Here is a 282,126-nt window from a genome sequence, read left to right as displayed (position 1 = left end):
AAAAAGGAAAAAGGAAAAAAAAGAAAAGAAAAGAAGGGAGAAGAAAGCGCAAGAATCCTTGATTCAATTAAGTCTTAGTCATGTAAATAGTTGGGAGTTTCCAGAAAGTAATGTCTTTATAGCAGGATGCCAATGTAGTGTACAATTAAAATGTAAAAAATGTAGGAAGGCCGCCAAGCCTTTGATAATAAACAAAATTTTCCTAACCCACCCATGACTTGGCATTTTGATCCTGAAATTTATCAACAGGAAAAGGTGATGATTTCTTTTTTGGGACTGGAATGGAAAATAAGTTAGTTTGTAGAGAAATAAATCTTGTTCACAAACTTTATTTGCTCATTACAAAGGCTTTTAGTATTTGATCACACATTAAACGAGAAGGATTTTCTGGAAAGGATTTTTGTTTTGTTTGATTGGTTGCTTTATATAATAACTGCTTTCTCTTGTATAACATGAAAAGCAATGCAAAGCAATCAGCTTTTACATAACAACAATTTAATTACAATAATTTAATTCAGCTTTACTGTGCTGTACCAAAATGATAACAAGACTAAGCCTGACATTGGCAGCAAATATCAGTGTTTAGCACAGAGGAATCCCAAAATATCATTGCATACTTTCTCCAGTTTGTCAACCAGAACTCCTAAGGAACTTCGTTACCAAGCCCTACACAGCTTTGTTGTTATTTATACCCTCCTCTGATTTGGGAATTAGAATAGAGCCATTGCCATAAGGTGACTGAATGTTGTGTGTTACGGTAGAGACGCAATATCATCCAGCAGGCGCAAACCGTAGGAACTTGCTAATATCCCACCTAAAGCCTCTAAGGCCAGGAAGAGTTTTTCTGTGGACTTCAGGCCCCGAATGAAAAATGCAATATCGTCTTTTACTTTATTACACTTACCCTTGCATGGAAGTAGTCATTAAATGGAAAATCGTAAGCAGCAAAACTTCTTACAAGAAGTGGGAAGTGTGAACAGAAAGGAAAGGCTTTTGAACTCGAACTTTCTCATAAAGTTCCTTCTGGTGTGGTCAAGTCTCATGGCAGTGGCAGAAAGCTGAATCCATCTCTGATAGGACTTTTCCACCTGAGCTCTTTATGAAGCTCCAGCAGCATAAATGCCTTTTGCCAAGCATTTGGCATACGGGACTTAGCCCCGTATGATCTGCAAGCTGGCAAAAGAGAGACAATCTAGAATAAAGCCTGTTCAGAGCTAAGCAGCTTGGTCAGCTGGGAAGTTAACCCTCCAAATGGTTTACTACTGGTGCCCCAGTTGGCTGCTACTGTGGGAAGGAATGAAAAAAATTTGGACACGAGTCCTGCCCTCCTCACTGGAGAGTGGAAAGGTTCGGCACCCCCCAGGTGCCACAAATTTAAGCTTCACTTACACTTCGAAGTAGGAGTCTCCAAATATCTGCGATCTCCAGGGCAGGGTCTCCGTTCTTTGTCCTGTTGACCATGTATTTTTCCTTGCAGCACTGTATAAAGTCCAGGCTTTACATTTTAAACCATAAGTAGGTAAAATCAGTAAAATATCACACAGCACATATCCTCCCTGATTAGTCATTGATGAACAGTTGGATCTACGGATTTTCTTATCCAGGTGTCTTTGATGTAAGGCTCGTTCCTCCCTATCTTTTTATGGAGGGGTCGTTGTAATCACAAAGCTTGAACTTTTGCAAAACACAAGCTGTGCGATTTCATCAGAATTTATTTGCTATCAGGCAGCTAAAAAGTAACATTATGCCTAGAAAATGCAAGCAAAAACTAAATAACAAGTCATATATCGTTCAGCTAAACTTCTCAAAGTGTATTCGTGTGTTTTAATATAGCACCAAGCATGTTCGCATTTTTTATTACAGACTGTAGCATTCAGCAGCCTGCAATACAACAGTTCAGACTGTTGGCAGCAGTGATTCAGTTTCCATTTCTTTGAGTGCAAAATTCAGGGTGTGGAAACTTTCTACTTCCTTGGAAACTCTTCTGAAAACGGGTTTTCACTCAATTCAGCCTCTAAGTGTTTAAGAGGTGACTGAAATTCTGAAAGTGGACTGACTGTTTTAGTGCCATTGGCAACCTTGGGAAGTTTCTCACTATGTGAAGGAAAAGGGGGGGATAAAAGTCGGGGAGAGGTCTACATTATTAAAAATCTAACTCAGGATTTTCAGTGAGCACCTCCTCTCTCCTTCTACTCCTTTGAAAAGCAGGAGGTGAAAATAGCATGATACTTTTCACTTCGAAATATTATTCACCTTCTGCATCAAAATTTCTACCCATGCAGTTGTAGCTTCACTTTCTGCTATTGCTCAGCACCAGTGATTCAATGCCATTGGCTAAAGGCTTAATTTAACCCAAAAAAGTACACTTCAGAAAATTCCCACCCTTGTCCAAGAAGCAGGCAAGATTTTGGCTGAATATATGCCACGACTAGAAGAATATTCCAAAAGAAAGTAGCAATGGGACACCGTTGACTGACCTGAGGTAGAGAACCCGTAGGATGGGATTAATTTCCCCCAAGTTTACCGATCTAAAGTTAGGCATCTATTTAAAGCCGATGGTCTGCAGTTCCTCTCGAGTCACTGGTGGTGGGAGATGACTGCTTTCAGAGGGTGATTCACCCCATCCGGAGCTCGGTGCATGAATCACCCGCTGGATGCTCTTGCCGTTCCCTGCTGACAATGGCAAAAAGCAGAGGATGATCTCAGGCCATGTGCCCCTCCGAGGTGGCTGCTGCCAAGCGGGATGAGTGCGGCGCACGGATTTCTCTCCCCTGCGAGGCCATTGACGGTGTGCGTGCTACAGGACTTGGGGATGCTTGTCTTTGCTGATGCACCATCTGCCATGGTACAGTCGGGTCAAGAGCCAGCATTTTGTTGCTTCAGGCATATACAAAATCAGCAGCAACCTACAGAAGGCTAATTTAGAGAAGGTAGTCACTGCTCACTGTTATTAATAGGTTGCAATTAGCTGGAAAAGAAACACACACTTCTGCGGTAGGGAGGGAGTCGTCTAAAGCTGGACTAAATGGAAAAATGCATTATTTAGAAGTCCGTTGTAGTATTGGTCCACCTACCAATGGACCATCAATGGACTATCAATGGACCATCAGCACCTTAAGAGAAGGAAAAGAATAAAACTATTCATAAATTCAAAGACAGAAATAAACGCAGCCTTTCTCAGAGTTTATTCAGAAAAAAAAAACCAAACAAACAAAAAACCCCGCCTTCCTCAAGCTGTGTCTCATCTCACTGTGTGTGATTTTACAACGGTGCCACCAGTTCAGAACCAGGGACTCACCAGGCCCAAGACACTAACAGGCGGCCAGGGCGCTGCTCTGAAATGAGTTTCTCCGAGTGACACAGTTGAGCCTGTGGCCGTACGGCCAACAGGAGCCAGGACAGGGGAATCCCGACTCAGATCTGCAATTTATTCACACTAATCTCACAGCTTTATTGATGCCTTAACACATATCCTAGATATTAGGCAGTTGCAAGACTGACACATAATAGAGAAAACGTGTGAAATCTGTGTTCAAATAGCTTTCTCTATCGTTTTATTTACAACTGGCATAGCTGGCTGGAGAAGGCTTCTATGTATTTGTGGTTTGATGTATTTTTGTGTAGTATTTAACAAGACAGTCATAAGATTTTATGAACTTTCTGCCTTGTTGAAATAGTCCGATTTGTGTCCACTTAACTTTGGCTTCTTAATCTTGTCCTAATCTCACTTTCTTCTTTTCTCCTTTTTTTTTTTTTCACTCCACTTTTAGACCTCGACATTCCTTGCCTTTGGGCAACCTTCGTTATACAAGAAAAAAATTAGTACTGAACAAACTAACCTTGGGATGGTTAAAGAAATAACTCTTTTCCCAATGGAAATATCTGAAATTCCTCAGCAATACCATGAGAAACTAATCTTGAATTTGATCTGATTTTACAGGATGATTCATGGTTTCTGACTCAAGAAAAGTAAACTTGTTGATTATAGTTTAGGTATCTCATCTTTAACAAAAAGACGCTATTTATTTTGTTACTTTCTCTCTAACCAAAGAAAATTTACTTTTTTATTTTTTGTTGCCAACATATTATCAATATTCATAGCCGACACGCACTGTGGACAGAGTAACGCGTGGAAACTTAACATTTCTCACCAACCAGCCACAGGAGACAAGGCAGGACCCAAAGCAATGGGGGGAGTTTGCAACGAAGCTCTTCTCGAGCCGTGCAGTGAGTGGGTTCAGGGACAGCAAAGCATCGTCTCAGCTCTACTCTCCTGACCTCTGTTTCGAGTTGGCCCTATCACTTTTTGTTGTTGCTCTTTTAACGGAACTTCTTGGAACAGGCAGTGCATTTCTCAGGGTAAGGCTAATGCACATGCCATAACACAGCATTTTCAGTTGCCATGGAAGGAACGGGGCTGCTTTTATATCCTGGGTGAGGTTTTTTTTGGTAGTCCCTGGGATTTACTCACCCCACCGGCAGGTCTGTATGGGGAGCGAAAGGCTCTGTAATGTCATTCCTCACCCCCAGCGCTGTGTTTGCGTTACTGCACCCACATGTCCATCACCTGGCAGATTTACAGGAGATTTTTTTTCTTGTATAGTAATTATAGTAGCTTCCTAGATGGCACTTCCCTTTAGGCGTGGGTGGGAGTTGCGCCTTTTTGCGTGAGCGTGGCAAAGCCATGCAACCCCATAAGCCTTAAAATAAAAAGCAGATAAATAATAAACAATAACGTAAAAAGTAATAAAAAGAGCGTGAAGTGAGCAGAAAGCAAATGCACATCCTAGTCTCGTATTTATCCTAATTCATACTTATACATTTTCATAGTCCTGCCGGCATCAATGGATTTACCAGCCCGGGGACATGAGAGGCGACTGGCTTGTCCTCGCTCGCTGGCCCTTGCAGTGATGGGGACGCACCTCGAGAGGTGACACACCTCACAGAATTCGGGTGCTGACACCCAGAGCAGCCTGGATGTTGTCTAGGCTGTTGCAGGAGCTGAGCTTTAAAGCAGATGCTGGCTTGGAGGGGAACTGGCGAGGGTGGCTCTGCCTCACTTGCTGGGAGAGAACAAGAGTACTAAATTATGAATATTTTGTTATTGTTATCTGCAATAAAACAGCTACGCTCGCTGTTGTCAGGATGCTGTGGCAGAAAGAAATACTATTGAATTATTAATTCCTGAAGGCTAATTACCAGGAAGGATGCTAGAAAAGTTTGCAACTAGAAGTGCGAAGCCTGCACGTACGTAGCTGTGAACAGCCACCACCTGGTCCAGACTTTGGGTCGGCCAATTACACTGTTTGGCATCGTGCACGCAATCAAACAATACTTAAAATAATTCCACAAACACACTAACCTGGCAATAGAGAGCCTTTGTTAGCCGCAGAATACAGCTGAAAGAATTTGATTTACAATTGATTAGCAAAAAAAATACAAAAATAAAACAAAAGCCTCTCACCAGCTGTTCCTTTTAACCGAGCCAGTTCGGCACGTGGTACAAAGCAGATTGCCCAGACTGACACAGGCTGAATTTCTGATTTCTAGATTTGTCCTCTTTTAAACACGTGCAACTGAAATCTAATTTAAGCTGTTGTTTCCACAAGGTAAAGATGTTGCTGTAATTATCTGCTGCAGTTGTTGTTAACTTTCTTAACTTGCTGGTTCGCTGCCATGCCTTCGTCTGTGAGCAGGGTCCAAAGAAAGGGTGAGATCGCGAAACAGCATGTGCTGGGAAAATGGAAATTGCTTTCGCTGCTGGACCAGCGTTGTTTTAGCCAGAGTTCTGGGTTGCGCTGGCTGCAGCTCCGCTCCTCCTGCAGGTACAGGATCAGAAGGAGCGTGGGGAGTGGTGGGAGGAGGCAGCGGGAGGTACTCAAAACCCAGGTGGCTTCTTGCAGCTGTTTACTCTTTCTGCTTCCCCGTTGACATTTGCAACCTGGAGCTCTGCAGTAGCAGCCTGGTTGGCACAGTGGAGCGGATTCTGGATGGACAACATGGTCATCCCTGCTTGCTTGCAGTTTGGTCCGTGTAGGACGTTGAAGAGCAGTGGGGTCCGTATCCCACCAGCTAATTCTTAGCTGTGCTGGAAGGAACCAGGTTTATTGGCAAGACCAAGTAGAGAGTTGACAGCTTCTCCACTCACAGTGGTGCCTTCTAGCCTTTTTTCCTCAAGCTGGTTCCTTTTCAGTGCAATACAACCACTTAAGAGGCACGTGCATTCCCTGGAAGCATGGTAATGGCTGAAGGGATACGTTCCTCACAGAGGTGCGTATTGCCTGCTTTCATTCAGATCTATTACATGACAATACAGAGGCAAAGCTGATGGCATCTACGGCTGATGATAACAAGAAGTGTGCAGCAAATTCCATCAAGGACAGAAAACATCGCTAAGGGCCAGAAAGTCATTTAGAGTCAAGGAATAAACGTTTAGTATCAGAATAAATAAACTGCTGGAGAAGGTGAGGGAAGAGACTCCTGTAACTATAAGGCACAAGCTGGAGCTTCATTAGCAGATCCTCAAATCACCATTTCTCACCTTGTTTCTGCCTTTTGGGATGATCCTGCAAAATACTGACCATCTCCAGCTCTGAAGGAAGGAAGCATAGAGCTGAAGAGCCCACGGGAAAACTATGACAGGGTTTTTTTCCTTTTTGATAAACATACGCTAATTATTAGCAGAATGAAACAAGTTTCTCGGGCGGCAGAAGTTATCGTCCCCTGCCATTGGTGATCATAGCGAAAGGGCAGTGGCTATAGCCCAGAAACTCTGTGTGCCTGGGACTCTGTGATACAGAACCAAAACCCTATCCCTGACCCAAAGGGGTTCGACACGTTCTTTTCTTGATAACCTCAAAAACACGTAGAGCAATAAGCTTGGGGAATTACACTTACGTTAAGTGCAGTTGCCCGGTGGTCCCATAGCATGAAAGCCTGTCGGGAACCAGCCTGCCCTGGCTGTTGGTTGAAGCACATGGGCTCCGAGCTCTTTCTGATGACTCTGATTCCCCTTAAAGATGGGCCACATCGTGCGTTCACGCTCTCAGGGCACATGGGAGTATCAAATCAATTTAAGAAGGGATGTAATCCATCCATATCAAAACCAGGTTCCGTGGAAGCAGTGGCAGCATCCGCAGCTAGAGCGGCTTAACTTACATTTATTTTACATTGAGGAAATTCAAGACAGTAAAAGAACATATTTTGGCTAGCCTTAATCCTTAGCAACCTCCTAATGATTTAGACAGCTGCTCATTTCTGAAGGACGAACACATCTCAAAGAGTAAAGGTTAATATCTGTGAGAGAAACTTCCCCCCCTACACTATATTTTCTTTGCCAGATTTTTTTTCCAGATGGAGACTGTTTGCTTGTTTGTTTGTTTGTTATAAATTGTAGCCAACAAAGAGGCTTAGAAAGTTCTTGATTATTTTTTTTTTCTTTTAGGGGGAGGGGAACTAGCAAACTTAAACTGAGGAAATCCAGGCAGCCAGAGATGTCTGGACTATCCTAAAATATGTCGCCCTGATTTCTGCAAAAACAATAAATTTCACAAAGCTACAGTCAGTTGACAGAACACATCCAAGGGATAGAAATTTCTTTATCTTGAGTTCAAGGATGCTTCAGCCAATGGACTTGTTGGAGATTTATTCCAAATTCTGATTGAATATAATCTACTTCACCACATATCTTCTGATCGTACAGCTGCTCAATAAAAGTGTTCGTAAGCAGCAATTTTCTATTTCACCCCTCTCTTCGGCAGCGTGGCAAGGGCATTGCTCAACGCCCTTGGCGATGTAGGCACAACCGCGGGCACTCACCGACCCCGCTCTTTCCTTGTCCCCTACCTCTACCCTCCAGGCTCCTTTCCCAGCCACGCGCCAGAGGTCTCGGTTGAAATGGAAAATGTCCGAATGTGTATAAATATTTCCTTATGTCAGTAATATTAGCAACTTGAATAAGCTGTCCTTGGACATGGTGAGCTGATCGTTTCTCTCAGTGTTACTCCAGTTAAATCACTGGATGGATTCGAGGGGTTTTCACCACCTAAATGGAGAGTGTGGTCTGGCCCTCCAGCCCTGAGCCACCACTGCTACGCGGGTCCAAGAAGGAGGAGGCTGAAATGCTAGCGGAGCCATCCCTCTTTTGGATTGTGTGCTGTTGTTACCTCCCAGTTGGAAAGTAGCGCAGTGTACCTTGGCCTGGAGACATCAGCCTTTAGGAAATTTCAACAAGTAAAGATGCAAAATTGCGAGGAGCCTGAAGACAGTGAAATAATAAAGGAAACCTTGAAAGAAAATATTGTAACCTCAAAAAAAAAGAAAAAAGACAATAAATCGATCTAAGGACCCATCTGATCAGTGGAAATAAGACAAAAAGGGAGATAATATGCATGTGATGGAAGAGGGGATGGGTTGCTTGATAGCTCATCTAAGGAAGACGTCCTACTCTATTATGCTCCATTCTGGCAGCATGATGAGGGGAGATTGCTGCCGAAGAGGAGGATAGCTAGAGGAGAAAAGCAAACAGAAAAAAAGGATAGGAAACGTGTCAGACTTGATTGTGAAGAAAGGTCAGCAGAGGTACACATGTCCTTGGTTGTATAGAGACAATATCGAACGGAGCAAATCGCAGCTAGCTATATAATTATAAGACAGTGGAAACAGCGAACATCCTCATCCCATCAAAAGCTGGTGCTGGTGTACAGATCCCCTTGCAGAAGTGTAAGGTGAGGTGAAGGAGGTCTGGGTACAAAACGGGATAAACCAGCATCACACAGTGTTGTATTACCAACTAACGTGTGTGAGGGCCCAGCAGGACTGTGAGGAGGAAAAATGTCCATTATTCAGGATGGGAAAGAGATGAAAGCGGTGGGACTGGGTGAGCAGGCACCTCGCAGCATCGCCCTCGCCCTGCCTGCGCCCAGCCCCGCCGGCGGCGCTGCTCCGTGCCCTGCCTCCGGCAGCCCCTCGCTGCGGCTGCTGGCACTGCAGCTCACCGCCGTGATGGATGGACTGATGGGATCCCCATTCCCACACTTTCCAACATACATCTGCAAATCCTAAGAGGGACAAATGCAGACCAGCTGCCAATTGGCCTTACAGATTTGAGGGCTAACATCCAGTTGGCATCCAGCGGGTTATTCACACTGGAACAGGAAGCAAACTTCTTGCTGCAATTACCCTCCAATTTCTACTGTTTACCCCAGGAATAAACTAATTGCTGCTGTAAAACACCCATCTCACCAGGTCCAGGAGCAAAGTATGGAAGAAACGAATGTCAGCCAGTTGGTCAGTGGCCAAATGACTGGCCAGCGGCCAACTGGCATCCCATGACTTATTCGCAATGGAGGAGGGCTCGAGTGCCTTGCTGCAGATAACCTGCCTGGCATTTTCTGCTGTTTACCCTACAAATACACCAAGTGTCACACGCTAAATTAGCGTCTCCCTGGTGGCCTGGCAGAAACATGGCAACCAGGCCAGGTCTTTGTTCTCCCAGTGAATAAAGTCAATTTATTGGAGAGTTAGGAGCAGGGTCTGAAAGGGAAGTGCGAGCAGGCTGGAGAAGGGCTAGAGAATTTCCATGGAGATGTACAGTGGGTCTCTCTCAGTGATTCAGCCCTAAATGTCACCTGACGCTGTATATCTTGAGTCTCTTTTCTTCTTCTTTTCTATTTGCCTGCAAGAAACACGGCAGGGGATGTTGTCCCGCACCTGTGTGTGCTGGCAGGCCGGCGGCTTTGCCAGCCAAAGAAAAGAGCAAAGCGCTGCCGTGCAGCTCCCGATCCCCACCTTTGATTTGCTGCCACTGGGTTATCTCGGGGCCTGGATCCCTTTGGGAGGGGGCAGACTGGTTTGAAGGCACAGCTGTGAGCAGCACGCTGCATCCCTCCCGGCCACGCAGCTTTCCAGCAGCTTCGCATCCCGTCCAGGGGCAGCCAGCCTGGACGGAGCCAGTCCTCCTCTGCTTCCAGCTGTAACCCCGGAGGAGGATCTCACAGGGATGTCTCTTAATTGCAACGCAGTCCATAATCACTCCTCTATTTCTGTCTTTCTAAATTCTGCTCGCAGTGGCGAAGCCAATTTTGGACACCGGGAGTAAATACCATTTGTTTTTCCCTTTAGTGTTGTTATCCCAGCAAAGAGGACTGACAAGAGTGAGTCACTGTGTGGCATTTTGCAAAATATCCCTGGAAAAGTGTTTGTCTGAAAAAGTGAAAAACCTAGACCCAGGGGAGGTGACAGGATCCTTTAGGGCCTCTCAAAATTATAGGAATGGAATATTCCAGCACGGGTGGACAGCGATAAGCAATAAAAAAGCAGCTAACCCCAGTGCTGTTTGAGCGCTCCACTTTTGCCTGGTAGATATTAGCAGTTGTATCGAATTGCATGCCTGACTTTTCCTCTTTTTCCATGAGGAATGACGCTTAGCTCAGCAGCTCGGGTCCCCACGCTAACCCCCTGCTCTGGGCTGGGCTTTGCCGAGCTGCCGTCCTCCCTCCGCAACGGCGGCGGGGGCTGCCCCACAGAGGAGCCCCTGCACCCTGTCCCCGCTCCCGCTGCCTCAGCTTGTCACCGGGGTCTGGGACGAGTAAAGGACACACCACGCGGTGCCCGTGGGCAGCAGCCTTGGTCCGTACGCAGGTGGGAAGAGTGCACCGGGGCTGCCCCGGGGCTCACGGGAGAGCTGGAGAGGGATCTCCGTAAAACAGCGTGCAAAAGCGCGAGGATTCAGTGCTTTTGTATTTCTACTCCGTTCTGGTGAGACTGCATCGGGAGTACTGCATCCAGCTCTGGAGCCCTCAGCACAAGAAGGACACGGAGCTGTTGGAGCGGGGCCAGAGGAGGCCACGGAGATGATCCAAGGGCTGGAGCCCCTCTGCTGTGGGGACAGGCTGAGAGAGCTGGGGGGGTTCAGCCTGGAGAAGAGAAGGCTCCGGGGAGACCTTCCAGCCCCTTCCAGTCCCGAAAGGGGCTCCAGGAAAGCTTTTGCAAGTGCATGTAGTGATAGGATGAGGGGTAATGGCTTCAAGCTGGAAGAGGGTAGATTTAGATTAGATGTAAGGAGGAAATTTTTCACCATGGTGGTGGTGAGCCCCTGGCCCAGGTTGCCCAGAGAAGCTGTGGCTGCCCCATCCCTGGAGGGGTTCAAGGCCAGGTTGGACGGGGCTTGGAGCAACCTGGGCTGGTGGGAGGTGTCCCTGCCCAGGGCAGGGGGTGGCACTGGGTGGCCTTTAACGTCCCTTCCAGCTCTAACCGTTCTACGATTCTGTGATTTCAGCCAGTTATCATCAGGTTCTCACCACTGAAATCAGTGCCAAGGGACTCACCACTTCCCGTGGAAACAGCCAGCAGCTCCAGGTAACCCCAGTGCATCGTGGACAGGGACACAGGAATATTAAAATCGTGACAAGATAATTAGGAAAAAAAATTTTGAAAAAAATCCAAAATTACCCAACCTAGTTAACTCTAAAATTGCCCTGCCTCCTTTCAAATGCTGCCTTGTGTCACTTGTTCCTAAAGCTTGCAAGCACCTTAGCCCAGTATTTTTTCTTCATCAAATGTAAATGTTCCCCTTAAAAGAAAAAAAAAAACACAATAGAACCTATGTACATTACTGCAAGACTGTAAAATTTAATAGCAAACAGATTACATACTTAGCAATAGACTAAGCACAATTAGGCCTCACATTCCTCTCACTCCTATAAATAACTCTCAGTTTCCTCTCTGTGTCTGCAAATTTCATTAGTATGATGGAAAGAAAAGAAAAATACACACACACACACACACACACACACACATGCAGACACACGCACAAAAGCCCCAAGCTCTCTTTTCTTGCAAAGTCCAGAGCCGATCTCTCAATCAAGGGCTTTGTTCAGCCTGGGGGAGGAGTGGGGAGTGAAAACACCCACCCCCACCAACCCTCGGGCCATGTGTTCCTGGCCATGAAGGGAAAATTTTCTGCAGATGGCTTAGGAATTCACCTGCAAGAAACAACAAAAGAAAAAAATCCCCCCTCTTTGCTAGTCTGTGCGTGCAACCTGTGGCTGAGGCTGTGGGGAGCGGGGATGTGCCGCTGCCTTTGGGGGCATCATCACCTCTGCTTGTCCTCCACACCAGCAGGAAGGGTGGACGTCATCCCCACGTCAAACCCCCCCTCAAGTGCCTCCGCCGTATGTGTGCCCTCTTCGAGATCTCTGCCTAGGCTTGAAGCCCCCATCCCTGGAGGGGTTCAAGGCCAGGCTGGACGGGGCTTGAAGCAACCTGGGCTGGTGGGAGGTGTCCCTGCCCAGGGCAGGGGGTGGCACTGGGTGGCCTTTAAGGTCCCTTTCCACCCAAACCATTCTGTGATTCTATGAAGGTTCCTGACGCTGAGATTGAGCTGTGAGTTTCATTCTCTTTAAAGGAGACAACTCTACAACTGTTCACTGAGTATTTGATGCTCGGAGGTCTGTGCAGTACGATGCAGGTCTTCAACCACTGCGTCGTATCTCCCCTGAGTGGAGAGCCGCCGGACACCCCACGCACCAAGTGCACGGAAATACAGGGTGTAATTGCATGGGGTGCAAGAGCGTATAGTGCTGGCCTCCTCTATCCCTGTGCTCTACTGAAGTGACCTCAGCTAAGTTACTAAGAGAAAACAATGTTGAGAAGGTTCTTATTAAATACAAGGAGAAAAAAAAGAAAGAAAAATAAAAAAAGATCAAGCTCAGACAGGAGCGGACAGAGCCTTGGAAACTTGATGTAGTCAACACTATGGCTTTATTGATAGAAATTGGAGATGTTTCCTTGGTTGTCAGTGCTGTTGTGTTGCACTGACTGGCTATTTTGCCCAGGACAATTTCAGACATGTCAAAATACGGTGGCTGAGGTGCAAGGCAGCCTGGGCAAATGGACTCACGCTATGTGGAAACGGTGGCAGCGGCCTTCAGGTGAGAATGTGGGGAACTCAGGTTATATGTCCCATTTAAAGGGTATCTGAAACTCTGCACCAGCAGAAATGTTAGTTGTTAATAGCTCTTATAATGTTTGGCAGGAGAGAGATTTGGAGAGTTACACCAGGAAAAAGCTCTTGAAAGCGAAAATTGCTATTTCTGCTGTGCAGAAGCTCCCCCTGTGCAAAGACGAGCTGTGTGTCTCATCCTTGGAGCTGGGACTGTGTCTGCCGCCCGGACCACATCATCTGCGGCCCCATGGCATGAGTAACAGCAAGAGGCACAGCTAAAGCTGCCATCCCCTCAATCTGTATTCTGCTAATTCGGCTCTATTCTTTTGGGTATCCGCCTTCATAAGCCACCTCAGACGCAGGGGGAGAGGAATGAGGTGGTGAGTGTTTTTTTCCCCTTGACAGCAGACACATCTTTATTTTCCTTTCTATATGTTCTCAGCTGACTCACATGTTAGTATCCCAAAGTATGTTGCATGCAGTTCAATGAATTATTTGCTCTTTTTTCTAAAAAAAAGCAAGATTTCTTTCCCTTTCTTTCCCTTCCCACACCCTTCTCCTTTCATCTTTTGGAGAAAGACCCATATAAGAAATGGTGGGCAGGCATCCAGAAATAATGAGACAAAGATGATAATGTGAACCTCAGAAGAAAGAGAGCTGGCCATTGCAGGCAGGCTTTTTACATTTGCAGCGCTGTATGCGGCCAATAGAAAGAAACATGGCCTGTCGAGCGTGTAAAGCAATCCAAGAGACATTAAAAGAACACGCATCAGCTGAATATTAGGCATAGACACGCGCCTAAGTCTACATCTAGGTGCTAGAACGTGAGCACCCCAACTCTCAGAGGAGCCGAGCATCTATAGGTAGGTCCAAAGTTGATAGATGGACTCCCCCAAGTGTTTTGCTGTTCGTGTTTAGGGCTCCTCACAAAATCCTTGCCAGCCTCGAAAGGGTAGCACTTACCAGCTCGTGCTCTGCCATTTTGTTCTCTTTTTCTTACGTCAGAACCTGAGCAACCCAATTTACTCCTTGCACCGTTATCTTCCTCTGACTTTACGAATTCCATTAAATTTTTACCAAAGTGAAATAATTGCCTGGCTTTTTTTTCTGCATTCAGTTCATTGTTGTTTTAGTCTCCAGTGGCTGGAGGATGCCGAGATTGAAAGATCCAGATGAATCTAAGGAGTTAAAGGCTGGAAGAGCCTATTGTTCTGCCTCAACATTTAATGAGCTCTTACCCAATCTATTATTTTGCCTCATCTCTTCATTCCTATCAGCAGCACCATGGGTCTGCAAATAATCAGGTCCTGGTCCTAAAGCCCATAATGAGTTCATCCCAATGCAAAAAAGAAATGTTATCTCTAATGTGTTAAAAAGCCAAATTGCTGCCTACTTTTGAAGTAGCGTAAAGTCCCAATCAACAGTATTGAGGAAATGAATCACTTGCAAAGCCACACTTTGAAGGCCACGTCATTGTTATTAGAATGGGGAGGCAGAGTTGCAGATAAAGTTTGATTCAAGACAATGGAAAAATACTGTACAGTGGGAGAGAGGCCTGCCTGCTAAAGAGATAATGCCAAGTTTGATGAGAAAATACTTTATATTTCCTCTCCCTTGAAATCCAAGCATATATTTTCCAGGTCTACTGGAAAGAAACAGGTTGTAAGACGTCACTCAACACTTGAGGAGAGGAGACCTCCCTTTTCCAGACGCGGTTTATACAGAGGCAACATGCGGCGCTCACCAATATTGTTTTACATAGCATGAAATGTTTCCATCTCTAGGCTACCTGCAAACTGAGGATAACCAGGCAGGCTGGCATGGTTCTCACCCATGTTTTAATCACTTAGCTTTCAACGATTTCTCCCTCCAAGGGGGCCTTTAGAAAAATTCATTTTAATTTCATTGCACGCTTCCTCCTCTTCATAGGTAGAGAAAACAAAGTCGCCCTGACTTTGCCATCCTCAAGAGCGAGTGAACCCCTCAATTCTGGAAGGCCTATGAATTAATTTTAACCAGACAGGGATGCAGGCTGTGGTTTGCTAAGATGCGATTGCTGCAGAGCAAATAATCTTTGCTATCCGAAGCAAGGATATAGCGGGTAAAGCACGGTGTACTTCCCTCGTAGCACTCAGAGAGCATGGCAGGCAGGAGACACAGCTTCATAATGTCCCCTTTACACTCATTTCCCTGCCCTGAGGATAACAGCTTCTCAAATGTGGGGGAAGGGGAAGGGTGGTCTTTGTTTTTTTAATACACAGTACTCAAACTGAACCTCATACCAGAGCTTTGAAAGGGGAATTTTGCACTTGATGTATAAACCATAACATCCAAAATAACGTACACAAATCTTTCCCTTAAATAAATGACTTCTTCTGAATAGGTTGTAAAACTTGGTTCCTTCGCTCTGGACTCAGTTAGCCTCACCTCCTCAGCTGTCCGTGGCAGCGGCTGCGGAGGGAAGAGCGCGAAGCAGAGCTTTGCAAACTGTTTTCCCACTTCCCACTCTTCTTATAAACGCAAAGCTGACATCGGGTTCATGGCTGAGATCTCACTGACTGAGATCAAGGACGCTCTCAAAACGCCTGACCAAGAGTGTGACTTTGCCACAAAGCCCAGGATTTTGACCAAATTTCCATGTTCAGAGTCAAAAGTAGGAAGTGAGAACCGACCAATGCAAAATAACGTATTCTCCTGGGCTGAGGCTCACCCAGAACAGAAGCAGCCAGCTCAGGGTCTGCTCATTACTAAAATACCACTTTTTACCGTTTTTAGCAGGGCCTGGGTAGGAGTTTGTAACCCACCATTCTGGAAAGCCCCGGGAAGGGACCAGTGACGGGATTTTCCCACACCGACATATCAACTTGGGTCGCTTTGTTCCAGTTACAAACTTCGCATCGGAAGAAGCCCTGTTGAATTGATCATCCAGCTCCTCAACAGACACAACGTCAACTCCGCTGCTTCTGACAGCTTGAACATCTGCTTTTGCTGATGTATGAGCAAGAAAACACTTGTTTCATAGATCTCAAAACACCGTTGTCTGTTAGACAGGGAGGTCCCTCTGCGGTGCAGAACACATGTGTAGTCTCTCCGGTGGCTAAAATATATTCTTATTCATTCACCTGATTTCCACTTTGGCTGGATGAAGGTGATATTTTTTTTTTTAAATGTTCCCTTTTCACTTGTGCGCTCGGTAACATTCATGTCTTTTTCACCCAAGGATAATTGAATCTCCAAAGCACACCACCACTATCAACGTTAAATCTTCCCTGACATATATACACTTTATTGAATTTTATTAAAACACATCAGTGCTTCACTGAAATCATGAAAAAGCATCTCCCTGGAAAGCTAATCTTTTCCAAGAAATGAAAAGTCTGTTTTGAGAAGCCCAGAGTAAATGATGACCAAGTCTCATTTTACTGGATATGTGGAAGGATATTTTCACTAAACCTGGGAAGATGCACAAGAAACGGAAATTCAGTTTTCCCCACAGTGATTGTGGGCCCACATGGACAAATAGGAGGAAGAACAAGGAGCAGGTCATATCCAAAATAAGGCCCGAAAGACTTTTTAGGCAGTGTTGGTACTGGACTCCATAGCTCCAGACGGATGTTCCCTAGGAGCTATGGAGCTAGGTATAAATAATGCAGAAAAATATCTTTTTCTGGTCCCTGAAACACGATGTCAGAGAGTCCAAGAGAAGAAACTGCTTTAACCGTGGCTCTCAACCCCAAATTAGAAGCAAGCAATGGAGCTGAAGCAATGGATGACTGGCATTTAAGTTACCTTGCAATTAATAGTTTTAAGGGCCTGACGGGTTTCTTTACTCACTCTTTATGCGTGGGGCTGGAAAGGGGCCATGCCAAGTGTCTATTGCATGTGAGCTTAATCAGCAGTGATGTAACGGGGTTACACTTCTAGACTGGTGCATACTGCGTAAGGCAGGATAACCTCAGCAACAGCTGATTGAAACCACAAAAAAGAGCCTGGATGAACTTTTAGAATCCAGGTTTGAGACTCAGTTCTTTGCCATTCCTGCACAGCACCTAATAATGTAAAGTCACAAAAAAAAATTTATGGAGGCAGGGAAAATGTTCATTGTTGTTTGAGCCTGTCCTAGACAATCTCAGTAAAACCTTCTCCTTCCGATACTACACAATGGAGCATATGCTGAAATTTGTATTTTTGTTTCTGCGAGGCAGTCTTAAAGACACGGTGGGTTCTGTGTAAACCAGATGACATGTAATAAAATGATGTGCTTGAGAATGTGCCCATTTTACAGAAATGAAGAACGAAGGAGAAGAAAAAATAAAGTGATCTGAATTAGGGATGGACGTCTGGTGACTGCAACAGCTGCATACTGAAATGTGGGAAGAGGGCTTGTCGAAGGCCCCCAACGCTTGCTGACCGTTGCTGGAAGCGCTTTTCCCCTTGCCTGTTTTTGGGAAGCTGGAAGTTAGATGACCAGCCAGCGGTCCCCCCCCAGGTGATGGAGGGAGTCAGGAAGTACAGGACCATTTCTCCTAGACAAAGGCAAATTGCTCTTTTAAAGGATGAGACACACATCACCTAATGGTAGACGTCGTTATTGTCCCAAGGGCAGTGGGTTGAGTGTGTGAGTGTTGTCACCTCCGATGAGGATGCTGTGACACGTTTGAGCGTACAGATACTTTAGGAATGCAAAACACTTACTTGTGAAGTATTAAGCTGCCTTTGCCTCAAGCGATGCAATCAAAACAAAAGAAAATATTACTTTTGTTTTACTAATCTTCTGTAGACTTGGTAAAATATATAATACGTTCCATTAAGCTCAAGTTAGTTAATTACTAGTTAGGAAATCCAATATATTCTCAGGGTTATTTTCCAGTTGTCATTTTGCAAGAGAATTTTGCTTTGACGTCATTGAGACACAAAAAACATTCTGTGGACAAAAGAAACCACAAATAGAGGAAAATACATCAATATTGTTTTTCTTATAGCCTGCCACTCATTGGGTGGAATTTTTTGCAATATCGTGAGCCTGCCTCTGGCAAAGCTCCGTTTTCAACCCTAATGTGTGCGATAATAGAAGACAGCTTATGGAGCCATTCCTGGAAAAGTTTTGCAGATCTTGCAAGTCCTTTAAGGGCTGTCTTCAGGGAGGCTAAATACTGACCCACATCTCAAGGAAGAGTCCCCATTGGGGAAAAAAAAAAAATATATATACATATACACGTGTATATTTTGTTGTTGAAATTCAAGAAGGTTGCTTAATTATTTTTTCTTAAATTCTTTTGCATTCCCATCCATGTAAATCTGTTCCACGACCTTCATCAGTGAACAAGAAAATTAGCGTTACCAAGATGCCGTACTTAGAACAGAGAGATACTTATGCTCATTAATATTAATCTGATCATCCACTGAATCTGTTGTCCTGCTTCAGCAGTAGCCGAATTAAAATTATCATTTCAAGTTCATTATCAATGACAGACTGACTCTAGCAAGGTTTCTAATCTGATTAATTGCTATCTAGTTTATTTCCATACAAAAGCATAAAAGCATCTATCAAGTCAAAATACATGGTGAGTTGTTCTGTACGCGGTGCGTGTTTGTGTATAAAAGTGCTGACTGCAAAAGTTGCTATAAAAACCATATTCTATTGGATTCTGCAGGGCTAAAGTGGAAGTTAAATAGAAATGCTCAACAAAACGTTGAGGTTTTTTTTCCTCTGGAATTTTGTTTTGGAAGAGAACCTGAGGGAAAAAATTCTGACAATGTCAAAATATTCTGTTTTGACTATTTCAGAACAAAATGTTTAGAGTTTCCTTTTCGAAATGGCTTTTGTTTTGAATTTTTTGGTTTTGTTGTATTTTCTCTAATATTTTTATATATTAAATATATTATATTATAGAAATAAAAGTTAGAAAGCTATAATGAAAATAATTGGGTTCATCTACAGAAAACATTTTCTGGATTCTTCCCGTGGAAAATTTGACTTTGGAGCTTTGCACCATCTCTGGTTTGTAACAAAGGACTAAACGCTGCGTGGGCCTTGCAGGATGTAGTAGAGGGAAACCGGCCACAATATCTTTCCCAGTCCTGCAGGAGGACCCGGCAGACACACAGTTTCTAGCAGAGATCCAGCTTGGGTTAAAATCACCAGGTGCTGTTTTTCTGAAGGGTCAATTGAGGGATGCTGGCACACGCGGATCTCGTCCAGGCAGCCCTTTGCTTCTCTGCCACTTACCACGAGGTTCCTCTGGACTTATCGGCAGCAATGTCAAATGATGAAGGAATAAAGAGAGTTTATGGTCTACATCCCATTAGGGATGTGATACTTCACCGTACTGTTATTTTGACATTTGCGATACAGACCCAGGTGAAGGAATTTCCCTCTGAAGGCTGCATCCATGCTGTGTGCATCCAACCAAAGACGCCATTGCAATCAGAACGACTTTTCAAGGGGGCTAAGCTTAATCTTTTTACTTTTGCCTTCTTGTTGCTCATTATTTTGAAGGTTTAATGCCTACTTTGGACATGCTGATTGCAGAGACGTTGCCCAGAGAGGTTGTAGGGTCTCCATCCTTGGAGATACTCAAAACCCGACTGGACACGGTCCTGGGCATCCCACTCTGAGTGACCCTGCCTTGAGCCAGGGCACTAGTGGGTCCCCAAAGGTGTCAGGAGCCTCAGCCCCCTCTGAGTCGATGGGACTGAGACAGCAGAGAGAGAGAAAAAACTGATGGTGAGCCCTGTGTGTGAACACAACCGAGCTGCGCGTTCCCTGTGCACAAAGAGGAGCATACAGTTTTTTATGCACCGACGGCATAAACGGCTTGAAGAAAAAAGGCGTAACAGCGTTTCTCTTTCACAAGTTCAGATGCAGACATGTCTCCCAGGTGGCAACTGCGCAGCATCTGTTAAGCTCCATCCTTGCATATTCCTCGTAATGCGGAGCTGCCTGTTGCTCCCTCTGCTAGCTGACAAACAAAATGCCAGCACTCTCTACGCTGAAAGGAGATGTGTTATGTTAATAAAATTATTTTCCTGATGAAACCTAAGCCTGGAAAAAAACAACAAGGTTTGTTTACGGAGGGGAAATTTTGTTTGCTGTACTCTCCTTGGCTTACTTCACTCTGTGATGGCGGCTGCTGGGAAGAAGGAAACTTCTCATCTGAAAAGTTATAGCAAAAAGGCAAACCGGAGAAGGTAGCTTATTTGTAAACTCTTGCTGGATAATTATATAGATAACACGGCATGACCTTGCTCCTGTTCCCATTTCACGGTGGCACAGGTCTTCGTAGTCCCAGGCTGGACCCCCCCGCCTTGACTAGTGATGTCCCCAGAGATCTGGAGCCTGGTTGAAGGTCCTGCCCCAGGAGGACGCTGCAGATCCCGGCCATGCCGGCGCAAGACTGGCACGGGGCAGCAGCCGCGCCGGGGAGCAGCACCCACGGCTGGAATATGGAAATTTGGAAGCTTATTGCTATAATCTGTGGTTATGATTTCCAGCCCTGCCAGCAGTGCCGGGAATCAAACCACAGTCTCCCGAGTGCAAAGAGCCTTTATTGTAATCCGATAAAACCTTAACAGCCAGTCGTCTTCTTTTTATGGTAAATTAAGGGCCTCATTTACTCTGCAGTGGCCTCCTTGCCCTTTTGTTTAAGTCTCAATAAGAGTGAGGCAGGGGAGCACAGGGAGGGAAAACGGATCCCAGATTCCCCCATTCAGCCTTGCGGCTTCGAAGAATACAAACAAAATCCTATTTTCTCAAGATATCTGATTTCTTACTGGCACTTTGGCACCTGACTGGAGCACCTAGAAGCCATAAACAAGGCCAGTCGCGAGGTTGCATGGTATGAACTCCGGTGCACCTACTCCACGGCGGTGTCCAAGTTTCCCTGTTTTGTTTCTTGGAAATGCAATCAGCTCTGAATCTTAGATTTCTCCCATACTGGCAACAGCAAGCTTTTGCCTCAAACGTCTTGACTGGACGCCTTCCAGTGAAACTGTACTTTCAGCTGTCTTGGTTATTTCCGTATGAAATGCTCCCACTCGCAAAGCACTGTCCTCTCGGATGGAGACGTATGCATGCTGCGCACCGTTTTGATAACTCATGGCACTAATTACAGGTATCCGTTTCTTTATGGGATACAGATGGGCTACCCAGGGACGCTGCTGCTCCCCGGGTCCCTCTGCAGAAAGGATCTGTTTCCATAACTCTGGGGTAATTTATGAACTTCCTTCATCTCTTTGGCAGACAGTCGTACTCGAGCTGATCAACTGCAACCCACACTTACAACGTAATGCACTCATCTCGCTGCAGCGAGTGATGCAGATTCATCAATCAACCCGACATCCATTTAACGACTCGACCTGTTCAAAGCCATCTCCTGACCTCCGGGGAATCCCTTTTATTCTGAACTAGCTCGTGGCTTGGTTCTGCCTTTGCAGCAGTCTCTGTGCTCCCCTGTTAACTCCTCGGCTTCAGCCTTGCTGTCGCGGAGGCTTTGCCGTCACTCGTGGCGCTGGGACCGGATGCTGAGAGCGAAATATTTGGGAATAGTTATTTCTGTCTAACTTATTCAGCCGTCACAGCCCAGCGTGTGAGCAGCAATGGACACATGGAGAGCAAGTACTGCCCGTTTGGCAATAGCTGCCACCCCTGTGCAGTGGCGTCAGGGTTTGGGAGGGCTTGCCACACTCCTCATCGCTGTGGACGGCTCCGTGAAGAGGTGTCAACCCCCTCATATGCTTTAATAATAAAGAGGAAAAATTAGCAACACTTTTTCTTCCTTCTCAATAAAAAAAGCAGTAGTTAAGAATACTTTATGACCCAAACATTAGATTATCCGTACACGACATCAGCTTACCAGGTCCTTCAGGGTAGTAAAGAAGAGAGAGGGAATTACAGTTTCAATTTTGTGCCCAACAGGACAGAATTTTGGTCTGGTTTTAGGAGTGCTGAGCACCTTCATTTCCCGAGCAATTCAAGCTTTGTCAAGCATTTCTGAAAATCAGGCCTGAGAGAGCTCAGTCTGGATTTCCAAAAATGGAGAGACTTAAATCAGAAACCACTTGGAGCTTAAATTGTTGGCCTTAAGCATCTCATTCCCTGCTTCTCTTCCCGTTACCTGGAGCACGAACTTGTGTGGAGCTCGTTATCTGCCTTAATAGTTGGGCTACAGCAGAGAAGAGGCCACTAAACGCACAACACCTCCAGGATGGGCCATCTCCACGCTCCTGGGGAGGAGATCGCTGCAGAAGAGCACAAACATCAGAACCAAGCAACCAAATCATCTCTGGCAAAGAGAACCATTGGGCCGAAGTCACGTTGCCTAACAAAGCTCTCAGCAAAAAACTACTTTTCACAGGTTTGTCACTGCAGCAAGTAGATCTCGCTCCCTTCGGGAGTGATTTTCAGTGCAGCTTCAATGGGCAGAACCAGCAAAGAAAAGAACTTGGAATGAAGAAGACTTCAGGCACCATAAAATGCTGAAAGTACCGATGGTTTTCAATAAAGCCATCTTGATTTATGATTTCTTTTTCAAAAATGGCAGATCTTGATTATCCCTGGGATATATTTAAAAAAAACACACTCAACCTTGAAGGTATTTTTGTCAAATATTTTCATTCCTTTTCCAAAGGAAATAGTTGATTTTATAACTGCAGATGCCTCTTCGTGAGCTGTTCAAGAAAAATCCCATGATTTTTCCATTCATTAGCCAATCCAGACTCACTTTTGCATCCACAGCAAGGTGTTGCCATAATAAAACTGGAACACAGTGTTTACATTTTTATGGTGTGCTCATAATTAGCAACTTTCTTCGATGTCCCTCTGGTTACTAATTAAAGAGCTGCTGACACTTGATGGAAACTTTAAGAACATTCTGTTTTGAGATTATTCTGCCAGCATGTGCCATATTTTCTGCTTTTTATTAAAACTAAGGGTAAGTCTACAAAAATAAGCTCATTGTTGTTTAAGATGAGCCCCGGTGCTTCTGCCTGCTCCCCAGCTGAAATTTTCATGTTGCTGCGTGACGCCAGGACATTACCTATAGCATGTATATAAACTGGTGGTGATGCCACAGTCTTAGAGATGCGACGTCAGGTGGGAAATGAACAGCTGGAGTAAATGAAATCTGAAATTCAGTGAGGCAGGCAAATGAACCCCTGAACACTTGTACATGAGGAGAAAAAGCAAATAAAAGCTAGGCAAAAATATTTTCCTCTAAAATGTCCCGTGAGCAAGCGTTCAGAGGGCAGAGGCTTTCGCTGGTCAGATTTACTGGTGGACTTTCACAGCTGCAAAAGCCTCTCTACGTTTGTGCCATGCACTTGTTTCCGTGCTGTTCCCACAGTGCGTGCACAAGTGGCTCAATCTTGGTTATTTCTGCTCTCAGAACATCTTTGTGCGTAAGAAGGTAAGGCAAACTGTCCAGGAGAGGAAAATAAGCCTCAGAAATCACCGTGCACCTGCATGCTTGCTAACATTATAGCAAGAAATGTGTATTTTTTTGTAGCCCTTCATACATGGGAGTTCATCTGGGATGAGAGTGTTTCCACCACGCAGGTGCCTCTTGTTTTCCATCCAGATCAAGCCTGTAGACTCCAGCAGAGGCCCCAGTCCTGCAAGGTACTAAGAACCCCAATATCTCATGGGTTTCCACAGAGCCAAGACCAGCCTGCTCCTCACCAGAGGTCTGTGGTCACCAGCAGCAGAAGACCCTCTTGGCTCATGCAGACCTTTGCAGGACTCCATCGGAGCCAGTGGGAGCTGGGATTGGAGACCCTCAGCAGGTCTTTAGAGAAGTCTTTCTGTTACAGCAAGTTGTTATTTATGCCTCTTACTTCAGATCTGCTCTGCAAATCTGATGAAAGTTGTTCACCCCCAAATTTCATGTCCCTGGAGAGCATCTCTCTTTGGCTAGAAACTAGTGAAATTTGTCATAAAGTTGGATCCCTTCCATATAAACACTTACACGTGAATAAGAGGAGGGCTGTTAAATCCATCTGTGTGTAGCGCAGGGAATTTTTGCTTTATGCTCTGCCTATGTTCAAGCTTCATGGCTTCATTGCTGCCAAAACAAAAAACAAAAAAGAAACCAAACGACCCCCAAAGAAGTCGTGTGATCACTCCAGAGTCCTTGAACTGGAAGATGATTCTGATTTAAACGAAGAACCACACATTTACCAAAGGCTGGCAGATACTGCATCAGAGCCTTTTGCCTTTTCTCTCCCCACGGATTACTCCCTGCTAGTGAGCTGATACCATTCCCAGGTTATATGTGATACAAAATTGCTCCAATATAGTATTATTGTCACCTTTTAGCTTTGCAATTCTCTTTCAAATTACCTCTTTTAACTTGGTTTATCTGTCTGCCAGACACTGAAGTAGGGAGAAAGCAAGACATAGGCGGAGAGTTTGCTTTTCCCACTGGTTCACAAATTTCAGGCTTAAGAAGGGATTTCTGTGGGCATGAACTCAACCTTCTGCGTGGTTCAGAGAGCAGAACCTCCCTTCTCCTCAAGCTCAGCAGATGGTGTTGGCGGTAGGACCATCTTCCAGGGGGCATCTCAGCTTGACAGAACAATTTCGAAGGAAATTTCAAAAGACTTCACCACTTCTCTTTCTCTTTTGCTCCCCCCTACAGCTATTTCTGGATTCACGGTGTTGCTGTTACTGGTTCTGGCCAATGCTGCCTTGCAAAAGGCCATTTCCCTGCGTATTTGCCGAGTGCAAACATTATCTTGCAAAATAGAGTATGTGCTTCCAGAAGGTCTGAGGAACAGCAGAGAAAAGGGGAGTTGCTCAAAGCACATCTGATAGGAGATCTTCTATTAACAGCAAAGAGTTCCTCAAATAAGAAATCTGGCCGCAAGATTTCAGTGTCTCGGGCTACTGGAGCAGTTACTGAGTGAGGAAATAAATGATAGATGGAGAAAATAAGCCCTGCAAAGAAGATTGGTGCTTTATGCGAAACTGAACTACTCCATTTAGCATCCTGGTATGACATTTCCTGTCGTACAGGTTAATGAAATATTAGTATCCCTCTTATATTGGCTCTTCGGGGTGGCATATCCCAGCACCAGGGCTACCCTTTGTCAGCAAACATCTCCCCTTCCCACCTCTGAGGGCAAAGTTTGTTTTTTTGCCTTTGCAACCACTTTCTGAGACGGCTTAAAATTTAAAAATAAAACCCAGGTCCTGCAGAGAAAACAGGTGTCCGCTCATTAATTCCTCGTCACATGGATTTTACAGCAAGTGAAGGGACAATGAACACATGGGAAAATGTACCACTCTGATAGTGCATTGTTTCTTATATTTTTATATCGATAAACACTGACTCACCTTCAAAAACATAATCCAAAGACAATAAAGGGAAGTACATAGGGATCTCATGGTCTTTGCTGACTTTGTTTTGGTTTATGACCCCAAAACACTGTAAAAGAAATGTCCATAGGCATGTCCTATGTCTGCAAAGTGTGGGCTACGCTCCTGTGTAAGGGCTGAAAAATCGTGTAGAGCCTCTGCTTCCCGACACAGAGCTGCAAACGCTGTGGAATAATAGCTAATCACTTCAAGTTTGCGCATACAGTCGATTTTTTCTAGCTATAACTTCTTTCAGAGAATGAAAAAGTACCATATTTTTCTCATTTGGCTTTTTCTTTCCCACCAAATGCTGCATTTCATAAGATTCAAAATGCTGGTAAAATGTATTTCCGATTCTTAAAGGGGACCATGCATGAAATCAGCTCCAAAAGGGGCCAGCAATGCTCATAACTAATAAACATCAAAGGGGAACATTCTTCTTCTTGCGCTGCTTGCTGTAAAAGCACCAAAATTCCCACTTCAAAGTGGATCTGCCGCGCTGCAGCGGCGGGCGTTAGGAACATGTCCCGAACACCACGTACCAGTATTTTGATGAAACGCAAGAGAGAAGTGACCCTAAAAATACCGTGTGACCACACGTGGCAAGACAAAGGTGAAGGGATCTCGAGCTTCAAGCCCTGATCTCTTTCGCAGGGAGCCAGAAGGATGTCCAGAGCTGCAGGACCGGGAGATGGTTTGAAGATCATCTCGACGAGGTGTAGACTATTGGCAGGGGGAAGGGGCCAGGTGTCCGCAGGCAGCAACGCTCCTGGCCAGCGTGGCAAATCCTTCCTCGCAAAAGTATTGCTTGATGTGAAAACTATTCTACACCCTGCAAAAAAGTCAGTGGGAATTTCTTGTTATTCTCACTAACACCAGGATATTACCTTATGTGTCCTAAAGCTCACCAAAAAATCATTAGAAGTTTTCTCATTAAAAAGAAAAGAATGAAAAAGGCAGAGTTTTGCCTATAGGCGCTATTGGCTTGTGATGTGTGAAACCCACGCTGCTGGGATTTAAACTTCATCCTTTAATAGCCTTCATTTGAGCTCACATCCACATATTCCCACGAGGCTCAGGATGATGAGATGTAAGTACCTCGACTCCCCAACCAGGATTAATTGCACAGCTCTGAGGAGGGTTTTTTGGTGGCAAAGAGTCCCGGACACGCAGTAGATGACGGTGAGTAGTCAGAGCAGAGTCTCTCATAAGACATTTTATCAGAAACCACAGCCTGAGCAGGGACTGGCTCTAGCAGATACCCACCGGCAAACCAGGCTGCGTCCCCGTGACCACAGACGGAGGCAAAGTCCCCCTGGCACACACAGGTGTTGGTCCCCATGTGCCAGTCGTAGGCGCAGCCAGCTCATCCCCTCGGCGATAGCTGTTTGTCTGTTGTTACTCTTACCTGCTGTTCCAAGAAAAGTGACTACTTTCTTTTCCTTGATTTCCCTTTTATCACGCACAAACATCCCACCCAGATTTCTCTATGTCTCTTTTTTCTTTTTTTTTTTTCTTAGTTACCACATAACAAAAATGTTTCTCTTACATTAATTTTGTTACTCAGGCAAAGTAAACCGTCGCTCCTCAGTATGTCTTATAAAAGCCAGAAATGGAGTGACTCAGTCATGCAGGATTTTATTTAAACCATTTGTCCTGTGGTCAGAGTAGATTAAAGGCAGATCAGGTTGCCCTCGGAGCAAGGCTGGGACAGTGAGAGTGAGAGATGTTGGCACTTGCTCCCTAAACCACATGCTGCTCGCGTGACTGCGGCTTCCTCCGGCCGCTCTTTGCCTCCTGTAAATGCATCTCCGTGCGGGAGCACCTGCCTGGACATGGGCTGGGGGGGGACCAGCCCGTCCCCGGCCACCAGCACCTTCAGGACACGACGGCGTGGTGACCTCCGGGGAAGGGGTGGCCGGGATGGGAGGAGGAGGGGGTGGGAGAGCAAATTTAGGATTTCCCCATCCCTCCGCACACCCAGGGGCACCCGCTGGGTTTTTCGCCCTGCCTCTTGCTGCTCATCTGCAGAAGGGTTAATCCGTCTGGGAGCGTGGGGCAGGTACATGGAAGATTTTGGGATGAAGATCCAAAAGCTCACGGAAGATCTGAAATAAACTGCGTGTGATGAACTGGCTGTTCTCTGCAGAGACGTCCCTGCTGGACCACAACCATTGCAAAAGGATCCAGGCGTGGGTCCTGCCCCCATGTGAAACTGTTGCCGTGAAAAATCACCCAGAAGTTTGCGTTGCGACGCAAAGCGATCAATGGATTTGAACAGTCGCTGTCACGGTGTCACCACCGTGCACTTGGTGCAGAGGTGGGGTGAGGTGAAAGATGGTAAAACCCCAGCCCCGTTGGAGGTGCCCCAGGCGGTGGTTTCACACCGTGAAGTGGTCGGGGGTGATACCGGGTCCCCCCCTCTCCCCCGCGGCCTCTGCTCGCCCTCCTGCCACCCCGAGCAAGGCTCCCGCCCCTGCCAGAGCAGCCCCACGCCATTGCACCTGCCCCAGACTGGACATTGATCTGGCTTTAAAATAACCCAGCAGCAAAATAACCTTTGGGTTAATTTTAAGGAGCATCACGGCCCTGGTGTGGCTCGGCAGCACCAGAGGAGCAGGAGCCGCAGGACAGGGAGGGAACCAGCAAGGGAAAGGCTTCCAGCTGCTATCGCTGCAGGTAGCCACCGCCTCCCTGAGCTCCAGGAACGTTATTCATTTATTTAGAAATTTAATTTAGGGCTACATTAGCTCTAAACAAAGCATGTACAGACCTGAGCCTTTCTTCTTTCTCCATCACGTGGCGACTCCGACAGCAGACAGCCAGGGTCTCCTTTGGTTCTTTCACTACAAATCAAAGCAAAGAAATAAAAAAGTGCTGTAAAAAGAGAGAATAAATACAAACCTGTGGTGTGAACTGCTGCAGACTGCCCTTTCATGGCTGGAAAGTCCACTTCTAGGGGCTTATATATACACACACGTGTATATATAGATAGATATAGATAGACAGATACATAGCTATATAGATATAGATATAGAGGCAGCACATAGGAGGCTGGCCAGCCAAGTCCAAGCGGCGCCCATGCCATGCACCATAGATTTATGCAAAGCTTTTCTCCCAAATTTATCAACCCAGCAACTCGCATAAACGATACGTTCCCCCATATTAAAAAAAATACGTTGAAGGCTTTGATTAACCACCTCATCTTTCTGAATCCAGCCTTTAGATCCAGGTAATGGGGTCGCAGTCTGGGATGCGTTCTGCTAATGTCAAATCAACTCATTACCCTAATCCTCTGAGAAACAAAGCCTGGCAGCCTTGCAGGGATTTTTATTACGGATTACAACTCTTGTGATCAGTTAATCCAAGAAATTACTCAGTTCTTCCAGTTTACAAAGTCAAAATATGATTGCTCTTCAAAGAATGCAAACTTGTATGAATTAATCTCTTCATCTAGGCATATAATGGTTTTTTACTAATTTTATACGAAAATATTGCCATGTGTGGGCTCCATAAATCTGTCTCACCCTGTTACCAGTTACCTTCCCCAGATGCTTTGAACTTTTACAAAAAGTTGCTTAACCAAAAAAACACATCTGCCACATGTTGTAATTTCCTCTTTGGGGGCATCTGTTACTGTCTTTACAAAGGTTTGGCCAACATTTCTGAGGATTTTTTCTCTATTTGTTGTATTTCTCCGTATCTCTTTAATTTTATCCCAGAGAACAAAACTGCTTGTTGCGATGTTTTCAGCACCTTCCCAATACCCTGTAGGACGGAGTTGCGTAAACTCAGGTTATGTTCAACACTTAGTAAAGAAATTACATTTCCCAGCCCTTTGAACTCTATCAGGCAAGTTTTCCATTGCTTATTGGGTGTCTGACTTTCTGTCTGACCAACATTGGTGTCGAATTCAGGGGAGGAAAGGAGGGAGGAAAGACTTCTGTAGGACAATAAACTTAAATAACTAAAAAAAAAAAGAATAAAAGGTCATGATGTGAAATTTACCTTTAAGTTCTACTGCCCAAATGCTTCCCCTAGTACCCCTTGAGTGCTTCCCCTGACTTCAAAGGGGTTATTTTCGGAGAAGGTGAGTATGACTTGGCCCGTATTCCTGATGACAAATGCTGACATTCCTTGGGTGACCTCTAAGACCAACACATCAAAAGTTTTGCTTAAGTTGCACCTACAAAATATGTCTGCAGAGGCAAAAGCAGTAAAGCACATGCAGGCACAAGCCAAAATACATAAAGCAACAAGCAGAAGGCCATGAAGATCTCTGCTTGCTCAAGAACGGGGTCTGTGAGACAGAAATAAGTGAAATTTAGACTGGGGTGATGTGCAGCACTTTTGGGATCCCCCCACCTGGAAAAGGCTGTGCTGTGCCCCGCCGTGGCAGTGGCCTGACTGTTGACACGGGAGATGGAAACAGCGGTGACGTGGTCCCAATGCTGTCGGGGTCCGGAACGCGGGTCGGGGGGGCTGGAGGAGTCGGGCCGGTGCTGCCTCCTTGTGAAACTGTTACCGTGAAAAATTACCCCAAAGTTTGCCTTGCAATGCAAAGCGATTTGCAGGAGTGCTCCTGGGCTACCGCTGTATCCCCTCCTCGCTGACCCGATGCACAAACTCTTCCTCCTCCCCAGCGGCGCGGGGGGCCGAGGGATGCTCTGTAGATCACCCTTCTGCTCCTTCCAGCCCAGAAACTTCCCCGTTTGGGGGAAAATAAGCAAAGTTTGGCAGGAAGGGCACTGGCTGTGTCGGCAGTAACCACCGCCTGCTCCTCAGGCTCACTTTTAGGAACCCTCCTGCTCGGCCTCAGCCACCGCCCGCGGAGGTGAGTCACGGTGGGTTTCCAAACACTGCAGCGGGACGGGGATACGACACAAACAACTGCACACCCCCGCAGCAAATTGCCTCAATTACTCCGTCTCTTCTGTAGTTTGCATTAACTAAACGGTCCGAATAACCGTATCTATTTCCAGATCCTGGGGGCACAGGTGCCGTTTTGCAGCAACGTGCCGTTTCCCAAGAAAATCCAGAGTAGTTGGAGGAGCTCAAGCAGGGATCTTGACTCATTGTTTGCTGACTACACTTGGGGATCTGTTTTACTGTGTGGCCTTCTAAAAGTTTATTTCTCTCCTGACTAATATGAGGAGTGAGGGAATGATTTTATTTGGCAGATATTGCTCATTTCTCCCATTGTTTTTTTAACTGGCTTTTTTTTTTTTTTCCCTGCTTGTTGTTTCTTTTTTAAACCACAGGTAAAATTAGCCGATTTTGAGTTTTGTTTTGCCTTCTGCAGCTTAATTTTAAGTGGAAATCTTGTCATCGTTCCTCTCCCGTGAAGATGAGGAGCTGAGAGAGGAGTGTGAGCAAGCCAGAGCTTATCCTCTCCTTCCTGCGGAGGAGATGGGTCTGAGGTTGTCAGAGCACCGGTAGATCTGAGATGAAGCATCAGTACATGTTTGACTTTTCCTCTTAAAGAAAGGAAATTTCTCTTCTTAAAGAACGAAATCTTTTTCTTTCTTTTCTTACTCTTAAAGAAATCTACCTTTTTCATCATGGCTAAAGCAAATTTGGTCTAAAAGCCAGCATGGTTCAAGAGGAATTGCCTGTAACGTGAATGTCAGGGCGGGGAGCCCGAGTGACGCAAGAGGAGCGACCCCGGCGCCGTGGTCCTTCCCTTCTCCTCCTGCACACACCCACGGGGCCACCACTTGCCCCATCCCACAGCCAGCTTCCCGGCAGCTGGAGAGGTAGCAGAGGGATGGACCTACGTTGGGTGGAGTCCGAGTTGTCTTCCACCATCCTTGTTTTTATTGCACTGACTAATACGCCTGGGGTTTTCCCCATCTCCCCATCAAGCCTAATGGGCGTGATTTGTATTGTGTCTGACGTTGCTGTTTAGGGCTTAGGAGGTAATTACCAATAAGCACAAAGGGAATTATCGGACATCTCCATGTCCCACACGACTGGTCGTTCATTACAATCCCAGGCTTAGTACCCGTGGTAGCTCTGCTCTTGGAGCCGTGCAACATGCTGGCAGAATCGCAGCAGGACAGTTTTTCAAACACTTCATTTTATGGAACGCCAGCATGAAATTTGAAAAGGAAACGGGGAAAGAAAGGCCAACCTAAGCTCCGGGAGCTCAGCACCTCCGAGTCGGGCCCTTCGGAAGCAATACCCTCGCAGTGGTCCCTGCTATCCTTCTCTTTTAATGATCCATTTGACTACAATTTGCAGCAGCAGACTCGGTAATATAATTAATCTTTGACTATAAAGTAACTGCTGTGCTGCAGAGAGGTTGAGACAAATATGCCTGCTGGAAAGTGCTTTGTCTTATAATATGCTGCTCTCCTAATAGTATTCTAATAACAGTGTAAAGGGGAAAACCATTTGGAAGGATATGTTATTTCTCGGTGCTTCGTGTTGGAATTCATGTCACTGTAGAAGTTATTATTGTAATAAAAAGTAAAAATGAGTTCTCAAAATACACTGTAGCATATTATTCAGGACAGCCTGTAAGCAGAGCCCTAATGTTAAGCACATGCATGGATCACTCTGAAGTCAAACCAAAGGCTTCTGCTGCGAATGGGGATGAATTTAAGCTAGCTGTTTTCCTGACTCAGGACTCCGCACCGACCCTCCAAATAATATAAATAGACAGACACAAACTCATGGGGAAAAAAAATCCTAATCATATTAAATCAGTGGTAAATTCTCCTTCACTGTATTGCAGCCCAGACTTCATCGCTAGTTCAGGACAGAGTAAATTACTGTATTTGTTTCTAGAAACATTGCTGCGCGAGCCGTGAAGCCAGGCGTGGATGTGGCATTGCAGTCGGATGCTCCTCGCCATTGCAAAACACCCGTTTCAAAAGGGATTAAACTCCATCTTTAATATTTGGTTGATTTGCCCCTTCTACAGATATGTGAAGGTTGCTCCAGTCCCTCTTGCTCTGATGGGTACAAACCTTCCCCACGGCGTCCAGGGCCAGTTTTGACTTCTCCAGTAGTTTACAGTTCCTCCCATTACTTATTGGTTTGTCCTGATGTTCTTAGGTGTCGTTTGAGCCCTCATTGTACAGGGCTGAGCAAAACCAACCTCTCCTATTGTCCTGTTATCCATGTTCCAGTCATCTGATAGATCTTCTCTGAATCTGTTCTAGTTTAAATTATTTTTTCCTGAAGAGAGTCACCAGAACCGCACGCTTTTTAGAGATGCCTTTGTCTAGACTTCGCGCAACCACAGGAATATTCCCTTATCTCTCTTGGAAATAATTGGGTGGACACCTGGAGGATTCAGTTTGCTCTATTCATCAGTGCCGCATGTCGCAGTGCCATTATTATGCCATGAAAGTGTAATCCTCCATCGCCTCCTCTCTGGTTGCCAGTTGATGAAATTGCTTCTCAACCTTAACCGTGTGGTTTTTCACTGCTTCCACCTTATCACCCTGCTCCTGCACCTCTGCAGCTTACAAAGCCAGAATCTCAGCCTGGGATCTTCTTGCGCAGAAGAAACCTGGATAAACTCAATTTATCTCAATTTTAAGACTTGAATAAGTACTTTTAGAATGATGCTGTCGACATTCGCAGTGGGGAATGATGGGCTCTCGGTGAGGTGTCCGGCTATTTTCGTATATGTCTCAATCAACGATCAGATCCATGCTGGAAAACTCTGAATGCAGCAGGCGGCGTCGAACACTGCGTTGGGCTCGCTGAGGATGGGTCACAGCATCCGTGCTCCAATATCCACAACGGCGAAGGGAAGCTTTGTTCTGGATCGATGCACACGCCGAATAGGAGAAGGGTTCGTTTGGGTGCTGTAACTCAGCTATCACCTCTGGGTCTACACATATTCTGCGGTAGGTTTCATGGAGATTTCTCTGTTTTATTGAAGATTTATTGCATCATTTTCATGCAGAGAAAAAACAGGATGCCTTACACGCCGGAAATATTAATAAGCCCATAAGAGCCGCCCCACCGGGACAGAAGAGCTTCGACACCAGCATCCTGTCCCTGAGAGGTGGCTCCTGGAGGGTGACATACAGTGACCCTGGAGGGATGGCTCCCAAAATGCTCTGCCACCCCCAGTGACCGGCAGGTCAGGCACATCCCAAGCGAGAGCATCTGCCCCACGATTCCTCGTACAGATGTCTCCGGCATCACCCGGTCCTGTGGGGCTGGGTGTCCATCCACAGCGCTCCTCAGTCATTCCTGAGAAGATGAGATGATGGCTTCAGTATGGCCACTGGCAAAACCGCAGGTGACCTCAAAGGGAAGGTGAAAATCCCTCACTTTTTAAGAATAAAATGTAGGAAAAGCAGTAAAGCAGACTATGTGTGAAATACAGACTGTCTGAAATGCCAGGAGATTGAAATTCTGCAACTCAGGATCAGGTTGTTCAGAAGATTTACAAAGTATAGCAGTAACTCATGCAAAACATTTTAACAAACCCTCTGCGTAGCGTTTCTCATCAAAAAAAAAAAAAAAACCCACATATTGGAGTCAGCACAATGTATTTGATCTTTCATCTGGTTCAACTTCCATCACCCTGAATTCAGGGGAAAAAAATGTAGTATTTGGAAAGATTTCCCAGCACTGAAGTTTTGTGAAGAGCGTGCCCTGCTGTGCAGGGATCTCTAGCGGAGACAGCTGGTGCCACCTAGGCCAGGAAAGCTGATACATCTAGCAGGCAGCGGACAAATTTCTTTAATAAATAATGAAAACAAAGGAATGCCCACAGATACACCCATAAAACTCATTTAAGGCTTTGATGCTCTATATGAATTAAAACATTTCATTACTAAAGACTTTTGAGATCATGAAATAGGGATGCAAAGTGGATGGGAAGCGTGCCAGCAGCAGGTCTCCTGCTTTTTGCTTTTTATTTTTAAACATCAGTGGTTTTGTAATACTTGCCCAAGAGGTGAAACAAGCCACTACTGACCCATACCTACACGTCTGGTGAAACCTGCCAAGACCACAGCTCTGCAAAATCCATAACTTGTCCCTGCGTTATCAGGAAATATAGTGTGCAATAACCCATGCTACTGCCAGTTAACGTGATTCAAAGACGTACTTCTCATCCCTTCCATCTCCTCAAGATAGTTGCTCATTACAAGAACTTATTCAGGCAAAAGTCAAGAGTGGAGTGGCCTTCCTTCCTATCGTGCAACTTGTCGAGATACTTAAAGGAATTTTAGGAAAGCAATCCCGCACTGAGCATCAGACTGACGGAGGCAGAGAGCTGCCAAGTTATTATTACAGCATTTTGTTATCATTTAATAGGAAGCATCCCAGACATCTTAACAAACAGGAGTCTCTTGCAGCTATTTTGCACAGTGTTTCTTGGATCCTGTGACTCAGCACTTCATCAATGCGGCAATTATATAAAAAATAAGACTGGAAGAGGCAACGAAGATCAGAAGTGCTGGGTGCACTTGTCAGGGCAGCATTGGTGGGAACCACAGGAGCCCCTGGACCTCTGGGCTTGTCCCTTCCAACGTGAAAGTGTCCATCCCAGGGCCCAAAGAAAAGATGGTGCACCGATGCGGGGTAAACAAGATAACGTATCTGTCTAAAGGAAGGCTCCAGTCGTGCTAAAGTGTTTCCCAACCTCCTCGTGGTGGCCATATGAGGGATGAAAACTGGTTTCACACCAGCATTTGCTGACAGCAAAATATAATGAAAAACATTTATATGAAACAATGTAGACCACATACTAATTGGCATTTTATGTAACCACCCCGAAGATCATAAGATTTCAATTTAGCATAGCTAATCACGGCATCGATTGCGTTCCCCTGGAGCCATGCATTACTCCGAGGGCGTACGGCTGCACTGCTGTCCTGCGGCTCCAAATCACGTCCCTGGATGTATATTCTCATCTTGTCAAACCCTTCAAAGCAAAATAAATACTGAGCGCAGGAAGCCCGGTGGTGGTGGCTGTGAAACAGGTCTTTTGGCAGAGTCCCAAGAAAAGGAAAAAGAAGGAACTAAAATTCAGTCCAGTCCGTTGAACTTGGCCACCACTGGTGTGTCAGTAGCTGGTAGGAAGCCTGAAAGTCTCTTTAATCCTCTTTAAGGGTATCTGGGCCCTGGGACATTTGGACTTTACCTCTTGGGTAAAGGCATATAAAGAAAGGCACATGCTAGTGGACAGGAGGACACGGCTGTGGAGGACAGGGGGACACAGGCAGATGACACCCGGCAGTTTCTCCACCTGCTGGGTCCATGTTCTGCGTGGGACGGCATCCTGGCCATCAGTCCAAGCTGACCCAGGACATTTCTTCCACAGCAATGGGCAGATGTCCCACAGCGAGAGCTGAGCTCATCCTGTTCGCGTGTTGGATCCGTGTTGTCAAAAATACAAATGTCTTTAAATGTCCAACCCATCCTCTTGCTGGTTGGCAAGGAGACCAAGCTCCCAGCTGTTGGCCACATCCAGAGAGGGGGCAGCTGAAGCAGCACACCTGGTGTCCAAGACCCGGTGTGCGAGACCTGGCTCAGCAGAAACCCTCGCTCGGTGGTGTGCCCCGCTCTCCATCCGAGATCTGGCAATACCTCAGGACCTGGAAATGGAAACAGTTGTACGCGACGTGACTTCTAACAAAGCTTTCCAGGCTGAGCATCTTGCTTCAGACCTGGATCTCATCCTCATTTTGTCCGCATGGTTAGCAAAAACTCACAATGGACCTCTTCTAGGAGTCTCCTCTTTCTACCAAACATTTGCTAAGGAACGACGCAGCGATGCTGGACTGAATGAAATAATTTCATGTGCTGGTCATGACCTGCCACTGCTCTTGTGCATGTATGTAAACAAAACCAGTTGCATCACACTTCAGTTTTTAAACTTCTGAGTCATTTCTATCTAAACCTCATTTTTGGCATAGCATCTTGGGCATTTTCTACCTGTAAAGGTTGGGGATTTTTCTTTGCAGGAACCTCAGCTGCTGTAAAAACTTGACTTTTAATAAGAACCAAGGGGTGGAAAAAGCAGCAGAGACACTTTTGTTCCCTTTTGCGGGCTGGGGAAGGCAACGCAGCCGTTCGGTCCCACCTGTGGTTTCCCCAAGCACCAGCCTGCGCCCCCAGTTACCCCCAGCCCTCTGTGCTCCGTGTCCTGAGAGCCACAAGTGAAACATGACAGTGCAGAAGGTTTTGGTGGCTTTTCCTTCTGTTGGCTTGGCAGAGCTCTGGCGTGGGGCTGCTCCGCTCCTCCCGCTGCATCTCGCAAAGAGCCTGAAACTTCCAGAGCTGCATTTTGCTTCCCTCCTCTCCTTCCACCAGCTCCAATCCAGGGCATAAAAATACAGCAAGTCACGCAAGAGAAACATTAAAAAAAAAACAAACAAACAAACAAAAACAAAACTCCAAGAGCCAGCTGCTGCAGCCAGAGGGAGGAGAGGGTGCTCGAGCAGGTCCAGGGTGGGTATGTGGGCGGCCGCCAGTGCCGGCGAGAAAGTAGGTCCAAGGTAATCAGAGTTAAAAACAAACCCACCACGTCCCGTCCCATCCCGTCCCCGGGGTTGTTGTTTTCTCGTGTGAGGTTGCTCAGGAAGTTTGCAGCAGGATACGCCGATGACCTCTGCTCGGGTAATCGCGTTAACACTTCGCTTACCTTTTCTCCCACAATGAACGGCATGTTTCCTCCCTGGGAATCTGGCGTTGGCTGCAGGTTTCCTGTGCTGGGAGCAGCTTAACCCTTTGGGAGGTCCCATGCCCCAGCCCCCAGGGGCACCCCCAGGGGCTGGTGGGGCTGAGGGGCATCCCCTGGGCAGGTGGAAGGGTGCAGGTGGGGTCCCTTTGCTCCCCGGTGGGGACACTGGAGTCAGGGCAAGGTGGGATGGGGTGTCCTTGGAGGTGGCAGGGCTTCCGTGGCGAGGTTTGGGGAGAGAAAAGATAACAGAGGAAAAGGGAAAAAGAAAAAATGGAAGAAACCAGCATTGACTGACCTTTCCAGGCAGAAAGCAAGCAGCGTTTCAGCCAGGGGATGGAGGGAGATGGGCAAGTCCAGGCCCGTGGGGATGGAGTCACATTAACCTTTTGTCTGAAGCCACCTGGAGGGAAGCGGCCATGAGGGGGATGCGGACAAGGCAGGAGGTGGGTTCAGCCCAAGCATGGCCCACCCCAAGCACGGCCCCAGGGCTGCAGGGTGATGGGGAGAGGCTCCCACGCAGGGACCTTGGCAAAAGCCGGAGCGTTGGGTGGGCTGTGGGGCGGTGGTGGAGGCATCTCACAGGGCCTCTCCATAACCTGGCAGAAGAAATGCTGCAAATAAGACCAGAACAACACCTACCGATAGCTACAGGGTACAGCAGCAGAGGACATCCACCTCCTCCGTGCGCCAGGACAGCCTGGCCGGTCGCGGGGCTGGTGGGAGCCTGCCCAGCCGAGGGCGACAGTTCCCGAGGTTAAGAAAACACTTTGTTCTCATCCAAAAAAAACCCCAGAAAATAAATCTGGGAACAAGTTGTATCATGACAGTTGGACACTAATAATATCCTGGGGTGGCTGTGAGGCACCCCAAGGCCCGGAGGGGCTCGGGCTGTGGGAGATGTGGTGCGGGAATAGCCCAAGCTCCCAGCCTGTCCAGTTGGATCCCTTTGGGATGCCACAACAATTTGGGCTTATTGGCTGCCAGCAATTCTGTACTCTGTTATCCACGCCTTATAGGAGGAAAGGAAGGAATAAGTAATGAAAAACAAATTAACAAGTTGTTTGGTTGTTTTTCTTAAATTAAATTTTTTTTCAGTCAAAAAATAGCCAAAACTCAGGGGCTATGCAGGGCGCTCTGCTTAATGCCACGACCGCAGAGACCAGAATACAGGATGGTCCATTCCAGAAACATGGGGAGGTTCTACTCTGTGGATGCGAAATAAAGGTTCGTTAGCCAGAAAAAACATCTTCATGGTGGGGTGTCCTGTGGAGGGACCTCTCTGGAAGGAGCACGAGGGACTCCTTGGGAAAGCCGTCCCTTTGTCCCAGGAGGTGCTCTGTCCCCATTGCTCACTGGTGTCTTGCAGCCCCTGTTAAGCTTTGGACTAAATATTCAGGGCCTGGGGGGGGTGGAAATCACATCCTACCCGTGTATTTCAGCCCCTTTGAAACTAGAAGTGCCCTGGAAGAGAGACGGGAAATATTCTTACCCTCCACCTCTGCAACACCTGCCCTTGCTGGGCGCACCCGGGGCTGCAGCATTGCAAGAAGGAGCAGGGCAGCACCATCGTCTGGGCTCTGATGGCTCCTGCTCTCTTCGTTTAATTGCACTTTGTCGCTGGTGGAGGGGGGAGGCGTGGGGGCTGCAACAATGGCTCGAAAACAGGCTCTGGAAAGAGCGACTCACTTGCTGAGCCATTGAGGATGTTGTTTATATGTTAGATCCTGTTTTCTTCCTCCAGCAAAGTGCTTCTCCTCCCAGGTGCATCTCCCGTGGCTCCCCACCACGCCGGGGCGAGAGGGGGCTTCCTGCCGGTGTGACCCCGCCGGGAGCGGCCGGGCTCAGCCGGGGGTACCGGGGGTGCCCCCCGCTGCGGCAACAACGCTGCCTTGCCCGGGGAAGAAGTGCCGCAGCTGAGGGCCTGGGCTGGTTGAAGTTTCAAGGCAATAAATACCCCCCCCTTATCTCCCTGGAGGTGAAAGCAAGAGCCGGGTTGAGCACGATGGACGCTGCTGTCTCGCCTGGTTTATGTGGGTCTGCGTGGGGCTACGGGCATCCTTCAGCCTCATTGGGGACCACGGGGCAGCAGCACTACGTGTCCGGGGAGCTCAGGTGGAAGGGCCACCATCACCACAAGACCCTCCATGGATCACCGCTGCCCGGCCAGCCCATGGAAAGCCCTCGGGAGCCAGCGTGGGTGGCTTTAGGTGTGCACAGAGGCTCCCGATGCTGCGGCGTGATTTTCCATAGCAATTATTCCTGACGATGCTCCAAAATGACAGAAAATGGAATACTAGTGCTGTTTCCAGCACTCATTTGCTGGAGGTCCTCCGCACACTGGCGGTGGCAAGAAAGCAGATGTGCCTGTGGGGACACTGACTCGCGGGAACAGGCCAAAAAATCGGATATTTCTAATGTTACTCCAAGGGAGAGAAGCTGTGGGCCTGGGGATGCTGCACAGGTGACGCAGCGGTGCCGTGCATGGGGACGTGGTGGTGCCACCAGCCCAAGGGGCTCATGCTGCAGCTCGTGACGCCCGAGGGGGTCCTGGGGGGGGACCCCCCTCCCACCCTGCCCTCAGCATCCCCCACCTCACCGGCGGCCGAGGACGCTGCCCAGGCTGACACGTCGCCTTGGTGAGGGGAGGGGAGACGGGAACCGGGACATGGGCCGGCAGCGCAGCAGCTGCCAACATGGGAATGTTTGAACAAGGAGCGAAACCTCATTTAAACAAATAAATAAACAAGCTGACATCCTCTGGGCCCAGGTTTATGATAATAAAAACAGAGCGCACAGCTTGTGGGAGGAAAATACATCGTGTATTTTCACATCTCCCGTTTCCTCCTAGACCGTCGCAAGAATTTCCTCCGAGTCCATCACTTCCTCCTGACATTTTTGAGCTCAGAAACCCATATCTGAGCACGCTGCCCTCTCCTTGAGGAGTGACGCAGGAAGAAGCGGCTTTGAAGGATACCTCTCAGCCACATTTTTGCGCCTGGTTGCTTTGAAGTGCTGGAGGCAGAGCAGAGACAAAGCAGGGCCAGGCATGAGAGCCCACCACATCCCAGCTTGGCGTTTTCCCCTTTTTCCAGGCTCATAACAACCCCGGAGAGCTGTGCACGGCAGCACTCTCCAGGTTCATTTACCCCCATGAGGGTCTTCTCCAGCCAGGCTCTTCCTATTGATTTCCAGGGGATTTTCAAGCATATCCCCAATTCTGAGAAAATAAGATGCAGCTGGGACCTGCGCTTGCACCTTTAGCTGAACCCATTCCATTTTGTGATTAAAAACCTCTCTTGCAGTCTGCAGGTGAGGAGCGGATAGAAAAATCCACACCAAACAACGCAGCAATCGTTAATTCGTGGTTTTTAAGCAGGTAAACTGAGGCACCAAGCAAGCAGATTGCTTAATCCCCCTCCCAGCTCCATTGCAAAACCAAGAATACAGTCCAGAGCCTTTATTATTATTTTCATGTGAGGGTGCTTAAAACTCCCTTGTGCTTTCAAAAACTGGGGGGCGGGGGAAGCATTTTCCTGGTGTCTCAGCGCCTCTTGTGCCAGAGCAGCGCTTAGTTATTTGCACTCACTTGTGAATGAGCTTGAAAAACTCGCACTAAATCTAAGATTACAGTAAACAAGTTCTGGAGATGTGAGCTGGGATATCCTGGAAAGCCCCAGCTGCCCTGAAAAGGAAAAAAAAAAAAAAAAATGTTACAAGTGTGTGCCAGAGTCCTTTAAATTGAGGTGAAGTTGCCCTAAATCTAGCTCCAGCCAAGGTAATTTTTTTTCCCAGGGAGTGGATAATTTGGGCACCTTTGCCCTAAAGCGGTGACCTCCAGCTTTCACCTCGGGGCCGTGTCCCCAGGGCTGCGCCATTCATGCTGCGCCGACCCCCGAGCCTGAGAGAGACCCAGCGGTAGTATCACAGGGGAAAAAAATAAAGTCACCTTGGGAAGAGAATGCTTCCCATTTTTTGGCTCTCAGAGGTGTCAAAGGAAGCAATCTGACGTCGAAGGGCCGGAAAAAAACAGCTTCTTGGCTGATGTTGCTCATGTACAGCGAGGTCACTTAGAAAGCTATCAGTGGCTTAAAAATAAATGCAGCATGGAGGCTGCCATTCAGCGATATCCTGTATCCGAAAGCTGCGAGGGTGTAAGCAGGAAGAAACTGGAATGACCTTCCCTCCCCCCGCCCCCATTCCCAGTTTGTTGGTTGTTTTTTTTTTTTCTTTTTCATGCTGCTGGCAGTAAATCACTGCAATTTCTGCATTCAAGTGATTCCAAGCAGCCCGGGGAAGGGCCGGCGGCGGGTGATGCGGGGCGGGTCGGGCAGGGTGGTGGAGTCGCCATCCCTGGAGGTATTTAAAAGACAGGTAGACGTGGTGCCTGGTGGGGGGGGACACGGGTTAGTGCTAACTTGGCAGTTAACGCTTGGGCTTGATGATCTTAAAGGTCTCTTCCAACCAAAACTATTCTGTGATTCTACAGTTCTACAAGCGCACCCCTTCGGGAAGGGAGACCCCAGCCCAAGCAGTGGCTTAAGATTTCAGGCACTTTAAACGTGGAGTAAAACAGCCCTTGGCCCAAATGCCTCTCACCTGAGGAGACACCAGGGCATCACTTCTGCTCCATCGCCCAGTGGGTGGTGGAATAAGCCCCCCAGCCAAACCTGGCAGCTGCGAGGCTCTGTGGGAACGGGGTGCCCGGCCTCACGGCTTCTCTCCCTTGGAGTGAAATTAGAAATATCAATTTTTTCGCCTGCATCCCCCTGGGGCTGCCCCGATTCACCCCAGGGATGTCCATGAGGGGATGATTTGGGGAGCTTGGTTCTGCTTCTCTCCCTGCCCGGCCACGCTGAAAAGTCGGCACCACCGTTACCAGCACCAGGGAACTGCTGGCGGCGTCTCCCCGCGCAGCCATGGCTTTGCTAAACCGGGTTTGTTCACTGGCAAGTTCCAGCTCCTGCTCTCCCTTCTGCACCCTGCAGAAAGGACCTTGCCCTTTGGAAACGACTCCTTTCCAAACGCTGCCCGTCCGTTATCCAACAGGAATGATAAGAATCACCAAGGTAAAAATCAGGTTATAGACCCGCTTGCATTTTCTCCTGGGAAACTTCAGAACACAGGAAAGAATCGACACCCAAACAGGGAAAGAAAGAGGAAGAAGATTTATGTCTCCTATGATTAAAGGATCAAAACCGGCCGTGATGTAAAATGCGATGGAGCCCACAATCCCCTTTTGATGTCTGCAGGAAGGAAAGAAGATGCTGAGAACTTTCTCAGCTCTGTGGACGCCGGCCCTTATTTCCACGTCCAGGGTCAAGAGGTGGTGGAAAGAAAAATAAAGCCCAACCGGGAAATAAGAAGTTGAAAGAGCTCTTCCCTTCCCCGAGGCTGCTGGGCAGGGGCAGAGCCGTGCCCAGGGGTGGTGGGACAGGGGGGCAGGTGCTGCCCCAGATTGGGAAGACCGTGAGCCCACCATGTTCCCGTCCACGCACCACGCTGGATGGGTGGGCAGCACCCGCAGGGTGCCTGCAAGCGCCTGGGGAAGTTTCCAAAGGAACTGAGAAAAGAAAATGTCTTCGGTTGCTGCTGCGGGTTGACCCGAGTGTCCCCACCGCGTCCCCTCGAACAATAGTGCGTGATCCCGCTACACTGCTCGCAGTGGATGAGCCCCCTAAATTTAGCTATACCAGCTGTGAGGGGTATGCAAGGTATTCAAGGGCCGATAATTTTAGACTCAGCATAATTGTGAGACATATTTAATCATGTTATATCTGGGCCTGAGCAATGCCAGGTATTTTCCACGGTTATTCGTGCAGATCTTTACGTGAATTAGCAACAGCCACGACGATCCCAACTCGACGGAGAGACGGAGAAGCTGAATTTTTCATTTCCCACCAGTCGGTGTTTGTGAGAGAAGCGCTCAGGCATCCACCGGAGCGAGGAAAAGGAAAATCCCCGGCTTGCCTGGGATGGGTCACAGGCAGACAGCCTGCCCGCGACTGGAACGGGTTCTGTCCATCACCAAAGTAAACACAAATAAATCAATCAGTAGAGGGGGTTTATCAAACAAGCCAAGAAATTTAGGGAAATTTTTATCCGCTCACAGATTTTCCGCAAACAACAACCGAAGAAAAAACAAGGGCTGCTGGGGCCAGGTCAGTGACTGGGGTGAAGCTGGAGGCAAAGTGCTGGTGTGTTACAGCCGAGGACATCTGGCCTTTGAGGTGTGCTCCTGGGTGAGCTCGGCTGGGGGAGCCACCGCTGCCCTCCCGCAGCCCTGAGCAACCCCCACATGGCCGGCTGTCTCTCTGTCTGGCTGTCTCTCTGCTGGGGCAGACGGCCGTGCCCGGAGACCCGGGAGCATCTCGGAAAAATCCTCCGAAAACCACCTCTGCCCAGCAGCTGGGGAAGCTGGGTTTGCTTTCAGCCAGGACCATCATTTCTGCTCGCAACTCGCGGGCAGCCGGCACCTTCCTTCCGTAGGGATGGATAACACGGCTCTTCGTTTTTATGCCATTCTCTGAGCGGCTCCAAGATTTCGTAGGAACACTCCCTTTGGCCCACGTCTGCATGGCGGGATCAGCCCCAGTGGGAAAGGGCAGCTCCAGGGAATCCTGGAATTAAATCAGGGTGAGAAAAGCCGGGGCCCCAGTCACTCCGTGCAATAGGCTCAGTGATGTGGCAAGGTTTTTACTGCCTGGGGCATGCGTGGGGACTTTTTGAAGCAGCTCGTCACCTTTTCCTAGACGGAGTGACGGACGTGAGCCTCTCCTGCTGCAATCCCTCTCCTCCACAGTTCAGGCTTTCGTCCCGCTGCCCAGGGATGCTGCGCTGCACAACCCGGAGCACCTTAATTTTCACAGCCTGCTGGAGGATCATTCCCGGTCGAGCCGGTTGGTCTCAGTTACCGACCCTGCCAGACAGTGTTTTAACTTCTGTCATTTTTAATAAGTCACAGCCAAAATGCTGACTAGATGGGTTATGTTTTGCTGGCCGGACCTCCACGCCATCGCTGCTATAAGGGCTCGCGTGCCTGGTTGGAGCTGGATTGCCTGTGTTGTCATAAAGAATTCCTTCATGCCGGTTTGAATTATGCTGGGTGATGGAAAACCCACTCAGGGTGCTCCGGGGTGCTCCTCCGGGGTGCTCCTCCGGATAGACCGGCACTCACCGGGGAGATGGAGAGCCTTTAAACTGCACCTGCAATGTGCTTTCAGAAACTCTCCAGCCTCCAGGGGAAAAAAATAAATAAAAGAAAACAGCCTTAGAAGGAAAGTTGTGGTGCCGCCGGGGCTCAGCACTGACCGACGTCCGACGTGGGGGAGAGGAATCGCCGCTGCAGAGACCCAGCACGGGAAAGGGGCACGGGGCGGCTCGGGCGAAGGCGGACCCGGGTGGGGAGGGACCACAACCGAGGGAGGGGGCGTCTGAAAGAGCTTCTCCCAAACCCAGCGCAGATGCCCAAACTGCAAGATCACCCTTGCTGCCCTTGGCGCTGTTTGGTGCTTTCTTCAAAAAAATGAGGCACTTTTTACAAGGGCATGTAGCGATAAGACAAAGACATACCTTCAAAGCAGAAAAGCGCGGATTTAGACTAGATCTCAGGAAGACAATTTTCACTGTGAGGGTGGTGAGCCCCTGGCCCAGGTTGCCCAGAGAAGCTGTGGCTGCCCCATCCCTGGAGGGGTTCAAGGCCAGGTTGGACGGGGCTTGGAGCAGCCTGGGCTGGTGGAAGGTGTCCCTGCCCAGGGCAGGGGGTGGCACTGGGTGGCCTTTAACGTCCTTTCCCACCCAAACCATTCCGTGATTCCATGGTTCTATGAAATTGAAATCTGGAGAAACTAAAACTACTGGACTTTGGTGGGAAAGCCAATGGGGCTGTTCTGATGTGATGGAGTTACACCAAATCAAAAGCCATGATTAGTTTTATTTTAATTGCCCTGGGATCTCCTGCAGTGCTGCAGAAAGGGTTCCTGGAAGGGTCTGTTTGTCCGTCGTGCTGTGCAGCATCCCGGGAGCTCCCGCCGGAGCATCCTCACACGTGGACCAGTCCCCCCCCTGCCCTGTGCCATCCGCAGCCAGACCCACTGTGCCACCAGCCCACCCCAGCTGGCCCCGTTTTACAGCAGACACGTCACCTGTCATGGTGTCTACAAGTCTCCTCTCCCGCCAAGTGTTTCCAGAGTTTAATGCTGTCAAGGCCAGATGCAAAGTCCGCTGCAAGGTTTTAGCTCCCAGCACTTCCCAAATAACCTCACGCAGGATTATCGGGCACTAATTAATAGAGATTGCGGTCCTGGGGAGACAGCAAAGTCATCACAGCTTCTCTGAGGAGAAACAACTGCCCTTTTTAAGCTGTCCTGATTTTCTCCTCTTGTCCCACTCCCTTCTTCTTTTTATCTTCTTGTATTTCAGGAGGGAGAGGAGGAGGGGGAAGGAAAGGACAATTTTGACTGATGATGAGGAAACAATTTGGTGTAACTCTAGCCCGTTTTTTGTCAAACACTCAGCACCCAGCATCATTTTCCCCAGCCTGGGGAGGCTTGTCTTACCATACTACCCGGAGGGTGTTTAACGGGCTGCATCCACCCCCCCGAGAAGGTCGGAGGTTTCCACACTTCCATGGAAGGGGGGAATTTGTGTTTTGTTTTTTCATTTTCTTTTTTTCAGAGACAACTTGTCCCCTCCGCCCTGGGGCAGGTCCCGAGCTGGTCCCACGCCACCGGGAGCAGCAGCAGCACCTCTTAGCAAGCAAAAACACCCCAACGCATGGAGAGGCTTAAAAATTGCCATTTTGGCTTTTGTACTGAAATATCTTCAACAGGGGACAGAAGAGGGAATGTAGCTCTGCGGTATTTATGCTGACAGGAGAAGACCACAATGGAGACAGGAAAAGGCTGAAGAACTGCAATTGCATTGGAGGGACTTGGTGCGCCAGGCTGCAGCTCTAAGCACGGATTTTAATAAAAGGCAGCAGAAAAGCATCAGTGATGAGGAGCTGGTCCGGCTCACAAGGGTCTGAAATTTCCCTCTAGCGTCTGAGAGGGGCCAAGCCCCCCTTTTGGCATCGCTCCCTCCCCTGTGTCCCCTCCGGCTCAGCTCGTGGGGGTCCCTCTTAATGCAGATACGTCTCTCTACACCAGCATCCTCTTGGTGATGGTGGCCAAGGAAAGGGAAGATGACCCAGCCGTTCTCTAGCCGTACGCAGCCCTCACTTCATATTCACCGGGCTGAACGTGAATGGTTGTGGCTGGTAACACACTGTGCAAGTAGAGAGGAAAAGGTGAGGAAGCTCAGAGGGAGGACAGCTGGAAGAGAGGAGTCACTGTCAGCGCATGAACCACAGGTATCACAGAATCAAAGACATTATCTCCATTATGAATAATACTCCTTCCTTAGCTGACTAAAAATTATTGACTTTTAAAAACCCGACTACTTTTTATTATTAATGCTCTACTTGAGCACCTTGCACTTGCGAATAAAATAAATTTGGGCTGGTTTCAGATTTATCTTCAGGTGGTTTCACTTCAAGTGTTTTAGAGATAAAAAGTGGTTTACAAACAAAATAGAGATTTTTTTTTTAAAACACTTTTAATCGAATCATTTCATGGACATATTATTCTCAACTCGTAGAAGCTTTTCCATTTCAGTTGTTGGGGTTTTATATTTGATGATTGCTTTGAATAAAGCAAAGTTTGGCATTTGTTTGTTTTTTCTTCAGCTTCGGGATGACAAGAAGTACACGGCGTCTGGTAAAGTTGTGTGAGCGTGTGGTTTAAACCTGCCTCGAAGCAGTTGCAAGGGTGTTCTGCATATTTATCAGGGACAGAGGGATTATAATACAATTATTCACTGATAGTCAATAAAAAAGGAATTATCATAACAGCTTCCATGTCACACATGGGATCACATCGCCATTAGGAAGGAAGAGCCCGCAGTTAATCACTCTAAATGCTTTCTTCGTGTTTTACAGGGTACGGAGGGGAGCATTTCCAGGGAGAAGTTACAACCTGAAGATGCCGTGGCTCAGCAGCCACTGCCTCGGGCAGAGGCGAAGGTGCCAGGACCGAACCGAAGGGCGATGGTGGCGGCTCCGCAGCGCTGGGCACGGGCACCTGCCTGCAAAGCTCTCCAGCCACCAGCTCTGTGCCACGGAAAGCGCTTGGAAGTGATACGACTAAGAGGATTTAGGACCTGAACGACTTCTGCAGGTCTGGGCAGATGTGGTCCTGTATCGCGGCCAACAGACAAGAAAACTTAACCCAATTCCCTTGCATTAATCCCACTATGGAAAAAGAGTGTGTGCAGCGAAAGCGGAGGGGGAGAGGGCTGAGTGCTGCCCTCGGATGGTTTATCCGCGTTAGAGGGGGAGGCGAGGGGCGAAGGGCAGCGGGGACGGCTGAATTGTCCGCACGGTGCCACGGAGCCGCTCCCCGTCACTGTGGGGTATTTGCTTTCGGGGGTGACAACAGCGCCCATCAGAAAGGGCAGCGACTCCTAAACCGTGTTCGGATTGAGTACGGTGAAGCGGAAGGAGCTGTACGTGCTCCTGCCAACGTATGGAGACAGGGAGGGATTTGCGACTCATTTTTCTCCGTTTGCTGCTCAAGTGGTTGGGAGAGAAGTCGCTCCGTCATCACCCAGGTTCGTTTCCCTGGGCTTCAAGGGAATCACGCGCTCATTTCCCAAAGCCGGCACTATCAAGAAGCACATCTAGCCGTGGATGCGATAGCTGACGGAACTGCTGCTGGCGCTGGGTTAGTTTGCTGCTGCTGTAATAGAAGAGCTATAAAGAAGAGCCTCTTCCAAGCACAATAAATATTGTGACCACCAGCCCCAGAAGTCTTTCTTCTAATTAAAGGCTTAGGGTATGGATATTCCAAGAGCTGCTGAGATCCGGTGGAAGCGGGACAATGTAAACACCTTGGAAAATGCCTCAGTTTCCAAATGAGTTCCCCACATAAAAACCAGTTGATCTACCAGAGCAGACCAGCAGTGAAGCCAGTGCATTGGCCCTCGCTCTGCTAAGCCATCGGGGAGATGGAAAAATACGGCGTATTCCTTCATTCCTGGTCATTACTGATCAGCAGTGGTCCAGAAACTTGGTAACTGAGAGCTATTATTTTTTTCCCAGCTTTTGTATATGAGAGTGTCTATTACTGTTATTGATTCCCGTCCTATTGCACCAAATTTCATGCTCTAGGATGGGTCACAGGTCCTAAAAAGCAAAAGCTTTTCTTGCTCTGCAGGCAATGGGGACTGGAAATGTTTGATCCACCTTTCCAATGTTCTCCATGGATTTTCCTCTCCCAGGGAGGCTGTGACCTTGGGCATTGACCATCCGGCGTGGTAAAAACCATTCTGCATACTTTGACATTCTCTTCCATCAAAGATTCCCTGAGGCCTTTTTACACTCATTAATTAAACCTCACATGCTGCCCCACATGTAGATACAGGTTATCCACCCCAATTTATGTTGGAAAAGGTTAATTAGCTCATCGGACCTCACAGAGCCAGGCTAGCAGGTGCTCTCCCATTCCTGCTGAGCTCCCAAATAACCTGGGACCGAGTCACCTTGCACTGGTGCCGTTTTCTCCTGAATCCCATCACAGACCACACAGGGGAATCAAGTGAGCAATACCAAAAAGAAAAACCCCTCCTGCCTACATCCATCGCCTGCTTCCCTTCTTGCTTTTCTTAGTATCCAGAAGAGAGAAAGAAAAAAAAATTTAAAGGCAACATGAAACCACTCCACACTCCCAACGAGAAAATAAAAATGGATGTTGCAGGCTCATGTGTTCTATACGTTTCCAAATATTTCCATCTGCTCCTGAAATTTCCATTAGGAGTTGCCAAAAAGTCTTACAGAATTGTTAACACGATGGTAAATTTAGATTCTTTTTATGGAGAGACGTTTCCCCACCCTCTTAAAAGTCTGGTATCAATTTGTTCTGTCACTGATAAGCCAAAGGTATTGCTGAATTTGCCCTTTCGCCCTGCTCGTGGGTTTAGCACGGGCTGGGACGGGGACGGGAGCGGAGAGGCGGCACCAATGCAGGGAGCGGGTCCGGATTCACCCCCGGGTCTATCCCCCTCCACCCCCCCGCTGTCAGCACCAACAGAAATACCTTGCAGGAAGATTACGGACCATCTGGTCTCCTCAGCCATCACCCCATCGACCTGTTCTTCGGTTTGGAAACTCCCCAATGGAGGTTGGAGGCTGTTGGTGTGTCCTGCCCATGCACCACCCATGGTCCCACCCCCTGATTAAAAAACCTCTGCGCTAATGAGCAGGTTTCTGTGCTCAGAACGGCTCGGGGCAGCTCTGCCTTTAGCTGGAGAGGGTTAAGCTGGCCATGTCCCCATCGCCTGCCATCGACGCATCCACAAACATAGGAACTGGCTGGGTGGCGTCGCAGGGGATGAGGAGGGGGGTGGGAGGAGGTGGGATGGGAGGGAGAGCATCGCTCAAGGATGATGGAAGCTGGAACGAAGGAGCAAGATGAGGTGGGGAAAGGGGGGGAGTGGCCATAGCATCTCCTTGGCCAGGCGCTGGCGGCGGCCACGAGGATGCAGCTCCCTGCGTCGGCCACGTGCAGTGGGTGCACTCGCGAATATTTACACACGCAGTGACATCCCGCAGGCACGGCTCTGGCGTAGTGACTTGGTTCAGGTGAAGTTGTGTCACCGGGCTGTTCCGTCACCGATGGATTGATCAAAATACTGTTGCTTTTTCAGTAAAACAGGGTATTCTTTTCTGTCAGAAAGTGCCTTTTTGGGTTGCCTCTCGCGTTCGCTCCATTCAGTGAATTAATAGTGGCATCATTCAGGGCTGATCAACCTGTTATTAGAGTAAATGAGCAAGAGCACAGTGGGTACTTCACAATATTATTTTAAAGCAATTACTCTCCGCGACCATTTAATAAAACTCCTGTTCCCACGGCATAGCAAACAAGGGCCATTTTCCAGAGGGGGCACTAAATAGAGATTAAAGATTCAGAGCCATTACAAAAAGGCAGAAAGCACCGCTCACTCCTCCGGCAGCAGGACTGATGCTGAGGAACTGGCGGCGCCTGAGCCTTGCACAACCTGCCGGTTTGCATCTGGAGATAGAACCCGGGACTTAATCTCCTGGGAATAAATACGCTGCACCGGGGCTGATGAGCAAAGCCCCAGCACTAAAAACACCCCTTACAAACACCTTCAGTTAGGAGTAAAACCCTGCTAGAGCACCGAGAGAAGCGGGATTGCTAGATGGACGCTATAAGGGCACTATAATGCACTTAGGGACACTATAAATCATAATTTAATAAATCAGGAAAATCACAGTGGCTGCCTTTAGAAGTGAGCCGTTCCCACCGAAAGCAAACCTATTTGATCTCATTCTAACCCGTTCCCTGCAACTGTGCTTATCATATTTCCCTCCCTTTCTTCTTCGAGAGCAACATCCTCCGCTCTGATCCCAGCACGGCGTTTCAGGGAGTGCTCTCATGCTCCGGGGCACGGATATAAATGTATTGCCACCTGCAGCCTGCTTGTAAAAGAGCCGCGCTTGGGATAGAGCTGCTGAAACCAGACGTCAGGCTGGTCTGGAACCTGCTTGTACGCTTCCAAATCCCGAGATTATTCAGGAACGACGGGCATCAGCCCTTGTCTCATCACCGTTTAAGTTAATTAGTCCACTTTATTTCAAATTTTAGAGCTTTGTCCAGAGATGTGAGCTCGGAGGAAACAGGAAAGCTTCCACCTGGTTACGTGCTTGGGCAGTAGGAATTATTAACTACCTCGGTGTTAAAAAGAGGTGGTTAATATCTTCCCTGCTTTTAATGTTCTTGTCCGTTTTCCGAGCAAAACTCCCTCGCCTTCAGCGCTAGATCCACGCAGGGACCCACGGCAGCTCTGCAGAGCCGGGCAGAGCGCCCGTTTGTGCTGCCGTGCGTCTTAACCGCTTTTATCTTGAACTGTTAATATTTCATAACATTGCATTTTTTAAGTATTAGCGACTGCGCTCTTCGCCAGAATTTTTTTTTTTTAAATATTTGCATATTTGTAGGCAAAAAAAATCATATTTGCCTGGAGAAAATGTCAAAATTTGAACAGATGGGAGTTTTTACCAAAAGAAGACTGTTTTGCTGAGAAATTATTCCATTTCCAAAACCTCAAATAAAGTTTCATATCTTTCAGCAAATCTTGGACCGGGATTATAAATTCAAAATAAAAATACAGAAATTTCCTATGTTGAGCTTATAAATGCCGGTTTACAACATTTTCTGGTGTCTTAATGAGAGCCATGTGACCGAAGTTACATATTATAGGAAATAGCCAAAAGGCACATATTCTTTTACAGGTATATTTTTAAATGTAGAGGATTGCTTTTTAAAATTTTAACACTAGATGTTATTATCCTTTTTTAATTAAAGAATTACTGGGCTATTTTTTTCCATTTTAATATGCTCTGCGCTGCACGGGAGAACCAAGTCCTGTCTCCAGAGTCCCCAGATGGTCGCACCAGGGGTCTTTGTATCCCCCTTGCAGTTCCCAAAAGCTCACACTCACCCATTTTCTTCCCTGCAAGCCCTCACGGCATTGCTTCGGAAAGGGTTTTGTGAGTGCAGCACCGCTGATGTTGTTGGATAGTAGCGGCATTGCTAAAACACGTTTATTTTACTTAAACCCGGCAAACTAAGACAGTGACTGTAACGGCATGTAACGGTGTTGGAGGAGGAAGACTCGGGGCCCTTGCTAAACCTCACCAGTTCTATATTATATATATATAATATTTTATATATATGTATATATAGTGTTGCGGGAGGCCTGAGCTCTCTGGTCTTCGCAGCTTGGTCCTTGTAATTATCCCCGTCCCGGTTTGTTGATGCCTATTGACAGTGCTGCTACTGAATACCCAGTAATGGGTTGTAGCCTCCAGCGATCCTCCCTCTCGATTTCTAGCTCAGGGAAAACACAACAGATGAGCCCATACACTAAAAGGATGGGAGGCCGTGCTCGCTTAAGACAGTGGTTCCCTGTAAAGTCATCAGTGGAGCTCATTCGGGTCTTGGGCACATGGGGCACACACCAATAATGACCCGGTGGCGATTTCTGTCTATCTATATGGTGCTCAAGACTCAGTTTGCAACCAAATCCATCACCTGGGTGGGCACCTTGAGGCTGACCTATGGAAAAAACACACCAGGTGAGGTTCAGGAGGGGTATGGAGAAGTCCTTCACCCCAGGCTGGCTCATGCTGGGAAGGAACCACAGCTGAAATCAGTCCTGGCACCTCAAATCTCCGTATGCTGCCACGAGATCAACACGTATCCCTCAGACAGTCCATAGAAGCCTTCAGTGGCACCAATTTCATTGTCAAATATTTGCATGTTTTCAATTACAGATGAGCCCAGGCAGGCTCGTGAGGCTCTTTGCAGCACTGAGACTGTGTAACGGCTGCATTATACCGTCCTCTTAAGCACTGCCTGGTGGGCCAGGAAAACACTGGGTTTACAAGAGTTAAGGACTGGGGGCTGGGAGTTAATTGACATCTTCCATCTTCACATGATCTCAGGTGGATACTTTATTTTTTTGTCTGAGGAGGTTTATTTTCCTCCAGACTGATTGGATGAATTGTGTTCCCAGAGATCAGAGAGTTCAGATGGCAGAGGATCCTCTTACCAGAAGATGAAAGCCAATATAATCAACTGCACAACTTCAAAACATGCAGCTTGTTCTTGTTGGCTGAGCCTAAGTTTTCCCTGCAGAGAAGCTGTCGACAATGATTTGATATCAATCCAGTAACAATCCCTGGTTTCTAATAATAATTTGCACTTCAGTAGAAATGTTCATGTGAGGCTCTGAGAACATTTAGCAGATGGTCATTAGCGAAGCTCCCCAGTTCTCCTGCAAGGAAGAGATAACAATTATTAGCCTTGTTTTACAGATGGTGACACTGAGGTGAGGCACTGAAAGGTGAAATAACTCTCCTAATTTTCCATAATGAGCCAGTGGCAACAGATCTATGAATGAAACCCAGGCAGCCTGCTGCGATTACTCCACAAACCCCACATCCTTATCTCTTACAGGAAAACGTGGTCAAAGAGGTGAGCCTGGAAAGCAAAGAGCGAATGACTCAAAGGCAGGATTCATGACACATTTCTGGAAATAAGGAATTAGGTCTGGGTCAATAAATAACTGGAAAACCAGGGGGACGCAATCCGAGAGGCATGTGAAATGAGGATGGATGGAAAAGAAAGAAGATAATGGAAGGGAGGGGAAGGAAAACACAGAGTAGCTCTGACTTTTTATTTCCACTCTTGGTTTCAATCAGCGTTGTAAAATTAAAGGTTAGGGCTCTGAAAGAAAGAAGAAAGCGAGCTCCATCTCCTCCCATGGGGATACATCTACTGGGTGAGGCTTCAAACGCGAACTGCCGATAACAAACCCTTCCTCCTCACGTGTCCCATGGCGTGTCACCCTGCAGCGAAGTGCCGGCCGTGGTGCTGCCGGGGGACATTGGTGGTGTTTTGGGTGCCGCGGAGACCTGCCTCTCCCTGGGCAGAGCAGGGAAACTGGGATGGAGCTCTTGGGGACGCCGGCTCTGCCCAACAGCATCCCCACGCCATCAACCACCAAAAGAGCCAGGTGGTGGCGGGGCTGGAGAGAGCTCAGCCCCTCTTTCCTCGGCCGGCAGCAGCTGGGCAGTAGGTCAGCCGCGGAGCCGCAGGTGTGCGGACGGGGGCTTTGGGGACTAATTTTAGCTTTCAGTTACACTGTCTTTTCCTTTCTCACCCAGAACGTCTGGACCGCTCATACTGATGGACTGGCTGATACTACAAACCGCCTCGCTAACATCGCACATACGCGACGAGGGGAACGCAGCCCAACCAGCTGGCCCAGCGGTGGAGTTTATAAAACAGCCAAATGGAAGCCAAAAGACTTGAGTTTAATCCCTCCAGTTAAGTCATCTAGATTCCTTCTCGCCACCAGCCATCTGATCTCAATCAACAAATCTTGGCCTTCATCTCCTAACCTAGCCGAGAGTCGCAATGCTGAGGCCTGAAGTAATCTGCATGCAAAATGCTTTAGTAATGATTCCTTCAAGAGGGATTTTTTTTATTATTATTATTTCCCAAAAGCACTCTAATGTGAAAGCGGTAGGCAAACAAGAAAGGTGTCTTAGTAATGTTTGCCATTAATAATTTGTTAACGCTCTGTAATGTCCTTCCATCTATTTTCGATACCTACAGTTAATAGAAGCATATTGAAAAGACCTATTCATGTGAGTATGTTAAAACCAATCATTGGGTATTAAAATGGGATGCTTTTTAAAGACCGAAAATACTTCTGATTTGGCTGTTCCTCTCTTAACATTAGTAGGATTTGGCAAGCAAAGGAAACAGAATTAAACACCTGTATCTTTAACATCAGCGAACTGCACCGCCTCTAGATGCAAGGTATTCCTAAGAAACCCTGCCATGAATTGCTTTCAGCATCCTGTCATGCACTGCCAGCACCACAGCGCCAGAGAGCCAGAACTGCACCCAGAAGTGCGTTGGAGTGGTAAAATGTGGCTTTGTAGCGGGAAACATGAGGGTAATTGGCGAGAGCAGAAATGATGTCTGCACTGGCAAGGTCAAAGACACCCTGTGTAAAACCACAGCCATGGACACAGACACGGACGCTGCTACAGGAAGGAGCGAGCGCTCACCAGCAGCTGCCCAGCATGAAAATTGGGATGGGGATTTCGGAGTGCTTCGTTTGGCATATTTGCATTTTGGAAGCAAAGATTCCTGCACACCCAGAGGAGAGCCCAAATGGGAGGAGGAAGAAGACGGAGGGGGGGAGCAGTGTGCTGCTGTGCTCGGGCCAACTATGATCCCATTTTTCATGATCCAGAGAAGGTGGCAGAGCAGCTCACGCCGAGGAAGAGCGTGTGTCGCCTCAGATACTCTTATTTCCATGTCCCATTTTATAAAACCCAATTGCTAAATTTCATGTGCCTTGTCACAGCCACAAGGCAACCGAGCAGCAGTGGAGCCGACCTGCAGAGCAAGACCTGTGCTGGAACAGGTACTGTCACCTGGAAAAAAGCAGCTTCTTCAAATCCTTGGTCTATAGTCGTGGACATCTGCCACCACGGAGAAGTATTAGGAAAATGCCATTTGTCAGGCCAAAGTAAAAGCCACAAATCAAAGTTGGATTGTAGACATTCAAGGCTATCTTTAGCAAGAACGCAAATTGTTTGTGCATTTGATTTTTCCTTATCATCTCTTTCCAGTTCCAGCAAGCGCCACATACCTAGAAAATGAGGACACTCTCACGGGCCAAGGCACTTTCCACAAGGGCAGGGATATTTCTCTCCGAGCGCTACTTGCTGTGCCAGGGGATCGCTCTTGTGCCATGCGAAGAGAAAATAATCCACAAAACTGTGCGTGTATCCGCAAGCGCACAACCGCCGGGGAAAGGCACCTCAGCAGCCACCTCCTTCTAGCCTTGAGGATTTCCGGAAGGCTCCAGTAGCAAATTTATCGCCATTATTAGTACAGAAACCCCAAGGCCAAATCCCTCCTCTTGCATGGGTGCAAGACCAAAAGGCAGGAGTTCCTGCCTCACAAATGCTGCAGTTTGTGGGAAACGTGTGTTGTTCTTTTTTAACTCAATTCCATGAGACTGCTGCTGCTGGAAGGCACTTGGGACCCCACTCCGGCTTAATTTGCATTTCTCTGAGAGAAAGTTTCACCTCTGCTGTGGTCAGAGTGGACTAGGATGGGTATCTGCAACTTCTTGGCAACCCATTGCCAACGCAACGTTGATCCTACAAGTCAGATCCAGCGTGAACAACTGAGTCTGGGGAAAGTAACCCAAAAAAGGACTGTGTAAGAGATGCTTTAGCCTGGACATGTTGAAATATTGTCTTGCACAGGGCTGGAGTTCCTGTTCGGCTGTGAGGACTTCAGCTTTCATTCTTCTTCTTTTCCTCATTTCAGTGTGACGTTAGTTGCGATAATGCAGGACATTATTTTGCAATTTCATTTTCTGCCCATACATGAACTAGTATACAGTAGGCAAGGGAGAGAGAGGCAACAAGAGCTGCCATTTCGCCAACTAAAATAATTGTGTTACAAAGCTCAGCACGGCTTACGCTATTGTGCCGTGTTCAACCAAACTCCATCCCAAAGGTGCATACGTTTCTCCAGACTATTTGAGGGGCTGGCAGCTGCTTCAGTACACTTACTCCTTCTTAGTTATTTTTTTTCATCTTGTGGCTTTTAAAATTGATGAGAGGCTGAAGGCAAGAACTGATGCATTGTAGATGACAACAAAAGAGGCTCCATAAAATTGCTTTTGGCATCTCGTGTGCGTTCTGTCTACATCTTATAAATTACTGCTGCATTTCAGCGATAAAAATAGTTTTGTATTTGGAATTGATTACAGTGAGATAAAGCTCTAATAAAAAAAAAAGTACCGATGCATAAATATTCTGAACATACAAGGGTAATTCGATTTGATAAAATAAAAGTATGGCTCTTAATTTCTTCCTTTTAAACAGAACACAAATACACACACACACACATACCACCGCGCAGATAGAACTTCGGCAGCTGTTTTGCTGAGGATTCCCAGAAACGGTTATGTGCCTCTTGCAACTCTTCTCTTCAGGCATTTTTATGGCGATCTCCGTATCACCGGCATTCCCATCACCAGCATTCCCATCACCGACACCGGGTGACGTTGCCCCTGCAATCTGCGAGCCTTTGGCCCAGGCCACTGCCCTTTCTTCTAGGCGACAAACATTGACTCCTTTCCTGTGCCCTTAAAGGTTATTTTATTAACTGGGCTATTTTTGTTTAGTTCATTCCTTAGCACATCAACTCTGCAACTAGTGCTTTTGCCTTAACTGGAACTGCAGGATCAGCAGAGGGAGCTGATATATTATTTTCAGCAATCCTAATATAAATGGGAGCGTAATTTTATTTACACGAGAAAGAGGGAAATAGCGATTCATGTTTCAGTATGACCCAGACCAGCATGCTTTCCTCAAGCAAAATGCTATTTGGCTCAGCCTATAAATTAAGGGTGAAAATTGGCTTTGCATCATGACAAATGCACAGCCCAATCATTAACCTTTGAAGAAATGCAAGGCTTAATTGCAAATAATAGTGATGGGGCTGGCAGTGGAAGAGAGTTGGATCCAGGACCCGGTGAAAGACAGAGCAAAGCCCCACGTGCATTTCCCAGCCGGTGCAGGGGCTGACAGCCGCACAAAACCCACTGCTCGCTGCAGTGACAGCGGGGCAAGGTGCTGAGCGAGCCCCCGGGCTCCCAACCCCAACAGCGCAGCGTCAGCCCCGAGACTCGCTCCCCCAGGCAATGCTGGGCTTGGAGGCTGTGTCCCTCAAACCCCCCCCAGCCCCACTGGATTTTGAGAGGGGCAGGGAGGCGGCTGCTCTGGTTGCACCAGCCCTGCCAGAGCCCCGGCGGGAGCGGGGGCTCGAGGCTTTGATGTGGGCTGGACGGGATGCGGACACGTCTGCTCCCGCCAGCCACGCCAGCCGAAGTGCAGAAAGAAAAACCAACGGCAGAAAGACCGACAGTTACTTCTGTGGAGCAGCCTGAGCACTCCCGAGTTTTCAGTAACGTATGATGAGCTGTTACAAGCAAGACGATCCTTAAAAACCTTCCGTATGAACAGCAAAAACAGCACAAAGTGTGTCCCCAACAGCTGGCAGTACTTCCACTGGGAAAATACAGGTAGACTGACAGCACGTTACTTTTAAATTTCATTTATTTATTTCTGTGTACATTTTTCTTAATTTGACTGACATACCATTGCTATAAAGATGCCCTGCTCTTTTAATATTTAATCCAAGACCACTAGTTCAAGTGTGGTTATGAAAAGTCACGGCAAACATATGACTGGAAAGAGGTGGTTGGTTTTGACTTCCAGGCAGTTGTTTGAAGCATTTCAGAGATGCACACAATATCCAGCAGAACACACGCACACACAGTGCCGAGTTTAACAAACACACACGCGCGCGCACACACACACACACATCTGGAAAACGGTTACAGTGGTTGAAGTTTCAAAAAGGTGTACTGTCCCCTTCTCTCAGCAGCAGTGATAAACCTTTGGATATCCTGAGAAATAAAACCAAAGCATAGTAAAGAAGATTAACTTATTCCATCGGCAAGGTCAGGGTTTGGTTTTTTTTTCAAGTTAAATATATTCTCCCAATCTAATTTTTTTTCTGGATGAAGAGAGCGGAGGGAAAGGATCTGGGGCAGTCGGGGTTAAAGAATACCAGTTCAATTGTTCCACCAATATCCTTAATCCAGTACAACACGGATCCTAAAAGCATCTGGTTAAAACAACAACATTAAATAAAAGCCTGTCTAACATTACGCACGTGGTCCTGCTGTCAGTCTCCTACTATTTATCATCTTCCTAGTACGAGGAACGGCTTTGAGATGAATGAAGAGAACACGGGTTAAGAGAAGTGTTTCAGATGGAGTGGCCGTGGAGCCACACGCGTGGGCAGCCGGGCGACCACTGAAGCACTCTGGAGGGCAGGGGGGACCCTCTGAACTTTGCAATATCTGACTGACTCCAGTGTGAAATTTCGCCCGCTTGCAGACAGAAAGAGGAGCTCGGAGCGATGGTTTGTCACGGCGTGGGGTGGCACTGCCTCCTTGCCACTGGCTCTGCCCTGCTACAGACCCTGGGCAAAGCCTGAGGGGACCATGACCAGCACTGACAAGAACCCGGGTGCCATCTCACAAGGAGGACAGTGCTTCATTTCTTTTAAACGTATCACTAGTAAGTGTTCCCAAGAACTGGCCAAGGCAGGGAGGGTACTTCTCAGAGCCTCCTATCTCTGGACCAATCCACCCTCCCCCAGAGTTGTGATGCGGGGTCTTGCTTTAGGATGTGGGCAGTTTTGAACCTGATGAGGACAGAGTTTCCTCAACAAGGCTAAAAATCAAGTCGCTCATATTGCATTGTCCTGCCTTTTCATCTAACGCTACCTTTTCCATTCCTGCCCTCGATGGGAACCCCAGTGCTTTTCCTGCCAAGGCGCGGAGCTCCCGGGAGCTGCCCTGTGCCACGCGCTCCCTGGCTGCCAGAGGGGTTGTGTGAGGTTACGGGCTGCGAAGGAGCCATGAGCGCTGCGGAGGAAACAGGCCAGCAAAGACTTAAGACAACAAAAAACAAACACGAAGCAATTAAAAGAAGGATGGGAGATGTGGTCTGATGTACTTTTGCCAAGAAATAAATATTTTACGTTGCCTTTTTTAAAAATACTCGCATTGTGTTTTTTAGATCTCCAAAATGGTAGACTTATTCACTCCACCCACCCATGCACAACACGTGCGCGCACACACACACATCCTAATGCACATACGTTTCCAGCTTTGCGGAGCTACTGGATTTTCTTTGAGACAAGTTTCTTGTGCATTTTGACAATTTACTTTGAGACAAGTTATTTGCAAGAAGGCAAAGTTCATGCATGGCTTTGACAGCTCCACTTTCTCATAAATGGTATTTGAAAAGCAGAAAGCAAACGAGGGCCAAAGCTCCATTTAAAGTTCACCTCAGATGCCTGAAAAGCATTTATACCCACATCCTTCTGAGGTCCCTGCTTTATGAACCTCTAATGAATTCCACATTCTGCTACCCAACATTTCTTATACATAGGGGGAAGAAAAAACAAACCAGAAAACCAATGCAAGCTGTTTGAAAACAGATGCACCACAGCATTCTTTATCAGAGAGGCTGGGGAGGCCTTGGAGGCAGCAGAGCCGCAGCAAGGCACCTTTGCAAAGAGGGGAAGGGGAACAAAAAGAACAAAAAACTGGTTTTGAGCCCCCCAGTCCTGCTTGTCTAACACCGGTCACGCTGTGGGATTTCCCCTCAACGTCTCTTACAGAGCAAGAAGCAGCCGTTCGTTAGCTGTTCCATCATTTCTGGAGGCCAAATGTCCTCCATACCCAGAGGAGACATTTGGCCAGAGGGTGCCTGGTGGCCCTCAGCCCCGCTTCGAAGCAATTCTGGCAACCCCAGCTCTCACTGGCTCAACGGCTGAAGGAAAACTCCGTGTAGATTTGATACAGAAAAGCCTGGCATGAGACTTGGACAAACCAAGTCCATCACAAACCAGATTTTCAGGTCATTTTTTATCGTTTTCTCAGAACTACAGGGCGCTTTTGGTTAACGATGTTGTGGCACAGAGCGTGTTCACCAGTTGAACCGAACCCTGATGCTAGTCAATCCCCTCTTGCAGGATCAATTACAACTCAACTGGTGCTTTTCCTATTAAAAACAAAAGAGTGGGCAGGTTTATTCAGAACCCCCCAAGACATTTAAAGAAAATTCAAAAAATGCCATTTTTAAAAAAAGATTCCTTGCGGCCATCCCTAATTCTAGAGCAAACCAGGTCACTAAAGGAAAATCTAAATTCCTATAAATATAATTCAAAATAATAGTTAACCATGTACTGCCATTCGCCATCCCAGCTGTGAGGAGATACTACAGTGATCCCGTATGGCTCGAGGGCAGGCTGGGAGACGCCTTCAGCACATCTTGGATAGTACCAGAAATGGATAAATAATAAATAATAAGAACATGAGAAGGAATAATCAGCCTTCCACATGTGAGGAAAAGCAGAGACTTTCACAGTTATAAAACAAATGATGTTACTGTAAAAAAAATAATCCTAAAGGACTAAATCCTAAAAATAAGGACTTGCATTACAGCAGGTTGGAAAGCTGCCTCTTTTCTGACATGTTTGAAACACACCGGTACTTTCCTGTGCCCTCTTCAACACCAGCAGACCACTGGGAAGTGGTTGCTTTTCCATTGCGCTCATATCTTTTTTATTTTTTCTAGCTGAAAGTATGTAGAAATATCCTTGTTACAAATTTACCACCTTCTCAAGAACAAGCAGATTTTGCACCATAAGACAGAAACTCTAGAAATTTCATATATTTTGGTGCTAAACATGGATCTTTGCCAATAAAATCGTAATTCCCTAAATTGAAGACTTCGGGCATTTTTAGACAGCTATTTTTTTCTACGAGAAATGACAAGATTTACTCCAACACACTTCCAGTTTGCAAGAAACTACATCCATCAGCTTTCCCCCAACATATTGCTATTAAAAAATCAACGCAAAATTCCAACTCTTTTGTATGTTGTGACTATTCCCAGCAGCCCCGCTGGCGCGGTGACAGCTGTCACCCAGCACAATCCGCTCGATTCACAATTACGGAGGAGACAAAATGGTGGCAGAGCTCTGGAAATTCACTTCATACCTAGATGGTAGAGGAAATGTTTGCAGCCAAATCCTGGTTTTGGCAATACCGTATTTTGAACCAGGCTTTTTTTCTGCCTGTAGAGCCCCAGTCTGCCAGAAGCCCACCAAACGGTACGGTCCATGCTATTAGATATTTATGCAAGACTCAACTAAATCTGGGCTAAATGTGGACAGAGAGCTCTGCAGCTGCACCTGTATATGTGAAAATTTGATCCTGACTTAACAGCTACGCCAGAGACTGTAATTTATCTTTAAATACACCTTTTTGGCTCTTACGAGGCACTTAATCTACATCTCTTCACTCTGGCTGCGTAAATCAAGGACACCTGGCCCTTCCTGACTTTTCACAGTATCCGTCCTGAAAAAAAACATACAACGGGGATGAGAAATACCAAAGGCTTTCAGATATTGTTCCTGGACACTCTGAGATGGCTGAGGGTTCTTTAGTAGAGGAAAAAAACAAGCCGTGGCAGGACCCGATACCTCCATTGCACCACGCCTGGGGAAACTGTATCTACCTATGTTTTTGGAAGCCGTGGCACGCTTGCCGCCAGACTGCTCTTTCCAGCCATCAGACGTTGGCCGCCTCTTACTCTAGCACTTATCTCCATCTGCCTTCTGCCGCAATTTGGTTCACACCCTTGCGTGACGGGTCACGGTGTTTTGGAAAGACCATGGTCTCATCTCTTATTTTCTCGAAAAGAATAATAATCCGGGGTAAAACCTGACTGAATTGGGATAAACCCTGAGCTGGCCTGAATTTTTCCTTTAAGAGAAACCAAACAGAAACTTTCCTGATTGGTTCAGTAATAGTTGGGGTGTGTTTACTCTTTATTTAAAAATTACACTATTTTGAGTTTCCTGGATTTAGCTGGGCCCAAAAGCGAAAGTAACATATCAAAATACCCTGAAATAAACTTCTAGAAGGGTTTTCAGGTCTGGCTAAAACCACACAGCTTTGGAAATTGCCGGAAGACGTCTGATCTTTTGAGATTTCCATCTCTATTTCCAGAGCGTTTAAGGCGCTTCCAAGCTTTTCCCAGCTTATCCTCGCGGTACCTCGCAGCTGCTGGACTTTTGCCCCACCGTTTAGACAAACCCAAGAGCCTTTCGAGGAAGGAAACGCGGCCAGTCCTGCAGCCCGGCTGCCGGCAAGAGCGAGCCACCTTGGAGCGAGCCTGCTGCAACTCCAGGGCTGCTCCACGTCCAGGAAGGGATTTGTAATGTGAAGGAGAAGCTCTCGCTTCGGCTGGATACCTGCAGGGCAGCAAGGCTCTGGCTGCAGCTTCCCGCGAAGCAGGCACCGGATAACAGACAGGCAGCTCCTTCCTCTCCCAAAGCGCTCGGCGGAGAGCTGGCTGGACGCCCCTCTCCCTTTGCCTTCCCTCTGACCAACCACCTAGAAGAAAGGCTGTTAGTAAAATCCCAGACAGCAAAATACAAATTGTAAGGGTGGCTGAGACGTAAGGTGTCGATGGAGGCGAAGAGCTTTCTAGCAACGCAGGAGCGCACTAAAGGAGGCCGTGTAATAAACGTCATGCGGCCAAAATTGTTCCCAGCGGAACAGCACTGGCCGGCTGCATGGGCCCCTGAAGAATTCATTTATCCCTGTGGCCTGTAAATTAGGTATTTCCACCATTAGGCTAGTTAAAGACCACCATAAAATGTTTACCCTCCTCTTTCTCAGCTACAGAGGCCTTCCCCGTGCTCTCCCCATCGTTTAAGTCTGACCCCTGTATCTCACTGACGAGCTCAGCAGGAGAAGCAGCAATGCACAAGACCACGTAGCAGGCAACAAACATCAGCTCGCTTGCAGTTTTTCCCTGTGGGTTTCTTTTGCGTTTTAGATTTTGTTTCTCTTGCTGGAAGTGGGGATGCAGTGGCAATCTGGGACTTGTAAGCAAACCCACTACCTTCAAATCCGGGCCTGAAGAAGTACGTGGCAGGAGAAAGAGGAGACAGGCTGCTCTCACCTACTCAATCGAGTCTGGCTGTCTCTTTTGCCCTCTCTTTTTGCTCAAGCCTTCCCCAACAACTCCAGACCTTCCTTGGCAGAGTGGATTGACACCAGCCACCTAAGAGAGGACTCACTTTGTCCCTATGCCATTAAAACCACCCCTGCAGTTTACTGCACTTTCTTTATAGTCCTCTTCATTTATACAGCACGCGAACCTGTGTCCAGACCTTTGGCACCACCACCTCCTAGCTGTGTCTAAACGCATCTGCAAACGCATAAAAGCTGAGATTCAGTTGAGCTTTTTCTGGCCCTCTTTATTAACAAAATCAACTGCTTCTATGGTGTGGGGTTATGAGAAGGAGCAGCGTCCTTTCAACCTGCAACACAGCTGCCTACCGCACAGAAAGCATCTCTTCCAGCCACGGTCCAGAGCGAATCGCTCTGCACTGCAGAGCTCTGGCCTGCCAGAGCACACGTCAAATTTCATACTATCCATCTGCTCCAGTAAAGGCTGAGTTGAAATATTAATTAGGAGATCTGATCCCTTCTCACCAGAAACAATCTGGATTTTATAGCTCAGCCAGAGGCCAGCGAAGCAGACAAAGCTCTGTGATACATCCTTTGCTGCTGGTTAACGGCTTTCAAGGAAACAACCAACTTGGGGGAAGGACACAGACTGTAAAACACGTGGACATCTGGTCTGTTTTGTCCACCCTTCATCTCCCCCATGCTCAACCCCCACCTCCTGAGTGCATGTTCAGAACAGAGAGAGATGACTCCTCTAACATAAACAGCTATAATATGGCAATAAAGATTAATGAGTAAAACTTGCCATTTTATGTATAATCCGTGGGGATTTACAATCATTAATCTTTATTAGTGTGTAATAACTGTTTAGACATTAAGGACAGATTCTCAGCTGGACAAAACTGGCCGTATTCCAGCCAAGCCAATGGAGCAATGCCAGTTTACACCCTCCATGACCCCAGCTCTAAATGAGACCCATCCCCATCTGTAGGAATCGTATCACTAGCAGTATTTCCCCAACAGCAGGGGCAGACTGTGAAGGCAACTATTTGTCTTTCTCTGTATCCGAAAAAGAGAGCTGCATGTGTCCAGGAAGCTCAACAATAGACATGTCAATAAACATGAGGAAATTCAATGAAAAAGCAACAGCAACAAAAGGAACCCCAAGGAGCAGGGAAGTGGATGATTTTTGAGGCAAGACTATAAGATCTGGTTTGGCAGGAGTGTAACTAAGAGGGATGTAGCAATCTTTGGCATGTGAAAGAGTGAAAGCACCAAGACAGGCTCCCAGAGTTCCTCTAAGAGGAACAAGATGGAAGAGAAAAAAAAGAGCATCTTGGCTGACTTTTCTGAGAGAGGAGTTTGGGTTTTGTTTTTAATAAAAAGAGGTCTATTAAACAAGGGAGCTGGTGGGAAACTTGTCTGAACTACATCAGACCAGCCACTAAAGCAACGCTGCATTGGCCGAGCAGGATTTCCTCTTCCAAAATGTCTAGGAAAGAAGGGAAATGTGCAGGTACATGCTTACCTTGCAGCAAACATGGAGGAATCCCAGCTAAGGCTGTCCATGCCAGTGTCTTTGCCTTTGGCGGCAGGCACTGCTCCGCTGCACAGGCGAAGGGCCGGGCAGCCCCTTCCCACCAAGACAAGGTGCAGGTAGCACCCACCCCACAGGCGCACGGCCACCTCCCGCTGCACCTGCTGAACAACCCGGAGCTCAACTGCAGGTCTTTTTTTTAGAGCTTTTTCTGAGCATTGACCCACCAACTGCCTCCTCCATCCCAGAAGGAAGGCCAGCTGCCTCCAGCAATGGTGTTCCCACCTCTTTAAAAGTCAGAAGTGCCTCCTTCCTTACCAGTAAACCCAACAAAAGTCAGGAAAAATGCAGAAATACAGTACATAGATACCTGTGTAAAGTATTGTACACCTGGAAAAACTCCAGAAAAGATGGGCATTTCACCCACTGCAGCAGCACGAACCTGGTGTTTAAAACCAGTAACCAGCAAATGCCCCCCAACTCCTCCTTCAGGTTTAAGAGACCAGTGAGGACCCCCAAAATAGCTTTCCTGCCACACTGACACTTCAAGAGCTTTATGATGGCAAGGCCTCAAGCGTCCAGAAGGCTGCAGGAACACCAAGAGCTGTATGGTGGAGGAGAAAAAGAGGATGAACATCATGCCCTGGTGGTCCCCCACTGCCCGCGACGCATCTTTCACGCAGCCCAAAACCACTGCCTCTGGCAGAGTGCAGTGGCCCTCCCTGCCTCGCAAATGCCTGGAATTAATTCACGGAGCTGGTCCAGGTCACAGCTCCGTGCTGAGCTCGGAACAGCTTTTCTCTCCTCCCCACTCCCTGGTGTGTTTCTGGTTTGTTTCAGGGTCTACGGCACAAGACCTGCTACTTTCGCAGTTTAAAAATCCCAGTTCAGAACAATCTAACAGGCTGCTGAGATGAGAATCCTATGCAGTCTGCAAACAAAAGAGCTTTTTGAGGAACAGCTTTAAGCCTCAACACCTTGGCTGTTCAGGGGCCACGGCTGTTGGGAAAGGCTTAACGTCCCAGGGACCATGCCTGTCCTAGGCAACCCTGTGCTCATGTTACAGCCAAGCAAAGTTCTGAGCACTGACCAAAGGCTTTTCATCTTCACAGAGGTTACAATCAAATGAAAGAGAAAAGAGTCTGATTTTCATCTTGTAGCCCAGCATGTTTTCAGAGCTTTTAAGCACACAGGAGTCCCTGGCCCTCCTCCTTGCACCGAAGCCATCAGCTCATGCTTCTCTCTAAGAAAATCCTGGTGCAGGCCAAGCTTTCTGTCCACATGTGCCACGAGGGATGCAGAGACAGACAGACAGACAGACAGACGGACAGCCTCCACATTTCTCTCCTGCCATACCTACCTTCCGCAGTGCTGATCACTCCGATCACTGTTTTCATTCACACTGGCCATACGGATTCACACTTTGGGCTGACGCAAATGACTTTTAAAGGAACAAATCATAGAGAATGAGGAGGGAAGTGAAGTGATTTGTTGCATGCCCTATTGTAATGTCATTAAAACAAAGGGATTAGACGGCCCAAGCACTCCAAGAGCAAAAAGCATAAAAGAAAGCACTCAGCATGTAGTGTCGAGGCATGTAGGAATCCTTTTAGAGGGTTACTAGTTGCAGACAACACTGACATTAATTTTCTATTGGAAAACGCTGGTGACATTAATATCTGCTATTAATACTGAACTTTGACAGTATCTCATAAATTCAACCTGTCAATTACAATGGCACTGAAATAAAGGTGCTCTGAGGTCAAGGAGATGTGGTGTCCAAATGAGACTTATATTCCAGGAGGAAAGCGGCAAAAACAATCTTTAACAAAAGCATCAGATCCATATGTAGGAAAACCAAAGGGTGGTTTTAAATGTCATGTTTTTCAAAGCGAGAATTGATGCTGGAACCAAGTCTATAAACTGGCTGGCTGGACTTTTAGCTGCAGCTGAGGACAATCAATCAAAACAGCTCTGTGACTCTGAGAAAGTGAGAGAGAGAAAACACACACATACACCATGGAATATGAGAGGGCAGATTATGAGCCATGCGAGGCCTCTTAAAATTACACTGCGAAGTAAAACATCCTTGTGTTTCATCCGCAACAAAATGTAACCTGAAAGGTTCCCCTCGACATAACGCGGAATACAGAGTTTATCGTTACCGAGGGCTGGGCAGGCTTGTGAAACGTGGGCTGAGGAAGGGGAAACTATTCCTAAAGTCTGCACGACCCACAAGCTCTTTGCAGCAAGGAAACCCCCTGCAAACCCTCCTCAAGCCACCCTGCTCTGCAGCCGACGGGCACAAGGATCAACAAATCCCCATGCGCAATGTTTCCCTACCTCTTTCGATCCTGGCCCCAGGGCAGAGCTACACAATTTGGGGTTCACAGCCACTTCTGCAGGCACTGCCAGCCACAGCTGTGGTGGTGATGGTGGCAGCCCAGGCACTGGTGGTTTCTACATGCACCTCTTCAAAGTGGTCGGCATGTCCCTAGCACAAGATGTACCACTGTTTGGGAACCCCTGTTCTAAATACTGCCTTCCCCATCAGCCCTTCCAAGGGATCGCTTCCCAAACAGATGCTCAGGCTAGTCCAGAAGCCCAACCTGCACCAACAAAGACTGGACTCACTAAACTGGGAGAGAAAAGATTGGATCCCAGGCTGAATTACATCCTGCACAACTTAAATATTGCGGAGCAAGGCATGCTTCTAGTTGGGATTTGACTCTGAGAGTCAAAGCGATGCAACGGATGAGGAAGGGAAGCATGTGGAGGAGCACAAGGCACATGTGCACGCTCCGGCGCAGCTGCATGCACAGGCATTCTCCTTTGCGGGGCCGGGGGAAGGAGGCACGGGCAAAAGCAAAGGACCCCATAGCCAAGTGAGGCAGCTATGCAGGTTTGGCTCAGTCAAACCAGCGTCAATCTGGAGCCAGTGGCCTTGCTCCAGACTCACAGCAACACCTTGCAGTGCACGGTGTCCTCTTTCTCTAGACAGTAACCATGTTACCTAAAAGCAGCGTGATCTGCCGTCTTCCTCTCCCACCCTGGCAGGCCCCGCACTCCTGCCCTTGGCTAGCAGCTTTTCTCTGAGGACCCTGCCAACAGCAACGAGCTCCTGGTACGGGTGGGCTGTGGTTTCCCTGCGTGGTTTCCAGGCTGCAGCTCTGGTGGGGGACACCTGCAGCCCATGCTGGAGCCCAGTGCTCCTGGCTGCCTTCAGCATCCCGACCAGAGCTGGACACAGCCCAAACCGCATGCCGGCACAGGCTCCAGGGGAGCTCGCTAGCACTCCCAAAGTCTGTGGGCAAGCACAGAGGGATTGCTGCCGAGGCAGTGCCGAGAGCCCTGGAAACTCACACTGAGATATCCCATTTTTCCCAGATGTCATGCTATGCAGACTGTTATCCTTTCTCATCTGGAGAAGGAAAGAGGAACTCCCTTTTAGACCCAAAGCAGCTCATCCCCAGTCCAAGAGAGCCCCAGACGCTGCAATGCTGCTGGGCTCGCAGGCAGGTGGGGACTGACCACTGCAGCCTCCTCCTGATCTTTGTGCAACTTATCTGACAATCTACTGCCCTCTGGGGCTTTTGTCCCAGACACTAAACTAGAAATCTATTCCCACTCCAGACCTTATTACCCACCCGATATAGCAGAGTAAGTCAGTGGGACACAGGGCAGGGGCCTTCCCCAGGCAGGAGCTGGCAGTGCCCACAGGCGGCAGGCTGGCCGGGACACGCCGGCCGGACTCGAAGCGTGGTGTCCGGAGAAGGGGCGACCTCGCAGGATGCTGGGGCCTCCCTCCCTTACAGTGATGCTTCCTCGCACACTGAGAAAGCAGCTCGAGTAGCTGAGCTGAGATCCTTGTTTATAAATTCTTTTTATGATGCACATTAAATATTTTCCACAACACAGACACTTCTTCTCGTCTTTCTCTTTTCCTTTGACACCGTTTCCCCAGCAAAGCCCTACAACTATTGCTTGCTGTGGCCTCATTTAGCATCATCATCGTCACCACGCATTCATCCTCATATAAAACAGAAATCTATTCCATCAAGCACTTAACATAAATATTAAAATAATGGAAGGGACAAAATATAAATCTACATACAACTTCATGACTACCATAGCACCTATTACCATGACAAAGCAAATTCTGGTTCACGGGGAAGGGAAAGGGGATGAGGACAAAGTTAGGAAGAGGGACTTCGACTGTCATTAAATATGTAAATCACTCTTTTAAATTTTTTTTTGTTTTGTTTTTGTTTTAAGGTTACCAACCTTATTAAAATTCATTTCACTAACCAGCTCGTTCTATGTCACTATGGATACCAAAGAACCCTTTTAAAAACTTCAGCGAGGCAGGGGTTTCTCGGAATAAAAACAAAACAAAACAAAACACGGCGACTTTCTGTTGGTGCTTTCATGACAAGTCCTGCCACGCGCCCCTCCCCTGCACCCACCAGTCCACAGAAGGGCAATTCATTTACAAGTCCAGTTCTCAGTCTCCCAGGATGAGTTTGACAAAAGAGGCGACGTCTGTCTCTTTGGATTCGTGCAGGGTGAAGAAAGGATGTTGCTGGGAAAGAAAAGAGAGAACAAATAGAAAAATTTATTATTCACAATGCTAAGGACCAAACTGAGAACCTTTTCAGACGATCTTCTAGGCAGTGAAAAGGATTTTGTCGCTATCATCATAATATTGGGCTTTGCATGTTTTGCAGCTGAGGCGAGTCAGGGAGCCCCAGGGGCCACTTCACGAAGGCTGCGGATTTGTGCTGCCCTCTTGGATTCCCTCTAAACCCTGCCCTGGCTGGGCTGCTCTCGAAGCAAGGGAAAGTATTAAAAAACACTGCCTCCATCTCTAGCACATCGTGCCCTTCGGCACACGCTGGCTCGCCGCTCTGCGGTGCCCGGGGAGGAGACGTGCTCCTCCTGAGACGGTGGTTACCCACCCCGCCGCACGCCAGCTCCAACGGGAGCAAGGAAAACCTTGCAGGAAGGCTGACTGCAGTGTGTTTTCCCTCAGCTTCCTGCTTTATCTGTGTATTTACCCTCTGGTGACTTTTGAGTCTCATTTCTTCCCTGCAATTGCTCATACTCCCAGCAGGAGATGGCTACTTTACCCCTAACCACCGCAAAGAGGAAAGCCATCCCGGCTGGAAAGCCATCCGCAGCTGTATGTTTAACTACTTAATCGTGACCAACATGGGAAGACATCCTGCCAGAAAATCTTGCCTACATTTCAGCGCAAACAGAAAAATATGTGTAAGGAGAAAAAAACACAACTAAATGCCCCCAGACAGCAAGAGCAAAGCCCCTCTCTGCTTGTACCAGTGACTCAGTTTTCTACCAGGGGCTGCAACACATCAACTGAGATCAGCCAACTTCCACCTGAATTCACCAACAACTGTCTGACACCCACTGGCCTGGCAGTTAATCGTATTTATTTGTATGAAGGGTGTCACAGAGAACCAAAAGGCAGCTGGGGCCCTGCGGGGCTCACAGGTGACCTCCACTCTGTGCAAAATGCAGGCTGGGGGAGCTTGGTTTGATTCCTGGCCCTCTCATTTCAAGCCAGGTTTTTAAAGACAATTTGGGGTTTCCAGGGTTTTTCAAAGCTGCCCCTCAACTCAGTCTCCGAGCATTGCCCATTTCAATGATCTTTAATGGCAGTGGCCAACTGGAGGGAGAAGAGCAAAGAAAAGAGACTTTCCAAGGTGGGCTTGAGTGGAAAGTTATCCAGTGAATAAAAAGCGGCAGTTCTGAGCAGCCGGGAAGCAACCCAAAGACACACCAGCAAGGAAGAGGAAGCACAATTATGTGGGAAACAGAGCTGAAATGGGTTGAGGCAAGGATCCAGATATAATTTAAGGTCTCCCTGGGTCAGACAGTCATGGGAATTGAAGTGTCCTGAATAACTCTCGGTGAGATGGCCCAAATGGCCTGCTGTGTTATTATCCCAGTGTGATGCCACTGCTTTCACATCCCAGCTAAATCGCACCCAAAGCAGAGCTACTGCAGCCTGGAAGCACCCGCAAGCGTGACATGGGCAGCAGTGGTGGCCTCCAGCCCCGTCTATCACTGAACCCAACCCCTTTGCAATGACTGAGTCTGGTTATAGCACAAAACAGCCCGTGCCAGGTGGGATGTGCTCCATGCAATGCGCAGACCACCGGTCCTGCAGTAGTTTCATGCTCCACTTCACCTGGGGAAGTGGGTTTTAAAATGAAATTAAGCATCCGTATCAGTTTTCCTGATGCTCAAGATAGCACAGAGTCATATTTTCCATGAGAAACCTCAATTCCACAGGAAAGCAAGGGAGCAGTCTTGGTCTACATGACAAGTCCAATCCAGTACCGCAACTTAATGCCATAAGAGAGAGAGGAGGGAGAAAAAAAACCCAACAAAACAGCAACCCTCAACCACAGGACCTCACAACATTCATGTCAGCCATAAAATACCACAGCATTGAGATACTCTGGAGAGGTGATCCAAGAACCTAATTCAATAGAAATGCACTCGCTTGCCAATGGGTATTAATGCTGCAACAGACGGAGCTGCTCTGGTGAACCTTTTTGATAAAAGGCCATTTGGCAAACTTCAGAATTTCACTTTAAATATATACGTATTTATCCAATAATAAAAAAAAAAAAAAAGAAAAAAAAGCCATAAACCTCAGGCCTCCCTTTGTTTGAAACCAGTATTTGGGCAAACTGTGTATAAATCAGATCTATATATAGTCTAATTGCATTACAGGGTCCAGCAAGAAATGGCACAGGAATTATTCATGGCTTACAACTCAGGTTCAAAAGGTACGTGGATTTCCAGCATGTCTTGCAGCTAGAGAGCACTTTAAACCCTGGCACCTTCACACCACAGAGGTCCTAACGCTTCCAAGCAGGCAGCGTGAGGCAGCACTGAGGCTGACTCCTGGATGGCATAATGCAAGTCCTACAAGTTATGGCGCAGGAGATACCCATGCCTGAGGAAATTCTCCAGCAGTTTCTACCCTTAACCCAGAAGATCTTGCCAGTGACACCGGACAGGGGTGGGCACGGAGGGACGGGCAAGCATTTGGGTCAGGATCTTCAGAAATAACAAAGTTAGGCACCTTCCTGCCTTTAGCAAGCTGTGAATCAGGTGAGAATAAAAAAGGGATTAGATGCTCATGGGAGTGAAACACTGACTTCCTAAGCTCACCTGCTTTTTGCCGGCTATTTGGAGCACCAGGATCAATACCAGAAAGTCAAGAGAGAGAGAAGCCATGAAGCTGTGGAGCCCTAGCAGAAATATCTCACCACAGACCCTGTTCTTGCCAGCTCTAGCCCAGAGCTCTGGCCGAGTATACACCAGTGTCTGCACTGCTGGGAGTTCCTCACCAGTTAACTGCATCTGACCTCAAAGCTCTGCACTGCCTTGCATTTCGATCCTCGTAAGCCTTTATCAGCATTTTCTTCCTTAGTTAATTCCTCTGTCCTAGACATGCTCACAGCAAACAGTCTCTAAGCAGCAGATGAAATTCAATAACCGGAATTATTAGTCACAGAGTTGTCTCTGTCCTTAACATCCAGAAATTACTCTGTCCAAAAAGTCTCCTCTCCAAGTCACCATGACAGTAAAGCCTTACAGACCGCTCAGCTCCTGCAGCCCATGTGGAGCATCCATAGTGCATGCATTTCACCGAGGTGTCTGAAGCCACCACACAAACCCAAGAAGATGATTTTATTCTCACTAACAGCTTCATTCTTCTGCCTTAGCAAATTTGTTAACTGCTTTTACATATTTTTCACCTTGATCTGACTGGAATAGCACCTGAACGACATTTCAAAGGGCATCTCTGATTTGCAGTCACCCTTCCAAGACCCTGAAGAGCCATGATTCTCACATCTGTTATGAAAATAGAGATGCTAAGTATCCCAAATCTCCAGCCAGTATTGGAAACCCTGTCCTCGGCACCTCATTGTAACCCATCTCAGCTCTGAACCAATACACTGCTTAAAGCAGGCACACTCACCATAAGCTCTGGGTATGTTGGCCGTTCTTTGGAATTCTTCTTCAAGCTTAAATGAAAAAAAAAAAGAAGAAAAAATGTAAAAGTTATATTCTGTATGCAATTTAAGCAAGGCTATAAAATCATACCATGACAGAAGCAAGGTTTCAAGTCCCCGTAGAGTAAGTTCAACAACTCATCCGTATGTTAAGCTTAGGTCTTGAGGACACCTACAGCCAACACAGCCTGCAGATGGGCCCCATATGGTACAGAGTGCCAGGTACACACGAGTCCAGTGAGCTCAGTCAAGGTCAAACAAGAGATCTGGAGACACCATATATACCAGTCAACACCCTGCCTGTTGCTGGGGGCCAGGTACAATTGGTTTTTTGGGTACTATCCAGTAGGCCAGCGACCAAGGGAATGGATACAGCCTCCAACCTCTGATTGGGAGCAGGGACCGGGTGGTTCTGAAGCACGTGTACAACTATTTGTTTATCACCATGCTGTTATCAGCGGGGACGGTTACATGGGACATCCTTTTTTTCTCCTCTCCTACAACAGATGGCTCTGGAGGGTTGTAGCTGGAAGTTATTTCGGTTTCCCTCCAGCAGAAAATAGCTTTTAAAAGACAGGACGTAATCTCTACTCACTTCCTGACAGTGTATTTAGGGGAAAGACACTTGGAGCAACTTGAAAAGATCTTCGCACACGTACACGTCGGTGGCGGGGAAAAGGTGTCACACTGAGCAAAACAAAAGTGAGAACCTCGGCGATGATAAGTCGCTCCTCTGCTGGGATTTGACGGAGCCCAGAGGAAGCGGAGGACACACACTGAATAGATATTTCCTGCTTGCTGTGTGTAGCGGGCTCATGTTTAGTGTCATGTTGTGAATGAACAGAGGAACCTAGTAACGATACGTGCCAATATTGACGACCTGAAGGTACGGGATGTGTCACATCCTCTGAGCTCAAAAGCAGCCCAAGCTGAGATGCTAAGGTGAATTTGAAGGTTAGGTGTGTCCAGAAGCAGGATTTGGGTATAATCCTCCTAATTTAGACTCTCTACAAACAAAAACCTTGTTCCCAGGTTACTAATACCAGGAAATCTGGTGACAAGTTACTGAAATCAATGTAAATCTTCAGGAATTAAGAGCCATATTTGGATCTGATCCTGACTCAGACATCCCAGGGGCTACAGGTAATCAGACTTTCGCTGCCCGAGGCAGCAGATGGTGTGATTCACTCTGTGACCTGAATCTGAGAAAGGCCTAAGCCAGGGCAGTCTCAATACACCGAACTGATGTGACCTGGTTCGGTGTCAGAAGAAATTCTCAGACTCCAACAGCACAAAACTAGTACAACCTGCAGCCAAAGCTCACTTTTCCAAGTCCATGCCACTCCACTGGCAAAGAGAGGAACTGCCATGTGCTCCCCAAAGCATGAGTTCTAAAGACCTGAGTGCTGCTCAGCAGGGTCACTCTTCTCACTGCAACCATCATGAACGGCTGTGGATACCTTACTCCCACATCAGCCCACAGCTAGAGCTGCAAGATATCGTGCTCGCAAAAGCAGAATATTCAGTGGGGAACAACAGCCTGCCTGGCACAAACAGGCAACTTTGCAATAACAAGTAGCGAGCCAGCAGCATGGGAGAAAGGCAGCCAGTCCAAAATCTCAGCGTGGGCCTTGCAAAAATGGTGGGCATTTTGTGAGAGGGTTTTTCCAAGCCAGCTCCCACCTCTGATAGACACAGAACAGTGTGGGCACGGGCAGGTATTCCCCAGCGCAGGTCGGTAGAGGCGTGCAGCTGAATCACAAAGACCTCAAAAACATGTTTGAACAAGACTCCGAAGAATCTGAGTGTTGGTACTTAAAGTCCCCGGGCAGGAGTGGCTGATAATCCCCTTCCTGGGTCACAACAGAGCCGGCCGGGCTCCAGGCCCTGACGCTGGCAGCTCGGGAACAGTCTCACATTTCTGTATTTGTCGATCTGCCGTCCTTTCTTGGCTACCACGCAAACCCACCATCCACCTGCCAAGTTGGCAAGCGGCGGATGGCACTGCAGCGCCTGGAAAATAAAAACGCCTCCCAGGCGGTTTCCAGGGAAGCTGGAGGGAGAAGCAGTCAGGAGCCGCGGGGCCGCCGCCAGCTCTCTTTGAACCATACGCTGAGGGCAGCTGCGAGTCTCCTCGGGCGCGGGGAGAGCCTGCGCTTTTATGCAGCTCTCGCAACCTCCAGACAGCGCGCATCTGCTCCAACCCTTTTCCTACACCACAGCCAAACTCTCCCACTGCTTCCAGCTCCGAGTCACATGGAAAGCAGCACAGCAGCCGGAGGGCCCCGGTAGCAGGACGGCCGCCGAGGGGGGCCATCGCGGGGTGAACTCTGCATCCTCCCTCCCCTCAGAGCCGTGTCTCCCCCGGGAGCGTGAGGCAGGAGGAGGCAGCCATGAGGGGACGTGAGGGCCTGGCGGAGCTGCCTGCCTGCACCTGCCCATGCTGCGGGCCCGGCCATGGACACCCTGTGCTGTTGATGTGGGGACAGAGAAAGCTTCCTAAATCCCTTCCTCCTGTGTGTCCCCCCAAAATGACTAAGCTTGTTCCTCGCCACCTCAAGCGGGAAAGACCCCCACAACTGTCATCATCAAAGGGTGCACAGCGCCAGGCCCCAGCCCAGCCCTCATGGCTCCATGAAGCCATGAAGGCCCAAAAAGGGAATGTTTTGTTCAAAAATTTGGGTTGTACCCCAAAGAATTTGGGTTGTACCCCAGAGAATTTGAGTTGTATCCCTGCACCTGTGGGGATGCAGGAGGCTGCTGGTGCCTGCCGCCCTCAGCCTCCCCACAGCATGGCGGAGGCGAGCAGGGCCGGGATGAGCGGGACCAGGGCGAGTGGGGCCGAGGGGGTATTTTACCATTGCGAGGTAAAATCGACAAACTCCGCCGAGAATTTCTCTGCCGGGAGCTGCGGCGACGGCTCCTCCACCACCTGCTTGAGCTGCTGGAAGGGCGTCCCCCAGGAGTCGTAGGGAAAGCGCAGGATGGCCAGCTCGATCTGGGGAGACAGAGCCCGCGCCTCAAGCACTGGGGGGCTGACACCCCACGGCTCACCCTCCCGCCCCACAGATTTCAGATTCCTCTGTGCCCACCCAAGGGTTTGTTTTTTGAGGCCCCGCATAAATAAGCGGCATTTCCTCACCCCACCTGGCCACGACGTCTTGCTTCACCTCCCCCAGCAAAAGGGACAGGCCTGAGAAGACCCACCAGTCTCCACACTCAGTCCTCTGTTACCCTCGTGTTAGACAGTGCTTGGGAAAGGTTAGAAGTTAAAAAACAACCCCATGTTGCAAAGGGTAACTGTGCTATAAAACGACTCTGTGAGCAGATGGATTCTCCCTAAACGTTGTGTGGGAGAAGCCACACATCCCTCCTCTTCTGAGGGGGACTTTGCTAATTGCTGAGTGCTCGGAGTATTTTTTTTTCATGCTTGAAATCCAACCTCCTTCAAGGCGACAGACGTGCGGTGCCGGACGCCCTCGCCTTAGCCCATGCTGCCATCTCCCGGCAGCCCACGGCCACCGCAGCGGGGTGGTCCCCACCAGGCTGGCACCCCACCAACGCCTCTGAAGACAGCAAGGAGTTGACAAAGCAGCTCCATCCTCCTTCCCTTCAACCCTGTGGCATGCTCCCCGCTACCTTCAGACCTATATTCCCATTCCTATCCCACCACCTTCCCAGGGAACCAGTGTCAGGGGGTCTACGGGGAGGAAAATGAATCCATGAGCAACTCTCAACCCTCCCGGCATCGCTGCGAGCCCTCAGGTCACCCTACCATTGTGATCCCCAGGCTCCAGATGTCGGATTTGACGCTGTACCCCTTCTGATTCAGCTCCGGGTTAATTCTTTCCGGCTGTGAACAGAGACAAAGGCGGTTGAGGAACAGGGATCATCCCAGTGCAATGCCCACACCCAGGGCTCACTGACCTCAAAGGGGTCTTCCATGGTGGCAGGCCAGGACCACTTAGCCCAGTGGCTTGCTGCCTTGGTTGTCATGGGGCCAGATCTGGTCCCACACCCTTGCCAGCAAAGGCAAGCAGTGAAATGGGTCATTAGAAGCAGATGGTACCTCCACAAAGGATTGGGGTGGTGGAGCTGACCCAGCACATCTGGCACGTAATGGGTCACAAGCTCCAATTCTCCAGGGCCGTTTTCACCCTGTGCAAGTGCTCCACAGAGAGTGAATCCTGAACAGCAGCTCCTGGGAGGAGTCTGAAGGACCCACTCCCTGGGGACTGTTTTTCCTCCCAGATGGAAAGTACTATTGTCCCCACAGGGCAAACAGCAAAAATGCAACACGGTGCAATTGCAGAGCCTTCCCCAAGGTCACCGGGAGGTGATAAGGCAGCAGGAAGCTGTGCCCAGGAGATCTAATCTGACCCATGAGATCCGTCTCCCCTCTCTGCCCCTTTACAAGTAACTTCAGGGATACGTCTTCCAAAACAAGTCCCCAGGACACATGCCGGAGGCTGATCCTTCCCCCTTTAGGATGACCTGACGCCCAGGCTCATGTTCCTCTGGCTGTCCTGCAGCGGCTTTCACACGCAGCTTCTCTGCAGCTCAACTTACAGCCATGTAGGGTTTGCATCCTGCATCCATGGTTTTAGCAACCGAGTCAACGAGGTAACCGCTAATTCCAAAATCGCACATTTTCACCTGCCCCTGCGTATTGATCAACACGTTAGAGGGCTTTACATCTGCAAGAAGGAACACATACCACAGTCACTGTCACAGTCACTTGGCTGTGCCAAGCCAAAAAAAGCCAAAGAGCTTTCTATCAGCAGAGGGCACCAAAGCTGCCCACGCAAACCCCTGCACTTTGTGCACGCCAGGAACCCGGCTGGCTGCAGCTATGCAAGTTCAGGTGACCAACTCGTGGGCCTGTCATATGGCCTGCAAGTGTCCCTTCGCTTCCAGACTCCTCTGCCTGATCTGGGGGGGTGGGAGGTAACCCTGCATGTAAGCCATCGCATCCCCCCACACAGGGGATGGCCACAGACATCAGAGCGCTCCCAAAGGAACAGCTCAGCAGGGCTAGGGGCATCTCCAGAAGCTGTCTGCAAAGGGCTGGAGCTCTGGGAAGCCCCCAGCTGGAGCTGGTCTCATGCCAGCACAGGGAAAACCCATGGGTAAAGGAAAAGGGGTGAGCAAGGGTGACAAGGATCAGGGGTTGCAAGGGAAGGAGGGAGCAGTAAGCTAAGACAAGGATCAAGATTTCAGAAATGCCCTCTAATTTTAAGGATAACAAGCTTGAAGGCAATGTGAACAGCAGCAGGCGTGTGGGTGCTCCACACCTTATGGAAATCACGCCAGTGTCTCATCTATTTATTACTGCCAGATTTATCTGCTTCCCATCACGGCCTTATAATCCTTGGTGCATTCACACTTGCATCACGCTCATGAAGTCGGTTATAATCACCATCAGAAAGGGAAATTACGGCACAAAAAGAAGCTAGTAAGTGATATCCAGGAGAGCATGGAGGTGCTCTCCTGCACAGCAGGCAATCGCTCCTTGTGAGGCTAATCCCAGGTGACATCTCAACACGGCGCAGGCAGCACAGGCTACCCTGTTTGCTCTTCTCCCAGCACCAATCCTCAAAAGAGAGCGTTCCTTTCCCTGCTGCCAGCCAGAAATAAGAGGTCTCTTCTGCAAGAAGGTCCTCTGTCTACATGCGATAAACTATTAAATAGAAGAGCTGAAACACCATCCGAAGGAAGCCAGAAGCTGCTTTTGAGTCCTTATTAGAATTGGGTGGTTTACAGTTCCTTAACATCTGGTCTCTAATCAGCATTTTGCATTCAATTCAGGTATCTGAGATCCTTACCCATCTGTTACTATGTTGAAATAAGACAATTTTCGGTGGAAAACAAACAAGTAAACAGAAATCCAGAAGCCGAGCAGCATTTTCCACCTACTGTAAATGATACAGAAGGCAGAAACTCAACTCCCAGCCACAGGCAGAATGTACAAAATGTGACTGCCTGCTAGAGCTGAACTCTGTTCGCTTCAGATGTTCCTTTCCCTGGTGCTCACACACTCTAGAGAGGGCTTTTTCCTCCTCACGACAAATTGAAAATGACCCTTTAGAAATAAAGGTGTCAAGCAGCCACACTGCAAATTTGTTTCTTTCTAAGCGTGTTCATGGCATCTTTGAGATGCTCTAGAGGGGAAAATGTCAGAAGAGTTTAAGGAGGGTATTTATGACTTCACTTGAGGCTATTTTAGGTATAAAACTGTTCTGCCCCACCAGGGCTCCGTGGGGCTCCGTGAGCTCCGTGGGAGCTCACACAAAGGGATGGTTAGATCACTGCACGAAGCATCACACTGGCATGGAGACGCCTCTGGCTGCATGTCAGTGTGGAGCGAGGGGAGCAGCCTTCGCAAAGCCTGATCCAAAGCCCACCAAGGTCAGAAGGAAAAGTCTCTTTTAATTTTGCAGAGGTGTTGAAGCAGACCATGGATTTAGACTATGCATTAGGGAAATGCACCCCAGGGGGGAACGGCCCTTTCTCTGCCAGCACGATCAGGCTGGAGCTCACTTCTCCTCCCCCTTGGGGAAACACTGGGACCAGCATGCAGTTTTTAAAGAGCAAACCAGCAAACATTTCGTCTGACTAGGTTTTGCTAGTCATGAGATGCTGGGGAATATTTTTGCTGTCAAAGACCCATTTTATCTTGGGTATTTTGGGAGCCCTGTGCCTGGCCACAAGGCCAGCCCTTGCGAGGCTGAGAGCGCGTGGCGCGGGGCAGAGCATGGTCACGGCTGTGTGCCTGGCACTTACCTCTGTGGATCACGGAGAGCTTACTGTGTAGATGTTCCAGTGCTTTTACGATCTGAAACAACAAATCTAGAATGAATCACAGCTGGCAACGCCATGACGAGGAGGAAATGCTATCTGGAATGCTATCTGCAAATGCCATCTGCACCTGCTCCGTCCTCACCAGACCTTCTTGGAGGGAAGGAACTACATGCTCCACAAGTCCTGCACCCCCACAGCAGCCCGAGGTGACAGTAGGCACCCAGGGATCTCCCAGGGGCACCAGGACCCTAATGAAAAGTCAAAAGAGCTGCAGGGCCCTCCCCACATCTAACGCTGTGCCGCCTCTCAACTACGTGTACAGGGACGTTTCAGGTATTTATGCCTTATAAATAACATCACCTCAGACGAGATACTGGAAGCCAGCTAAGAATGTTCACATGGGCTGGCCCGTGGACCGTGCTCTTCCCAGTGCCAATACAACAAGGAGACGGGGTCACGTACGCCTTGGTTTAGAAGAGAAATGCCCCTTGCCCTGCTAATACTCACAGAGACGGCTATTTTTCCTAAGATGTCCTCAGGAATCGTCAGGCCTTTGTCAATGACGTGTTTGTAGAACTTGTCCAATGAGGTATCCATCAGCTCCATACATATCCACACGTCCCCCTGGAGGATAAAGAAAGCAAATATCTGCCCACTGGAATGAAGCATGCTTTCCTTTCAGGCGCAAAGGTCTTCTTTGGCACTTGCCTTTTGCTGGCCTGTTTGCCTCTTCCCTGTCTTTTAAAAGTCATCCAACAAAATGGTATTGGGCCTTCTCTTTCCCTCCTTCCCAGCTGGAATGAAGCACTGTCCACTACCATTTAGGGTGTATTTTCTGTCTTTTCCCAAAGCAGAGTGCCAGTGATTTAGGAGTCCTGAAAATTATCGGGACTGAGGATCCCTACGTGCTCAGGTCACCGCAAATGCTCAGCCAGGAAAAGTTCAGCTCCGTAGAGCTATGCTTAAAACTCTTCAATAAATCTTACTCTTCAGAGCTTTCCACATTTTTCCTCCATGTGGCTTTCTCATTGCAAGGCAGGACAATATTAACACTAAGGGATCAGGCTGTGAGTTGGTTGTCCCCATCACTCAAACCCACCACCAAGCCCCAACATCTCAGCACTGGGGCCTCGCATATTCCTGGCACTGGGGCTTGGCTGCCCTTGGCTCCTCCTCGTGTGGACCACAACTCTCCTCACTTGCCAAGAAGAAACTGTACGTGACAGATTCTTAGGCTGGGATTGAGCAAATCCACACTGTATCAAGTACCCATGTCTAGATGGAGATTAAAGCCCCAGCACTTGGAGGGAGTCTCCTGGGGGGCAGCGCAGCTGATGTCCAGGATGCCATACCTCTCGGAAAAGCGCCCCATAAAAGGTGACAGTGAAGGGGCAATCTACCGTCCTCATGGAGATATCCAGATCCATCAATAACCTCTTCTGCTCCTGACTGTTCACTGTGGCTCGGATCCGCTGGAAGACAAAGCATTTTGGCGTTGGCTGTCAGCACCTCCATACCATGCTGTTGCTGCTACAGAGGACTTGCCACAGCCATACCTGTGCTGGTCACAGTGCCTTTACCCTTTTGTCACACCTCTTTATGTTACCCTTTTATCCTATCTCTTTATCATAGGCACATGACAAGGACAGCACCCATGGCAGGAGCACCCTCGTACCACAGAAGGCAATGCTGGATGAAGGGGTCTTCTAACCTCACCCCAAACTGCAGGGGATTTTGCTCTTCCCTGCAAACACCACTCTTATTGAACAGACAAAAGTCACTGTGGCTTGGGAGAAGAAGAAGGAGCATGAAATTGAATTCTAGGCTGGTGGAAGCCCATGACCTTTGGAGCTGCAGTGGACACCTATTTACATCAGCAGACTTTGGTCACAGGAGAGGGTTCCAGCCTTGCAGCCAGAGCCCATGTGCTCCACACGGCTTTGGAAAATGGACACTTCCCAGTTTCCAAGGAAAGAGATGTCATTCTGTGAAATACCTGGAGACCCTCAGCTGGGAACCACCACAAAGGGGCATGACATAGTCCAACAGAGGTGACACACACATTCCAGGCTCCTCGGCCAAAGCCACTCGAGGTCAGTAATGTGGTAGAATTAAACTGTTCAGCATTGCAGATGCAAGTAACAGCCTGAATGTTCCTGCCATACCCTCTGCAGATCTTCCATCATACTCAAGAGAGGTCTTTTGCAGTTTGCTGAACACCAAAGCAAACAAGACCAAATGCAGAGCACAGAAGCCCTGAGACACCTCCCAGCATCCACAGCAAAGTCTATCCACAACTGAGGAGCTAAGAGTTTTCCTTCAGTTTGCTCATAGCTTCCAGCTCTACATCTTTTTTTCATTTTTCTTATTCTGAAAGGAAACTTGAGCTAAAATGCAGCCAAGCAAAAACTGGTCCTTCCCAAAATACAAATTTTCCCATGGCTATTTCCCTAAGCTGCAAGCTTATGGGTCTAAAATATTGTTATGAAAACTTTTCAGAATAGCATCTACAAGCCTGTCACGAATCGAGATCCCAGTGTAGCGGACAAAATGTAAAAATCCCAACAAAAATTTCCTGTTCCAAAGAGACTTAAAAAGTCCCAGCTGAAGAAAATTATCTTATGCAATTAAATTTACAGTACAGTCTTCTTTACAATTACAATTAGTGTGCAGAACCCTGAACTGAGAGTATATGTACATTAGAAAAAAGTATGTGTATTTAAAAAATGATGGCAAATATCTTGTAAAATCCTAGCAAAACCAGGAGTATTGCAGATACAGACGAACAATATGTTTGTGTGCACCACAATGCTGGAAACCTATTGAGCATCATATTTTTAAAACAAGTCCCTTTTCATGGTTAAACGGCCCAAATCTACCTCGGCACTCTTTGCCCTTGTATAGAAAGAGGATTCCATGAGGAAAGAAGTTGATCGCAGGAAAGGCATGCGTCAGAACAAGCGAGGTTAGAAATGTGCACGAAGGAGAGCGCAGAGGGTGTCCCCGCACAACGACACAGACAGAAAGCACCTCGGGAGGCTCACTCTACCTTCACTGCCATGATCTGCCCGCTAGGCATGTGCCGCATCTTCTCCACCACCCCGTACGCACCTCGTCCCAGCTCGGAGATGGGCTCCAGGTCATCGGCTTTCACCTCAAAGTTCTGCAGGGGAAAAAACCATCAACGCCAAGGCGGCCGCTGCGCGTACGTGCCACGCAAGGAGCAAAACACCCCTAAAATATAGCCCTGCTTGGCACGTAAACTCACTTCTGTGCATCCCCCTCCCTACCTGCGCTCATGAGGCTTGAAAAAAATTCATGGTCCTCAGGGGCCGTCGGGAGGATTAACTCCTGTGCAGTAATTAGCAGAGTTCTGAAGAGGACGTGCCTCATAACGACACGAGCAAGGAGCCCGTGCTGATGAGCATCCTCAGCTCGGGCGCAGGAAGGACCGCTCCTTCGGTGGGATGCCGTCCTCCCGTCCCCCCGCGCCCCACTGTCCCTCACAGCCACCTGTAGCCACCAGCACTTTCAGCTTCTCCATCCCCTAAGGGCTGGGATGGGAAATGCCACGGCAGCTTCTCCCGTAGGAATCACCTTCAGTCTTTTTAGTCTTTTTCCTTCCATCCTCCTCCTCCCACAAACAATCATGGAAATATCTCCAGGGTTTTTTAAGGCCTGTAAAAGCGTATTTCTCCAGACCTGTAGATGGGCCAAATACCAGCTGAGTGTGCCCCATTTTTAAACCACGGAGGATTTATTTCATCTAGCATTCAAGATCTCTTTCTCCTGGCCTTCCACAAAGGATGACTTTGTTTGGAGCCCTGCATTCTAACCTGCCCTTCTCCTTTCTGCCGCGATATTGTGCATCGGCTCTATTTTTTGCTTATTATTATTTTTGGATGTTTAAAATATGCCTTTGCTACTAAAACCGGCCATTCCGTTTGCTGAACGCACAACCACATCAGTCAATCATCCTCCAGAAAGAAGTGGCTTATAATGAACTGATTCACAGTGCATAATCCCACACCGCTTTTTGCCGGCACAGCAGAAAAGAAAAAAAAAAAAAAAACCTGCAGCCTAAAATGTGCTGGCTGGGGATGCCACGGCGTGCAGGGCACACACACTGCCTCACTGTGCGCCCCGTCGCTCCCTCGCAGCTACAGCGCCTGCAAAAGGAGCCCTGACTAACATTTTTGTGTTCAACGGCAGAGATTTCAGCATCTCTGCCGGCCTGACACTGCTCCTACTGTTCCACAGGACCCTCTCCAAAAACGCACTTGGACTCTCTCAATGCCACTCTTAAATTTAGCAGCGACGTTTAAAGGGAGAGGAGGGAAAGCGGCTTTCTCTAGGGATCAGGGATGAGCGTAGAAAGAGGGGGCACATCCTAAAGGAACCTGGCTGGACAAAGAGGTAACAGATCCATGGGAAATGCAAGCCATGGCACGGCAGTCCCTCTGAGACAGCCACCTATCTACAGCCGCAAAAAAGACTGAGCTCTGGGTTTTACAAGTGCATTTCTCTTTGCACCGTCCAACATGGGCTCTCTGCCTCCGTGCATGGAGCCTTCCTGGAGCACTTGAACGTTTCCTCGTCCCCGGGACAGCAGGGGAGAAATGATTTTCTTGGAGCCGGCGCTTGCTCTAGCAGCAGGCATTTTCTCTGCCTCGGTGCTGCACCAGTTTGCTCCAGAGGCATCTCACACTCTTTCCACCTTCCAGCCCCCGCTTCATGCCAGGGAAAATACAAAATACAAAATGAAAGAAAAGCATCCAAAGATAGACATTATAACACACTCTTGGATTAGCATTTCACTTCATAAATTAACTTGCTGACACCGAGGCCTATCTCTTGCACATAATAAATTTATTGCCCAGCTTTAAAGTGCTTTTATGAATGCTGCTGTGCCATTTTCTCCTATCAAAATAGCTGTCCTCCGTTTTGTTTTTGCCTTGCTATTTTTTTTAGAACATCAGGTGGACTGGTTTCCATGCTGTCAGAAGGATTTGCTTCCAGGACAGGAAGATCTACCCTGAGTTAGACTCCGGATGAGATGGCCTTCAGTCTTAGCGAAGGGAAATACTTTGGATGAAGGATTTAAATCAGCAAAGGAGTTGCAAAGGAGAGTAAAATCTGCTGTTCGCAATCCCCTTGATTTATAATCGTTATTTCCAGGGCATCAGCTGCACCTTATTGAGCCAAGGAAAGAATTTCCAAGGTGGAAAACATGAAGGGGACCCAGGTGTCATGGGATACCAAGGGTGGGCATTTGGGGGCACGTTCATCAGAGCGGTGACAGCCAGTAGGTCACACTGCAGCTGGCCATGGGGCCATCGGTCCCATGCAGACAGCCTGTGTTGGAGAACAAACACCAGAGGCTAGTCGGCTCTCGTGGCTGGAGGTGGCTGTCAGGGCTCACACAAGCCCCCAGGCTGGCTCTTCTTAGCTCTTGTTCATCCAACAACTGCCTTCCATTTCAAGCAAAATGGGCTACATTTTTTTTTAATAGCTGGTGTTTATTCATCTGCCCTTTTCTGGGGGCTGAAGTTAAGCAAGCCCACGAGCAGCCTGCCTGGACAAGCAGCCAGCGCCACAGCAGCCAGCCCAGGATGGTCACCTGGCCCTAGAGGTCTTCTTCTCACCACTGCTCCCAGTCTTACCTCCTCGCCAATAGAGATGCAGGCTTTGGAGTCTAGATCTCTGGGTGGCCTGCAGGAAAGAAAAGGGAAAAGATGTGAAATGTTCTTCACAAAGATCAATTTTCCCTCAACGAGTAAATAGAACCCCTGCAGCCCCCCAGGCCATCCCCTCGCACCCCCAGGCCAGCAGCCATCGCAGCCCTGAGCAGCCTAACCAGCCTCCTGGCTTTGCAGGATCAATAGATGCAGGGAAGATCCACAAAGTCACCCCAAAAAGGGGTCAGGAAGGAAACTGCTGGAGTTGGCGTTTCTCACATCCGACTTCCCCGTGCAGGAACCCAGAGAGATTCATTGCGAAAGGCAAGCCAGGTGGCAAGCACCAAATCTCTGCCAGCCTGGATGAAAAATGGATTAAACACACATAAAGGTCTCCAACCACTGTAAATGATTACCTAAGTCATACAGCATGGGTTAACAGTCTAATAAAAGTCAATCCTCAAGGAAGCAAAGAAAGCCAAGCAGGCTGGAGTTGCACAAATTGCCGTAAAAACACGGGGTTTTCTTTTGCAAGGCTGAGTTTGTAGGGAAGAGGATGCATTTTTATGCCTTGACCAAATGCACATTACTCAAACCGGGTGGCAGAAGTACCACATCGGTTAAAATCGGGTGCCCATTCTGCTTTTTCCTTTTCATGGGCACATCATGAAGACATGAGACATGTACCACGGGCAGTGATGGGCAGAGGGTGACAGGCTGAGACCCTCTGCTTGCACCTGGGGCTACAAGGGAAATACAAGGGCTGGGAAGTTATTAACCTCCCTAATGGTGCCAGCATTAACTGAGGTGTTTCGTCCCCGTTCCTTGCATTCCCCCCCTTATCCCAGACCTGCAGGCACGAGCCCCGGGTGCTGGCCGTGACCCGGCCGTGGCAGCGCAGGCGCTCACAAAGGCTGGAAGGCAGCTGGGGTTCGTGGTTTTCTTTTTATTCTCCCTTAGTGTTTGCAGACTTACGTGGAGCTTGTCTGTGGTTGCTCAAATGCTTCTTTAGGAATTTTCAGCCCAGGGTTTCTCTTCTTGCCTGTGAAACAAGAAAGAGGCAGAATTAAAGAAAGGGTTTGTTGTTGTTGTTGTTGTTGTTTTGTTTTAATTTGCAAAACACAGCTTGTCTATATTTGTTGACCTTATTTAACATAAATGCCTGGCCGGGCTGGTGGTGTAGACTCAGGGCACAGAGTTCAAAACATAAAGTGCCTTTGTTCAGTAACGCTTCATTTAGACCTGCAAGGTCTGGCTGCCAACTCGGTACAGAAAACAGGCAAGAGCTCTGGCAAAGGCAGGCCATGTGAAAATGCAAAGAGAAAGGTATTTCTCCTTCGTCAGCCCTACCCACATAGGATCCCTTAAAATGTTCTTACATTTTAAACCGTTCCAGATTCATAACTGTGAACCCTGGCAGGATTAAAAGCCTTTTTACAATTGAATCTGAAAGTCCAGAACCAGATTCTGATTCTGTTTAAATGCATGTTTCACCTCTCTTGGTCATTAAAGTCGTGCAAACCCAGCAAAAATAAAGCAGAATGAAGTTTGCAGGCTTCAAAGCCATTTTTTTCTGTTCACACTGACCAGCCAAGCTTTTCTGAGCTGGATGAAGCTCAAGCTCTGAAGGAGTTCAAATGCAGGCTCTCCTGTAAAGGGGGTCCAAGCCGGCAGACACAAGAGCCAGGCAGACCAGAGAAATACAAGAACTTTTTTATGACTAAACATACACAGCCACATTTCAGCACGGGGTTTCGAATTCATGGATAAAATAACCTGAAAACATAAGTCATGTCACCAAAACCCCAAGGTAAACATCTGGCTGTTTGGCTGGGTAATAAAATCCCTGGTCCCCCAAAACGACACAAGCATCTAATTTAGGCGTTAAACATTTTTAACCTAACAATTTATATCAATTACTGTCTTTCTTTTAAGCATGACTATTACTCTCTATTCCCAACTCTCTCTTTCAAACTTTACCTCTACATGTTTGAGTTTGTTTTTCCTTCTGACACACACTCATGCCAATAGACGTCTGTGCGTCCCCGTGCCGGAGGGCTGCGAGATCAAAGTGCAGGCACCCAGAACCGAAAATGACCTTTTTGAAGCAATTAGTCAATTCAGATTGCCAACATATTTTTTTTGTTTTCAATCTTTTTTTTTTTTTTCCCCTTCCCTCCTCCAAAAGACAGGATCACGCTCGCTCCTTTTGGCAAAGAGTCATTCCAGGATGGGACAGGCTGTGACAACCCAGCTGACACCTCGTGGGAAAAGCATCTATTGGAAACCACTGTGCACACTGGCTATTGTTATTAGAAATCTACAGAGCTGCAAATTCACAAAAGGGAAAAAGGAAAAAAAAAAAAAGCCAATTCTCTGCTCCAAGGAGCTTCCAGTCTACCACAGAAATGGCAAAATAAAAGAAGCAAGGTCACTCAGAACCATGAAGAAAAGCTCCCAGTTGTCCCAAGAGGTAAAAGCTAGTCTGTAAGGAAGGAAAAATCACTGTAAAAACAAGTGGAGGAATTTCTACAGTTAGCAGAGCTGTTCTTTGACCCTTTTCCTTCTAGTTTTCTTGGTTGTACTACGAAAGTCTCCAGAAGGCACAACTAAGAAGCAAGCCCTGCTGTGCAAGATGCTCTAGATACCATTTTTTGCCCAAGCTGTGCCAAGTGCACATCGGATCCAAGAAGATGCTAAATGGGTAATAGTATTCTTGATGTTGTCATGTTTTAGACAAAAAAGGAATCTCAAAAATACAGGTCTTGCAGCGCAGGCAAAAAACCCACCCTGTTTCTCTGGCAACTTGTAAGTCTGCCATGCCAGCGACCTCTCTGCCTCCAAAAATCTGCCTGCAGCCTCTCACAGTTCAAGCAAACACGGCAACCATGGGCACGGGAAAAGTAGTGTCTTCACCTGCATTTTCCACGTGGGAATCAAGACACAGAAATTCTTCAAATTGCCCACGGAGGCAGGACTTGCCTCTTCAGCTCTAGAGCTGAACTCTTCCCATTAGCACTCCCCAGCCGCCCCTTGGCACGCTTCTACACACCAACTATGCATCCACACTCGCGCACACCACAACCAAAAGAGAAACAAGCACGAATTTGCTCAGTTCTTTCCTTTTTTCTTTTTTTTTCCTTTGTGGATTTGCTTGCACAATCCCGTGGGCTGCACCCGAACCTCAGGACCCTGCTCTCAAGCAGCTCTGGGAGGGCAAAAACGAACCTACTGGAAATTAACCTAATTTGAACGTGAACCAGAACAGGTTGTACAGCATTTAATCGTACCATGGTTCACAAGTGGTGTCAGCAGAAGAACTAGGTAGCAAAATGCCAAACCCAAATAAATATTAAATGCCTTCCGCCTTCTGGCGAAATAAAATCTGCACTTTGGGGAGTTTATTTTCCTTGTCTCTTCTTCACAGAATACAATATTTTGAAACTTTGCCATTTTTTTGAAGCACAATCTGTTTGCGCATTCGAGTTGCCAAGACACAGACACAGTTTAACGTTCTTTGGGGTTTTCTTTTCAAGAAAGAAGAAAGCGATGACAGTAGCAAGAAGAAAACATGGATTTCACGAGGGCAGCAGGAGAAGGGATCGCGGACGGGAATTGCCACGGCCGGGACTGGCACCCACAGCTCCGGCGCGATCAGGTCCCGGTGCGGAGGCAGAAAGCGTTACCTCCGCACCGCGGGGTTATTTCATGAAAGTCTTGGGCTGCCATCGGGCAATTTCATGCCTCTCGATTGCATTGGGCGAAGTTTCGGAGCTCCTTTTGTTACAACATGCAAAACGCTTGTCTCTCCAAGCCTTCTGCGGCCAGCGTCTCGCAGGAGGCATTCGCAATCCCGAACGTGACGCTGCCTTAAAACCAAGGGCACAGAGCAGGGGTCAGCACCGCTCCGCAGAGCCAGGGCTGCCACCCCAGCAGGCTGCAGTGGGGTGCAGGAACCGGGGTCCCCCACTTTGTCCCGCATCCCAGCTTCCCAGCTCCCAGCCGCGTCGGGGGGGCTCAGCTGAGACTCTGCAGCTGCTCCGAAAAACACGGGTCCAGGTCACACGCGCTTGAAAGAGTTTCTCCCCAAAGGCAAACGCTGACGCTTAGAGGGCTTTTTTAAAGGAAAAAAAAATAACTAGAAGTCCCAAGATCAGTTCTCTTCAATAATAACTGCCAAGCAAGTATCTCGCTGTCAGAATAAAATCCCTCAGTTTACCATAGCAGACATCGGCTTTGAAAGACGACGCTGCATGAAATTACAGTTTGCAGAGAAAGTCATCCGTCCAGGAGCTCGAAATGTGGGGGCAGCTTAATAACACACAAAATTGGATGTTACCTGTTCCATCCACCAGAAAACCAGTATTTTCCATAGTGTTTTTATGAATCGTTATTATTTTTAGCTTTGTTTCCTGAAGAAAATCACCGCATGGGTGTATTTGACAGTCTGTGTCCCTTGTGGCAAGTTTAAATCCACCGGCCAATTCCAGCCCTATCTGCCCGAGAAACTGAGCTTCTGGAGACTGCAAATTTGATAAAAACAGGTGACTAAATAAAGAAGTCCCCAACTCGGAGGCAGGCTGAAGCACAAAAATAATCCATGGCAGACACCAGGCATCCCCGTCCAAGCTGTGCAGAAGCCCTGGGTGTCTCAGACACCAAAATAACAGCACGAGGTTCAATCCCGAGGCAGAAGCCAGCCTGAGCCTGAGCATCCGTGCCGGGGATTCACTGCAATCCCTTGGGATTTGCAATAAGGAAAGCCCCAGCGAGCCATCATACGAAGCATGAAGTGTAAATGTGTCTCCTGCGAAAGGTTCACAGCCCTGGTGGATCAACAGATGGGATCGTACATCTGCTCCCCAGCATCCAAAAAGTCATGAGTTTTCTGTGTAAACAACCACTGGTGGCTTTCTGGTCTCTGAGCCTTCAAGGTAAAGCTCATTTGAGAGCTCTCCCTGCGATTTTCCACACGGAGACTTCCACAAGCACTTGACTCCAAAGCCAGGTTTTAAGAATAACGCAGGGGAAAAAACAGCCTGGTTTGGAGCGATGCTGAGGGCCAGCTCCAGAAGCGAGTTCCGATTCAGCAAAACACCCAGGGCATCTATAACACAACCTTAAATCGACTTTCTTTTAGCAAAGCAATTAGCCCACAGTAAATATTGAACTGACTGGTGCTAGAGAAGTTCCCACCGTTAAAAAAGCCTTTGAGTTCGTGGCAAGGCCGTGGCTCAGGGCTGCAGTAATGCCAGCTGTAGCTGCAACATCACTGCCAGGTTCTGTGCCCAGCCACCCGCCCTGGGTGCCTTCTGCGCGGGCACTGCCTCCGCCAGCCCAAGGAAGTCAACGCTGAGCACGAAGTGAGGTCTGCAAGCAAAATTCTTAATAGGAAAAAGAAAACCCGACTTAATGAAAACACATTAAATACTTCCCTGTGAAGGTCTTAAACCCAATTCCTGAGGGAGGGGAGAAAAAATACAACTTCCAAAGGGCTTGTTAACCTCTTCCCACCAGCACTGACAGAGCGTACAGAGAGATTAATGTCGCTAGCCCCTTGCAATTAGGGCAGCGTTAAATATCAATATTGAAAAAGGAAACTTCAAAGCTTCGCAGCAAAAGGGTAGGAAGCATAACAGAGAATAATAAAGAAAGGGAAGACAGGAATTCACTACCCACATATGCTGTAACAGCAAATAAACTTCGACTTCTGAAGGAAAATCCCATTCCCCAGTCTCCAGACTTTTCATTGCAGTCAAAAACTTTTTTATGATATAATCCAAAGTAACTGGTTACTTGCCACAAAAAGCTCCTATTTCCTTCAAAGGATATTAACTAGTTCTGTCTTCGCCACAATTTATTATTAAAGCTGTGTTCAATAGTCGTGTAGCAACACTTTCTTTCAAATAACACTCTTTAGCATATAATTTGCCGGTAAAATTTCACAGGCGGGAAATGCCTCTTTCTCCCACTTTTTTTAAGAGATAAAATTGGCTCGTTTAATATTCTTGCCTTTCCTAAAGCTACATGATCTGCTTTTGTCCCATCAGCTGCACCCAACCGCGTAAGCGAAAACCCTAAAGCGAGGGCAAACTGGAAACACTTGGTGTGCTTCCACGGAACCAGAGGGACCCGGCATCTCCTGGGCTCTGCAGGACTGAGCCCTGCACCACTCCCAAGTGCCACTGTGCCCACTTTGCAGCGGGAAAGGACACGTGGCCTTGCAAAACCAAGAAATTAACTATGTTTTGTCCCAGAGGCCCTGGAAATGCCCAGCAGGAGACAGCTCTTCATGCAATGACTTGGTCTTCAACGTCAACGGGCATCTCTTATCCATAGCCCAGTTCCAGCTCGGATTTCAGCAAGCAATGGTAGATTTGATGCTGTCAAAGAAAAGTTTAAGCCTTGCAGGCCAGATGGAAATACCCAAACCTCTGAGAACTCTGCCCAGTAACACGCCTGGACCCAGGCACACGAACACTAAGATATCGTAAAGCTGCTCGTGACACTCAGGGCAGAGCAGGGTCACGTGGAGCAACTAACTGTGCTGCAGATGATGCAGCAACCTCATGTTTAGTATCAGTTTCACACAGGATGAAGAAAAAGGGGGAAAAATATTTTTTTAACCAGTATTAAAGACCATCCCACAGGTTTCTTCTTTATGCTCGCAGATTATTAAAGGTTAAGGCACGTGCAATGGTTAGAGTTGATACAAACCCATCGGAGCACACATGAGAGCTCAAGGGGTGGTGATGGACTTGCCCATCTCCTTTGGTCCTCATCATCTGCCCCTGCAAGAGCTCATCACTGCTCATCAGTTCTCAAGGTGAAAAGCCTTTAATTCTGCCCAGGTCTCTCCACCAAGGAATCCCACAAGTGGGGACGTCCCAGCCAAGCGTAAGAGGAGCGGGAAGGACGGGCACATTCCTGGCGTCCCGGCAATCAAACACTCACCACCTCTAGACTAAACAACAGTCACCGAGCAAAGACGCCTGAGATTCCCTGCCAAATCACTGCCCTTAAAAATTAAAATACACTTAGATAACACAGGATATTTTAAGTGAGCAGGTCCGAGGGAGAAGCCATGCTGCCAGGGCTGTACCTGGACTCGTTTTTACAAGCTGGCTCCATTCCAGCTGAAACGGAAATCAAGTCCTCAGTCAAAAAGAACAAACACAAATGGGCGTAAATTCATGAACTAGCCACTTCTCGTGGTTTTAGTAGTACAAATATATCTCCTTGGGAGGCCACTTCCCAGAGGCAGCCCCACCTGCCTTCCCAAGGGTTGTTGTGGCATCTCCACAGCCATGACCACAGTGCCTCCTGCATCACCTCTGCCTTCCTCCATGGGCTTTGGCTGCATGAAAGCCTTTGAATTTTACCACAAAGACAGACAAAGCACAGGATCAGACCATGCCCTTTTGATTTAAGTGTCTTTGGGACAGATCTGCAGGTGATAGGGAGGCTGGTGTTGGTGACAGTGGTTTGGTGGATGGGGTGTGAGGGAAGTTTTCTCACCACTTCTGCCTTCACAGTTGGGTCGCGTGTCTTGGTCACCCTTTGGTAAAGCCGCACAAAACCCCACTGTGCGGTGCTCGAAGCAGGGACAGGGCAAGCGAGCGCCCAAGCAGTGTCCACCATCCAGTTTGTAAATGCAGAGCTGTAGCCAAGCCCTAGTCTCTGGGGAAAAGCAAAAGCTTCATGTAAGCACCAATGATGTGGAAGGGGGCCTGAAAATCTGTTTTCCAACCCCTCACTAAGCCATGGAAAAGGAATTTGATGTGCAAGAGATTCTTAAAACCTCTTGAAGTTTCAACCAAAGGCCAAGAGAAGAGATGAAGTGGATATTGGGCTTTATTTGCCTCCCTGAAATATAGTTCAGCAGCTCTCTCCTTAGCCCAGTCGATAAATGAGAGTGGCCAAGTGCCAGTGGCTGCTCCTGCATCACTGCCATGAGAAATGGATTGGTTGAAGACAAATGGAGATGCTCCAATAAGAAACACGGTATGTCCCCTGCACAGGAAAGGGATGGCTCCTGCACGTCTTTTATCCATGTCTTCCCTCACGGTTGTTTGCAATAACTCCTTGAAAATGGCAATCTTGAAATCTGTTTCCTTAACAACTCATTTCAGAGCAGCTCAGGAGAAGGGAGCTGAGCCTGCCACGGTCATGGGGCTGAGACGTCTCCCAGCTCCGGGCTTTCTTCCTCTCGTTCCGGTGCCATGGAGCCGTCAGCGCATTTGGTGGCCATTGGCACATCCAGGTCTGAGCACATCATCACAGCTGCCAGCCCCATCACTGCACCCCGTGTCCACGCTGCAACTCACACCTTTATGTCTCAAGAATTGAAGTTCCCTCCTGTCACTGCTCCAGGAACCGCATTTCGGGACAGGAAGCAGGAAAGGCAAGAGCATTTTTATGACTGTGATGGATTTTGCCAACACGTACTGGAATCATAGAATCATGGAATGGTTTGGGCTAGAAGCGACCTTAAAGAGCATCTAGTTCCAACCCCCTGCCATGGGCAGGGACACCTCCCACTAGACCAGGTTGCTCAAAGGCCCATCCAAACTAGCCTTGGTTCAGGATACGCCTGAAACACTGCGCCAGGCACAGAGATACCATGGGACAGCCCAAATTTCCTCTGAACTCCTCGTCCTCTACTCCTTCTCTTGGTGCTTTTCTCCAAGAATAAATAAATAAGTAAATCTCATTTCATCTCAAACCTGGAAATGCCAGGGGGCTAAAAGGAGTTGCTTGAGTCACTTCTCCTTGCTCCTTCCCTCCATCTCTCCTTGCTGGCTCCGACCGATGGCTGAGACACGGCACGAGCAGGGGGAACCTGCTCCCAAAGACGCCTCCCAGAGACTTAAACGCAGCCAACACATTGCCCCGGGTGCCACCAAATTTGCTTTGGCAAAGAGGAGACGACCTCAGAGCCACAGCCCAGAGGTGGACACTTTCTTTTCTCAAAGTCAGTCTAAGCAATGAAAATACAGAGACAGAAAACCCCTGCATCTCCAGCTGGAAAACCAACACCTGGAAACCTGTACAGTGGGAAATCTCAAACTGCTGGCACAACACGGGAGCAGATGATGCTGCATCCACCTTCCATTTCAGTTCCCAAGGCTCCTGGAGATGAGAAGAGCATGGCACACCATGGCCTGGGCACAGTTCACCCAGTGACCATGTACCGGCCGATCCCAATTTGCCAATCCCGGCAGCACGCACATTGCAACGCTGGAACTGTCATCTGCTGCCCTGCCCCAGGGTCTCTGTCGCAGGGCTCAGCGCGCTCCTCTGACTCAACCCTGCAGCCTGTAATAAACCCAGCACAGGAGAAGCCCCGAACCAAACCAGCAGGGCTTCTGCCAGGAGTGACCGAGGTGAACCCAATGGACCGCGGGGCAGAGGTTGAGCAACATCTGCTCAGACCACACCAGGGTGACCTGTGTCCCCGGGCCTGTCTCCGTTGTGTCCCACTGCTGGCGGCGGACACAGGGCAGCTCTGCCGAGGCACAAACACAAGGGAGACAAAGATCTTCAGCTCTACTGCAAGGTAGAACCACGAGGTCAGTCCTTTGCACCTGCCTCTAGAATGACCTCCAGCAGGAGACAGGTTTGGTGGTGAAGCTCTGAGCAGCACAACAACAAAACGCTGGAAGAAGGCGAAGAAGAAAGCTTTGCAACAAGGACTCCAGCAGACTAATCCCTGGATCCCGCAGTGCAGAAACATACAGAAATGTCACCAAACTGTGCAAATATCAGAACCCATTTGCTTGCCTTTCAATAAGCTCTGTATTTCAGTAATTCAATTTTGAAGGTAATTTCCTGATTCAGGCTAATCTCCCTTACTCTGTCCATTTTCCTCTTAACACATCCTGCAGAAGGGCTGCAGGCTGCTGTGTTTATTTGTGTCAATATAGAAACCAGAGGGATGCCATTTCTTCTTATCTATCTGCACATTTTGGTTATGAGAGTCTGTTTGTCACTCTGATAAGAGTGCATCTCTACATTTTAGGAGAGTTAAGACCTTCTGAGTGTGAAGCGGAAGAGACACTTTGATAGAGATTAGACATGAGATGCTGTGCTAAGACGTGCACCCAATGCAGGGCTGCAGGGGCTCTGGGAAGGGGGCAGGGAGGTGACACAGCTTTTGGCCAATTCTGTACCCTCCTGTAATCCCCTGCTGAAGAAAACTGACCCCCCGGCAGCTCTCGTCCATAGGAGCCCACAGGGAGCACTGGGGTAATCACCTGCTGCAGCAACCTTCTTTTGTGGGACACCAACACCCAACACTAGCTTTGAGATGAAGACTTGCCATCTGATGGAGGGTTTAATACAACACGGCTGCAGGGGAGAGGGTATGAAAGTTCAGGATGATCCCACAGAAGTTGCTGCCACCTCACTGAGCTGTTTCATGGGCTCCAACACTGGCTTGCACCTTCCATTGCCAAGACCTTGGACTTCACCTTCCAACTGGGCTCTGCCCCAATGTGTTCCCTGCAGCTGGCTCCCGTGTTTGCTTGCAGGGATACCAACATGAGGAAACAGGGCCTTCCACGACCATTGTCATGCTCACAGACCAACAAAAACCAGCTCCCTTCTCACGCTAACAGTTCAGAGAAAACGGGAAGGTGACAACAAACAGCTTTTCCAGATAATGTCCCTTCCCAGCCCAGACGCAGCACCACTCCCAGTCCCAGCGAGGGAACGGCAAGGCAAAGCATGGGGCCACCCATCACGTTCCTGTTGAGCTGGTGCCAGGACCATGTTGGTATCTGCAGACGTGACAAGGCAAGACGGAGTCCTCCACTGACATCCTGCCCTGCCAAGGCAGCCTTTGCATTAGCCAACTTTTCTTCAGAAAGCAGATGCAAAACAGCCCTAAATCCATCATACTTCAGGTGCCAATGTAAGCGGGAGATGGTAGATAGGAGAGCTTTGCCTGCCTACGGCTTTCAGCACAGGGCACAAGAGACTTCAATATTAAAAACCCTGTTACAACACTTTGGCTGAACTCCTCTGGCGTATGCATCCAGCTGCTCGAACTTCGATGGCCTGGGGGAAAGGGCACGGCTCCTCCCAACCAGCAGCACCTCGGTGCAAACGGTGGCAACATCACGGAGCAGGAAAAGCACTGGATGCAGCAGAGCCGGGAGCATCTGCTGTCAGGAAATTCCACCCAGGCTGGGGCTGGGCCGCCCCGAGCTGATCCCCAGCCCCAGCCCTGCCCCTGCGCAGCTCTCCAGCAACCAGCACCTTCCCTCTCGGTGCTGGGATCGCCCAGGCGGGTGTGAAGTGGAAACGTGGGGTTCTCTGCCCATTCACCCCAGCTGCGAGATGCTCTGTCAGGGACAGGCGCTGCCTCGTCACCCATCAGATGAAGGGGGGAGGAGGCGGTGGGTGGAAGGGACCAGGCACCGCGATGTGCACGCTCCAGTTTCAGCTCTAACCCTGTCCACGGCCGTAGGCAAGTTAATCATAGAATCACAGAGTATCTCATGTTGGAAGGGACCCATAAGGATCTTCGAGTCCAACTCCCAAAGTTGCACAAGCCTTGTTTGTGTGCGTGTCCCCTCTCTGCCTGGCGCAGGTGTGCTGCAATAATGAATTAAGACAAAAACACCTCTGTTGCTTTGGGCTCTGACTCACACCCACCAAAGCAAAGGACTTCCATGGATGAGGACGTTGGCAGCTGCCAAAGGATGCTGCCCGCATTGCACGGGGCAGGATGAGGCAGCTCAGGCTCCACCACTGTCCCGTTCCCCATGGCACCTGAGAGGATTAGCCCAAACCCATTGAGGTGATTCAAGCCAAGGATGGGAGAGCAGCACCCACCCCCACCAGGCTTGAGAGACTTCTATGACACCCTTTGGCTGCAAGGAGATGCCTGTCCATGCCAAGGCTGGAGCTGTCTGTGTCTTGATGTTCTGGACGTGCTGGATCCTCCAAAGATGGTCGTGGAGGCACACGCATAAAAACACAAAATGCAAAATTCGACTGTTTGCCTGTGCACGCCCCATCTCCAATAGTCTGGTGGAAATCCTGTAGGGACCAAAGCCTCTTCCTTCTTCTCACCTTGCTTTGCCTAACTGTTTTTCCACCCATTACTTAATTTCACGGGTGTGCCCAAGCCTTCCTCGTCACGCATGGAGAAAAACCACTTCCACTCCTCTTCTCCCATCACACCATCTCAAACGCCCTCAAATCCTGCAAATCACTCACGGCTGCCTGACAAGAGGCTGCGAGAGCCAAAAGGTCAGGGAGATCTTATTGAGGTCAAAGCGATGCCAAAAAGGACTTTGTTTTCTGCTCCTCGCGGTCGCTGGGGTGGGTCACATCCCTCGCAGGGCTCCTGCATCTCCGGCATTCAGGCAGCTGCATCCTCCCGTTGCTCTGGAAAAAACGCGATGGTGGCGGAGACTCCACAGAGCAACAGAGGCCGTCGGGAGCCTCGTGGCCTCTCCCCTTGTCCCCATTATCATGAGAAATCACAGCAGCGGAGCTCCGGGGAGGCGAGCGGCAGGGGCAGTCACTCCCTCCAGGCACCAGGACACCATAAATCATGCCCATATTCTCCCCCTGCCAAGGTCCGCTGGCTTCGCTGCCTCCCCATCCCAGCGCCTGTTTTCTCTGCTGCTTATCTCAAATTAGGAAATCCACGGGAATTGCAGGCTGGGGAAGCTGTTTGTCAAGAGCCTCCAGCCCTCGTGGGGATTTTTTTTTTTTTATGAGGGACTTTTGGTTTAGTTGCTGCTTTGTTTTCAAACCCTCGGCTGTCTGCTTGCAGTGGGAGTTTGCTGGAATCAAAACTGGAGAAAAGCTCTTGGAATTCACCCGGAGAACAAAAGGGCTTTTGTGCAGGAGGATTTGGAGGACGCGGCTGCTTTCATTGCCGCTACCTTCATTTCTGTTTTCTCTCTGCCAAAGAGCACCTGCCGGCGGGGCCGGAGGAGGTGGGCTGCCGTCTGTGTCCGGGGTGGGGGACGCACAGGCAGGAGGACGGACGCCTCCCGCACCTGCACGCAGCAGAAACTGAGCGCTGCAGGCAGGAGCACGAAGTGTTTTCCAAACATTCATGCACGGTGGCACGCAAGGCTTTCCCCAGCCTTTCGGCCAAGCTTGGTGCTCCTGGAGGGTGGGCTCTGCTCTCGGGGTAGCGGCAGCACCCCAAGATGCCTCCCAAGGGACGGGCATGCCAGTGGGTGCTGCCACGCGATGCAGTCCCACGGCCAACGTGTGAGCGGGGATGCTGCGGGCTCACCCGCAAGCTGGGCATCGCTCGGGGTGGGATCTTAGAATGGTTAAGAGTTGGAAGGGACCTTAAAGCCCATCTCGTTCCAACCCCCCTGCCACGGGCAGTGACACCTCCCACCGGACCAGGCTGCTCAAAGTACTCCACTTGCTTTTCTTTACTTCCCCTTATCCACCAAGATTTCACCGCAAAACGCCACAGTGAGCGACCACACGCAGCTACAGGGCTCTGAGCAACCCCCCCCCAGGAACACCCAGCAGGCCCCAGCGACTCTCCTGCAGTCAGCATGAAAGCAGGTGCCCCGTCTGCCTCAGCCACGGCGGGAGCAGGATTTGCCTTAAATCCACCACCTACAAACACTTTCATGTTTCCCAAACCCACCGCTCCCTGGAAAATTCAACACACTAAAGGAGCATCCGCCTCCTTTCCCCAGGGCTCAATCCCCAACTTTCTCAGGCCCGGCTGCCGGGGGGTGAGATGGATGCCCTCCCCATCAGACAGGCTTTTTGCTCGAGCTCTCCCTCCAGTTTCAATTTTGCTTTCCAGGGTTTTTAAATGTGCTCGGTGCAGCTGGGATTTTCTCCCACTGGGTCCTGCACAGTGATTTTTTAAAGAAGCGTCGCTGGCGGAGCGAGGACCCTGCCGCAGAGCTTCATTTCCCCTGAAAAAACAGATCGGCTTCTGCATCTGCCCCGGCTGCACGGACGCCGAGGGGTGACGGGTCCGTGTGCCCGGCAAAGCGGGCGAGGGGCGACCGCCCCAGCAGCGCCGGCACCCCCCTGCCCGAGCCAGGGCCTCTTGGAGCCCCCAGAAGCGCTGCCAGCCCGGCGAAACGCAAACGCCTTTGGAAAACGAAGGTGACATTTCCACCCGCTCGCTGATTTCTGCTGTGCTGCAGACTCAAAAGCTCGATTCAGGCTTGCGGCTCCTGCTGTGAAGGTTCTATGTCTGGATGGTGCTTACATTTAAGCACGTGCTTACCGGGAGCACACGTTCCTATGAAGGCTGTATTAAGTGCCAGGCTGAGCAGGAACACGTACGTAAAGGCTGTGCCTTTGCAAGAGCTGCAGCAAGTGTCTGTCCCCTGGGCACCCGGCTGCAGGGTTCATCCCATTTCCCAGACACATCTGCCAAAATGGACATCCCACACACAGGCACTGGGGGACGTCCCTCTGCAAGCGGTGGTGTCTCCTCACCCGGGAGGTACCCGAGATGCTGCCCCGCAGCGTCCCCTGGCAAAGCGACGTGGGCAGGCGCTGAGGCTTGTTCAGCCAAAAATGAGGCAGGAGGTTTAAACATGGGAAAAGCAGGACTTGGCTAAATCAGGAGGATGTGATGGGCAGGAAGGTCTCCCCTGGGGACCTCAGCAAACTGGCCCTTTGGGGTGTCACTGTCCCCAGGAAAGCATGCGCGGTTACTCGTCCTTCAGCTCTGAACCGCTGCTCCCCATGTGTTAATGCAGCTCCATTTCTCTGCAGAGATGCTTTTGCTTCCTAAGCAGGATCGCACCGCGTCTGCGGGATGCAGGATCGCACCATACTGCAGGATGCAGGATCGTACTGCGTCTGCAGGATGCAGGATCGCACCACGTCTGAAGGATGCAGGATCGCACCATACTGCGGGATGCAGGATCGCACCGCGTCTGCAGGATGCAGGATCGTACCACATCTGAAGGATGCAGGATCGCACCGCGTCTGAAGGATGCAGGATCGCACCATACTGCGGGATGAAGGATCACACCATGTCTGCGGGATGAAGGATCACACCATGTCTGCAGGATGCAGGATCGCACCATACTGCGGGATGAAGGATCGCACCATGTCTGCGGGATGCAGGACCACACCGCGTCTGCAGGATGCAGGATCGCACCATACTGCGGGATGCAGGATCACACCATGTCTCCAGGATGCAGGATCCCACCGTGCCTGTGGGATGCTCGTCTTGGTGTCATCACCCTCGCAGCAGGACAGAATAAAATCTAATCAATAGCACGGGGCGATCTGAGCTATGGCTTTATTTCTGTTACCGGGTGCTCCAGGCAGCCACAGGAGTCTCATTTTACCAAGCACAGATTTAATTTGCTCAGCATATTGTACATGTTGGACGCTTAAACCACACCGCTATCAGCCATCTTCTACTGCTGATGCTGCATATAAAACTTGGGTTTATCATGTCCTGCTCACAAGTAAAGCCACCTTAGGGCAAAAAGGGCAATTTATGTTCCAAAGAGAGAAAACTGCCCATTGATTTGGTCATTTTGCAAGTTATAGAGTATTGATATCTTTTACAGCCAAATGGGAATAGCCATGGAAAGAGAGGAATGTGCCACAAGACATTTCTTTAATGATTATCTTCACCCTCTGCAGAAGGTCCCTGATGAACAGGAGGGCTACGTTAATCCTCGTGGTCTAGCATCCACTGTGCTCCTCAGGGGAAAATAGCACCTCTGGGTTGAAAAGGTTTAATAAATAGTGCCAAAGTTGTACAAGACACCTCTAGACTGAATTACTGCTCTTCAGCCCCCAAGTTGTGCTGTTCTGTTTGGCAGCTGGCAACTGTTTGTTTCAATTAAAAGTGCTGAACTGAAGATAATTTTAGGACCACTTTCCTTTTCTGCAGTGCAAATAACACTCAGAAGCATTTCCAATCAACGCCTAATTTTCTTCCCAGTGAAACGCCGCTCACGCTCCGTCCTTCACTTGTGGCTCGGGCCAAGCAGATGAGTTGATCAGGACTCTGGTGGCAATCTCGCCCAGAGGTTGTCCTGCACTAGAAGAATGCTGCGGCAGCCGCAGCGCTGGCACGGCAGGAGAGGACCCGCTTCCTTGCTTAACACCTTCGCATGGGGAACTTCTGTAAAGGTTCAGCCAAATATAGTGATGAAGTTTTCAACATGGTCAAGACTTTGACCAATGTGCCTTTGTGCCACCCTGTCAGACAGCTCTCTCTTGCTATTCCGTTTTTTACTTAAGAGCTTATTTGCTTATTTTTGTACCTAAATTATTAAAGATGGTATTTGACGGTTCTGGACAGCGGAGATGGGAGGAACTAACTCATGCTCCCTCTGCTGGCAATGCCTCCCAGCAAACGTGTAGGTCCTACTTTAAAAACACAGAGGAACCCTACCCTATTTGGAGTGAGAAGCCAAGGCCAGCCGCAGGAAAGCCAAACCCACGTCCCCTCAGCGCCCCGGCACCCACCCAGGTCTCCAGCACCGCAACTTGGGGCACTACCCCAACACCGGAGCAGGACAGGAGGCACCAGCAGAAGAACTACAACGACAGCAGCCACCCCAAGAACCCGCCGATGGCAGCGACGGGCAAGTGCCGGAGCTGCTCCACCACCACTGTGGCACCAGCAAGTCTGTCCAACCACCGCCGTAAGCGTCTCGGTCCTGCAACCGCTGCAGCAATGTCTCGGTCCTGCAGTCACTCCAGCAACGTCCCTGCGCAGAGGAGGCGGCGCAGGGAGCTCACAGCCCGGCATGCCAAGGGCTGCAGGACGCAGCTCTCGGGGCTCCCAGGGAACCTCTTCCAAGTTCAAACAGATTTCGGCCAGAGGTCAGAGAGCAACGGACTTCCAGCCCTGCCTCCAGACACCTGCTAACAGCAGACACTTGCTTCCATGCCATATAATAAAGTAAGGCAAGTAGTATGTAAAGAATAAAAGCCTTTCCCCGGTTTTTATCATGCAATTTTATTTCAGTTTGGAAAACATGCTGAAGAAAGGCATTACGGCACGGTACTGTGGCAGAAGGCAGCAAGTCTTCTCCTTTTCCCAATAAAGCGTCTCTGACACAAGCAGGCAGATTTTTTTCTATCCACATATGTCCACGTGGATCAAACCCCACCAGGTTACATCTCTCCACCCAGCCTTCTAAATCAGGAGCTGTAAATACAAAACCCCCTTTATAAGCCTTTCCCTCAAAGCCTCCACACAACTCCCTGTGCGAGGTTCCAGACTGTCGTCTCAGTTATGTGCACACACGCTCGCAAACACAATACTGCTTTCTACGTCGCAGGAGCAGATAAGCAGAAATGGGAAAAAAAGAAAGCAAGAGAAAGCCGGGTAGCATAAATCATCGACGCAGATCCATAACGTCCATCCTACTTAGCAACCAGGACAAAATACATCCCCAGCCTTGTAAATTGTTATGTGTGTGCTCAGCCCCCGGCACATTCAGTCCCACTGACTCCTGCAAAAGGACCCGAATGCTCCAAGTCCAGCACGTGCGCAAGTAGTTTCAAGATCAGGGCACGAAAAAAACCCAAAACCCACAAATAAATAAAAATCCTGTTCAGCGTCTCTTTTAAGGGGAAAGAAAAAAATTCCTCAGACCCCACTCATCCAAATGAGGGCCCTGCTTGGCTCCAGCTGCTCTGCATCGGCTCTGATTCAACCTCCCAGATTGCTCCCTGCGCTTCAGCTGCGGCAATGCCTTTTTAAAGCCAGCTCCTGGAAAACTGAACCCCCCCAACACTCTGTTGCAGGAGGTGCTGGCCGGGGAGGTAGATGCTTGCACAGGATGGGCCCTAAATGAGCGTGTGACAAGGTAAAGTAAATGCTATTTGCTGCTGGAAGCGCTGGCATTGTTCTGGAGTCGGGGCAGGAAGAGCGAGAGGTGGAATGCTCTCCTATTGCAGGAAGCTGTTCCAGCCTCTTATCAGACAGAAAGCTTCTGATTTCTTGCGGGGGAAGTACCAAATGTTTTTGAGGGGAAGAAAAAATTAAAAAAAATCATCACATGCTTAGCTATAAAGGAAGCTGCCTAATGACATGAATGAAACTGGAGTCATGCTACGTGGAAGCAAGTTGCTGTGCTGCCGAGCTCAGGTGGCTTCCAGCAAGGGCACGTCCCCGCACTGTCACCCTGGGGAGGCGCGAGCCCAGAGGTCCCTCTCCTTGACAAAAAGGTGCCTGCTGTGAATTCAGTCTTTCTTGTCTCCAGAGAGCGACTTACTACTAATCATCTCTGAGTGTGGCGTCTGTGTCACCCTCCCCAGCTGCCAGGGGCTATTTTGGGCTCTCCCTCCCGCTCGGACGCGGGTCTGCCATGTCCTCTCCCGCAGTGGCACCGCACCGGGCCGCTCGCCCACCCCATGCGTAAAACTGATCCCTTGGCAGGCGTTCACGTTCTCCCTAGAGATGGTCCAAGTTTTATTAGCGATGAGCAAATGACTGGTGTCCTTGGGAAAGGTAAGGAAGTCAGAGTCTGTGTTAATTGCCTTTATTTTTTTTTTTTCTTCTGGAGGGTATCTCCCAAAGGACAGCTCTGTGCCACACAGAATGGCTCTCTGCTTACATAAGGACCTGTAGATATAATGGCTGTCAGGGCTTATTGCAAACATCTCTGGGCAAACTTCAGTTTTAAGTATGTTCACTGTTTTATCAGACTTTGGGCTTTATTTGAGCCAAGCGCTCTCTGTCTCCAGCCTGGTTTCTCCTGGTAGGTTATTAGGAGAATATGGTTTCCATCTCTTATAGTTAAAAAGCAGAAAACACTTTGGAACAGGTTGAAAAAAAACAGTCTCTAGAGCATTGGCTTTCTTCTTTAACAGGCTACTCTGTCAGCCCTCTGCTTGTTAAATGAGAGAAAAATCTGTGGGCATGCAGTGAAGGTCAATCTTGTGGTTTTTGAAAACATTTAATTAGTACGGTTAAGTACTGAGGTCTGCTTGGGAGTGAGCTTCTGCATTAACCATCAGCATCTCGCGATGCGGAGCAGCAAAGCGGCGAGAGGGGACGGCAGGTTGAGTCTCCACGTCCAAAACTCCAGTGGTGGCCAAGCTTAGGATGAAAACTCTTCCTTGTCCTGTTGCTAGCTCCAAAACCCGCGTGGGGTTTGGAAATCAAGCTGAGATCCCTGCACATCGCTGACGGCACAGAGCCCCGGCTGGCCACGTCCAGGCCGCCTTGTGCAGGGTCTGGGGTTGCCCATTGCACCTTCAGGGCTACCAAAAGCCCTGTGCTGCGGCTTGGGCTTCTGCTGAGGCATTTTTGGCAAAGTCCTGAGGCTCAGGGCTTAAATAAATCTACTTAAGATGTAGCTTTGCCCACAGGGGTCCTGGCGTTTTGATGCCAGCGTGTAAAGTCCCTGTCTTTTCCGCCTAACTGGAAGAAGGGGGACGGCTGTTCTCGGCTCCTACAGGTGTTTCACTCCTTGCATAAAATGACAATAAATGTCACGTATCCATGCTTTAATCCCTGGGCAGCAGCACGCAGGAATGCCGCGCTCACAGGCTGACACTGCCTTTTGAAAAGGCCACAGCATCAGCTGTCTGAAAGACGAAATCCGTTCCAGCCCTTACAAAGTCCAACTTGGTTTTATTTCTTCGTACTTCTGCAGCGTTGGAGACCCTAATTGCAGGCAATTAAAGCAGCCCTAGGAAGAAAGGGCTGTGTTGAAATCAAAGCTGGAAAGCGTGCCTCTGCGGGGCTGCCCGCTGCCAGCGCTGGAGAAGAGCCCCGGGAAGAAGGAGCCGGTGCCAAGAGCAGCGCCAGGCGCTGCACAAGCCCTCGGCGGGGCCGGTGCCAAAAGGACCTTCTCATCTCCTGCGCCCTGGGTTTCCAGCGAACGCTTCACCTCCTACATGCAAGCACTTGTGCGAGCAGGCAAGTCTAGCGGGCTCCCAGCGGGGCTCCTGCGTACGAGAGACGGGAGATGCTGGTGAGAGCAGATACCATGGAGCACGTCCAGGGGACATCAGTGTGGCGTTTGCCTTTAAAATTCCCTCTCTCTCTTTCTTTATGGTGCTGGTACTCTGGGAAGTTTGTCTTTGCCAGATGGGGACTTCCATTACTTTTAGAGCTGTCAGAACAACAAAAGACTTTTGAGTCATTTTCTCTATCTGACCTTGAACTACTGGAGAAGCCATAAACATTCTTAAGAAGAATGATAACATGGAGCAGAGCTGTAACTTTAAAATATAACTTGTTGCTTGAGTGTCAAACCCTGCTGAAAACACACAAACGAGGAACTTTGGGATCAGACCCCTCTGCAGGATGAAAATAAGCGCAAAAAAACACGTTGCCTGGGACTTCCACAGAAGAACAGCCAGATGATGCTCTGAGGCCACTTGCCCCTGATGAGCATTGTTTCATTGAGTGCAATTACATATTTTTGTTTAGAAAAAAGATTCTCCTTCAAGAGCAGCTCCCAAGTCTCTGCTGACTCAGCCTTCATTAAAGGCCTCTTACTGCAGCCACAGTGAAGCGTTGACTCCTGTACTATTTTCTATTGCTGCCTTATCTTTGGCATCACATCTGCAACTTCTGCTGGTTTGTGTTGGTTTTTGTTGGTTTTTTTTTTCTTTCCACTGGTTTCATCTGAGTGCAGTAGAAGTGGATGCTGCTTGGGCTTTGGCTCTTCTCATGACTTCTGATCTGCTGGGGTGCAGGCTAGGAAAACCTAGCCTCCATTACCAAATTGCAGGCTAAGTAGGCTAACCAAACAGCAACGGCAAGAAACTGGATCCGCTCTGCTCAGTGAAGTCTTTCTGCTCAAAGAGTGGGGGGAAAAAAAGCTTTCTGTCTGTGGAATCTTTCTTACAAATATGAAACTCTACTTCTGCTGCAGAGGCTGCTCCCTCCAGCTGTTTGCACAACGCTCCGTGGGCTTCACTGTGCTCGGCTGCCCACAGCATCCTCGGGAGCTGTGGCCATCGCTCCTACAGCAACTGTGTGCGGGGGAAACTGAGCAGCTCCCACCCCAAAACTGCTCTCCTGACACTGCTCTTCCCGTGTTTATACAAACTCAGGCCCTTACTTGGCTACGGGATGCAAATCCAGAGCGATGCTCGGCCACAGCTTTGCTGGCACCAGTAGACCAAGATGCACAAGTGGCTCCTTGGAGCTTCCCTAAAGGACGGTCAGCATCTGCTTGCGACGTCTCCAAAGCAAAGATGACTCAAAAGTGCTTTAGCACCCCAGAGACTGTCACAGTGGGACGAACCCTCTGAAACACCAACTGGGCGTTTGGAATTTCTAGCTTAAAAGAAAGGACAGCGTTAACTTTGGCTCTGAGGCAAATGAAAGCCCTACAAGCGAGAGTCTCGGGCTTCTCCTTTCCAAATTGCTTTTTACCGAGCCAGCATTACTGAGCAGAAGGCGTTTTTCCATTTGCACTTGTCAACATGCAGAATATTGTGGATTTGGAAGACAAAAGCAATTAAAAAAAAAAAATCTTTTTGCACAATGAGTAGATATGGAAACTGCACTGCGTGGCCTTCACCACTCTGCCGCCACAGAGCATAATATCCAGCGTGGCACCGCTCCAGGGCCCTGGATCTGCGTCCCTGCTAACACCACTCTAGCTGATAATGCTCATCCCTTCAACTGGTCCCAGACAGGCCCTAAGGAAGGCAGCTAAGTAACTCTACAGGTAATGAAACTTTTTTTTTTTAATTATAGCTCTGGCCACATCTAAAATTAAAAGAACAGTCCTGCAACTTATCCGGCCACCGGAGACTGACTCAACGCTTTCTATAATGATGCTGCTGGTGGCCACGCTGCCAACTCATACAATGCACCGATTGTCCCCCAAAACGTGAGTGACGGCAGTAAGGGACACCCGTGTGCTCTGGTTTTTACCCCTTTCCCGCAGTCGGGATGACTGTGACCTGCCCGGGCCGAGCGCGGGGCAGCCCCGCGGGTGCTTTGGCTCCCTGGGAGCTGAGATGCGGAGCTTTGCCTTGGGCACGGGAGGAGAGCTGCAGAACCGCGAGTTCATGGGGTGAAGGCAGGGAACCCCACGGCAAAGGGCTGGGAATCACGGCCGTGCCCCGTGACGGGGGTGACAGGCACTGTGTTCGCAGAGGAGGGCTGCACGCGTGTTCCCACTCCTGCACTACCCGAGCTCCCGTGTTATTTTTCTTTTTCCTTCTTTTTCCAACTTAAAAAAGGGAGTCGAGCTTGTTCCAGAGGTGGTGGTTTTAAATCCATTTCTGAGAAGCTTCTATAGGTGGTGTTAGGGCTCTTTTCAGCAAGAGGAAACAGACAAGTGACATCAAATGTATGTATTGTTTGGGGAAAAAAAAGGCAACTTTTTAGTCATCTTGTCTATTTGCAACCACAGTACACAGAATTTGCAAATCTGCCATGTGCCTTTGAAGGTAATTGTGTTCCACTAATGCCAATACTCTTGCAGGAATGAAGTGTCTCATCTCTCTAAATTACTCCTGTGGTTTTAATTGAGTATCATTTGCTGCACCTTAGCAGCTTGTGTGTGTGTCATGGGAGGGAATTCACCCCAAAGGAAGCTCCATTATTTTTTTTTTCGGTGACTAAAGTAACAAACGAGCAAGCCTTACTGTGGCAGTGACAAACCTAAACTTTCTTCAGCTGGGAGGAGACAGCAGATCTTTGCTCCTTCTTCCCTGCAACTTATCACTTTCATTGCTGTAATTACTTCTATGGTTTGAGCTTTTTAAATGCTTGTGTCTTCCTGGCCCTGCCCAGCACCGGGGAGCTGCTGCCCACTCCAGCATGTCGCTGGCTGTCGGGACGTGGGGACAGGGCACCCTGAAAATGTAATTTGGCTTTTGCACTCCCATTTTTTGGGGTGAAGGATGAGGGCTCCATCCCTGCACAGCCCATCAGCTGGAGGGGCTGGGTGTCCCTGTCCCCGCTCGCCCAGCTGTGCACAGCAGTGATTTGGCACCATTTCTAGCTTAATCCCTTCTACCCCAACTAGCTGTTTGGGTTTTTTTTCTTTTCCCATACTGGTTAATTCCTCTGTTGCATGAGACTTTTAAACCTCTTTCTAAATGTCTGACCCATCTCCAGCACAAAAGCGGTACAGCAGAGCAGGCAGCACACGCAACCAGGCGAAAGAATAATTCTGCATGCTCCCCGTCCTCCCCCCTAGAAAAAAAAATTAAAAAAAAATCAAGAGCTTGACCTGGAACCGGCTGCGTTTGCTGCCAGACGAGGCCTTGCCGGGCTCGCACCTCGCTGGCTGTGCCACAGCTCCGCTCGCCCTGCCCTTGCCCGGTGCGGGTGCCATGGGAGGGTGCTGGTGGCGAGAGGCTGAGGTGGAGCCAGGGAGGCAAAACTGCTCATTGCACAACCCCCGGCAGCCTCGCACTGCTCACCGGTTAATCTTACACCAGCAAAAAACTGCCACCTACCTAGGATGGGGGGGGGTTCTATTAAAAAAGAAAAAAAAAAAGCTTCCATTTAGGCTTTACATCTGCTCCACTACTAGCTGGGGGGGGGGAAGGGAGCATTTTACATAAAATGTAGTATTTTGAATAGGTGCAGGGCCTTTGGTCAAAGTCCATAGGGTACACGCTCAGCCAGCATCACGTGGGACGTGGTTCTCATAATCTCGGGATCCCTCTTCAGCTGGAGCAGGGGAAAAAAAAAATGTATTTGAAGAAACAAAGTCTAAGAATTAGGCATGAGATCAATGGATAGCAATATTTAGTAGTTAAATGTACCTCATTTCAATGTACTATTTATGAATTAGTGCTCTAACGGGAACTGCTCCCCCTTCCCTTTTCTTATTTCAAGGGAGAAATTTGCATATTTGCAGCTCGCTTCTCTGATGTGGGCTTCGTGAGTGAGTAATTCCCCCATTACAATGAATTTTGAAGACTCTTGAATGTATCTGCTGTCACGAGAGTTCAGATTTATAGCCTCAAACTGTGTTTAGCTTGTAATTAATATGGACTTCCGCATTTTTTTTTTCCTCTTCCAGAATAATATCCTATTAGTCATGACAGCCAATGTGGCACATTTGGGCAACGATTCAACTACTTCTGAGCTACCACCACCACCAAGTCCCACTTCTCCGGAGCGGGCTCTTCTCTGAAGGTGAGAAATGGACTGTGGGGACCCCTCTGTGCTTGGGGAAATCTTCTTTTCTAGGGACTAAAACTAAAAATACCATTCTGCAACTTAAAGAGAGGGAATGAAGGTAGAAATGAGCATGGACCCGGTGGCATCTTTTTGACTTGATCTGTGTTTTGACTTGACCGCAAAGTCTTAGGGAGTCCACCAGGGCACAGGTGAGGTGGCCCAGTACTGCAGGTGGGATGCTGACGGCATCTGCTGGTTTCTGCTATGGAAGGGGCTGGAACGAAACTGTTGCTTCCCAACTCCAGGGAGAGTTTTACCTTCCACAACCCGTGCTATGGCTGTGCAGAAAGCAGACCCCCTCTGCTGCTTTGCACGGCACAGGTAGGGCTCTGAGCGGTTCCGCCCTCTTAACTAGGTGAGATTCCTTGCAGGGAGTAAGTCTTATCAGAGAATAACCCTCCCGATTACTGTCCCCCTGACAAGCGGCATTGAAAGAAAATTAATCTCTGGCAAATTCTCAGAACAACTTTGGAAATGATTCAAAGCAGGGAGAGGGCTCTGCAGCTCAGCAGCTGGCTGAAGCTCTGTGCAGTATTTTAGAAAGCTGACGAGGAACCTCCTGTGCAACGCATGAAAACTGATCCTGAAATGCAGATTATGTCTCCCTTAATTCATCCTGAAGAACGATACCTCTGGTGCAAACCCTGGAGCTGAAACCCCTTCCCAAAGCAAAACCTCAGCCTGAACAGCTGAACTTGGAAAACTTATCTGTGTAAGGAATTCAAACTTAGACACTGGTATTGCAGAGCGTGAGAGGGATGGAAAACGGATTCAAGAATGATGCCATTCATTGAGATCGTGTTTTGTGGGTTGGCTACTTGTAGTTTCCCATTTTCCTGGTACCGGGAAGGACGGAGAAGGCCAGTGCTGGCAGGCGTGGGGGCTAAGTGGCACCCAGGGAGAGCGGGCTGCAGGGCCACCACCATGGCTCCCTGCCCATCACCGGCTCCGTGCCATCAGGCTTTCCCACCCCGGGACCTTCTGGGGACCTCCGGGAAGGGGCTGCCCCCCACCCAGACCCTGCCCCACCGCGGGTCTCTCAGGGACCCTCCGGCAAGCAGCGGCGCGCTGTGGGTATCATTCAGTTCAATTTTGCATTATCAAACTTCCTTGGCTCTTTCTATTGGAAACTTTTACAATTCTCTGCTTGGCTGGAAAAGATGACTGCAGCAAACCCAAATTAGGAATAAATTATACAACAACTTTACATTTTTCTTACAAAGGAAAACTGTGTGGCAAGAGCTGTGAAAGCACCTCCTTCCTATGTCCTCCCAGCAAGGCTTAGAGTGGAAGGCCACTGACTTCACAGATGTCTTTAAAAAAAAAAAAAAAAAAACAAACCCAAACCAACACAACAAAATGCCCCAGTCCCAGTTCGGGAGCTGCTCTGCTACTGGGCCGTGCATCATCCCTCGCCCCCGACTCCCCAATACGTGCGAGGGCTGCAGAATGCAAGAAGAGCCAGCTGCAATATCAACCCCAAAGATTGCAAAGAAGCGCCAAACGCTGCATCTGCGTGGCCGCTCGCTGACATATGTGCATCTATTTTCACAATGAATGGCCAGAGCAACAACTCCTCCTGAAACATCCCAGCCTGCTCTTGCAGGGACTATTGCATTCCCACAGCATTTTTGCAATATTAAATTCTCCGCCTCCTCCCACCCTCTCACTCCCCCCCCGCCCCCCCTCCCTTGCAGGACACAAGGCAGAGCCACTCCGGAATAATCAAGTTAAAAAAAGCAAGATTAAACCTTGCCCACCGCACTGGCAAAAAAAATAAAAAATAAATCAGTGTTGTCCCCTACCCAAACACGCCCCTCCCGCTCCATCCCGGGGGCCGAGCCCTCCTCTACATGCTAAATAAAGCAGCCCTTCTGCATGCTCTCGGCGAGCTGGTGTTACAAACCACACTGCTGCCTCTGACCAAAAGTTACCAAATATTAAAGGGGGGGTGGGGGAGAAATCAGTGGAAAATGATCTCAGTGCTGGCACAAGAACAATACTTTCCCATGGAAACATAGGTATATATTTAATTCCTGCTAACTCCACTCGAGTTTCACCTTTCGGCCCCCTCCGCGGACTTTCTTTAGGAAAAGTTTCCTTTTAATTTTTTGCGCTTGCAATTAGCTGCAATCCGCCTGCATCGCGCCCGCTTTGCATTGCACATGCACGCCACCCGCCGCATCTCCGCCACCACCCCCCCTTTTTTTTTTTTTTTTTTTTTTGTAATCTGGCCCTCACCCTGCGGGAGGCTCCGCACCCCCCCGCGGAGGAGCACATAACACCCCCTCCAACCCCCCCCCCCCCCCCGCCTTCCCCTTTCCGCCCCCCCCCCCCCCCCCCACCGCCAACCCCAGGGCGCAGCCGATCCGCGGGTGTTTGCGCGGAGGCGCAGGGCGAGCAGGAAATGCGCCGGAGCAGCCTCAAACTTCAAAATGCGATTGCATCCCGAAAAATGCATGCATGCATGCATGCATGCGTGCACCGGGGGGGAGGGAGGGTGTGCAAAAAAATTAAAAATACCCCCAAATATGCATGCAGGGCTGGTTGCAGAGCTGCAAGGAAGAGCCGCGGGAGCCTTACCTCTGGCCTGAGACATTTTCCCCCGTGCTTTGGTGGGGGAAGGGAGCACAAAAGACTTTGCCTTTTTCTCTCCTCGGGAGCGAGTTTAGCAACAAAGATGCAAAACTGCTCAATCTTCCTGCAAAACGGGAGTTGTCCTGAGCGGCTGCAGCGCTGGGGGGGGGGGGGGGGGGAGGTTGGAGGGGAAGGGGGGGGGGGTGTTGGTGCAATTGCAGGCTCTGCAGGGCAGGGTGCGGGGCCGGGGGGTGTCCTGCCCCCCCCCCCCCCGCTCGCCGCGCTCGGGCAGGGCTGCGCTGCACCTACATGATGGGCCGGGGCTGGCAGCGAGAAAACCTCCCCAAACTTGGAGCTGGGGGGGGGGGGAGGGGGGGGGAACGGGGGACGGGACGCGGAGGGGGGGGGAACGGACGCGCAGTGCGCAGGCGCGGTGCCGACGGCCGCCGCGCAGCCGCTTGGGGGCTGTAGTCCCGCCCGCCGGCCCCTTCCTGCAGGGGGGGGCGCGGGGCTGCGCGCCCGCGGAGGCGGGGGGAAGGCTGCGCGGGAAAAGGTGTGGGGGGGGCAGCGCCCGCGGAGGATGCGGGAGGGTGGGGGAGTGAAACGGCTGCGGAGGATGCGCGGAGGGAAGGAGCGCCTGCGGAGGATGCGCGGAAAGCGGGGGGGGGTGGGGGGGGGGGTGGGGAGGCAGTGCCCGCGGAGGCTGCGCGGGATTGGGGGTGGGGGAACGCCTGCGGAGGCTGCGCGGGGGGAAGGAGTGTCTGCGGAAGCTGCGCGGAAAGGAGGGGGGGAACGCCCGCGGAGGCTGCGCGGGAAGGATGGAGCAGCGCCCGCGGAGGCTGCGCGGGAAGGGAGAGGAGAAGAGTCCGCGGAGATGCGCGGGAAGGAAGAGAGCGCCCGGGGAGGCGCGCAAATAGCGCGCAAACAGCCAGAGCGCCGCGGATGTGCCTTTCCCCGGCATCGCGCGCCTGCGGTTCCGGGTGTTCCGCACCGCTGGCCTGGGGGGGTTTCCCCCAAACTGCTGGGGCTGCGAGGGAGAAATGCCCCTGCCTTCCTCATCCCTGCCTTCCTCATCCCTGCCTGCATCCCTGCCTGCGCGCTGTGCGGTTTCGCGGTGCGGGAGGCGGGTGCGGTGGCTGCTGGATGTCATCCTCCTCCTCCTCCTCTTCCTGTTACTGGGTGCGGGGGGAAGGTGGCAGCCACCCAGAGCTGGCACCTGAGGCTCCCTGGGGAGCAGGGAACAGCTCTGGGGCTCGGAGGTCTCCAGGAGGGGAACGTGATGGGATGGCGGGATGGACATATCCAAGGGAGCGTGGGAGCGTTGCCCATGGGGGTCTGCGTGTGGTCACCCCATCGTCCCCTCCATGCGCCGGGGTGCAGCTGGTGCTGCCCAGAAGAGCCTCTGCCACCCGTCACCCTGCGCCTGGTGTGGAGAGACCCATCACTGTGTTCTGGTGCACCACGGTGAAAACGAGAGAGATCGGGGAGGCGAAATAACAGCGGAAAGAGAACAAAAGACGCGCTCCGTCTGGTTTCCATTGGGGTTAGATTCTAAGGATCCATCAGAGAGGAACCTCTTGCTTTTGTGCCCGTAGGATGCCGGGGGCGTTATCCATTCTGCACAGCGCGGTGGTGCCCGGCTTAACCACGGCTCTCGGCCACCTTACGTAACGTTAATAATTTCTTAATCTTGTTTTTTTTTTCTTCTTTTCCCCTTGCAGGCAAAGCAGATGAAGCGAATTTATCCTGAGTCAGAAGCGGAGTGTTTTCAGAGGGGGTCAGATCAGCCCCTGTGGGTTGACGCAGGTTTCCCATGGGAAGAGCCGGTGGAGCCGATGCGGTGACGTCCCCCTGAGATGGGGACACTGTCCGGGTCAGTAACCCGGCTGTGGGCTGGGCTGTGCTAGGTGGGGACCCCCTTCTGTCCATGGGGACCCTCTTCTGTCCGTAGGAACCCCCATGTCGGGAAAAGCCCCTAAGGACAAGGAAAGTTAGGCCTTCCTAAAGCAGTGCTCTACGTTAAATACGTGTTTCACTATAGGAACACTGGAAGACTAAAAAAAAGTAAATAACTAAGCCCTGAGAAAGACGTGATTTTAAAACATTTACAGTTAAATTAGTGCCAAGGATGTCTGTTTACACCCCAGCAAAATACCCAATTTTATCCAAAGGTATAAAATCCAGTGGAGAGCGCGGCCGGGGTTGCAGGGAGCGCCTCCGCTCCTCACGTCCTTTTTCTTTGGGCTGAAAAACCTCTATTGTGGCTGATTTTTACGCTGTGCCCTCGCACCGCTGCGTTTCCCAGCCGGCCCCGTGTAGCTCGGCTCGCCCTGATTTTGCCATTTTTAGGGCTAAAGTCTGAAGGAAGCTGTAACCCTCGATTAGGGATCTCTTTGGAAAACTTTCCGCTGTTGGGAGCGATTGTTTGGGGTGAGGGAAACGCGCTGCTCTGCGTGGTCCTCCCTGCCAAACTTGCAGCTAGAGCAAAGCCTTACAGCAATAAATCCCCAAAATGAAAGGTTTACGATGGAAATGCTGACAAGCCCTTAACTAACGCATTACAAATGGCAGTGGTACAATTCAGTAGCTATAAGCTAAATTAGCGGCAGCACGGGCAGCCTTCGAGGATTGCCGGAGCGAGCCGGCCTTGTCTCCGTGAAGACTTTTCTGGGTCGAACTTGCGCGCAGGTGCAAAATGCGGGATGCCGCTTTGGTTTTTCGTGAAGTTTTTTGGACGACAGTTGGAAGAACATCCATCAGGTGAGAACAGGAGCTTGGTCGTTTTAAGGCAGTTTTTTTCCTACAGAGGATGGAGTCCTTGTTTTCTGCAGTTTCCCAGAGCGCTGGCCGCATCCCAGGTGCTCCGGGATGTCCCCATCGCATGCATGGGCTGGAACACCTGCCCAACAAAAGTACATTTTAATCATTTTTTGGTGCTTTCCCTATTCCCCACCCTCCCTGAAGGTGTGCGGGGATCTGGGATCCTGCTGCTTTCCTCAGAATTGGGGCACCCTGGTTCAGCGCCCTGCTGATGCCGAGGGGAATTTTCACCTGGCTCGAAGGAGCCGAGGCCGAGCCGGGGATCTGCCGAGGCTTGTCCGGTGCCGTGCGCTGCGCAGTGGCTCGCCTGTGCGGGGATGGAGGGGGTGTGAGGTTCGGCCGGGCGGGTGAGTCTCGGCAGGCTGCTGTGGGACCGGGCTGGGGGGAGCGAGAGCCAGCGCTGTGTCCCCAGGGGTGCTCTGGTGGCGGGGGAATGAGGGATGCAGCCTTCCCCGGTGCCCGCGGGATGCCCTGAGCCGTCGGTGAGTGACCCGGTATCAGTACGAGTGGGCTTCCACGGATGGTGCATCGCGGTTACCATCGGCGTTGAGCCAAGTGGTACCAAGACTTTATTATCTTTATTGTTCACCATTGCTCCAGCACACTGCCTGGCCTTCAAGCTCAGTATTTAGTTTTCCCTGGGCAGATCTTTTTACTTTTAAAGTCTAAATTCTGCAGGGAAGGTGACCAGCTCTCCTTTGCCCAAGGTAGGAATCACCCCGCTCCACTCCGGTGAGAGGCTCCAGTCCCATCTCTGCTGTCCAGACCCTCTCCTCCTGCTGTCAGCAGCATAAAAAGGATGTTTTATCTTCTAAGGACTTATTAAGTCATTTTTTTTTAACATGGTGAGAGTTGCTGGTTTTGTTTACAGTAAAACACTTGCGATTTGCCGTGCGGCAATTAGTCCAGGAGAGCAGATGCTGAAGCAGAACAGAAAAATCGGGTCTTGAATGGTTCCGTACCTAAAGGCTGCGGTGCCCGCAGGGACCGGCGGGGGGTCTTGTGCGGGCCTGGGTCTCCCAATGCATAGAATGAAATTCTCTGGGAACAGCACTTTAATCATTTTGTGTCAAAAAGCGGTGCCATGTCGTGTGCATCCCTGCGCAATGGCTTTTCAAGGACTGAATTCCCAAATTATGGGTGGCCGTGAAATACAGCGGCAATTGCAAAGTGCCTGGGGAGAGAGCAGCTGGGAGGGAAGGGGGTTCCTGCTGGGGGGGAACCCATGGGGCTGAACCCAGAGGTCTGATTCCTACATCTGGGTCTGGCCATAACTTTTTCTCTAGTACTGACTCCGTACAGTCGTTTGAATTTTATACGTGTTACGGTTTGTTTTTTCCTCCTTCCAGCTTATGCTCCTTCATTGCTAAGAAACGAAATTGCTGCAGAGAAATTGGACAAACCCGCCGTGGTTTCAGGGCGCTCCTGAAAAAAAATCTCCTCCCCGCGTTTGTAAACAAGAGGTTTGCGCCGAAATATGTATTTCTTCTAGACGCGACTTCGTTTCCAGCGTTCGCTTTGATCGGGGCCGCTTGGAAGGCGAGCCCTGCCTTGTGCTGGGTTTGTCCAGCAAAAATACAATCGGAGGCTTCGGTTTCAGTGTTTGTGCGAACGATCGCCGGTGGATCATCTAGAGGCCAAAAACGAATCCCGGCGCCCTGGCCACAAACACCCGCGAGCTGGAGGGGCGCAGCTTCGCAGAGCCCCCTCCCGCCTCGCTGTTGCGTGGGCGCTGGCAGCGTTTCTTTATACAGTTCAATTTCTTACGCCTCGGTGGGGAGGGCTGGGTTTTCCCCCGGTTCTTATCCCTTCACTAAGAATTCTTTAGAAAACGCAGATGCTGGTCCTGTGTGGTTTGCAACAGTTCTGAGCATAGATGGTGTGAAACAAGCAAAACTGGTGTCCAAAGCACCTCTGGTCCCTCCTTGTACACCCCTGAACACTGAGACCAGGTTTTTGGGCTCGAATCACAGTTTTCCCAGCGTGTCACGCGGTGGGAAGGTGCCGTAGCGATTGCTCTGAAGCTGTTGTGTATTTTGGATGACAACCCTGCGCAGGGACGGACAGAAGTCACGGTGCCTGGGAAGCGGGATCTTCCAAAAACAATACGCTTTGCCAACAAAGGGCTCGAGAGGAGCTGGGGGAGCCGACTTCCACGGGGCAGGAGGTGGGACGGGCTCCAGCAGGACCTCTGCAGAAGCACCCAGTGGCTATTTCGGTTTCCTCTGCTTCCAGTTCGTGTTTTTGTTGGATTATGCTGCTTCCAGCCATCGCCTCCCTCCACGGGAATGGGAGCTGTGGAGAAGGAAGGATGTTGTAGGGCAAGTGTCGCGAGGGTTTGGCTTGGTCTGTCCTGTGAGAGAGCGTAACGATGGCTTTTAGAGACAACAGGCAAGATGATGATATTTTCAAGGGTGATCGTATCCCTCGGACATGAAATTTCCCATCCTTTTTTAGCTGAGGGCAGCCCCCATAGAGCAGAGGAGGCTGCATGTGGACAGGCGAATTCCAGTCATTTCCCTAACGCTCCCGAGGTACGGTGGCCTCCCACTACCAAGCTGGAAATGAAAAACAGTAGGAATAAGCCCGCTAAAGGCTCTGCCTGCTGCGGGGCTGGCGGCCGAGGCAGGGCTGTCTGCTGCAGAAGATGAAGAAGAAACTGTAGGAAGTTCTCCAAGACAAGAGGGACCAGCTGGAAAAAGGGATGCTCCCGAGGGGACGTCTGGGGAAGGAGCTTGAAGAAAAGCCAAGGCAAAGGCTGGGTGCAGATGCTGGGGAGGAGAACGCGGCTTGACGAGAGAGGAGGTGAGAAACAATGAGCCGTCCTGAGCACGAGCCGCTTCTGGGAGCAGAGACCATCTGCTCCTCGCCGGCCTGAATGGTGCTGAGCGATATCCTGCATTCCTTTGTTCCCCGCTTTAGAGGGAATTGCAGGCTGCCAGCATTTAAAGCCAAGCGCAGTTCCTGCGAGCTCAGCCAGGGCTTACCTTTTGTCTGAATTTCCTCCGTCTCCTTCTCCTCGAGCGTTTTCTCTTGCAGCCATTAGCTCGCAGCACGTTTTTCCACCTCGGATCTTGAGTAGGTGGATGGATGAAAAGCCCAGGAGGACGTTGCCGTCGGCAGAAGTTAAACAAACTGCGCTGCCCCGGTGCCCTTGGTAAAGTCTCTCTTTGTGGCTTTTGCCAGATAGCTGAGGAATGCGGAGAGGAGAAAACGACCCAAGAAGTACACGCAGCTCATAAAAGTGGCAGAGGCCAATAAATAAAAACTGCTGTCAACTTCGTAACCTAAGTAATAATAAGGTCTTAGAGCCGTAAACCCGGCCAGATAATAATAATGGGTTGAGCGTGCTCCTCCAGGAGGGGCGAGGGCGATGCGTGTGTCTGCTAACCTAAAGAGAGAGAGGTGGAGGGCGAGAGCCATGGCAGGCAAGAGCCGGATAGGATTATTTATAATTTTTTTTAATATGAGGTTAATGCACAGATGAACTAAAGCAGCCTCCTACCTCTGGAAATCGTTTTCTTGGGGAAAAGGTGTGTTTATACAGTGTATCTTACATTGCCTGTCCCTCCTCCTGAGACTTGCAGCCAGCAGAGGATGGCAGGCGCACTCCTGGGGCTTTTGTCTTTTGTAAAAAAGCCTGAAATTTTACCAGACACATTTTTCCACGGTCACTTTTTTTGCCGTGTTGCTGTGCGGAGATGTCCATGCTGGAGACATGCCCTGCCTGCCGAAAGCCCCCGTCAGAGGTCCCGCTCCTCGGTCACGCGTTGGGGTTGGCGTGGGGGAGGCAGAGCTGAGCGTTGTGGTGGCTGGTTTTGATACTACAAATATTTTTTTTTCCTTTTTCCCTGTTTGAATTTCCTCCTGTCTGCACTCTGTGTGTGTATATGCATGTATATAATAGGTTCTCTGCTTGCTTCGGTGAAGTAATGGACCAAAATGCATCCTTCAGGCATCTTGTGAGCGCTCAGTTCCATCTTCAGTCCCAGCGCTTTTGTGCAGTGCAGGGTTTGCAGGGCTCCGGGCCCTTCCCTCCCGTGTCCGTCCCCAGCCCGATGCTGTGCCACGGGCTCCGTGCTCACAGCCCTGCCACCGCTCCGCTCCGCTGGGCGGGGAGCTGGGGGGTTAAACATCTTTTGGGGTCATATCCATCACCTTCGGTCTCCGTGGGGGTCAGATTTGCGGGTCACTCGCCAGGCGTCATTTGCATGCCCGGCGGCGTGGGTTGGCTTCATCCCAAAGGTGGGAGCAACAAAGTAAATTCAGACTCCTTGAAATTCTGCCCATCCACCAATTCCCGAGCCCTTTCCTAAGGCTGAGTAAAGCACCGCACCGGGAGCTGAGGGAGCGTTTGAACTCGTGGAACCATTTGGGTTGGAAAAGACCGTTAAGGTCATCGAATGACCCCTTCAAGGTTCCTCTAAATCAGGGCGCCTTTAAGCTGCGTTAAATAGACGCCCGCCAGCCAGGCTCCGCTTGGGGGGGATTCTCCCCGCTGCCCAGGCGGGACTGGGGACAGGACCCCGATGTGCCAGGAGCCACCAGCCCCGTGGCATGGCTCGGTGGCAGCCGCCGGGTTGCTGTTGGCTGGCTGGAGGTGTAGGCACAACCTTTGGTCCGGCGGGTGGCAGTCCCCGCGAGTCACCTGCCCCGCGTCCCTCGCTGCCTGGCTTACGTAGGCATTTAGGGTGGGTTTTTTTTCACCTTGTGGCACTTCTCTGTACTTTGGACTTTGTTTCTCGCTGGTTTTCCCTGACTTCTTCATTCCACTAATTTTTTTTTATCAGCAAAAATGAGTCGCAGGCTCATTCAAGGACATTGTTAAGGGTTCAACCGTAAATGTCTCCTTGCTCTGGACCCCCGCTGGATGCAGAGCCGTGCCTGCAGGTGTTCCTGCACTGGGATGTTCCGCAGGAGCGGGGCCGCAGCGGGGTCCCTGTCCCACAGGCAGCTGAGCATCCTGGGGGGGTCCGAGGGCTTCCCTTTGCTGCCAGACTGGAGCTGCCTCCGAGCTCTGCGGGCTGGGGATGGTCTCTGTCGCTGGGGGTGTACAACCAGCACCATGTCAGTGTTTTTGTCGAGGTGCTTTATTAAACCTTTTTATTATGTTTATGTAGCTCCCAGGGCAATGCGATCCGGAGTTAATTACTGGTTTTCTTTGTGAATGCATCTGAAGAGCCTGCGGTAGTCTTTTGCCCTCCTGTTTGACGTGATACAAATTTGGATGGCTCAGGGTAAACATCGGTGTCTGGGGGGCGGGGGGGGACTCGGGCACTGGAGGCGAGGCCATGAGCCCCGTGTTGCTTTGGGGGGCTTCCCCACTGCGCGGCGGCTCCGTCGGCAGAAGCCCTGCCTCGGATGTGGGCACACAATGATTTTGTGGGTATGGATGCAATTCTACACGGCGTCCTGACCCGCCTGGGATGTGGTGGGACACCGCCTGGAAACTCCTGCTCGGGGGGGAAGAAGGGGAGGAGAAGCCCAGAAGCTGATGCCTTACAGCAGCCAGGGAGAAGGAGGAGGAGGAGGAGGAATCCACTGCAGAAGTGTTCTCAAACATGGTTGAATGAGGTTGAGCCGCTCCAAAAGTGAGATTCTGAGAAAAGCAGTGCTAAATAAGGACGGGTAGCGGCCTCTGAAGGGATATTTTTATTGGGCCGGCAGCAGGAAGCGTAATTTTCTTTAGATGACACGTGTATCTAGAGTGCGCTGTAATACGAAGGCGGCCGGCACGGCGCTTTTTTAGAATGGGAAATTATATTTCATAATCCGTACAGCAAAATTCACTGGGAAGGGAACGCGGCTGGTGGTGGGCAAGTGTTTGGTGGCCGCTGGACCGGGGGATGCTGCCGGGGTGGTGTCGACGGACAATACCTGTTGTCTGCCATGTCCCCACCAGCGATGGCACGTTTGCCCCCTCTGAACTCTGCTGATTTAAAATAAGCGGTTTGGGTTTTTTTTTTTTTTCCATGAGGACTAGGTGTCATTCATGGCCAGAATGAATACGTGTTTGTACTGACGTGGCTGTAATTACAGTATTCTATACGTATCGCGTGCAATGTATATATTATCCTCGTACCCTTGGCACTGCAGCTGTTAAGTGTCTCTTGATGCTTCAGTTAGGAAAGTTGGGTTTTGCGGAGGTTTCTAACTTCCCGTAGAAGTCTATTCTGGGCTGAAACTCTCCGTGCCAAGTCTTGGGCCAAGATTGAAATTTCTTTTCATGAAATTTTATTTTGAGGCGGTTTGAATGTCGTGGATAAAGGCATGGGGTAAAATTTGTGTCTCGCCGTAGGCAAATCCGGCTCCTAAAGAACTTGCGTTCTGCATAACCATTTATGAAGGGGCGAAATGCTGCGATTCCCGACAGCGGGTTTAACCCCTTTTCTTTCCACGCCGGTATAAAATGCGCTTGGTGTGTGTTCGTGCTTGGTTATCGCGCCCTGCCTCTGCCCGTCGGGGGAGTTTTGGGTGGCAAAGGCTTTGGCGGTGGCGGAGCAGCCTTCGCCGCCGGGTGCAGCTGCAGACTTTGAGCAGTTAATGCTGAGGGAAGTTGTTGGGTTTCGCACGGTTTATTTTAGTCTCCTTCCAGCTCCCAGAAGGAGACGGGCCTCTGAATCAGGTGCTCTGAATTGCTTTCAAAGGGCTGCCCTGACAGAGAATCTGGGCTCTAGTGTTAGATGATGCAAATGCGTCATCTATATACAGGTTTATTGATGCAAACATATAATTTCCGATAAATGTGGAGTATATCTCCTCTTTAAAGCCTGTTCTGTCTTATTACAAGCTCCAGAGGGCGGAGTAATTGCTTACAGACAGAGCTACCTGCTTTCTGAGAACGACTTTAACTGTTGGTGGCAACTTGTCTGATTAATTAAACCTAAAAAAATTCCAGGCAACCTGTTTGTTTTTTTTAAAAAAAAAAAAGCTTTAGTTATTTTTGGTCTGTGTGAAGCCAGCGGAGGTGAGGTGAGCTGGGGAGCAGGGATGGTTTCCGCTTGGTCCGTGCGGTGCCAGGCGCCCCCGATGCTGCTCACGAGGGACGGTGCCGGTCCTGCCGCGCAGCCGGACGGGACTCACCGGGATGGATAGAATCATAGAATGGGTTGGGCTGGAAGGGACCTCTGAAGCCCATCTAGTCCAACCCCCTGCAGTCAGCAGGGACATCTGCAACTCGATCAGGTTGCTCAGAGCCTCATCCAGCCTTGAATGTCTCCAGGGACGGGGCCTCCACCCCCTCTCTGGGCAACCTGGGCCAGTGTCTCACCACCCTCAGTGGAAAGAGCTTCCTCCTAATGTCTGATCTAAACCTGCCCTGCTCCAGTTTAAACCGTTGTCCCTCGTCCTATGGCTCCATGCCCTTGCAAACAGCCCCTCCCCAGCTTTCCTGGAGCCCCTTTAGGGACTGGAAGGGGCTGGAAGGTCTCCCCGGAGCCTTCTCTTCTCCAGGCTGAACCCCCCCAGCTCTCTCAGCCTGTCCCCACAGCAGAGGGGCTCCAGCCCTCCCGGCATCTCTGTGGCCTCCTCTGGCCCCGCTCCAGCAGGTCCGTGTCCTTCTTGTGCTGAGGGCTCCAGAGCTGGATGCAGTACTGCAGGGGGGGTCTCCCCCGAGCAGAGCAGAGGGGGAGAATGCCCTCTCCGGATCTGCTGGCCACGCTTCTTTGGATGCAGCTTTGGGCTGAGGGACTCTCCGCATCCCACCGGAGCTCTGCAGCCACAGTGGCACATGCAGAATGGCGCTTCTTCCCTGCCAGACTGCGGATGGCCATGTCTTCCACTTTCTTTTGGAAGGATGTCCTTGCAGAAGGATTTCTTTGAAAAGGAAAGTTGTGCGCAGGCGCTCACCTAAGGAATGCAGTGAACAGGATATTATGGAAACAGCAGTTCCATGCACGGCAGTGGTAACGCACTAACCCATCGTGTTTCAGAAAGGAAATGGGATTAACTGAATTTCCTTTCTTCAAGTAGGCAGTGACTCAGCCTTTCATGTAAAAAGAAAAAAAAAAAAAGAAACGTGGGCATTAAAATCGCAAAGGACCATTTCCAAATCGTTGGATAGCATCCCTGCTCATCCTGCAAACCCCGCCGCGCCTCGGTGTGGAAGGGAGCGAGGGGGAGATGCCCCCGGCAGGGCAGGCTCTATTTCTTGCAACCCAATACGGGAGGTTGTGCCCATCCTTCCCCATGCTGGGCTGACAGGGCAGAGCAAGTTCAGCATCGAGATAACAAATAAATGGCCAGAGCTGCCACATTGTCCTTGAATTTCAGTCTTGAATTTCAGGGCCCTTCTCTCCCCTGTGGCGTTCACGCTGCGGCACAGAGCGCGCCTGCTCCGGTTGCTCCTCAGGGGCAGCAGAGGGTTTGCAAAGAGCCCGGGAACGCCGGAATGACTTTGTCCAGCGATGCAGAAGCTTCAGGTGAGACAAGCAGCTGCTCTTTCACTGCTGCGCTTTTCATCAAAGCTTTGCAGAGTCCTTTGAGAACTGGAAGACCGCTGCATAAACTGCTCAGATTCAAACGCGGATAAAACCAAGTCATTCTACGTTTTCCTTTGGATTTCCCATCTGCGTTATTAACTGACCGGAGTCCCCCTCCTGTCCCGTTTCGTGTGAGCGTTTAGATGCATTTTCCTCCGGCACACGGCTGGCCCGGGCGCTGGCGGTGCCTCCTCGGCTCAGACGCTCTCCCAGCCCCGCACACGTCGCTGCCGCAGGGGACGTTGCGCGGCCACAACCTCCGGGCTCCTTACGCCGAGAGTCCTCGGCACGCTCGTCCTTCCACATCTAAGAGCACCTTTGCTTTCCAGAAAGCGGAAATAAAAAAAAAAAAGAAATGGCATTTATAGTGTAAATCATAGATGTTCTCGGGCAGGGTGTTCTCACCCTACTCCTCCTGCATCCAAATGGGTGGCTCAGCTCCTCGGAGGTCACGATTGTCTCCAAGCCGAGTGCCAGCGCCAGGTTTTCCGCCCCCTGCCCGCAGCCTGCGTTCTCCCTGCCGAGGGTCTGCATTCAAGGACCGCTCCTGTCTTTTCCCGAGGGATTGTTATCAGAGACCGTGCTGGGCAGAGCCAAATTACAGAGGAAAATCCCAGTTCCTCATTGTGTCCCGCTTCTCTTTGGAGGCGGCGTTTCCCGAGCTCCCAGCGCTTCAGCGGAGCGCGGGCAGGGAGAACAAAAGCCCAGTAAAACGGGCTTGTGCCTTTTCTCAGAGCAGCCCTGCGGAAAAGGGCCTGGGGGCGCTGGTGGATGAAAAACCGGGCATGAGCCAACAGTGTGCGCTCGCAGCCCAGAAGGCCAATGGCATCCTGGGCTGCATCCAAAGAAGCGTGGCCAGCAGATCCGGAGAGGGCATTCTCCCCCTCTGCTCCGCTCTGGGGAGACCCCCCCTGCAGTACTGCATCCAGCCCTGGAGCCCTCAGCACAAGAGGGACACGGAGCTGTTGGAGTGGGGCCAGAGGAAGCCACAGAGATGCCGGGAGGGCTGGAGCCCCTCTGCTGTGGGGACAGGCTGAGAGAGCTGGGGGGGTTCAGCCTGGAGAAGAGAAGGCTCCGGGGAGACCTTCCAGCCCCTTCCAGTCCCTAAAGGGGCTCCAGGAAAGCTGGGGAGGGGCTGTTTGCAAGGGCATGGAGCCATAGGACGAGGGACAACGGTTTAAACTGGAGCAGGGCAGGTTTAGATCAGACATTAGGAGGAAGCTCTTTCCACTGAGGGTGGTGAGACACTGGCCCAGGTTGCCCAGAGAGGTGCTGTGCCGCTACCTGGGTGCAGTCGCTTAGACCTTTATTCCAGTTAAACAGATGAAGTTGCTTTCTTTCTCTTTCAAGATTTTTGCTCAGAAGTGGAAGTTGGAGAGGTTTCGGGTGCCCGCTGCTGGCGGTAGCAGTGCCCATCCCCACCTCAGATGCAGGCTCCTTCTGGCCTCGAACAAATGAAATCACCCTTGGCTTTCTCTGTCTCTGCATGGAGAGTGTGTTTAGGGCACTCGAGTGTACAGGGTGCTGTAAAAATTAATTAGGTAATGGTTTTAGTGTGCTTTGAAGATGGAAAGCATTGCAGTCCTTCAGGTGATGATTACCCTCCGGAGGCTCTCTCCCCGTTCTGGGGGTGGGTTTGACTCTGGGGCTGATGCTGCCGCGTGTGGCCGGTGCCTCCGTGGCCGCAGCAGCCCCCAGTTCGGCGGGTGTCTCACCCACCTGACCGCACGCCCTGTCCTGGGTGATGGCATCTCCCCGTATGACATACCTCAGGGGTCTGGAGCACCCACGTGAGACACCGCGTCCATCCTTTGCGCAAACCATTCGCTTTTCCTCGCCGTGAGCTGCCCCAAGGGGGGTTCTCGCTGCAGCCCCCGACCTCTGAGCTGCCCTGGAAGGACCGGGCTCGAGGCGAGAACCCGCTTACGGAGGGTGAAATACCCTGGAGGTTGTTTAAAATAGAACCCTGAACTCCAAGGAGTTCAAAACTTGGCAGGTAGCACATGAACAGGAGTGGTTAAAACTTTTGAAAGTATAAACAGAGACCACAACAAACATCAAAGTGACCAGAAGAATTCAGCCCCAGACGGGCTTCTATTCTATTTAATGCTGGATGGATGAAGATAAGAAGTTTTGGGTTTTTTTTATTGAAGCTGAAGTTATGCCATTGTGTTTACTCAGTATTCATTAGGCAAAACTAAGGGGCATTATTTAATTAGAGTACTTTTATCTTTGTTAAGGTGGAAACTAATGAAAAAAATAGTTTCCAGTTAAAGCAAGCCTTTTTTTTCTTTTTTTTTTCCTCTGAAGGAAATGCTAGCGTAAAGCTTGGGTGGGATTCGATCGTTTGCTGGATGTGAGGCATCTGAAGGAGCCTGGGCCCACCGCTGCTGGCTGCACCGCTCTCGGGGGGCACCTGGTGGAAACAATCCCCTCCCCAAAACCTGCCCCCGCAGCCTCGCCGTGCTGGCCCAGGGGGGGTTCTGCAGCGACGGGTGCGCTGTGCCCAACGAGAGCCCTGGCGCTGGGGCCGGGGCTCGGCCCCGGGGTATTTCCCATCGTCGCCGCAGGTGAAGGGGTGAACGCAGAGGCTTCTGCGTGGCCGTGAGAACTGCGCGTGCAAACCCCGCTTTCCACGTAATGTTGTGCTCCGAGCCCCTTTTTCCGGCTGCTGACGCAGTCTCCTGACCTCAGTTTTCCAGGTGAAAGTGTTGAGTCCGTACAGCGGTCACAGAGCCGCGCATCAGCTCCTGCACGAACCCGACTGGGGTGGGGAACGTCACACACTGCTCCCCCCAGCCCACCCCGCTCCCCACGGTTAGCCCAGGGCTTCCAGGAGCCGTGCGGTTCCTTCCCGTGTCTCCGCAGCAGGACTCGGGATGCTCGGCGGCACCCCTGGGTTTCATCCTCAGCCCAGCTCTTTCCCAGCAGCTGGCGGGAGCGGGGGGACGTCGAGAAACACGAGCACGTCAGATTGCGCTGGGGGCAATGAAGATCTCGGTGATTTCGATCACATCCCACTTGTCAGGAAAAGGCTGGGCACCAGACTAAGGCAAAGGGCCTGTCCGGAGGGGACGGGAACACTCGCCAGAGGGGGAATAACTTGGTGGGAAACATCAGGCAGCGTCGAACCACGGAGGAAGGGACCCAAGACACGTAAATGACGGGAAACCAGCGTTTGTATTCAAGGCAGCATTTTCAACACTTTAATTATATTTTGGGTAATGCAATAAAGCAGTGGCGACCTTCTGGGTGCAGGCGGGAACCAGCGGCTCTGCGTGTATCCAGGCGGCTCCCGCTTCCAACCCTTTTCCTCTGCTCCCCAGAGAGGCCATGATGGGAGGGGGGTGGGAAGGGGGGGTGTCCTGGGGAGTCGGAGGGGGCACCGGGAACAAGGGGTACCCAGGAGTGGGGAGGATCCTAGGGAGTGGGGGGGTCCCCGGCAGTGGGGAGGGTCTCGGGACTGGGGGGTCCCTGGGAATGGGGGGTCCATGGGAGTTGGGGAGTGTCCCATGGGAGTTGGGGGGTGTCCCCAGGAGTGTGGGGTCTCTAGAAATGGGGTGTCCCTGGGAATGGGGGGTGTCCTCGGGAGGTTGCGGGGGGGGGCGGCTTGGGATGCTGAGTCCCTGGGAATGGTGGGTCCCCGGGACTGGGGGGTCCTAGGAGTGGGGGGTTGTCCTTGGGTTGAGGGGTCCCTGAGAATGATGGGTCCCTGAGAATGGGGGTTCCTCGGGAGTAGAGGGGCTCCACGGGAGTGGGGTGTCCCTGGGAATGGGGGAGTTCTTGGGAATGGGAGGCCCTCGGGAATGGGGGGTCCCCGGGAGTGGAGGGAATCCACGGGAGTGGGGGGGCCCTGCGAATGGGGGGGGTTCTCGGGCATGGGAGGCCCTCGGGAATAGGGGGTCTTTAGGAATGGGGGGGGTTCTCGGGAGCGGGGGGTCCCCGTGAGTGGGTGGTCCCCGGCGCTGCGGCCCCGCCCAGTCACGGCGGTGATGAGCGCGGGGGGGGGGGCAGCCCCGCTCCGCCCCGCCCTGGGGGGGGCAGCGGCAGCGCAGCCCGGCCCCGCGTCCCCCGTCTCCCGTCCAGCGTCCCCCGGCGCCGCGTCCGCGCCGAGCCCAGCGGGGCCGGTGAGTGCGGGGCCGGTGAGTGAGTGCGGGGCCGGGGGGGCCGGGCTGGGCTGCGCTGCTGTAGGGGGGGGAATGTGCCTTGTGTGTCCGCCCCCCCCCGCCCGAGGTGTGTAAAACGGGAAGGGGAAGAAAAAAGGGAGAGGAAGAGGAGGAGTTTTGCTGTACCTGGCGGTGCGCGTCATGACTCTGGAGTTATTTCTGTGCGGATTTATTGGGGTTTCGCGGCCGGGCGGAAAAATGGTGAGAAGCCGATATTTGAGGGGTTTGGGGGGGGGGGGGCGGGAGAAAAGGGAGGAATGGAAAACCGAAGGGGTGTCAGGGGTGTCCATTGCCCCCCCCCGTCCTCTCCGCGCCCCCCCCGCGCCTGCATTTAAGGGTCCCCGGGGAGCGATGGGGAGGGATGCGGGGGGATGCCGATGCGGGGGGAGCAGGGATGCCGGAGGAGTGCGGGGATGCGGAGGGTTTCGGGATGCCGGGCGGTGGGGGGAGAGCGGGAATGCGGGATGCGGGGGGGAAGCGGGATGCGGGCGATGGCGCGGGATGCGGGGGCTGTGCGGGAAAGCCCGGCCCGGCCCGGCTGGGCGATCCTTCCTTATCCTGCGGTGAAATAAGGACGGGCGAGGAGGGAGGCGGTCTGCAGTGGGTGCTGGCAGCGTCCCCCGGGGTCAGATAAGGAGGAGAAATCAGCCCGTTTTCAAAAATGCATAAATAAAGCATTTGGCTTAAGTAGTTTAAGACCAGTAAAAAGCACATCAGAGTTTTTCGTAAGTGTCGTTTAGGCTATCGGCGTCTTGCAGCAGGATCAATAATCGCATTTTCTTATCTCTCTGCAGGTGTTGGGGTTTTTCTCCCTCAAGCCGCAGCTTGTTTGGCTGAGGCTCGCCCCCCCCTGCTTTTCTTTAGGGCTTTTTTTTTTAGCTTAAAACCCAAGGGAGACGTGACGTGCTGCGCTAAGGCACATGAAGTGACCCTTGAAGACCAGTGTCGGGTTGTGGTCTGGGGCCTCCCTCAGTATCACCTGATTTTTATTTCCCCCCTGTAAGCAGCACTGGCATCTCCAACGTGGAATTAAATACAAACCCAGCAATTTCCTTGAGATGGCTTTGATGGAGATGCCCACAAGGGTTTCAGCTGCTTCTCCTGTCGGTGCAAGATCATAAAGAAGGGGCCGAATTGTGGGGGGCTTTCACAGATTAAGAGTATTCTCAAATAAATGTCTTGGCAGCTTCTTTTTCTGTTCAGCCTACGAGTTCATTTTCCTTATCTAGAGTTTACAGGAAGGTTTGGGTTGGGTTTTTTTGCCCAGATCTGTTTTTCTTTGTTTTCACCATTCAAGTGATACTTCTTCAGTGTTCTTAATTGCGTGTTGTGTAGCTTCATCAGCTTGTGTAGTGATGGCAGGTGTGATATCAAGAAATGAATTAACATTCCCAAAATGACCCCTCCTCCAACCTTGGTGATGCGAATTGAAGCATGGAAGTGTTCCAGCGAAGACGTGGAAGTATTAGTGTTTGGGCTTTTTGATAACCGGGTAGAAAATAATTAAAGAAAAAGTAACTGGCATTAGTGATTGAGTCTGATTAAATCAGCTTTGCCAATCTTCTGGGTTTCCATTAGAGGAATGTGACGGAGGGAAGGGGTTGCTGTTTGAGAGCGGTCGTGCGGAATTCCACAGGGACCTCGGTGGAGCGTCTCCTCTTGTAAAGGGCTCTTGAAATGTGCTCCTGACAGCAAACGGCGGAGTCCGAGCACTTCACGCGCTGTGAGTGCGGGGGAGAAGCCTGGGGTTTCCCCCCGGCCTGTAAGCAATCGCTGCTGCTGCTCTTGGTTCTTTTTAAAACACTCCGCTGTCGTTTTTGAAGCGGTTCTTGCTTGAAGATATCGAGAGGAGTTATATGCGTTTTTTTCCCCCCGCCATGAGAATTAGTTATTAAGCATTTTGTGGGTTTGCTTTTGTTTTTTAATCAAGGGAAAAAAAAAAATTGTTTATTTTTGGAGTAGCTTCAACGGGCTTTTATGGGAAGCCCTCCAGGCTGTGGGCAGCATCTTCTCCTAAGGCGTCCCCTGCGGTGACGTGCAGCTGTGTCCCCCCACGTGCTGCCTGTGGGGGGGTCCCTGCCCCGGGGGGACCCTGACACCCAGCGAAAGAGGGTGTGAGCGGGAGGTTCGGCTGCTCACGGGTGCTTTTTCCCTCCTCCTGTCCCTCCTACGCCCCGAGAAACGCGGGCTCCGATGGAGCTGGCTCTCTACGAGCACTGTGTATGTTTGAAGTTCTTCGAGCTCGGTGGTGCTGACATCCGAGCAACCTCGTGGGTTTCTTTAGTTAAGTGATGTCTGTACTCCAAAAATAGATTTCCATATTAAAATGCGGCTGGGGAAGGAAGCTGGCGCCACGTGCTGTCTAAGAGATAACGGAGAAACCGGGTCCTGCCGCAGAGCTGCTCCGAATACACAGCCACCAAAGACATCGGTCCGTGTCTTGAATAAGTGTTGGGAGCTGTAAAGCCTGGAGTATGCATACGTTCTCAAAATCCGCCCTCTGTTTTGGCTGGAATGCTGAGAAGTGACTCAGTTGTTCATCTGTGGCATGTGGGCATCGCTGGAGGTGGCCGGAGCTGGAAGGGGTGGTGGCACGTAGACCCGTGCTGGGTCTGGTGCCGTCTCTGCCGAGCAGCTCCCGATTATAACGATGGTATTTCAACTTCACAGGTGAGGAGAGGGAGAGAGATGGAGGTCGAGCTGTGACTCCGGACCTTAGGCAGCAAGGCGGTGGCAAAAGTGGGAATAAAACCCTGGTGGTTCGCCAGCCTGCCGTCCCTCAGCAGGTACGTCCTGGGGGAACGGGATGCTGCCTCCTGGAAGAGCTTTTTAAATTTTTTTTTCAAAAAAAATGCTCAGCACCACTGTGGTGAAAAGGTAAATTGGGAAAATTAGTAGTATTGGACCCGCTCCAGAGTGGAAAGGGGTTACTTAAGGTAAATTGAGCAGTTTGCTGGGGGTGAGATGGCTCTTGGTTTGGGATGCGTGGCTCCGGCTGGCTGCCCTGGGCTCCTGCAGTGGGCTCGGGGATTCTGCTGGGGCATAAATGCTTTGGTTTGCGATTTATACGTCATTTGTATGAGAATAAGCCCAGGTTAGCCCCGAGTCGTGTGAGCTCGCGTGGGGCTGGTCCTGCCTTTGGGTGGGGGGTTGCTCAGGTGACATCCCGGGGATCGCCCGGCCACCGGCCCCCGCTCTCCTTGGAAATGAGCGCTGCCAGGTTCTTCATGTAACCGGCATCTGGCGTATGTACCGGAGGGCAGTAAAAGTCGGCAAAATTGAGTATGAAAAAATCTATATGAAAATATGAAAACATGAGATACTGAATGCTGTAACTGCCTGGCTTCTGCTCTTTAAATTATTTTGTAATTTCACACCGGTTTGTTTTTGTTGTTTGTTTTGTGGTGTTGTTTTGGTTTTGTTTTGTTTGGTTTTTTTTTTCTCCGTAAACAAACTAGTCTGGAAAAATGGCACCAGCGACGGCAAGAGAAGCGGGAGTGTGGAGACAGACCCGGGCTCTCTTATTCAAGAACTGTCTCATTAAGTGCAGGACTAAAAAAAGCAGCGTTCAGGTGCGTGGGGTCCTCGTTTCCCGCTGCCTGCGGTCGCTCGGTGCTCCGGCGGCTCCTGACTCGGAGCCAATGCCGGCTTTTATTATAATGGTTCTGAAGCGTCAAGGTCTGCTCTGAATTTCGGGTGGAAATAGGCTTTTTCAGAAGGTATCTTGTCATGCTTTGCTTGAAAACTGTATCTTAATGTGTCCTTGATCCAGAAAATATCCTTGAATTAATGTTGTAGTCGTAGGGCACTTTTAAAACCACTTGCACCCATAACTGAGCGGTGTAGCGGCATTAAACCTCTCCAGAAGATTTTTATCGTTTCTGACGGTTTAGCCCTGCACACAGGTGATGGGTGTGATACTTGAAGATGAATTTTGAGGTGAAGAAGAGATGGCTGCACTGGGTTTTGATGGTTCATAGTTTGCTGCTTTCCAAATAGCATACGTTTGCCGATATTTAAAGCATGTAAATTACCTCTTTGTACCTTAAAACGGCTTCTTAGGTTACCGACACACGCGACTAAAATCCTGCTTCAGTGCCAGAGGAGGATTTGGCATTAAAGCTACTGTTGCCTTGAAAACGTGAAGGGAACTTCACAGTCGTTAATTAAACTCACAGTCCCCCCTTTGAGCTTCGCGTAACTAAGGTCAGCTTTGGGAAATCTCTGTTTCTGGGGCTGCCGGCTGACGTTTTCGTCTTTCTTTGCGCAGGAGGTCCTTTTCCCGCTCTTTTTCTTGTTTTGGCTGATTCTGATGAGCATGATGCATCCGCACAGGAAATACGACGCTGTCGCCAACACCAACCTGGGCACCCTGGACGCCTCCATCCTGGTGAATTTTGTCATCGGCTACACGCCGCCAACCCCCATGGCACGAGAAATCATGAAGAAAGTGGCTTTTGATAACTTCGAAGACGGTATTCAGAACCTGAGTGTTTTGTTTTCCCGAGTACATCTCGCGCTGTGGCTTGTGTTTGAAGAGGGAGATCGCTGTTGCTGCCGCTGAGGAGAAAGGGAAAAAAACAACAAACAAACCACAAAACCCCCCATTTTTTTCCATCGCAGATAGAGAACAGACTGCCAAGGCATTGTTTTTTGTTTGGTTTTTTTTTTTTTTTTTTTTTTTTTTTTTTTTTTGCTCTGTTGGCAAATGTTCTGGCACTGCCATCTCCACGTGGTTCCCGTGCTCCCGTTGCAGCCAACACGTGGGATGGGGCTGCAGGAAAAGTGTTCAGGGGACCCAAATGCAAAGTACAAAAACCCCCGAATGGCTCTAGGGTTAATTAATATTTGTCCTGCGCCATCCTGGGGCGAATTCAGGAGACGCTGCTGTCCTGCAGATACATTAGGTCGCATTTTCTTTCCTGTTGTTACAAGCAAAACAACATTTTTTTTTTTAATTATTTTTTTTAATGCTGATTCCCATTAACGCTGTGTCACCTCTTCTTTCGCGAAAGTGATTTTTCTTTTTTTTTTTTTTTTTTCTTTTAAAGTGCTTTGCCTGCACAGCTGACACATCCAACGGGAACTTCTCTCTCCAAAACCACTCTGATGCATTTTTAGTTTGGGATCTTTGATTCTCTTCCGTGTGGTACCGCGGAGATGCAGCATTTGCACGGGATCCGCGTGTCCCTTACGGGTGCTCTCGGCTGCTTTGAGCAAACGGCTCCGTTTTCTGCTTCGCAGCCCATCTCCCTCCCGTCCGCTGCTGAAGTCGGTGGCAAAATAACCACGTTTTCACAGATTTAGCCAGTTAACCGGCCCTTCTCGAAAAGCGCTGGTGCTGGAGGGTGGGCTCTCAGACAAGCGGCAGAGGGTTGGGGCACAGAACCTGCTGGAGCAGCAAAAAATGGGGAAAAAGGGGAATACTTGAGGGTAAATTTGAATTTCCCACCCTGCTAGTGAGCGACATTCCTGCAGGGTTCTGCTCAGGAGAGTATTGCCTTCATTGGGACAAAAATATAATCCTGTGTATATATATGTGTGTGGGTGTATCTATAATGTATACGTATATTTATATAAATATCTCTTTATATATAATTTAAATATATAAAAAATATATAAATATCTTTTTAATAATAACATTTATATATAAATATATTTTTATATATAAATATATATTTGTATAATGATGGATCTATTTATACACACATATATATTTTTTATATATAATCTATATATTTATACACAAATATATGTGTGTATAAAATATATATTTCATAACATATATTTATAAATAAATGTATATCTTATAATGATGTATATATGTATTTCTATATATAAATATATATTCTTCTATATAATGTATATATATTTTTATATAGAGATATGTATTTTTTTTATGTATATATCTCTGAAACCAAATATATTATTAATGCTTAACATGGTGCTTCTTTAAAACCGTTGCACAGTTGTTCTTCCTGCTGTGCTGCTGCCCAAACCCACAAATCCAAAAATATATCTAAATATATATTTTTATATATAATGTATATATATTTTTATATAACATTATAAATATATATACGTTATATATAAGTATTTATATTATAACATATATAAAAATATATCTGTATTTGTATATTTTTTGTATGTTTTTCTGTGTATTTGCGTTGCTGCCCAAGTCCCCACGACGATTCCTTCCGTCCCGCAGGCATCATCACAGAGGAGTATTTAAGCGAAGAGGAGCTGCAAGCGGCCAGTGCTTTTAAACCCTCCAACTTCGTGGGGGTGGTGTTCACCGACGCCATGTCCTACCAGCTGAGGTTTCCCGATTCGGTCGCCATGTCTTCCATTTATATGGAATCGAGAGGTAAACGTGCCCGCTCTTCCATATATCCCTAAAGGGATAAACTGAAAAATCAGACCCTCTTGTTGGTTTTTGGCCTGATGTTGCATACCGTGTTATTTTGGAAGTTTTCCCCACCGTTTCCAAGGGACCTCAAGCTGCCCCGCGTTTACGTTAGGGATGAGACGGCCGGAACTCTGTCTTTTTGTGTTTTCAAATGCCTTGCTTTATTCTGCAGCCAGCTGCTCCAACTTGCGGAAAGGCTGTGAGTCGGTGACGTACTGGACCTCGGGATTTACAGCTCTGCAAGCCTGCATTGATGCTGTGATTATACAGGTAAACCGGAAAAAAATAACAGAATAAAACCACGGAGGTTCGAATCCGCGGACTGCCTTGGCTCCGACTGGTTTTGGGATGTTGCCTATTGATAGTGAAAAATGCCTTATCAAAAATTAGCTTGCCTTCAGTGGGAAGGCAGAATATTTCATGTGTGTTTTGCCATGTTTTTGCATAGAAGTGTTCTTGTCCTGTTGAATAATGTGGATATTTGTCTTCATTTGTGCCCAAATGAGCCCGAACCATGTATCACAGCAGTTGTAAAAACACGAAGGCTTGACGGTGCTGTCCCCAAAATGTTAAGATGCTGCACCAAAAGGGGCTGCAGAACTTGCCGTACAATTTTATTGTCTGTATTTATAGAATCATTGAATCGTTTGGGTTGGAAGGGACCTTAAAGCCACCCAGTGCCACCCCCTGCCCTGGGCAGGGACACCTCCCACCAGCCCAGGTTGCTCCAAGTCCCATCCAGCCTGGCCTTGAACACCTTGAAGATGATCCAAGGGCTGGAGCCCCTCTGCTGTGGGGACAGGCTGAGAGAGCTGGGGGGGTTCAGCCTGGAGAAGAGAAGGCTCCAGGGAGACCTTCCAGCCCCTTCCAGTCCCTAAAGGGGCTCCAGCAAAGCTGGGGAGGGGCTGTTGGCAAGGGCATGGAGCCATAGGACGAGGGACAACGGTTTAAACTGGAGCAGGGCAGGTTTAGATCAGACATTAGGAGGAAGCTCTTTCCACTGAGGGTGGTGAGACACTGGCCCAGGTTGCCCAGAGAGGGGGTGGAGGCCCCGTCCCTGGAGACATTCAAGGCCAGGTTGGATGAGGCTCTGAGCAACCTGATCGAGTTGCAGATGTCCCTGCTGACTGCAGGGGGTTGGACTAGATGGCCTTCAGAGGTCCATTCCAGCCCAACACGTTCTATGATTCTGTGACCTCCAGGGATGGGGCAGCCACAGCTTCTCTGGGCAGCCTGGGCCAGGGGCTCACCACCCTCACAGCAAAGAACTTCATAAGTGTCTCATCTCAATCTCCCCTCTTTCAGTTTAAAACCATTCCCCCTCATCCTGTGTCTCCCCTCCCTGATCCCGAGTCCCTCCCCAGCTTTCCTGGAGCCCCTTTAGGGACTGGAAGGGGCTGGAAGGTCTCTGCAGAGCCTTCTCTTCTCCAGGCTGAACCCCCCCAGCTCTCTCAGCTTGTCCCCACAGCAGAGGTGTCATGGTTGTCAGCAATGCCTTTGTCCCGCTTCGCTGTCATGCGGCTCGTCTCATCTTTTTTAGGTGATAGGAATCGCAAAATTGTTCATTTTCTCTCCAGATGTTCCCCAGTCCCCCAGGTTTTGGACGGGGATTTGGGGACAGCGGGGTTGCAGGGGCTCCAGGTCTCTCCCCGTCAGGGGGGGATGGAGCTGGGGCTGAAAATCGGGAGCGATGCAAAAATAGTCTTCTTTCTTTTCCTTGTAGCTGAAGACGAACCACTCGGTGTGGGAACAACTCCAGTTGACGAGGGCCATGGTCATGGGAGAGGCCGCGGTGGTGGAAATTGATAATTTCCCCCGCGCGATCATTCTGATTTACCTCGTCATCGCTTTCTCGCCATTTGGGTATTATCTGGCCATTCATATTGTGGCAGAAAAGGAGAGGAAACTGAAGGAATTCTTAAAAATATTGGGACTTCACGACACTGCCTTTTGGTACGTGAGGGTTTGGTATAACCCGTTCTTTATAAAAGAAGTATGAAATATATAAAGAAATACTAAAAAAAATAACGGTTTCTAAAAGAAGTATTAAAAAAAAATAACGGTTTCTAAAAGATTTTTTTTAATACTTCTTTTAGCACCCGTTATTATTTTTTTTAATACTTAACGGTTGCTAAAAGAAGTATTAAAAAAAAAAAATAACGGTTTCTAGGAAAACTCCTTTATCCCATCCTCCATTTTTTTAATTGTTTTCAGTGTGATTAACTGAAAGCAGCCTAAAAGTGAGATACTCTATAAAATCTAACGTGGAGATACTTGTGGTACCCTGAAGATAGGAATATTTTCATAAGTAAAATACCAGAGTAATACTGTTGTGCTTGTGCTGGTAAAGTTACGCCAGGCTCGGAGGGATTAAACATGATGATGCGTGAGATATTTATATAGTTTATTTTTATTGTTTTTCAATATTTTTGGCTCGGTACCTCCTTTTCTCCGTCTCGGCAGGTCACCTGCAGTCTCTCTTCAGTGCTTAGCAGCACTTTCCCCCCCCACGTAATTACATGAACCTCCCTTTATAATTTTAACGTGACAGAGCACTCTGAGCAACAGGTTTTATTTTATTTCTTTACTGTGATGGAAATTGTCCTGTGCAATATAACGGTGGGGTTTTTTTTCCCCAAACGAGAGGATGTACTAATTTGAAACCACTGAGAGCTGCAGAGAGAAAAATGGGGTATTTTACCTTTGCCGCGGCGTTTCAGCATCTTTCCCTGCTGCACCCTGTCAGCCGGCGGGGGTTGGCTGGCTTATTTTTACTTTTTTTTTTTTTTTTTTTTCCTGGTTGCTTTGATTTCCGCACCCCAGCTCTTTCTGGCGGTGCGTTGTGTTTGTTTGCGGTAGGTCCTTGGTGGCAAATCGTATTTGGCGGAGTCCTGCGCCGCTCGCGCGTCAGCACCGAGCGTCTGCGCTCTGCAGAAAATCATTTTTACTCTTCCCAGTGTGAAATGGGAATGATCCGCAAAGGCGCACTGGTAAGGCGGCTTTGCTTGGCCACCGAGCATAACTCAGAAACTTGCTTCTGAGGAAAATGCGTCGTTTTTTACTACCTGTACACAAACCGCCTTTGTTTCCCGAGGTCAGAATTGCTCCCAGACTGGCAGCTCTGTCTTTCAAAAAGAAAAGGATTTTATTACCCTGCCCAGCTACTGGGATGACTAGCGTATTAAATTTTAAATAGAATTTCTTTAATTATTAAAACCTGCTACTCAGTTACTCTCTTTTGGTTGTACCAGGGAATTAATTATGCAGGTTAAAAAAAAAAAAAATCATGAATCATCTAATTGTGTTTGTTTTTGGTGCCGTGGGTATCGATGCGTGTGCTCTAATGCCTCGAACAATTACAGGGATGTTTACAAGAGCTCGTTTTATTTGGGGGCTCTTGTTTTGTCGCAGGCCTGTCCTTTGGTGCAGCTGTCTGGAATGTTAAAGAATGGTGGCTTTAGCTGGTTTTGCCTGTGAATAATTCAGGCTGGGGATTCATTGACCGGTTTCTGTTCTTTTTTTTTTTTTTTTCTTCCCCTTTTTGCTCCTAGGCTTTCCTGGGTGCTGCTCTACATGAGCCTGATTTTTGTCATGTCCATTCTCATGGCGGTGATTGCCACGGCCTCCTCCCTCTTCCCCCAGAGCAGCGCCTTCGTCATATTTCTCCTCTTTTTCCTGTATGGAATCTCCTCGGTAAGTATTCCTAGTCTTGCAGCATTTGGCCGTCCCATCCCTGTGTTGGTTTTTTCCCTTCCCATCTGGTCCCGTTCTCTCTACCGGAGCGTTTGAACAGGGGTAGGTTCAGTAGGACGGAGGGTGCTGGGTGTCTGCCCTCTCCCCGTCCCCATCCCGTCCTGGGTGGGGTGTTGTACAGGTCTGGACCATCACTGCAAGAAATATCTCCCCTCACCGACTTATCTTGGGTTTATAATTGCGTGTCCTTGAACCGAAAACACTCCGTACAGCACCGTGTCGATGTCCAAACCCGTGCCCTCTTCTGAACATTTGCTGTTACCATATGGTGCAATGGTAGAATTACTGTATAAATTATAGAATGGCTATAGAATTATATCTGTATAGAATACTGTATACATTATAGAATAGAATGTAAGTAATAGAATTAATTTATACAGCAAACTGCTTGTCTGAGTCCATAAGCAACCGGTGCAGAAATCATCATTTATTTACCGTCATAGGCAGAAGGCACGGACCAGGGCGTACGTCCACGCTCAGCCATATGGCTCCTTATTTTTCTTTTACGGTTTTTTTTTCTGTGCTCTATCGCTTGGCATCTTTGGGAAACTCTCCCTCCCGAAGGTCTGTTTGTAAGGGCGGGACGTGGGTGAATGCTATACCAGGAAAATCAGACGATTATCAGAAGCGAAATTGAGGCTATAGTCTTTTTAGTTTTTCTGTACCCTGTATTATTATTATTTTTTAATATAGTACCTTCTTATATTTTTTTTTGATCTGTCCTTAGGTTTTCTTTGCACTTATGCTGACGCCTCTGTTTAAGAAGTCGAAGCACGTGGGTATCGTGGAGTTCCTGGCCACGCTGGCGTTTGGGTTCGTGGGCCTCAATATTGTCCTGCTGGAAGATTTCCCCAAGTCTTTCGTCTGGGTTTTCAGCCCCTTGTGTCAGTGCAGCTTCTTGATCGGTGTCGCCCAGGTAAATACCCTTTCGCCCCTCCCGTCACGCTCATTTGCCTTGCATCGCTTTAAAATAAATAGTGACATAGATATTCTTAAATATATTTATTTTTTTTTTTAACAAACTGACACTGGTGGGGGAAAATGCCTGTTTCAATAGCTTCCCGCGGCAATTTAATATCAAGTAAAATACAGCACACCGTCAGGCAACTGTTATTCTTTCTGTTTTGTTGCTGTGATCTTAGTTGCTCTTTAATTATTTTTTTTTTCCTGTTGCCGAGTTTTGCACTTTGCTGTCGTGTCTTTCCAGGCTGGTGCCGTGTAACATCCCCTCTCTCCGTGTTTGTTGGCAGGTCATGCATCTGGAGGATTATGAAGATGGCGCCACATTTTCAAATCTAAATCACGGCCCTTACCCCCTCTTCATCTCTCTCATCTTGTTGGTGCTGGATAGCATATTTTACCTGCTTGTCGCCGTCTACCTTGATCAGGTTATCCCAGGTTTGTTCATGAGAAAAACGGAACTGAACCGCGCCAGCGTCGCCAATTCCTGAAGTCCGGAGCCTGGTGGAATTTCTAACTTAATTCTGGCTGTGGAGAAGGGAGATGCCGCTCTTTACAAATATATTTTACACTGTGACTCGGGATGCTTTAAGCTGAAATAATTCACATTGTGTTAAAGCTGTGAGACGGGAAGAGGGGTGGTAGCACGTTTAGAATTGGTGGCCTTTAGGTACGCCAGCGAGACTTTGTTTTCCTCTTTCTGAAGGAAAAGCTCCCTTACTGGGGTAGTGCCTCGGCACTTTGCTCTTTTAGCCTTGGAAATTAAAGAAGGCCCTGCCTGTTCCAGCCCTTTCCTTGTGACGGCAGGAGTTTCGCATGACACGTAGAATAAAGTTGTTAATCTTGTGACTAATGCCTGGTTGAGCCCTTCAGCTCCCTTCGCCTCTGAGCTCTCTGGCTTTAGGTTGCCCGTGTTTAAGTCCCTGCTCTTTCAGCGCCGGGGATTTCTCTTCCACGGGAAGAGCTTTGTACATATATTTAAATACTTCGCAAAACTGGAACCTGCTGGTGGGAACCGTGGCTAATGTAAACTTGGCAGATGAAATCCTTCGGGAACAGGGGCGTGGGCTGGCTCCTAAACCTTTAGCGGGATAGCTCGTGGCTTTCATAGCTAAAACCCCAAAGCTGAGGAATATCTACTCTTACACCAGTACTTTTTGTACTTTCACAATGCTTTGTAATGTTGCGGTTACAACAATGAAAGAAGTGGTCTTTTTTCTCTTTATCACCCAGGGGAGTTTGGACTGCGCCGCACGCCGTTTTTCTTCATGAAGCCCTCGTTTTGGTCAAAGCACAGAAAAAATTACAAGGAGTTGTACGAGAGCAGCGTCAACGGCAGCATAAGCTTCAGTGAGATCGTGGAACCCATGCCTTCCGAGTTTCAGGGCAAAGAGGCCATCAGGTAGGATTCCCGCCCTGCCCCACGTGTCACCTGGGGCCCTGACGTTTTAGCCTGTGATTTGAAAAGCCGCTCTTGTTTCTCCCATCGTCGGATTCAAATAGCATATGGTATGCATTGCGGAGCGTCCTCCGCGCGCCCGGCACGGCCGGCTCCCATTTTCAGTCAAGCCCCATCATCAAGGCCATGGATGCTCTCCAAGGGCAAATCGCTGGGCTTAAAGAAAGGGTTTGTTTGTGGATTGCGTTCCTCCAGTTGGAGTCATCTCAAAACCGGCCAGTTTTCCATTCCCTCAGTTTCGCTGAGGCCACGAGAGGCGTAAGCGGTTGCAGATGTTGAAACGCCTACTCTTCTGGGAGGGTTTGGTTTTCTGGTAACACGCATTTGAGGAGGAAAAAGCTGAATTGTAGGTTTGTGAGAAGACTGGTGTGTTCTCCATAGACGAGAGGAGAACTTCGTGGTGGTTTTACCCAGCCGCCGTATCTAAGAGGGTAAAACAAGACTGCGAAATAGATGGCCAGGCTCATCTTTTGCATTGCGTTTTTGTCACCTGTTGTCTTGTCTGTGGACTGTCATGTATTTTTAGCGTGTCTTGGATATTATTTTCAGTATCTTCCTTTTAGCCCTTGTTTCTATCATTTTCCAATGGCGTAGCCTGGTGGGAGTTGGGGAACTCCGCATCCCCACTCCTTGGGGTTGGCTCCGCTGGTCTCAAATAATTATTTGAGCTTAGTGAGCAGAACGAGTCTTGTGTTGTCCGCGCTATCCATGTGTCTTTGGGCATCTGCCATAGGCTGGAGGGTCCAGTTTTAATCCTGATATCCTCATGAGAACATTGTGGCCATTTTTGCATTGGTCATCCACCCTGGACTCTTTCCATGGCATCGTTCCAGCAGCTCTCCATCATTTTCTCACTATCTTGTCATCTTCACATGTACAGGTTTTGTTTTCTTTCATACCCAGTTCTCCTCCCCACTATTCACACCTGTAATCCACTCCCCATCCTCATTGTCAGGGTGGCCAGGCTTCCAAACCCCATCCTTCGCAGGGTGCCTTCAGATAAAATAGTTGGGTGTTTTCATTTTGAAAACGGTGGAGCTGGAAGGGAAGTTTTTACCTTTCTTGGAGAGAAAGATACCTGCTTTCTTTTGCCTAACTTTGATCAAGAACAGTCAATAATCATGTCTTTGGAGTCTGGTGTACTAATACCTGTTTCCCACATCGTGTCTGAGTCTTCTGTTACACTGTGGAATTATTGCGGAGTAGCTGTGCCCTTTTCTAGCTTGGGAAACCTCTGGTGAATTGTTCCACTGTGTGAAAGAAACACAGATTTGAAATAATTCAGTCTGTCACCGTAGGAAATGCCTTAGAAAGGTGACCAGAAAAAGCTTTCTGATACCAGGGTGGAGATGGACTAAGGTCTGCGACCAGACGCCCTGTCTCTTGACTTGCCTCTACGAGTCATTAATGTGTCTGGTGCCACTTTAGCGTGGTCGTCTTGTTGTGACTGTTGATCATTCAAAGTGACATATAAAGATCCTAAAATAGTTTGTAAAATGACGTGTCTTCTTTCAGAATCAGCTGTGTTCAGAAAACATTCAGGAAAAAGGGGGAAACTGTGGAGGCTCTCCGAAGTAAGAACATTTTAGCTTTTTAGCCGCTTATCAGGCACAGAGGAGCGATAGCTGAATTGCCGAGTGATCTTTTGTGTTTCAGTTTGGGCTTTTTGGTTTCTTTTAGTGGGGTGGGACCTTGGAGCATGAATGCCAGATGTGCTTGTGTGTGTCTTCTCTCACGGCTTTGGCAGCGTTTAAAACGGTGCCCCAAAAAAGAGGAGCCCTTCCATCACTAAAGAGTCATCCCCGTTACTCCTCCTCTGCCCGTCTCGTTAGTGATATGCCCTTCCCTGCCCCGTTTCCCTGATCTTTTCATCTCGTTTCCCCATGTGGCTTTTAAACGTGGCCACCCCTCGGGCGGTGCAGGGACCGTCCCAGCCCCGGTGGTCCCGTGCCGGGGCGTTGGAGGTAAGGTGTCCCTCGGAGCAGAGCGTGAATGCATACCCCATATGTCGGTATTTGAATTTACCTCTGCGCTAGGAGCTGGCTCCGGGTGCCGGGAGCACGTTGGTAACGTCTCCTCTTTCTCTTGCGCCTGCCTCGGGGACCAGATTTATCCTTCGACATCTACGAAGGTCAGATCACGGCTCTGCTCGGGCACAGCGGGACGGGGAAAACCACGCTGATGAACATCCTCTGCGGGCTGTGTCCACCCACTGATGGTGAGTTAGGAGATTTGGGGTACCCTGCTTCCGAAAACCAAAATAACCTTATGGTTATTTCGGGATGCACCAAATTTTTCTCTGGATAACGTCTGGAAGAATCCGCTTTAGCTCCATGCTCACGCTGTTCTGCGCTCTGGCTGTAACAGAACCTCTCCGTTGATTCCCTGGCGCTTTTTTTTTAATTTTTTAGGGTTCGTCTCCGTCTATGGGCACAAAGTCTCTGAAATCGATGAAATGCTCGAAGTGCGACAGATAACGGGGGTGTGCCCCCAGTCCGACATCCACTTTGATATATTAACCGTGGAGGAGAATCTCTCCATATTTGCTGCAATTAAAGGAATCCCTCAGAACGATTTGATACAGGAGGTGAGTCGGCTGGGCACAAATATTGTCTGACATTTCAATTTTAGCCTGTAGGGCAAAATACCCTTACACGGCACAGGTATTTCCTTAAAACAGATTTGCAGGGGAATGTCGCTTTACAGCATAACAGACGAGGAGGCAGAGAACAGACAGATGGTTTTACACAGATAAAGTGCTAATTTTTCCCAGGAAACTAAAATGCTCCTGAACTTTTAAAACTTTAAATCCTAGCATTTGTGTTCAAGCATAGACCCCTTTTAATTCTTTGGGTTTGCTGGGGTTTAAGACTCTGGCTGTCCAGGTTTGTACAGGGTGCGCAGCTCAGATACGGAATACACTGTGAATGAGGAGGAGTTCATTTGAATGGTAATTGTGAATAATCTGGTTAAAAAAAACCCACAACCTTATAGCCTTTTTTTAACAATAAATGCGTTTCGTATGTTGTGAAGGTGCAGAAGGTGTTGCTGGATTTGGATATGCAGCCGATCAGGGACAACCAAGCTAAAAAATTAAGTGGGGGGCAGAAAAGGCGGCTGTCGGTGGGAGTTGCTGTTCTCGGGAACCCCAAGGTGAGTGCGACGGAGGCGTTCCCAAATGCCATCATTAACGCGCCTTGGGCTTGATGTCTCTTGTCCCAACCGACTAACGCATATAAATAACGTGTAACGTGCAGAAATTGTCCCTGTGAGCATCTGTTGCTCCCTGTTTCTTCATTTATAGTTGAAACAAAATCCCTTCAGTAGCTTGATGCCTGAGGGTGCTAATGGCTTAGGTAATGGCAGGAGCTCTGGATTTGATCTCTCTGTGACATAAATAGCGTGATGAGTTTTGCGTTGTCTCTGGCAGGTAACGTTTAGCTCCCGACAGCGAAACAGTCAGAGACTTTCCTTGCGAAGCCAGCCGGGCGCTTGGAGCCGGGACGGGGCCAGGGGGCTCTTTTGTCTTACAGATGTGTTATTTCTGGCCTGTAAGAATGGGAAGTGCTTCTAGATCTGTATTTGACAGTGATGTGTGTGACAGTTCGCTGGGATTTTAAAAGCGTGCACGTCTAACCATCCCTGACTAGGAGGAGTGAATACATAGCTAAACGTAATTGCATTAGAATAAAACAGACTATGGCATTAACTTACTGTATGATTCTTCCATTTGTCACAACAGGAGGTAATTTATTCAAAGCGTAGTGAAGACAGCTGCCTTCTTGCTCTAGGGTGTTTCCTTTCTGTTTTAGAATCATAGAATCATAGGATCATAGAATGGCCTAGGTTGGAAGGGATCGTTCAGATCATTGAGTCCAACCATCAACCCGACTCTGGCAAAACCATCACTAACCCGTGTCTCTGAGCACTGTGTCTACAGGTCTTTTAAATCCCTCCAGGGATGGTGCCTCAACCCCTTCCCTGGGCAGCCTGTTCCAATGCTTGACAACCCTTTCAGTGTAGAAATTTTTCCTAATATCCATCCTAAACCTCCCCTGGCGCAACTTGAGGCTGTTTCCTCAAGTTTAGAGGACTAACCAGCCGGCTTAAACAAAAAGCGCGGTCTCTGTTGCTTCGCTGGGATTTCCTGAGGCCGATACCTTGCGCTGGATCTGGCTTTGCAAACGCTTCTTGGTTTTGCTCAAAGGTGTTGCTGCTGGATGAGCCGACGGCGGGTATGGATCCGTGTTCGCGGCACATCGTCTGGAACCTCCTGAAAAACAGAAAAGCGAATCGCGTGACCGTTTTCAGTACCCACTTCATGGACGAGGCGGACATCCTGGCCGGTGAGTCCTGCCACCGCCCCGCGTACCCAGGCCCCGAGTGACAGTCACCCTACGGAGCAAAAAGTCATGCTTCTCTAGCTGCGGTATAGGCCTTTATTTGAAGTATATAGTTGGTTTTGGGGAGTAAATTGGCAGTCCTCTGATTTTTTTTTTTGTGCTGCTGTTTCTAGATCGTAAAGCTGTGATTTCTCAAGGGATGTTGAAATGCCTTGGATCGTCTCTCTTTCTCAAAAGCAAATGGGGAATTGGCTACCGCTTGAGGTAAGCTTTTTGTGTGATACCAGTTATGTGACATCTATCTCTTTTTATTGTTTTCTGTTGAAATCAGTAAGGTTAGCACCCCCTGGCCCCCAAAACGATCCTTTCATCATCTTTGTACTGCGTGTTTGGGGCTCTGCGTAAGGGGAAAAAGCAAGCTTTTAAAACCCAATTTCTTGTGCATTTTCGTAGCATGCACATCGATGCCTACTGCAACACGGAAGCGACCACCTCGCTGATCAGGCAGCACATCCCCGCCGCCAGCCTCATCCAGCAGAACGACGAGCAGCTCGTCTACACCCTGCCGCTCAAGGACATGGACAAGTTTGCAGGTATGGATGGCTTTGTTGTGCCACGGGGTTGAGTGGCCGCGGAAGAGAAATCCGCTTCCACAGCCTGCAATTCTTGTTTAATTGTCGCTTCTGCATTTCTGTGTTTTTTATCCTTATCCGTTGTTTTGCTGTGATGTGGCTGATGATCAGTCTGCAAGGTCTTTCTCAGGCGAGCGAGGACCTCGGCGCCTCCTCCGAGGGGGCTGTGATGTGTTTGGATGGACGTGGGTACCTGGCGCCGAGTTCTGGGGAGAAGCACCCTTTGGCAGGAGGGTGAAGAGACCCTTTTGTCCGAGAATCCCCTTGTCCTGCAGACCCATCATCTCATTGCAGAGCGTTTTAATGGGCAGGGCTGGCCTCCAGCGGGAAGCCAGGAAGCCCCAAGTCCTACAATAATCAATCCCCCTTGTTGAGAGCCACAAAAGCACTGTGTCACTGCCTTAAAGTTCAGCGGCGAGAGGGAGCGCGGAGCAGACGTGTTGTTTTCACTAGATGGCAGCAATTATCTGATCAGCCCTACATGGGGCGCCTCGTTCATCTCCCAGGAGAAAATGGAAGAAACAGAATGTCCTTTGCGCTGCGTGGAAAGCTAAGGGAGAATCAATACAGCTGTGAATAGCGGCTCGTATTTCATAAATGCTTTTTTCCCCCTTGCATTTGACCAGTTAATAATTTATTAGCTTTACCTTTAGCAGCCACTGCGTGTACTTTTGAAAAACAGGCACCTCTATGCAAGATTAGATCCATTCCCCCAAATTATTTTCAGGAGAAGCTGAAGTTAGGAGTATGCCTCGGCTACTGGGGCAGAAGAAATCGCGGAGATCTGATGAGCATCGTCGGGTACCCAACTGCTCGTCCCATTTGACGCATTTGCGTTTCCCTTCAGTGTGACCTTGGCTCTGACGCTCCTCGTTTTCTCAAGTCCTTCAGTTCATGGGGCTGGCAAGAGCCCAATAGCGTTTGGTTTTTTTTTATCCCAGGGCGCTAATAAGCGCGCTCACTCGGGACATCATTTTGATCTTCAAGCTATGCGTGCCATCCAGGATCTCCTGCCCAGTTAAGCTGGTTTTACAGAGCTGGCTGTATATTTTATATATATATATATAGATCTGGTTGTGTGTGTATATATACCCCAGGAAAAAAAAAAAAAACAAACCTCAGTGGTTTTATTTGCAAAAATCTCTTTATGCCTGGGCAGGATGAGCTCTCCTGCAGTCCCTGTGTGTGATGTTTCTCACAGCCAGCCAGGAGGCAGCTCTGAGCCCAGGAGCTTTAGGATGCCGAGATGGTTTTCGTAACCACTACAGCTTGGGGAAAACGTGCCGCATTTCCCACACCTGACCACAGAGGTTGAAAAGGTTTTGTGCTAAAAGGAGCTTATTCCGACCTTGGTTCTCAAGTGACCTGTGTCTTCATAATTAAGCAACCATGTTTGCACGTTACCTGCTTTTTTTCTACCATGCAGAAGGCTTCAGGGATGCCTCCGACGTGCTTGGAGGTCTCTCAGGAAGACGACGTGACCCTGTTCCAGAGCAACCAGTACATTTCTCTTCTGTCCCCAGGCTTGTTTTCCGACCTGGACACTCATTCCCATTTGGGCGTCATCACGTACGGCGTGTCCATGACGACGCTGGAGGATGTCTATCTGAAGCTGGAAGTTGAGGCAGAGATCGATCAAGCAGGTGGGATGGACCGCGGCTGTTTTCCTCTCTTCCCTCATATTTGACTTAGTCTTAATTAGTGTAAGATTGTCCCTGCCACGTCACTGCCAGAAGGAGTTTTGCTATGGGGGTAAGAGTAGAAAAATCCTCTCTGAGTGCTACGTCCAGCAACATGGGGCTCCTTCGGTCGCTCCGCATTCCAGGCTTCTGAAATATTTAACACGAAAAACACGCAAAAGCAGCGAGTTGGGCGGGGAATGATTCTGGGAGGGTCTAGGGGGAAAGCTTTTTACTGTCTGTCCCTGCAGTAATTAATTTTTCATCCAGTGTACTTACATCTAATTTCTTTGCTTTGCAATTGCACTTTTTGTGGCTGGCTTTTTAAAATGGGCGTTATTTTCCTAATGGAGCTTACTTTCAAGAAACTGTAAATGCACAGTATAAATTCAATTTCCAATCTTCTGCGTGAACAGCAGCATTAGCCTGCGCTTAAGGCTGAAATAGCTGAACTTGCCTTTCTTCCCCTCCTTTAAATTAACTTCCAATTCAAATGAAGAGTTGGGACCGCTTAATATTACTCCGGAATGAATCAGTTCTTCTTTCGACGTTAACTTCGAATGGTTTAAACTATCTTAATCTTTCTAGAGCTTTCTTTGCAATACAGACTAGTAAACTATCCAGCTCTGCAAAGCTTTTGCGTGGCTGTAAGAGGGTTTAACAGCTGGTGCTGAATCATACAGGTGCACGCGTGGGCTGATGGTATGGCATTGGGGCAAGTTGCACCTTGTGAGTGGCAGAAATGTGTATCTATGTGTATCTCTGCCTTAAGCATCTGCTGAGCGGGTGATTTACGGCTTTGGGGTAGATGGGTGTCATTGCGCTTGGGGTGAAGCGGAAAGATGGGGACGGGATGAGATGGCTTCTGCAACAGCAAGGCCGAGGACTTGGTGGCCACCCAGCTTTCTCCAGCCCCGTCGTTTCAAACCACGTAGCTTTGACGGAGCATCAGATTCAGAGAGTTCTACTCTCTTCTTTTCCAGATTATAGCGTGTTCAATTCCCAGCAAGTGCAGGACGAAGTGGACACGAAGTCCCTTGACGATATGGAGCAGAGCCTCCTCGTGCTCTCGGAGACGAAGGCGCCAGCGATGAGCAATACAGCCCTCTGGAAGAAGCAGGTTTCCACCATAGCCAAAGTTCATTTCCTTAGTCTCAAGCGGGAAAACAAATGCGTGAGAGTGATGTGAGTACTGGGGCTTTCTCATTTGTATACAAAACTCTGAAAACTGCTTTGAATGGCCCTAGAGAAACAGCAGGATGCGATTAAATTATTTCCCATAGTTACATTTGAAAAATAGTAAGTATGAAGCTATGCATTACTGTTGAATACATGCTGGTTTGAGGGCGAGGGAGACGTTGTTTTAATAGCATGCACAGAAACTGGGTTGGCTTTCTCTGAATTTTAGTAAAACCGAAACTTTTATTTCTTTCAGGTTGTTGCTTTTTCTGATTTTTCTTGTAGTTCAGATTTTATTGTTTTTCATACACCACATCATCAAAAATTCTGTAGCTGCTATCAAACTTTCCCCAGATCTGTACTTGCTGAAGCCCGGCGAGGACTATCACAAGTACAGGAGTCGTCTCCTGCTGCAGAACTCCACAGGTAGGAGAGCAGAGATGCTCCGCGGGGGCGGCTCCCGTCTCCACCGCTCTCTGTAACGTAGCATTTCCTGTGGTGGGGAAGGAACTTTTGGGGTTGGGGACAAACTTTTTCCTTGAAATTAAGCCAAACGAAGAGTTTCCAAGTTCCCAGAGATGGTAGGGAGTGGGTATCCTTTGTGCCGTAGGATTGGTTCGGAGATTTTTTCCTCCTCCTCCTGTGTCTGGTAGCCTCGTGCTTGCTCTGTCTCGAGAGAGAGATGAAGGAACTGGATAGCGAGATGTTTAGATACTTCAGCTTGTGTCCAGCTCTGGAGCCCTCAGCACAAGAAGGACATGGACCTGTTGGAGTGGGGCCAGAGGAGGCCACGAAGATGATCCAAGGGCTGGAGCCCCTCTGCTGTGGGGACAGGCTGAGAGAGCTGGGGGGGTTCAGCCTGGAGAAGAGAAGGCTCTGGGGAGACCTTCCAGCCCCTTCCAGTCCCTTTACACGGAGGGTGGTGAGACACTGGCCCAGGCTGCCCAGAGAGGTGGTGGAGGCCCCGTCCCTGGAGATGTTCAAGGCCAGGCTTGATGAGGCTCTGAGCAACCTGATCGAGTTGCAGATGTCCCTGCTGACTGCAGGGGGTTGGACTAGTTGGCCTTGAGAGGTCCCTTCCAACCCAACAACATTCTATGAACATATTTTGGAAAGCATTTTGGAAAATGCCTTGTTGTTTCAACTTAGGATGTTTTAAAAGTGTGTAGCAGCGATACAGGCAATAGAAACGAGCATCTGTTTGAGCTGTTGGGAATTTGTGCTCAATACAGCTTCGTTTCTCCAGAGGTGGTATCAAAGCGCTGCTGGTGTCCCGCTCTCTCAGCGAATTCTCTGCTCAACTGAAACTCGGAGTATCCTGCCGGTGCTCCTTGGCAGCTCCGCTTCCTCGCCGCTGCATTGAACTTGCACAGATTAATTGGAGAATACAACCAAAACATTCTCTTGAATGCTTTGGAGGCTGTTGAGTGGGAAGCTGAGCTGAAAACATTCCTGTTGTTCAAAACAGCAGAGGACTCTTTTTGGTGGCCATGCGTAAGGAAACGGTGATCCTTCATCATAGGGTTCTATCGGTGGGAAAATGCATCGATAATTCTGTGTAACGTACTCCCGGCTGGTGATGAGTAATGGTGGTGTTTTCTCTGTCTGACACCAGAATCGGCTATCGATGACATTGTCCACTCTCTTGGGAGCATGAACGTACTCTGGGAGATGTTCAACGACAGCGATTACGTCTCGGCTGCCCCTCACAGCGCGGCTTTGAACGTGTTTGACCTTGAATCCAGCCAGGTAGGACGGACGGACCGGCTCGGCCGTGTCCCACAGGGCAGACAAGCAGCAGGTCAGGGGCTGGCTTTGTTGGACTCGTGCCTGAAAGGCACGGATAGAGTCATGTAATCAAATAATTGCATGTAATCTTGCTTATACAAGAGACCTGCAAAGAAGGCTTTTATTGACAGAATGGAAATATTAATAAATAAAATGTTCAAAATAAATGTTCTTCCGTAACGATAATTATGGTAGGCTAATAAAACTTCCGCCCTCCTTTCTGCCCCACAAGGATACAAAAAACCAAAAGAAATATTTTACTTCACAAGAGACCTGGTGTAGGAATCTTTTATTATTTTTATTTTTTACTTACTGGCTGAATTATACAATTTGACAGAAGTATAATTCCACGGTGCTCTCATGTGTAAAGAAAAATGAGTTTCTTGGATTGTAAGTGTTCGTTTCGGTGGGTCACTGAAGGAGCGTCAGAAAGATTTGAATGTTGGGGTCGTATTTAATCTCCAACAAAGGAACTGCTTTGCGATGTGCCAGCGCCGGCGCTTCCTCCCGTTCTTATTCATGGCAAACTGTTAATATTAGCGTGACGGAGCAGCCCTTAGCTGATGTAAATTTTTGCCTGTCTGGTTTTCAAATGCATTAACGAGAACGTAGGAGTGTGGGCTGTTGGGTGTTTTGTTTTTCAGACTGTAATTGTCTGGAGCATCGTTTGTCACAGCGTCGCGGTTGCACGAAACGTTCTGGGAATTGATTCCAAATAATTTGTTCTCTGTGAGCATGGCTGTTTTCCTGAATTAGGTGATGTGTTAAAACCACCCCGAGCAGCCCAGAGCTTCCTGCAAAGCATGCTATACATTATGCAAAGATTTTTCCCAATGTTCAGGTTTAATTAAGCCCACAGGAGACCCCTCTCGGGGTATTACCCTTTGTGCAGAAGAATTAATACAGCAAACGGTTTCCTTTTCCAGAACTACATTTTCACGGTCGTGTTCAACAGCACCATGGTGCATTCCCTGCCGGTGTTGATGAATATTGTCAGCAATCTGCTCCTGCGCAATTTAAACGTGACGGAGAGCATCCAGATCTGGAGCAACCCCTTTGTTCAGGTGAGTGCGCGGCAAAAACCCACCCCCACCCCCCAAACACGGGGCAGGGGACAGGTGACGGAGCATCCCCCGGGGATGTCGGCGGCACCGAGGGCTCCGCGCCCAAAGTGCGGAGCCCCAGAACCCAAAGTAATGGATTTTTGCAGAATTAAAGAGGATTTGAAAAGCGTGCCGGGGTTTTGTTCTGCAGCTCATGGAAGTGGAGGAAAAAGGGGGCTCGGAAAGAGGATGTCCCATTGGGAATTTGTTACAGGCTCCCCGCGATTCTGGGGGGCTGAACGTGGGGATGGTGGAGCTCCTGTGCAGAGCTGGGGGGGCCTGTGGGAGAGGGGGAGGACCTGCTGCAGGACGTCGGTGCTCTGGGAGTTTGTTACACACTCTTAAAAATACTCCGAAATCTTCCGTAGGTATTTTCCTTCATGCTACAGCTCAGATGATCTGGAGATACAGAGAACGGATGCTTTAGCATTGTCAGTCCAATTCTAAATGAATTTTTTTGGTCACACACATCCTGGTACTAAAGATAATCTGATTTATGTTTCAGAATCTTCCAGAAACAATTTTCAGACTGGAGATCTATTTTGAAGCTGTGTTGCTGGGAATAATTATCACTGGGATGCCGCCCTATTTTGCCATGGACAACGCAGAAAACCATAAGGTAAAGTCCCAGGTTCACTGGGAGACTGCACAAGAACCTAAAAACCTCGGGGTTTGGGGAAAATCTGAAGAGGTGTTTGAAATAGTGCGTTTTGCTGTGAGAGGCGGCGTGGATGTGACTGCCCTTTGCTGCCTGGGGTAGAGCAGGTTTGGGAAAAGCCTTTTTCCTTTCCCTCAAAATGCTTTTTGCTGCTTTGGCAGCTGAAATCAGGAGTAACTGGGTAACGCACTGATGCAACATCAATGTAAAAGGAGTGTGTTGGGAGGGAAAAAAACAAGGCCCTGCTCACACACGGAGGCGGATTAACACAGTGTTAATTTTAATTCACGTTTAATTCACATTGCGTTTCCTTTTCCTGTTGCAGATCAAGGCGTACACGCAGCTGAAGATCGCGGGGCTTTACCCCTCCGCGTACTGGACCGGCCAAGCCGTTGTCGACCTCCCGCTCTTCTTCTCCATCCTCGTCCTGATGATCGGCAGCCTCTTCGCCTTCCACTACGGCGTTTATTTCTACGTGGGCAAGTTCCTCGCTGTGGTGAGTGCGGCGGGGATGCGAGAGCATCGTTATGTTATTTTCCGCAAGTGTTTATTTTGATTAGATGGTTCAGCAGACATTTTTCCAGCCGATACACAGGGAAAATGCCTAATGAATGCTGCTGGCGTAGAGGCACCAGTCAGGCTGCGCCAAAGGCAAAATAGTGCTACTTCTCCTGGGGAAAAATATTAATATTTTTGAGTTTTATTCAGAACTGGAATAAACTGGAGCTTTAAAATACCAGGATCTTCCAAGGAAATGCTCCATCCTTTTTTTTGCCCTGCTTTGCTCAGTCTGCTTTGCCCTCTTCGTGCCGATCGCTAATTGCCGCATTTGCATCGGCGTGCAGCTAATGGTGAGGTTGCAGTGACTTTGAACACAGACCAGCTCCGCGGTGAATTGCAGCATGTGATTAAATTGAAGAGACTACGAGTCTTCGTCTCTTTTGTATTCAGAGCGGGTTTCCCTGAGATATTGGCTGTAATTGAGAGCAATCACATTTTCCCAGCTGCTTTCCCAGAAGCTCCGAGTTAATCAGGTTTGGGATGTGACCGTTGCGCTGCTGGGCTATTTTTCTACCAGTGCCTCTACCCTTGCTTTAATTTCTGCAAAAATGCTAAGGCTGAAGGCTGGAATTCCTAATATTTGCCACAATCTTCAGGTCAATATTTATGAGAGCCTGTGTTATAAAAAAAAAATTGGGAAATAGTGTAAAGGAAACGGAGTGACTGAGGTTCCTGCCTGTCTATATACCCTCTTACTTGTGTCTTTAGTAGTATATGCTGTGTGTACCAAGGTGGCAAAATATATCAAATTAAGTGACAAAGACAATCCAGAGTTCTGTAGCACACTAAGGTGATTCCAGTGGATACTCACACAAAAAATCCCCCCCGCCCCGGGTTCTTGCTGTACGTTCCCTGAGGCACCTTTTCTGTCTTTGCAGATTTTCTGCCTGATCGGTTACGTCCCGTCAGTCGTGCTCTTCACGTACGTCGTCTCCTTCACGTTTAGGAAAGTCCAGAATACAAAAGAATTTTGGTCATTCATATTTTCAGTGGTGAGTAACTTCACCTTGGTGCCGGTGAGCTGGGAAGGTCGCTTATCTCCAACGCCACAACAGGCTTCCCCGTTGTTTTATTTAATTGCGTGTCCTTGATGCATGAGAAGCTTGAAAAGTGTCTTTATCACTGCCCTATCCGAAATGATAAACATGTTAAAAAATGTGCCTCACATTACATACCTTATGCTTGCAGAGTCCAAACTGAATGAAAATGGACTTTTTTTCCCTTTTTCTTTTGTACAGACAGCCTTGCTCTGTACCGTTGTCACCGAAGTGGCCTTTTTTCTGGACTTTTACCTGGTAACCACCGTCCTGCATTATGTCTTCTCCATCTTCATTCCTATTTATCCCCTTATTGGCTGTCTCATTTGCTTTATAAAGGTAAGGGGGCACAAGAAATCCTCTCCAGAGCACTTGTTGCTGGCTGGGGTTGGGTTGGGTGTCTTTAATGGCAACGAGATATCAGATACCTGCCCGGCGCTGTAGTGGCATCCGTAGCTATTTAACAGGTGAAGAATAGCAGCTCTGGGTGAAACGTCACCTTTTTTCCTCTAAGCAGAATGTTGCAGTTTTAAAATGAGGAAAGAAGTGAATCTTCCATTACATATCGAAAGGAAAAGCAGGCGTTTCTCAGCCTCTGGACTGGGTGAACACGGTGGTGGGAGATGGGTTAAATTGGGAGTCGGAGTCTTTAAACCGGGAGCAGCCCCAGGGACTTCGATGGACTTTTATTGGCGTCAGGCTCGTGCAAGCAGGGTCTCTGCAGAGCTCAGAAAGTGCTCGGGCAACATAAATTAAATGACTGGTTTGAGGTTCAAGTGCAGTGTAGAATATACAGTCTCTGGTAGGTGATTATTTACCAGAATGTAGGGTTTTTTTGCATTGTCAGGTCTCATGGAAAGGCAAGCGAAAGAACGGAGGATACTACGACCCGTGGGACCGGCTCCTGGTAGCGGTTATAGCTGTAAGTATGATTATCTGATTATTTGCCGTGTTTGCTGTGGAGAATTGCTGACTCCTGCTGGGAGCCCCTTCTGCTCAGGCATCTTTATTAATAAAGATTTGATCTAACGCCGAGCATCGCTGGAGCCTGCAGCTTTGCAACCTGTTGCAGCACAAACCGCATCAGTAAAAGCTGCTGTGCCTGCCAGCTCAACATCGCTGCTCCAGTCCTCTTATTAACGGTGCCGACGTGAATCCTGATTCTTAGGGGAGCCTGTGCTGGTGGAGTAAGAGCTCCAGACCAGGGGACAGTCCCTCCTCTCTCCGAAAACCCCAAATAATCGCCGTTAAATCCAAGCAGACTCTGGTTGTGCATTCTCAGCATCGACCCACTGAGCAGCATCTAATGGTGCTTTTAATTTTGGGGAAGAGCTGTGGCTTCTTGTCACCCATGGCCCTGGTGGGGTCACCTCTAGGGTCACCTCTAGGACCACCAGCCTCGCAGGGCTGGCAGCGCTCCGAGTAGCCACAACTGTATTTATCTGGTTTTTAGCCCTATTTGCAGTGTGTCGTGTGGCTCTTCCTACTGCGATGTTTCGAGCTGAAGAATGGCGGGAGGACAGTCAGAGAGGATCCATTTTTCAGGTGGGTTTCTGTTGAGCAGACTCTTAAAAAGCAGTAGTCCAAAGAAGCTGGTTTTAAAAATGCTGCTGGTGATTGAATGGCACTATGCAGCGTATAGCTGTGGGGGATACTGCAGAAAATAAAACACCTGTGCTTATATCCCACCCCAAGTGTCTAAAGAATTTGTTCTCCTCACTTTTGTCTTCTGAAATGCAGTCAATAAAGTGCAAAAACAGGGCTTTTTTAACTTCCTTTTAAGTTGTATCAGTGCAAAATTAGGAATTTGGTAATATAGAAAAATAAGGGAAGTTCCTTTCCCCCCATGGCATGGCTGGAGATGCCGTACCCCAAGGAAGAGCTCAGCACAAAGACGAGATAATTGCAGTCGTTGACAGCTCTTTCTGCTCTTTGGGGGCTCCTCTGGTGCACGGCATAAACGTTCCTGGGTTGGGCAAACACAAATCCCTTTCTGCCTCAAAGCAGGGAGCAAATCTGGACTGGTTTCTCCCAGAGCTTTGTTCCACCTGAACGCCGAGCGGAGGCGGCGTGTTCTTTTCTTCCCTGTAGAAAATGTTTTACAAAAGCCAAAGCCTGGAAGTTCCCCGACGTCCCGCCAGATGAGAGCGAAGATGAAGACGTGAAGACGGAGAGGCTGCGCGTCCAAGAAATACTGAGCAGCCCCAAAAGCGAGGAGGTAATGCCGTGCGCCCACCGCCCAGACCCCCAACTGGGAGGTTTCCCAGAGCTACTGGGATCTGCAGCCGCTTCTCTCTTCCCTGCCAGATGCCAGCAATCCTGGTCAGCCGCTTGCACAAAGAGTTTGATGAGAGAAAAGAGTTCCTTCTGGGGAGGAAAATAAAGAAAGTGGCAACGAAACACGTGTCTCTCTGCGTAAAAAAAGGTTGGAGTTAAATTTCCTGCTGTTGAGGTCTTTTATTTGCAAAAGCAACTCTTGAATCCGTTTATCTGACCTCATGGGCAACGGTTTGTGTGTCCTCCATCCTTTAGGAGAAATACTGGGGCTCTTAGGACCCAACGGAGCTGGGAAAAGCACGTTAATTAATATGCTCGTTGGAGAGATTGAGCCAACCAGTGGGCAGGTATGTTACATGCTACAAACTACATAGAAAGTGGATGCGTATTTAATTTTTCGTATTATTATTGCCAGCATTCGCAAGGGTTTTTTGCTAAAACTTTACAAAAACAGTCCTGAAACTTGTAATATTATTGAGTAAAGTCTGTCTGTTCTCCTCAAAGGTTCTGATGGGAGATTATTCTTTTGGAGTGAGCAGCGAGGATGACTCAGTGAAATTTGTGGGGTACTGCCCGCAGACGAATCCGCTTTGGCCAGATATCACGCTGCAGGAACACTTTGAAATTTATGGCGCTATCAAAGGAATGAGTCAGACCGATGTTAAGGAAGTCATAAAACGGTAAGTAGTTTATTATAGAAACGTTTAAGGTTTTAGCTGTATTTTTTCTTAAGGCTTTTTTTTCCCCCCGCATCTCCTAAGGCAATATTTTTGTTCATTTAAGTTTGATTGGATCTTTTCAGTGAATTCAGCAAACGTGAATTTGTACGTTAGGAGATGCAGACCCAGCCACACAAAAGTCAACTGGTATTTGTATGTTTGTTTGTGTGGGGTTTTTTTTTTTGGGTTTTTTTTTGTTTTTTTTTTTTTTTTTAAGTTACGAGGTGCTAAGATGACCTTGCAGAGATGCAAGGATGGGGCGTCCAGGGCTCGGAGCCGCTTCTGGGTTCTCCCCTCCTCTGGGACATGGGGCGGGAGGTTTTGTATGGCAGTACCCAGCTCTGATTCTGCTTATTGCTCTGCTTTTTTTGTACTTTATATGCAAATATTTGTGACTGAGTTCTTCACATGGGACTGTTCGTGTACTGTGTGACGAGGGGGAAGCTGAACCATCGCCCCTCAGCTGTTCACGTGCTGTCCCCCGCTCTTCCGCAGCATCGCGAGTGCCCTGGATTTGAAGGACCACCTGCAGAAGACGACGAAGAAGCTGGGCGTCGGGCTGAAACGCAAGGTACGGGGTGGGGGGAGCTCCCCCAGCTGCCGTGCTGGGGGTCTGCCGCGGCCGCCCTGTCCTTACCCTCTCCTTTGCCTTCCTCCCAGCTGTGCTTTGCCCTGAGTATGCTGGGCAACCCCCGGGTCACGCTCTTGGATGAACCCTCAACTGGGATGGATCCAAAAGCCAAGCAGCACATGTGGTGAGTGCCGGCAGGGCCACGCTGGCCACGGGCTGGTTTCTCTTTGGGAATGTGCCCGATTTTACGTGTGCGTTATCCCTTTTAACGCTAGGGAGAGCCATAGACAGGGAATCAACACTGCCGCAGTGCCAGGTGCGCTTTGTGTCCTCTCCCAGAATAACTCGGAGGCATTGTTTGGGAGAGAGAGGTATTGGAGGTATTGCTTAGAGATGTAGTTTAGATTAGCGATGGTTTTTGTCAGAGTTAGGTTGATGGTTGGGCTAGATGATCAGAAAGGTCCCTTCCAACCTGGGCAATTCTATGATTCTGTTAAAAGCTTGAAAGTTGAAAGAAATCTTAAAATACTGAGGAGTATGAGATTGCCAGCTTGCCCAGAGAAGCTGTGGCTGCCCCATCCCTGGAGGGGTTCAGGGCCAGGTTGGACGGGGCTTGGAGCAACCTGGGCTGGTGGGAGGTGTCCCTGCCCAGGGCAGGGGGGTTGGAAAGAGATGATCTTTAAGGTCCCCTCCAACCCAAACCGTTCTGTGATTCTATGATTGGAGTCATCGTTGTGTAAAAAAAAAAAAAAAAAAAGTCAGGTGTTAATTATTGCTGTGGTGGGAGTGGTGTTGGTCCAAAACAAAACAAAGGGTTTGTGTTGGACCATCGCAGTCCTCTGGTCCTGCTAACCCGGGGTTTACTGTTAGGTGCCAAATGTTTTATTCAGGGATTTTTTTTTCGGTTGTGTTCTGTAGGCGGGCGATTCGGGCAGCGTTTAAGAATAAGGAGAGAGCAGCTATCCTGACCACTCACTACATGGAAGAGGCGGATGCTGTTTGTGACCGTGTGGCCATCCTGGTGTCCGGGCAGCTCAGGTACCGCTGCAGCCCTCCCCTGCCTTGTGGCAGGGAGGGTAGGACAGCTGTCAAATAGAATAGATTTCTTTGAAAATACAAGTAGACAGTTTTTTTGCACCTTAAACTTGGGGCGAAATTGGACTCAGAGTGCAAAAAAAGGGTCTGTTAGAAGTTGGGCTGCTCTTTGGGTGCAGTGTAACGCGTACAACTCTCGTTTTCTCCCCGCGGTTGGTAGATGTATAGGTACCGTCCAACACCTGAAGAGTAAGTTTGGCAGAGGATACTTCCTGGAAATGAAATTAAAAGAAACAGCAGATGTGCAGCAGGTGGAGTATCTGCAGAGCCAGATTTTGCACATCTTCCCGAACGCCAATCGTCAGGAAAGGTGAAGTTCAACAAACGTGTGTTAATACCAACCCGGGATTTCTCAGCAGCTCCTTAGTACCGTGGCTTAGTACCTACTCGGTGCCAAAATTTACAAAAAAAGTTTACACATAGCTTAAAAGAGGAGGGGGGAAAAAAAAAAAAGAAAAAAGAGGAAGGGTTTTGCAGGCCAGCAAGAGCTGCCAGGGCGTTGGCGTGAGCCCTGCGTGCAGATGTTTGGCACGGAGGAAGCAAAACTCGGTTTCTGCATAGCTGGTGCCTGACGGCTTCCTCCTCGGTCGGGGCCGCCGGGAAAGTGGGGTAAAATCTGAGTCACGGAGTAATCGCTGGCCCGTATCGAGAAACGCTTGAACACTTCCTGCGGGTTTGGGGGTGGGTTGTGTTGGTTTTCCCCCCAACAGCTTTGAATTTCTGCTGTAGGGACTCGAGGGTCCGGCTTGGTGCTCGCTGATGAGACTCTCGAAAAAAAGACATCGCATAAGGAGCATTCCTCAGACGCGGGGGATTTAGGGGGGAGCTCATTTTTCAGAAGCAGATGTGTGGGGTAGAGCATCTCCCTGTTCTGGCATCTGGGTCGCGGGAGCCCCTGCATGATGCAAAGTCCCAAAAGATGCCGAGACCTCTGGCTGAGTTCATTGGAAAGGCAAAACTTCGGAACTTTGTGAGTTCTGGGCAGTGATTTTTCTTTCCGGAGTTTATAGGCGGAATACAAATGGTTGAATCTGAGCTGAAGAGCATGTAAATCACAATGGTCCCAGGGGGATCCGGGCTGATGCACCTGGACCTGGACCTCTGAGGCGGGTTATGAACCAGCTGGTCTCCTGGAGCTGCATCGTTCCTCTTGTCTTGTGTGATGATGACTAGTCAAAATGCCTGGAGTAACCTTCAGAAAATGAGTTTAAATCCATTCACTTGGATATTAATATTTTTGCTTTGAGTAGTTTTACCTGCAGCTGAATTTGCTTTGTTTCTTTGTTCCAGTTTCGCTTCTATTTTGGCGTATAAAATTCCTAAAGAAGATGTACAGTCGCTTTCACATTCTTTTTCCAAGCTGGAAGAAGGTAATTAAGCACTTGCCATGCATCACACACACAAATCATTTTGTCTCCCATAACTGGCACATTTTCCACGCACGGGCACTTTTGCATTTCTGTTCCAAATTAATTCAATTTATTTTTTCTGTTATTATTGGTGTCCCCAACTGTTTCTTGTGAAATTAAGAGTAAGTGCTTGTACCGGCTTAAAATGCTTTAAATCCAGTTGTGTCAGGCAGTGCAGTATCCCTAAATACGCTCTCTCAATTCTTTGAACAGTAAAACACGCGTTTAACATCGAGGAGTACAGCTTTTCTCAGGCCACACTGGAACAGGTATGTTGCAGCAAGTGTTATTTTTTGGAAGTAAACCCTGCCAGGCGAAGGCGTTGCGGGTTTTTTGAGGGGCTTTTCGCAGGCGTCTGGGCTGGATTGACCTTGTCCCTGCCCTGCAGGAGCCGTGTGTCCGCTCTGGGCAGGTGGCGGTGGATGGGGGGATGGACGGGGGGGACGGGGAGCCCCGCGCTGGCGGCAGCTTCTCCTCCTCGATGCCCGGCTTTCAGGCTGCCGGGGCCGCGCTGCTGGTGCCGGTTCTGGCATTTCTGGGGAGCTGAAGTTCCCTTTTCCAAAGTGAACTGGGGACTGCCGCCTCCCCTGCTCCTCTTTATCCCTGTTTTCTCCTTTAAAAATAAGGTGCCAACTGCAGTGACTGGAGCATAATGCATTTGCGGCGTTAGTGGAAATACCGCTCTGATTTATTCAAGAGACGGGCGTTGCTGTGCATTTCTGAAAGGAGGGTAAAGCTGAGGGTTATTGTTGCTTGTTCTGGATTAGTTATTGCCAATGATGAATGTCCTTCAGCGTGTATTTGGTTCAACTTCATTTTCACTGCGCTCTTGAAGAAATGAGGCGAGCAAGGAGAAAAAAACCCAAAATATTAAAAGCTTCCTAGTCGGAGATGAAGCAATACGTTCTGTGCTCGTTTTTAGCATGGATTCTATTCGTGACCAAGAAAGTTCCTACAAGGAGCATGGCGTATTCCCACCCTTTCTCTGCATTCCAGGTTTTTGTGGAGCTGGCGAAGGAGCAGGAGGAGGAGGACAGCAGCTTCGGCACGCTGAACAGCACGCTGTGGTGGGAGAGGACGCAGGAAGACAGAGTCATCTTCTGAGCTCCGTACGGTCCAGATCTGCTCGTCAGCTCGAGTTTTGCGCCGGCGATCATCTGCACACACGGTGGGCCTGTGTGTGGGGAAAAAAAATCTGAGCTGGGATGGTCACGGAAAATGGCATTTGGAAGCACTGAGCACGTTCCACCCTCCCAGCCTTAGGAATAACGCCCCAAGGGCGGTGAGCATCCCCACCGTTCTTCTGGCTGGTCTCAAACTCCTCCTCCCCCTCGCTGTTTCCTGGTTTGCGTTGAGCGGGACGACGCTGCCCCGGAAAATGGGTCGTCTCCTGGTGTTGGTGGCGAGTCGGTGGCTTGGGCAGGAGCAGCCGCCTGCCTGCCCCCGCTCGGCCCCGCTGCCCCGGCGGCGCCGGCTGCCCGCCGTCCGGCTCTCCTCGCTGGAAGTCGTGCACTGGAGCAAAACCAGTTGCTGCTGGAGCGTGACTGGTTCGCAGGGTCTCGTCGGGCACTGCCTGATGAGGTGCCCTGCGGACGCGTGTCCCTGCGAGGTCCTGCTCCCTCCCCGCTTACGCTTAGAAGATGCACCTGCTTTGAAGAGACGGGGGGGGAAAAAACCCGCTCCAAAGGAATTGTATTCACTGCGAAGAGGGTCCGGAATTTCACTGCGAGCTTAGCTTGTTAGCCAACCAATGTGAAAATGTTCCTTTACAGATATAATATGGCACGCGTCGGCACTCGCATTCCCTTCGACTGCAAGTTGGCGGATGGGGGTAACTCCCGCTGCCGGCCGGGGGGGCGTTGGTGTTTGTAATGCATGCGCTGTGGGGTTACAGGGGGTGCCCAGAAGCGGATGCTGGTTGTTTGTTCCGGCCCCCTCTCCCCCCCCCAGCTTGGTAAAAAGTACAAAGACATAACTGTGTAGTTACGGGATTTGCAGAGATGTGAGTATTTCTCGTCTTCATTAAAAACGGTCTAATTCTTTTGTTGGGTGTAACGACGCGTCTCCTGCCAGCTGGCTTTAGAGACGGTCCTTTGGAGAAGTTTTCATTTTTCTTGACAGTGAATTCATAAGTACGTGCAATGACACTTCCTAATCCGTCTTTGTTGTGATAGCAGTACGTGATGCAGCGGTGTGCTCAGCACAGGGCCCTTTGCTTCGTCCTGGCCTGGCAATTCTTCATTCACCTTCGTTAACCCCAAAAAACAAGGTCCAAATTCGCAGCCGCATCGGTAGGAATGGTGCCTTTGGCTTGCATAGAAGCACTAAGAAGAGCAGAATATGTGCTCCTTTATCCTAAGATGTGAGAGATGTATGTCGGAAGCATATTATTTTTTCGTTTTTTCTACACAAAGCTATCATCACTTTTTTAGTTTTATAAGGTGAAATTAAAGATTGCTAATGGTTCATTGTGTTCTGCAATGAACAAATATAGAGATGCATTTATAGCAAAACATTGGCTTCATAAGTCACATCAATTATATATCTTCACTTTAAAGTTAGAAAAGACCTTTGTTTTTCTTGCGAAAACCCAAAAAAACTGTGGCTTAAGGTGGAGCGCTGTGTCCCGGCTGTTTGTAATTATCAGGCGGTAACATGTGTTATGTGTCTGATAATGGTTTATCAGCCCGCTGAGCCAAAATCTGTTTTCCTTAGTTTCTTACTCTTAAGATGTGAACTCTACGTACAACTTTTGCTTCCCCTTTCGTACCCGTAGGTTGCGTATCAACGCACGGATTTCGTTTTGTAGTTAAAACCTGAGCCCAAGAGCTGCAGAAACACCTGGACGTGCCGTTTGCATCCCTGGGGAAAGGTCCCTTCCCCTCGGGAGCGCAGGCTGAACCTGCCCGTGATGCTGCGCCCTGAGCTGTGGTACTCGGCGTATCCCAACTCTCCTGGGCTGGGAACGAAACACAGGTGGAAAACAGGATTACACCTCCAGCCTCTAAACTGCAGCTCCAGTAACAGCCTTCCTAGGGCTGAAGCCTCCCTGTAAGAAGAGAAAAAGCTCTTTTCTTCACGCAGCTTTTTATTTAGCCCCTGGGAGCCCCCAGCCCCTTTCTCCGCGCCGTATCCCTGCTGCTGGCTGCTATCTCTGAGCGTTTTCCTTTGTTTGGAGCAAAGGCGGGACCCAGAATTTCGTCTCGTGATGCCTTCCCATGTCTGTACGTACAAGCTAAGGGCGTCTTCTCCAGATCCCACGCTTCTTACTTCCATCTCTTTTTGTAAATGTTTTTTTCAGCTGAGTGTCACCTGCCCGTCTGTCCAGCGATGGGCCGCGCGCCCCTGCCAGGTGAAATTAGGAAAGTCCAGTTGTGGCCTGTTAGCCTTGGTGTCTTAATTTTATTCTTTAACTTAAGAGTTAATAGGCTGTAAAGCTGTTTGGTGCTGTCTGGCTGACATCACCCTGTTTCAAACAGTTTCTTACGTTCTAACGTTTCGCGTGGATGGTATGAGAGCTTTCATCAGCCCCTAGATTTGTTCAGCCTGGGACTGTTGGTGTTTGTCCTGGAGTCGCGCAGCTGATGGTGGCACCGTGTTTGTGCAGCTACGCGTCCAAAGAATGCGGCTCGTCACATTAACTGCGTATTTGGGTGGGATGTTTTTGGTGCGGCGACGTCGCGTGTCGATGGGGCGTAGGGTGCCTCCCCACAGCATCGCTGCAATCAGTGCATCGTGTCAGAAGTCTGTCATATGATGTCTCTAATTGCCAGAATAGGGAAAAACATGGGTAAAATTAAACTAGAGAGTCCCCTGGAAACTTCAGAGCTTTATTTCTGCAATTTTTGTTGGGTTGTTATCAGTGACAGGCCGAATCCCAGCCATACCATACCCCCCCCCCCCCCCCCCCCAGTTCATGCTCTAGGAGATAAACCGGGGCCGAGGCAGCTGGGGTCGGGCTGAGCGTGGGACTTGGGGGCAAATCCGTTCACTTTGTGCCACCCGACCCAGGTTTGGGTTCCCTTGCAGCGTTGTTGTGAGAAAGAGTTAGCGAATACATCCGAAACTTGGAAGATGCATTTACGTTGTGGCGTTACTACAAGGCTGTATTTTTGTAGGGAGGAATTTAACGTGTCTGATTTTGTTTACATTACCAAGAAAAGCCCTTATTTTAAAAAATACCTCTGTATAGCGAGTGAAGTCTGTTGCGTAGCCGACATCCCGTAGCAGGAAACAGAAGGTATCGAGTCTAAAGGTGACACGTTTGTAACGCTCCTCCTGACGCTGCCGTCGGGCGCTTCGAATCGTTTGCGGTTTATTTTATACACCTGCCTTTCTTTTACCACTTTGCTGTGTTTGTAAAGTTGAGGTTTTTCCTTTCCCAGCAGAAAGTACTACTGAAATAAAGATGGATTGGATTGTTAAACGCTCGCGTTTCTATCATACGTGTGTTTTGCCCTGCTAGAAACAAGGGGGCTGTTTTCAAAAGCCTGTGCTGGTCCCTGGAGCGCGGCGGGGGCTTGGGCAGAGCACGGGGGACCCCGGCTCTCGGCACGGCTGGGGGGTGTCAGGCTGCGGGAATTTGCGTGTTTTTAATTGACTTCGGGGAATTGCAGTATTGCAACACTTGGGATGCGACCGCCCGCGGTTGGGGTCAGGTTTCGCAGCCGGATTAATTCAGCCCAACTCCGGGGGCTGCTGCTGGAAGTGACCCGGCGGCAGCTGCACGCTCCTGGCACGTGTGGCTGCAGGGATGGATCACGTTCGGCCGCTTGGGGAAAAAAAAAAAAAAAATTAACCCCACAAAAAAAAAAATCATTCATTTTTCTGGCTGGCTCCCGGCCCGAGCCGAACTCACTGGCTGGATGGATGGGTGCTCGCTCCGGCGCCAGGGGCAGGGACGTGGGCAGGGATGAATTTTGGGCAGGGATGAATTTTGCTGCCTGCGCCAGGGGTGCGGGGGGGACGGCCAGCGCCGGGTGACCCGCTGCCGAGGAGGAGGAGGAGGAGAAGGTCTGTCTCCAGCCCTGTGGGTCAGCGAAAGGACCCAGCAAAAGGAACAGGGGGTTTTGCTCCCTGGCCCCATCAGTGGGGAGGAAAATAACCCCAAAGAAATTTAATTTGAACTTGGTGAAAGTTCCCAGGATTTTGTACTAGTTTTTCTGTAATGGGGTGTTAAGGCCAGCGTGCCTCTTTTTTTTTTTTTTTTTTTTTTTTTTTTTTTTTTTTTTTTAAAAAAGCTGTAAAATTAATCCATTCCCTTTTAATCCTTCCTTTAAGAGATCTTCAGAAAATCCCTAATTTAGCATGCTGGAGTTCTCCTCAACAGGAGTTCCCTGGAGCTTTCAGTTCACCTTTTTGCTAAAACGCACTGCTTGCAGTGTCCCCCTCGGAGGATGCCGCCCCGTCCCCAGCCCCTCTCCTCCTCCCGGTGGACCCCAGGCTGGTCCCGAGGCCCCTGTGGAGCACCTCCTCGGGGATTTAATTAACGGCGTTTTGGGATGGTGTGTGCTCTCCAGCTGCTTTCCCGTGAAGCCCCAAGGGGTCGCCTCGGACGAGGGTCCCACCTGAGCGGCAGAGCCAGGAGCAGCGCCCAGTAGAGAGGATGGGAAACCCCAAGGAGCAGGTGTCATTGTTACGTTAAAATGCATTTTCTGCGGATAACGTGCAGGCGTGCCAGTGCCCCGCGCTGTGCCAGCACGCTGTGGTGCAGGGGATGTGTCAGAAACGTGGTATTTTTTTAGTGAAGCGCGTCTCGGATGTGCTGTTTGCAGGTACGAGGAGCCTTCCCCAGTTCTCCCTTGTTGCCCAATGGGAAGTGATGGAGGCAAACGCTCTGCTCCCCTCCAACGTGAGTTCATTCCTTGAAAATGAGTAAATCGGCAGCTGCAAAGAGCTACGGCCTTTTGTTAAGCAACAACCAGGCAGCTTTTGTGGTTTTAGTCAGCTCTGCAAATGAGATGCAGAGTCCTCAAGCTGTTGAAGTTCCAGGACAGTCGAATTCCTTTAACTCCTTGAGTTGTCGTGTGGCTGCGTGCCCTTCCAACTCATTTGGATTTCTTGGCTTATCTGATTTCCTCACCTCCCTGTTTTGAATGCAGATTCATTGGAATGCTTTTTTTTTAAAAAAACAAAACAAAACAAAACAAAACAAAAAAAACCCAACTAAAAAACCAACAACGCAACAAGCTCCGTCTTGATTCCAGCTGTGTGACAGCTGCTGGAAAAGCAATTAAAAGGAGTGGAACGAATGAAAAATTATGAAAAAAAAAAAAAAAACAAAGGGGAAGAGAGAAACGAGAAATAAAAATCCCGTTGGCCCTCGGAGGCAGGGTTGTCCTCTGCAGAGGAAGGAGTGCCGGCTGGCTCGGGCTCTGGGCAGGATGGGGAGAGGGCGGTGAGGTTTTCCCTCCGGAGAAGCTCGGGCAGGGACGAGGTTGCCTTGCCACCGACCAGGACCTTGCGTTCGCCCTGGCTGAGGGCACAGCATCGCTCTCCAGGACTTGGAAACCCAACAGAAACATGCTTTTTAGACCAGACGCAACGCACGTGTCATATTAAATACTGCGAAATGGCACGTTAATACCCCCGAGCTCTTGGCCAGCCGGTTGTAGGTGTTTCTCCTGTTGCTCCAGGAGGGTCCGGAGCATTCGCGCGGCCGGGAGCGGGTCTGACGTCAGGCTGGAGAGGGGCATGGCCATGGGGCTGCGGGACAGCCCCGACCCCACTCCGGGGATGCAACCGGACCAAGAGCCCAGGCATCTCACGGCTGGAGGAGACACGTTTCTAATGGAACACACGCTATCAGGTGAGGAGTTTCACATTTCTCTTTTGTTAAGGGAAAAATTATACCTAGGGCGCTTTCATGCAGGGGTTGTGTTTGGTGATTAATTTTTTCCTTATTCTTTTAATACAGGGTTATGCTGAATGCGTAAGAGCTGTACCTCCCGGCTCTGCGCTCTGACAAACATTGAGCTTCTCCTCAAAATGTTTAAGAGGCAAAGGAGCAAAAATATTCTGCTTTTCTGGGTGCGTGCGGATTTTGATTCTTGCCGCTGATGTTCTTTGGCTCCGGGCGAAGAGCCACAGGTCGAGCGCTGGGTCCTCCCCGCTAACGATCCCTCCCTTCGCTCCCCCTCCTCCGGCCTCGCCAGCACCAAGAAAAGCTTCCAAAAACACAGACCCCCGAATCTGGATGTATGAATTAGTGTTGAACTCTGATACGGGGCAGGCTTAGAGCTATTTTTTTTTTCAAGTTGAGAGTAAGGAAAAAAAAAAGAGCAAGCAAGCACCCAGCCCTGTTTCAAAAACTGTGCATTAAAGAGTCGAGTCGGTACAAATCTGGCTCGTGTTTAGCAGGAGTTAAAGACAGGGCTGCACAGGGGCCAGATGCGGGGTGTTTTTGCACTTGCAATAACTGGCAAACAGCAGGGTATGGAGGGAGCACGTTCGCCTCTGCCCTCCCCGCGTGCTGGGATTAATCATTGGCTCTGGGAAAGCCGGCGGCTCCTCTGGGAAGCGGGAGCTGCAGCGCCCGGTGCTCCCCTCGTAGCCAGCAGGGAGAGGTTCCTGCCAGTGCTCCTGAAGAGAGACTTGCTCCTCGAGTCAGTCACGATACGCCCTGTTCGGTTTTTATTAGGGGGGGGGAAAGAAGCCCGAGGAGGCGTCAAATAGGAAAAGCCTGAGATAAATAAATGAAGTGGTTGTACGGGACGTGCCTTCCCGGGACAGCCTTTGGTGCAGCAGAGCTGGGCGCGGGGCCCCAGTAAAAGTTATCGCTGGGAACCCGAAAGGTTTGAGTGCGTTAACTGAGCCCTGGGGAGGGAGATTCTTCCCGCGACGCCCGGTTTCACAAGCGATGCTCTTGTTGGTTTAAGGCTTCTCAAACACCGTTGCCTCCAAATACATTTCTGATGTTTGCTTTTTGTCTTCTGAATCTGCAGTTTTGAATCTCAGGTCTTGCAGAGGCGTCTCCCCCGCTTATGTTTTGTGTCTCTTGCTATTTAATTTAAATTGAATCCTTCCTGATGGACTCCATGCAGCGTTTGTAGGCAGCATCGTTTATTTGGCTTTCGGACTTCACGTTCCAGCTTCTAGGGGCATTTACTTCTTGCTCCAAAGGCAAAAATAAGGTTAAAACCACTAGAAATTTAATTGGAATGTTTTAAAAAGTCTTAGATTTGCTCCGTATTTTTTTTTTTTTTTATAAATGAAGCGTTTGTTAAATTGAAGCACCTGTAGAGATTCAGTGCAGTTTTTACAAGACCATCGTGTTTTCCATGTTATCCAAACGCTCCGGCGTGAACCTTTGTCTGCTGCCCCGACAGCCCGGGCTGGGCTGCTGCCGCTTGTGGTTCACGACGACTGAAATCCAGACCCGGGCAAATAAAAAAGTAGCACTTCCTCGAAATCCCTTCCTAATTCCTCAAAATCCCTTCCTAATTGCCTTTAACCTCCGCTGTAGGTGGGGAAGCGCGGGAGAGAGCTGCAGGCAGGGAAAGCGGCGCGCCGGGGAGATAAGCCCCGTGCGAACAGGCGGCGGGTAAACAGGGATTCTGGATCCGTCGCCCCTGGAGTCCGCAAACATTTAATTCTTCCAAAAACAAACAATGAAGAGGAACAGAGTAGTAGAACCGTTTATGGACTCCAGCTGCCCGATCCGCGAAATCAGGAAGTGATGTCCAAGGGGAAAAGAGCACAATGTGTTTGAGGTTGCTTTGATTTTTGGTTTCAGCCGTTTTAAAGGATTAAAATACAAAAATATGTTCTGAGGTTCCCGCCTCTGTTTTCCTTCTGGGAAGGCTGTGAAACCAGTTGCTCTGACGTTGCTGTTTTTCTTGCACAGGGTATTTGCTGTTTGGCCACGTGATCCAAATGGGAGCTGAAAAAATTATTCCCCATAAAAATATCCCCCAATAAATACCCCTTATCATACTTAGGAGGATATAAAGGAACATATTGGTGTTTTAATGCTTCCCTGCTCTAGCCATGCTAGAGATATCATTCATTTTATTAGCATTTGGGTGAAAACTTGAAAAATCGGTCTCTCACCAGCCTATGAAGGGAGACGTTGGCAGCATCTGTTTTCGGGCTGCTCCCAGCATCTCACCGCCTCCTGGGTGGCAGCCGCCTTCCCCCTGCGGACGATGTGGGGAGGAGGTTTGTATGTAATGGGGATGTTTTAGGGTCTAGCCGCGACACCTGGAGCCGACGAGCAGTGGTTTGACAACAATCCGCACGTCCAAGGCGAGACACAAATTCACGGCACGGAGTGCAGGGTCTGAGGCTCGGCTCAGGTGCGCAGCATCGACCAGGGCTACTGCTCGCGGGAGCTGGGCTGGAGGCTGCTGGTGCAGGTCACGGAGGTTTTAAGTATTTTGAATAACTGCATAACAAAGAAAATTAAAATCTGTATCTTCTTTGTTCTATATGCCATTCAGTCTTCTCGCATTTTTAGCACAGGACAGACTGGCTTTTCTGTTGTTAATTTTGTGTAGATGAAGAATCAAACTATGGCCAGCTGAATGCCTCTTTCTACAAAGCCTCTTTGGGATGAAGAAGGATGAATTCATGCACATGGAAGAGGCAGCTGAGTCCAACCCATCTCTCTGTTCTCTTCCCTGATCTTGGACTGCTTCCTTTGAACTTCTCCTTGGTTGTCCAAATTGTAAAATTGGGAAAAGCTCTTAACCTTTGGCATGTTATTGGCTTCCTCTGGAGTGGTGTTTACTCAAGGAAATATATTAACCCCCAGTGATCTGTCTTATTCTAAACGATGTTGTTATCTTTCTCATCCTAGCTGGGAAAATGCAGGGGATATTCCAGAAAGCCTCAAAAATATTTCGGCAAACCCGTGCTCTCCTATGGAAAAATATTCTTCTGGTGTGGAGGATGAAGACAGAAAGTTTTCAGGCAAGTATTGGTTCTTCCAAAGGGCAGTTAGGGTTTCCACCATAAAGTATTTTCACATTGCATTGTTTTTATACTAGATGATCTATGAGAAGCCCCAGCTGGTAACGTGGTTCTCTATCAGCAGCTACAGTTCTTCCCGTGACGCTACAATATCACAGCATCATTCGGGCTTGTTACAAAGCTGGTTTGTTGCTTGTGGTCGTTGATCCCATTTCTGCACTGTGCAGAAGAACACAACGTCCAATTCACGATTACGGGTGTAAAATTATCAGCAGACCTCGTTGGCTGTGGTACTAAGAAAACGTCTCTTTCACTTGGAACATTCCTCGTGTTTTCAAATGATTACACCCGTGAAATAGCTCTTCCTCATTTAATTTTCAGAAGGAAAGCATTCACGGCCGGAGGAGCCGGACTGTGCAGCCAGATCAGCGCTGGATGAGGAGCTCCTTGAAGACGCTTTCGTGCCACCCAACCTGCAGGTCTCTGTGCTGCCACTCACCTTTACATTTCCTTCCTTTCATCTAGGAATGGATTACATCGGCGGTTTTTCTCTTAATAATACAAATATCATCAAGTATTGTATTCCACAACCCGCGGCAAGAAATCCCTTATGACTTCCTCGGACGGTTGGATGATCCTGCCTTTAACGCTACAGGAGTTACACTCGCGTACACCCCCGTAACAAACACCACCAGGCGAATCATGAGCAAAGTGGCTTCGGATTCTGCGATGACGGGTAACGCTGCTCTCAAACCCCCGTAGCTGCAGTGCCCGAACCCACCCCGACACTGCGGGCGCCGCGGTCTTCATTGTGGCGGGGGGAGAAAAGGATTTGGACAATACAATTTTTAAGAGTGCAAGTTGTGGCTGGTGCACATTTTCATGTCGTCGCATGACTAATCAAAGTTTCAGCTGTCATGGATTTATTCTTTTTTTTTTCTTTTTTTTTTTTTTTTAATGACAGGTGTAATAATAGAAGAGGTAGAAAATGAGAAAAAAATGGAAGCAAGAGGAATTTCGGAGGAATACATTGGTGTTGTTTTTAAGGATGACTTCTCCTACCGTCTCAGATTTCAACGCTACGGAGTGGTACCTCCAAACGATGCCTTTGAACACATTGGTAACAAAATAAATGAAACCAGAGAACTTGATTTTACATTTTAAAAAAAGCTTAGATGGATCTCTCTGCTGCCATGCCACTCAGAAGGGATCAAGGCTGTATGTGTTAAATGGTTCAAGAAAGGTATTAATTACAATTTGAGGTTTTGTTCACTTAGAAGGAAACAAATGTCAGAGAGAAAACGTTTAAGAACAAATACGCGTTGTCCACAGCCCTTGTAGTCCCTCTCCCTTCTATGTCTTATCATATCAAATCATGCCCTGAAAATGAACGTTGTGTGTGCCCTGATGTACTTCCAGCATATAGTGCAGGGACGTATATTTAATACATTAAAACAAAAACCTGCACACACGTTTGTCCACTATGCTACTTCTTCGACAAAACACACCCCTATTTACTGACTAAAAGTAGTAATGTAATCGAAACAAAAAATAAACTTACAATCCTTTAAAAAGTCAAAGGAGTTCATCAGTCAAGGGTGGGGGGGAGGAAAAAAAAAAGTATTTTGCTAAGGATGGGTCTTGGAGAATGGAAATGATGGAGAGACTGTTTATTCTGCCTGCAGCAGGCAGTAGCTCCTCGCAGAGGCGTCCCCAGCTCTGGGTTTCCTAGAGGTGCTTCTCTCCTGCCCCTGGCTCTGGGCAGGTTTGCGGTCGCTGGGCTTTGAGCCCGGGCTCCTGCCGAACCAGGAGAGCTGAGCGTGGCCCGCGCGCCTGCGCCGTGGCCACTGGGTCGATGCCACATCAGGTAGCCCATGGAGCCAAAGCCAACACCTCCCGATACCACATCGCTCTTGGAGAGAAATGGCTGCTCCAGGCCAAAGGCTGAGTACAACTAAATCTCGATTTCCTCTCTGGAGTCTAATATGTTTTCAATCCGTCACGTAAGCGTATACATACACATGTATATAGAAATCCATAGATCAAATTCTTCTATTTATTTATTTTTTTTCTTTCCAACAGATACCTGCTTCAATTTTTCATCCAGCTACTGCAAAGTCCCATCGTACTGGTACGCAGGTTTCCTATCAGTGCAGTCCAGCATTGATGCGGCAGTCATTGAAGTAAGTGTGGTCCTGATGGAAAACGTGTTTTCTCGTCCTTCCAGAGTTGTTTGGTAAATTTAAAAAAGCAACCAAAATAAATAAAAGAACGCAAACCGGTTCACTTTCTTTGATCATTAACTTTTAAAATACATAGTGTGATTCAAAAGTTAAAAGAATGGCAGATCATTCTCATGGCTCAAGGCGGTGTTCGTGTTTATTACGAGACAATACAAAACGACAGTAAATACTGACGCTATTTGCCACTTTGCAGTGTAACATTGTTATTGACAAACTAATAATTTTAATGCTTATGAAAACCTGTTTGTTCTGATGTTGGCTGTTTCATTACAGAAAATCAAATTAACAGCTAATTTCTTTCCTTTAGATGAAAACAAACCATTCTGTTTGGGAAGAGATGAAGTCAATTAGCGGCGTTCGTCTGAAATCCCCCTCGATCAAACTTGTGTATAAAATAAATTACATTTGGTTCGTTATTTACATTCTATTTTGCTTCTCCCCGTATATGTACTTTTTATCAGTGAAAGTTATAAGAGAGAAGAAGAAGCTCAAGGTCTTAATGAGAGCAATGGGTTTGCAAGATATCGCATTCTGGTAAGTCTCATAGAAATAAACTGTGTAATTATAGGAATGACATTACATTGTGTATGTAAGACGTACACTAGCTTGCAGGGTGGATGTGGGCCTGGTACCAATTCCCCAGAGCCAGCAGCAGCGATTTGCCATCGCCTGACCATGCGTTTGGGCTCTTCAAAGCCAAGTTTTTGCATGTTGTTGAAGCAAAACCTGTTGTGGCTTTTATCTGTGACGTACCCCTTGCTGGAAGACCTCCGTTTCCAAGCACGTCGCTCTGATGCAGGACTTTGTTGTTGTTGTTGCGTGTTATACTTAGCCCTGCTCTCCTCCCCTAAAAAAAGAGAAAGAGCATTCTCTGCGTAGCAGAGATGTACGGAGCAAGGTTTTTGAGGTGTTGCTTGCCTCCAGGATACACACACAAAACACAAAAAGGGAAGAAACAACACGGTTTGGAGAAAACTACAAACGACGGAGCACAGGGGGATGTAGGGTCTATCAAAACGGTCTTCTAAAGCCTTCTGAGCATAAGTATTTTGCATCATTACAAAAAGGATAAGAATAAGTGCTCCTGGCTGCAGAGCCCGTGCTTGGATGCCCTGCGGCTCTTTGCTGGCTTCGTGGCATCTGCCGAGATTTGGGTGGGTGCAAGATATGGATGTTTGCACCTTTCCAGTCTGGGAACTGTCAATGGAAGTGTATTGGGAATTACGAAGTATTTGAATTAAAAAGATCGTGTCTTGTATCCGCTGTGTCGTGGCAAGTGCTGTCGTGTCCCGAGGCAACAGTAACCGTCCCTTCATTTGTAGGTTATCCTGGAGCGTGCTGTACACCGTTTACATTTCAATAACGGCAAGTCTGCTGACACTGATCACGGTTAGAGGAGTCATCTCCGATCACAACTTTTTTGAAATATATTTTTTTTATTTCTTTTATGGCATAGCATCTGTAAGTCTGCTTTTGTGTTCTTAAATGATGCACAAATTTTTCCGTTTCCTAATCAAAATGTCTAAAACCCAAAGACTGCAGAGTATTCTAGGCCTGGGCATTATATGAGAAAGTAACAAAAACTTCTCTGCTACTGGGATTTATTGTTATAATTGTTATATATTGTTATAATTTGTTATATATATAAAAATATAATATTATATATATAATAATACATATATAAAATCGTATATAATTTTTTATAATCACTGTTATTACATTTTGGGAGACTCTGACTTGAAATGAGAGTAAAGAGAGGTGCCAACGCCAGCATTAATGGGAAGGCTGATGCTGTGAGTGCCCCTGGGGCCAGGGGGCTTCCTCCTCGGGAGACCGAGGGGTCTGATCTGGCTGCCCCTATAGACCTGCCCTAAACATCAGAGTCGTCTGCTCAATGACACAAGCCTTGTGATGTGCCACGTGCATCTGCAGGGGACAACTGAAACTCAACTGGGTCTCCAGTTTTGCTTGTTGGCTTTTCATGCTGGTCTCTTTAATCGCCAGCCGGAACGCCTCCCGCTAACTACTGGTTCTCTCTGCTGCAGATTCACTTCTCTTTCATGCTCAGCTCCTTGTTAAAGCAGCCAAATATTGCCAGTTTTGTGGGATTTGTCCTTCACACCATCTTTGGATTGCTGGGCTTTTTGACATTGTTTGAAAAACTACCACCGTCTTTGGAATGGATTTTTAATCTCTTCAGTCCTTTTGCCTTCACAGCTGGCTTCTCAAAGGTACGTTCAAAATAAGGCCAGCACACCATAAAAGTTCAGCCCACAGCAAATATGCTGCAGATTTCTGCTAGATAGCAGTAGCTACTACACATGATTTGCGTTGCCTTAACGACCCAGTCATGCCCCTCTGCCCTAGACACTTTGTGAAAAGAAAACTTGACTCAGAATAGTAAATGTTAGTTCATAACAAATATAGTTAGACTCTCAACTGCATCACGAATTTTACCAGCTCTGTATATACAAAAAATTTCAGTCGCTGGAAAACTCTTGCAGCAGTGGGATGTGTCTGGTGGGTACCAAGATCTGCAAGAACCGCGAGGTCTTGAAGTGCTGCCCCAGCAAATACCGTGTGTGTCGCCCTTCTGGTGTAGAGACAACTTCTGCATAATTTTGAATTCAGCTCACCGAAGCACTTCTGATACTTGTGGTCATAATAACTTGTTGTCCTGCTTGCAAAAAGCATCAAGATCGCGAGTAGGCACAGTTTTCTGGTGAAAATGGTCATGATGACACAGCAGTGGCTTGCACGTAATATTTCTGACTAAAGGAAGTGTTGCATCTGACTTGTGCTTTTTTTCCTCCTAGATGATAAAATTAGAAAAATACGGCCTAGCCTTTACACCGGAATTGTACCCTTTCTTTAAGCTATACATGGTACTGACCCTTGACAGTGCCTTGTATTTGCTGTTGGCCATCTACTTTGATAAGGTTTTGCCTGGTAAGTAGAAATATGAGAGGAAGAGTACAACCTTCTTTGCATTTCCCTTCTATAATCCTCTCCCTTCATAGGGTGAAAGGTGCCAAAGAAGTGGTGGGGTAGAGCTGAGAAAGCTGTAATCTACCTGGAGCAACAAAAAAGGTGTCCTGGTAGTGAGCTGGTTGGGTTGCGGGATGGCATCTTAACAGCAATGAGCCGTGCCATGTTATGTTGAGGGGCTGAAAACGGCATTTGCTGTGTTGCTCAGGAAAAAATGATCAGGAAGAACCCCGTTTTCCCAGAAGCTGGGTGCATGAAGCCGCCTCATTTGGCCCTGCCTCAAAAACAGGCTCCAAAAGGAACATTAAATCTTGCAGCGAGGCACTGAGATCCTTTGCACCTACTCCAGCAACCCTGGGTTTAAAAGGGCGTTGTAGAACTTGACCTGATTTTCCTATAACTTCTGGGCCAAAGAGGTGCTCAATGAGGTCTTTGCTGTGATTGTTGCCCACCTGCGTTTGCAGGTATGGGTGAGTGGATAACTTTTCAGGATGTACCAGTCCTTTTACGCTGCTAAAAGGCTGTATTCTGCAGCTGTTGAGGAAGAAACAACCGGACATGGCATTTATCAAAGTTGAGTTGACACGTAGCAATTTTTGGTTGGTATTCCACCTTCTTTGTTTCTGAATTAGGCAAGTACGGAGTACCGTATCCGCCTTTGTTCTTCCTGAGACCGTCGTACTGGTTCCAGCCCAGGAGCGGGTACGTGGGGGTGAGAGCTGGCGGTGAGGGCGGCCACGATCCCATCCTCAGCAATAACACCGAGCCCATGCCTCCGGGCTTCGATGGGAAGGAAGCGATCAGGTAAAGGCTCTTGTAGCCATGAAAAATATAACACTGCAGGTTATATTTGACTCTAGAGAGCGTAGCCGTATTGGACTGACAAATGTTAGACTGAGACACCTAACCCGTACAGATAAGGTTAATGGCAAACACATGAAAGGGAGGGTTTGTTCAGTGTTTCATTCTGCTCCAAGAGCTGGATTTGAATGTTTGTTGGACGTGGGGGATCTTCTGTGCCAGGGACCGGCTTGCTGCCCAGGAATTGCCTCTTTGCAGGGCAGCGGCAGGGACTCTGTCCGCCTTCACCACCGTCTTTAAGAACGCTGCTGCTGGAGTCTGCTGCATAAGATAATGTTATTTACACCCTTATGGGGCTAGTTTGGCCCATTGCTGCTGCTGGCCATTGCTTATTACTAAAAAGCAAATATAAATCTGCTAAAATAATAGCTAGCTCATCGCTTCTAATTATATAAACGTGTGTTTTCTCATTCCCTCGGCCCTCCCGCTTCATTCACAAAGTGTTCGTTGAGTTTGACTTTAAAACCTTTTAAGCATCTTTTAGAAAAGTACATTGGTTAATTCTGCTTTTAAGTGTGCGAGAAATGAATTATGTAAAGCAATTCCTTCAGACGGAATTACGCTAACCCCTGATGGTAAGGAGCAGGACCAGTTTGAGGAGGAGGCCGAGAAATATTCTTCCAATAGTTTTCAAAGGTTAATACAAGGGAAGAGGAACATGTCAAAATTGCGAGATTCAGTAGTAATGGATTGCTTACCTTTTCTTTAGAATAAACAACATTAAAAAACTATACAAGAAGAAGGACAAGAGAACCGAAGCTTTAATGGGTAAGAGAGGTTTTGGAATTCTTTTAATTTCATTTTTCACTAGATATGAACCCAAACTGTTTTTAAATATACTGGATGTACTTAATTCTGCCTCCCACAATACTAAAATGCGTCATGCAATGGTTATTTCTGCTGGGGTGAATTACTGGCAAATTTCTACCAGGCTGTTACCTTCCTGTTCGCTCCAGGAAAATTACTATTTATTATTTTTTGCAATAGCAGAAGTCCCCTTAAAAGCAGGGAGTTTTGCAGCCATGAACCACTATAAAAATCACCTCTCCGACCTCTCTCTCAAAATGTAAACTCTTTTGGGCAAACAAAACTTGGTTTTTTGGTCCCTGGCTGCAGCCGACTCTGCTGCCGCTGGCTGAGCCGTGCTCTCCAAGCACTTCCACATCTGCCAGCCACAGGAAGGCAAGGAGTTGGCACAGTCATCGCATAGTCATGGGATATTTGTTAAATGCCTTTGTTTAACAGGAACTCAGTATTGCCTCAAAGGTTTATATTGAGTAAAAAAAAAAAAAAAAAAAAAAAAAAACAAAAAACCAAAAAACCAACAAACCAACACAAACAACCCACAAAACTGCAAAATAAGTATTTTTTTTTTAAAAAGAAAGCGGGTAGAAAAGTCTGGCTGCTTTGAAACCTCTTGAAATCTCCTGCGTTGGAAAGGCTATTGGCGCTTCTCTTTCTGTGGACTCTCTCTCGGGCCACGCTAAAATAAAAGCTTATGGACCTCGTAGAAACCAGAAGTCAAAATTCTTTAAATGCTGAAGTTAATACACTTGTTCCCTCAATTCAATCAAGACATGACTGCAAGTTCCTTACTAAGTCTAGTCCGAACTTCTGAAGATGGTCATGATCACAGATTTTTAGATCTGTGGTTTTGCCTCTTGACTCCAAAAGAAATGTCATTCCTCTGCCGTACTTGGCAGCGAGCTCCAGGTACAAGTCTATTTCTCACAAACTTCCATCCTAATGTTATCCTATTTCTGTCCTAGGTTTGTCCTTAAGTATTTATGAAGGCCAGATCACCGCATTACTTGGTCACAGTGGATCTGGAAAAACAGCTCTCTTAAATGTGCTCAGTGGATTTTCCAAGCCTTCAGCAGGTACGATGATTGACCTGGACACCGAAGAGGAGAAGCTGTTTGTTTTTTCAAGTGTAAGGGGATAAAGATACAAAAAAACCCCAAGTTTTCCCTCAGTTGTTCAGTCTGGCTCTTTGTCAGGGCAGATTGTTTCTTCAGCGTGAGCTTCGGGGCTGGTGCGTCCCTTGTGGATACGCTGGTGTGTGCAAGCGTACACAGGTGGCGATTTCTCCGTCTGGATGGCTTGATGTTTTCCATGAGTTGCACACCTGTAGGAAATGCGTCTTAGTTCTTAAGGGAGAGATTTGGTGCTCTGAAATATTTTTGAATGGTATTAAAACTTTGGATAACACAAAGTTATTTTGACTTTTTCTTTTAAACACTTGAGAAACGCCCCCAGTGCTGGGATTAATGTCAAAGGTATGAACACACAGCAGGCTGCTTTCCCCTTAAATCTGGGAAATGCTGTACAGCATGAAATTTGTTTCGTTCATTCCTGTGTGCAGGTTCTGCAATGATATACAACTACAAAGTGTCTGAAGTACAGGATATGGAAGGAATTCAGGCAATGGTTGGGATTTGCCCGCAATTTAATTTGCATTTTGAAGCCTTAACGGTGAAGGAAAACCTGAGAACTTTTGCTCACGTCAAGGGGATTCAGCCTAAGGAAGTAGAGCAAGAGGTTGGTATGTGGTTGTCTGATCTCTGTTTTACGGCATCTTGGACACTTTGAGCTTTCTTTATAAAAGATTGTCACCAGCATCGTGTTCTGTGGAGATGAGAACAACCCTAATTTAGGGGAGAAGTGTTTTTTCAGTTCTTTCTTATCCTTACAATACGCTCAGATAGAATTCAGGTTTGCAGTGCTTAGAGATAAGCGAAGCCATTTAAAATAGGTAAGTTTTGAATCTTGAGGTTCTACTTTCCTGTACCGTGTGTAGCTACGTATGGTTTGGAAATCTGTCTCTTGTCTTTGTATATCGCCAAGGTGCAGAAAGTTCTCACGATGTTGGACCTCACCGACCTTCAGGACGTCCGCGCCAATACTCTGAGTGGGGGACAAAAACGGAAATTGTCTCTAGGAATTGCAATTTTAGGGAATCCCCAGGTAGGGGCTGGTCATATTTACACACCCCACACCCCCCGCATACTGCTTTAGCACGTAGTTTTGCATTCTGACTTGGCATGCTTGTACTTTTCCCCTGGAACTCCAAGTCTGCTGACCTACTAATCCACTTGGCTGCTGTAAGGATCAAGGAATCTAGGTCAACAAGAACCATATTTAAATAAAAAGGGTAATAATATTGTAATAGGAGAAAAAGTAATAAAAATGGCTGATATCTGAGGATGTATTTTATTCTTAGAGTGAGATTGTAAAAAGTATGAAATGAAATGATGCAAGCATGGAAATGGTGTCTTGGACAGGTGGAGGTCTGATCTTGTTCGCCTTCGCAGGTGTTGCTTTTAGACGAGCCGACAGCTGGGTTGGATCCCTGCTCCAGGCACCACGTGTGGAACCTTCTGAAGGAACGCAAGGCTGGACGCGTGACGCTCTTCACAACCCAGTCCATGGCGGAGGCCGATGCTCATGCTGGTGAGCCCAGATTTTCACACCAGTTGACCTACAGTTTGAAAATGAGGGTTTCCTGTTGCAGAGCCCACGGGTGGGTCCTGCCATGATGCACTCTCTGCTCGCTGGACACGTTTTGTCTGACAGCAGCCACCAAACCCAGGCTGAGCAAAGACTAAAACTGGGCTGACGTGCCCTTCCAAGACCTTGCTTGTGCTCTGCTTCGGGATGAAGCAATTGCATATTATCTGGATGTACCACCAGCAGCTCCCACACAAATTAGCGATATTGTTTGAATTAATATCTTCCCCATTTCCTTATTGCTCCTAGGCTGCATGGGAAATTTTCCACAAGCCTATAAGAACACATAATCAAAAGATTAATCTTGGCGCTTAGGAGAAAGGCAGCAGTTCAAAAAGGAAAAAAGCCGCCAGCACTGGCCTGCTTTTACTCCTCTCGGCTCCATTGTAAAAACGCCTGTTGAGTTCAGAAGGAGCAGAGTGAGGCCAGTCTACTGCACTGTTGTAAATCCCCCCCAAATCCTTTGTATTCATCCCTCCTTAGACCGGAAAGCTTTCCTCTCAAATGGGAGATTACAGTGTGTTGGCTCATCTCTGTACTTGAAGAGAAAATGGGGAACTGGCTATCACTTAAGGTAAATCCTTTTCTTTTTGGTCATCAGTCTTTTTGGGAAAAGCTTGTAGTTGATGTATTTTCTTGTAGAGTCTGCATCTCTGTAGAGTTTCTATACAGAGTAATAGAAATCTTGACAGTTCCTTTTAGAAGGCTTTTAAAGCTGCCAAAAATATCTTGCTTTGGATAGCAAGTTGCTTTTCTTTGGAACCCAGTCTTGAAATCTCTGAGCATGTAGCTAAAATGACTTTGCAACCTCCTTCGCAGCCAAAAGGGGACCAGAGTAAGATGAGTTGCAATTTCCACATACTCAGTGGTGCCAGAGTGACGTACAACAGCTTTAATGTAAAGCTGTTTTTCTTTGGAGTTTAATTTCTGTGTTCTTGGTTTAGCGGTGTTGGCCAGGGTCATTATTCTTAACCTCAAGTATTTCTCGCATGCATGGCAAAACCAGGGGCACTGCAGATGCCTGTAAAAATTCCCACTGAAATGCTGCCCAGTTTTGGAGGTTTCCCTATGGCTTGAGGAACGACCACTGGCTTTGTATTTTAAATGGATGATGCATGCTTTTTTCTTTTCTCGTTTAATATTATAGCAAATACTTTTTAACACAAACAGGATGCGTGTAAATGACGTGTGTGACCCCGAGCTTACGTCATCCCTGGTCAGGCAGTACGTCCCCGGTGCCGTGCTCACAGGACGGAAGGGGGATGAGCTGGGATATCTGCTACCTCTGGAAAACACTGACAGCTTCCCAGGTAAGAAAAGCCCGTCGCTGTGCCAGGGTTGTAAAGGGAAACCAAGTGGGCGGGAAAGCAGAAAGCAAAGTTGCTGTGAAGGGAATAACTACATTCGCTGGTCCATGCTGCATGGGATTAGGAAGGCCAGAGCTGCATAAACATCAGCCTTAAAGAAAAATGGACACGCTACTACCAATACTGCAGATGAACAAAAGAAATTTCACCAACTAATCTACAAAATAAAATCCATTGAGTCTCCTCTGGTTTCAGGATGAGATTTCTTCCACCAGGAAGGCCCACGGTAATCAAGAACTCCGAATGTTCTACTTACCTCTAAAGAGCACTATTTTGCTCTACCTCTATTTTGGCTTTTAAGTTATGGAGATTAATGACGTGAACACCAGAACATAGAACGTTGATCATGCCAGTCTGAGTTTCTGCTCAACAGTAGGCTTGGTCGCTGGGTTGAATCTGGCTGTTTCTGTCGTGCAGATCTGTTCAGCCACCTCGAGAGCAGCCTTCTGCAGGGGGTTGTTAATTATGAGGTTAGCAGGACAACCCTGGAAGATGTTTTCCTGAAGCTGGAGGGTGAGGAAGCCACTGGTCTAGGAGGTAAAACATTGACTCCCATTTGCAAGCGTGGCACAATTAAGGTTCCATATATACATATCTTTTAATTCAATATCTACTGAGTTTCTATTAAATGTGAATTTTGGTAGGTTTTGGTAGGTCAAGAGTTGCAGTTGTATTCAGCTCTCCTTTAGTGAAGGATACCTTCTTGAAGAAGTCTAGATGATTCAGTCTCATCTTCCCACAAGCTTTTAAGCACATGAATGAAGACTGGTGTTGGAAGGGTATTTGCTTTTGAAGCGTAAATCAGGAGGCAGGAAGAGATAAACTGTCCAGAAGGCATCTCACAAAGCCAGGGAAGATACTGGACGTGTTGCCATATGAGCCCAGGTCCAGCCAGTCTGAATTCACCAATGTAAATTATGTTCTGGATAAATTATGGCCCTTTTTCTCTGCCCTTATTTCTTTTCTGGCTAAAAATTAAAGGGTTCTTCTATTCGGAACAGAAGATCATTGTTGATTGTTTACACTTAAACGTGTCCTTTAAATGCTCTTTGTGGATAACGATGTTTCTCGTGGTGAACATGCAGAAGATGGAGACCTCAAGGAGAAGGACCAAAGCCTCCTGGTGTTTTCCGAAGAGGAGAGCGTGGCAGTGACCGGGATGGCGCTCTGGAGGCAGCAAGTGCGTGCCATGATGCGAGTTCGCTTCTTAAAACTAAAGCATGAAGGAAAGTTTCTCAAGTCCATGTAAGTACGGGAGCTCTCGCCCAGTCTGCAGCCCTTGTGCTGGCTTGGTGCTCTCCAATGGATTTGATCGTTCCCTTGAGTGACTGAGAGAACGCTTAAGTACTAGTGGAGAAGTCTGGAAGCTAAAAATTAGGTGGGAAATGTTTAAAAGCTGCAGTTACAAGGACAGTTAGAATTTACTGGTAGAGCTCTGAATTGCTTAAGTTTTAAATTTCCCCTTGCCTTTCTCAAAGTAAATCACACAATTCGCTAAAGGCGGAGTTTCCCTGGACCCACTCATGGTCTGTTTTTCCACCTAGATTGCTGTTCTTTGGAATATTTATCCTTCCAATGCTTACGATTTTCATTGAATTTCAACTGTGGGACAGCTCCGGCAACTGGGAAATCACGTCTAGCTTGTATTTTCTTCCCACTGCAGAGAAAATTCAAAATAAGTCGACAAACCTTCTCATCTTCAATGATACAGGTGAAGAAGAACGTGTGATGTTGATTCACTTTCTGCACCACTCTGAGTCCTCTTAGAGTTGATAGACCAACCTTGCCTTACTCTTTCTCTACATTCCTTTATGTATTTGTGGCTTTGTGAAGTGTCTTCTCTTGAGCAAAAGCAAATCCAATTTTAGTGGCGATAACTGAATAGCTGATACTTAAGAGTAATGAACCAGGCAAAATAAAAAATAATTTAAAAAAAAGCAATAAACCAACTATGGAAACATACATTTTGTTTAACTAGTTTAATTAAAATAGAAAAAAAATAGAGACAATATAAGTTTGCTTAGATTCTAAGTGATTTTTTTTTTAACATACCTCTGCTTTGCAAGTGGGAACTTGTCTATAAGAAACTGTTTCTATTTAGAGAAAAAAAAGTTCTTGATTTGATTTCAGGATCAGAAATTGAGGATTTCATTGCTGCTTTGAAGACTCAAAACATAATCCCAGAAATAACTCTTGAGAAAAACATCACAAGCCTTCCGCTACATAATGGAGCTATAAAAATATCCCTGGAAGGCAAGGTGAGTGGTAGTTTTTTTTCTTCTTGCGTTCTGTGTGTCAGCAGGATTTTCTGCAATGGGTTGAAATGAGGCACAGCGAAATGCACGCACACCAGCAAAAGGGAGACTATTTATTTGACAAATTTAATATTATCAGTAACCCCTTTTGTGGGAAACTGGGATTATGTTTGTTTTTTCCACTGTATGTTTTCCTAGAGTGGTCATTACAGAAAAGTATTAATGCAAGTCTTTTGTGCTTTTATCCAGAAATTACTCTTTATCGATCGTTTTGCTTGTGCTACCCATTAGCGCGCTTCCAGGTCTCCATGTTCCCGTTCTTCAGTAAAAGCATCTGATTGCATTTCTCATGGCTTTTCTCCAAACCCTTCCCTGGGGCCGGCTCCTCCTCACACCTCTCACGGGCGTGGAGATAACTCCTTTTACTCTTACGTCTTCAGAGGTACCGATTCACGGTCATGTGCAGCGTGGAACACATCAACTGTTTCCCCGTGCTTGTGAATATCCTCAGCAACACCTTCCTAAGGCTCTTCAATTCCACCCAGCGTATCCGCATCTGGAGTCAGCCCTTTTATGGCGTGAGTGTCCTGCCTTTCTCGGTGAAAGTTAATCGAAATAGCCGTGCTGAAGCGATAAGGAGTGGGTGGGTTGGAAATGTGGTTGGATGAGTAACCTCCGAGGGCTGGGGTCAGTGCTCCAGCCGCTGGGGTATTTCTCGGGAGTCAATACCAGGGCTATTTAATGAGAATTTCTTCTGCAGTGTTTAAGAGCTCTATAGGGTTTCAGTGTCAAAGACATTATCTTGTGCTCTGTGGCAATATGGAAGAATATAGCAGTAATACTTGCAAGCCCTACCTCGCTTTGGCATCCATTTGGTGACAATCAGCATCAAAAAGGCAGTCTCTATCCTCAACAATTCGTAGCAATTCAAATTTTTTTTTGCCTAAATGCTTTTCTTTATTGCTTTATTTTGCGTTCTTAAACACAAATTATGTACCATAAGTATTATTGCTCACTTGCATGTTTAGTCATCCTACGAGCATTGACCCAGCCAGGTTCTCCCCGGGCAGCTGTTGATTACTGACGACTTCTAAATTTCTATTCCGCAGACACACACCCCAGAATTAAAGAGTGATATTTTTTTCGTCTGTCTCAACTACTTGTTGGTTTTGGCTGCTGGTTTGCCTCCTCACTTTGCAGTGAGCAGCATGGAGGATTACAAGGTAAACAGTGTGCGCTGAAAGCAGTCTTAGAGAAGACGTGAATGCAAAGGGGACGTCTCTGGGCTGCAGTCCGTGTGCCGGTGGGCTGGCCGCCACTTCTAGGTAGGATGCAGGAAGAAATACAGCCCCACGAATACAACGTTGGACCGAAGCACATTACCTTGCGTCTCAGGGAATCAGCTTTGGCTCGGGACAATTTGGGTGTTAATAAAGATTTTTGTGTCAGGATGATTTTTTTTTTCTTTTTTTTTTTTTTGCTTTTTAAGAATGATGTGTTTTAAACAACAGTAAAACTAAGAAAGAATTGAAAGTTCTTGGAAGGGAGGGGAAGGCTGAGCCAGGGAAGGGAGGAGTGAGGGTGATGGAGGAGGAGGAGGAGCAGAGATGATGTTTTGGGCTCTGCTGAATCGCCTCCCTTCTCCCATTTACTTTCCCAGCTCCAGGCTCGTGCCCAGCTGCGGCTGGCGGGGCTCTACCCCTCGGCGTACTGGTGTGGGCAGGCGCTGGTGGATGTCCCGCTTTTCTGGACCCTGGTGTGCCTCATGTTCGGGATCGTGCTACTCTTCAACCGCATCTGCCCCTTGCAGGCCAGCAGCGTCCTGCTCCTGGTGAGCTCTCTGCGTGCGGGAAAACGGGCACACACAAATCCCCCTCCCTCATCTCCCAGTGAGATTTTGCATTAAAGACTTTAATCGAAATGGATTGCTCTAGGCCGGCTTTCATCTACCCGCATCCATCTCCTAGTCACTGACATCAGTCTCTCTCTCTAGATCGCTTGCATCATTGGTTACGGAGTATCTCTTGTCCTCCTCGTCTATTTAATTGCCTTTAAATTTCGCACGGGACGAAGCAATCGTTACATTTGGTCTTTCATCTTCATTCTGGTAGGTGAAGTGAATCTTCACTCTGAAGTGTTTGATTTACACACCCTGCCACTTGAGGTTTCACTTCAAATATACGGATATTCAGCAGAATAACCCAAACCAGTAACAAATAGCCTATTTTTTATCAACAATACGTTAATATTGGAAACGCTTTTTCTGCTATATTCCAGGTGAATTTCACTCTCTATGTGTTCAGCGAACTAGACGAGACACGTTACCTCACCTTCTCTACTTTGATTCCCGTGTTCCCACCACTGGGCTGTTTGAGCTTCACATCAGTAAGCAAACACGTCCTACTAAATTCAATAATGATCCTAATGGTGCAAACTGGAAAAGCAAGAAGCACCTTCCAAATTCCCTGTCTCGGAGTGCCAACTGTCAAAAAGGCAGAGTGAGAAAGGGCAACAGGAGAAGAAAAGATCCAGGCTGTGGAGTGAGGGAAGGGACCGAGATTTGACTTGTTAATCCATTGTTTGATTGGGATATTTTTGGTGTATTTAGTTACAAAAAGCTGTTACGATGACTGTATTTTGGCAGCCAGGGTAGCATGGGAGGGGAAGGTGGTGGAGTGGGAAGACCTGGAGGGATGAAGGGAGCTTGGCAGAAGGAGGCAAAAGGCCTGGGAAGAGAGAAGCCATGATGGAAAAGGTCGCTCTAACCTGGCTGATTTGAGGCATCTCTGAATTAGCTGTAGCCAAGGAAGCTGCAGCTCTTTGAGGCAGTATCAACCCCAAAAAACAAGTACAGAACAAAGCTCCTTTATCCCATCCTGAAGAAAAGCTAAGCATCCCCAAATCCCACACTTGCTCCAACCCTCCGCTGAGGCACACTGTGCTAAGGAATTTTTCTAACCAACTGATATTTTTCTGTTGTAGCGTTTTTCGTTGTTTTACGATACCGAATTTCTTGAGTCATGGCATCACGTCTTCATAGCCGTCTTTGCGGTAAGGAGCAATTTGGTGATGGTTGTTTTGGAAAGGATGGCTGTTCCAATGAGACGGCCTTGCGCTGGGCTTGTATAACTCTGCCCGTAAATAAGGCATGGGTTGTGTGGCCGAAGTTTCCCATTCAGTGCTGGCAGGGGAGGTAAACCCCAGTGATCATGAACTTGTGTCTCATGTGGCCCTTGGATGCAGTACCGTATGTGAGGAAAATGGTGGGGGGATTAAGTGGAGCTCGTGTGTAAGGCAGAGATATTATTAATCAACTAATCAGCCTAATGCTGCTTCTACCAAAGAACGATGTCGTATCTGATCCTGTGGGATGTCCGTTGGGGTGCAGATTACCTGAGCTAAAACTGCAGCGTGACGTCAAGGCGTTTGCAAATGATCTGCATATGAGATGGAAACGCGTGCAAAGCATCAATTTAACTTCTTCCCCTTTTGGAGCAATATGATTAGCTTTTCAGTAGCTGAAGTAAATGAGATAGGTCCCTGCATCCTCTTGTAATTAAAATTAATCAAGTGTGTCGTTAACCTTGTCTCCATACAAATCTAACTTGTTATTGCTTTTTTAGCCTTACATCCATTGTGTGATTTTTGCTTTTCTGCTGCGCTGTTTGGAGATGAGATATGGAGAAGCAGTAACGAGACCTGATCCCATCTTCAGGTGTGTCCCGGGCAGGCGGGGGCCGGGATGTCGGGATGCCGGGGTGCCTAGTGGCCACAGTTATCCCGCTCTGCGCAGTGGGCTTGGTGCTGCACAGCCAGGCTGGACCCTCCTGGCTCACCCCTGACGGCAGGAGGAGAGGACTGAACTTAAAAACATTTTGCAAAGTGTGGATAGAGCCCATATTTTTAGCTTTAACCAGCTTATCTGGAGAGGAGGAAACTGAGAACAAAGGGAGGGATTTTTTTATTCCTCTGGGTCATTACAGTTTCCGACTTTACTTACTGGAGTTTTCCTGAATGTGTCTGGAGGCAAATTCCCACCCAGAGTGTTGCAATAGAAGGTCAGTTGAACTACAATATCCTAGAGAGAGTAATAAATGTGATTTAAGCTTTTTTTTTTTTTTTTACTAAGCTTTATATCTGAGATTTTGGGACATTTCACTACAGCTGGCTAAATCAATAGTTACAAATTGAAATCCAACCTTTTAACTCCTTTCAGACGTGTCGGTATTGCTCTCTGCAGGATGGAGACTTCCCCTAAAGCCTCGTCAGGCTGGGGTCGTCACTACCTGCTCTCCGCCTGTCCGTCACCAACAGCGTGCGACTGACCACCAGAGCCATGTGGGAGAAGATTTGTAAAAAGTTTTAAACTGTCAAACATTAGCAAACGTGTCTCAGCCAGGAGTTAGATGCCCAAATAGCTTTGAAAAACCCGCCCTGTGGCTTTTAATTCTCCTTGAACAGATCATTGGCGTGTATCGAGGAGGGCACCAGTCAATGCCTAGTGATGAAAGAAAAGCTAAAGCTGGCTTTTATTTTCTCATGCATGTCAGTGGGATATTTTTTCCCCCTTTTTTTCCCTGAATAAATATTTGAGCAAACACTGTGGAACAGCTCCCCGAATTCAAATAAATTGTGCAGGGCGCTGCATTGGCGCTGCCCTGGGAACAAACTCGTAAATCTGAGCCTGTTTGGGAGCGATTCCCGGTGACACCACCTCTCCTCCTCCGCTCGCAGGATCCAGCGGAGGAGAGCGGTCGCCCACCAGAACAGGGACCCCCCCGGGGAGGAGCCCCCAGAAGTGCGGGCGGAGAGGGAGAGGGTGAGGAGTGCCGTGGTCTCCCCGCAGCAGGAGGAGGTGAAACCAGCCCTTCTGGCTCGTTTTCTTTTTTGCTCTCCACCTTCGGGTCTGTCTCTGCTTTCTCAGCTCATCCACTTCTTTATTTCCTGATATCTGACATCGAGTGCACATCTCTCCACCCAGCCCACGGTCACCCTGGCACCAGAAGGAGTTTAGCTGGCACTATATTTTTATTCCCCTTCTGCTTCCCCCACCCCTTTTATGTTGCTGTTTCCTGGATTTTTAATTTAGAAATTTTCTCTTTAAAGAGTCATACTTAATGGGAAGAACAGATGAGCTGTCTCACAGGGTAGAAGGAGAGCTTTTATTTCCCGCTTCATCTCTTCACAGGACTCAGTTATCATTGTCAACAGTTTGCGCAAGGAATACGAAGACAGGAAAGCCAGTTCCATCTTTAAGAAAAAGAAGAAAGTTGCTGTCAAAAACCTCTCTTTCAGTGTTAAAAAAGGTTCAAGTATTTTGCTGCACCCCCTATAAATGACCCTAAAATCTAACAGGAAGGTCACCTTTGGAGACCGTATTTTGGTTAGAACTTTCTTGTGGGCAACCAGACCCAACGCTCCTGCGTGCACGGTTTTAATTAATGGGGATAAGTTAATGAATGGCCCTTTCTCATACTGTACTTTTAGATATTTTCTACCGCACAGGGAAAAAAGTCTTATTAGCAATAATTTTTACTAACGGTTCTTGCATATTTGTTCTAGGAGAAGTATTAGGTCTGTTAGGACCCAATGGAGCTGGAAAAAGCACGACTATAAACGTGATTTCTGGGGATGTAACGGTGACTGCTGGGGAGGTAGGTGATCCCTTTGGAGTGTTTGGGGGTTGGCCTCGGTGTCTTTATAAAGGAAGGGTGTGATAGTGCAAGCTGGTAACACGGCCCTTAAGTCAGGGGATTTACGTACAGGCAACCCTGGGTATTTACGGAAGTAAGAAGTAAGTCTTGATTTACTCAAAGCACATTCTAGTTTTCATCAAAATCACTGTTACAGATTTAAGGGTTTGAGCTACACAAAACCTTCGGTGTGCATTTGAAACCCCTCGTGAAATTTTACCAGCCCTGTAAGAAATGTTGACATCTTAAAAAAAAAAAATAAATAAATATAACACTCTTCATAAACAGCCTTGCAAAACCAGGAAATTGAAAACGAATGTGAACAGAGTTGGGCCAGTAACAATCCATCACTTAATTATGTGTGGGATGATTAATGACATGTGAGGGGGAGGGGAAATGCCATTGCTGTTACAGACTTGGGACTGAATGTTTGAAACGGAAAAGTATTTTTAGGAAAAGACAGCCTCACGTTGGTACTATTGCATGAAGTTTTATTGGTAGTAAATAGCGCTTGGTTTTGTGAAGAGGCTGTCCTGGATTCGGGTGATGTTGCGGTGGGTGGAGACGATCACCCCAGTGATGCTGGACGTCCCTCCCCACGTGCTAACGAGATTCCTCACAACGCCGGAGCAAACGCTATTGCGTTTCCAAGGGTTCCGTTGACTGACCCCCGGATCCCCCGTGTGTGTGTGTCCGTGCAGGTGCTGCTGGAGGGCCGCGGGGCGGCCGCGGGGCGCCTGGGCTGCTGCCCGCAGCGGGACCCGCTCTGGCCAGACCTCACCGTGCGCCAGCACCTGGAGGCCTACGCCGCCCTGAGAGGGATGTGGAAAGGAGACACAGCTGTTAGCGTCGGCCGGTACAAAGCCAAATGATTCTAGCTTTTTTTTCTTCTTCTTTAGCTTTACCTTGGAGAAACTGGATCTCCTTCTGACGAGATCTGCTACTTTGTACTGTTCTCAATCCCTTGCCTATGGAGATTTTAACCCTGGTTTACCTAGAAAACTTAAGAAAACAAATTAAACTTGCTCCAGTTTGTGGCCAGCTATGTGAGTGACTCGCTTCTCTCATTAGCTGTGCTTACAGTCTTGAGTTTCTGCAAAAGTTCCTTAATTTACTGCCTGAGCTAGGAGTAAAATCACCAAGTAACCCAAAGTGATGCCAGACCGTGTATGTTAGTCTCTGGTTCCTCGGTACCCCTGACCACAGCTTATTTTTCCTTTCCATTCCCCACAGCATAGCAAAGGCCTTGGATCTCCAGAAGCATTTAGAAACCCCAGCTAGGAGGTTAGCTGCTGGAGAAGCCAGAAAGGTACATGTCATATTTGTGTTTGGTACTTGAGCAAATCCTGCTCGCTTTTCCTTGAATGCGGTGCACAGAAGACCTTCATTCAGGCTCGAGGATGTGTTGCGTTCCTTGCCCTGGTGTCAGCGAGAGAAGAATATGGTCCTTGGGGTTGTAAAAGTTTTAATTTTTTTTTGTTTCACAAGGCAGAAATTTTCTTCTTGGAGCAAAGCCTGAAATTCAAGTCGAATAAAAAAAAAAAATTCTGCAAATTGGATGTCGTTATGAAAGAACCTCAGGGTTCCAAAGGGAGTTACTTCCTCCTAACACAGAGGCGGATCCAGCAGAGTGTGTTTTCATCCATAGCTTTTGAATCCTTCCTGGGAGGATCCCCCCCCTCTCCTCTTTCCCCATTCTCCCGCATTGTATGCTTAATAAATGCTAAGCACAAATTGGATTTACAAGGTAATCACCTCTTCATGCCCCACCACATGCATCCGCCAGTAAAGGGGATGGAAAACCATTTTCAGATCTTTGTCAGGCTTGGGAGTTTTGGGGAAAGCTAATTTTGGGAGATTAAAATTTTAACGAAAAACACCCGAGGTGGGTTTTTTTGGATCCCTGTTTCCTCCTGCATTTTGGAATCAAAAACTTCATCTTCTAAAAGATTCACAGTGGTTAGGATCTAGCCTGGCAACTCACCGCTTTTGCAGGACAAGTAGCAGCAGACCTGACCTCACCTCGGTGTCTTTCCCATTTCAGCTGAGTTTTGCGCTGAGCGTCCTGGGAGACCCGACGGTGATGCTTTGGGATGAGCCGTCGGTGAGCGTGGACCTGAAAGGGCAGCGCCGCATGTGGTGAGCAGCCCCGCTGGAGCAGAACTGAGAAGCGTAGGACAGATTTGACAGGATGGGTCTTACCCGCCGTCTTGTAGCACCCCTTGGGCAGGCAAAGACGTTCTGCCTCGGTGACAGAGCACTTTGTGTTTTCCCTTTTTCCTGAAGCTCAGGGGATGGGGTACCACCCGCTGAACTCCTCGCGCAGCAGGCAGTAAGCCCTTGCAAACCGTCAGATGCCATCTTAATGGGAGTGCAACTAAAAAATATGAATAGATTTCAGCTGAACCCCTGCATTTGGTACAAAAGACACAAATTCCAGTTTCTCCAGAGCACGAGAAAAAAACCTATAGATAGTTCTTCCTTCTCATCGCTCCGCCCTAGTGCTTGCTCTAGCTTTTCGTCAACAGTTTACACTGAAACTATAAAATTTGGAGGGATGCTGACATGACAAATTCTCAACGGAGTATTGGCATCCGCATGTTATCTTCAAGCAAAGTAACTCAAGCCTTTTAAATAGCTTATCCCCTTTTTTTATAGTTTTATCATTTCAGTTGACTTTTTGGGAGGGAGACACAAAAGGGAGATTTTTCTTCTGGGAGTAACTGCCATCCCTCTGTTCCCAGGAAAGTGATCCAGACTGCGGTGAAAGGCAAGGAGCGGGCAGCCGTCCTCAGCACCCACTACCTGGAGGAGGCGGCGGCGATGTGTGACCGGGTGGCCATCCTGGTGTCGGGGCAGCTACGGTGGGCACCGGGGTCACATCGCTCACCTGAGTTTTAGCCTGGGTGGGGTGGGGGTGGTGGTGGTTTCTGTTGGGTGGTTGGTTTTGGTTTTTTCTTCTTAATCTAGTAGAAAATGTTGGTTTGGTTTATCCCAAGTGTATCCAGTGATCGCTTTATTTGCTGATTATGATGGTTTGAGCACTGTTTTCCCTCCTCTGCAGGTACATCGGTTCCCTTGAGGATCTGAAAAGAAAGTTTGGCACGAGTTACCACCTAGAACTCAAAATGATGGACATGGAGCAAAGCGATGCCCTCCACTCCGAAATTCTGCACCTCTTCCCGCATGCGGCTCGGCAAGAAAGGTCCCTACCCCGTGGGCTGCACACCCAGCCCCGGCTCGTGCTGGGATGCCCTGTTGCTCCTACTGACCTTGTTCAATAATTTAGCTGGGAGTACAATAACCCTACAAGCACCCCTAAACCTTGGCGCCCAGTCATGAAATGATGAATTCCTTTCTTAACTACTTTTTCAGGATGACTTCTTTGCTCATCTACAAGATACCAATGGAAGATGTGCTACCTCTGTCCCAGTCTTTTTCCAAGCTAGAAGCAGGTAAAAGGAAATAATCCATTAAGTACGAAGATTGCTTTAAAATTGTTCATATGAATTTGTTTTTTAAGGATGCCTTCTCCATCCCTCCACAGCTAAACAGAATTTCAGGCTTGAGGAGTACAGCTTGTCCTTGCACACTTTGCAACAGGTATGTTGCTGTAGAAGTTACAGGTGAGAAACTGCCTGTGTAAGAAGAAGAAATAACCTGTGACCGGTGTAGGTACCATCAGACCTTGGCAATAACGCGGTTGTTTCCACTGCGGTGTGTTGCAGGCGTTTGTAGACCTCACCCGGGACCTGGAGGAGCACAACCCGGACGCAGCATCCGACGGGGCTGTGGAGCGGAGACCGCTACCGCTTCACCTCTGAGCCCTTGGAGCCACAAAGGAAAATATTCAGCGTATTTCACCAGTGTTACTGATATGTGTGGTCAGATGCAGCCCTCGGACTTGGTTACCCATGTCACAGCACGTACCGCTCTGCAAGTTTTCTGCCTCACAAAGAAAAAAAGAATTATTATTTTAATAAATAAAGCCTTTATCCTTTGACGAATTGATGCCTGCCATTCACCTCTACCTCTGCTCAGACTGACTCACGAAGATTTGCTGTGCTAAGGAATAACCCTGCCGGGATGAATTCCTGGTCCCAAGGCAGCCAGGGCGGCACCGTGGCCAGGGGCGGGGGGGACGACTCGGTCATTGGAGAGAATCACGTGCAAACTCAGAGGAGGCTCTGAAACCCTCAGTCATCCAGGGCTTTGTCTTGCTCAGGCCTGAGAAGCATCCTTCTGCCTGGTGTAATATGGCCAACGACGTTGGTGTTTTCTAGTGGAGGGGTGTGGGGCTGTGTTTTGACCCAAAAAGCTGCTGTTGCTGTGTGTTCCAGCTCAGGCCACCTTGGCCCATCTCTAGTCCCCACCACTGGGGACACAGAGAGAGGAAAGGACTCAGTAATCCCTGGAAAACGCAATGAAAACTGGTAGCTCTTAGATCACCATCTTAAAAAACCCAATTATTATCTGGAGTCAAAATAAGGTGTGCTTTGACCCAAAGTAAAGCTGGAGCAGGACAGGAGGCTGAACAGGTCTTCTGGCCACAGCACGTGTCTGAATTGCTTTGGTGGTTGGGAAGATGGGGTGGTGGGGTGGGTGCTTGGGAGGGATGCAGACACTGGTGGGGAGATGGGGGCAAGCACCAGCACCCTGACCCTGTCTGAGCAGATCAGCAGCTCTTCTTAGACTTCAGCCTGCCAGGGCTCGACTTAAATACTAAATTAGAAAAAAAAAAAATAGAAACTCCCTATCTGCAGGCAGATGGATGTTTCTCCTGGTGCCCCGTCGCACAGGAAAGGCTGGGCTGGGGACCCACCAGAGTACACCCCATGGGACAGGCACAGCAGCAAGACCCTCGCCCATGCCACGGTCCCCCCTGGTTCAGGTGGATGGTGCTGGCGGTGCAGGCAGGGGTGACGCAGCTATGGACAGTGCAGGCAGGGGTGACGCAGCTATGGGCGGTGCAGGCAGGGGTGACATAGCTATGGACAGTGCAGGCAGGGGTGACGCAGCTATGGACAGTGCAGGCAGGGGTGACGCAGCTATGGACAGTGCAGGCAGGGGTGACGCAGCTATGGGCGGTGCAGGCAGGGGTGATGCAGGGGGATTTTGCAGGCGCAGATGCATGTGTAGGCAATGCAGGCAGGGATGCGGGCAAGCAGGTACCAGCAGGTGGCTGCCATGGCTCAGTGATGGGCTGCTCCTGCCAGGAAAAGCCCCCCAAGCAGCCACCCCAGACACGCGGAGAGCTGCCGGCCATATGGACCTCCAAACACCAGTGCCTCTGTCACGGAGGCAGGCAGGGAGGTGTCTTTGCTTGAGATTCACTGGCTCTGACCTGGCATATCCACTTCTCTGCTTGACTTTGGGTTTGTGTTGTTTTTCCCTTTGCGAGGAGGGACTGAAAGGGGCGGAGACGGTTTGTGCACCCAGGAGATGTACCGGGGACAGGTCTTGGCTTCATTCTGTGCCTGGCTTACTGCACCTCTGGAGTCTGCCTGGCTCTAAAACGTCTGAATGTTATTTAAATGTTAGGGGTGGGTTTTTTTCCGCTAGGCAGAGCAAAGGGAAGCAGATCCAGCTCTTCCGCATTCCCAAGCCCAGCCTCTGTCCCAGTTGGTTGCTTCTCCCTTCCACCATCCATTCCTTGCCCTTGCTGCGGCGAGGGATGCTGCGGTGGGCGACGGAGGGCAGGCGTGCTCCACAGCCACGCTCAGCCTGGGGATGAAATCAAACCCTTTAGAAGCACAGACTTAGTCAAGAGAAGTTTATTTTAGTGTGTACAATACGTTTTCTAATCAGAAGAGCTGTTCCTATCCAGGAGGCAGCGCTTCACGGCTCTTCCCACCCCGGGGCTGGTGGCACTGAAGCAGTTTGCAAACACAACCTTTGCCATCCAGAGACAAGCGAGAGTCGCCATTCGCTCCTCTCCGCCTTCAGCGCTGTGTTGTAATATTTCTGTTGACTTCAGCCTCTCTTGCTGCACTGAGGAACATAATGGAGTTTGCCAGAGAAAGGATTTTTGTGCGGTTTGTTGTTGGGCTCATTTTTCCTCTCTTGGCCAAGACTCAAGAATTTTCTCAGTAACTTTTCAGAGGATCTGCTCCAGCAACTCAACAACAATATGCTCTGTTTGCTTGTTATAACATAAATAAATCTGAAGATCCGCCAAGGAGGGGGAGGAAGCCAGGGAAAAAGTGAAGTGATGGCGTGAGGAATGCCTTTTGGCAGAAGTGCCTGAGGGAAAAAACGGGCGCGTGGACAAAGGAGCACTGAGAGCTGCTGGGACCCCCGGCAAGTCCAGCCCGGGGAGGCTCAGCATCTCCCCTTCCGCAGGCAGGCTGCAAAGGACAAGCTCTGGATTCCTTTCAAACCTTCCCGTTAAGGTAAGGCTTAAACTTGCTTCTTAAAACGAATGAAAATTATTATCTAAAAGGTATGAAAACATCCAGTAATTGATAACGCCGTTAATAATACTGGGTGAGAATGTGCATAGGTGAGACACTTTCTAATAGTCCGAGTTAAGCTTGCGATTAAGTTTAATGACTATTTAAAGGCAATAGAGTCTTTTTAACCTTACTTTGATGTGAAATAACACACAAATGGAGCTCAGTTTACGGCAGAGGTGTATTTCCAGTGTTTCTTGGTGCTAAAAGGATGAGGTAGGTTCAGCTCAGCTTGGTATTTCAAGTAATCCAGCAGCAGAATTCGCTCCCCACGTGCAGAGTAAGCTAAAGATGGAATTTAAGAAGTCTTCTGTCCATCTTAACGCTCTTAAAAATCCCCCCTTGAAATACTGAAGGGGCAACGAGATCAGTTCTGCCGAGTTTCCCCCAAACCCCGCAGCAGCGGGGCTGGGGGCCGGGCAGCGCTGAGGGGTGACGGGGACAGGGGACAGGTGGGACACCCGCAATGGTACCGGGTGTGCCGGCTCTCCTCCCTCCCGGGATTCCCTGGGTGTGAAGGGGAAACTCCAGCGGTGCGTCGGCTTGTCGAGATCACTCCGTGTGACTATTAAAGTGAAGGACCAACCTGAAACCTGCTCTAGCTGGGACCCAAATCCCGTTTCCGTGGTGGAAACGCGCACGGGTGACACACGCTGGCTTGCACCTTGAGTCTGCCGGGTGAAAAAGTGACCAAGCAATCGCAAGCGTAGCTTCACAGTCTCCTCAAGGAATTCTAGAGATCATTAGCACGGGCTAAATTCAAACTTCTGTGCGCCGGGATTTAGTGAGATCATCTGTAAGAGAAAAATCTATTCGGAGAGCGTTGGCAAAAATAGCAGATTTCTGCCACTGAGCCAATGTCCCGGCCCCATCCTCCCGCCGTGCCGTGCCAGCACACGTGTTTGCAGCGTGTTCCAGGGGAAGACCGTTTGTTGGAGCTGTTTTTCCAGCATTTCGGTGCCTGCCGCCTCGTTACAGCAGAGACGTGCCTCTCCTGTGGACTGAACATAAATATTTGGAAGAAGATAGACTCTGTCTTGCCTGTCCGCACCGTGAGGCATCATTCCCCGAAGGGGACACGACAATGTAAATCCTCCTCCTGCATGACAGGAAGGTTTGAAAGCATTAGGTCTATAAATACTCTGATATTTCTACCCGAGGCTTCACTTAGGGAAGATCAAGATCTTGCCTGAAGACATGTTTTAGCTGCCTTATGTGACAGCAAAGCAGCTTGGCTCTCTGAGTGCAGCTCTTTTGCATGTGGATGCTTAGTCCTTTTGCTCATTGGAGTTGTTAATTATTATTTTACTGGTGTTAGTATGTCCATACCTCATCTGCAAAGGTTACTCTGACAGTTCGCTTTATGCCCACTTCTTTAAGTTTCCACCACCAGCATTATTCCAGGTAACAAATCCTTGTTTTGCTTCAACCACATCATTTTAAGGATGCTGCCACGTCTTTTGGAGTAACGCACCAACGCACACTCCTGGCTGTTTCTCTCTCGTTTCCCATGACTATCCCCGACAGTGACAGCTCTCCAAAGGCACTTACAAGAATTTGTTCTCTCGTAGCTCTGTTGCCTTCCATCAACACTGCTTTCCGTGTGAGCTCAGCTCACTCCCCAGCCAGGAGCTGCTCAGCACGTCTTGGTGTGAAGCCTATAGCGCGTTAAAATTACATGCAAGATTTTGGTGATTTTAATGGGCCACGTTGTTGTCGTTATTTCTTGGATATTAAGGCCACCCCAGCCAATCAGGTCGCGTAGTCTGCTCTTCCCTTTTTTATTTCATAAGTAACTCCTCCCAGCCTTAACAGCTACAGCACAGAAGCGTGAAATTCTGGTTATAATCAGTGTCATACCGCCGAGCCGCAAAGATTGGGAGGATGTTGAGGACAACGAGGTCTCTTGGTCCCTCGCTGCTAGAAGCGGTGCTGCAGGGCTGGCTTGTGCTCAGCGCAGGAGGTCCGAGTCCCTTCAGCTCTCCCTTTTGCCATAAAAAGGGAAATAAAGTGTTACTCTGCACATGCGCAAGGACTGCAAATAAAAGCAGTCACTGCTGTTCTACCTTTTGCTGTCTTTGAAAGTAATTTAAAAGAAAAATGTTTGTAGGTTCAAAGATGAAGACACTTCAGAGAAATATGAGTGTATTCCAGCAAACAAAAATTCTCTTGTGGAAAAATGTACTGATCAAGTGGAGGATGAAGATGCAAAGCTTTCAGGTAAGCTCCAAAAAAAAAAGAAAAAAGTGAGTAGCTAACCATTGAGACCAGTCAATCCCTGCCTGCCCCGGTACCCCAGTTTCATTTTGTAACGTTAAAAGTTAAAGTACATCTCATAGAATCATAGAATACCAGGTTGGAAGGGACCTCATGGATCATCTGGTCCAACCTTTCTTGGCACAAGCACGGTCTAGACAAGACAGCCCAGCACCATCCAGCTGAATCCTAAAAGTGCCCAATGACGGGGAATCCACCTCTTCCCCGGGGAGATTATTCCAGTGGCTGATTGTTCTCATTGTGAGAGTTTTTCCTCTTGTGCCCAATCGGAATCTCCCCAGGAGGAACTTGTACCCGTTACCTTGTGTCTCTTCCATGTGACTCCTCGTAAAAAGGGAGTCTCTCCTTGTTCTTCGCAGCCACCCTTAAAATACTGGAAGGTGGTGATAAGGTCTCCCCTGAGCCGTCTTTTTTCAAGGCTGAACAAGCCCAGTTCTCTCAGCCTTTCTTCCTATGGCAGGCTTAGTCGACATCTAAGAAACCGGTGTGTCTGAGTGCCTCTGGTTGATACTTTAATCCTGCCAAGAATAAGCTCCTATACTGTTATACTGTTAAATTCTTTTCTCCGCTCTCCCCCTTACCTAGGAGTGGGTGCTGTCTCTGCTCTTTCTACCACTGGTGTTCATGGTGTGCGTGTTCATGGTAAACATGCGCTACCCCGAAGTGCCCTACAGCTCCCTCGGGCAACTCGATGATCCTGCCTACAATGCCACTGGGGTCACCGTCGCTTTTACACCTGTCACCGTGACCACAAAGCAAATAATGAACAAAGTGGCCTTGAACTCTCTAATGACAGGTGTGTTTTGCCTTTAGAGTATTTAGCTTTGTCATTACTTAATCTATTATACATTGTGTTCTCCACTATTATACATAGCTGTTCTCCAGTATCTTTGGTCAGTAGAAAAAGTCCACCCCAAATCCTCCATTCTCACAAATATTTCTTCTCTGATATTTCAGTGACCAGTGGCTGTGTGTGCTTCTGAGCTGTAAAGCTCTGCCTTTGTAGAGTAATACTAGTAGGACACACTGGCTCATTCTTTTGAGGTTCACTTATTCCCATCTAGTAAAGTATGAAGTATTCAAAGGTGCTACCCTGCCTAGTGAGGAGAACTGGAAAGGAGGAGTTAAAATGCTAAAAAAGCAGAATATACACCCCAAGACCCGTGCGCACATTTCCAGACCTAAAGAAACTCATTGCAATGTTTTTCTTACAAACTACAGGTGTAAAACTGGAGGCAGTGGACAATGAGAGAGCCCTGGAGAAAGCCTGGATTTCGAATAATGAAATTATAGGGGTTGTGTTTAAGGACAACTTCTCCTATCACCTCAGGTTTGCTGCTGGGAAAGTGGCTATTCCAAACGACAACTTGGGATACATAGGTAATGGAAAATGAGGATTTATGAGTGGGCGATTGCCTGGCATGGATGGGCATTGCTTTGCTGGAATAATATATATATGTTAAATGATTTAATAAATTGTTGTTTGTTTGTTTGTTTTTCTGTCAGTGGACCCCTGTCCATTGGAAGAGTTTCCCATAGCGCATATATGTGTGCTTATCATCAGCTTTTGTAGTGAAAACCCAATTATGTTTCACTGTTCTCACCTGGGGTGCCCTCAACCTTTCATCCTTGCAGATAACTGTTACAATTTCTCATCGCATTACTGTGACAGCCCAACCTATTGGTACAAAGGCTTCCTGTCCCTGCAGTCCAGCATCGATGCTGCTATTATAGAGGTAAATCAAATTTACGAACTCGTGTGGGTATCCTTTTACTTTAAACTTGGTCCAGGAATGAAAAACTGTTCAGTGACAATAGCAAGAGATTAATCAGAAAATTCTGCAGAAAAAACCAAATATCTTAAAATACTCAGCTCTCTGAGTATTATTGGCAGGGACAGTGAGAACTTGAATGCAACCAGCAACTCCTGCAGAAAATGACTGCTTTCAATTTCATTTTGAAGATATGTCCTTACTTTTATTTCTCTACAAAATGGCAATTTCTCTTAAATTAAGGCTGGGAACCTTTAAGAGCAGGAACAGTGTAATGTCACTGTTTAATTTAGAGTATTTCTCAGATTCCAAGGAAAAGGCCGTTCTTGCAGGAGGCTGGGGCGGTTTGAATATCTGCTGGATGACTTGCTTTCGAGTTAGGCACGTCTGTCATTTCTTGGCCTTCCTTTCCAAATTCTTCCTCAAAAATATAGCAGGGTAGGGGTCATCCCACCTGGCTGTGCGCCTCCAGCTGGGCAGGCTGCTTTCATACCTGGGGAGAGAAACAGGCCCTTGGGGACAAGGAACTGCTGGAGAGGGGACAGCAAAGGGCTACAAAGATACTGAGGGGACTGGAACATCTCTCTTATGAAGAAAGGCTGAGGGATTTGGGTCTCTTCAGTCTGGAAAAAAGACGGCTGAGGGGGGACCTTATCAACACTTATAAATACTGAAAGGGGGGGTGTCAGGAGGATGGGGCCAGGCTCTTCTCAGTGGTGCCCGGCGACAGGACAAGGGGTAACGGGCACAAACTTGACCATGGGAAGTTCCACCTAAACATGAGGAGGAACTTGTTTGCTGTGAGGGTGGCAGAGCCCTGGCACAGGCTGCCCAGAGAGGTGGTGGAGTCTCTGGAGACATTCCAAACCCGCCTGGAGGCGTTCCTGTGCCACCTGCTTTGGGTGACCCTGCTCTGGCAGGGGGTTGGACGAGATGATCTCCAGAGGGCCCTGCCAACCCTATGATTCTATGACTTTTGTGTCTGGATCCTTGTCTCTGAGTGTGCTGAAGGATTTATCTCCCTCAATAGACAAGGCGGGGAGCCTAGCTGAGATGCAGGCACACAAATGAGTCAGATGAGCCCTTCCCATAGGGCTTTATCGCATTACTTGATGATGTCTTCTATAAAGCTGCACTAAAAAGTAAATCTAGGGATGGTGAATCAGAAGGTTCCTTATATAAATACATCTCACTGCAGAAAATATCTAAATACTGAGATGTTGACCTTGAATTCCTTTAGGTGGTGACAAATCATTCTGTTTGGGAAGAAATGAAATCAATTGCTGGTGTTCGTATGAAGTCCCGGAGTGTCATCTCCTTGATTACACTAGAGTACAGTTATTTCATGATTACTATCGTGATGTGTTTCTCTCCGTTCATGTATTCCTTATCGATGAATGTTGTGAGAGAAAAGAAGAAGCTCAAAGTATTGATGAAGACGATGGGGCTGCAGGATATTGCATTTTGGTAAGTTCTTCTTTAACTAAAGTATCCATTTGCCAAAAATCAGTATACTCTCTGGTATATGCGCAATGAGTTAATAAGTTAAATGAGTTCATAAGTTTTCTCCAGTAGTCTAAGAAGAAACCAGAAGGGTTGAGCATGGCAGCAGCATATTCTTCTTCCCTGGGTATTTCCTCCTGAGGTGGGTCTTACTATCTGTTCTTCATAGAGTATGAATGAGTCAATGTTATACATACATAATATTTTAATCTTAAATGTTTCTGCCATGCAGATGAAGCTGTAACAACAGTTCTTAATGAACAAAAGTGTAATGCCACCCTTCCGTCTTCAGGCTCTCCTGGAGTCTGCTGTATGCCGTTTACGTGATGGTCCTCTCCTGCCTGCTGACGGCTCTCATGGTGCAGGATGCTTTCTACCTCAGCAGCTTCCCTGCGGTCTTACTGCTTTTTTTCCTGTATGGCCTAGCATGTGTAAGTCGGGTTTTAAAACCAAATTTTCTCACCACATGATTTATTATTATGTCGATGAGCCTAAACATTGCTCCAGAGCCTTTTTCACAGCGCTCAGGACTCTCTCCTTTGCACGGCCATACTAATTGAAATAGCTGAGTGGATTCTCTGACTCAGCAGCAGGGATTTGAATTACAGCCTGAAAAAACGATGGGCAGTAGATTGCCTATCAAAGAGCCGATTTGAAACTCAGATCAACCCACTAAGAAGGACTTTAGTGTACTTTACTACACAGACCCAGCTCACCAGATATCTGTTTGCCTGGCAAATGGAAGTGCTACTGTTAAGGATATTTATTTCCTTCAGTGATTGAAGGAAATTTCTGTTCTTGCAGATCCACCTGGTTTTCATGCTCTGCTCCCTCTTGAGGACCTCCAAACTTGCCGGCTCCATGGGGATCCTCATCACATTTCTCTTTGGATGCCTGAGCCTCGCGGTGCTGATAGAAAATCTTCCAGAACCATTGAAGTTGTTTCTTGGTCTCTTCTGTCCTTTTGCATTTAATGTTGGCATTGCAGAGGTATGGGGCATCATGTCTGCAGCTGAACCTTCCCAGTAGCTTGCTGTCCTGAGCTGTCTCAGGGAGCCCCAGGCAACCCATCGCCGCACACAACAGCACCATCATAAGCCAGGGCTGGACCCCAGGCAGATGGAATTTGACTCAGGGACATCAGGTCATCCCTCTCTTGCTGCAGCACCTCTTCCTGGCAACAGAAACTGTGCAAATACAATTCGAGTTTTCTGCTGTGGCCATCCCTCCTCCATCCCCACTTTGGATAATTCCGTGCAGTTTCCCACTTTCCCATCAATCACACCTCCATAGCTCTGAGCGATGCTTTCTAGCTCCAGTTATTTAATATTTGATTTCCTGACGTATAAAAAATCTGCCTGGGAGAGGAGATTTCTGCACAAGCAGAAAAAGAAACTTGAATCTACTGCTGATTTACCATACGGTTAAATCAATCGCTATATCATCTTTGTCATGACTTTGTCATGTCAAGGGTGCAAATACCATATTTCTTGAATGATTTTCTATAAAAATCTGATCTTTTCTGCTTCTGGATTGTTCTGGAAAATTCTGAATGAAAACGTAAGATCTCTGTGTGGAGTAAATTTATTTCCCTTCCTAACTCAAAAGAAAGGAAAAAATAATTGGTCAGTACGGCAGAAGACTTCTGGGTTAACACAGTCAATTGCATCCGTGGTGTGATGGCATGTGTCTAGTTTTCCAGCCTGAAAATTCTTCTTCTTTGTCCTTTATTTCAGGTTTTCCATTTAGAAAAATATGGAATGGGTTTCTCTTTTTCTAACCTTATGGAGGAATCATACTTTTTATTTTCAACTTACATTATGCTGGTCTTTGACTCAGTCTTCTACATGCTCTTAGCTATGTATTTCGACAAAGTTCTGCCAGGTAGGTATGATTTATGCTTATGATGATACTTTCTTCTTTTATACTTTCGCTTTATACTGACTGAGTGTTATAGCTCCTCAAGAAAATTATGGGCTGCTCCATTCTCTGAGTTAACCGAAATAGGCTTTGGACTAAAAAAATATATTACACCCCTGAGTGACTTTTCTACTCTGGGCACACACTGGAAATTCCCAAATCAAAGACAACAAAGTATTTAGTATTTTTTCTTTTTAATTATACTACTGTTGGACTGTTTCTGAGAAAATAATGTAATAATGTGTGCAACAATATTTTAATTCTTTAAGTAAAATATAGATATTTTGATGAATATGAATATATATTCATTAGATATAGCCCTGAAGCCAACCTTCTTGTCTCATCCACCCCAGCTCCAAACCTCTTTTGTGGACAAAGTACCACTTTCGGGGCAGTCAAGTACTTATTAGAACCTCTTAAATGTTTACTTTAGGATGATGTCTTGGTTGTGGCTTTGGTTAATGACAGGTCGTCTTCTTTGCTTTCCTGTCAGGCAAATACGGCATCCCAGATCCCCCTTTTTTCTGCCTGAAGCCCTTGTACTGGGTGCGGAGCAGGAGAGGCTCCACCAGGGAGATGCCCAGAACTGCAGTGAGCCCTGAGGAGCTCCTTGGTGATGATGTAGAGCTGGTGCCCCAAGAATTCATGGGGAAGGAGGTCATCAGGTTAAGAGAGAAAGAATTGCTAATCATGCTTTTTGAGTTGGGTAGCTTGGGTTTAATGCTCCCGCAGGCAACCGCTTCTGCTATCAGCTTTGATTTGGCTTAACCAGGCAGTTTTTGTGTTCATGAGGCTTTTGCAAAACACTGTGTTTCCCAAAGAAAAAGTAGAGATAAGACAAAGATGAGACAAATAGATAATTCAGGCTGGTCACTAATGGTGAAATTCAGATAAATTCAGATTTAAATAAAACCAGGATTTTTTTGCTGTGGACTTGGTTAAGTGTCTATTAGGGACAACAAGGAGAACGCGGAGGGCAGCCCGTTGTAAACCAGACGCCTGTTGCAATGGCCCTGACCTTGTCTTTGCAAGGCTTGGTGCCGGTGTTGTGTGCCAGGTAGTGACGTTCACACCTGTGTACAGAGCGTGCCAAACCCTACCGAGTCTCAGGGTCGCTTCCCTGTACCTCTAACTTCTCTTGCCACTCCTGTCATCCTAAATTAAGACCAATAAGACTGAAAATGGACATCAGGGAAACGTATTTACAGGAATCTTGAAATAATAGCCTCCTTACCTTCCTTTTAGACTCAACAACGTTAAAAAGACATACAAAAAGAAAGACAAGAAGACAGAAGCTTTAAGAGGTATGGAAGCTGTGATGTTGATTCCGGTTATGCGAACATTTCAGTCAGTCAAAGAAATAAAACAACACTTGTATTGCTTGAAAATTTATGTAAAATATTAGTCGATGCAACTGATCAATATTTTGTTCAGTTTTTACTGATTTTCTATTTTTAGTAAGGCTAAAGAGAAGAAAGATTTTTTTTTCTATTATTGTATTTCTGCCTTTTCTGCTAAATACAGAGCAGCATCTTATGCCTTTACTTCAAGGTTGCCAGAACGTCACCCCAATTTGCTTAATGCACTTCTGACTAATTATTACTACTTAGTTCTTGTACTTCTTGACTTGTCTCACCCTTGACAACGAGTGGAGGCAAGTGAAACCTTGTTTCTTCCCAAACCTGATGTTGTTTTCATTCTAGGTTTGTCTTTAAATATTTATGAGGGTCAGATCACTGCTTTACTCGGCCACAGTGGGGCTGGAAAGACAACGCTGTTAAACGTGCTCGGTGGACTGACCTTGCCTTCTGAAGGTAGGATGGCAAATGGGAGGTTGGGGTGAGATTGATTCAAAAGCTGTAAAGACCAGTTCGTTCCGCTTCATCACGTTTATTCCTGTAAACAGGCTCTGCAACCATCTACAACTACAAGCTCTCTGAAGTAGGGGACAGGGAAAAGATTAGAGAGATGATTGGCATTTGCCCACAGTTCAACATACAGTTTGAAGTCTTAACGGTGAAAGAAAATTTGAAAACTTTTGCAGAAATCAAGGGCATCAAGTCCAATGAGGTAGAGCGAGAGGTAAGTGCGTGATCCCCTGTATCGTGTCACCGTGCAGCATCGTGAGGCTGTAGGCAACCCCCACCTTTCAGTAAAGGCTCCTTTTGCACTTGGAGGCTCCAAGGGTCTACCTGGCTGTGTCTTCTGAAAACTGAAGCTGTTGTCTAGCTTCCACCGGGTTAGTAGGCAAGCTTGTGGGCTTGGTGCAACCACAGCGATTCCTCTGCTCAACCCAAGGAGAGGAGGGGATGTAGCAGCCCCTGCAGTGGCTGCTCCTGCCAGTGGTGGGTCGGTGTGGGCAGGAGCTAGACATGCTCTTAGAAACTATGCCTTTAGTCCCAGCCAGATCCCCTTCATGGCTAACAAAGGATGGAAGAACAACTGGTGCTGGGAACAGACATCCTTGTGCTGTTCTAGGTGCAAAACATTTTGGAACTGCTGGATCTCAGTGGCGTTCAAGACACTCAAGCTGAGAAACTGAGTGGCGGGCAAAAACGGAAGTTATCCATTGGAATAGCCATGCTTGGAAACCCCCAGGTAAAGCAGCAGGCCGCGCTCTGCAATATAGGGAATATTCAGGTCCAACATAAATAAAACCTTACGCATGCACTTGGCCACAAGTTGGCCCATGATTTCAGACCTCTTTAAAGCGCTCATAATTATTAAAAGTAATAAATTTAACAACCTCATTTTGTCAATTTCATAACTCATCTTGCTAGTCTTGTTTTAAAGCAGATAGAGAGTTCGCTGACCTCTGCACAGCTCCCAGAAGAGTTGTCCGTCACAAAAGGAGGCCTGGCTCTCTTGCCTTCAGGACCTGTGACTTTCAGGAGAACATAAATCCCAGAAGATGTGCAATTACTCCAGCAACAAATAATGTCTGATTTCATCCTTTCTGCAGGTTTTGTTCCTGGATGAGCCAACGGCTGGGCTGGATCCTCTTTCCAGGCACCAGGTGTGGAGCCTCCTCAAGGAGCACAGAGCCGGCCGGGTGATCCTCTTCAGCACGCAGCTAATGGACGAGGCGGACATCCTGGCAGGTAAGCACGGGGTCAGCCTGCAGCGCCCCTGCGGAACAGCCCTGGAGCAGAACGTCCATGTGAGGTTCCTTCGCAAAAGAGGCTTTGAACTGCTGCTGCTGCTCTACGGTATAAATTCCCTCGGCTTTTTCTTTCTTTCTTCAGACCGCAAGGCTTTTATGTCGCACGGGAGGCTGAAGTGTGTCGGTTCTTCTCTCTTCTTGAAGAAAAAATGGGGGATTGGCTATCATTTAAGGTATCTACTTCTGTCCCAGAAACGAGTATCTGGGAAACATGCATGTACAAGGAGCCACCAGAATGACTGTAAGGGGAGAACTGTAGAGCAGATGTCGTCAAAACAAGACAATTAACTGAAGTGATATTCAGTTAAATTAACTGAAGTGGCACTTTACTCCAGAGTAAGGAATGAATGAAGTATGCTGGAGTTTTTATGCGTCTTAGCAAATACAATGGTGGTTGTTATTTGTTTGGGGTTTTTTGCCTTTTTTTTTTTTTTTCCTTCCAAACTAAGCATGTGGTTTTTTTTCAACTGAACAGGATCCATGTCAGTGAGTCTTGTGACTTAGAGAACGTGACAGCTCTGGTTAAACAGTACATCCCCAATGTCATATTCTCAGGACACAGTCAATATGAGCTGAGATATAAACTACCGTTGGAAAACGTGAATAAATTCCCAGGTAATGTGTGTTAAAATAATTGAGAATTGTCCATAGAGAAAAAAAAAATCACAAATGTGGGCAAAGAGAAACGAAGAGGGAGATTTTCTACCGGACTCCTATCAGGACTTCAGAATTGTTGTATTTTGATTTTTCCCCAAAAAAAATTTTAGCATCCATACATTTAAGATCAAAATGTACAACAAATGTTTTGATATTGTTTGTAAAGAAAATCCTAGCAGGCTAAACTGGGGTATGTGTGTTACCAACAGTTTTATTTTTCTTTCTGTTAAAAAAGAATTTAATGACAAGAGAAAGCTCCGTAGAACCGGTACCGCTCCACACCTGCAACGCACCAGGCAGAGCTTCATGCACCCGTGACCACCACATTCAGTCTGACCGTCCCATAGCCCTGGTCCCTCAGAGGATGCATAGTCTGAAATGCGGGTGCTAAATAGAAAAACATCTCCAATGAGCTGCGGATCTGGCAGTCTTGTGTTCCTCTAGGCCCTTTACATCCCGGCAGCTGGCTGCTCTAGCATTTTCCCTGTGACTGGAGATGCTCCAGTCGGGTTGACTCAGCTGAACCACGCTCTGGTCTGGAGATAGGTGCTTATGTTTGAAAGCTTGAAGGCACTTGTATTTTCTCTGCCCTGCAGATCTGTTCAGTGGCCTCGACAGCTGCTCCAACCAGGGAATTATCAATTATGGAGTTAGCATGACAACCCTGGAGGATGTCTTCCTGAGGCTGGAGGAAGAAGCCACAGTTGATCAAGAAGGTACAGTCGTGGCTGCAAATATACAATCTGTAGCCAAAGAGAACGGCTACTGTGCAATAACCTCTGGGCATGCCTCCAACGGCTGGTTACGAGGTGGCTCTTAATTTTTCACACGTCACAATGTACAAGCTAGTCTCAGACCTAAATGTGCATGTGGAAAACCCTCTGCAGATGAGCATGTCCTTGGGGAGGAGTGGGCAGAAGCAAGACCGCGGTGCCCTGACGAGACAGAGCCGGGCTCCCTGCTGCTCTCCGACACCGGGAAGGCGGCGGTTGGTGGCTTGGCTCTCTGGAGGCAGCAGGTCTCTGCCATGGCATGGGTGCACCTCTTAAAGCTTAAGAGTTCGGTGAAGAACCTGCGGTCAATGTAAGTAATTCTCTCTTGCAGATCTGGAACGGGACACAGTCACAGCAGGGTGGGGGGACAATTTCACACCCCTGTTTCGATGAGCGTTTGGATTAATTGGTATCAGGTCTTGGCAACCTGCACTCAGAGGAGGGGAAGCTTCTTCCTTTCCAGTGCCAGTGATGCAAAATCTCCCTTTTGTGCGTTTTCATTTCTATACTGAGTGATTTCTGCAAGGGCAACCCATTTTCTTCCTGAAGAAAAGAATCATATAGAAACACTTTTATTTCAGATGGAGGAGTAAGTTTTAAAATAAGCTAGCGTGTGCAGAGAGAGGAGGGAAAAATACTACTTTCAGACTTCCTCTTTATTTTTTTTTAAACTTCTCTCAGGTTGCCAGGGTCCGAATTCATTTGGCCTTCAATCCGGCATGCTGGCATTGCCTGGTGAGGCCCAAGAAACAGAAGGGAGATGCAGATTTATGAAAAACTTATGTCTTAAGGAAGTCTGAAAGGCATTTTGTGGGCCCCAAAAGTTGAGCACTCCACATATGAGGTCCTCTCCCTGCTAAATGTTGAGGGGCTTTGTGAAAGATCAAGGTTTGAGACTTCTGAAAATAAAACCGCCAAAAATTTTTAATGGGAAAAGCATTGGGTAACCTGAATATAGTATTCCATTCCCAATACGCAAATGCGTTCTGCTGAATATATATTTTCAGAGTGTTTATCTGTCTCTTTCTTAATGTAGTTTGCTGCTCTATGTGGTTTTTCTGCTTCCTCTGGTTTTGCAACTGTCCCTGGTTGCTGCCTGGCAGAGTGTGAGTCTCTGGGAGCTCTCGTCTGCGCGTTACTTCTCGCCCCTGGGGAAGAGGGCTCACTCGGAGACAACCAACCTCCTGGTCCACAACTCCACGGGTGAGGGGAAGGAGCCTTTCCTCAGCCTTTCCTGTTCTGGGGCTTCTTGCTGTTGCAAAGGAAAATAAGCGGAAAGAGCAGATGGTTGTAGGATGGAGGGGATCCAAGGGATGATGAAGGTTTTAGTGGCAGAAAAGCATGGAAATTGTTATTTTTAAGAGGTTATGAATGAAGCCTACTTTGGCTTCAGCAGCTGGTGAGATCTGACACAATGGTGTGAAAAGGGATATCGTAGCAGATTGGATTAAAAGGGATCCAGCTCTTTCCCTGCCCCAAATCCAGATCTCTATCCAAACAATTTCTGCATTTTCAGAGTGTGGGATCCTCAAACCAGGCACCATACTCCAGAAAGGGCTCAGTAATGCTGAGTCAAACTGACAGTCTGCTTCCACAGTTTTATCTTCAACATTCCTATGAGTGGATGCTATTTTATGTTATTTTGCCAGAGTACGATACTGTTGGCTTCACCAGACCGTCAGTAAGTAAAATACATTTCGTAGCAACTGAGCAAAGGCAGAACAAAAAATGACAATGCAAAATTCAGTCAATGAGACTGAAATCCATTAACTTCACAGAAATGAATGTGCAATGATCCATCACATATGTGCTGTCTGATGTCCGCGGTTATTAGACTTTCTCTGTTTTTGTTTTGTGGTCATGGATTTTTTGTTAAAAAAAACCAAACCATCAGAGACTGTCTTGTTGTTCACTATTATGATTCCTCTGCTTTTGGCTTTCACACCAGGCGCAGGCATTGAAGACTTTATCCACACGCTCGAGAGCCAAGATCTCACAGTGGAAATAACAAGCGAGGAAAATATCACAGAGGAGCTAAAACACAATGGGGCTATAAAAGTGTCTCGCAAAGGCCAGGTGAGGATATTTTTTCTCTTCCTCCTATTTATTCCCAATAATTGAATAATTAAGCAAAATACCGCCATCAGCTCTACCCGTGGGATGGTCCTATTGAGTAAGGCCCACAGGTACAAAGATTTGGAACAGTTTTAACCCATAAACTACTTGCTGGAGGAGACCTTATCTCCCTCATCCTCCACCTCAAACTTTTCATTTTTGTAGCACAGCTATACAGACTTCCAGTACCTAGTAATTTCAATTTTTAGCAAACCAAGCATACGCAAAATGAATTATTTCAGGGCTGGATTCTCCTGGCATGCTCTTTTTCTACTACTTCCCTGCAGATGAGAAAACCCAAGAGTTTTCATCTTGTTTTTTTGCTCTTTGAAGAGCTACAGGTTTACCGTGTTATGCCACTTGGAGGCCGTCAACTGCTTCCCAGTGCTTGTGAACGTCATCAGCAACGCTCTGCTGAGAGCCCTCAATTCCACTGTGCACATTCGGATCTGGAATCACCCATTTTTCTCTGTAAGTGTCAGAACCTGGCAATCAGGTGTCAGAAAATAGTTCTTAAATCTGCTTTAGGTCTCAGTAAGTCATCAGATTCTAATGGGAAGCCATGTGGGGTTATCTGTACCTGTAGACCCACCTTCCTCCATGATGGCTCTGGAACCATCATGTTCGACTTCAGAAAAAGTGAAGCTAATTTTTCCCTTCTGGGTCTTGAGGGCTGCTGAAAGGAGAGTGTGGCTGGGAGGGTTTGAGAGGTTCCATATTCTCTACATCACGTTATTCAAGCTGTGGCCCACCAATTGACAGGAGAGGTAGCTCACCACAAGCCTGGGGTGGAGGAGTGGGACCTGCACCATCCTCCTCTCCTCACCAATGGCAAGCACTTTGCAGGGCTGTGGTTTGGGGAAAACCTTCCTCCTGCCAATATTTGGTTTCAAATCCCACTTTGTGTTCATACTGCCCTGTACTTCATGAGAAATGCAGTAAGATGACTTGTGGCATCTAGCCATTACATCACGGGTGTTTTCTACAAATGCTTTGTTCTTCTGTTTTCAGATAGATAATCCACGATTCTGGGATTATTTTGTTTCTTTTTACCTCATTTATATGCTGTTGTTATTCCCTGGTTTTCCTCCTCACTTTGCAATGGGCTACATGCAGGATTACAAGGTAAATTCCTTGAAATGGAGCAGATTTGGGGTGGGCAGAAGGGATTACAACTGTGTTGCCACAAGGATGTTTGAATATGATGGGCAGCTTGAGGGGTTTTTCTCTGTATTGCCAAGAGCAGCTTTGCAGCCAGTGCAAAATACTAAAAAGGCAAAAAGAGGTGGAATGGTAACAGCTTTTTGTTAGCTTTTTATTTCATGGAGCCATTCCCATGGGTGCAGTTGGCCAACCAGGCACCGACAATAGACTGTCCTTCGCATTGTGCCTTCCCAGGTGAGAGCTCGTGCCCAGCTGCGGATCTCGGGGCTCTTTCCCTCGGCGTACTGGTGTGGCCAGGCACTGGTGGACATCCCGCTGTGCTGGCTCCTTCTCTTCTCCATGTTTGGGCTTCCATTTGCCATGAGCAACAAGATTTCCAGGAGCATCGACAGCCTCTTCTTGCTGGTACGTCCCGGTCGGGTGATTGCTGGTTCACTAGGGAGGGATTGGGGTAATGTTTTGAGCACGTGTAGAAGTAGCAATAAATCTTGCCTTAATATACTCCTTTACACTTGGAAGTAAAATTGTGGTAATTTCTGAACGCCCTGATCTTAATGTATGACCATTTAAACTGAACTATGTTACTATATATAGGTTTTTGGTTGTTTAGATCACTCCATTTTCTCTAATGAAAGCCCTTTTTTTCTGTAGATCATGGGTACTTTTGGCTATGGAATTTCTATCATTCTCTTCATCTACTTGATCTCCTTCATCTTTCGCAAAGGATGGAACTGTGATTTTTGGTCTTTTATCCTGATAGTGGTAAGCATATGGCTAGATAATGTGCTGTAGGGTTTACAAAAATGTATTTTGAGGTCTTAAGGATGAACTAGAGGTCAAAACACCAATTATAGATGTAGAACATAAATAAGGGCATGTGGTTTTTAGCAGTCAATTCTATATTAAATTCGTGTCACCATGTTCTGTTCCCACAATCCTGCTGCGGCACAGGGAAATACTTGGATCCACCCTGAGCTGGTGCATGAATGGGGGCAAAAAATTACTTATCACTCTGTTCAACCCTTCACATCCAAGAGATGTAAGGTGTTGACAGGAGGCATCAGGTTAGACACAGATAGCCTGAGCCTGACCTGGAAGGAGATGGCTTATTTGGAATGAACTGGGATGGGAAAGAACAGGGATGGGATCTCGTGCTTCGTTCTTCTGCCTAAAGCAGCCCTGTGTCTGGGAAAAAGTTTCCCTGGGTGACCCAAACCGGCAGCCTACCATCAAGCAGAAATGGCAGAGGATCCCCTGAACCCTCACCATTTCTCTTCTTTATCCTTCTTGTCAATTTTTAGAAATTCAACAGGGAACTGAAAAGGCAGACCCACACAATTTTTAAGATCAGTGAGGAGCACAACCCTTCCCATCAGCTAAGATACCCTCTTGTTTTATTTTTAGGTGTGCTTTGTTTCTTTTATCATCAGCAGAGTCATGGATTTCTTAACTGATATTAGAATCACCCTCTACGTTGTGTCTCTCTTGATTCCCGTGTACCCACTGATGGGTGTCATAATCCACTGCCAGCAGGTAAGTGGTGATGCTGGGCAAGAAGAGGCATCCCACCATAAATCACCACTATGTGTCCTTGTGAGCAAAGTCTGGTAGTAATCGCGTGCTGTGTTCTGGGAAGGTTCATTACTTTCCTCTTACGGGTGGGATTTTACAAGTGGACAGATTGCATCGTTAGATGACTGTTTCAGATCAGATCTAATTTTTCCAGCTGTTCATTATGGTTAGAGGCTACTTCTCGTGCAGTTGAGCCGTGACTGTAGATTAGGTAAACCCTCTTAATTCTTTCCATGCAGAGTCAAGCCACTCGGCTTGAAGAATTATACAAGAAGATTTGAACTTACACATCCGACTTTTCAGGGAAATTGAGTGAGAATTAGGAATACTCACACGGCACTTTACTCCATGTCAGCTGAGGGTGGTCTTGGAAAGTCAACTAAGAATTTAACAAAACCTTCCAGCTACATGCAAGACCACTTATGAGCCATAAATTACTTAGGAGTGAAGTACAAATAGAAGAGACTTCTCTGTCCTGTCCCACTCACCTCCACCTCTTCTCTCCCGGGACCCCAAAGGAGAAGAGACCAGATGTTTTCCTGTGGTAGGCCATTATCCCCAAAAGAAGAGTCTGATACATGTACTGAGGGCCGTGACATTTTCTGGTACAGGACTGGGATCCCCAAAGTCAAACATCTGTATTGGTTCATCTCTATGGTGAATATTTTGGGTAAATCAGAAGCTTTTGTACATTTTCAAAGTATTTGTTGTTTGCTTCAAATTCCAAAATTATCCAGAATTATACTAAAGAATTACAGGTCTTCGTTGTGTATTTTTTTTTTTATTCTTACAGATTTTTATAGAAGACATGGAGATATTTGAAGTGACTCCAAAGAATGATGTACTAATAGCTGTCTTTGCAGTAAGAAAGCATTTAAGATTACTTTTATTTAGGAACGTGTGCCTCCTAAACCCCCTCCTCAGTTCTGAGGAAGCGGGCAGGAACCCTAAGCTCGTTTCATGCAGAAGGAGGCCGTTGGTGGATCTGGATGACAGATTATCCCACTGTGCAAAAATAACCTCACTCCTTTGAAATGGGGAAGGGAAAAGGAAATAAGCACAGATCACTTAATGCTGCCCTGTTATTTTATGAATTGTGGTTTTCTACGATCATCGGTATTTTCTGCAGTACTGGTAAATGACAGTAGAGTTCACAGTCTTCAGGATTACCCTGAGTTTAGATGTTAATGGACTCTGTTTTCACATACTGTGTTTTTCCCCTACGTATTTTGTAACACTGCCACCATCTTCTCAGCTGCAGACGTAGTAGGACGGAAGGCAAGGCTGTTAATGCAGTGACCTCTTTTTTTCAGCCCTATATCCATTCTGTGGGTTTCATTTTTCTTCTTCGATATTTGGAGATAAAATATGGAAGAGCAGTTCTGAGAAAGGACCCAATATTTAGGTTCGTATAAACACACATCCACATACAAGATCAAAACTCCTACCACACTGCTTTTCCTTGAAGGCAACGTTTTGATCAGATATCATTGCCTTTCTAAATATTTTTTTAACACCGATGATTTTTTATAACCAAAATACCCCCTTAAATACTCCAATGCGGTGATAACATAAAACAGCTCTCAAGCTTGTTAGTGCCTCCACACAGTGGAGAACCACCAGCGTGGTTCTTTGAACAACATAGAAAGATAACAAATGTAAAAAAAAATAATAATAATAAATAATAAAACCCCACAAGAAACATTGAACCAGAAGGACATTCACTCTTGGTCTGTCCAAAATGCATTGGTGGAGAACAAGGATAAAGAACAAAATGCTAAGAGGAATCTGGTGGGTTTGTAGGATTTGCCCAAGGAGAGAAAGCAGCCACCAGCAACCTGAAGAGCTTGAAGAGGAAGATGAAGATGTTAAAACTGAGAGAACAGCAGTGAGAAATGCCATAGCCGCTCCGGCTCACAAGGAGGTACGACTAAGTGTTGTCCTTTTCGTTTTACTTTATACCAGTAAGAAGCCCACTGGTAGAAAAACCAACCAGCAAGTATCCATGAGTGCAGGTCAGTGCTCTGGCTGTGCTATCCTCACCAGGAAAATCAAACTCCCAAATGTACAGCGGGGGTCCCATCAGGACAGGTAAGAAAGCTGTTAAGAGGAACGTGGACAATAAAGTGTCTTGTTGCACTTCACATTCTCAATGAACAAATTCAAAAGACCTTTAGAAGGTTTTCTGCCTTTTTTTAATGGAAAAATATTACTGAAGGATTGTTATCCAATATAATAGACTAATCTTTCTTCTTCCTCCTCGTTTTCAGAAATCAGTCATTATTGTCAGCAATCTGTGCAAAGAATATAAAATAAAGCAAGCTGGTTCCATTTTTAAGAAGAAGAAGAAAATGGCCACCAAAAATGTTTCCTTCTGTGTTAAAAAAGGTGAGAACTAGAACTGTTCTTCTGGACCTGTTTTGGGCCCCCGATCATACCCAGAGAGTTAATTCCCTGCAGGTTCTCAGTTATCCAAGCAAGGACATAAAGGTCAAATCTATTTGCTCTGTGGTTACGGCATGTGCGGTCTGTGGCTGATGTGTTACTGAATATCATGACGTGGATGCATCCTATTATTGACCTTCGACTCTCCGTTATCCAGAACAACGTAGCCCCCTCTCTCCAGGATCCACGTCAGCAGTGGCTTCCGAGAGACCTGGGAGCAGCACTCAGACTCCCGGCATCAGTTAGAGTTGAAACATTATGGGCTCTCAGAGCATATATTTATACTGTTTACTTTTATACGATCTTTGATATCAGCATGCTCTCTTTTATATTTTTTTTCTTTTATGGGACTGTGCCTGATCTATTTGTTGAATGGGGAGTATTACTAAGAAATTGTATGTATTGATTCCAGGAGAAGTATTAGGGCTTCTGGGGCCCAACGGAGCTGGTAAAAGCACAGCTATCAAAATGATTACTGGAGAGACGGCACTGACTGCTGGGCAGGTAGGAGGCATCTGGAGAAAAGGGATAGGTCCGTGATAAAAGCACAAGTGCAAACCTTGCACCTAGGCTGAGCTATAATTTTTTTTTCGAAGCGTTGTTAGGGATCAAGGTTATAATTGAATGCATTATGCTAATAAATACTGTATTAATAAAAAACATTTTGAGCTCCTTCTAACTTTGACAAGCAGCTGTATCTACCCTAATCGGCCATGTTTATATTTAGAAACCATGTAAATGAGGGTTGCAAAGTCAATCCCTTGCTCTTTGGGTTTCCTCCCCTAAATCCCAATGAAGCCCATAGTCTTCCTCTGCACCATACCCTTGTCTCCGGGCAAGGCTGTGTGAGAGCAAGACCATCAGCCTGGTTGTGCAGGTGCTGATGAAGAGGGGAGACGGAGCAACCTCCCACCTCGAGGACCACGCGCCCGCCTTCCTGGGGTACTGCCCGCAGGAGAACCCGCTCTGGCCAGACCTCACCGTGCAGGAGCATCTGCGGGTCTACGCGGCCGTGAAAGGGGTGTGCAAGGAGGATACGGCTGCTGCTGTCAACCGGTACGGATGGATGGAGGGCGTTTCCAGGGGCTGGTCAACGTTTTATCCACCAATTCCTAGGGTATGGTGAGGGGACCAGAAAGTCAAAATTCACTGTGAGCCAGAGGCAACCTTGAAAGAAACTCAGGAAATGGAGCTGCAAAAGTGATTTTGTGCTAAATGCCATGATTAAGTGAGTGGGTTAAGACAATCTCCAATTTGCCTGAGTGCATTTAGTGGGGATGAATTTACCACTAATGTCCTTTTAAGTATGTTATCTTTAGGAAGCATTTCTAAAATCTCTGATGTTATAGTTTGGCACTACAAGAAAGGGTGCTTAAGTACTGCCTGCTCAGCTGACACTGGCAAGGTGGAATGGATTTATAATGCTCTTGACACTAATGATGGGGTTAGAAAAGAGCTTGTGGCTTATTCAGTACACTTTGCTTCAAATATTCACTTACTTTTTAATAACACAATGAATGTTTAATGAAAACAAGCAGGAGTCAAGAGCAAGGGGAAGAAAGTTCCTTTTTCTTATTGTTTTGGGTATTCTTAAGGAGAATATTGAGTTTGGAATAACAAAAATGTTCTTTTTTTTCATTTGTTTCCTTTCCCGACAGAGTAGTGAATGCTCTGCAGCTTCAAGACTATTTAAAAAAAAAGACGAGAAAATTATCTGCGGGGATAACCAGAAAGGTGTGTTTTGTTTTACCGATAATGAGCAATGCAACGTTCATAGCACAAATCAAAAATCCCCTCCATGACCAGAGGGACCTACCTGTGCTCTGAGCTACCCAGGAGAGCATCGTGTTGTCTCCCACGGTGGGGTGTGGGGTGATGGATATTAGCCTTTTCCAAAACTACATTTCCCATAAATCAGAACCCTGATTCCTATAAACAAAGCCCAGAGACTGTAAAAGATGTGACTCAAAGCCCTTTCCCTCTGGTAGCTGTGTTTCGCAGTGTGCATGCTGGGCAACCCCGCCATCCTGCTCCTGGATGAGCCGTCAACTGGCATGGACCACAACGGGCAGCGCCGGGTCTGGTGAGTAGGACCTCAGGCGCTGTGCCACCACCATGGTAAAGGGGTTGGAAGCCAAGAGTAGATGCCTAAGGTGAGGTAAAGAATGTTTTACCCCACCTGCGGTTAGTGCTGCTCGTCACGTGCCAATGGTTTTATTGGAAACTCCGTTTTCCTGGTTCTCTCTAGCTAAAGTATGAGCAAAGGGAGAAAAACCATTCTGCCTTCATCCTTGTTGCAAACTTTAGGACAGTCTATATGGGATTTGGAAGAATTCATAAAGGGACCTGAGTCAAAAATATTTCTTTGTCATTATTTCAAAGTATTACCATGCGCACGTCACTCCAAAGTTGCTGTATGTAAAGTTTTTATTCTTGTTTTAGAGGAGAGGCATTTAGAGGGACAAAGATAAGAAAATGTCTGATATTCCTAGGGAGTGTTAGCTTTCTTTTACCTCCTTCTGATCATCAGGAAAATGATTCGTGCCTCCCTGAAAACAGAGGAGACAGGAGCCATCCTGACGACGCACTACATGGAGGAGGCAGAGGCGGTGTGCGACCGTGTGGCCATCATGGTGTCTGGGCAGCTACGGTGGGCAGCAGCATGTGGCTGAGCTGGGAAAACGGCCCATGCAGTGACAGGGGCTTCTCCTACAGCCTCAACTGTAGGAGGGGTTTGGGTCTCTTCAGTCTCGAAAAAAGACAACTGAGGGGGGGACCTTATCAACACTTATAAATACTGAAAGGGTGGGTGTCAGGAGGATGGGGCCAGGCTCTTCTCAGTGGTGCTCGGCAACAGGACAAGAGGTAACGGGCACAAACTTGACCATGGGAAGTTCCACTTAAACATAAGAAAGAACTTCTTTACCATCAGGGTGTCAGAGCCCTGGCACAGGCTGCCCAGAGAGGTGGTGGAGTCTCCGTCTCTGGAGACATTCCAAACCCGCCTGGAGGCGTTCCTGTGCCACCTGCTCTGGGTGACCCTGCTCTAGCAGGGGGTTGGATGAGATGATCTCCAGAGGTCCTTTCCAACCCCTGCCAGTCTGTGATTCTGTGGGCTTTATGAAATGCTCCCCGTGATTTCACCAGCACTAGAATTTGGGAAGGAGAAGATGGTGGGGTACCAACGGTTTCACACTGATGTCTCTTTTTCTTTCCTCCCTCCCCTGCAGGTGCCTTGGCTCCATTCAGTACCTGAAGAACAAGTTTGGCAAAGGCTATCTACTGGAAATTAAGGTCAAGGATCCAGAGCGCACTGATGATCTCCATGCTGAGATTTTGAGGATTTTCCCTAGTGCAGCCCGTCAGGAGAGGTAACTATAAAATATGGGATGAACGGCGCTTTCAACACCACCTCATCCCTAAAAATGTGCCCAGTGTGATGTACCAGACACGGGATCTCAGCTGGAGAGGGATGAACAGCTCGGAGTTCCTGTACGAGGATCTGCTTTGATAATGTCACCACATCCAGCCCTGCTGGGATCCCAGCAGCAGAATATCCATACATCCAGCTCATAGTATAACATGAAGTTTTGATCCCAGAACCTCAATACAGACCAAGAATCACCTTTTCTTCTTTTTCTACAAGGTTCCCCTCTTTGCTAGTCTACAAGGTCCCAATGGAAGATGCACTGCCCCTGTCTCAGTCTTTCTCCAAGCTAGAGGAAGGTAAGAGTGAAACAAGATGACTTTTTGAAAAGGTGGAACACAGACTGCTAATTTTTTACTCTCTTTCCATTTCTCCACAGCCAAACGAAACTTCAGCTTTGAGGAGTACAGCTTCTCTCTGAATACTTTGGCTCAGGCAGGTGATTTCAAGGCTAGACATGCTGTAAAGGCATGAGAAGGAACGAAAGCTGCAGCAAGACTTGGACCAGTGTGGTGGCAGAAGGCTGCTCCACCAAAAAACTGGCTGGGGGTGGTGGGCAAGGGGTCCTCTACTGGGAAAGTGGTGGAATATGGTGGGTTTCTTTTTTCACTGCTGGGATTTAGCAAGGTGGGAACAAGCCTAAGCGAAGTGTCGCTGCCTGACTCCACTCATCCGCCCCAGGACACAGAAAGCCCAAGGGATGGATGCCCTTGGGAGGTGCCCATGCCCAGCCTCTATGGTTGTTCCTGAAGCAGCAGATTATTGCTGCTTGTACAAGGCTGGTGGCAAAGACGAGGAATGTCTATGTCCATCCATTGGTGGGTAAAACCTACTCTATGATATGCCTATGGGCAGCCGGTGCCTCTCAGGTCGTACCAGCACCTGTGTATGTGCTCCCCACATAAAGCTACTTCACATACATACCTCTCATAGGGGTTGCAGAGCTGTACCTCCTGTAAAGGAGCATCCCAGTGTCTAGTGAAAGTCAGAGAAATAATCTTTGATAAGAGTTTTATCATCTTCCCCATTTCAGGTGTTTTTGGAACTCTCCCGAGAACAGGAAAAGGACAATTTTGATCTGAGTTTGGATGGGACTTTTGAATGGAAACAGCTTCAGCTGGAGGACTGTTAAAGATCCAAAGATGCTCATTTACTCATTACTCAGCATTAAGCTAACTGATGTGATACTGCACGTATTTACTACCATTATCAGTGTACCACGAAGAGGAGGAACAGGCTCTGCCTTTCCAGTGAGCATCGGCTGAGGGCTTCTCTCCAGTGCAGAAGACATTTCACCTGGACCCTGCAGGTGTCTACTCTAAGTCCTACACCCCAGGTTGCATTTCCAATGGCTGGTTGATGACATAGTGCCTGCAGTGTCAAGCAGAGCAGCGCGCAGCAGAGGGACAGAGAGGTTTGCAGAAAGAAGGGTCGTAACCCGTCTCTGGGGATCAAGGCTCTGCTTTGCTCGGTGGATCTGGGTGCATCAGGGAATCTGGACACACTGCCAACCTTCTGGGCTCCTCTGCCACCAATGCGTGGGACTATTTGCCGACGATTTGTTTAAATAGATCTTACTGAAATTTGCATTCTATTTTTATACCCTTCTAATAAATGTCTCTATAGAAACCACAGTTACACCCTCATATGTCATCATTGCTGTGGGCCGTCAGAACAGCTGAGCAGCTCAAACTCCTTCCCCTGGGGATGGAGGTGGCTGTGGAGGGCCCAGGGCTGCTGGCCAGGCGGTTGTAGTCACTCGTGGTTACTATCTCCGTCAGCCTGGCTCGGGGAGCGTGCTCACCCCTGCCCTCCCTCCACGCTGGGGCGAGCAGTTGTCACTCCTCCCTCTGGAAACCAGCCTGGGGTGTCCAGCCTGGAGAAGGGAAGGCTCCAGGGACACCTTATCGTGGCCTTTCAGTACCTAAAGGGGGCTTATAAGAAAGATGGGGACGGACTTTTTAGCAGGGCCTGTTGCATTAGGACAAGGGGTGATGGCTTTAAACTAAAAGAGGGAAGATTCAGACTAGATCTAAGGAAGAAATGTTTTTCACTGAGGGTGGTGAGACACTGGCCCAGGTTGCCCAGGGAGGTGGTGGATGCCCCATCCCTGGAAACATCCCAGGCCAGGCTGAACGGAGCTCTGAGCAACCTGATGGAGTTGAAGATGTCCCTGCTCATGGCAGGGGGCTGGGCTGGATGGCCTTTAAAGGTCCCTTTCAACCCAAACCAGTCTATGTTTTTCCTCCTGACAACTCAGGCACACGTTATGTCTGTGCCCAGCTCATTTGTAAAGCTTAAAACTCTCACAGAAAATATTAAGTCCCATTCTCTTTATATAATCTGCAGCAGTGGCTGTGTTGCAATCACCCAGCTTCAAAACATATTTTGGCAGTTGGAGGACACATATTTAGAGAGATCGTGATTATTTCCCTCCTGGTTGCACAACAGCTCTGTTTCTACTCCCCACCCCTGGCAGACGGGTAAGTGAAATCACCCAACATTTTGGGCACCTGCTCATACGCTCCGCTCTGGGAAATGGGAACTCGGGGAAAGGGAAGAGTTTGATTTAGTGCCCTGGGGGTATCAGCGGTAGTGGAGAACTCAAGCCGTGAGCCTCCTGATGTAATGACAGTTTATACATCATTAACCCATTCCTGCTGGGCTTTTCTTCATCAGCATTTCCTGGTTTGCGCCTCTGGACTTGCTGCTGGTGAGAGGGACCCCTCTGCTGTGGCGTCTGCTGGTTTGAGTGGACTCGTAAATACACTGGCTTCCCTCCCCTCTGCCCCTTGCATCTCTGCTCTTACACAGACCCTCGCTTTGACTGGGAAATCTCTTTTCTACGACACAGGACCAGGGGACCGGGTCCCTTTGAAGGTCTTTGAATGATGGAAAGATGCAAACAGTAATAAAAGCCCCGACAAACAAATCCTGTCCCGGAGAGAGCATCTCAGGGAGCTGGAGCAGGGAAGAGGAGCGTGCTGGGCTGCAGGGAAGACAAGAAAGCAGAGAGCAGGGACGGGGGGTGAAATTTTTTTTGTAGAAATTGCATGGTGAAGAGTACGTCCTGCCTTGGCTGTTATTCTCCATGATATTTGGGGCTTTCTGTTGCAGGGGAAGACGAAGCAAGCAGAGCTGGCACCATCGTCTCCAGCACACGGAGGAGAAAGAAAAAGGCCCACGGGGAGTCCCCCAAAGGCAAGATGGTTGGAGCTGGGGCTTTGCATCTGCCCAGAGGGAAGGGGGGACAGGGCTCGTGGCATTGCCAGCACACAGTCGAGATTTCCAGGTCCTGGCCCGTGGCCAGCGCTTGGAGAAAGGGATTCTGTCCCCAGCACAAAGCGGAGCTCAGCTGGCAAGAGGGAACGAACAAAAGTTCTCGAAAAGTTCACGAGGACTTAGCTTTTTCCATTGAAAAGCAAAAGAACAAGAGAGAGATTTCCTGGAAATGAACCAGCTTCTTAAATATTCCCTTCAGAGGTCACCTCCGCCTCTCTCCTTCCCCCTGCCCTGAGCTGAAGGGCTGCGGGCAGAATCCGTCCCCCGGCACTGGCTCTACCTGCTCTTCGAGCCCCGCCAGCCCAGTGGGAAACGCCCTGCACACAAACCAACTCCAGAACCGGCCTAGCATTTTGGTTATTCTCCTTGTTTTCCAGCACAGCACAAGCCCTCCACGTCCAGTGTCTTTGCTGATAAACCCGAAGCAGAGCGTGTTGTCTGCGCTGCGGGGTGCATCCATTGTGCCAGCTCCCTGCTGCGGGTGCTGCACGTTCCCCGCAGTAACTCATGCAATAACTTAGTCTTATTAACAGGGAGGTTCTTATTTATTAGATTTAACAATGCCCTCTTTATGCAGCAAAGCGACAAAGCGCACAAAGGGCCATTCACCACCAGCTGCCCCCAGCGCCCAAACGGGCATCCCGGAGTGACAGCCAAGAGTGGCCCATGGTTAGGTGAGAAAAATGGTGACCCCCGGTAGTTTTTGAGTGCTGGGGACCGGGGGAGCAAGGCACATGTGTGCTCAAGGATTGGGAGCTTGGGGACACAGTTTCACCCTGCAAGGTTTTGGGGAGCAAAGAGGTATTTGAAAAATGTCTGTATGGGAATGACGGAGCTTTCCAGGTCTCCTCGTCCTCTCGCAGCCGTGACAGAGATACGAACGTTGTCTAGTTCAAATGCTAGTTAAGCAACTCCCCATAAGTGCAAGTAAGCAATGACCACAAAAAAAAGAAGTGGTATTTCTCAGAATCTCAAGGAACATCACAAAAAGCAATGATGCAAGCTTCAAAATATCTATGAGACAAACTTCAGTGGAGTTGGAGGAAGAGGGTAAAGCTGAGTGATGTTAAGCAAAGGACTGGTGTCCTGCAGGAAGCCCATAGCAGGGCTGCCTGCGGCGGCCTACAAGATTGTGTCCTGGGGGTTAAAGGCACCATACCCAGCCCTGTGCAGCCCCTCCTGTACCCCCCCTTCACAACAGGGCCACGTGTGCTTCCTCCTGGGCAGGCACCTCCAGATCTCACAACTCAACTGAACAAACAGCCTCCTTTCTTCAGAGCAACCCAGGGGAAAAAAAGGAAAAACCCAGGAGACAGGACCAGCATCAAACAGAAAGTTGTTTGTGTCTGCTCTGGAAGGGCAGGCACCATGAACACGCGGTCCCCCATGCCGTGAGGGCAGCGAGCATCCCCAGCCGGGCAGACGCCGGGCTCCGGATGGCAAACCCACCAGGGGCTTTATCGCAGGCAGCACAACCCATTCCTGTGCAACACCACTGGCTGCACGTGGTTGTCCCAGAGCAGAGCCAGATGTTCTTCAAGCAGAAGAAATGAGGCAAGGCAGATGTTGGCAACCTCGATGGCGCGGGGAGTCCAATTCTCTTTTTCCGTTCGCTTGAGACAGAAGAGGAAATCGGTGCTGGATTACATCTTGGCATGTGAACCGCGGAGGGGGTGAACAGGGTGTATCCGTTCCTCAGCTAATGCGAACCAGCGTACGCTCTCCAGTTTGCAGCACGTGAGTACCGGGATGTCGTAACAAGCATCTCTCAGAGTCTGTCATTTTTAAGGCATTTCAGCTTGAATTACTACTCACGTGAAAGCTGAGAAGAAGATTTTTCTCTTGCATTGGTGGTCCTTAACTCTACTCAGCACCTCAAATCCCTTTGTAGACTCTCAGCTCAAAATATTCTCTAGTCCTTTAGCAGCAGATGGATAAAATATCAGGCAGAAGACAATGTGTGGCTGTGGCAGCAGCCAAACCCAACAAAATATTTACTTCAAAGCAGGCAGAAGGATAGCTTGTCCAGCTGGATAAAGCAGGAAAAGTTTTTTAAAAGAGTGGAAGAGGGACAGAGAGGGAGGTGATTGTGTAAGTCATGATGTTTCAATTAGATTGTGCCTGAATGATAACAGAAGTTCATGAACTTGTGTTCTAGGCAAAATGGAGGTATCCCGTTTGTCCCTGTGTATCTTCGTCCTGGCACAGGCATCGGATGGTGTTTTATGGACAGGTGAGGAGGGACATGGGCTGTGCAGCAGCTGAGCTGGAAACGCACCTGTGTGTCCGTGGTCCCGGTGGATGCCACCGGCATGAGGACTGAACACATCCCTCCTGCAGGGTCTTATGCTTTTCAGAATGAATGTTGCCTATTTGAAAATATCAGAAGTCATCTAGTCCAGTAATTAATGTCCCTGGAGAGGTCTTGAGTTGGGTCGCAGATGGGTGATGGATGTCAGTGGGAGCCCAGATGCCAAAGGCAAATCCTTCCCCTGGATTTGAGCCATGCTGGAACGGGTTCTTCTGTGGCATTAAAATGCCACAGGTTTGCAGGAAGAATTGTCATTACCGTCACCCACTTTGTCTCTCCCAGGTAAATGGATGCAGCTGTAGGAACCCATAATGCCTATAAATAATCAGCTCTCTTGCAGGTGGCCACACCAGCCTGAGCCTTGCTTTGAGCGTCTCCCTTCTTTGCAGAAGTCTTCTTGCCTTGAGAGCCAAGACCCAGCCCAGCCATCGGCTCCTCCAACCGCAAAACCTGCCAAGATGTCCTAAGACATCTTCCTTCCCATCGAAGGAAGCTATTTTTGCCCACCATCACCTTCCTTGGACCCTGGTGGGATTCCAGCCTCCAATACACATCAGGCTCTGCAGCTCTCCGAGGAGGTAACGGATAGCAGCAATTCCCTGCCGTGAAGGTAGGTAACGCTGTCAGCATTGACTTGTAAATGGTCTTTTTAAGTTTCTCCAGCTGTGTACGTACTGCGTCTGCAGATGGACCGAGAGGCAAGGTCTGTACTGGGCTGCAGTGGAAAAATTCCCTATGTCCCCAGTCCCAGCAAGCTTTTATTACCGGACTTTAAAGCGAGTGCCGTAGGATGCAAGGAGGGTTTGGGGCAGTGCTCGGCCTCACCTTTGGCAGCTGAGGACACCGACTGGCTGGCGCTGGCTGCTGGCACAGGCCACGGCTTCCTCCACCCACGCACCTCGGTTTTCTTTGGCCTCACCGTCAGAAATTCATTTCATGTGCTAAATGCAAATCCTCTAAAGGGTTTTCAGGATGCTAAGTAGGAACTCAGAAAGAACAACAAAAAGAAGCATGATTTTTCTTTTTTTTTTTTTTTTCCTTGCTTTAATTTGAAAAATAGCTGGCCTTGAAACCACTGGTTTTTCCCCTCTCAGGACAGGAGAGAAGACTCCTGCCAACAATACGTAGCAGGGCTACACCGCATTTCACGTGGGGATTTGTAATTGCAATTGCCTCTCACAGGGGACTGAAAAGCGAGAACTGGGCTCCGGTGAGCAGATGATTGCACAACATCTTCTACATCTCGTTTCTTGCGTTTGCAGAACATCCTTCTACTGTCCTGAGACTTTCCTGGAAGACTTGGCTGTAGCAGTTACAGGGGCAAACAGACGGGGACCCTCTGAGCGGGAGGGACAGAGCAGCAGCTCCATGTGTCCCCCCCGTGCCCTCCACGGGGGTGTCTTGCACTGTGACTCTTCCAGCCTGAGATGGGAGGGCAAGACGTGAAGTTGGCTGCATCCCTGAGGATGCTGTGAAAGTTGAGGTGGGTTTCAAAAGCACCTGGACAAATTCCTGCAAGAAAAAAAAGCCTCCCATAGAGAGTTGCTACAGCCCCTCGGGCTCGGGGACCCCAGAGCCAGGGAGCAGGGGGGGAAGCGGCAGCAGCCCCTTGCCCTGTCCTTGTCCCCCTCTGCTCAAAGGGTCCCAACAAGGGGCCAAACAGATGCTTGGTCCCTGTTCTCTTGGGACCCCGTTAAGTCACTGTTTTGTTTAACTTTTGACATGCCAAGGAAGAGAAAATTGGGAGAGAAGGAACTCTTTTCTGGGAAGAAATCAGCTTTTTTTTTGGTTACAAACTGGGCATGGGCTAAGTGGCGTGTACCTGGTTTACAAACAATAGCAACATATTTCAAAATCACCTGTTCAAGTGAAATATTCAGAATAATTTTCTTGAAGTGCGATGTTTCTTGCAGAAGTGCTGTGAGTCAGTGTTTCACTGAAAGCAAATCTTTCTTCTGGTCTGTAATGCCTGATCTCTTGATTCTACAGCCTCTCTTTTGCCTTTGCTAGAAAGGGAAAATTGCCAAAGCTTAGAAAAAACCACTAGTTTGCCATTTTCAGCTATATCACCTCAGACGCAGGTGCCTAAAGAGTGCTCCCACAAGGGAAGACGGGCTAAATGGGGAAAATGCACTTAATCCCGTGTGGGAATCAGCAGATCGAGACCTGGAAGTGGGAGGCTGAGGGGCCACGAGCCGTCCTCGCTCAGCCACCGAGACCTGCAGACCTTGTGCTGCTGCTGGGTCTGCTTTTGCGGGAAAAAACTCTGCAAGCTGCTGTTAACATGATAAAAGCTGTGAATTAAGTTTCCTTAAGGAATGTACTGGCAGATGGGATACCGGAGCAGCGAACAAGGGCACCCGTCAGAGGAACAGGAGTCAGCAGAGGCTCTGCTCATGCGGAAAGGCCATGGGGACACAAGACAGTGGATGTCCGGACAGCTGCGTGTTTTCAAAGCGGGGGGGAAATGTGCTCATTTTTTCCTTCTCTCCAAATAAAATGTGGGTTTTGTGCTTTTTTTTTTTTTTTTTTTCTTTCTTTGGTGAAAGGATTTTGCACAATGGATTTCCGAGAAAGGAGATGCGAGTCTCCTCTTCTTTTTTTCCTGGAACTGCCCTAATGAATCCCTTCGCTCCCCTCTCGGGTCCCAGCCCGGCGGCGCTCCCCGCAGCATCTCCATTCGTGCTGTGCCACCTCCTGGTGACACCGCGGCGGTGCACGGCTGGCACTGTCGCCGCACACCCCGGCACGCCGCCGGGACACCCCCGCCTTCCCCAGCAGCGGGGTTTTTTTTGGTTGGTGGGGTTTTGCCTGTTTGTTTTTTTGCCACCCCGTCATCCTGCTGCCATCTCTTAAGGTGCTGGACCAGCCAAGGGCGGCTAATGCCAGCTGTGCCCCCCCGGTCCCTCTGCGTCAGGGGGCGTGCTGCCCCATGGCATCCCTCGCCCTCCGTGTCCGCGTCCAGCTCTGGCATGGAGATCACTCCTTGTTGACACTTTGCAGGCTGAGGTAGGTCGGACGGGAGGGGGTCGTTGGGACTGAGCCCCCCCCCATGCTGCTGTGCACTAAGGGAGGGGGGTACAGGGGTGGATGGGGCAGGGGTAAGCTGAAGTCCTGGTGCAAAATAGTCCTGGTATGAGCAAAAGTACCTGCTGGGGCCATTGGGACCTGGGCCTGAGAAAGGGTTGCGTGAAAAATAATAATGTTCAAGACTGTTGCAGTGACCTGTCAGGGGATGCTCCTGCGCCGCGTGTTGCTCCAGGCAGTCGGGCAGCCACAGCATCCCAGCCCGCCTGTTCCAGGGTCGCTTTTTCACTCAAACGCTTCCCCAACCCCAAAGGAGTGTGGCTCCCACCGTGTATTGCTGTATTAGAGAGACAGCGTTAACGAGAAATGAGGGCGACGAAGGACTGAATCACGCACAGCCTGGAAGAGCTTTAGGACTCGGGTGCAAGACCGATTCATACCCTCATTTCCCAGCCAGGAGGCGGTGACACCCTCATCCCGGGGCCCTGGGTTGTGAGTATCAACGAGGGAGGAGCGCTCACCACATGGGAGCACAGACTCCAGAGGCAGAAACATGGGAAGAGAAGAGGATTTGGGGCCGAACCTGAGGACAATTCACCAGGTAATGCTGTAACCCTTCAAAAAAAAAAAAGAACACGCTGTTCAGAAAAGAGTTTCTCTTTTCTTAGGGAAAACTTAGAACGGCAGCAGAATCTTTCATCAGAATTTCCCAATTTTCTGTGCAAGGCATCCATCCGAAGGGAAGCTCCAGTTCCCAAGTGAACCCTGCCCAGCCAGGAGAGCCCCCGACCACTGGGAGAGGGGTTCAGCCCACTCAGGCCCCTCTGCTCCATGCTGAAGGTGGCACCGCCGCCTCTCTTATGAGCAAGAGCCTTGTTCTGCAGCCCTGCACTGCCGTCCAAGGGCTTTGGATGCCCGCCCGAGGATTTGCAGATGGAAGGAGGAGGTCAAAAAGCTGGACCACAGATGCTGCGGACGTGGCTGGTGGCCACAGGAATGCAGCGGCCACCACCAGCGGGGATGTGCGCTCCTTCAGCGTGTCCCCGGTGAACCTCCCCGAGGAAGTTTGGTTTGTTCGATACGTGCACAGACCTCACGGGCAGCACCAGAGCCGGCCCGAGTCTGGGGGGAGATGGAGCCCAAGACCCCGCCTCTGCCAAAGGGGTCTCGGCATCGAGTATATCAGCTTGGTACTGAAAAGAGAGGAAAAGTAAACAGGTATTATTCGGACATATTCCTCTTCTCTCCTCCAGGTCAGATCCAAGTACCAGCTTCGTTGCACTGGTGATGTGATGAAAAGGGATCCTAGCACTTTCCGCTGCAGTTTGGGATTACAGCTATCTGCAACCTTTAATCCCTGCTCAGCCGAGAAGAGTGTTTCTGGTCACTTGGGCATTAATGCTGACAAATCAGACTGTCATTTTTTACAGTCATAAAACTCCACCCGGTCCCACGCTGACTTCAGCAGCCATAAATCTGTGCCCCCTTTCTCCTTCGAGGGGCTGAAGATGTTCCTGATCCGGGGCAAGGAGAAGCAGTTAACTGGTGTGAAAGGAATAACAAGTTGTGGGCACAGATCCGAAACCGGGACTGATTTAGGAAGATTTTCTGCTTATTATCTACTTAGGAGCAGAGGATTTGTCAGAACAGATCAGAGCATTTTCAACAAATCTGGCATCCTGCGTGCAGCGAAGATAGTGAGAGGATGTATCAGAGGAAAAACTCTCTCCAGCCTCTCCCGGAAGTGCAGTTACAGGGTTTGATGCTGTCGCGATGGGGAGCAGAGGCAACGCCGTGGGCAGAAGCAGAACTGGCTGCAAATGTCCAGTCCCTGTGAGACTGGAACCAGCAAAGGCAGCTTCAGCCTGAGTCGCGCCTCAGCTCGAGCCGGCCCAGCCGAAGCAGAGGCGATGCTCCCCTCCCGCACGCAGGCTGGCGAGAGCTTGCCATGGGCTCCAGCATCTAAATCTAAACCCAAACGCGTTTCCAACTCAGCCCTAATGTGGGCCGCATCCAGCTGGCTCGGCCGAAAGCATCCGTCAGTCCTCAGCATCCCATCTGACCGCTGGGAGCTGGGCAGCACAAACTCCCCAGGCTCCACAAGAAATACATTTTCTGATGTTCGCGCTGACGTTCCAGTAACAATCACATCATCTGAAACACCAAGCGCTTGGGAAATGTTTGTTTTACAAAGTGGGGTAGGAGCTGCTACAAAAACATTCCCTGTTTTTAAAAAGAAAATATCCCCTTGCCGACGAGCAAAACCAAATAAATGTGTGCGTATCCAAAGGAGAGAGCCCTGGGAAACGGCCTTTCCCATGCACGATGGCAGGGCTGCCGGGGCCCGGGGTGACAGCAGGGACCAACAGCTCGGTGGCAGAGGGGGAGAGCCATGGTGTGGTGTGGCCGCAGCCGCCTGAGCCACGTTCCTCACTGCTGTTCCCGTGTATAAATAGAAAGGCGGTGAGTTATTATTAGGGCTCGTTGAGTGGGTCTGGAGGAACTATAGAAAACCCTTCCAAATGAGCCACTTTCCAGTTCAAGCAAAGCTCCTGGGGTCAGGTCTGGAGGAGAATGTCACTAGGACAACCTTGAGCCTTGGAGACAGGTCTGGGCTGGTCTGAGCACGAGGGGCTTCACCTTGGCGCTGGGTGATGGTGGTCCAGGCGTGGCTGGGGTTGGTGCCCTGGCACCCAAGGGATGCTCTGTCCTCACTCCGCTGTGTGCGCCCGTGTTTCCCATCCCTGTGATAACAAAGCAGGGCATCAGCAGAGAAACTTGCCTTGGGCCTTTTATCTCCAGCACTTTCCCCAGGAACTTGGAGGACACAGCCAGCTCCCGCACTGTCACACCGTCCTGCTGCACATACGGAAGCTGTTCCCCACGCCGGGCAGGTGGCACAAGGAGACCTTTTCATCGCGTCTCCAAGCTGCCCCGAGACCTCCTTAGACTCATGGATGAGCACAGAAAGAGGACGATGCACACCTGGAAAACCCAGAAGGCGGGTCGGTTCTCTTGGCTCCGGCAGAAGAAACACCATCAGGTATGCTGGGGTGGCTTTTGTGTGTGTCCCCCATGTTTTCCTCACGCCCGGCCCCTGCCACCCTCCTCCAAACCTCTCCTCGAGAGCACAGACAGGCTGGGCTGGGGGGCTCTCAGCCATGAGATGATTTTTGTCCATTTCTCCTTAAACTGTGGAGGACAAGATCTTCCAATAGCATTTAGCTCCTGAAAGATGCACCCAGGCACATCGTGGGCTGTCTTATCATGTCTAAGCTGTCTGTAGCTCCTAATTGTAGAGGGCCTGCTTTTAAATCTTATTTTTCTTGCCTGTCTCTCTGTTGGAAACCACATTTTTCTTTTATCTATACATTATGCCTTCTAAAATCTGTCCCTAAATCTACAAAACTGCTCTCAGTAATTCAGAGAGATCCAGGACTGAAAGCATTTCGTTAGTGACTGTCCTTTACAGACCCAGCAGGGTCAGAGGAAAAGAAAAACAGCACACGCATGGTCAATATTTTTTAAAATAGGATTTGAAAGCAAAGCATGAGAAGCAGCTATCTGGTTTTAATTTCAAATGAAAAAATACAGCTATTAATATACGGCAATGCTGCTCTGCTGTGAGAACAGTGTAGATAAAACCTGCAAGCTTAATGCGGGTCAGGAAAAATAAAATTTGAAAGCAAATCTTTGAAAATCTCTAGGTAATCTCTGTTCCATTTATCATGCTTTGGCAATCAGAAAGTAAAACCAGGCTCAGCATAATGAAGAAAATCAAACAGGCTTTTTTTTTTTTTTTCTTTCCCCTGCTGCTCTAAAATCACAGAAGAATACAGTCATGGGAAAAAAAAGGAAAAAAAAAAGGAGGAACTTCTGCCCTCCTGTTGGCGCACAGGGAATCTAATTGCAAAGGTTTCTTCCCGCATGTCTGAGTAGACTATGCGAGACTGGAATTTTTTAATCACAACATTTAAGCTCTCCTTGGTGACACAGGACTAATGCAGTGGTCCTCTCTTGACCTGCCGGAGATGTGAAGGTAACAACGGTTGATAACAACTGAGTCACAAGCTGAGAATGAGAAAAAGCCAAAAAAATAACCTGACTTCCCTTGACATCTCTGCCCAGCCAGGTCAGCAGTGCGGCACCTGCCCCGGCCAGGCTGAGGAGATGCCGAGGACACCAGTGGACAATGTGTGTGAGGAGGTTTTGCCTGTGGTTTTTGGGCTGTGAGGTGCTTTGGTGACTGCAGACCCCCGAATCTCCCAGTCGCTGGAGGGGCATCGTGCCCTGTGACAGCCTGGCCGAGCGCTGCTGTCCCTCGCCGAGCGCTTTTGGTGGAGACATGGGTGAAGCCCAAGGCATCGGGAATTAGGTCTCCAAAAGCCCCAGGTGGTACGGCTGGACTCTGCCACGGGTGCCCCCCATCATGACGCCACTGCTCCCGCAGAGCTGGAGGTGGCCCTCGCGCAGACGTAGGATGACTTAGGCGTAAGGGGCATAGGACGCCTGTGGTCCCTGCAGACTTGAAAGTGGCGGCTTCCCAACGTTTCCTCTTGCAGCCCCGTTTCCTGGGCCACCCCAGATCTTAGCAGAAGTCTTGTTACCCATTGATTACCTGTTAGGTTGATAGTCCCAGCACAACCGCTGGGTCCCTGGGTGGCATTGCAACCCTCCCTTTGGAGACCCTTTCTCTGCGGAGCCACACAAAAAGCCACCCAGCAGCCTTTAAACTACCTCATTTGGCTACTGACAGCATCGAGCTCAGAGCAGGAGGCCGTAGCATCACTGTAACGCGTCCAAAGCATCCTAAAACCAGACGTCTTGACCTACTTGTCCCTTCTCAGCTCCTCCAGCTGTAGTTTCCCTGCGGAGCAGTCACAGGGCTCTCTTCCCTCCCTGTGCTACAAAGCTGGGCTGTTTCACACCTTCCATGTCTTCTCGCCTATGGCTGTGTGGGGATCCTTCAGCTAACGGTTCCTTGGAAAGCTATTTTAGATCCTTGGGTGAAGGATTAAATATACAGTCGATGCATTATTCCAGCACGAAGCGTGTCTGTTGCTATGGACAAGGAATACATGTGGGGCCATTTGCAGGTAATGGGAGTTGCTTTTATCTCCTATTCCTTTTGGCAGTGGACATAATTATTTTGCTTTAAAATCACTCCTTTTGCAGACTATTAGGAGGAGGGAGGAATTCTCAGCAATTAGTCACTCTAAATCACATACGAGCATAAATCAAAGAATAATTGCACCTTCTTGAGCGCACTGTAATGAGATTGGATACGTGTAACTCACATACGCTCATATTTTTTCTCCAGAGCCAGTAGTACTAAGGATTTCTTTTTCTGCAGTGCTGCGGAATGAAGTCTGAATGTTGTCTCTCTTCCCAAAGGCGTTGTAAGGATGAGAACTGCAATGAGCATAAAGCATTTTAAGGCTGTGCAAGCAGCATTACAGGGCTCTTCCCATTACTGCCCTTAATTCCGCTGGAAGATGGGTGTAAAAAGAAAGAAGCAATGACTCAAAGCAAGCAGTTGCAGGCAGAGGCTTGGCCGGTTGGGGCTGTCTGCCTGCCTAGGCTCATGCCCTCGGGTAGGACAACAGTAACGACCAGCTCGGGTTGTCTACTGCAGGGGGAAAATTGGGCCGTATTTAGACTGCTGGTGCTGGGAGTCCAGCTACCTTCCTGAAGCTATCGTGATAGCTTCTTGCTGCTCTCATCACGTAGATATTAGAGTCAACGTTCAAAGTCCAGGTCTGACGAAGCCACAAAGCTCAAGCCCGAATTTTCCCACAGCTACGGGGTTGACCCCTGCAGCCGCCTCCAGCTACGAGCGGCAGGAACAAATCACAGCTTCTCTTTCTCACCTCCTCAGGGGCTGCAGGTCTGGGATGCTTTCTTAGAGACCTGCCTGTAGGTTCTCGCTCTGAAATTCCCATGTCTGCAGCCAGGACAAACATCGGAGAAGGGGGATCTTCCCCTTGTGCTCGTGCAACAGCCTCCCTGCCTCCTCTCAGTCTCATCATCAGCATACACCAGGACGTTAAAGCTTTTTGTCCCCCGTTAGTGAAGAATGAGCAAAACCCACATCCCGGCTGCTCCCTCTGATGCTGCACAGTGTCTGCCTCAGACCCTGCTGCTTTTTTAGAAATCAAGTCTAAAAAATTGCATTTTTTAGAAACCAGGTCTAAAAAATTACATGTAGAACTGCACTGCCCTTCTTTATTTCTTCCTTCATGAAGACTTCCCCTGGATGAAATCTGATGAAGTTGTAGGTCCCAAGGTGGCTTTTTCAGGCCCCAGAGATATGTTTCCTCCCAAGAGAAAGCTGGCAATGTAGCTGGGACAGATTTTTACGGACTCCCCTTGCTCCTGGGCTGCCCCAGCGCACAGACTGCTCCGTCCGCCCACCCCAGGGCAGGGCCAGCTGGCGTCTGCGCACGGGAGGAGGGGGCTGAACGTGCGCACGTATCATCCCTAATAATGGAAAAATCTGCAGTTGCAGCCAGTAATGACTATTGCTGCGGTACAACTGCACACAGTGGGAGAGACTCCAGCAGACCCTCCTGAAATCTCTTTTGCATGACTAACTCCAGGAGAGAGGAGCCCTTCTGCAGGAGCCAGGGAGGGCTCTTCCACATGCAGCCAGACTAAAGCAGAACCATCTCTTTTCCCCTGTAATGAGACATTTTAACTTCTTTGTGGGGCACCTTGCAAAGAACAAGTCCTTGCAGCGCAGGGGTTGCAGCATCCTCTGGGATCTGGGAAGGGGACAGTCCTGGGGCTGGCCCAGGCCTCAGGAGGTGCTAAGGAAGGAGCTGGGGACACATCCCTATTCCATTATTTTTGCAGCACAAGGAGATGGCAATGCAGAGAGACCCACCAATGGTGCCTTGCTTGCTCCTCACGTCATTATTTTAATCTGCTCCCAAACCAAGAACAGGCCACCAGCCGCCACCAGTCCGTCCCACCACGGATGCTGCAAGCCGTGGGATGCTGAGCAGTGTGACACACCCAACCCCACGTGTTTACCATGACATTAGTCACTCGCTTACAAACATTGGGAAAAACACAGCCATGGGTCCAATGTTCCAGCCTTTCTGTGGCCAGACTGATGTCAGAAGCCACAAGAAACAAACGGATCAATTTTGAGGCCGCTTGTGCCCTGCAGTAAACAGGCTAAAGGAATGTCCCATAAACCCGCCCGGAAAACAAGTCCCAAGTGCCTTTTAACTCCCGACCTTTGCAGGTCCCTGAGTTCACGTCATGGTTTGGCTCCTGTCACGTCAGCTCCCATCTCCAGCCACTCGTCATTAACCAAAGGCAAACACTGCAAAGCAGAACGTTTCGCAGCAAGTTCTCCTTTCCTGGCAGGTGGGGACAGAATCTGATGCCTCCAGCATCACTGTGCAGGACACTGAGTTGGAAGCCAACCTCCTCTCCACCGGCCATGCACGCGGGAGGGATAACACACACGGTCCTTGACAGCTCCCGGCACAGGCTGATTGCCGCAGGATTGAGACCATCGAGGTTTGTGCGCTGACCCCGCGCTAAGAGCTTACCCCACGCCAGCTCAAGGCTGGTTGCCACAAGGATGCCTCCCTCCAGGGACAAACTGGGCCTTGGCCCCAAGATGCCTGAGGTTGGGTCTCTGGAAATCGACTCAAAGAGTCTAATTAAACCATTCTAAAATGCACGTGTGTTAGTTGTTTAAGAAACCTCAGGAGGAAGCATGGATAAATTGCTCTTCTCCAGCACGGCTCCAGGTGGAAGACCTCAAAAGACAGAACAATTCTGGTGGCACCGTTACAGCCGCTCCGATCCCGCTGTCAGCAACGGGCCATGAACATCCTGACCTGGTGACCCACAGGGACTCTGGACCCAATGCAGCACTCAGGCTTCTTCCAGTGACTTCAGTGGGGACCAGGGTCCTGACCCAGGCCTTCGGAGCACGTCGCTGAAGATGTGAAGGCACAAAACTCACCCAGTCTCACATCCCGGTGCCCCATCCGTCTCAGGATACATCCCAGGAGGATAAAGTCCTAGTGTACAAGCTCTCCTGGCTTATTTGTAACCTGTTCTCCCTGAAATAACTACAGGAGCTCCTGGGCCTTGTAGTCAGTAGCTGTTCCCAGGAACGTAGCTGACCCATTGTGTTTATTTCATGTATTTATTTATTTATTCTTCCTTATTTTGAATGTACAATATCGCAGCCACTGAGTTATAGATACCACCACTAACAGTAGCTGGGAAAAGTTTAAGCAATTTACGGATGCTGGAAAGCTAGCTAAATAGAAAAGCTTTTGAACACTTTGCAAGACCAGCTTTAAAAAGAGGATGTGCAAACACTTTATTTTGGGACATGTTTATCCCACTGATCAGATGTTCCACCCTGGTATCCCTGTCACGGCAATAAAAGCCCTCCAAAAATTAAAAAAAAAAACAAAAACAAAAACAAAAAAACCCCACAGAGCACAAACTTTAAGTTAAGCCCAGGAAAACAATAAAGGGAATTGATGTGCTAAAAAGGGGAAAAATGTGCTGCAGATTCGAGTGGCACTCGCTTTTCCCGGGAGCACCCTTGGGAGAGCCATGGCTCACTGCTGCCTGCACCCAACCGGGGCATTTGCAGCTCCTTCTCCCCTTTTCTGGCACCAGGATGAATTAACTCCTCTTCAGGAGCTGCTTTTCAGTACAAGCCAGAAAAAAACACAAACCACCCAACCTTCTGCCATGCAGGGAGAATTTGGCACTGTCATCTCAGCCGAGGAAGGCATCTCCCATGGAGGAAGGCTGTAAGTGGGGGCTGGCGACGGAAGAGCCAATGAATTCCTGGCTGGGACCCGCCTGGCAGGTGCTAAACACAGACGTGCTCGACTTAATACCTCGCGCCGCTCCCAACGTGTGCGAGACGCAGCAGAGGGGAGGGTTTAGCCCTTGGTGTTAAATATAGGAGCAGCGCGATGGGGTCAATGGGGGAGAAAAACCGAGCTCGGCGAACGAAGCCCATCGGTGGGATGAGGCGGGGGGTGCTCTGGGAATGGTCTGACAGTAGCAAAGGGTGGTCATCCCTGCAAACCGGCACCAGGAGCTCAGGCTGGGGGGGGGAAAAGATACTGGGAAAAATAGAGAGGAGGAGAAATGGGTTCAGGGTAGGTTTTTAAAGGCATTCCAAGACAGCCGCACCTGGAGGCGGCTGTTGGCAGTCTCCGGGTGTGGTGGCAGCCTGATTTTTTTGTAGGGATTTTGCTTCCTTGTGAGCAAAGAGCCAATGTGGGAAGGTCAGTGAAGGGGGAAACTGGTTCATCCTCCAGCCTTACGGCGCATGAGGTAAATTATCGGCACTGCCGCTGGCAATGGACTCAGGATCTAGTGATGGCTGCTGGTTGAAAGCGATGCTAACAATGTGAGGCGTTTTGCTTTATAATATACAGGGGTTTTTTTTGTCCTATCACTCCCCTCCCTGCTCCAGAGTCCCTCCCCAGCTTTCCTGGAGCCCCTTTAGGGACTGGAAGGGGCTGGAAGGTCTCCCCGGAGCCTTCTCTTCTCCAGGCTGAACCCCCCCAGCTCTCTCAGCCTGTCCCCACAGCAGAGGGGCTCCAGCCCTCCCAGCCTCTTCTCCTTCCCATCCAGCAGACACCGACCCAGAGTCAAGGCAGGTTTCTCCTCCACCAGTGCACATCCCTCCCCACCCTCCCTCTTCCCCACTTGCGTGCTGAAAAGCCACAATCCACCTTGCAGGACCATTGAGGGTCCAGGGCGGCTGCCAAGGGTTGATGCGCAAAGTATCCTGCATGAAGGAGGCTGTTTAACGAGCAGCTCTCCCCCAGGTAATGACCAGTGATGAGAATATGCTCTGCTACGCTAACGCTTGCAACATAAGAGCCCACCGAGGAGGGAGCTGGTAGGTGAAGTGAGACAACCCTCTCGCCTCAGTCGGATCGCGGTTTCAGCCAAGCTCATCCGCATTAATCTTACGCTCATTAAAATCGGTTGTTCTCTTTCTAATTCAACCAGTGCTGCCAAGCTCAAGAATTAAAAATTCATGAGCCAATGTCCCCGGGGAAAAAAAAAAAAAACCAAACCCAAAGGTAAGTTCAACTTTAGCAGCACAGATTTTTAAAACAGTCATAAAATAATGTCTAGCTGCTCCTTTGTGCTTGAAGCTTTCAGCTCGCATTTTCATGAGGGATAGGAAAATGAACAAAAGCTGAGATTTTTACACAATCGTGCGACTCCAGAGGCTGGTGCTTCCTGGAGGCAGCCTCACAAATTGCATCGCTTTTGATGAAAACCAAGAGACTGAGTAACACAGGAGGAGCAAGCTCGTTTGGTTCCCCTTATCCTGTCTCAAAACAGGTGTCATTGCTGGAGTGACAAAAGCCCACCCTGCAGACCTCAGGGCAAGCTCTGCACCGGGTTTTACTGCAGTCAGGAGCCTGGAAATGACGTTAGCACTATTTTTCCAGCCTTGGTCTGGAGAAGCATATGAAGCTCTTGGCAGCCCCCAGCCCCTCTGGAGCCACGAGAGCAGCATTAGACCCAAAATGGAGATGCAGGACCTGGCGTGGACCCAGCCACGGGCAGCAGCAATGGGCTGGGCTGTGGGAAAAGCCAAGGCACCACGTACAACAGGTGATGCGTTGGTTGGCCTCCAGCATCCACTGCAACCCTCACGCCACCCCTGTACCCCTCGGTCCCCTTGTCCAGGTTCCCAGCACCCATCCAGTTGTTTCTGCCCTTCAAGTCTACATGGACAACACGGACTTTCCTCCCCAGAGAGCAGCCAGACGCTCTCATGGATGCAGAGCAGAACACAGGAGGAACATGCAAGTTAACAGTAAAAGTAAATAACCACTTCTTAATTCTGTATGCATGAGCGACAAGCTAGACATGATTTTTAATATGCTCCTAATTAAGGTCGCCGATGACAATAGCTGGAGAGCTGGAGTCAAAGACAATAAACACCATTTATTTGAAGCAGATGAGAACTTGGAAAGGGCTCTCCAGTATTTTTTTCAATACCAAAACCTAAACAACATTTCAGAGAGTGCCAGAGACCTCCCAGCCCATGAAAACACCCAAGGTCTCAAATGGCCTTTGCTGGCCCAGGCTGGAGCGATTACGCCGCGCTGTCTGGGTCTCTCTCCACAAACGCAGCCCTTTTCCCTCAGAAAAAGGCACCATGTTTACAAAGTAAAACTCAAGCAGGAAAACATCGAGCCGGGCCAGCGCAAAACCAGCCCTGGGAAAAGGTTAGGATTAACTCCTCCAGAGCCGAGCAGAGTCTGTTTCCTGAAAAAGAAGGAGCATAAATAAAGATGGGTTGTCAGCGAGCACCAGTGAGAGTTGTGCAGTTATTTATAGAAGGCATTCATTTCCTTCATGATCTGGATAAATATCCATTAGCTTTCGAGGTGATGAATCAAGTATTAATTAACCTGCTGGGGGAAAAAAAAATAATACAGTTATTAATGTTTAAAAAGGAAGCTTCCAGCCGAGAAAAAAAGGCAGTCTGAAATTTTCCAATAAGGCCTTATTGTATTGGAAAGGAGCAACGAGCAAAGACTCGGATAAAATTACTGGGAACGTCAGTCTCTGCTTTGGTAACAGGAAAAAGAAAAAAAAAAAAAGGCACTGTGAACTTGGCGTGTCTGTAGAGCTTCAGGGTGGAGAAGAGCTTGGAGTGAAAATTGCAGGGGTGTTTTTCACCTGGCAGCGACAGCACCCACACCTCTTGTCGCTGCCTCCCCCGGGCAGGGCTCTGGAGCCACGGCCCCGCCAGCGCAGGGCTCTTCTCCCCAGGAAACCACCCCACGTCCTGGCGGAGAGGGCAAAGGTATTTCTCCTTCACACACCTCATGCAGCAACCGGGGTTTTTTTTCCCCCCCCGTCTAAGTTCCCTCTAGATGTTGAAACTACAGACCGGACATTTCTTTTAGTGCAAGTAATAAATATCCAGAGCAACCCATCAGGAAAGCAGCAGAATAGAGAGAACACGCTCTGGCTATTACACACTCACGTAAATGGGAGGGGACCTTGGCCCCCTGACTCCCCACCTTCCCTCAGTCCCCCTCGGGGACCGGCTGAACTAATTCTCCGGGTTTTGGACTACCCTCAAAGCAGCAGCATCCCATGGAGCCCGGTGGGGCTTAGCTCAGCGTAAGCATGAGTAACACGGAGAAAAGAGAAATACTTCCCGAAGAAGACGACTGTTTTCTAAGCGAAAAAAAAAAAAAATGCCCAAACAAGATGTGACACTGAAACTGGACGGCAACAGGAAACAAATTTCCTGGTGGCACCGACACAAGACCTGCAAGACCACGGTACCATCCCGCTCCCAGCACATCAGCCCGGGATGGCTTGGCTGCATCCCTTCTCCTCTCTGCAGAGGAAGGCAGCTTCCAAGTGACATAAATCACAAGTTTGAAGTGATTATTTTGCGAACTGAGACACAGCTCTCCCGTAGCCATGAAGGCACGATGTTTAATGAAGCACAAAAGATCCCGTGTTAGATGTCTTCAGGATCAACTTCCTTTGCCATGCCTGTGCTCCACCCCCACTCCCCAAATCCTGAACATCTTTGAGCATTTTTTTTTAATTTAAAGAAAAAAAGAAAAAAAAAGCATATGCAGTCAGCCTGTTCCCGCACATATTTAGCTTTTTTTTTCCCCTCTCCATATTTCCCAGTTCTCTGCCCACACATACCCACACCACAGACAAACTATCCTAAAAAAAATTGAAAGAGGTCTAAAAAAACAACAGTAATCCAGGGCGTCATCAACTTCCAGGAATGCAAACTGGCTTAAGTAACCACAACTTCTTTTTGTTGTTGTTATTTTTTGTATGGGGTTGGTTTTTTTTCAGTCTTTTATGATTTTCTGCTTTAAAAAAATGGCATGAATTCTCTCCTCCTTCACGCTCCTCCGTCCTCTCTCTCTCTCCCCAGCTATATTCAGAAAACATTTCTCGCCAGCCCCGCTTAGCTCACATTTCAGGGCAGAGCAAATGTGTGTGCATGGGGAGGGGGGGGGCAGGGATGATGAGTCAATTAGGCACCTAATAAAAACCTGATTTTAAAAATTCCCTTTCTGCCTGCGAGCGTGAAGCGAGCCGCGGCGGTCACAGAACCAGCTCGGTCCAGCCTGCCCAGTGCCTCCCTTACGCAGAGAGGATGATTTCCTACAGCGAAACCGCTCTCGTCCCGCATTAAATGTTGCGGATGATGAGGCGTCTGCCACTTCATGTGAAAGACGCCACCGCAGCCTAATAAATCACATTGCCAGAAGGACTTTCATGCTATCACCAATGCTTTTTTTCCACTATATGGCCTTCCCCCTCCGTATGCTCCCGTTCATCACCGTGCCTTGCATGCAGATCTCACATATTATAGCTGATTAACTCATCCCCGGAACAGGCAGCCGAGCTAAGCTCTTTGAACCCGCTGGTCTTGCAGTCACCTCTTCTGTTGTTCCCATCACTCCTGCCACAACTTTCTGCAAAGGAAAGCCCTGGAGATGCACCGTTTGTCATGCAGATGCCATTTATAACATAGACAGCCCCTACCACTGCCTTGCTCCGGGCACGCCGCTGAAGCGGAGGGGGTGGAGGCGAGAGATGGTGCCTATTCATTCTCCTTGCAGATGGTCAAGCCACAAAGCACCCCAGCGAAGCCACACGCTTCCTTCCAACCTCCTTCACTTGGCCGAGGCCCAAACCACCCACCGGTGGAGTCGTGCTGGGCTTGCACGCCCTCTCATAGCGCGTAACCTTCTCGCATAGTGCAACTGCCCTGGCAACACGTCTAAAAGGGTTCACTGCCCATATATGCGGCGCAGTTTGAGAAATTTGAGTATTTCAGGTTAGATTTTGATGTCATGGGATTGGTCAGGTTTAGACGAGAAAAATGGAACAAAACGCCCTGAGCTTTGGCGTGTTAGAGCAGCAGTGCAGAGCACAGCGCTGCAAAATTCATACTAGTAAAACCCAATTCCATATTAAGAAGAGCTGAATTTTAAAAACGTCACAGTAAAACCAGCCATTTCATAACCAATAACCCTGCAGGATGCAACCGAGCTGGATGGATATCACAAAAGAGTGAAAAGACATTTCTGGGGTGGCACCGACCGCCCATGAAGCCTGCCACCAGGCACATCGGCCAGCCGCGCTCACCAGCCAGTACTGGTGCCACTGGCCAGCTGGACTGGTCCAGCTGTGCTGATCTCAGTCTGGAGTAACCGAAATCACAGTGGAGTGGAAGGCCACGGGATCGTGGTGTGCTTCTTTCCATCAAGAGCTTCACATCCCTCCCACAACGGAGCTGGTGGTTTCCTTTGTAGGACAGACTATTCTGACGCACCAGGAGGGCCCCTGTTTAATTTTGCTCTGGCTAAATACAACCAGGTTTGTGGCTGGGTAAAGAAACTTAACTCATTATTCAATCCTACTTGTTTGGATTTTTATTTTCTTTTTTCCTCAGTGAGCTCTGGGGACACCAGGAGGAGTCCAGGCAGGAGAGGGCTCTGAGCGGGCAACAAGCCGCGGCCGACCATAGAATTGCCTAGGTTGGAAGGGACCTTTAAGATCACCGAGTCCAACCATTAACCTAACACTGCCAAAACCACCACTGAACCGTGTCCCGATGGGCTGCTCCTCCGGCCAGGGGAGCTCCAAACCCCAGAGGGGATGAGGTCCATGGGGCTGTGCCAAAGCCAGCAAAACGGAGCAGGAACAGCATCAGCCGGGTAAGGCTTTATCAGCCAGCCCAGACTAATGCATATATTTTCCCCCGGACAAGCCTATCCTCCTCTCCCCGGCACAGCCCAGCCGTGGGAGTGCTGGCCCGCATTTAAAACCTGAGTTTCTAGCTGCTCGCTGGAGATAGCACGTCCCCCAGTAACCAGCTGCAGGGGAATGGCGCTGCCCTTGGATCTTGTCCTTTTCAGCCATGAAAACACGTTAATGTTGGTGTAATTAGAGAGTGACCGTTATTTGCCATTGAGCTTCATAAAAACGTGAGGAAAGATGTATGCATTTTAATTAAGTCCTGGGAGAAAATAACGTGTACCTGGCCGGACTGCAGAGAGATGAACCCATTACTTCATCCACGTCTCACTCTGCTGCCTGTTTTCCCCTGCAACACAATGATGAGCCTGGGCTGCAGTCAGTGACTTTAAAAAGCAAATAATCCTTCCGAAAGAGCCAGGCCAGCACTTTGTAATTCCTACATCTCTGAACTGGGAGTCTTCATACAGCCACATTTCGAGTGAGAGCCAAGGGCAAAGCATTCAAAGCCTTAGCAATCGGAGGGGGAGCTCTCCCCGGACCTGGGGCGTCGCGAGGGGACCCCGACGGAGGTAGCTATGGATTTTTCCGTCTGCCAGACGGCTCCTACAGCCGCCAGGCTTTTCCATAGATTGCCCAGGTCTGACTTTCTGCTACGAAACAGCCTGGGCCTGAGCTGCCCTTTTCATCTCAGGAATGCACAGCTGCAAAAGTGAGGTCTGGGTTCCTCTCGCAGAACGCGGCTCCAGGAGCGCGGATTTGTGCCCAAGCCATTCAGGCTGCGCCGCGAGCGGGGTCACGTTGGTACTCCCGCTGCAAACAACCAGCGAGGGATGTGCAAGCTGGGGGGGGGCAGGCACCCATTTGCCTTTGGGTGCAGGGAAAAAAGACACGGCTAAAACCAACCCGGAGCTTGAACAGCAATGTAAAAGAACCTAAACCCTTAACCAGATCCAGAAAGTTTCTAGGGCGTAGAGAAAGAAACAGCAATCAGCAGCAGCCTCCTCTCCCCCAAGAGTCGGCTGAGCAGCCTTCCACTTCAGAAAAAACAGTTTCTGCTCCTCTCAAACACTCAGACCCCCTGTGAGAGTCACCGTTCCTCTAACAGGGTCAGACACGGGGTCTGTGGGCTTTATAAAGCCTCAATAGTCTGCTGTTATTGCTCCATGCATGCTTGGATGAGAGCAGGTAGATCTCAAGCTTTGAGTTGATCGTTCCAGGAAACCCCGTGTCCCCACCGATGGCACCGCACGGCCTGATGCACCAAGATCCCTCCCCGGCCAAACGCTTACACGTGCCTAATCCCCGAGGAAGTCAGTGAACCATAACTACGGCCTTAAAGTTAAGCTCCTCTGTAAGCGTTTTGCCAAACAGAGTCTCTTGGAGGGAGCCACAGAGGTGAGAGAGATGGTACCTTCAGCTTCACTCCCCCCATGGGGTGGGCTGACGCCTGCTCCACCAGGAGAGTGCTCAGCCCAGCAATGGGACTGGACCCGCACAACATCCTTATGGCTAAGCGAACACATCGCTGAGCTGGGGTCTCATGTCCTTCTCTTGGCCCAAGGTGGGACAGTGGCCAGTGGTGGTACAGTCTGGGGCAAAAACCTTATGTTTAGAATCACAGAATCATAGAATGGCCTAGGTTGGAAGGGCCTTTAGGATCATTGAGTCCAACCATCAACCTGACACTGACAAAACCATCACTAACCCATATCTCTGAGCACCACGTCTGCCCGGCTTTGAAATACCTCCAGGGATGGTGCCTCAACCCCTTCCCTGGGCAGCCTGTTCCAATGTTTGACAACCCTTTCCGTGAAGAAATTTTTCCTAATATTCATCCTAAACCTCCCCTGGCGCAACTTGAGGCCATTTCCTCTTGTCCCATCGCCTGTTCCTTGGGAGAAGAGACCGACCCCCCCCGGCTGCACCCTCCTTTCAGGGAGCTGCAGAGAGTGAGAAGGTCTCCCCTCAGCCTCCTCTTCTCTAGGCTGAACACCCCCAGCTCCCTCAGCCGCCCCTCACAAGACTTGTGCTCCAGACCCCTCACCACCTCCGTTGCCCTTTGTTTCACAAACTGACAAAATTGGGCAACATCTAGTCTCTACCAGTGACATGGTCTTTGCAGGCAGGGAATCGAACCGGTCCCTGGAAGCTGCGAGACCCAAGACCGCAGCTCCGAGAGATGCTGGCATGTCAAAGCTGCGGAGGTTCAGCTTCGCCTAACGCGGACACGGGCTCCCTGCCTTTCCCGGCCTGCTGGGAAGAGCTTGGCTCCAAACCCAGAGGGCTGACCACAAACCCTGCCTGCATGAATATATTTGTTAAAACACTCATTCACACTGTAGCCACGGCGCTGGCTGGAAGAACATATATCAGGCTTTTTGTCAAACAAAACCCATTCCAACTGTCTGGGAGGACAGCAAAATCTGCCATCGCGCTGCTTTGAAGGGTTTACAGTTCACTGCAGCACTTTATATCTGCAGTTGTTTCCATAACCAAGTCCAAGAGAGCCTGTGAACAGGAAGGAATTAGGCACTCATGCAAAGACCATTAAAGTCGAGGGGAATCTTTCCATTGACTTGGGAACGTTTGGCTCCCGGCCCTGGATATCAAGGTCTGTTGTGCGGGATGTAGAGCAGGAAATGGGAGCGGGACTTTGCAGGTTTTCTCAGCGTTTGTTCCAGAGTTTAGCACAGAGGCTCTCTGTGCCCATTTCCCTGCATGTAAATTAAGAAGTGACTGCTCATCTGAGCTGCGAGGCCCTAATTGCCCATCTTTCTGTTCAGCCGAGGCACCTCCTCCGTCCTTCCTGGGGTAGACAGACCTAACGCCATAACCAGCTGGACCAGCCCATCCCAGTGGGCAACGAGATTTCTTTACAGGTCCTGATACATACGCATCCTGATGCATAACCCACGTACGCTGTGTCAGTCGGAGAGGCAAAGCTACCACAAGTTCCAGCAGGTCTGAAAAGCTCGTTAGTCCAAAATTCAGACTCACATCAGGGACGAAGCTCCTCCCGGGGATCTAGGCAGCATTTCACTGATTGCAATTCTGCCTGTTCAGTTACAGGCAACCGTTTCGCACAGGAACGTACTGACTTTTGCTGGAGCGCAGGAGCACGCACCTCAATGACAAAAGCTCTGAGCTGCCTCCATTTTCACCCCGAGAAGCAGAGATCTGATCTGCATTGCTTGGGACTTAACCTCTGGAAACGGATGCCTTCCAAGGAATACCCTCCCAGGCACCCGAAATCACCAGCACAGGAACCACAAAGCACTCCGGGAAACTTCAGGCTCTTTTAAAATACAGCCAACTAATTTCCTGCTGATCGGGGCAGCGATGCTTCTCTGGGCTCGCAGTAAGGCAGCCTGTCGGGTGAGGTCAGTGAAGTGCTGTGCCGGGTACCGGTGTCTGCGAGCCAGGGGTGGAAGGCATTGGCTCTTGGAAGATGCTGGTTCGTTTTCACCCTCAACCCCACGCCCCCAGCTTCGTTCTGCACTCTCACTTCATTCCCTCCCCTGGGGGCAAAATCAGGGGGGACATTTCTCCACTCCATATGGGAAAGGCCTCACCAGCGAGAGCAGAATGAGGAGGCTTTGACTCGGGGCTGGAGCGAAGGCAGGGATCCTGGCCAGCGCTGCGCTCCCCTCAGCGAGGATGCTCTGTGCTGGTGGCCATATCAGCCGTGGGCTTCGCAGGAGGCAGCATCTGGCGGTTAGAGATGTCCTTCCCGCTCCTCGTGTGCCTGGGAGAGCAGCAAGGCTTTAAAGGAGTTATTCAAACCACCGGCTTAGGGAAAAAACCTCTGCCTCCTGGCAGATGCTCATTACTTGGGCTGGGTTTAGGAAAACAGAGGTGCCCAAGCCCTGCTTCGGCCTTCAGTGGGAAATAGAGACAAGAGTACGCTTCGCAGCAAGAAACTTGATCCCAGAAAGAGGAGAATGGAGGGTGGAGGAGAAAATGCTTCCTAATGCCTGGAGTGACTCAAACCAGCGCTGCGCAGCCGAGCGCTGCCAACAGACTCACGGAGCCGGGTGGGACAGACCCATCTGAAGGACAGATTGCTTTTGGTGGCTGCGACCTCACGTAGACTGTGCCATGTTCAAGGGGACGAGCTTGTGCCACTTGTCGGAGATGACTCAACAGCAGTTTGACTCGGGAGCGATGTGCCAGGCCAATGACCACCTCGGCAGGGTGGTGGCCAGGAGGTTCGCTGGGCAGCAGCATCCATCGCCGTGCCCAGGAGCCTCCGTTGGCCTGCAGGGAGATGCGATCACCCCACCTCGGGAAGGCAGGTGGGGCTTTTTGTTTCCAGGGGGATGTGGTTTTAGGAAATGAGCTTTGCTACCACCTGCTGTAAGTTCACCGGTTTAGTGGGACAAATTGCCAAATTCGACAGGAACTAGGGTCTCATTAGCGTGACGGGCTTTGGCAGAGGGAAGGCTTCTCGGCTTCCATTTATAGGACGCGCTGAGAGATGCCGTGGCAGCAGTTCAAGGCAGGGCGGCGCGCACCATTGCATTATGAAGTCTAGACAGCGCTGGAGCCCTGCAAGCCCGAAGAATGCCTTTTCCCTGCCCTCGCGAGCCGTTCAAAACCCAGCAGCATTCCTCCGCTAGGACTGATGCGGGGAAATATTTCATTCCCTTGTCCAACCAGACCCCTTCGCACTGTTGTCTCCCTGGAAAACCTCCACCTCCAGAGCCCTGCCCGGAGGACGGGAGGTTGCCAGCGCTGCTGCACGGATGCCAGCATGGACTTCCATTTGCCCCAAGGCTCCTCAGAGGAAGGAAGAAGGGTAGAAAAATTTTAAGAAGTGCATAAACCCCATGTTTTCATTCCTACCCAGAAGGAAAACAGCACCTTTGGGGCAATTCTTGAAATGTCTGCTTTTAGCTAGTTTTATTCCTCATTTTTCCTTGCTCTGAGCCGAGCAGGGAAACCCACCTGCCTGAGACTTCGCTGCCTCCAAAGACCTCCAAGCAGCGCTCCCTCCCCAGCTGAAAAGCGTCCAAGCAGCTGTGCTCATCCACATCTGCAGCCAGCCTCACAGGAGGCGTTTTGAACCCAACCCAAAAATTAAAACAGAAGTAGTTTTAATTTATTGGAAGATTTCTGTTGGGCCTTAACTGCTAAACGCACTTTTCACGAGCTGAGGGACAAGATGTGCTTAGAGAGCATTTCAGCAGCGCCTGAAATACAAACCCTGGGCAAAGCTGGTGGAAATGGGGCAGCACTTTCCTACCCATCGCCAGAAACGGAGGTGACATTTGGGCAATACCTCCCCCCTTTTAGCTGTTTGAACTGCAGCAGGGTCCAGTGGCAAGGACTCGGCCATTCAGCAGCGATTTAAAGGAAAAAAATAGGATCAAAAGCTGATCCTTTAGAATTTGCCAGGCTGGCTCTGACTGCAGAGCGAGCACGTCCGCTCTTTCCTTAAGTGGACCGATAAGCGCTCTGAATCAGTATTAACACATGCCAGATGCTGGGGAATCATCTCCCACTTATGGCAATTACAAGGATGTCCCAGAATCCAATAAAGCAACTGAGAAGATGAGCATCTGGTGGTGGTTGTCAGGCCCCGACACAGCGAGATAAATCTATGTCATAAAGAGGTGTGATTTTTTTTTTTCCCCTTGAGTCATATGCCATTTAGCGCTGGATACGTGCGATTCCTCCTCCCTTCGGGGGTTTCTCCTCGGGGGGTGAGGAGCAGAGCATCCTTCCTGCAGGGGGATGCTGAGCTGTGCTCCCCCCTCCCTGCCCTTTCCCTGCTGAAACCCAGCCCCCCCGTGCTGATCCCCCAACCCCATCAGCATCACCCAGACGCTCCTCTTCAGAGGGAACTGAGCAAAGCGACCCTGCGCGGCCCCCAGGCAGCACCTCCAGCCAGGTGAGACCATCTCCCTTCTCTCTGACCTCGTCCACGCCGCGCGCCCAGCCAAGGGCAAAACCCCCCAGCTCGAGACAAGAGAATCCACCCCCTGTCCAGATTCGTTAAAAGCCATGCAAAACAGTGAAGCAGTGAAGGTTACTTCCTACATAAAGAAGCCAAAAAATAATGGGAACGCTGGGGATTACACAACTGCGATCCCATCTAGCGCAAACACAGTTTAAAAAAACTTAATGGATGATTCCTAGAAGTAATAGCCAGCAAATTCTATTCATGCAGCAGAGCTGAGCTATATTTAATAGAGGAAAGAAGATAAAAGTAATCTCCAAAGGTCTGATAATGCAGACTCTGTGCTCAGTTATACTTCGGTACATCTTTATGCGGCAAAAGCCAGCGTAGCTACAAGGATGTTTTCCTCTGTTTGGATCGAGACTCAGGGACTCGTTGGTTTTAAGATCAGAAGGAGCCATTAAACCATCTCGTATGAGCTGCTCTCCACCACAAGCCTAAATGTTTCATCCAATAACTGAAGAGGGTCAGAGGTTTGATAATTTGGAGCTATTTACAATAAGCGGCACACCAGCCCTCGCCCACAAGGCAAGGGCCAGCCTAATTCCAGCCGTTCTCGCTGCCAGGGCCCTTCTCCCACCAAGGCTGCTCTTTAATTCATTCCCTGTCCTCAAAAACAAATTTTACTCCCATTTTCCTTCCCAGAGCTTTCTCAGACAACACGTGGAAAATGAGCTGAGGGAGAGAACCGCATGAAGAAAAAGTCGGGGAGCAAACTTCGGGGAGGACCAGCGCCAGCAAATGCCACCCATCCGGGACCACGCGCTCACCTCTGGAGGCCCCAGCAGTCACGGCGAGCATCCTCCCGGGCTCCCAACCCTCCCACCCCGCTGAAACCCATCCTGCCAGGAAGACTTCCAAAAGACCTCCAGACACAGCGGTGCCTGGAGAATCTGCTCTTTCCTTTCGTTCCATTTTCCTTCGGGCTTTACCTAAAGCAGAGCTTTTTCTCCATGTAATTTCCTACAAACGTCTGAAAAGAAACATGACCAGCATCTGCTGTAACAGCTTTAAAAAGCATTGAGCAGACCCAAAGTCACTTAACGTACTTACAGTGTCACTTACAATGTTAACATTGAAATAATTTCAAAAGTCAATTTTGATGTAAATTTGCGCTCACCGTTTACTTTTGGTAAGATTGAAATGCTCGGCGTCAGTCCCAGGTCTTTCAGAACTGTGGATTCAGTTTGCAGAGGGTGCCTGGGAGAGCGGGGGACGTTCTCTCCCAGACAATAATATTGCTCGTTTGAAACATCTCAAAGGCTACGAAACCGTCATTCCAGGTCCTGGCTCCTGTGAAAGCCAAAGTTGAAAAAAAAAAAGAAAAAATTATATTTGGAGTCAAACTTGCCTTGTTCCTTTTCCTTTCAAGAAGCTGCTGCTTTTCTTCTTAAACCTTTGTTTAACTTTGATCCTTTCTATGTTTGAGATCTGCCTGTCTCTTTGTGTACCCAGTACCTGGGCTAACGAGTTCCCCTTCTATCGCCTGGGATCTTTGACAGCACAGCGTTCCAACTATATTAACCACATGAAATACACTTTTAATGTCCCCATTAGGGGGACATTAAAAATGGGCTTTAAAGTATGAATTTAATGACTTAGAATAGAATTTCGGTCATACACAATATTTGACTTTACAAGCATTGTGTAAATATTTAACCAATTCATGCACCAAGTCCCATGGCAGGGAACACAGGTAAGATATTTTGGCTCCCCTTCTTCAGAAAGTGTATCTGTGATGGCTTTCCTGAGTGTTTGGTGCAAAGCGCCGCCAGCAGCACCCCCACAAGGCTCTGCAGAGAAAGGTGCTGGGCCTTTGGGCACCTTTTAGGTCCAAGCACAGAAGCCCAGCGCTCCGTGTGGCCAAGCCACTCTGCTCTTCCCAGGAGCCCTCAGCTTAACCAAACCCGGCCGTTTCACCTGGTTATTTAATAAAACACATCGTTAACATCGCCCAGGACCACGAAGTGGGGCCGCGGTGGGATGTTTTGCCCCACTGAGGTCCGTACAGAGGGAAGAGAGGGAAGAGCGTGTGTTTGCCCAGATGGACGCCTTCAGAAAACACGTCCGTCTCGGTGCCTTGGGGTTCGCGTCCGCAAAGTGCTGAATGACAGGAAATCGATTGACTTGTATCAGACCAAATCCAGAGAACAGCAACCCTGCAATTAGCTATAATTAGAAATCCACTCCGGCAGTGCTCCCCCAGGCAGAATCCATAGACACCCACACGTGCTCGGCGTGCTAAAACGATGCTGGTAGGGAAAAGCGCGATGACCACCTCTCCCAGGGCTGGCCCACGTGCTCACGGCGTGTCCCTGTCCCCCACGAGGTGCAGGACCCAACCTTACTCCAGGGCTTACCCGGGGCCTCCCAGATGCCGAGCGAGGAAAGGGTTTGTACCACGGAGCCTTTGCAACCAGCCCTCCCAGCCAGGCAGCTCCCTCCCCTGCTGCCCCAGTAGCCATCCCCTGGCCAGCCATGCCATGGCTCAGGCCCAAATTCCCCTTGGAGAAGCGTGCAGAGTTATATTTCTAACATGCCTTTCTGCACTGTAGCTTTTTTTGTCTTTAATAAGAAAAGGTAACCTGCTGATGTGAGATCCCCTGGTGAGCAAAAATTAATTAATTCCCCAGCCTCCCACTCAGCCATCTCCAGCCCTTCGCCTCCACCACCACCCAAATACCAACAGGCTCCTCACCAACAAAGCAGACGTGGCCAAACCCAGTGCTATTTTTGCGTTGCTAGTGCCCCTCGGAGCCTGTGCCAGCTCTCGGGATAACATCCACAATACAATGGGAGAAGCTCAGTCCAGACAAAGAGAGATTCAGTTGTCACCTTATTTTCAAGGAGATTCTGCACTTGTGATTCCCTGGCAGTTAAGACGCATTTTGAAAGCTCCCTACTTAACTGCGTCTCCAGCTAAAGCTAAACATTGCCACATGAGCAAAAAACCCCCAGTGTTTATGAGATCTTGATACTTAGGGATCTAGAAAAATGACAGCAACCTCAGCTGTAATTACTGCCCTGTAATCTGCAAGTCATGAATAACTACGTTATTGCAACAGCTGCAATCACTGCACGCAGTTATTTGCTCTTTGCGTTGAAATAAAACGGTGGGGAAGATGGACAGCAATCGAGTGCTGTGTAAATATTCGGTAATTTTCAACCTTTTTTTATCAACAGACCCTTGATATTTTTCCTGTGGAGGCTCCGCGCAACAAATAGAGCGAAGACGCGCACAGACTTTCCTCGCCGAGCAACCTGCTGCCCACCCTCAAAACCACCCATCAGCCCCAGTGCGAGCCGAGGGCTGGGAGGAAAGGTGGGTAATTTGGAAAAGGAAAAAAAAGACTTTAACCACAACTAAAACTGAGTCTTTTCTCTTGCTGTTCTTGCTGTTCATTTGGTTCACAGATGTTTTTAACAGCTTTCAGAGTGTCAGAGTCGGAGCCAACAGGGCACCCACACCACGGCCAAGGGGAAAAAATTGCTATTTTGATCTTGCTTCGGGTGCATGGACTAAATGTTCATGTTTTGTGCAGTGAAAAAGTACTGAATATTTTCATTTGGAAACCATGAGAGGCCCCATCCAACCAATGCGACGCAGTGCCAGGGTGGAGGGGGAGAACGAACACCTCTTGTACCTCCCAGCTCTGCTGGGAAAGGTTATTACTTCCAGCTATTCATCACATCTTTGCACATCAGTTGGTTTGCTCTGTAACTTATTTTTGATGAAACAAGCCAGGTTAGCTCCGCAGCCAAGCTCAGCTCTACAAAATGCCTACAACCAGCTGGTTCCTTCACTGGACTGAGACTGAAGCAGGTCCACGGAGAGACCAGCTGGACACCAACGCTGGGGGCAGGTGATGCTGAGGCTGACACCAGCCCAGGAGCCACGGCTCACCCATGTCAACACCACCCGTACGGCCGGAGACCCCGAGCTGCAATCCCCATGAGGCAGGTAGAGAACGACCTCTGAATCTACCCAAAAAGAAACCTTTCCACGTCCTCAGAGATCAAGCCCAGCAAAGCCAAAGCTGTTGCACGGACAACACTGGCCTCCTACAACTGCAATTCCCACCCAAAAAAAAATCCAAAAATCCCATCAACAGAAACCTCCTGACTGTGCTAAAACTTCCCGCGCAGGATGGCATCCCCTGCACATGACTTAAACACGACGACCGAATGCTCCACCTCAAAACAGAAAGGATAAGGCCGAATTCAAGATTTTCCGCTGCTATCCACATGATTTTGTTGGTTATAATGGACGTTTATTAAATAACTTACAGTTCAAATCTTTCTCTAAAACTCGTAGCGCTTGCAAATGCCTCTGTGCGCAAATTAGAGGCAGAGATGGACAAAATGGTCATTTGGTGATCTCATAGCTCCTTCTTTCCCAGAATCTCATTTTCTCATAGACTGAAGAGACCCTGGCATTCATAATTACTTATTTTAAATTAAGTGCAAGACTGGGGAGAGGAGAAAAATCTTCCTGAGTGCGGCAGACTTCTTTATATCTTGCTAAATCTCCGTCCAGAGCTGTAGCTCTTGGTGCTGAGAGACAGAAAATCAGCTGAGCCGAGGAGCCCTCAGCCCTGCAGGCTGGAGGAGTGCAATGAGAAATGCAGTAAGGAGTATTTTCACGCTCAGGCCAGGAGGATCACGCATTGAGCTGATGAGGTTTCGCTGAACATCACCCCACCGTGCGCTACAGAAACCATGCTGAACTCCAGCCTCCTCCACCGAGCAAGCATCAAAACATGAAGGCAATTTTCATGTGTGACCTAAAACACCTCTCATGGGAGCAGAGAGATGGTGTAAGGGAAAGAGGAGCCAAAGGATCTCACTTTCTTGGGCAAATCCGGAGCACAGGAGAGAGCATGGGGAGGTAACCTTGTTGTGAGACCAGCACCCACGGAGAGGGGAGGCTTCTCAGCCCTCGGAGCCCAAACTGTCCCTCTCCCAGCAGTGATGCTCTGCCCATCACTCTCTGGCCTTCCGAGATTGTTCTAGGGCGACAGACAGACCCAGAGGAACACTTGGAGCAGCAACAAGGAAAGAGACAATTTAAGCAGTTTGCAGGAACAGCTGGGGCTTCTCTCACTGCCCATTAAACAGTTTCCCTGACCATTTTTTACATGAGGATTAGACATCAACATGGCTCTGCAGTTCCACCAGCCAGGACACAAACAACAAGGGCTCCACAGCCTTTTGCTTCCCACCATCACAGAAGACTAACGACCACGGGCAGGAAGAAACGCTCCCTCTCTGTGGTTACTGCACGCAGCAGATGAACCAGTCCATTGCACAGGCATTTGCAGAAACGAAAAACCCAAGAACAAGCAGAAACCCCCCCACAAGAGCCCTCGTGCTACGCCGGGTAGCTCATTGGAGAAATGTGGCGCTACAGAAATACTTTGGCTCCAGATGAACCCACGTGTGAACGTGAATTGTTAAGCAGCATAACTCATTGTGCATTGACTTTCACCACGGGCCCTCAAATTCAAATCCATGTTCTTTCCAAAATTACTGTAATTTTCAGCCTATCTCCTGTGCTGATGTACATAGCTGGCCTGAAATTCCCCTGTGGCACTTTAATAAATAGTTTAACCTGAGATGTAATTTACTAAGATTTAAGCGCGTGCTCAGGAAGATCTATTTCTGTTGCAGGAACTTGTACTAAAATTGGCATCACCTCTCTCCAAGGCTCTCTCCATCGAGCTTGGGTGGCGAAGTCTACCTGTGCCCTTTCCTATGGACCGCAGAGGCTTGAAAATATGGAGAGAACAAGGTCAAAGCTGTTTTCTACTCTTGGAAGTCCTAGGAGAGGAGAAAAGTGACCTTCTCAGGCCCTGGCTGCACCCCAGTTATCCCCCAAACGAAAACCTGCTAATCTGACAATATGCCTGAAAAATCAGTGCAGTTGCAAGCAGTTGAGGTTCTTCTGTATTCACCCTATTCCCCAGATCAACCTTTTCCCTCCCAACAGCAACTCGCTTTCTGCTCCACACGGTATTCCCTGCCCTGATGCTCAGCCATTGGTGGTGACCAAGGGTTAATAAGTAAGTCACGGAAGGACTGAGTTGAATAACAGCTGAATTTTCTGCTGACAAGAGGCTCCTCCTTCTGGGCCTCATTAGAACTATCCTGATTGTCGTCTTCCTTCAAAAAATATCTTGTTGCTGGTTCTCCAGCAAGACAGTGAGTTTTCTGCATCTGCATTGGGATGAACCAATCCCTCCATGGCAACTGACCCCTAAAGCTGTAGTAGAGAGCAGATGAAGTCAAAGATCATTGTTCTGGCTCAAGAACCCGTGTTTAAAATGCTAGAGGCATTTTATACAGAGACATTGGAACCTACGAGAAGTCCCAGTGCCAGAATTGCATCTTAATTTGATCTGAACGCACCATTGTGCTGAGGACGGACACAGGCACGGACACGCGCCGGCTCAGCGGCTCTTCGGCAGGGAGCTAATTTTCTGTTAGTGCCAGAGCTTAACTGATTCTCCTTATTTTACGTCCTACTGGTAAAAGAAAAAACAAAACAACTCAACATTACTGTTGACTTCCAACAAAGCAAGAAAACAGGAAGCAAAGCTGACAGGCAGTTAAGGCCCAAATAGTTCAAGCTGTTCTGATGGCAAGAAAGCCGGAGGAGCCGGCAGGCAATCAATCTGGATGTCGATCGCCCAGATCCAGCAGACACATCTATTCTGGCATCGTTAGGAACGGAGCAGTTGTCCTCCTCAGGTCCTTCCCAGCTCCTCCATTTGTTCTGTTTTGTTTGGGGTTTTTTTTGTTTTGTTTTTTAATTTATGCTGCATTTATTGCAGGGTAAGCTATTTAACAAATTCTTGTGGCATAGCTCCCTGCACGAGCACTCTGTTCCAAAATCGTTACTTTTATTACCGAATGCTATGTCCACAAAGAGAGCTCCCCCCAGAAGAGTTATTGCCAAACTGCCCGTTCCCGGCGGCCAGCCGCCGAGCCAAGGTTAAGATGACCCCGGTGAGTGGCAGAGATTAATACGGTCAGGCGGGGGAAAAACAAATACAAACACAAAATAAAAAAAAGGGGGGAAAAAAAAATCTCAGGAAAAGCTGAGCAGGGATACGATGCCGCAAAGGCTGCCTGGGAAGAGGAAGGATCTTCTGCACCTACAGCATCCCTACCTAGTGGGAAGCAACAGATTGCTGCTGCACTTTGCTTTTGACCATCCCAATTTACTGGTGCTTTTTAATTATCAATTTCAACTGCAGATTGAAGCTGCAAGGGCTTTCCCCTCTCCCCTCAGTATAACAAACAATACTGAAAAACAGTTTGGGATGGAGAAGTTCGATCCCTTTTCTTTTCCTTGCAGTTTTGAATCATGAGGGCATTTCCAGAAAAATCCAGGTATACAGAGATGCTGGAATGAAACAATGATGATGATGATAATAATTAATATTATTAGTAATAATAATAATAAGAAGAAGAAGAAGAAGAAGAGGAGGAAGAAGAAGAAGAGGAAGAAGAAGAAGAGGAAGAGGAATAATAAGAAGCAGCACACTATTTACTAAAAATAATAAAATTTGGCATAGGCTTTCCTTTTGAAACTCTTTACCAAGCCCCAACGCAAATGAGTGCCTGGTTGACTTCAGACTGAAGTCTGGGGACCCAGCTCTGCCCCCCAGCCTGCCTCTGCCTTCAGACGAGGTCTGAAGCATTCTGGAGGTTCAGGGCTCCAGGATGTCCTGCCCTTACTCCCACCCTGCTGGGACACAACCATTGCCTTGGCAGAGACGCCCCCACCAATGAACCAGCCACAAGCAAAGTGTCCGCACAACCCCGAGGTCATGGCTGGTTTTCACCCTTTTTTCTTCTTAAGCTTTTAGCCGAGGAGCCAGCGTCTCCTCCATCGTGTTCCTCCACCTCCCTCTGCAGTGCCCTTTTCAGCTGAAAACACACAAAGCCAAGATTTCTCCTTCATGACGGATTCCTTGGCACCTCCAATGCCATCCAGGGTCCTTCTCAAATCCATGATCTCACCTATAATAACATGTCCCCAGGATAAACTAAAAGCATCCATCCTTATCTGGTTTAACAATTTCACTTTATCTTCCTACTAAAAAACAGCCATAATTTTACAGCCTGTCCGCCTGCGGTTTGCACCAGGACAAGATGCGCAATCGTAATAGCAAAGAGCAGCCAAGATTGTATAGTTTCCTCTAAATAATTTAAAGCCCTGTTCTTGCAGACAACGAGGAGTCAGCCAGCCTTCTCCATGGAGGGGCATAACGTACTAACTACATTTAACTCAGGAGATAACTTATTATCTACTGATAAATCGATGCGTGGTTTGGGGTTTTTTTTGCGTATATATACTCTTGAGGATAAAGGTGCCCCAGTTGCCATCACCGCCTACCATGCCCAAAAAACGGAGACTGGCTATTTCCTTTTGTGGTCCGGAGGAACTGGCACAGGGCTGGGAGACGGAGGTTTGGGATCTGTCTGTGATTTTCCCATCAATGGAAGAAAGCACAAAGCCCTTCATTTTCTCCTTTTTCTAAACAATCCTTATGCCGTCCACCGACACGCTTTTAAATCATTATACAGGGAGTCCCACACCAACCCTCAGTGGTTTTAGAAAGAAACTGGTGGGAAGACGAGCTATTGCAAGATTTGGAAAATGTTACAGCAGCTTTGGAGGGAGGCTCAAACTCTCTGCCCTGGGTTTGGGTGCCTGGCCCAGCCAATGGCAAAGGGAACATCTGCGCCTCTTCCCAGCCCTTCTGCTCGCTTTCCACGGCACCGTCTGCTAACAATAGAAAAAAAAATAATAAAAGTTCCTCTCTTTGAAAGCCATTAAAATTAAAAAAAACCCAAAAACCTCTGCAAACAATCTGCATTTTATCTTCTTAATGGCTCTAAAGCCTCCACTTGTATCCAAAAATAATTGCACTCAGCAAGGGTTGAAGAATATTCTTTTCAAATCATGGACCAGATGTTCCACTGAGACCATTACACAGTTAACTACCAATAAAAGTAATTCAACAAACTAAATACTGATTAAAGAATGCGCGCCCGCAGCCCAGCACCATTTGCAGACAAGAAATGTGATGTGCTGTTATTTAACCTTTAGCGGCACAGACGCGCTGTTCCCTTCCTCCTTGGCAAAGCCGACCCCAGCCGTCAAGTCCGGCTGCTGGAGAGGATTGTTTTGTTTTTATTATCTTGGAGCTCAGATCTCATAAACTCAACGCGAGCTGAGCCACTGGCCGGGCGGCCAAAAACCCCAGTGTTGCTTAAGAGGTCAGTGACATTTTCCAGTCCGTCCCAGCACATCCAAGACAAACAGCCCCGTGTCACCCGCTCGGCACAGGACGTGCAGGCAGAGGCAAGAACAGGCAGCCCACGTGCCGATCACCACCACCTTCCTCCATCAGCTCTGCTTCTTCCAGACCTTTCTTAGGCTCCAAGGGCTGGTGTCCATCAGCTGGGCTTTGGACTAGAGCAGGAACCTGTGCAGAACAGACGCAGCCTTCTCGGACCCCATGCGAGGGTTTCATGACTAGGTCACCATCTGTATTGTCCCCCCTGGGACAGGATGGTCCAATGTCACGGCTGAGTGTGGGAACCTGCCACAGCCACCCAAGCTTTGGCTCTAAACACACACACCAGCTTCAGAGACGCTTTGAGGGAGAGAGGTGCAGGGGGAAAAGCAAAGCCGCGCTGGAGGAGACAACCCAGAAACACCCCTGGCACACAACAGCCGCTCTCTTGGCCCGTGAAGGTGGTTTCGTCTTGTTTGTGCTTAGCAGAGCAAAATCTAATTGCCAAGGAGGAGAGGAACCGCCCGGCCCCCCGAGCCCGCAGGGGCCGAGAGCTTGCTGAGGCCAAGGGGATGAGCCCTGAAGAGCAGCCAGGAGAGGTAGACGGAGGAGGAAAATGAAGCGGGAGCCGCTGCCAGGACGCAGCAGGTTGGACGGGGAAGCATCAGGGGGTGTCGTGCCAGGGACACCTCTCACCCTCTGCCTTCCCTGTCCTGCAGCAAAGGTGGCTTCAGAACTCATTCCCACTTTGCACATTTCTAAATGCTTCCTTTTACACTCTATAAATTGCATTTTTGTACAAAAAAAAAAAAGTCCTCTGAGTGAACAGGCTTCCTCTCTCAAAAGATTAATCTCCAAGGCAAGTGGAGAGGCACTAATTTCCCTATCAGGGTCTCCAGGGCTTTCCTCTTTATTGTTAACTAACAAAAACGTGCTCTTAATTTAAGCACTTAGCCCAAATATTTCATTTTTAATTACAAGCTGAGGCAGAGCACAAGACAGCCCAGAGCAACAGCGAGCGCTTCCCCCACCGAACCAGCACGGCGCAGACCCGGGACGGATTTCACACAACGCTGGCGGTGAAGAGCCCCCAGCCCTGGGGGGTTCGGGCAGAGGGGACCCCACCAAAGACCCGGCGGGAGGTGTCCGCTTCCCTCTTACCCGGGAAATAAACCCCGGCCCCTGCAAGGGCACGAGGGTGGGAGATGCCCTGTGGGGAGCACCCCCCCTGACCCCATCCCTGCCCACGCCGAGGGGGGTGCTCAGCCCTGAGAACGAAGGGGAAAAGCGGGGATGAAACCCCGCGAGGGTCCTGGGCACCTCCCCGAGCCCTGAGCGCAGCAGCCGGTGCATCCGTGTTCTATCTTGCCAAAAATCCAGGTCGGATGCGACCGCTGAGCGTCTGACATCGGGTGGGAGCCCGAGGCAGCGGCTCCAACTCCCGGCTCATGTTATGGGTGGAAAGAGCAGGCGAGAGGAGGGCAGCGGAGGTGACCGGCTACGGAGGGGCAGCCAAATCCCCGCAGAGGACGGGCGGGAGCCGCCGGACACGCAGGGACAGCCCAGCGAGCCCCGGCCGCGCAGCCACGGGGGCAGCCAAAACCATCTGCACCCCAGGGTCAGGGAAAGACCTTGTGTTCCAGAAGAGCTGCGGATCAGCCTGGGTTTTCCCTGGGAGGGTCCAAGCTGTGGCTTTGCCTCTGTTTCCAGCCCTGCGCTAATGCATCCCCAGCCTCCCTTGCTCCCCGGGGGGTTTTCTCCCTCCTCACAGGGGACACAAACTGGAATCACCTTTTTTCAGCAGCTCCGTGCGTGCAGCAAACCCTTTTCCCCACCACACCGTGGTCTCCATCACATTCCTGTCCCCCCCAGACCAGGGCTGCTGCCGGCACGGAGGAGCTCCGGTGCATTTAGAGGGAGAAACTGGACCCGAGTCCCAGCCAGACCAGCTGGACCAGGAATGGGACCGGAGGCGTGGGATGTGCTCCTGGCGTGCCCACGCTGCGATGTGCTCAGACACATCGTGATAGTGAAGCCGCAAATGCAGAACTTGGCTCCTCCAATTCATATTTTTATTTTCCTTACAATGTTGTGAAGCTGCCTTGGCATTTAATCCTTGTAATTAATGAGAGAGCGAGAAAGGGATCGTTCTCATCGCCTTCTCCCTTTTACAAACTCTATAATCCGCAGGGTGGGTCTGGGTCAGTTCTGTAGCATTTCAAGTAGAGTAAAAAAGACAAAAAGCAGCAGACAGAGGCATTTACCTTTTGGCAAGTAAGAGGCGTCTCTAAGGAAGATGATTTTTAAATTAATACTGTGTGAAAGAATTCAAATTACATACTTACATCTCCAAATATTTTAAGATGCGTGTCTGGGAGAACAAGAGGAGTATCTTTTCTTTATTAAAAAATGACTTTGAAAATGACCTGGCTGGTTCCAATCTGAAACACAAAGGAAGCCTTTTTTAACGCGAGATGTCATCACACATTTATTTAAAGCTTTAATGATAAGTTTTGGGACATCATCTACGCCTGAGTATTTCTCCATTGCAGTTGTCTGGAAGAGGAAGCCTTTTTTTTTTTTTTTTTTTCCATCTTAAAATAGTAAATGAGGCCAATTATCTCATGGTAATTCCAAAGGATAATTTGATTCCGCTTTAGCTGTCAGCGTCCTATCAAAGTGGTTTTTGCAGGTTAATTTTAGGACCGTGTCCCCCCCGTTCCAATCTACTCGGCTGGGCCCTGCGGAGTCTCGGGGTGGGAATGTGCGCTGGCAGCCCAGAACCCCCCACAGCCCGGGCTGCACCCCCAGCAGCGTGGGCAGGGGCGCGAGGGAGGTGATTCTCCCCCTCTGCTCCGCTCAGGGGACACCCCACCTGGAGCACTGTGTCCAGCTCTGGGGCCTCAGCACAAGAAGGACACGGACCTGCTGGAGCGGGGCCAGAGGAGGCCCCGGAGATGATCCAAGGGCTGGAGCCCCTCTGCTGTGGGGACAGGCTGAGAGAGCTGGGGGGGTTCAGCCTGGAGAGGAGAAGGCTCAGGGGGGACCTTCCAGCCCCTTCCAGTCCCTAAAGGGGCTCCAGGAAAGCTGGGGAGGGACTCGGGATCAGGGAGGGGAGCCATGGGACGAGGGGGAACGGTTTTAAACCGCAAGAGGGGAGACTGAGATGAGATACTTATGAAGAAATTCTTGGCTGTGAGGGCGGTGAGCCCCTGGCCCAGGTTGCCCAGAGAAGCTGTGGCTGCCCCATCCCTGGAGGGGTTCAAGGCCAGGTTGGACGGGGCTTGGAGCAGCCTGGGCTGGTGGGAGGTGTCCCTGCCCAGGGCAGGGGGTGGCACTGGGTGGCCTTTAAGGTCCCTCCCAACTCTAACCATTCTATGAGTCTATGAATTGGTGCTTACCTTCCCATGGCGGCACACACAGCACCGAGCCAAGAAACCAGAACGCGGAGAGATGCTGAGGGACATGTGTGGGATGGAGATGACCTGCAGTGGGATCCTCCTGCTCCCACCGCGGAGTGGCTGGTGGCCGTGCCGGCAAAGCCCAGGTAGTACTGGCATTCCTGGAACACCCCGAGATGTTCTAAATAACAACGAGAAGAGAGATTTCCCTTCCAGCGTGTTAGGAGCTGGCAGTCATTAACGCCTGGGGAAGGACCGCAGCGCTTCAATTTATTACAGATGAATAGGACCGATTTGTTATTTTTTGTTTCTTTTTAATTAGTCTCATTAAAAACGAAATGATTTTCCTGCGGAGCATGCAAATAACAGAAAGACACAGGCCCAGCTGATGGTTTGTTCCTGGTGCGTTTGTTCAGAATTAGCGTTGCAAACCAGGAAAGATTTAATAATGGTATCTGGGAGAGATTAGCAACGGGGAAACAGCTCAGGGAGGATTAAGAGCAAAACAAGTATTAGCCAGTTTTTTGATGGAGTGTTTGTCAAAAGTTGCTCTTTAAGTTTAAAGTGAGTCATTGAGTGCCCTTCAGAGGGCTGACGGCCACGGAGCAGTGTTTGCTCCTGGTGGTTCATCTGGGTTTGTTGAATTCCAGAGTTTGTTAACTTCAGCTGGGTAATCTCATCCTTTTTAAATTAAAAAAAAAAAAAAAAAAAAAAAAAAAAAAAAAAAAAAAAAAAAAAGAAGAATCCTATTATTCTATTGTTAGTCCAGGCCGTTGCTTATTATCGGGCTTATGATGCTGCTGCTTTGGGGAAGCTGCCAAGGCGCCTGGCCCGTGGAAGGGCTGATGCCCTGATGCCCGGGTGTCCCTGCACACAACGTGGCCAGAGAGCTGGCTGCCGTTTTTCCCCTCTTTACGCCCCATTTTATGCCCTGAAAGCTTCTTCTCTCCTTTCTTATAAGGAGGATCAGCGCTAAGGCCGGAGGGTGCATTCCCGTCCTGCAGACCCAGCGCCTCTGAGCTGAGCCCCTGCCCACCCCGCGCCCCCCAGGGCCTTTCCAATATAGACAGGACCCTAAAATTTCCCCTCTTCGTGCCTCATGTCTGGCTTAGAGCATAAAGGAATCCAAGCGTAATTATTACAACAATTTCGCCCCCACGGGGCACAGAGGTGTGCGCACAGCCGGTGTCCCCCATCATTTGCTCCCATCAGTCCTCGACGGCCTGTAGAAGCACCAGCTGCAGTCTGTGCTTACAATATTCCTGACGTACTGTGGAAAACACATAAAACTTGATATTACAGAAAAAAAAGCCTTAGAGCAAGCCTCCCAAACCTTAAACCCAAATTCTTCAAATATCAGAAGCTGGAGCAATTTTGAAATTGTGTTTCTAAATGAGAGGACAAACTAACCTCTGCCTCCCAAAGATCAAGCGAGCGAGGGGACAGACCTGCCCCAGGCCGCTCCAGCCACCACCCAGGCCAGCCCAGGGGACCATCTCTCCAGCAAAGGGTGCATCCCAAGATCCGGGACAGATGCTCAGCCAACAGCTCCACTGATGCCTGTTGGCACAGCTCAAACCCCCCGATCCCAGCACACTTCCCAGAGCTGCATGCAAAACCAAACTCCGCTGCAGCCAGCTGAAAACATAATTGACTTTTCCCTCTTTTCTGCAGTTTATTTTTTGCTCTCCCCTACGCAGAGTGCCGGAGCCAGGGTAGTCCAGTCATGCTCCCTTTGTTTACAGCCGGTTTCTCCTCCATTTCCCTCCCTTGGCCTCAACCTTGCTGGGCTCTCCACTACACGCACGGCTCTCCTGTGATGAGCTCGATGGGTCTCAGCCCAAGCTCACCCCCACCGCCAAACCTCTCCCAGCAAACTGCAGGGGGGGAGTTTCCTCCACTAATATTTTTTTTTTTTTCAGTAACTCAGAAAAGTAAAGCAGAGCCTGAAGCACGTGCCGAAAAGCAGCGCAGCGGGGCTGCAAGCCCAGCTCCGGAGCCGGAGCCCAGCGGGGCTCTGCCCGCAGACACCCAGCGCTGCCCAGGCACCTCGTCCCCGACTCCAACACTTCCCGGGTCCCCCGCACCGGCGACACTCGCCACCTCCCGGCTCCTGCCAAAGGTTTTGGCCGGCTGGACTCTCCGCCCCCGGGAGAAGGGGCAAAGCCACTAGAGGAGCCGAGGGGTGGGGGCAGGCGCGGGGGCTGGCGGGGGGGGGAGCTGCAGCCTGCCCGGGGCGAAGCGGAGGGGAGCCGGGCGGCTCCAGGTGCCCCAGCCGCCGCGGAGGGGCGGGCGGCAGGGCTCGGGGGGCGGCTGGGCTCGGTCGCCGGGGCAGCCTCCGCCCGGAGCCCCCCCCCCCATCCCGGCCGGTCCCCGCTCCCCCGCCCCGGCCCCCGAGCGCCCTGCCCGGTCCCCGCCCCGAGGTGCCCGCACCCCCCGGCTCCGCCGCTCGAGCTCCCCCGTGCGCCCTGCCCCGGGAGGCGGCGGCGGCGGCTGCTCCCCGCCGCCGGCGCTGTCCCTGCCCGCGGCTCCCGGTTCCCCGCACCGGCCATGCCGGGGCCGCGCCGGGACCGCCCGGCCGTTCTCCTGCTGCTCGGGGCGCTGCTGGCGGCCGATCTCTACTTCCACCTCTGGCCGCGGGCGCGGCGGGAGCTGGCGGCGGGGTCCCCGGGCTGTCCCTGCCGCCACCGCCGCCCGCCCGCCACCGCCGCCCCGCCGCCCCGCGCCCGCGCAGCCTCCGCGCTGCGGCGCCTCTTCGCCCACCCGCTCTACCGCCCCGCCGCCCCGCCGGGCCCCGCCGAGCCGCTGCTGGGCGCCCGCGAAGCCCTGCGCTACTACCGGCGGAAGGCGGCTCGCTGGAACAGGTGCGTCCCGCCGCCGCGGCACCCCCTGCCCGGGCACCCCCTCCCCGGGCGTCTCCTGGGCACCCTCTGCCCGGATATTCCCTGCGCGGGCACCCCCTGCACAACCATCCTGAGCGCCGGTAGCCCCTGCATGGGTATCTCCCGGGCACCCCCTCCCCAGGCACCCCTCGCATGGGCAACCCCCGGGCACCCCCTCCCCGGGCGCTCCCTGCATGGGCACCCCCCAGGCACCCCTGCACAAGCATCCCAAGCTCAGGTACGTGCTGGGCACCCCCTCTTTCAGGCACCCCCTGCACGGGCACCCCCTGCACAAGCATCCCAAGCGCAGGTACGCACAGGGCAGCCCCTGCACAGGCATCTCCTGGGCACCCCTCCCCGCACCCCCTGCACAGGTACCCCACAGGCACCCCCTTTCTGGGCAGCTCTGCCAGGCACCCCAGCTTCAGCACCCCCAGGCTGGGCACGCACCCCCCGGGTACCCCCTGGCATCCCCAGACTGGCTTGTGCCCCGCTTCCCGGCTCTCTGCCCCACTGTCCTCCCCACCACCCCATGGACAGGCAGGGCTGAGTAGAGGGGGCTTCCTGGAGTGCCTCCTGCTCTGCTGTAAGACCCCAGGGAAGGGGAATGGTGGCTACTGGGGCACGGGGTGAGACCCTGTGAGCCGGGTCTACCCGGTGGCAAAGCGCCTCCTTTGCTCTGTGTCGCCTTTTTGGCTTGGGGCAGAAGGAGAGACGGCCCCCAGGCGCTGAACCCCAAAGCTGGTTCCCTGTGTCCAGCAGCCCTCGGGGTGGGTGACAACCAGTGCCCCCCAGGCTCCAGCAGCCACAGTCCCCCAGGCCGAGCCCTGCACGGCTGTGTCTGCCTCCATGCAAATGCACGGGTCTCCTCTCATCCACAAGAGCAGTGTTGGGGTGCTGGCCCACCGTTCAGCCCCTCTCCTGTTCCTTCTGCTGACTTCTCTGCAAGAAAAGATGCAGAGCCTTTACCTCTGGAGAGAAAGGGCCGCCCAGCGCAGAACCCGCTCCGTGCTGCCTCTCCCAGCCCCAGCAACAGTTGCAGAAAAACTCCCCTATCTCCTGGACTGTCACTAACCCCCACGGCCTCTGCGCCGGTGGGGACGGTGACCCACAGCACCAGCTCTGAGCATCAGCCGCCTGTGCCTATTCCGACCACTGAGGCTTTGCACCCCGAGGCCCCTGAACCCCCAATCTACCCCCCCTTGCAGCAGGGCTGTGGCCAAGCTGGAAACAGCCAGCGTCCCCCAGTGTCTCCCACCTCCTCCCGGCACCCCACCAGCTTCTACCTTCATGCACAAACTCAGATCCAACAGGGACGGCCACGATGATGCGGTGCCAGAGCAGGTCACGGTGGTGTTTCTGCGCAGAGGCTCCCAGAACGCCGAGCTCCCAGCATCGCCTCGCTGACCCCTTCATGGGATGGGGAGGGTGCCAGCCTGCAAAGGGGCAGCAGCGTCTCCTGGGGACCAGCTCAGAGGTCCCTGTGCTGGCACTTCCCTGCTGCCCAGGTTTGGTTTCCAGCGTCAGACCCGGCTCCTGCTCCTCCCGCCACGCACGTGAGGTTTGCTGAGCCGCGCGGGCAGGATTTCCAAGCTCCCGCTTTCTCCACTTGGATGTGTATTCCTCTTCTTGCTGTGGGACTCACCCAGTCCCAGTTTCAGGTGCGATTCGCAGGAGGAGGCGATGGGAAGCGTTAATGGAAGGAACCAAAGAATGACCCCCATGGCCTGGAGCCACCCCGTGTGCTGGGCTGTGGGTCACCCCTGCGAGGGTCGCCCCTTGCCCGAGTCAGTCTGGAGCAGGTCGGATCCTTCTTCACATCACTTGAGGTCCGTGGGCGGTGGGTTTGGGTGTCCTCGGGACATGGGCCATGGCCGGGCTGTGCCACGGGACAGCCCTGGGTGCACCTTCTCAGAGCGGAGCAATGTCGCCTGGAGACATCAGGATTTCGGCAGCAAGACAGATGCCTCCCAAGCAAAAGCCGGGTGGGGATGGGGGATTTGAATGAAAGCAGCTCCCGGCACGTGGCTGATGGCTTCTTGAGCACCCCCAGAAGCTCTGAGCACCCAGTGCCAAGCACTGGCAGCAGCACTGGCCTTACATCCACACCAGCCTCAACTGCGGGACAGTCCTTGCTATTTGATAAGAAATCTGCATTCCCTGACTTTATTTACCGTGTTGTTTAAATGTGCTATTTGCGACGAAACTGCGGCTGCACGTTACCTTTTGTTCCGAAGTTTGGTTACGGTGTGGCCAGGAAGAAAGCTGTGGTGCCATTTGCCCTTGATTGACTTCACTTTGCACCTCCGGGAAGGAGAAGGGAGGCAGAAGAGTATTGATCATTCCTCAGTCACTTTGAAATAAAATATGTGATGCTCATAAGCGGGTAAAGCCTTCAGAGAGCACGCACAGGCCGAGGTGACACGACCTCTCCTGCCGTTGGCGCTGAAAATTGGATATAAAACTGAATGTATAATAAGATGGCACTTTCTGGGGCTGATGCATTTTGTAAGACCGTTAATTTGTTGTGGGCATGGAGGAATTCCTGCCTCGCCAGACACACAGCAGAGCCTGGGCCCTCTCCGACGTGACCAGTGAAAGAGCCATCCCTGTAATTGCCGAGAGCGAACCCCAGCGTCATCCTCGGGACCCAGGAACTTTCTCTCCCAATCCATGGGTTTAGCGAAGCTCCTGCCGTTGTTGAGGACTGAAGATCGTGCTGCGGGAGCGAGGTCTCCCCCGTCTCTCCCCGAGGTGCGACCACATCCAGTACCGGGCAGAAGAGGGTCAGAGCTGAGTGTCCATGGGCCACCCTCTCCTCGGCTTGCCTGGGTGGCGGCACATTTCTGCATCGCGCGTGGGTCTGGCTGCTGATAAAGCGGCTTTCAGGGTGGCAGGATGCTCCTCTTGAGTGGAACAAGAGGTGGCTTAACCCCGTACCTACAGCACGGCATCCGTGTCTTCATTTCTGCGGCCGGATGGACATCAGTTGGACTGGGACTCTCCCAGCTCATGGAGCGGCCCCAGGACAGGGCCCGTTTCGGATCCCCGTGGCCAGGGGAGCGCAGGAGCGCGTGTCCTACCTCCGCGGCGCTCGCTCTGCGCTGGCTGCTGCCCGGCCCCGTGCTTTTCCCCAGCACTTCAGCTGGGACCGGGAGTTTGATTGCAGGATGCAGAACCAGCTGGAGAGACTGATGGAGCTGCAGGAAGGAAACAGCAAAAAAAATAAAAATCCACACCTCTTCAAAACCAAAAAAAAAAAAAAACCAACAAAAACCCTTAAAAACTCCGAAGCTTATTTTTATCCTTGAAGGAGCAGCTTCATAACTCCGAACTCTGTAACAGGCTGGGTGCCGGGGGAGGCACGGGGCCAGCGGACACCGGTGGCCTGTGCCCAGCGTCACCCCAGGCCATGCCCCTCACAGCCCGGCGGCGAGCTGGGGCAATCCTGGGGCTATTTATAGCAAATTAGAAATTAACACGGTTTTTATATCATTGCGTCTTTTTGCAGAGCTCTGTTCTTACAGGGAAATATTTTAGGAATCCTGAAGGAAGCAGGGAGGCAGAGGGAGCTGTATTTTGGGTTTAAAAGGCTGGGAAGGGGCTCGCCCAGGGCAGGGACTCTGCGGGCGCTGGGCTGGAAGCAGCCGCCGGCTGGGAATTGCCTCCCCTTGCTTAACCGCTGCATTTTTTTCCCCGTCAGTAATGTATTGCTCACTGCCACCTCGGGGATAACAGCCTGTGTGTCTCCATAAGGAGAGAGCAAATATGGTAAAATATTTGGGCAGCTTCCCTAGGGAAAAATCCTGAGTCATTCTGCTAAATCGCACTGGGGTCTTTACATTGCACAGGGGTCTTAACCCTGGCTGCGGAGGGGGGTTCAGGTTGGGCCTCGAAGACTTGCCCACACAAGACCCGGTGCACAGCAGCGGGATGGAAGGTCGAGGCATGTCCACCGGAGCCGACGGCATCCCACGGCCACATCTTTGTGCGCGGCTGCCAGCGAGTCTTAGCATGGACCCGTGTCCGCCTCCTCCCAGCCCGGGGGCAGCTTCTGCCTCCTGCACAGGCGGCCTGAGCAAAGAGCCGGATGAGAGAGAAACGCTCCGACGCTTCTCTCCCTGACCCCGTGGGCTTCGCGCCGCAGCTGACCCGATCCAACTGAAAGGCAAACAAACGGGGAGAGGGGACGGGCTGCTCTGACCTGCGGATACTCCCGGGCTCGCCCTTGCCTGGATTTCTCCCAGGACATCACTGAAACATGTCTCTCACCACCAGGAAGGTTCACCCCTTGCTCACGGTCAGACCGGACTAACCACACCGTTTAGCCTGCTCACACGGGAAAGGATGACGGGAAAAAAGCCAACGAAAACCCAACGTTTTCCTGCTGGTCTGAGCAAGGAAGCAAAAAAACCCAGCAATGTCCATGAGCCCTTTCTGGCCACCAGTGCCAGCTCCTTGGCCAGTGAGTGCCTCGGTGCACGGTCAGCACCCGTTTGCTGCAGCCACCGCCACGAGCGTGGCAAACCCCGGCAGAGCCCACGGGATGCTCCCCCCTCTCCCTGCGCCGCTTCATCCTTTGGAGCTGGAAAAACGCAGGAACCTGCCCTCCCTATCCTCACCGGCTTTAGTTTTCTTTGCATTGAACAAAAACTAAAAAATTAGGAAAAACCAAAGGCAGGCAGGGAAAAGTTGCCTTTCATCTTCTGTATTTCCCAGAGCGCGCTTTGCTGGGGGTCGGGATTAACTCTAGCGAGGCGCGAGGCACCTCCCTCTCTCCAGCCGCTCCATCCCAGCCTCAGTTAATGCCCCACTCGTTATCAGCCCCCTGTATAACCCCCCCCCCCCCCCCCCGCCCCGTATCTTGGCACTTCCAGTGCAAACTGAACTGCTTTTTCCCTTTATCAGGACCGGCTGCTCCGTACATGGCTCGGCCGGCGTTAATGAGAAACTAACTCTCTGTCCTCCGCCGGGTGGAATAAGTGACCTTTCGATTGCCGTTTAGCAAAGCGTGGGTCCCAGCTGTAGAGGTCTCAAAGTTAAGGAAAATGATGATCAAGTGGGGAGACGTTTTGGGTTTATTATGGAACCTGGGAGACCACTTTGACTCCACCTGCTGAAAGAGATCCGGGTTCAACCTTGCCTTTAAGAGGTGATGGGCAGGATGCTGCTGGACGGCCTCGCCGCATCCCTGCTCGCTGGAGCGAGGGCTGTGACTCTGGTCACGGAGGCAATTTGTGGCTCTAACATGGTGAATTCTTCTTTCCCTGCCTGGGACCTCTGGCTTCAGGAAAAAACTCTGTCAGAGATGCAATGACCGTAAAGACAGTCCTCTGCGGCGGCTCGCTTGGAAAAGACCCTGTTGTTCTCCCAGGCTCTCCGGACATCTCGCTGAGCAAACAAGACTCAAGTTATCGGCTGTCACATCACGTCCCCTCCCTAAGTCTTGCCTGGAGCCTGCAGTCCCTCCGGGAAGCACTTCATCCATCACACAGGGCAGCTCCTGTGTTGCTGGAGATGTGGTTTCGCTCCAGCCCTGCCCTGACACCTCTGCGGGTCCTGATGGGGCGAGGAAAAGGCTACAGAGTCCCTCGCGTTCCTGTTTGAGGCTGCTTTCCCAGGGCTTTGCAGAGGGAAGAAGGTGGCACAACTCGTGAGACCTTTGACCGTCTCAGTCATCGCTCCCTGCCTCAGTTTCCCCTCGGGTAGCACCCGGAGTCCTTACCCACCCCGTGTCCCCCAGCTCTGCTCCCCGGCACCCTCCCCATTCCCCGACAGCCTCTGGGCTCGGAGCAGTGCGGGTTTCCATCCCATGGCTCATCCTCGTCACTGCTCTCTTCCAGGAGACACAAGCTTTACAGGGAGGAGCTGAACCTGACCTCGCCGGCGGCCCTGCTCCCGCTCCGGCCGGAGGCCAGTTGGCTCCAGTTCCACCTGGGCATCACCCGGGACGGGCTCTACCCGCGCTCCAGCCCCACCGTCAACAGGCTCCTCCGGGACATGCAGGACCTCACCACTGTCAGTGCCGGTAAGCACCCTGCCGCCACGGGGATGGGGACGGAGACATCGGGAGCCATCGGGGCTGGGGGCCTCCAGCCCCCTAAGTCACTTTTACAAGCAAGCTGGGGGCTGTTGCTCACCGGAGGAAGCTCCGAGCCCTGTGCCGGCTTCCCGGCAGGTTTTGTGCTGGGCAGTTGCCATGCCCTTACCTTGAGTCGGGAGGAACGACCCGGCTGTAGCCCTTAGTGCGGCGTGTGTTGGTGCCAGCCATGCTGGGGACCCGTTGCATGGCAGTTTATTCCCGACAAGCTGCCTCAGCCCCCCGTGGGGTCTGCACCCCTCGCCGTGCACCGATGGCGCTGGGGCTGCGGGGGTGAGGGCTCCCCTGCGTGCCCCGTGCTGGGAGGGGGGTCAGCAGCAGGAGACCCGGCCCGTCGGGGTCTCACCCTCCTCCTGCCCCTGCAGACTACAGCCAGGACGAGAAGGCGCTGCTGGGGGCCTGCGACTGCAGCCAGAGTGAGTGCCACGCGCCGGGTCCCGCTCTCCCCTCCCACCCCATCGCTTCGGCTGAGCCCAGTCCCCACCTCCTCCATCCCAGCTGCAGCATTTGAAACATAAACCCAGGCAATGCCAAGCCCTTCTCCCTCCAATTAAACCCCGCCGCCCCAGCAGAGGCTGGGATGTGGGTGCCCGGAGACCAGTATGCCACTGGTTTCTACTGGGGGGAGGAAAATGTCCCCAAGAGGACGTAGCAGATGGTTGCTGGGAGAAGCGCTGGAGGGAAATCTCCAGCGCAGGGGAGAGGGAGGAAAAAAGGCCGCAGAAGCGGAGGGGAGGTGAGAGGAGCTGGAAGGAGCGCTGGGATGCGCTCGCCGGGGCAGAAAGCCAAATGGCATCCGAGCGCGTTACCGGTGCTGCACCCCGCGCCCGGGCGGCTGGTGGCTAACGGCCTGTTTCCTCCCCAAGTCGTGAAGCCCAGCGGCGTGCACCTGAAGCTGGTCCTCAGGTTCCAGGACTTTGGGAAAGCCATGTTCAAGCCCATGAGGTAAGGCGCTCCGGCAGAGCCCCCCCCAAGCCCCCTCTGCCCCGTGGAGCCACGAACCAAGGAGTACGTGCATCCTCGGCAAGGACAGCCACGCGTCTGTCCTCTCCTGCGCTCACCTACCTTGACAGCTGAAAAGTTTTAATTATTATTGGCTGCTTGCAGCGTCCCAGAGCCGCGCGTGGGTAAACACCGATGTTCCCACACTGCTTATTGACGTTGGAAATGTCTCGGTTCATAGGTGCCAGGCGGCGAAGGACCTCGGGACACTTGTTCTCCCGTTAGGGACTGCCCGTTTCCTCCTCTTCCCCGCTGACTTTGTGTTTTACCTTGTTTCTCCTTGGGTTCCCCAGAGTATTTCTAAGAAATAGCCATCAGCCCCAGTCACCTCAAAGAGGAGTTTTAAATCGCTTCTGCATTTATTTCTACCCCTGTGGGACTCTTTACGTTTATTGCCCCTCACTTTACTTTCTGTGCCCAGGCAGGGCAGCTGGCAGCACGCCGACGGCGATGGTTTGCTCATCCAGAAAGCAGCCAGCTCCTCTCCCGCTGGTTTCTATCCATCTCTGCCCAGTGTCGGGCAGGTCCCGGAGGAGGAAAGCACCCAGGGGCTCAGCAATGCCTGTGGGCTTGCCGGTGACACACAGCTGAACGCGCAAATTCACGCGCTACACATATTGGGGCACTGAGTGCCGGAGCCAGAAAATGAGATGAAATGAGGAGCTGCTGGTGTTACTGTCTCAAGGATAGGAGAGCATCAAACCTGAGCTCTTCCCTGCCTCCCACGGGGACCTGAGAAGGGCAGCATGGCCTCCAGCATCCCCTGATGCTCTCCTGAGTGGGTCTAAACCCTGGCACAAAAAGTTTTAAAGCCCCAAGTCTGCCCTTCTGCCTCCCTCGCCCACCCGACACCGAGACAGGGTGCGAGCGCTGCTCCCCGGCCCGGTGGGTTGGTCCCAGCTCAGCACCAGGAGCTTTGGGTCCTGGCCTGGCCACCAGGCGCTGCAGCTCTGCCCGGTGGCCCTGGCGCCAGCGTGGCCACCACTGCTGTCCCCAAGCACACCAGATGTCGCTAGGTACACTGTCCTTGTGCCACCACCACTTTGTGTCCAGCCCTGCCCTGCCGGGTTAGATTAACCCCCTTGCTCTCTCCCAGGCAGAAACGCGAGGAAGAGACTCCCGAGGACTTTTTCTACTTCGTTGACTTCCAGCGGCACAACGCGGAGATCGCCGCCTTCCACCTGGACAGGTAGGGACCTGCCTCCTGCGGCTGCCAGCACCCAAGTCCTCTGCCCAGGGAGAGCTCGGGCAGGAGAAAAGCCGCGCTGCGCCCTGCGGAGCTGCTTGGCCTTGGAGAAGCGGTGGCTTTGCAGCACCCATTTGGGAGGCGCTGCGCGACCTGGGGACGGGGTGGCTCTGGCTCCTACCTGAAGCCCAGGAGTCAGCTTCGCCTTGACCTCTTGGCTGGCAGGTGCAGCGCAGGTTGCAGGCTGGTCGGGTATTCGTCACACGGCCACACGCGCGTGGTCCCTCCCGTGCATCGAGGGGCAAAGATGAGCTCCGGGCGCAGCCTGGCTCCCCTCCCGCTGAGGGAGTCACGCGCTCGATCAGCAATCAAGGCGCGTTTTGGATTGAGATAAACCGCAGTGATGCGGTTTCGAGCCCTCAGCTAATGAGCAATTAACCTGGCACCTCTTCCCAGCAGGCTTTGTATTTAATAAAATCAAAAATACCCTTAGAAGAGGAGGGCAGCAGCCTCCACCCCCTCGGTGGGCTGAGCATTGAACATCAAGGGGAAGGGGTCCCCGATGGGGATGGTGGATGGGGGTCTCCGGCTCCCAAGCCCAACTGATAAGTACTAGACTAGGTCCTGTAGCTGAAGCTCTGCGGGAGGGAAGGAGGAGAGCTGAATTCCCTTTCCAGCTCTGCCCCTGCGTCACCCCAGTGACTCTGCTTGACTCACCTACCATCAGCTCACCTCGCCGCGTCCCAGCTCCAGCACCAGAAAAATGAGGCCGGGCCGCTTTTCTGAAGTGCTTTGTGGCTTTGAGAGCTGAAAGATGCTACATGAAAGCAAACGTTGGGTTTCTGTTTTGTTTTGTTTTTTTTTTTCCTTTAAACATTGCTCAATAAGTAACAGGCTAAATCCTGTTTTGTGCCTGGTTCTCAGAAGCAGAGGGCATTACCCCAGGAGCAAAGCACAGCATTAGCTGGTTCACCCCGTGTTACTGACTCAGCAATCAACAGCGGCTTTCCACTCTCTCCTATAAATGCCTTTCTGCCCCAGGCCCTGATTTTTTTTTAAGAATATTTGAGATGAATCAGCCGGGCATGAGCGCCTCCGAGTGGGGCTGATCCCTCCTCGCCTCCCGCTGTCTCAGCCGCCTTGTACCAGGTTCAATGCGTCTTTGCTCCATGTCAAACCCAACATTGTAGAAGGGCCTGAAGGGCTCTTCTGCCTCCCCAAGGACCCAGCTTGCGTGCGAGGGGATGGGAGAAACCGGTTAGGGAGAAGACGTGAATCCTGGAGAATATCCAGATTGTTGCAGGCAGCAGCTATTAAAATAGCAAAATCTGAACTTAGACACATTTTGATCCAGAGGGTAAAATCTAGCTATTTGCTAGAAAGATGCTGGGAGAAAAGAAAAAAAAATAATCGATGGGGGTGCAGTCACCAAAAGGCCCCTGGTTTACCATCGGAAGGGAGGAGGGCAGCATCTGCCGTCCCACGTTGCCATCCCATGCAGTAATGTCCCTTTGCACCGCAGGCTCTGAGCCACTGTCCCTTTTGTGCAGGATCCTGGATTTCCGGAGGGTGCCACCCACGGTTGGGAGGTTGATCAACGTCACCAAGGAGATCCTGGAGGTCACCAAGAACGAGATCCTGCAGAGTGTCTTCTTCGTCTCACCAGGTAGGCAAGCGCTTGGCTGCCGCCAGCTGGGGTTGGACGCGTTGGTCCATGGTGGGTGGCAGGGCAGGGTCTGCATGCAGAAGGGGGCAGCAGCACTTGTGCTGTTGAACAGAAATTAAATTCTTGGGTGAAACATGCACAAAGACACCGTTACAGTAGAGGTGTCCCTGATCTGGAATCATCTGCCGGATCTACTCGCCTGCCCAGTTTTCCCCATCCTTTCCCCTAGCGTGGGATCATGTCTGTCCATCGACCAAAATCCAGGTATTGTCCACGATTTGGCAGTTTCACGTCCATGATGTGGGTACATAAGGCACGATATACGCAGTCACTGTCATGCGATGGGGAAGAGGTCAGTCCAGGCTACCTTGCAGTCTCCTGCGGATCGTAGCTCCTTTCTCCGGTTCTCCTCTCTCTTCTCCTCCCAGCCAGCAACGTTTGCTTCTTTGCCAAGTGCCCGTACATGTGCAAGACGGAGTACGCGGTGTGTGGGAACCCTCACCTCCTGGAAGGGTCCCTCTCCGCCTTCCTGCCATCCCTCAACCTGGCGCCACGACTCTCCATCCCAAACCCATGGATCCGCTCCTACTCGTTTGATGGAAAAGAGGAGTAAGTGGGTAAATGATGCTGCTTCTCCTATCTGCCTCGCAGGGAGAGCGTGGGAAGGAGAATGAGCAGGGTACGGACACACAGACATAGGTACAGAAATGGTACATCCAGGCAGAGGAAGGCTAAGGCTCAGAGATCGCCCGTAATTCATCTAATAACTCCTGATGCTTGGGCGTTGACTGGGGCTGACTGCCAGTCTCCTGCGTGCACAAGGAGAGATTTAAGTCCTCCTCCTCCTCTCCATCTCCACACGGAAGGCCGGCTTTGGGGTGCTGTTGGGACACTGATTGCATCTCCCCCTTCTCCTCCATCTCCTGCAGGTGGGAAGTGAATCCGCTCTACTGCAACACGGTGAGGGAGATCTACCCCTACAGCAACGGCAACCGGCTGCTTAACATCGTTGACATGGCCATATTTGACTTCCTAATAGGTATGATGAAGGGGGAAATAACGTTCCTTCCCTCCGTGGGGGCCGTCAGCACCAGTCTGCCTGCCCTCCCGCGCCACGGTGTTTCTCAAAGCCCTCCCTCCCGCTCCGGAGACAGCACAACCCCTCCTGATGCGCAGGCAAGGGGGAGCCCCCAAGCCCGCCCCCACCCAGGGGGCCCAGCAAGACGAAAGCAGCACCTCCGAGCATCTTAGACACTTCCAGCACAGCAACGAGCGTTTCGCGCAGACCTGAAAGAAAACGTAGGATAGTTTAGAAAATTACTTGTTCACACGCAAGGGAAACTCTGTTCCTCTGTCTGCCCTTTACCAGGGAACATGGACCGTCACCACTATGAAATGTTCACCAAGTTTGGGGACGACGGCTTCCTCTTGCATCTGGACAACGCCAGAGGGTGAGGCTGGGGGAGGACGTGGGGGAGGACGTGGGGGAGGACGTGGGGGAAGGTGGCGGGCAGGCACTAAAGCTCCGCGCTCTCTGCTCACCCCCCCAGGTTCGGGCGGCATTCCCATGATGAAACCTCCATCCTGGCCCCGCTCTCCCAGTGTTGCATGTAAGTCCAGCTTCGCCTTGCCTCCCAGACACGTCGGTGTTCGCAGCGTAAGGGACGGGCAGCGCCCGCTGCTGGAAGTCACCCAGGCCTGGCTCCATCCAGGGAAGGGAGGACCCCTCTAATCCCAGCCAAGGGCGCAGGCCAGGCACCGGAGCACGGGAATCACAAGTTGTCCCAGAAACAGGGATTAAGCTTTTATACTAGTTAGAGTTTTAAGCTCTGTTGTGCTGCAGCCTGCTGTGGTGTCAAAAAACTGTCCTGCCCGAATACTTTCCCGTTGACGCTGAAAGGCCTTGCGAGCGTAAAAGCTTTCACTGACAGACCAGGAGACACCGTCCATTGGATCAAACCCTTCCAGAAGTCTCTCCTAGCATTTCCCAGTCCATCGGCACGAGGCTCTATCAGCCCCGATCGTCTGACGTGAAGCTCCGACATCTCCATCCAGAAGCCTGGTAGAACTTTAATACAGCTGATCAGGTTTCTTCCTCCCACGGCGTTAAGCAGAAGCTCATAAATTTTACTATTTGAATGCTATCTTCTCCCTTTGTTAATTCACATAAATCATCAGCCGAAAGTTAAATTTAAGAGACGGAAAAAACTGCTCTTCCCTGCGGTTTCTCTTTCGGAGATGCGTAACCTATTTCCTCGCTGTACCTGCTCCATCTCAGCCTCGGGGTGCTTAACCGCGCTCCCGCCCCGTCTGCTCCTAGTACGGGATCTAATTTTAAGAACTGCTATTTGCACCCAGTGGGTCTCTTCATTTATAATTGCAGCCCTGCAGTGAATCCTTCTCACAAACTCCCTATTTTGTGCGGTTTAAATTAACTCTACCTCTTACTTTGACCTGTATACAGTAGGATCCACAGGTCAGATCCTTCCTATTCTTCCAGATCCACTTCCCAGAAGCTGCTCTTAATTTAGTTCTCTTTGTAAAAGACCGCAGTAAGAAGACCTGCAAGTCACACCTTGTAATAAGCCAACTAGGGCCAAGAAGAGTGGAAAAGCAACTCACGCTGCCCGAGGGAGACACACAAAACCTCATTTCCCACAACAGCCAATCCATTCCGAGTGGAGGAGCATCCAAAAACCCTCGGAAAGGAAATTAAAAAAGTTTCTTTGAGCAAGCGCAGAGGCCACAGATTTCAGCCTGCCCTGACCAAGCAGCCGGACTCAGCCCACCGAGGCACCTCCCTGTTCCTACGTGAAGCCAAGCCCCGTACACCTACGCGGGAACAAAGTCCTCCAGCCGCTCCGGACAAGAGGGACCCCCTCAAACCACGGGCTGCTCCCTTCCCTGGTAAACACCTCCATCTCCTGCCCAGCTGAGTTCTTCGCCAAGTTTGGCTTCCAGCAGATTTAAGTCTTTTTAGCTACCTTTCACAGCTCCCACACCAGTCCTTGTCCCACATGTTGGAGTCTGCTGCTCTCCTCTCCCTGCGTTGCTCCCAGTCTAGTGAACGGCACAAATACAGCCATGCAGGAAGAGATGGTCATAGAATCATAGAATGGTTTGGGCTTGGAAGGGACCTTAAAGGCCACCCAGTGCCACCCCCTGCCCTGGGCAGGGACACCTCCCACCAGCCCAGGTTGCTCCAAGCCCCGGCCAACCTGGCCTTGAACCCCTCCAGGGATGGGGCAGCCACAGCTTCTCTGGGCAGCCTGGGCCAGGGGCTCACCGCCCTCACAGCCAAGAATTGCTTCATAAGTATCTCATCTCAATCTCCCCTCTTGCAGTTTAAAACCGTTCCCCCTCGTCCCATGGCTCCCCTCCCTGATCCCGAGTCCCTTCCCGGCTTTCCTGGAGCCCTTTTAGGGACTGGAAGGGGCTGGAAGGTCTCCCCGGAGCCTTCTCTTCTCCAGGCTGAACCCCCCCAGCTCTCTCAGCCTGTCCCCACAGCAGAGGGGCTCCAGCCCTCCCGGCATCTCCGGGGCCTCCTCTGGCCCCGCTCCAACAGGTCCGTGTCCTTCTTGTGCTGAGGCCCCAGAGCTGGACACGGCTCCCTTCTGCCACGCGACGGGCATCGCTGACCAAAGACACGCACCTCGCTTGGCTGCTCTGGAGCGGTGCCCGCACCCGGCGCCATTCAGGGAGTGCTCGTCCAGGCACGGCAGCAGCTCAAGCCTTTCACCAGACATCTGAGCAGCACGTGTCCTCCCGGGGCTGCGGAGAGCCAGAGCACTGGTCCCAGTCGCTGCCCTGGGTAAACAGACGCACAAAGGCAAATTCTGGAGCTGGTTAAAATGTTTCTGACTACACCTTATTCCATCTGGAAATTTCAGCTCAGCTAGAGAGGAACGGCTCCACGAACACAAACTACTTCATTTACAAAATTTAAAGGGCAATAATTAAAGCCGCTGATTAATTTCAGTATTAGAGATGCTGAAGTCAAAACACTTTTGCTGAGGATTAAACAAATGATTTCAGAATACTGAGTTGTGTTCCAGGATTACAGCTTTTCTTCCCACTTTCTGTCAAAAGGAAATAATATTTACATCTCAGTACCTCTCAAGGTGAAAAGTCACAGTTAAATCACTTTTAAAGCCTCTTTTTGCTCAGAGTTTTGACATAAGATTTTTTTTTTGTCATTCATGCCTCTTCCTTTTACCTCCCCCTTTGTCCCCATCCCATAAACGTCACCCTTGGAACATGGCACCACCGGGCAGCGATCTGGGGAACTGGGTCATCTCTGACTCAGAGGAAAAAGACTCATTACTGAGACCTTCTATCATGTTTTTCTCTCTGATGGCAGAAATCTGCAGTACAAACACTCTGCAGTCTGGAAAAACAAAGGAAGAAGCAGAGCTTTCTGCAAAAAGTATTCTTTTGCTTCAGAAAGAGAAAGCTGTTGTTCCAAATTTCTTTGTCACGTATCTTCACCCATCTTTGCCCTCCCTCCTTCCCCTAGCGCCCAGGGGCTCAGACAGCTGGTTCTTGCCAACGTGCTGCAAGAAGTTCACATTAAGGTGTCTGATTTCTTTTTTTTCCCCAGAATAAAGAGGACGACGCTATTACGACTCCAGCTCTTGGCTGAGCCCGAATATCGGCTCAGCGATGTGATGAGGGAATCCCTCCTGCAGGACCCCCTGGCACCAGTCCTCACCGAGCCCCACCTCTTGGCTTTAGACAGACGGTTACGGCTTATCCTGAAAGCTGTGAGGAAATGCGTAGACACGTATGGAGAAGCCAAGGTGGTGACCAACGACACCACGCCACCCGAGGCTCCCGCGCCCGACAGAGCGAAGCTGACCACTTAAACAGTCCTTAACTCATGCTCAGAGGTAGGGAAGACCCCTGCAAGCCAAGTGGCAAGTTTAAAAGCTGGTAAATTCCATCTACAAATGCTGGGGAGACCGAGAGGGGAAAGTCTTCAGAAGATCTTCAAGAATCACACTGGGCATCTATGCTGGGCACTCAAGCAAAGTGTCTGCGCTTGGCCAGTGTGTTGGTAAGTTGTGGTCTGACTGCAGCAGACCTTTACACCCCAAACACCAGCTCTCTGGGGGAAGAGCAGCGATCTCCCGCTCTGCAGTTGGCCATGCCCTTGGGAGGGTGGGGGAAGGCATGGCCATTGGTTTGCTCAACCTGCACGGCCTCTCTGTCTGGCCAGTGAAGGACACAAACTAGACCCAAGGATGAGGCTTGAATAAAGAGATGCCAAGACCCTTTTCCTCTTACTAAGTCTCTGTTCTGTAATCAAGACTGCGTATGTGAGAAAAGAGCAATCTTGCTTCACAAGGGCAGTACCTGCCGCTGAGCCGAGATAGCCCGGTGATGCAGCGTGGTCGGCCTGAAGAGCATCTGCCCAGTGTTCACCATCAGGGGTGTCCGTTGTCCCCCGGTGTCTTCAACAGACAGCGATCGACCCGCTTTGGTCTGTGCATGTCGCTCAAAAGCCTGCTGGCTCACAGGGCAGTAAAACCACTTCTGCGTTTACCTGCCTGGTGAGCTGAAGAGCCGGTCTGGGTGATAGGAGAAAGGCAGGTATGGATTGCCTTTGATCCCAAGGGGGGAAAAAAAACACCAGACCAAACAGCTCACAGGCATAGCACTGTATTCACAAATCAAGAAGCCATCCACTTCTGGTGAAAACATTTTGCCAAGGCAGGGAGATCTGTCTCAGGTCCTCTTCTCATAGCTTAAAAGTCACTGAAGTTGTCAGAATTCCCTGGAAGACAGAAATGGTCCCCCGGCCCCCCAGCTCTCTGCGCTTTGAGGAGATGCAGTAGGAACTGGAGACTAAAAAAAGACGGGGGCAGTTAGCATAGATCTTTTAATGTGCAGTTTTCCCCTTGCCTCCCAGCGGCGAGGCTCAAGAACAACTTGACTACTGAAGTTCTCTTTAATAGCTTTTTTCCTTTAACTGCTGAAGAACGAGCGCACTGAGCTTTTTTGGCAGCGTAGGGAAAGCAGCTGAGAACTTTGTTGATAATTTATCATCCTTAAGGAAAAAAAAAAATATAAAGAAAACCCACAGCCAATCTACTAAAGCTTATTCTAAACTAACCTTTGAGTTAAACAAAAAAACCACCTACAGCACTGCAGACCTTTCAGAGGAGAATCCTAAAACCACAGCAGAAGCGCGGTCAGGCAGCAGTTAACAGGTTCTCAACGAGCTGCTGCACCTTCCGCTGGCTCCTTTTCTCCTGGGCTGGAATTTTGCCCAACCTAAAGGGAACTCGGTGACACTGACAGCAAGTGCCTGGATCAGGCAAGGAAGGAACAAAGCTCGTTTGGCCACAGCTGTCGTTTTTTGCAGGGGACTGTATTGACGCTTAATTCAGCTCCACAATAGTTCTCCAATTCACCTGTCTCCACGCTGCAAAGCCACGGGAGAGGCTGTGGCTCTAATTTTGAGTATGTCCCTACAGGTGCCTGTTCTATTCATTTGCACGTTTGAGGAAGTTTGGAGTGTTTCTACTTAGCAAAGAGATTCCTCCAATGTTCTGCAGACACAAAGGTTAGCAAAACACCCCACACAAACCCAACCAACCCAAAAAATAACCCAAAGCCCCAGACAACACTCCTTTAGCCCCTCTCGATTTGCAATTCAGCCGCGCCCGTCCATCTCCAGCTGTCACAAAAGCAAGGTTTTGGACAGTCTCAAGCACATTTCTTGACGTTGGTGGCCTTACAGACCTTTTTACTGTTGTGGACAGAGAACAGATGAGAAAGGATTTAACTCACTCTGCCTGCGCGCTGCGGCGGTTATTTCCATACGAGACACTGGATTCCCAGAGTTGCACCTCCCTCTACCGGTGACTTCTCGTGCGCTTACCACACGTCACAAGCCCCAAATTAATTTGGTCAGTGTCATGGAATGGTTACTGTTGGCTGTTTGAACAGGAAGAACATGGCAACGGAAGATAAGCTTAAGAGTAAAGTTACAAGTTTGGGAGTGGAAGTTTTAAAGTTTCATTTTAGGTAATAAAGTTTTCAGCCTTTTTTTTTGGTCAAGGGGATGGGGGAAAGGGGGTACAGGATGAAGGACGCAAACCCATGGATATCGAAATAGTTGGTACACTAACAGGGATTGCAAGGTCGCTTTCTTCTTATTTTTATTCTCCTTTACGTGGAGGCTTTTTAATGTATCTTCAAGGTTGGGTGATAGCTTTCACAGAGCTGGGTGCAAAACGTCCCGTCTGAGCCACTTCGCATCATCACTCTTCAGATTTTTTCTTACTTCATCATAGTGTGAAAATCCCCCTCTTCTATTTCTTACCGTCTGTTGACCAGAACTCATTCACAATTAATTATCACACGTTCAAAATTTTCATTAAGGGACAGGAGCAGACAACTTACAGAAGCCTATGAGCTCCAATAATAGCAGCTGGGCTGGGAATTAACAACCTTAAGACGAGCTCAAAGCAGCAGGAGCTGCTAAGAGGCACTCAAGCAAGACACAAGTACCTTCTCACTTCAACAGCCATCCCGTGCACCCGCTGCCAGGACTCCAGAGAAGGTCCCAGGTTTGGGGCATGGAGAACAAGCTCTCCCGCAGGCCCCGGCGGGGAAGGTTGGGTTGTGCTGTAAGCTAGGGCTGGAACTCAAGCCTCCAGAGTGAACACAAAGCTAAGCCATTAAGCTTCTTAGTTTCTACCATCTCGTTAATAACGTATGCTCTAAGGCCAAAGGAAAACACAATACAGGGATTGGGGGGGGAGAAAAAAAAAAAGAGACAAGACTGATTGCATTTAAGAATTTAAATCATTTTATTGCTTTACCTGCCATTAGGACAATCTATAACAAAAGGAATAGAATATAATATATTAGCACATACAGTAAATCAGACTTATATAGTCAGGTAACAATACAAAAATGGTCCTCTGGTTGACTATAGCTTTCTAGGGCAATAGACTTCATAAATTCGCTAAAGGTGGACTAGCAAAAAATTACTTCTAAAGCCCTGAATGTTAGCTAAGGCAAAACTATGCCAATTGTGGATTCAAACATGTTTAAATTGCACACAAAGGTAAAGCTATAACTGTGATTAATATTTAACTCAGACTTAGCTGATTTATCTTAAAATCTTGTAGGTAAAACTACAAAAGGGAGTAAACAGCAAGCTAAAAAGATGCAGTAGTGAAACTTGGTTAGAAAGCCTTATATAAAAAAATGTGCATTTTTTTGTGGAGCTCTAACTACTTTACACAGTTTTTGGTGCTTTAAAGTAACACAAAGAACACATACGAAGAAAAAACCTGGATAGAGTCAAAACTTAAGAAAACAGTTTTACAAAAAAAAAAAAAGAAAGAAAAAAGGTAGCATTTGCTTACTCCTTAAGGACTCTGGCAGAAATCCTCTACTCAGCATCTTCTGAATAGAGAACCCAAACCACAAGCGTTTAAATCCCATTATTGGGATCTCAGGTTCAGAAATACCCTGAAACCTTTTGTAAAAGGCTTGATACCCTCAGTATTGTGTTGCATCAATTAGCAGACGCTTTCAGATTATCTACATGCCTGGGAGAAAGTGTCGAATTTGAATCCATATCACCTCAGAAAGGAAAGAAAATGAGGGGGGCTCCATCGTTAGAAGTAGTTGCACAACAAATGCAGAACTGCTTGCTGTCACTCCCAAATACAAACCTACGCTACTTTATATAAATTACAGTTTAAAGGAAACCTTAAAAATTGCCTACTATTATTGAACCGTGGAATTCAGTAAAAACTTTTGGGAAGTATTGGTGCGCACAGAATAATGGAACACAAAGCTGGTAAATACTGAAATACATTTAAGACTCCGCAACGTATCGAACTTGGAAAAAAGAGTGAATACGAAATACGTGTCATGTAAATTCCATAAGCAAGGAAAGAGAATGCACCTTTTGTATTTAAACTAGCTTTATAATGAAGCATTTTTAAAATTATGAATTAACCGATTGAAAAAAACTTAAAATAACTGAGTGTTGCAGGAAAGTCAAAACATTCACTTTTTCTGCCTCACATTCTCCACCAAGAATAACGGCATCTCTACAGACCAGCAATCCTGCCACCTGCAACTGACGCTGGCCATAAATACTCAATGTTTATTTTCTCTGGTAACAAAGGGTCACCTGAACTGATGAGAGGGTTTTGTTTTTTTTTTTTTTAAAAAAAAAAAATCAACTGAGGAGCACAAAGCAAGCAAGAGTCACAGGGGAAATAAAATGTTTGCTTCCGATTTCTACATCAATCTAAGGACTTGAACATTACTAACAGCTGGACAGCTGCACCATTCTTACACCAATCTACGTACTAGAGACCAACATTAGGCATTTAGTGTAACATTTGGTTCTTCCCACTTTGAACAGGAAGAGTTTTAGATGGCATATCTATCAAAGAAAGAACAAGAAAGAAAAAAATCAGTTGCGGCAAGTCAGCAAATTAAGTAACAACTGCAGTAGTTCACCAGAACTATTAACCTTGAAAGCTTTGATTTACACTTGACAAAAACATAACTAAGCAACCTTAAACCAGCAGACACAGGAACAATTATACTGTTAAATTCCTACTGTGGCTTTCTTAGCAGCTGATGCCTCACAATTGAACCCAGGATTACAGTACCCAGAAAATTAAAAAAAAAAAAGAAAACTCCAAGCCCCAAGAAGCTCAATTACAAGGGCAGCTCTCATTTGAAAAGAAATACAGCAGATTATGACCCACAGCCTTAAAATCTGTCCAACAATGTGAGAAACAAAAAAAAAAAAATTCCCCCCTCTCTCTACTGTCACCTCCGTACTTTATGGCAATTGGCATGGTGCGAGGAGATCTCTCCCTCCCTGAAGCAAGGCTGCGTTTGCCTGAGTTGGACACTGTTGCACAGAGAGAAGCTGTAACAGCAAACGTCTCCATAGAACTTTTTCTATAAACTTAATGGGACAGAGAGCACAAAACTAATATGCTCTAAATTAAAAATAGTGCCATGAG

The 282,126-nt window shown here is 49.2% G+C and overlaps 6 protein-coding genes and 1 long non-coding RNA gene across 21 annotated transcripts in view; 4 read left to right on the top strand and 3 right to left on the bottom strand.

Annotated features, from left to right (window-relative positions):
* Positions 1-57,727: 57,727 nt before the first annotated feature.
* Positions 57,728-112,200, bottom strand: MAP2K6 (mitogen-activated protein kinase kinase 6). Its single transcript, XM_063351937.1, has 12 exons — positions 112,030-112,200; positions 86,304-86,370; positions 85,314-85,362; positions 82,700-82,813; positions 81,003-81,122; positions 80,158-80,274; positions 79,633-79,684; positions 77,419-77,546; positions 76,625-76,702; positions 75,708-75,847; positions 72,816-72,861; positions 57,728-69,377 (listed from the first exon to the last, which is right to left on the bottom strand). Exons 1-12 carry the CDS (start codon positions 112,043-112,045, stop codon positions 69,300-69,302), a joined length of 1,005 nt encoding a protein of 334 aa, XP_063208007.1. The 5' UTR covers positions 112,046-112,200; the 3' UTR covers positions 57,728-69,299.
* Positions 112,201-113,226: 1,026 nt separating this feature from the next.
* On the top strand, positions 113,227-163,534 carry ABCA5 (ATP binding cassette subfamily A member 5). Of its 4 annotated transcripts, none has more exons than XM_063351936.1 (40): positions 113,227-114,783; positions 130,160-130,275; positions 130,948-131,061; positions 131,760-131,964; positions 133,698-133,856; positions 134,071-134,168; positions 135,622-135,851; positions 137,450-137,591; positions 138,379-138,567; positions 138,902-139,049; positions 139,845-140,013; positions 141,586-141,644; positions 142,178-142,288; positions 142,482-142,657; positions 143,104-143,223; positions 144,278-144,416; positions 144,587-144,677; positions 144,867-145,006; positions 146,569-146,688; positions 147,708-147,909; positions 148,160-148,329; positions 149,519-149,652; positions 150,618-150,755; positions 151,300-151,413; positions 151,778-151,948; positions 152,892-153,005; positions 153,252-153,389; positions 153,898-153,972; positions 154,504-154,595; positions 155,142-155,268; positions 155,358-155,475; positions 155,583-155,674; positions 155,832-156,007; positions 156,542-156,617; positions 156,707-156,801; positions 157,536-157,655; positions 157,873-158,022; positions 159,003-159,082; positions 159,335-159,390; positions 160,118-163,534. In XM_063351936.1, the coding sequence occupies exons 1-40, from the start codon at positions 114,726-114,728 to the stop codon at positions 160,223-160,225; spliced, it is 5,130 nt and encodes a 1,709-aa protein (XP_063208006.1). In that variant the 5' UTR covers positions 113,227-114,725; the 3' UTR covers positions 160,226-163,534. The 4 variants fall into 4 exon arrangements, with proteins under 4 accessions (XP_063208006.1, XP_063208004.1, XP_063208003.1 ...); XM_063351934.1 differs by lacking the exon at positions 113,227-114,783 and adding an exon at positions 127,363-127,450; XM_063351933.1 differs by lacking the exon at positions 113,227-114,783 and adding an exon at positions 127,516-127,690.
* Positions 163,535-165,454: 1,920 nt separating this feature from the next.
* LOC134523217 (ATP-binding cassette sub-family A member 9-like) lies at positions 165,455-191,949 on the top strand. Of its 2 annotated transcripts, XM_063351882.1 has the most exons (39): positions 165,455-165,929; positions 168,921-169,033; positions 169,559-169,769; positions 169,998-170,153; positions 171,116-171,216; positions 171,584-171,810; positions 172,599-172,737; positions 173,322-173,507; positions 174,093-174,225; positions 174,897-175,068; positions 175,835-175,893; positions 176,895-177,005; positions 177,491-177,666; positions 177,973-178,092; positions 178,440-178,578; positions 179,119-179,209; positions 179,806-179,945; positions 180,420-180,539; positions 181,088-181,247; positions 181,547-181,713; positions 182,133-182,260; positions 182,698-182,835; positions 183,367-183,480; positions 183,918-184,088; positions 184,251-184,364; positions 184,535-184,642; positions 185,240-185,308; positions 185,881-185,972; positions 186,992-187,112; positions 187,446-187,563; positions 187,820-187,911; positions 188,652-188,806; positions 189,184-189,259; positions 189,995-190,089; positions 190,695-190,814; positions 191,015-191,155; positions 191,326-191,405; positions 191,498-191,553; positions 191,679-191,949. In XM_063351882.1, the coding sequence occupies exons 1-39, from the start codon at positions 165,815-165,817 to the stop codon at positions 191,772-191,774; spliced, it is 4,920 nt and encodes a 1,639-aa protein (XP_063207952.1). In that variant the 5' UTR covers positions 165,455-165,814; the 3' UTR covers positions 191,775-191,949. The 2 variants fall into 2 exon arrangements, with proteins under 2 accessions (XP_063207952.1, XP_063207953.1); XM_063351883.1 differs by lacking the exons at positions 165,455-165,929; positions 168,921-169,033; positions 169,559-169,769; positions 169,998-170,153 and adding an exon at positions 170,206-170,276.
* A 1,698-nt stretch (positions 191,950-193,647) lies between these two features.
* Positions 193,648-218,814, top strand: LOC134523218 (ATP-binding cassette sub-family A member 10-like). Of its 4 annotated transcripts, none has more exons than XM_063351884.1 (39): positions 193,648-194,342; positions 196,513-196,622; positions 197,265-197,475; positions 197,901-198,059; positions 198,315-198,415; positions 199,692-199,918; positions 200,247-200,385; positions 200,759-200,944; positions 201,691-201,838; positions 202,368-202,539; positions 203,120-203,178; positions 203,578-203,688; positions 203,781-203,956; positions 204,353-204,472; positions 204,837-204,975; positions 205,120-205,210; positions 205,513-205,652; positions 206,291-206,410; positions 206,582-206,777; positions 207,504-207,670; positions 208,416-208,543; positions 208,916-209,053; positions 209,594-209,707; positions 209,981-210,151; positions 210,398-210,508; positions 211,151-211,279; positions 212,112-212,180; positions 212,632-212,723; positions 213,122-213,242; positions 213,589-213,706; positions 214,176-214,267; positions 214,641-214,819; positions 215,422-215,497; positions 215,752-215,846; positions 216,294-216,413; positions 216,994-217,134; positions 217,410-217,489; positions 217,570-217,625; positions 218,224-218,814. In XM_063351884.1, the coding sequence occupies exons 2-39, from the start codon at positions 196,521-196,523 to the stop codon at positions 218,320-218,322; spliced, it is 4,893 nt and encodes a 1,630-aa protein (XP_063207954.1). In that variant the 5' UTR covers positions 193,648-194,342; positions 196,513-196,520; the 3' UTR covers positions 218,323-218,814. The 4 variants fall into 4 exon arrangements, with proteins under 4 accessions (XP_063207954.1, XP_063207955.1, XP_063207956.1 ...); XM_063351885.1 differs by having other exon boundaries at positions 217,570-217,629; XM_063351886.1 differs by lacking the exon at positions 200,759-200,944.
* Positions 218,815-247,687: 28,873 nt separating this feature from the next.
* LOC134523420 (uncharacterized) lies at positions 247,688-265,585 on the bottom strand. 7 transcript variants are annotated; one of them, XR_010073324.1, is made up of 5 exons: positions 261,324-261,407; positions 260,417-260,544; positions 259,275-259,435; positions 258,219-258,314; positions 247,688-247,855 (listed from the first exon to the last, which is right to left on the bottom strand). It is a non-coding gene; the product is annotated as an uncharacterized LOC134523420 (long non-coding RNA). The 7 variants fall into 7 exon arrangements; XR_010073322.1 differs by lacking the exon at positions 247,688-247,855 and adding an exon at positions 248,559-248,721; XR_010073326.1 differs by lacking the exons at positions 247,688-247,855; positions 261,324-261,407 and adding exons at positions 257,961-258,081; positions 263,443-265,585.
* FAM20A (FAM20A golgi associated secretory pathway pseudokinase) lies at positions 261,677-277,539 on the top strand. 2 transcript variants are annotated; one of them, XM_063352348.1, is made up of 11 exons: positions 261,678-262,138; positions 268,000-268,184; positions 268,622-268,672; positions 269,123-269,201; positions 270,355-270,447; positions 271,995-272,110; positions 272,539-272,719; positions 273,040-273,149; positions 273,480-273,561; positions 273,661-273,720; positions 276,711-277,535. In XM_063352348.1, the coding sequence occupies exons 1-11, from the start codon at positions 261,825-261,827 to the stop codon at positions 276,973-276,975; spliced, it is 1,536 nt and encodes a 511-aa protein (XP_063208418.1). In that variant the 5' UTR covers positions 261,678-261,824; the 3' UTR covers positions 276,976-277,535. The 2 variants fall into 2 exon arrangements, with proteins under 2 accessions (XP_063208419.1, XP_063208418.1); XM_063352349.1 differs by lacking the exon at positions 268,622-268,672 and having other exon boundaries at positions 261,677-262,138; positions 276,711-277,539.
* A 3,076-nt stretch (positions 277,540-280,615) lies between these two features.
* The window catches only part of PRKAR1A (protein kinase cAMP-dependent type I regulatory subunit alpha), a 16,126-nt gene continuing 14,615 nt past the window's right edge, over positions 280,616-282,126 (bottom strand). Inside the window, exon 12 of the mRNA XM_063352215.1 lies at positions 280,616-282,126. This exon is cut by the window's right edge and continues 304 nt beyond it. The gene's annotated coding sequence lies outside the window, so the exon portion shown is untranslated.

Source organism: Chroicocephalus ridibundus, chromosome 14, assembly GCF_963924245.1.
Source record: "Chroicocephalus ridibundus chromosome 14, bChrRid1.1, whole genome shotgun sequence".
NCBI classification, from domain to species: Eukaryota; Metazoa; Chordata; class Aves; order Charadriiformes; family Laridae; genus Chroicocephalus; species Chroicocephalus ridibundus.
Note: the sequence above shows the minus strand (reverse complement) of the source record. Positions and strands in the feature narration are given on the sequence as shown.

Bases quoted from the DNA above. Each gene is read 5' to 3' on its own strand.
- LOC134523217 (XM_063351882.1), top strand. From the start codon at position 165,815: ATGGCCATGGGGCTGCGGGACAGCCCCGACCCCACTCCGGGGATGCAA. The intron at 181,248-181,546 runs GTAAGTACGGGA...TTTTCCACCTAG, and splicing joins GGAAAGTTTCTCAAGTCCAT to ATTGCTGTTCTTTGGAATAT. The intron at 187,113-187,445 runs GTGAAACCAGCC...ATCTCTTCACAG, and splicing joins TCTCCCCGCAGCAGGAGGAG to GACTCAGTTATCATTGTCAA.
- MAP2K6 (XM_063351937.1), bottom strand. The intron at 80,275-81,002 runs GTATGGCATCCT...TTTATCCTCCAG, and splicing joins ATGGGGCGCTTTTCCGAGAG to GGGGACGTGTGGATATGTAT. The intron at 77,547-79,632 runs GTAAGTGCCAGG...TCCTTCTTGCAG, and splicing joins GCTCTCCGTGATCCACAGAG to ATGTAAAGCCCTCTAACGTG.
- ABCA5 (XM_063351936.1), top strand. From the start codon at position 114,726: ATGCCGCTTTGGTTTTTCGTGAAGTTTTTTGGACGACAGTTGGAAGAA. The intron at 153,006-153,251 runs GTGAGTAACTTC...TCTTTTGTACAG, and splicing joins GGTCATTCATATTTTCAGTG to ACAGCCTTGCTCTGTACCGT. The intron at 155,476-155,582 runs GTTGGAGTTAAA...TCCATCCTTTAG, and splicing joins GTCTCTCTGCGTAAAAAAAG to GAGAAATACTGGGGCTCTTA.
- FAM20A (XM_063352348.1), top strand. From the start codon at position 261,825: ATGCCGGGGCCGCGCCGGGACCGCCCGGCCGTTCTCCTGCTGCTCGGG. The intron at 269,202-270,354 runs GTAAGGCGCTCC...GCTCTCTCCCAG, and splicing joins GCCATGTTCAAGCCCATGAG to GCAGAAACGCGAGGAAGAGA. The intron at 272,111-272,538 runs GTAGGCAAGCGC...TTCTCCTCCCAG, and splicing joins TGTCTTCTTCGTCTCACCAG to CCAGCAACGTTTGCTTCTTT.
- LOC134523218 (XM_063351884.1), top strand. From the start codon at position 196,521: ATGAAGACACTTCAGAGAAATATGAGTGTATTCCAGCAAACAAAAATT. The intron at 203,689-203,780 runs GTAGGATGGCAA...TCCTGTAAACAG, and splicing joins ACTGACCTTGCCTTCTGAAG to GCTCTGCAACCATCTACAAC. The intron at 208,544-208,915 runs GTGAGGATATTT...TGCTCTTTGAAG, and splicing joins AAGTGTCTCGCAAAGGCCAG to AGCTACAGGTTTACCGTGTT.